At 43.2% G+C, this 223,361-nt stretch overlaps 7 protein-coding genes across 24 annotated transcripts in view; 2 read left to right on the top strand and 5 right to left on the bottom strand.

Moving 5' to 3' along the window:
• The window catches only part of RPS6KB1 (ribosomal protein S6 kinase B1), an 18,197-nt gene extending 18,031 nt beyond the window's left edge, over positions 1-166 (bottom strand). Inside the window, exon 1 of the mRNA XM_026071413.1 lies at positions 1-166. This exon is cut by the window's left edge and continues 1 nt beyond it. Coding sequence (XP_025927198.1) covers positions 1-69 — 69 coding nt within the window. The 5' untranslated portion in view covers positions 70-166.
• A 112-nt stretch (positions 167-278) lies between these two features.
• Positions 279-8,162, top strand: TUBD1 (tubulin delta 1). 6 transcript variants are annotated; one of them, XM_026071414.1, is made up of 10 exons: positions 279-593; positions 884-1,103; positions 1,759-1,953; positions 2,553-2,700; positions 3,153-3,369; positions 4,030-4,261; positions 5,044-5,208; positions 5,933-6,073; positions 6,642-6,825; positions 7,822-8,162. In XM_026071414.1, exons 3-10 carry the CDS (start codon positions 1,782-1,784, stop codon positions 7,922-7,924), a joined length of 1,362 nt encoding a protein of 453 aa, XP_025927199.1. In that variant the 5' UTR covers positions 279-593; positions 884-1,103; positions 1,759-1,781; the 3' UTR covers positions 7,925-8,162. The 6 variants fall into 6 exon arrangements, with proteins under 6 accessions (XP_025927199.1, XP_025927200.1, XP_025927201.1 ...); XM_026071415.1 differs by lacking the exon at positions 6,642-6,825; XM_026071416.1 differs by lacking the exon at positions 7,822-8,162 and having other exon boundaries at positions 6,620-6,785.
• A 12,851-nt stretch (positions 8,163-21,013) lies between these two features.
• Positions 21,014-90,599, bottom strand: VMP1 (vacuole membrane protein 1). 10 transcript variants are annotated; one of them, XM_026071397.1, is made up of 15 exons: positions 90,520-90,597; positions 85,992-86,123; positions 85,428-85,540; positions 83,184-83,248; positions 81,510-81,611; positions 79,054-79,189; positions 76,475-76,565; positions 74,973-75,083; positions 60,363-60,530; positions 55,521-55,652; positions 40,886-40,966; positions 37,078-37,194; positions 34,568-34,629; positions 23,134-23,236; positions 21,014-21,836 (listed from the first exon to the last, which is right to left on the bottom strand). In XM_026071397.1, exons 5-15 carry the CDS (start codon positions 81,583-81,585, stop codon positions 21,693-21,695), a joined length of 1,221 nt encoding a protein of 406 aa, XP_025927182.1. In that variant the 5' UTR covers positions 81,586-81,611; positions 83,184-83,248; positions 85,428-85,540; positions 85,992-86,123; positions 90,520-90,597; the 3' UTR covers positions 21,014-21,692. The 10 variants fall into 10 exon arrangements, with proteins under 10 accessions (XP_025927182.1, XP_025927186.1, XP_025927185.1 ...); XM_026071401.1 differs by lacking the exon at positions 85,428-85,540 and having other exon boundaries at positions 85,992-86,117; positions 90,520-90,599; XM_026071400.1 differs by lacking the exon at positions 83,184-83,248.
• An 82-nt stretch (positions 90,600-90,681) lies between these two features.
• Positions 90,682-92,206, top strand: PTRH2 (peptidyl-tRNA hydrolase 2). The gene is made up of 2 exons (XM_026071406.1): positions 90,682-90,792; positions 91,548-92,206. Exon 2 carries the CDS (start codon positions 91,566-91,568, stop codon positions 92,082-92,084), a length of 519 nt encoding a protein of 172 aa, XP_025927191.1. The 5' UTR covers positions 90,682-90,792; positions 91,548-91,565; the 3' UTR covers positions 92,085-92,206.
• Positions 92,207-94,427: 2,221 nt separating this feature from the next.
• On the bottom strand, positions 94,428-132,351 carry CLTC (clathrin heavy chain). 2 transcript variants are annotated; one of them, XM_026071447.1, is made up of 32 exons: positions 128,927-129,304; positions 119,872-120,079; positions 117,467-117,735; positions 116,978-117,139; positions 116,107-116,220; positions 115,508-115,681; positions 114,315-114,512; positions 113,434-113,634; positions 112,711-112,863; positions 112,280-112,402; positions 111,821-111,958; positions 111,279-111,443; positions 110,979-111,159; positions 109,702-109,865; positions 107,877-108,002; positions 107,140-107,282; positions 106,418-106,652; positions 105,959-106,081; positions 105,717-105,862; positions 105,368-105,551; positions 104,786-104,978; positions 104,175-104,332; positions 103,800-103,964; positions 103,599-103,706; positions 103,299-103,466; positions 102,973-103,122; positions 102,569-102,700; positions 102,291-102,401; positions 101,400-101,570; positions 100,871-101,092; positions 96,695-96,770; positions 94,428-95,442 (listed from the first exon to the last, which is right to left on the bottom strand). In XM_026071447.1, the coding sequence occupies exons 1-32, from the start codon at positions 128,966-128,968 to the stop codon at positions 95,318-95,320; spliced, it is 5,028 nt and encodes a 1,675-aa protein (XP_025927232.1). In that variant the 5' UTR covers positions 128,969-129,304; the 3' UTR covers positions 94,428-95,317. The 2 variants fall into 2 exon arrangements, with proteins under 2 accessions (XP_025927232.1, XP_025927233.1); XM_026071448.1 differs by lacking the exon at positions 128,927-129,304 and adding an exon at positions 132,272-132,351 and having other exon boundaries at positions 94,430-95,442.
• On the bottom strand, positions 130,906-147,890 carry DHX40 (DEAH-box helicase 40). 2 transcript variants are annotated; one of them, XR_003254451.1, is made up of 18 exons: positions 147,694-147,890; positions 147,264-147,409; positions 146,429-146,548; positions 144,608-144,838; positions 144,332-144,398; positions 143,591-143,722; positions 141,445-141,544; positions 140,912-140,998; positions 140,232-140,414; positions 139,559-139,639; positions 138,707-138,864; positions 136,422-136,536; positions 136,026-136,134; positions 135,609-135,703; positions 134,973-135,042; positions 134,330-134,558; positions 132,272-132,526; positions 130,906-131,346 (listed from the first exon to the last, which is right to left on the bottom strand). XR_003254451.1 is itself a non-coding variant. In XM_026071449.1 (17 exons), the coding sequence occupies exons 1-17, from the start codon at positions 147,845-147,847 to the stop codon at positions 132,387-132,389; spliced, it is 2,217 nt and encodes a 738-aa protein (XP_025927234.1). In that variant the 5' UTR covers positions 147,848-147,890; the 3' UTR covers positions 132,041-132,386. The 2 variants fall into 2 exon arrangements, 1 of the variants encoding a protein (XP_025927234.1); XM_026071449.1 differs by lacking the exon at positions 130,906-131,346 and having other exon boundaries at positions 132,041-132,526.
• Positions 147,891-163,055: 15,165 nt separating this feature from the next.
• Positions 163,056-210,789, bottom strand: YPEL2 (yippee like 2). 2 transcript variants are annotated; one of them, XR_003254440.1, is made up of 5 exons: positions 210,484-210,698; positions 190,866-190,909; positions 189,961-190,069; positions 187,581-187,821; positions 163,056-163,630 (listed from the first exon to the last, which is right to left on the bottom strand). XR_003254440.1 is itself a non-coding variant. In XM_026071394.1 (4 exons), exons 1-4 carry the CDS (start codon positions 210,598-210,600, stop codon positions 187,732-187,734), a joined length of 360 nt encoding a protein of 119 aa, XP_025927179.1. In that variant the 5' UTR covers positions 210,601-210,789; the 3' UTR covers positions 182,462-187,731. The 2 variants fall into 2 exon arrangements, 1 of the variants encoding a protein (XP_025927179.1); XM_026071394.1 differs by lacking the exon at positions 163,056-163,630 and having other exon boundaries at positions 182,462-187,821; positions 210,484-210,789.
• Positions 210,790-223,361: the final 12,572 nt, after the last annotated feature.

The following is a 223,361-nucleotide window of genomic DNA, read 5'->3' as shown; positions in this document are numbered from 1 at the left end:
CTCCTCCAGCTCCTCGTCCGAAGCCGCGTCCTCGGGCTGGTCCAGGTCGATGTCGAAGACGCCCGCCATGGCGCGGGTGTGAGCAGCGGCGCCGCCGTCCCTTCCTCGCTGTGCTGAGTCCGCGGGGCCTGGGCCGCCTCATGGGCCCGCACCCCCCAACTCCGCCACGGCCGCCATCACCGGCTGCCAGGCCTCAGCGCGCCTGCGCCCCCGCCCCGGCTCCGGGCGCCGCGCAGGCGCGCGGCCTCACCCGGCATTGGTGGGGGGCCGCACTGAGCATGCGCAGCGGGCGCCCCGCCGGGCGGCAGGGCTCGGGGCCGCAGCGGAGCATGCGCAATGCGCACCCCTTCGCCCATGCTCCTGGCACGGAGCGTGCGCAGGGGGCACAGTGAAGCCTCTCGCTGCGAGCATGCGTACTACGCTCCCTGAAGCCCGCGAGTCTGACCCTTGCCCCGATCTGCCCGAAGTTGACTCCGAGCATGCGCGAAGCGGGTTGTTTGAAGGCGCGTCTCGAGCCGGAGCGGAGGGCTCGCAGAGGAAGGGGCTTGCGCATGCGCCGCTGCGGCCCGAGCGCCTCAGAGCGGGGCGTCGAGGTCAGCGCTGAGGGGGGGCCGCGGTCGGGGTCGGGGCTGAGCGCGGCCGAGCGCAGCCGGTGCTGCCCGGGCGGGGAGCAGCGCCCCGGGGAGGGCAGCTGTGCCGGCGGGCGGGCGGGGGCCGTCGAGGGTGAAGCGTCTTTGGAAGGGGAGAGGTGGCCGAGCGAGGTGGGCGGCTGCGGCAACATGGCGGGCGGGGCCCGCGGCGTGAGGCAAGGGGCGGCCGGGGCGCGGAGGGGGCGGCGTGGCCGACCGGGCCGTTTCCTGAAGATCGCGTTCGTTCCCTGCAGCGAGGAGCGACCCTGGCACGCGGCCTGGCCTGAGGCGCTGAGGTGCGGACGAGCAGAAACGCTGAAATCCAGCACGGGAAGGAGAAAACCAGCACGTACCTGCCTGCAAAGTGCAGCAGGAGCAAATTACAGGCGCTGGCGGTTTTCCCAAGAACGCCGTTACAGACGTGCTGTGGCGCAGCTGGGAGGATGATGAAAAATAGCAGCCCAGAATAATGAAGTGAGTTCAAATATTGACCTTGTCTTTGTAGGGGGAAAAAAAAAGAATAGAAGAGTGAGAAACCAGAGTTACTGCAAAAACTGAGTGGGAAAATGGTCAAGCATACCAGTATCATATCAGAAAATTGTCTCTCTATGGTTGGAGGAAGGAGAATGCTCTAGAGGATTCTTTTGTCACTTCAGCTGATTTTGGCGTCTGGCCCATAGCAGTATGCCACTGGAAATCAGCTGGCTTTGCCAACAGGCTGCACGTTTCTAAAGGCGTCCAGTACTTTCTTAGTATGTTTATTATGTTCTTGTAGCCTCATCTGAGGGTTTGGCTGGATTTCTGGTTAGTCTTTTTTACTCTGCTTTACTAAGCGAAAGTGAGAAAAGAGAGACTTGACTTTGCCTGCCGTGTGGTTGATTTCAGTTCTGTTAAGACATATAGCAACAGTAAACAGACTGGCTTCCTTTAAACGGTCACCAGCATTCTTCTGACACGCAGGATAAAGTGCTGACAGACAGCATTTCCCCAGGAATAGCCAGTTGTTGTAGCATAGCCTTTTCCTCCTCACTAGAGTTGGCAAAAGTTACAAAACTGATCAGGAATCTATCTGACAAAACTTAAATTTTTTTTTTCCCCAGTAACTAAAAGGTGTACTTTTCCTTTTTAGGGTTAAATACAAAGTAAATAAGAATGTCAATAGTCACAGTCCAGCTTGGTCAGTGCGGTAATCAAATTGGGCATGAAGTGTTTAATGCTATCTGCAGTGACGTCCATGGCACGCATGGATTGTGCTCCAAGAAGGAGAATGAATCCTACCATGACGCTTGCAAAGAACGCTTTTTCAGTGAGGAGAAATCTGGAGGTACAGCATTTAAGGACTTTTGTTTCCCACAGAGGGTCTTGTTTCCAGGCTAGTGTAGATAAGTGTACAGAAATAACACACACTTTTACTTAAGTTGAAGAATGAGTTTTACCTTCGTTCTTAAAGAATTGTCACAACCGTCTGTCCTCATGAGGTTGCTTCCAAAGGCAAAACCACAGTGCAGTAAAGCACCTGAGGCCACAGAGCAAGGACGCCAATAACAGAGCTGGAAACTGAGCTATGTATACATAAATAATCTTTCCTTCCAACATCTCTGTTTTCCTTTTTATATAGATCAGAACATGTAGTATGGCCATACCAAATCCCAGTTCAGTGTCAGGAAATGAATGGCTTCTTTCATGAAAGGTCTCTAGAGCTCAGATCTCTCTTCTTTGGAACAACAGGTGGTTTTCCAGAAACTTAGAACGTTGCCAGGTTCTGCTTTCTGCACCTTCCTGTACTGTCCCATTGAAGTTAAGAGTTCAGTTTATATGGGTGGGAGGAATACAGTTTGGGCCCTGGTACAAGTCTGTCTGTCTTATGTAAACAAATTCTATGATTGGCAAATTATTCTTAGTTTTATTTTTCTCCCTCTCCAGTACCTGTTGCCCGGGCTGTGCTTGTTGACATGGAACCCAAAGTAATCAGCCAAGCCTTATCAATAGCTGCCCGGTCTGGCTACTGGAAGTATGATGATCGGTCGCACTTCTGTCAGAAACAAGGGTCTGGGAACAACTGGGCAAATGGGTATGAACAGTCATTTCAGGCTTTGCTAACCTAACTGTGGAGGCTGATGAGCAGACTAGACTCTGGAGGAATGGTATTATTGCAGCTGTGCGAGTACAGAGTGTGTAACATTAACTTGTTTTATTTTTACGATAGAGTAGCAGTATGTATAGTAGCAAAATTTTTAACCGGCTGCTTTTTGCAATGTGAAATTGGCATTTACAGTGAAGACTATTTTAGAACAGAGTGATGAATATATTTAAAAACACCAAACAACCGCACATTTTATAAAGAGCTGTTTTTTTACTACATAAGTGTCACAGCTGAGGATTGTTTCCAACGGGTAGAACTGGTGACACAATAGTAGGTTATATAACTAAAAAAGTAAAGTGTGCTTTATGAATAGGTTGATGTTATTGCTTTTATTTTACTGTAATCTGCCATGTCTTGCTGCCTTTTCTCTTATTTGACAGTTACTCTGTTCACGGGCCTAAACACAAAGACATAATCATGAATCTGGTACAAAAAGAAGCAGAGAAATGTGACCGACTCAGTGGATTTTTCACAATAATGAGCATGGCTGGTGGTACAGGATCCGGCCTGGGAGCATTTGTGACCCAATGTTTAAAGGATGCTTTTCCAGCCTCATTTATACTAAACCACGTTATCTGGCCATATGGAACTGGTGAGGTGAATGTCGTATGTCCCTGAGATATTCTGCAAAACTTTAATCACGATTACAAAAGAACAGCAATGTAAATAAACAGACTGCTTACCAGAAGTAAAACATAAAATGTCAACAACTGAAAGAGACTAGAAAAGAGAAAAATTTTACTTCTTGTAAGTTCAATGTGACAGAAGGCAATACAGCTAATGAATTGTTAGCCTAATAGTTGATATAGGTGGTTTCACACAAGAAAAAAATATTTCAAAATTATTGTCAGGTCACTAAAGGTCACTAAAATCTCAAGCTAATAGCAATAAAAAAGTTTATACCTTAGCTCTTATATTACCAAGTCTTAATGGAGTATCTTCAGAAGCTCTACTAGCTAATTAAAATGTTACATTGTATGAAATGTTATGTAGTTTTGATAGTATCTGAGTACTGTAATCAGTTCTGACAGAGACTTTCTTCTAGCATGTTTGGATGAACGGAGACAGATTGCATGATTTTCACAAGTCTTGCTCTCTGTCCGTGAGAAAGCTATGCTAGCTCCTAACCTAACTTTGGCAAAGAAAATGAATCACTTCCTAAATCATAACTGTGGGAATGATAGTAGCCAGAGGAGTATAAATTAGAACACGATGAAGTTTTGACTCTCATTTGTGTGTATGGTTTTCTGCTTCCAGGTCATTGTTCAAAACTACAACTCCGTTCTGACTCTGTCACATCTGTACCACTCGTCAGATGCCCTTCTTGTTCATGAAAATGATGTCATTCACAAGATTTGTGCTCAGCTCATGAATATTAAACAGATCTCCTTCAGGGATGTAAATCAAGTCATTGCACATCAGCTGGGAAGTGTTTTCCAGCCCATTTACACAGCAGAAGGTGCCTTGCACTATAGCAGAAGCCCATTAGGTATTTAACTATAATAACTCCTAAAGCATTCTCGCACAGCTCTATAACAACGTCATTTTGTGAATTTAAGTTCTCTAGTCTCCTTAGCAAAGTGGTTTAGATACAACCCAATCTTTAAGATAGGATAATAGAAGCAAAAGACTAAAGGACTTAGAAGTTCAGCCCCAATTTTATAGCAGAGTCAAGAGTATAAACCCATACTTCCAGTTTCATTCATTACCAAAAAAGACACTGTTTCCCCTTTTTCGAGTCACTACTCTCACTCTTGTACTGATTTATATTTCAGAGGAAGCTTGTGCAGGGCAGTCATTTTTGCAGTGAGTTTTGCATTAGGTTGGAAGTTTATACTAACTTAAACCAAATGAAAGGTTTGTATTTAGCTTAGAAGATAGGGTAGCATACAACTTGGTGGCAACAAGCCTAGATTTGTATCTTTAAGGAAAAGTTACCCATATTACCAAGAGATGTTCTTATAAAAAACCCCTTTGATTTATGCCTCTCAATCTTTAGCAGTGCATAAGGCCTTCAGATTTTTGAGCAAGACAAGCCTAAATTGTAAAATAAAAGCTATTAACATGCTTGTGTAAAACTCAGTAGCATGTAGGATGTTTGCATTATTTTGTCTGACGCATGTGTCCATATCTGTCAAAGTTTATGTATCCTGCATTGCTTCTTACCTTAAATTACTAGAGCTATGTAAAATTCCTTATTCTCTTCTCCCATATTAACTAACCTATGCAGTATTTTTGACAAACTTGAGCAGTTGTTACTTCTTTTTGCAGGAGACTTAATGGAGACCTTAGTTCCACATCCTGAATTCAAGATGTTGGGTCTTCGTAACATACCTCAGATGCCTGAAAGCTCTCTAGCATACAGCTCATTCAGTTGGCCTGGGCTCATCAAACACTTAAGACAGATGCTCATTGCTAATGCTACAATGGAGGAAGGTAAAAAGTATTCACTCATCTTCAATATCCATCGCTATTTAAGTTCAAATTTTTACAGCTGAAATAAAGCTTATTGTTTTGTGGCACTCGATGACTAGCTTTAGTCAGTTCAGAAAGGAGCTGCTGCCCTCAGACAGCAGGAATTTGTCTCTACATAGCCAGCTGCTCCTTTAGCTATTCACACAGCTGCCGCAGCAGCTCCCAGCCTGCTCCTGCTTTTGCTCCCAGACATCTCAGTTAATTATAACTATTGAAAATATGCAAAACAAACCAACAGTTTTTGACTGTGCACTTAATTTACATGATTCATTTGGAACATTCTTTGGATTGCTAGTTCTGCTATGCTTATTTTTGTTACACCTTCTACTAATAGAAGTCATATGCTTAGCTTTCCTATATCATTCACACAGAGAATTCAGTATAGTTTCCAGTTATGCAAAGAATGGGATGGCAAATTGCTAACTATAGAAACAATACACATTTTCTCTGCTAAGACTAGTGACTACCATGCAAGACTTCATAAACGCTGCTGGATTAGCTCTGTTTCTCACCCAGAATTGTGTAATTGCTGCTTAATTAACATGCAGAAACTACAAACCCTAGTGTGATCTTAGCTTGGGGCACAGTATTAGTTAACATCTGACTCTTCAGCTAGTCTGAATCCATATTTCATGAAATACTAATTTCCTGTTATCTCTTCTTCGTCGCCAAAACCTCTTCTTAGGTATTGATTGGCAAGTAAGACCACCACGTCCAGGCTCCTCCATTCCCTCCAAACATTCCACAAGCAAGCTGCTGCATTTCAATACTTCCATTGCCAACCTGGTTATCCTGCGAGGAAAAGATATGCACAGTGCAGACTTAGGTGAGAAGGAAAAACACAACACCTCAATAATTCCTGTTTCACATCCCACTGTTTTCTTTGCAACAATTTCTGATGAAAGTGGAAAAAAAACCCAAGGCCACATATTTAACTAGTAAGGTTGATGTTTCCTCTACAAACACATTGTAATGTCCAAGGCCATCTTATGTAATCACTCAGGGCTGCTGTACTTAAAACTAAGATTTCTGTGTTTCCTGAAGCACTTCAGGGAAGGAGGAAGAGACTGAAGTCTGTATATGTGACAGGATTCTTGTCTATATTGTCTGAAAATATATTTAGTTGCTTCTGGAGTGACAAACATAGCTTGCATATGAAGTACCAATACAAGAGCACTCTGCTAGATAATCTAATGAATTTGTTTAAAACAGTTATCATCTTTTAAACAGGCTCACCAGTTTTCAGCGTTTTTTTTTTTAGGGCCTGAACTGATCTGCCAAACCCAGTAGTCAGGTACCAGCACTGATTAAGCCACACAGGACTACTGAGTTCAAGACGCAGTGGTTTTTGTAACTTTACTCTTGTCAAAAGGGCTGTTCTGTTTCTGCTGCAGGAAGTTTCCAAGATCCAGCACTATATACATCATGGCTAACCCCCCAGGATGCTTTTAACCTGTGGAAGACACCACGAGCATTTAACAAATATGAGAAGTCCGCTGCTTTGGTCAGCAATAGCCAGTTCCTGCTGAAACCTCTTGACAACCTTGTAGGAAAAGCTTGGAATATGTTTGCTTCCAAGTAAGCCAAAAAAACAAAACAAAACAAAACTGATATTTCATTTGTAGCTGCCATTGTCTTCACTGGGAGTAAAATCATTGTGAAAATTGCTTTTTCTTTCAGCAAAGTAATGGTGAATAAGCATGAAGACTTTTCCCACACTTTAGAGGAAATGTCTTTATGCTTGAACTACAGTGGCAGGGTGAGGAACAGAACAGCACTCATGTTCCGTGGATAAGTAAGGCTACATATTCTAGTGCTGTCAATTTGACAGTTTCCTCGGTACTAAAACTCCTAAAAGTTAAATTTTTGCATTCCAGAATGACCATTCCAAAAATATCAATAGAAGAGTTTCAATATGTTCATACAGTTTCTAAATTGTATACAGACATGCTGCACATTTCAGGAAACAAATTCCTGGGTCAGTTCAAAAACATTTAGAGGTTTCTGTGTTTTATAAGGCTCGTTTCATTAGTTTCATTTTTCATTAGAACCAAGAAACCTGGAAAATAATTGCCTCTCTACTTCAATCATCATGAAGCCAAGGTAACTGGGTGTCACAGCAGAATTTTGTGGTGAAAAGACAAAGGAGGAAAACAGCTTCCGCTAGCTGTGTTCCTAGTTTTACCGCTTGTTACAAAAAACACCACTGATAAGAAGCAAGCTATCTTGCCCACACAGAGTTAGACTTTACATCTCAAATCCATAAATTACCTTTCTCATTTAATAATCACAGCTTCTCCCATTGCCCAGTTAGCCCAAATTTGTTAGCTGCAATTTCGTCTCTTTAAGCAATGCACACAAAGTTATAAACACTATTTGAAATAAGTCATGATATATCAATCACTATGAATTACAAAATAAGTTCAAGATAGAACAGTAGAAACTAACCAGTGTGGTTATGGAGAGGAAACCTGTCTTTACATGATGTTGTTACACTAACCATGCAATCTGATTTCATGTGCTGGATTCTTCATTTCTAATGTTCTTCATGTCTAATGTGACTTCAACACACAGAGCCTATATTCACCAGTACACTAAATTTGGGATTGAAGAGGAGGACTTCCTGGACAGCTTCACAACTCTGGAACAAGTTATCTCCAGTTACACCACCCTGTGATTTTTAAAAATGTTCTCAACTAGAGCTTTACTGCAAGAACACCACACTGGAAGACCTTCTTGCATCAACCTCCCAAAATATATAAGGCTGTAACTATTTTTCACTTTTCTGAGTAGTGTGTGTGTGTGTGTGTGTGTGTGTGTGTTAGAACAGTAAGAACTGAATCAGAACTGAATATATTCATGTGGGCAGGTAATACTTCTGTTTAATATATCTAATAAATAGCTATATTTTTCAATACATTTGCTAAAGATTTTCTATAGTACAAGGATTTTTCTCCAGGCTAAACTCTCAGCATCTAAGCTAGCATCAACTAATGTATGATAAAAGTTAAATGTGCACTTGATTACAGTAGTGAGGTATTCCTGATCTTCACATTCCAACTTTTCATATTAACACTTTGCCCTAGAATACCTTGATATTGATAAAAATACATAGCATCAGAGTATTAATCCAGAGTCCATTTGGATATCATTCAAGGGAGGATACTCTGCCATCTGTTCCTGTAGAGCAAAGTGGGCCTAAATTCTATTTTAAGGTCTTTAACCTTGACAAAACATTGGAAATTCTGAACTTAAAAAAAAAAAATCTGAATCTTAAAATACAACAACAAAATGGGTTCTTCATTTTCCAGTCTTCCTTAAGTTATATTAGAGATTATAATGAATTGTATGTTTTTTCCAGCATTTCATTCTGCCATGTTTCTGTTACTGTGTTACTGCTCTTTTTTTTTTAAATTGAACCTGTGTAGCAGATCAGATGCATGGGCTATTTGTTAGAGGCTAACCATAGGTTTAAGAGGCAAAACTGCAACTCTTGCTCTTCTTTTTCCTCCTACAAATTAAGAGCAGGAGGTTTATTTATTTATTATTTAAACAGATTTGGGAATAGAACTGCTGGTACTTTTCAGATGCAAGGTCCTGGAATATAATAAATATACTAGATTATAGAATTTTAAAAATTCTGTTTAAGAAAAGGGCTCTTTGAACAAATTTTACCATAGCCACAAGGTGGTGCCACTGTAAAGCTGCAGACTGCAAATAATCAGAGATGCACTGAACTAGTTACAGAAAAAAAGGATTGCAATAGCATGTGGGTGTACAGACTGAACACATACATGCTCCAAACAGAACAGATTTATGACTCTTCTGCTCTTATAAAGATTAGCATGAGAGTTCTTATACAATAAAATAATACAATAGAATTGGGAAAAATAAAAGCTTCTAAAACCCAGCATTCTTCTGCCTCTTTTAGCTTTTTCACTTCATGTTAGAGCTTTTGGAATTCCTTCCCCCTCACCATGCAAGTGTTCTTCCATAGAAAAAAATCACACTCAGTATTAAACAGGTATGCACAAAGAAAAAACACACACACACACACACACACACAAAATCCCACAGTCTCAAGGACTTTTCCCTTGAGAGGTGGTCAGATATCATCATTTATTGCCTAGTGCTTTTCTGTGCCAGGCCTTTGAGCTTTTAACTAAAAGGTGAGCAAGCAAATAGAACGATTGTAAATGCGTTAAAGGCATTTGCAGTGTGGCTAATAAGATGACCATGTAGAATTCTTGCCCTATTAGAGTCTAATTTAGATTTTAAATCTTTAATTAACACAGATGTAGATGCAGAAGTAATTCTGCTAGGCTCCAGTTAGAGGCCAGCAGACACTGGGTGTCACTCTTACTGTAATTTCCTTCCTGGTTTAATTCACCTCTTCACTTTAGTTCAGGCCAGGAACAGAAGCACTAAGATCCCCCTGGAGCAGCTGTTCGCAAAGTAGTTCTGCCATGTGAGAACTGAAATGGCAAACAGTCGTCTTGACAAGATTCAAGTAATTTTATAACTGAATCTGAAGAAAATAAGTAAGTACTGGAGCTAAGTTCACAACTGCTTGAGTATAGCTATAGTAATAGCTGATCAATGGCATGGTTGTAGTTTTAGTGCAAGCCACAACGGATTCTGACAAATTTCATGGCAGCTTATAAATAAGCAAGGTTAATTTCTCATATGCCTTCCAAAAAACAAAAACACCAACCAAACAAAAAAACCCCAACAACGACAGTTTGCCTGCTTGTTAGCAGTAGGATAACTATTTGCACACAGCATAAGACTTGAATCTAGCATATTTCATGCAGAAATATTACCTGTGTAAATTAGGAGCTATACTGATGGTTCAGTATTATAGCTAAATCCTTAAATACACAGAGGAATAAGAATCGAGGCAGCAGGGGGACCATGCAGGAGGGAAGGGTAGGCGGAGAAGGCAGATATGGTAAATATCCCCAATAAATTTTTGTATTAAAAATATGCTTGGCATTTATGACAAAACATTTTAACAATATTCTTCTTGCAGAGCACAGTACACAATCCAATGACTCAGTCTGTTTTTTCTGATCGGTTTTCACTCAGCTACTCTCATTCCTGTTTTAGGAATTCCCCCTCAAAAGGGGAAGATGGAATAATCATGGCTCAGCCATCCAGCCATACTTCAAGCCCTACTCTGCTCAGTAATTCTGCAGTGAAATTTGAGTTGTTTAGAAGTTCAAAACTATAACTTTTGTTACAGACTTTATTTGTGATAATTTAATATTTTTTTCACTCAATCACTTCCTAGCAGCTCAGAGCTAGGAGACTGTTATGACTGAAAGGGTTTTTCTGATGTTGTGTTTTGATCAGTTTAAACCATTGTCTCAAACTAGGGTATTTTGACACAAGAGGCTTGAGGAAAGATTGCACAAGAAGTTAAGATAAACAGCACAAGCAATTCAAGTTTGCAAGGAACAAAGGGTCAGGAAGGGAGACAGTATGGTGAGTTTCTTCCTCCTCCCTCCTTCAAAAGGCACAGGATGTTTAGCAACATAGAAATTATTTTCCCTGGTATTTTTAAGAGATATTTCATCTGTTATCAGTCTAAAATTTAGTTCCAGTATCAGAAATGAGAATAGGTAGCTCCATGTCTGAAAAATGACCAGGAACACATAATCTTCCTCATTGTTCTACAGGCCAAGTAAAGATATTTAAAAAGACTATGACAGATAAGCCTCCTTAGAATCAAAGAAGAGAGCAATGGGTTATGTTACTGTTACCTCAGCAAATAACTTTATTGCAGCAATAACCTTATGTTATCTCTATACATTCATAATTCTGAGCATGAAGCAAGCACTACAGGTGCTTATTGCAACTATGGATGAAATGGACCTGATTATCCATTCTTTATAGGTACATTTATTATTTATGGGTTATGTCACTTTTACTTAATGGAGCAAAATATTTGATTTTTAGTTATTTATTTAAGTTTGATTGCAGAATTTGAGCCACATCAGGAAACACAACACACATCCAAGATGCATGTCCTAGAAGGAAAAATAGAAGTTTCCTTATTTAAGCTCTAATTATATGAAAAACAAAGAGGAAAGATTCTGTAGCTCAAAGGCAGAGCTGGGCCTACAAATTAATTACTGCTTAACGAAGATACCTCTGCAAGAAGTTGCTCACAATTAGGAATCAGGGAAAATACTCCTAATTCCATTGGAAAACACAGTTCTTTGAGTCAAGCATGAGGGGATCACACCCATCAGCCAAAATTGTGAATTTCTACAACACAGGTTCCTCAAAACTAGAGTAAAAAAATGGAGGTGAAAACAAAGTGCAGCTGTTGTGTCAGCTATTATAACACTTTTCATTGCTCTAAAGAAGAGATTGACAGGAATTGTTTTATGCATCTCTAGGCTTCTTCCTGTTAGTGTTTTTCACTGCTGACCTCAATTTTGAAATTCTCACACCCTTTTCCAGACTAAGCCTTCATTTTTTGATCTATTGCTGGATTCCTCTATTTTTTCCCCAGGATGTGGAGAGGAGGAGAGGGTCAGAGTGGCAGGAAGTAAATAACTGTTATCAAACTTATCATCTACATTTAGAAGGTGGAGTAGTCCTTTTCTATTTTACTGAGAAATTTATTATATAAAAGACAGTCTGAACCTGGCAGAGGGCCTTTATTTCATTAGAAATTAAAGTCACTGAGTTAGATCAAAGGTCAGCACAAGCCAGTGGCTTACTGAGGCAGGGACAACAGAAGCAATGGCCTTGACCTTGATAGTTTTAGACAAACTTAGGCATGTTTAGGAATGACACAGGATGTCCATGAGCCAAGGAACAATGTGTCAAATCTCACTATTGTTTTTCATAATGGACAGGTGCAGCTTACTTGGAAGTTGATTCAAGGAGTCTAACTGCAGCAGACATATTTAATGAATAGGGTAACTTTTACTTGGTCACAATAACCAGGGCCAAAAAATTAACAATTTACAAGTACATTAAAGATAATCAACTGTTTGGCAAGTGGCAGAACACTGAGGTAGTGATAAATACAATTTATTTGAACTTAAGTACATATTGGTGCTTATATGGTTAGACTGACTGCCAGTCCAGAAAGGACAGAGCCTCAGTGCAAACAGGTGAGGGGCTCTCAAGAGGATTACCTGCAGAGGCTTACCAAACAGAGACAGCTCAAGATTACTGGGAACAATTTGTAATTTTCACAAAGACCAGAATTTTATCAATAGTAAGAAAGTTATGCACTAATTACCAACTGATACACAACTGGAAAACATTAAAGTTCATAAGGATATTGAATAATTCATTTCCTTCTGCATTTAATACATTCACTATAGATAAATATTAGGAAATGAAGGACCAAGCACACAAAAGGAAGCATTCTCAGATGTCAAAGTGTACTTTAAAGAAGCCTGAGTTTTGTGGGACACCACTTTAAAAACTGTGTAAGAGTCTTCAGGAATGTGATTCATGGATCTGGTATGTTATAAAAAGCTGCAAAAGGAACTGAGCCGTGCCTTTCCTCAACTGCTTTCAAGGACAGCCCAGACATGGCTTTACCAATGCAGCAAATTCCAGCACAGGCTTCCTCCTCAAGCCTCCTGCCTCTGGGCTTCCTACCCCACCTTTTCTCTGCCAGTGCTCCAGAAGCATGGCCTGGTCCCTCCGACAGCCTTTAACCCGCCTGCCTGTAGAGCTGATAATCCTGAGTTTTAACTATAGAGCCTTTCCGGCTCTTTCAGTCAAACTCAATGTTCACAATGGTCTCCTCTGATTTCATATTGTATGAATCCTCTCCCTCTAGACAGCCGCTTCCCCTCTATCCGGGTGGGGTAATGAGTCACCTACCTCGGTGAATCAGCAGAACCTGCTTAACCCTTTCCCAGAAGTGTGGACAGCTGCAAATGGGGCAGTTTCAAGCGAATGTTGTTGCCAGCCATAGGGAGCAAACTGTAAAAAGCTGAAGACAGTCTGAAATAGAGATTAGAGAGGCTGCTTCTGCTCATTAGGAAATAAGCAATTTAAAGAGCTGTAAATATGTTCCGCAATAAAGAGCATGGATGCACCACAGTGAATAAATGGAAGAAGTCTGAACCTTAATCCCACTGTTCATACAAGCCTGAGAGATTCTAGACTGATTTCTGAGAGAGAGAGTTTAGTGGTATAAAATAAAGTCACAGGCCTCTGTACTTACCCTTGTGAATAAGGATTGCAGGAACAAGTTTGTCTTAAAAGCAGATTTTTTTAAAGATGGAATATTATACCAAAAGAAAGAAAAGCAAGATGAGGACTTCCTCTAGACCAAGATTCCTATTTTTAAAGTGAGAACAATAAGTGCAGAAACCAACTAGAATAAGCCACTAGTCAATACAAAAAAGAAGAAATATTTCTCAACATTTCTTGTCTGAGCTTCAGTTAGCTGTCAGCTTTTGTTTCACTAGTTATATATGATGAGAAATTGATACCATTTAAATGATATACGTGCATTTAAATGGGCGCGTTCTGTGACAATGATTATGGTACATATTTGGTTACATGTACAATGTTTATATAAAGTCTCGCAAAAATACACTTCAGTTGCCTGAGAATGGTGTAATTGTGGTCAGATGGCATGATTTAATTTGAACTTTTGCCCAGCAGGCTTTAATATGTAATAGTTCATTTACTGGTGCATGTAAGCAGAACACCACCAAAGGAGCCAAATGGAAAGCAGCCTTATCCCACACACTGAAGGTGTAATAAAATACTGACTCTGTACTTTTTGGTTGGCAAGGGCAGCTGTAGGTTCATTATAATATCCTCAATAAGTATGGCGAGAGCTGGGCAACAGTTCAGAGCTACTGCTCTCCAGATGGCTCAGAACAATACTGAGTTCAAGAATACGTATTTTCATGTAAGACTGCTTACTGCTGGATGTCATGCATTTCTGCTGCTTGCAGAGAAAACACTGGGAAATTTCCTCCTCACCCCATTTCAGACAATTTGAACCTGTATTACTGCCTGATTCTTTGTCATCTAGTCAGCAATTGTATTTATGCAATTATTTGACATAGTAAATTAGTAATTTCTCCTTTCTAGGCTGAATTTTGGTGAAGAAAAAGAATGCTAGGATTGGCAATTGATGAACATAAATCCAGTTAAATACCCTTCTCCCAAGAAGAAAGGTTCAGTTCTCTCCCTGCGAGGCATTAACTCATGTTTTTACATTATTTTCCTCTATAAAGATTTAGACAGGCTTCTTCACAAACCCAGTATTTTCACAGTGAAGTGCAATTTAAAAAAAAAAATCCAAGCCTAATGTGTGCTATGAAAGAGTTGCTTATTCATCAGTGACTTTATAAATGAAACCTGAACTTGCTTTAGTACATGTGGGGTCCTGGCCAAGCCGAACAAAACTCCAGTTAACAGGCCTGCACTTGTCAAAAAAAAAAAATCACTAAGCACCACCAAGGACAGTCAGGACTAGAAGGAGGACTGAGCAGGACAGACATCAGTGAAGGTTTTAAGTTAGGACTCTCAGAATCAGATCTGCCAAACAACACTTAAGCACTTTCATTATTCATGTAATCAAAATAATCCTCTCAGTCACCGCTGAAATCTACTGCCAGAGTACAGCACGGGCGATTTCCACACTTCACCCATTCGAAAACACTGGCCTTCCCGTGAGCAGCCATCGCGTTTTGCAGCGAGTGCTGCATGCAGTTTGCCCTGTGGTGGTTGTGCGCAGGCAGAAATGTTCCAAACGGGTTTATATAACACGGTTAAGGGAGGCAGCAGAATCAAAATCACCAAATGCGTCAGCACAAATCTAGAAGAAATGCTTAGCATTCCTTTTGGCATCCACTACTTCGGGCTTAGCTAAATACTGGTTTTGGGCACCTTAAAGTTTTCTCTTCCACCTACTTCCCACCTTGAGTCTCCTAATGCAACATAGATGGCAACTGTATGTCACAAGAGATCAGCGGGACTGAAGTGAGACATAAATATCAAGAAATTAGAGAAATGAAATCTACTTTTATGAAAATAATATTACAGCTCTCAAGCAAACAGCTGCAGCAAATGAGAGGCACTGAAGGAAGCATGGTTTCTAATCTAGCCAGAGACATTTTGTGAAAGTGACTGGATCCGTAGGTGTTTGTAAAGCTAACAGTCTATTTTCCCTTTATGCAAATCCAGTTTCTTTCAGAGACAGAACAGAAACACTGAGCGCTGCAAACACCCTAACAAGCCTTTTCAGCATGTTGAAAGAGCCTGTGAAACATGCAGTCTCATGAAAGATAACAGTCCTTTATAACTCATTGGTTTCTGCAGGTAAGTATGACCCTTGGATGAGGTGTTTATGTGGTTTCGTTAGCAGCAGCTTCTGTAAGAGAATTGCCTGTTTTCTTCCTGAGAACATGTGAAGGAAAATGAAGGTACCACAGAGTCATTGCATGAAGATAGAACAAGTTTTGAGAGATGCATCTAATCTGTCAAAGAATTTCTCATATGAAGTACACCTAATTGAATGGTTCGAGGCAGATTTTAACTTCCCCAGACAAGCAGGCCATTGGTGCCCAAGTAGCTTAGAGCTCTGGCTGACATCTGCCACCAGATCAGTGCCACCTTCCAATGCAAAGGCTTTAGACTTTAGAAATTTCACGCAGATCAGCTGGTATCCGAGTAAATTAACAGGTGACTACCTACAGACTGGTGTCAGCGATCATAATTACGGTCATAATCATGTGCAAAATCAAGCCAATGAACACTCCAGCAATACTCATTCTGACAACTGCTGGTTCACAGAATCTGCCTAGATGTGAGGTATCTTTGAGATAGCTGGTTTTTGCTGCATGGAGTATCCCACCTGAGTGGCACACTATAGCAAGGCCAAAAGGAAAAAAAGAAACGCAAACTCTTTCTTGTGGGAAGGCAGAATCAGACCTGTGCAGCCTTCTCTGTCACATCAATATAAAATAAACCGTGAATTACACCTTAAATCAGCTACGCTAAACACAGCCCTTCCCTACAGGACTTCTCACGAAGGAATAGCGCAGCATTCAACAGGGAAAAGACACCAACTTGCACATTTCACACGGACAGAAAAACAGTTTCTGAGGCCATCAGAAGGGTGCGGTTCGTAGGGCAGTTATCAGAGCAGGGAACAAATCCTATCTCTCACCTTTCATCAGGAAATAGCAGCTAGTTTCCTTATTACCAACTGCCTGGGCAACTCATTTATACTTCTTGGGAAACCAGAAGAACAATTAACCTGTGGAGAAACTCCCTTGAAACACGGAAGATGCAGCATGTTAAGCTACCCGTATCTGAACAGCTTGCCAAATGAGGTTTAAAGAAAGATGACCTTTGATTTAAAGCTCTTGTAGTCATTCCATAAATGAATAATAATAATAATAAACCTCCAACAGAATAAAGGGGAAATGTTGAAGGCAAACTAAAACAAAGCTTGGCCCGCTTAACAGCTTCACATTTGCACATTTAAGTTCAGTTAACATCACTAGCAGCAAATAAACTGAATAACTTCACAGCTCAACAGCCTCTTCAGTTTGAATTCAATGCAGAGCAACACTCAACCTTTTTGACCGATGTAGCATTTTGCTGAATTCTTGGCACACGCCAAGAAGCCTGTTGCAGACTGCTGGGCTCCTCCTGTCTGCTTTTACCTGATGGGCAATGCAGCCAGATGTCGTTTGGACATTTGGTGACAGCGTTTCTGGATTTGGGCTCCTGTCACTCTTTTGACAACTGACGCAGGTTGTTGCAGTCTCTTCCATTCATGCCACCAATAAAATAGTTTTGCTGCCTTTTATGAAGGCTAAGTGGATGCATCGATAAGCAAGTGAAATGGATAAAAGAAATGCTAGGCTGCTAGCATTTCATGCCCTCAGTTAGATACTTAAATTAAGGAAGTCACAGCAGGCTCGAAGAGTTTTTCTGCATAATCTCTTTAAAAATGAGTTTGCAAGAGCATATGCAAATATTTACCCTCAATCTGGCTCTAAATGCATTAGCAGGGTGTTTCACAAGGGAAGTGATTGCTGCACTAACTGTTTCCTGAAGAGGTTACAGCAATCCAGCAATTAAACCCTCACCTGGACTAGGCTGTTCTCAGCCAGGGGTCAGAGCGAGCCCAGCAGGAAACCCTGGCTCTTGCTCTCCTACTCTCACACTCCACTTACTACTGCATTCCTGAGAAGGCTAGGCAAAGTACTTACAGTTTAGGGTGCCCCTCGACCCAATTTACGGAAAAACAGATTTTAAATCCCAGAAGAGCTATTTCAGTTATCTTATATATGATTACATTCAACCTTTAGTTGCTGATTACAAAGTATTTTTTAACCATGTGCTTCAAAGAAAACTGCAATTAGTTTTACTCGTGCCTCCAGGAAATACACCCAGTCACCACTTATTATTACACCTGCAATCAATTTTGAGCACTAATATTTATATTTGTGCTTGATAATCAGGGAAATAGCCACAGTATTTATGGTTGCAATTAGCGCTGCCTGCAGAGAGATGGAGGCTGACTTTACCAAATAAATAATGAAACCCAAAAGCACAGCAGGGAAGGACATTCTGGAACAGCACTAAGCCATCTTCAAGTATTAGTGACAAGTATCTGTTAGCATGAACAGGCAGCTGCCTAATTTCAGAGGGAGCTGCTTTAACAACAGCGTGACATTGGGACTGCAGGTAAGAAACTACAACCAGAGATGGGGAGCAGGAGGGCTCCTGCCAGTTTTGATGCATTTCAGGGAAGCGTGGAACTGGAAAATTTAATCTGACATTGCCTGTGTCTGCCTAGTGGTCTGGCCTAGCACAAACAAACCCAACCTTTCTAGCTTTGCTTAAATCAATAGAATTCTCCTCGCCCTGATCATGGAGACCATGGCTGTCAGGGAGAGGGGCGCACCAGCCTGCTTCCATCTCACCCGGCCTTCCAAGTACCTTGCTGATAAGGCACAGTTCACAGGTCAAGCAGTAAGCAAGCGGAGAATGAAAGAATCAGCTACAATCCCATCTGACCTCAGTTCTGATGTACTTGTTTAAATTCTTAAGTTGACAATATGGCCAACTTTCTGCTTTATTTCCTATTTATGGTGCATATACGAAAGCAGCGATTTAGCCATGTTCCACAAATGATTAGGAGACTAATAATTCTATAGGACCTCAAAGTCATCTTTGATTATCTGTTTAACTAAAGATTAGTTGTTTTTACGAGGGTTGCTATTTACTTCCACATGATTTTCAGAAATTCCAAGAAAAAAAAAAAGCAAGCTACTTTATTCTGTGTCTAAACTGCAAGAAAAATCAGCTAAGATATTGTGATACATGCTAAGATTGTTGCTCTTGTAACAGAGTTCATTTTGGAGTTTTCACTAACCCAGTTTCAACTAGATGATTGACTGCTTCCAATGTGTAACTTGAAATATATACAAAGAAAAGGAAACTTCAGATTTTAAGGCAACACAACACAGGTTTTCAGATGAAATGCTAAAGGCTTTGGATCTTCCTTTGGAGCTACAAAATGCAATTGCAGATGTATCCTCTAGGTTCACACTCATTGTAGAGTGTTTGGGACAACAGATTTCACCATTTAACAAGCTCAATATACAGAAATGGAAATAATCCAGCTGAAATAAACACCGGGAAACAGTTGTTTGTTGGTTTATTTAAGCAAACATAAAACTATCCATTTGCAAATCTCATTAGGTTTGCAGAACCTTCATTTCTATTTATTATTACCTTTTACCAGTGGCTGTTCAGGTAGAAGCAAGTAGAATGACCAGTCCCTTCTTTAAATAATTTTAGAAAGCTTCAAAATAACAGCATAGCTTATCAGAATGGACACATACAACTTGCAGTATAATCAACATATATATTTCTTGCTATGTGCGTGTAAACATATATTTAAATACAAGTCAGGGAAAGCTTTCAATTTACCTAGCAGTTCTTCAGTAGGCAAGGAGACAATTGTAAGGATAACACTAAAGCATTTAGAAAGTTGTATTTTATTGGAACAAGCTCTAGCAAGAGGGTTTATTATTATTTTTACACAGTCCCCTCATTTCACTCTGACAGCATACAGAGACCTCAATGTGGCACAAGTTTCATCTATTGTCAGGAAAGGCCTTAAGACACTACCAGAGTTGGGTAAAGTAAATACCAGGGTCCCTAAGATGAATGGCAGATTTGAGGGGGGGAAAAAAACTGCCATTAAAAATGGGGAAGTAGCAAACAGCTGTTTCACTAATCCAAAGTATCCTGAAGAAAAACAAGCAGGTACAAACTGCTGATATGTGATTTATCAGAAAGTGCAAAATTCAAGTTTTAGTAGACTAAAAAAGTGAAGTACCAGAAACAGCCAGGATTTTTTGAATGTGCATCTCAGAATGACTTCCTTGCTACATTATTTTAAAAGACCATGCTTAGGCCAAAAGGAGAAAAAGCTACTAGGACCAAGAATTAAGAAATACTGTGCATCTTTTTAAAATACGCATGGCAAATAAATGGCCTTTGTGCTTTTAAGTATCTTGTACTACCTCTCAGCACTCAAGAGTTTTAGATATTTAATCTAATCACTAGCAGCTCCATTGAGAGAAGTCCGCATGAAAACTCTCCCCATTCATTCCGTAACATTGTCAGTTTAAAGTTGTATATGAAGCATACAAAATAAACATTACAAACCTCACACACGCCTGGGATGAAATTTTAAAAGATGCAGGCTGCTGCACTGTGTGACTTCTGAACTCATTTCCATCTAAACTCAAACACATTTATATGCTGTTGATGTTCAATGAAAACAGTTGGAGATGGATGAGCAAACGGTCAGATGAAAGATACCAAAATGTCAGACAGCCTACCGACTGTTGTTGCCATGAGATCCAACAGTCAACATCAGTCTGATAAGCTATCCGACAGGATGGTACAGCCATGAAGATGTCACGACGGTTGGCAACACAAGAGGACATTCAGGCGGGATTGAACACAGTACATATTCTCACACCTTGCTTGAGATCTGCCCTAACCTAATGCAGGGATAAATCTAATCTAAGCAAGAGCAAGATCTAGCCTACTTTGTGCTCATATGCCACCTTTTGATAACACTAATCAAAAATCAAATTAATTCTTGTTACTTCCCCGTAGGATAAAAATCAAAAGCACTAGTTCAAAAATTATTAGAGAATTGTTACATACACAGTAGCAGTGGAATGGTTATTTACTTACTAAAGAGGGAAGAAGCTTCTTTTTAATATTTGTTATGTTCGTGTACATTAAAACTAGAACATGTATTGATTCATAACAATGTTTTAAAAATACTTGAATTTTAAAGCATAAGTTTAAGGCTCTCTAAAGCCGTTCTTAAATATTGTTGGGTTTTACATCAAATCTGTTTTCAGTTAAAAACTTTACTCTCCTTCCCCCCTTTCTTTTCCTGCATCACTCATGGTGCTGTGATCAGTGACAAACATCTAAGAATTTATGTTAACAAATATAGCTTGCTATTTAACTTGCTTTTTTTAACCACTGAGCCGTACTGCAAGGGGCCAAGTTACATGCTTTCTACTTCCTTCTGCTAAGCAAGAAGTTCTTAAGAAGGAAAGGGGGGGGGGGAGGAACAAAGGGCTTCAGCACCATTTGTGCAGGAAGGATGAGTAAAGCATGCAATTCATAGGATTAAGGCTTAATAAAGAAACTGAGTATACAAAGGTGGAGAGGAGAAGAAACAGCTTAAAAAGACTGACACGAGAAATTCTGGAATGATCAAAGATGACTTTATAAAGTTTTATCTTGACTTCATTCTAAATATACAGAATAAAAAATGTCAGCTTCAGCATTTTGACATCAATAATCTCCGCTAACATCATTACGAAGTTTAAGAGGGTGGCTTTTCCAACTGAGAGCACGTGCAATGCAATGGCACATTGGAGAGTTCAGATGGAATAGCGTTACCATGACGGACATGCAAGAGGTTCTATCCAATCTGTATTCATTTGTATACATTTTGATGGTCTTGAAAGTTATGGAAAAAGCAAAACAGCCACCCTTCAAAAAATAAAAAGTTACCCTTAGGCCAGTCTGAAAGTTAAATCAGGAATTGGAATACAGCTAAGTATTAAATCATCAGTTTTAGAAGTAATTTGGATGGACAACAGCTGTGTTAAACACCAGTTTAACATCACACTGCCCATCCCATATAATACAACTCAGACAAGTAAAGCATTTATACCTTACCTTAACATTTATAAGTTTGTCAATGAAACGTCTGCTCTAACAGCCAAATTACTTTCAAAAGAAAATCAAAATGTTATAGTTGAAAACTGATGTTAAAAAGTTTTCCCCAGTTTGGAATAATGCTGATTTTTAAACATATGGAAAGACATGTCATTTTTCATGTCTGCTAAAGCCCATTCCGAGGTTTTTTTCCAAGCTCATTTGGTTTTTTCTTCAGAGTACATCTTCTGTTGCAGTCGTTTGGCATAGCTTTGGGCCATGGAGTTGATTATAGATAAGATAAAATAACAAACCATGACAATCACCAATTTTTCAAACATCCACGATAGCCAGTTTTCCCCCTGAAGAAACAAAGACAAAACAAAACAAGGAGGAAAATGAAGATTAGTGGACAGTGCATAGGAGAATTCTCCGTTTTATAGGTGAAGGGAAAGAGCCTAACCATTTTGGATTATCTAATTTATCAAATTAAAAACAGGAACCAAGTGCAGGCTGACGGGATTCCTGCAGGTCTCTTTGTAAAGCTGACTTTAGTCCCTTGAGAGACGATACAGGAGGGATTGCCAAATACACTACAGGGCAGAGGATGACTCCTTGATCGTTACTGTGTGCTAGGAAGTGATTTATTATTCCCAGTATTGTTTCATCGTTGCTCACAATTCATAGAGTTCAGAGTTAGCAACCCCTTACTGTCATTCCCCGTCACCATCAGTGCAAAGAAAACAATAAGGTCATTGGTTAACAATGTTTTTTTCTCTGAAACTGCGTATACTGTGTTATCTTCCAATTAGTATCCGATTCTTCTTCTGTCACTAGAAGTTAATGTGATGACCTCGGCAGCCCCAATTTGAGTATTTTCTAAGGCTACATTTAACTGTTGGTTTTTGTCAAAGGAGGGCAGCAATGCACTGCACAAAAATTACTTCAATGTGCTTAAAATGCATCTGCCTATTTAGTTATTCCAGCCTGATCCTCCTTAATTTAGTTTCTTTTCTGGTAAGATATGAGCAAAGAAACATTTCTAATACTACAAGTAATAAATGAAAAGTGTGAGTTACATTAATAGATTTTATAAAAAAAAAGCCTTAGCATCCTAAGAAATCTCATGTTGAAATTACAAAAGTGCTCTCTCCCCACTGAAAAGTCTTCTTTTTTTAATACTTTGCATGAAAGGATACCTCTGCTCCTTTGTAGCTTCTCCAAACACTGCATTTTGCTTTTCCTTTTGAACATTACAGGCTTGTGATTTTGTTTCTCTTATTGGCCACTCAGCTCCATGTCCTACTGCCTTCTGAAGTACTGAGGCTGCAAGCGGTTCTTTATCGTCTCACATGTTAACGCAGCCTTTACTGCTCAAATTTCTTTTTCAGAACAGGCATGCTAATACAGATCCAAGACCAGACACTGGTCTTGGTTTATTGTTTCCTTCGCTCTCCAAGAGGTCTCAGTCCAGTTGCACACAATTACAGTATCATTTTTAATTCCCAGCTGCTTTAAAATGAGATTTTTAACTCTTCCCTGGGCCACTACAAATCTTTGAAAACCGGGATCCAGAGTGAAATCGGTAAAACTGACAAGTCAAAGGAGAGCAAGAAGAGGGAGGAGGTAACTGGGGAAGGAGGCAGGAAAGCGTCTTACCTGGGGCACGCCGCTGTCGGCTTTGTGGTGAAGTTTTATCCTCTGAGCTTCCAAGTATTCTTGAAATGGCTTCTGAAGAGAAGGACCTATACTTGGAATAGCACTGATGCAAAGTTCATCCCAGAGAACAAGACAAAATAGGGGAAGAAAACAAAAAACAAAAAAACAAAAAAAAATTTTTTTTTTTAAACTTACCACTTTGACCCAAACAGAACAAAGTTCAGATTGAGCTAGAGCTCAGAAGGGCATTGCTATTTGGGAAAACAGATAACCATGTAATAAAGCATATTTTAACTTTTCATCTGATACTTCTGAAACGGACATATATTTCCCCAGATCCTCAAAAAAAAAAAAATCTGTTTAAAAGCAAAAAACATTTCAGAGCAGATCAGTGATGATAAACTGGGGGTAACACAGAGAGACGCTGTGAGCTACAGCATTTCCTTAAAGCCAGAGAGAAGCCAGCTGAGGCTGTGCACTGATGCAGTGCTGAGAATAAAATGAATGACTTCTGAGAAGCCCCACATTTATCACCAGCAGTTCCTGTAAGAACTGGTTTGAACCGATTAATAAGGAAATGACTTGTGCTTGTGTCATCCCCGAGTTAAAAAAGAAACTGCTCGCCCTATGACTTGCCCCTATCTTCTCAAAGAAGACGGCCCCTTTCTCCAACTAAGTCCTTATTAGGACAATCTGTGCGTCATCCTTACCCCAAAAGAATGCATTAGCGAATTCTGCAGCACCTCCCACCAGTCAGTGATTAACAAAGGAACAAAGAAGGAACTATGAACCCTGCTCTGAATCACTCCACGCTTTATGGCAGATGACTTGCACAAAAGCTACAACGCATTACCGAACACCTTGTTCTTACAGTAACGTTATAAAGATCACCGATAGCTTTCTGGAGCTAAGAATCCTCTCCCAGCTCCGACGCGTAGAGGGGTTAACGCTGGACGGATTCAGAGTAGCCACCAACTTCCACCCTGCACTTATTACAGCCTCGCCAGGCTTTAATCACAGACAACAGAAAATCCTTCTCTAAATCTATAGACCGTACTGTTTAGCAGGAGGTCCCAGGAGACTTAGAAATCCTCACGGCACTTTAAAAAAAAGCTTTACTACTAGACAGAAGAAATCACCGCTAGCAATAGCTCTGGTGAGAACGCAAGCACAGTCCAAAGCTCCCAAGCTTCGATCCATGCGTTACCAAAGGCGATTTTGGTGACACATGCATACGGCACACGAGCCACGGGAAAGCTGCCATCACTGACAAATCCCATTCTGTTTTCAAAGAAAACTGAGATGCTGGGGGGTGTTTTGTTTTGTTGAGAAATTAGTACGGTCTTCAACATTAAAAAAAAGTCATCTAAATTTGAACAAATACTACAAAAAAACACTACAATTTTGATTCCTTACACTATTGCTTTAGGGAGGATCATCTCCTTTTCAAATGACTGGCAACCCTATGGGAGAACTAGATCTCTAACATTATTTTCCTCAATTTCCTTTTTTGACATGACATTCCCTCTTCCTGGTTAAAGCTGAGTTCAAAAATAATAGCTAATATTTAAAGTTTATGAAAATGCATAGACTGAAGAAAAAGTAGCTCACTATTAAATCTATTTTGTTCACTAGCCAGGGGCAAATAATTTTTTCTGAACATGTTTACAAGCAAAAAAAAAATTGCCTCCCTCATGATTCACCATCACAATGATACAAATAGATGAGTAAATTTTGTGCCCGGACTGGTAAAATTTTGCTAAAATAAGCATCAAGACTCAAGCACGTTAATTACATATTTTACAAATGAGCAGGTCAACTTCTACGAGTGATTTCCAGCTTTTCACAACTCTCCCGTAAGAATCTGACTCTGCTTGTGGTAAAAAAACCTCCTAATGACTCGCCGATCAGTACGAGTCACGGTTTTTAAAAAAATTACATTTTGGGGCATCTTTTCTTTTTCAAATGACAACTGGAAGCCTGAGAAAGCCACTGAGAGGTAATACTTTACTTTTAAACCTTTGCATGAATATGAAATTAGGAATATTTAAATGATGACAGATGAATCACTAACAGAACGGTTATTCAAATTCCTCCATGTTTTTCCCTGAAAACTGAACTAAGTCAGTGCCCAAGTAACATGAAGCAGCAGAACAAAGACATGAAAACCAAGGTCAGATGGCTTGAAGAGATCCTAGTGCATCAACACTGTATTTCAAAATTTTCTCACTGGAAGTATTTGGCATTTTTTTCTTTTGCAAGCATGACTAAGAATTTCAGTGCACGGCATTCATTTTATTAAAGCTGGTTTTGAAGACCTGTAAGATCCCGAATGCAAGGACCTTGGTCTCTAAAAGCCTGCAATACTCTGCCCATTAGTGAAGACTTTAATACTAAAAAAGCATATACATTTAAGTGCATTAGGAGTAAAATGTAGCTCAGTAACACCTAGAATATAAACTTCTACATGCATCCGCAGTACTAGAAATAAAATTCCTTTAACTCATCTTAGTGCGTTAGTCTTGTAGTCTTTCAACAAAGTTCAGTCATTTAATCAGCCAGCTAATATTTTTGTCACCTAAGAGCCAAAGGGGAAAATCACCTTATTGTATACTCCAGATCTAAAAGTCTTTAATTTTTTTTTCCATTTTATTTCATTACAAACAAGGTGTATCCCCCATATAGGTATAGGGAAATTCACCTCACTAACCCTGTTGTTATCAAAGGGGGAGAGGGGGAGACCTGAGGACAAAATTCCAGGGGTCACAGTCGTCATGAGCCGGAGGCAGGTGCCAACGCAGAAGGAGCAGATTTGCATCATAACTCTGCGCCGCTTCGCAGTGACTTTAAGACGCGTCTTCAAAAGCCTAGTGCAGTTTCAGGAGGCGAGATGCAAACCGCAGGCACAGTTGCACATCCGACTAAACAAAGGAAGATGCTGGAAGATAACCTTATTTGTAGAATAATCTCAAACTAATTCCTGGCATTTTCAATTGAGAATAAAGCCTCTTGTCTTGCAAATAAAGACTAGGAGAGAATAAGAAAATAAAAGGACCTCGATCTTAGCTCACCCACACTTTGCAGTCCCTGTCAAACCAAACCAAACCCAACCCTGCAGCCACGCTAACCCCCGAACCTTCGTCTTAAAGGCTTAAAATGCCAGTCTTAGAGAGCCGGTGGAGAACTGCAATTAAAAGGAAAACAAAACAAAACCAAAATGGTAAAGTCAGTCGCTATGAGTCGTCTGTCAAAATAAGCAATGAAATATATTTCCGCAGTTGCTATCCCTTGTTCTTCATGGATTTTGCAGTTAATCAGTGACAGGGATGCACTGCCAGGACGCGAGGTACTGCTCTCGCCTAGTCACCCCTTCCAGCACGTTTGATTTGAAAGAACAAAGAGACTAGCCACAGTTTTGCAATAACCTTTAGAAAAAAATGGTTTGGATTTTTTCCGTAAAAAAATAAATACACTTCTGAAGAAATTCTTATTCATAAGAGATTTCAGAACCAGTTAACATTCTTAAGCCCAAACTTTTAGTTTTTAATTTATTCTGATCCTCTGCTGAAGTTGAATGTTTCATGAGCGTTAGAGACTCAATACAGACTTTGAAAAAAATTGCACCACCTTTGTCGCAGCTTGAATATATCAAAATCATATTTTAGTTTTAAAAAGTTCTTTACATTCTAATACTACCACAAACACCCATTATGAATTTTGCTTTCACTGAAAAAGTACTGTTGAAGTCTGTTTTCAGAAGTATTGCATAGTATCTGTAATTAAATAGATGTATCTTAGATTTTTTTAAATTGTTTTAAGAGACATGATTTCTATCCAAATGAAAAAAAAAATGTAGCATTTTGCACAAATAGGACAAAACTTTACATCTATGCGCAGGATGGCACTACACAGGAGGAATAATCATATGTGAAGTAGTTCTGGGTTTAGCTTAAGAATTACATCAGCGATGTACAGATTCTGACAGTATCAGCTGTAAAAATTCTATTCCAAAATAGAAAATAAAATAAAATAGTATGTGTACACTACACAATTTATTAATTTGCCTTTAAAATAATGACTGTCAATATTTGAACCTTAAATGCACATCACTAGTAATGAAATTGTATGAGAGGATCTTGGAAAATTCATCTTTTTAGCAGAATCTTTTAGACTACATTTAGGAGTTTTCTCAAATACCAGTGGAAGAAGTACCAAACCATGGCGGGGGGGAAGCAGTATTTTCCCTATGCCAGCTTAACCAAAAGTAAAATTCTACAGTACTTCAGGCAATCACATTTTTACTAATACTAAAACCACTTCTTTTAAACCATTTAATCATAACATTTTCACTTTTGAAAGGCATACTTTTCATTTTGAGATCTGTAAGAGTGCAAGTTACTCTGATTTATTGAAAATCCATAACCTATGCTTTTAGAATTTATGAACATTCAAATAATCACAAACTGTGCTAAGTGCTGAAGTACAGTTCTGTATCAAATGCTGCATTTCTGTATCTCTGTGCTAGCATTTCACAGAGGAGTCATCAGACCCACAATTTAGAATATAAAGTTCCCATCTTATAAACACCTCTAAACATGTGCGTTTCTGCCTACTTTTCCAGAAGGGAAGTGTTAGAATTAGGAAGTATTTTAAGAAACACTGAAGTTGCCATCATAGACCCCCATTTTGGGAACATTAATATGGTGTTAATTAAAGTTTCTCATTTGTAACAGATGTCAAAGAGCAAGTGATCAAGCAGCTGATCAACTTTAAGCTGTTCTGAAGCTCCATTTATTGTGATGGAAGTTAAAAAATGTAGGTAAGGACTTCAGTAGCACTCAGCTGAGCATTTTATCCTCTACTCAGCAGCTCATACGCACAGCTGGAACCAGGCCCTCAGTGGCGATGAGCAAGAATCATTAAGCACTAAAGGTCTGAAAACATGGAAGTCTGTTTTATCATGAAAAAAATCCGAAGGGAAACGAGAAGCCTAATAACGAATACGGGGCGCAAGCAGCCCGGCTCCCAGGCTGCGGCAGCCCGCAGCCCTCGTCGGAAAGGTGATGCAATATTGAGTCAGAATCCCATTTTATGGATGATCTCTCTAATATCCACAGCTGTTAATTTAGAAAGACTGTTTAACTATTAACCAAGGGGTCGATTTTGTCAAACCCTTTAGCTACGAAGCGCACGCACTCTGTCCTCGTTCAGTAACGCTGTCTTGCAGGGCTTGGGGACCAGCAGTGTTGCATACGGTTTGCCACGGTTCAGCTATTTGGGCTAGTACAGCTATGGAAAAGCATCCTTTTAGGAAATGCTAGGACTACAACTCAAAATGAGGGCAATAGGGATAGAATTTTTTAAATAACAGAAAACCAAAAAAAGACTAAAAGGAAAAATTCATCGTGCACTTTGTGAGCACACACCACGCACACATTCAGGATCTCGCCCTGCTGTCCTGCAGCAAGCATGGCCTAAGGCCAGAGATTATCTCTTTCTACAAAAAAGGCAGTTAAGTGGCACTGAAGAATGCGATGTACTGAAGGAGGGAGTGTGCTGGTATGGGCTCTTCTCTTCCAGTACCTCCCCTTTTTTTATTATTTTTCTTTAAATCAGGCTAGCTATTGACAGCTAGGCCAGAGGGCCAAAGCAAAGGCTTTCACCTTCCAAATAAGCATGCAAAAAACCCCCCATTAAATCACACCCAACACCCATCCCTCCCACACTTGAGTTTCTCTGCGTTGGATTCACATTTTTTTTCTGACATTCCCCTGCAAGAACACAAAAAAAATCCACCTGGCAGCTCAAAAGCAATAAGGCACTTAGTAAAAGTCACCATATTTGGTTATCTTAGCTGTCCCTCCCTCAAAAGGAGCAGCAACTTTGCTCCTACGTGGTATCAATCTCTTTAAAAAGTTAGAGGTGTTATAAACTCTCAAAAAACTGATGCCAATATTTTCATGCCACTGGCCAATTCGCAAAGCTGATTAATTTGCACGGCGGGTTCACTGCCTGAACAGAGCACCTTTCCTCCTGCAAGTTATCTGAACCTGCAATGGTTAATTTTTTTCCAGACAGTGATCTAAACAGGCTTAACGGTTAGTATTTTAATGAGCTGTCATTTCCTGTGCTGATAAAGATTCTCACAGTATTTAAACCATCCATTTCCCCGAGGCTCGACCAATGCCCGGCCCCTGCGCGCAGTGAGTCAGATCGGACCTCAGCCTCCGGCCTGACTCAGCCGGGTCGCATCGCGCCGCGGCCCCGCTGCCGAGGCGCCCGGCTCGGGGACCGGGCCCCGAAGCGGAGCGGCAGCCGCTCACCCCCGGCTGCCACTGCTCCCGCTGCCCCGGGGGCTTCCGAGCACCTGGGGAAACGCGGATGTTACCCACGTGCAGCCTGCTAAAATCGCGGCAAATAAATCTGATTTATGGCCAGGATCAACAGCAACATCTTGGGGGTTGAAAGGCTGCTTTAGCAGATGCACTTTGGTTTTACAAGATCAAAAAATAATAAAACTTATTTGAAGATTACTAAGGTAAAATTGTTGCACGTTTGAGGACATTTATACCTGCAGCCATGCTCTAACACCCGTGTTAGCCAAGCTGCCACCAAGGCGTTTTTCCTTGGGACATTTTGTGATGCTAAAATCAATGCTTTCAAAAATAGGAATTGCAACATATCTGTGAACTGCTCGTTCTTAACGCTGCTCAATTTTTTGCTCTTTGTAAGGAAACCTGTCTCCTGCTTGCAGTTTAAAGATACGGCACAATTTCTGTACACAACTTGCAAAACAAACCACCCGTGCTTGCCCAGAGGCTAAATCCTACCAGCCTTTTGCAAATAAACATCTAGAACTCTGTTGTGATCCGCTGGAAGCTCTTTAACACCAAAGCTGCTCCGATTTCACTCGCAGCCGTGTCCCGGTCAGGATGCTAAAGCCCTTTCCTGCACGGAGCCGATGCGGCAGGATACGGGCGCAGGAGAAGGCCTTCCTGCAGCTACACCAGCGCCGAGGCACCCACGCAAAACGGAGGTGCCCCCGGACGGAGCGCGCGGTCGGCAGGCCGGCCCGGGCCCCCGCGACAGGGGTCTGCCGAAAGCAGGGTGCGACGAAGCGGCGGCGGCCGCCTGGCCCAGGCCCCGCGGCACGGCGTCAATCACAGCCGGGGACTCGCTTCATGCCGGGACAGCTGACAGTGCTGCAGCCCTTTCTATCGCTGTGCTCTCCTGACTTATCTATATTCTAAAGAAATAACCTAAATCTATATTGCAAACTACTTTGGGGAAGGAAAAAAAAAAAAAAAAGCGCAATCTTTAAGCCACAAAGTTTCTAGCTGTACCAGTCGCCATAGCTCATTTGTATTTTTTCCCCCATGAAAGGCACATCATGCTCCTTACAAGAATCAGCTGAGATTAAGTTGTGAAGCAAAGAATCACGGCATAATAAACTGCAGCAAACCTGGTTTGTAAAGGCAACAGCTCAAGTATGTACTACCAGAAACCTGGTTTTCCTTTCAGACATGTAATCATTCAGACCAGCCTGCATAACTGGTAAGCACGAAAATTTGGTCCACGGAAAACACCAGATGAAGAAACTGCTCACAAGCATGGATATTTTGGGGTAGATGTTCAGATCTGAGTTAGACTTCGCAGTGCTAACAGGGCTCACGTGTCTCGCCGGCATAACACAGCACTGACAACTTTTAAAATCTGTGGAAGTATGCAAATCACTGACTTATATTTAAACTTCAAATTAGTTTGATGACTCAGTTCATTAATGCATTGACTAAATTAGTTTCTACTTCTCCTACAATTAGCAAAGCCTCACTTGCTATAGGCAGTCGTTCACTCATTTTGCTAAAGCCATGGCATACCTGAGAGATCCTGCAAAAACAACATGCCTTCCCTCCGAGCAGCTATTACAGGGGCTCTTAAGCCATTCCGCAGCCTCTGCGAGTTTATCATAACATAGCAATAGTCTAGGGGACTGGATTGTCCCAAAGGGACGCCGCCGTCCCTCTGGAACTACTTCACTTGCTGCCTCTGAGACGAAGGCCAGGAGCTGTCTAACGCTATATAAGACACGCTCGTGAATGATTCAGATTTCCATTGGAAGTTCTAGAGTTCTTATTAGCTCATTAGCACAAAAATTGGACAAAGCATGCTAAATTAAAAAAAAAAAATTAGAATTTTCCTTCTGAACATTTACCCAGGAATGACGCATCTAGACACGTCTGTGGATGGTGTATGCTTTGAGCACCATCTCTTTAGCAGTTTTGGGGGAATTCTTAATCCACATTTGAAACTGCCACTTCAAAGAAAACACGATCGTGCTTAAAAGCAATATGCTTAGGGTGACTCTATAAACAATCCTGCAGCTGTAGGTTAAAAAAAATAAAATAAATGGAAAGATTTGAAAGCCAAAAGAAAACCCACAACACACACGATGATTAAACATTTTAAATGGGCTAATTTTGGCCTAAACCCAGCACTTAAGTATTTTGCATGGATGATTAGTAAGTTAAACTCATCTGTAAGTCACGGAAAACAAGACAAAAATCTTATACCCCCTCTTTCCCCACGTAGAGCTTATGAAAGTAATACAACCTGAGAGAAAACATTATCCTCTTTTAGCATTTTCGACAACAATAATGCAATTTCCAAGGCATTAACTGGCAGAACAGGTTGGTAATTGTGGGCCTCGTGAGCCACCAGCACCTCGCTCACCCTCCTCAGCTTTGGTTTCAAGCCTCCCGCTGGCTTCAGTTTCTTAAACCCTTCCGTGTCCCTGCTCCTCGCGGCCCCGACCGCGCTCCTGCCCAGGCGGCTGCCGGGGGCTTCGCCACGGCCACCACCCACCCTTCCGAGCAGCTTTTACACTGCACACTGCCAATATCTAATTTTTTTTTTTTGGAAAACACTAGCCCTCTCAATTTCCTGTCACATCGATTTTTCTTTTCCTCCCCCTATATTTAATTAACATAAGGAGGAATTTAGGATCCCTTTGTAATGGAGACCTAGGTAATGAAAGTGTAAAATCAGAGTACCCTAAACTATAATAAAGAACCCGGTTATGGCGGGTTTAGCATGCAGTGCAAGCAGCATCTAGAAGCAGAAGTAAACAACTACTGAGCTCTGGAAAAGATCTACTGGTGACTCAGTTTTACTATTACTTTTTTGAGACTCAGGTAGTTACCAAAAAAATCTAATTGGCTAGTAAATCAAATATTCTGAGACCTTAATTCTCTGATGTCTCGGCTTAATCTTCTGTCTAGATTTCAATTATCCTCTATATTAATATATTCATTATGTTAAAGTATTGTGCTTAGATATTTGCTAATGTGCAAAAGCAATATCCCAGACAAAGAAGTTGCAAGTCAATTTGATGGACAGAATTTGATTAAATTAAAGTTACACGCCATTAAATAGATCTATATTTTAATTTAATAATAACGGTTTTAAGGCAAGCTATTGTTTAACATGTTTTATATTCCACTCTAAAAAGCAATTGATGAGGTAATGCTAGCAGACAGTTTGAGAAAAGTCAACGCTACCGGGACATTCCAAAAATCCTTCTGTCTCCCGAGAACATTTTTTAACTCTGACATCAACCATCTAATAAAATCTGAATCCAGCAGAGGTCTTGTGAATGCATTCTAAGTAATTTGATGCAAAATTATCTCCAAGACAGATGAAGTAGGAAAAAACTACTAGTTTTGGCTCAAAGACTGCAGGAGAGCAAAGCTTTAGAAATACACCTAGCTTAGTAGTAGCACTGATCAAAAATAAAGAAGTAAATTGTCTGAAATGGTTATTCGTATGAAAAGCTAACTAACGATTGTTAAGAGTAGCCACATTTCTTCTGTTTTTTTTAAAAAAAATGTTCAAAGCAACAAATTCATTTTGAAGTTTGTTACAAACCAGACTCCCAATCAGAAGATCAGGAAGTAATAAAGTCAGGATCTGTTTCATTAGTGAAATGCCCTAGAATGTCTTTTCCAACACTCCTTTCCCTTTGTAAAGCATTGCTACTTCAAGTTTACATATTTTGAAAGCAGTTATTTCCAGACGTTCCTCTCCTGAAACTCTTCTTGGGGTGTGTTTTTTTGGTGTTAATGTGAACATAGTTATTTCAGTTTGGGTAGCAAAGTATCAATTAATACGCCCCCTACGACAAGCGGAAGGCCTTGGAAAAGTAAAAGACCTTAGAATTTATTTTATGCTTGGGATATCTATATTAGGTATCTAGTAAAAAAACCAAAAACAAACAAACAAACAAAAAACCCAAAAACACACACACAAAAAAGCCCCTTTTCTGTTCAAATGTTACAGAATCGTATTTAAAACTTTAAACCTGCATTCCTGACAGTATAGGAATCTAATCAGCAAAAAGGCAGTGGCTTTTCCTCCCAAGTACACAACTGTTCCTTGAACAATTAAGTACAATGTTGTGATGAAATACTGAATGACTCTATCCAGTTGCATATATTTAAGATTAGTTGTACATTTTGTTTGTCTTTAAACAGTTTCATGAACTGCTTCACGGTTAAAGAGGCACCGTTGAGATCATATTTGTTGGATTACCAGGCAGGAAGTGTTAACATCAGCAATGGAATTTAAAATTACACATATTTAATGACTGAACAGGTAGATATGAGGCAAAAATCTAGCACTTGATCATCAGTTTCCAAGCTTCATTCAAACCCACTGGGGCAACATAGAAATACGTAGATTTAAATCATCTTTTTTGTTTGTTTGTTTAACTGTTGTTATCTGGGTTTTGCTCTACTTTCTTATTTGAAACTAAGATTTTTACTATTAAAAAAAAGATCTGTTGCTAAAGAACTCAGTCCAGAAAAAAGACAAGCTTTCTCAAAATAGGAATAGTTTAGCCATGAAAACTGTGATTGCGCCTATTAAAAAAAACAAGTTTAATAGAATGGAGATACCATTCTACACACTGAGCTTTTAATTCTGATACTTTATAAGACATTTAATATTTTAAATGTATGAGGTCAAGTGTATGAGGTCAAATTATGGAAAACATTTATCAGCTACTTTGGACATGGCATAAATCACAACAGTTCTCATTTTTTCGTCATGGGATCACAATGCAGCATTGAAGAAAGTGAATAAAAAACATAATCTATTTGCAGCTAAAAATGTTGCAATCTATAATTGGAATAGTTGTATCATATTTCTGCGTGGAAGCTCAGCGTAGGTATTATATACTCAGGCCATCTGACTTTCAGTGCTATTATGTTTCTTGAAATACTTGAAGCTTTTGAGGTGAGGAATGAAGTCGCAAATTAGCTGTTGGCCAAAGCCTGCACTTAAAAGTAAATCACAATTTTCAGGCCATCTGATTTGACTCCTCCAGTATTTTTCCACTTAATGGGTGAAGGTATTACTGTGTTAAAGAGTTACTCACCCGATTAGGGACACCATCTGCTCCACTATGTGTTTGCTGAATGTTATAATAACGAAAAGTTTCTGTCGGAAGGAAAACATCAGTTAGAGAAATGTTTGATCAAAAGGGAAGCAAAGACAATGGAGCACAACAACTTATGTTCCCTTCCAGTTAGGCAGATCTCCTGCACTTACAGATAGCTTTCCCTTCGCTTTTCTTTCAAGGTCCTCGTTTTTTCAATACTATTTTCAAGAGGAGGCAGAGCAGAGGAAAGCTATTTACTCCATTATTTTATTTCCTCATAGATTTCATTTCTTGCAATGTTTTTGTAGCTTGTATTACTAACCATTTGCATCCTCCCCAAACTTAAATTCCCAGAAGCTCAAGGTCACTTTACTCTGTCAACAATGTTTTAATGGAAAAACAGTCATCACTGTGCAGAAAAATTCACATCCCCTTACACATAAGCACATGCACTTAAAGATCACAAAAGTGAAAATAATGAATCTTTTAGCCCCTATTTTATGTGCTTCAGAGAGAAGCATAGCAAAGAAATACTTTGTGAAGAAGAAAATAAGAGCTTTCGGGTATCTATCTGTTCAAAAAATTTATCACAATTATTATCACTTATTATTATTGCTCTAATGCAATAGATTACTTGAAACAGAGTAATTTTAATGTAAGACAATTCTAACATGAGTGATTTTGCATAAAATCCAAACGCCTGTAATTTTACCATTCACTTCACTTATAAAAGCGGTGTTAAAATTTTATTAAAATAGCTTTTGCTAGTTCTTTTGTCACATTTGATAGCTTGCTCATTCGCAAAGAGCAAGCAAGACCGTGTGTAGATGTGCGTATACACACACACACAGTTCCCATAGTCTCCTTAAATCAATTTAAACATGACCTAATGAGAAGAGCATTCACTAGTCTGGGAATAAGGGATGTGACTAGAACTACACAAAATGATTCTGTGGTCCAGAGGAAGAGGCCAGTTAAAAGCAGCTCCAGGATGGCCACTACACCAGTCACTCGCTTCCTGTCTAGAGAAAGATTTCATTAAAAGCCTTTTCCACGACTGTTACGTTTCCTAAATTCCAAATTACAGCAAGATCACTACAAAAATCAAGGTTATTGCACAACTGTATGCTTGAAGCAAAACATCACAGAAAACAAAATTCTCATAGCTAAACATATTACAAAATGAAACGCTGTACAAGACACTGGGAAATATTTGTTGCTTACATTACATCCGAGCGTAGAGCACTATAAATTACATAGCAAACATTCTCCTAGCTAAACAAGGCAAAATAAAGGGAATATTACACAAGTACAGTTTCACTTGAGTCTTTTCTGCATTGCCAGAACAAATTCTAACTTTATACATACTTAAAAGCAGAAGCATTCAAGTAATACAAAACTAAGCGTGAAGGCAAAGTAATCCTATCAAAATACATGAAACAATTTTCAGAGCCATTTATCCTTCCATTTCAACACCATGCAAAGTAAAATAACTATTTACAAAAAGATGGGCAAAAAAAAGGGTTGAAGATTGAAGTTTTCTATTCAGGGCAGAAGGAAGAGATTTTTAAGCAGCTTGAGGAGGGTACTAGAAGAGCAATCTTATACTTCTGCTAGCTTCTGCTATTTTAATGTAGTGACAGCAAACATTTCCAAGCAGCGCAGCTACAGGCACTGCATCAGCACTATGGAGACGCTTAAAAAAAAAAAGCCCCAGCTGAGAACACTGGTTCTAATTATTACAAATCAAGTGATGTAGTTCATGATATAGCACTCTAACCACTCCGCCACCAGTAAACAATCTCCAGGGAATCAGTCCTTCATCCTGCATTGGACAAAATGGTGATGCATTTTAAAAGCGAGACTCAACATTTTTGAAAGCAACCTGAAATTCTGATTGTCAAATTCAGAACATCCTGAAGGCTTTAAGTTAGCTACAAAAACTGAATGGACCCTCTCTGAAATCAGGCCCTTTTAAAATATCCAAATCAACTGCCCCCAAAATTACTAACCATGCTCAAAAATTATGGTCAATGTGCCCACAGACATACCCTCAGACTGCTTTCTGCAAAGACCAGGACCTGAAAGGACTGGGATTTTCTTTACACATTAAACCGAGATAAAAGAGAACATTTAAAAGTACTGCTTAGCTGGTAAAGGCTAGCTGCCGTGCTCTTTGAAATGAGTATTTGTTACCAAAAAGGCAAGTTCATTATTAGTACGAGGTCCTTTCAGTCTGGTAAAAACCGTAGGTAAATAACTTGGCTAACCACCAATTTCCTGAGTGGTGTAGGCAGCAAGCTCATTAGCTCGTTGCCATAAATTATTCAGTTGCCTAAGTTTTGAGCATAAGAAGCCTAGCAGATCCCTTCTTGTAAATCCTTTGCACCAAATTCATTTCCATTACTGCAGGCCAGGAAGGGAGACTCCAGAACTCAGTGTGCAGTACCACCGTGCAAGAGGAAAGTCCTCACCCCGGCGCCCGCAGGGAGGGGGCATCTACTTGCCTGGATGTGCATTTTAATTACTGCCTTCCCAATCAGGGTCGCACCAAAGAAGGTCCAGAAGGGAACCAGAAAGTGTCCGCATGTTATGCCGGCCAGGTCAAACAGCGGGTTTGGAATCTGGGAAGTGCAAGAGAAAGAAGTTCACGAATTGGAGCATTTAACCCAGACGAACAGGAACATCGCAGACTTTGAAAAATGAACATTTTGCCCTTATTCAACTCGATCCAAAACTCTTGTGTCTCAGTACTTACAAAAATGTTAGTGTTACACCACATAACTTAGATCTCAGGGATTCAGCCAGACAGTGTCCCAGACAATTCCATTCTGATGGTCCCTCCTTACCCCGGGTTATAAAAAAGCTGACAAAAAAAAGTTTTCCATGTGAAATGCACAGAAACCACAGTAAAGCCATTTTGAGTGATTTATCAAATTTTCTCACTGACAAGCACATTGCTCCTGGAAGCCAGTGTTCAAAATGATCCCCAATGATTTCCATCTGAAAAAGTGCATTAAAAACTGGCATTTATAGTCATATGTATCCAGTTTAAAAGCACTGATTAGATTTTATTAAGCATATGCATTTAATTTAAAATTAAAAGTTTTTTTTTTTATTATTGTTAAACCCTTGGCTTGACATTTGGTATTGTGATACTATCTGTAAAATATTTTTGAAATTAAACCAAGAAAGTATCGAAATTCCAACCTTTCACACTTTGCATGCAGCACAGGGCAGACTGTCTGCGTAAACACATGGGGTATATTTAATTTAGAGTGGCAGTATGCTACCCTGCTAATATCCTGAGTTATTTGTGTTTTGTTACCCAAACAAATAAACAGTGTAGATATTTAAAGAGCACTAAAAAAACTCCCCAAAACCAAAAAAACCTTTGCAACTGAATGGAAATCTGAAATCTGTGAGAAAGCTTATGAGGGTTACGCTCGACTGTTATAGACAAGCAACTCAAATTTATGAGCACCCACACCACCACCTGCATAGGAAGAAATCTGAAACGGTCTCTAATCAGGCCCTGAAACGGTCTCTAAACATGCCCCGCTGCAGCTAAAATGACTCTTTACCTCTGGCAGCTGTCTTGGGCGTAGAAGGTGAGTCAATGATTTACTTACGCCACAGCCAGATAACTGGGCTCTTCTGAGCCAAGTCTGCTCTAGGTATTAAGCATGTCCTTTGTTTTTTATTTTTTTTGGTAAGGTGACAGTATATTTTAATTGCTGTATTAATATCACTGTAGAGGGGGCAATATGCTTTAGCTAGGGGGAACTGTAGGTATCACAAACACATTAAACATAGCACAGTAAAAAATAATTACTTAACATGTCCACGTTAGGGTGTAAACACACATCAGCAGGTAAATGAGGGTTAAAACAAATTAAAAAATAATAACAACAATCACACACACTGCTGAGAAGTGCCAAAGATGCCCACAAAGACAGAAGGGCAAATTGTCGCCCGTCACCGCCAGGTTCTCGTGCAGAGCTAATTCTGGCTCTCCTCTTCCCTCCCCAGAGCCACCTTTACGCAGGGGTTAGACTCAGGAAAAGCCTGGCTTTCCTTTCGCCTTTAAACAACACTACACCCAGTTAATTTCATTGGATAAATCTGCAAAGGCTTAAATTCAATTGGATTGTGGTTCTCTGCCCATCAAGCAATGGCTTCGAAATGCTACGGCCACCTGTAGCTAGGACGTTTATTAGCATTTCACAGTCTAGTTCTCCTTCCCTCCCTGCCTGGAAATACTTCCAGACAAAATACAGTTTAAAATCCCAAACTAAAATGGCAATTATGGGGGGGGGGGGGATAGTTTCGAATCCCTATACTGGTTCATTGCCTCTCCCACGCTTCACCTCACCCTTTGCTGCTGCTTTGTGATCACTCTGCAAACACAGGACGTGTACAAATCCTCAGGTGTACCTGGTGGCTTCGTGGTCTCCCGTCCCTGCCCAGCCCGGGGCAGCCTACAAAAACGGAGGAAGCTGCCCAGACCACAGTTAAGACCAGCGCAGCAAGTAAGTAAGAAGTTGAGCAAACAGTTAAGTATTACTAAGCAGGAACTACGAGGAGCGCACACATCACCCCTCATGTTTACCAACTCCTTCCTCATGTTCTCCATCTACTCCCCGCGGCCAGCTGCTCCAGCAGCTCATCCCTGCCGCTGTTCTCATGAAACCAGACAGACAAGCTAGCCCAGGAGGTGATGCCTCACAAGGTGGTGACTACAGAAAAATGAGTCAGAGCCAGGGCCGAAGCAGGCTGGGAGCTTACTGGGTGGGAAGACTTAAAGAGCTCAGGAAGCTACGGCTCCACTCCAAGCATGAAGACAGTTCAAAAGATTAGTAAACAGAAGTTGTATGGCAGCGACCGTAGTCAGATTAATCTTTCCAGCTCATACAGGTCACTTACATTTGAGAAACAGATAACCTCGTCCTGCCTACAGTGTAGGAAACGGAGAGATGCTGGGCGAAGGGTGGAATCAATACCTCATCAGCTGAGCAGCTGGCTAACGGCTGTGGTTAGTCCAGAAGAACGGGATCATTGGGGACCTACAACTCCCCCCTCCGCTGTAGTTGGATTTCTGTGCATTTGTGTGTGGGGGAGAGAAGAATAAGCCACATCATTCCTACCACTTTTCATTAACCTTCCAGAGAAAGATTTAAACCTCAAATGGCTCGGTACTTTTTGGCTCCAAAAGAGCGTTTGGCCTACTTAAAACACTAAAATAGCATCAGTGGAGGTGCTTGGATCAGCTCTTGCTTAGGGAGAGAAAGCTACAAATAGTTTGTATCCCTTTCAGCTTTAACTTTGAAACCGGTTTCCATCCTTTGGGCTCCCTCTGGCTCCTAGTGACACAGTGACCCAAAGATATCCCCCGGGTCAGAAGCATTTCTGTGGATGGAAATCCTAATCGGGATTTGTACAGGTAGTTTCCCACTCCTCAATCTGTGCATTTTAGGATCTAAAAATGTCGAGAACCATAAGCCACACTACACGGACATCTGCAGAAACAATACTAGGATCCCAGCAAACTCTACAGTGACAACACAGCTCTGCTGTATCTTGCCAGCTAATAATCTGGGCCAGAAAATCACAACAGGATCACTGTCGGCAGAGCGAGCGGCACAATCTGGGCTGCCAACTACCCCTAACACAGGGCAGCGAGCAGCAGAGTGCCAGTGCCCCTGTCAGGGAGGACGAGGCCTCAAACAGCTAATGCAGGGAGCATCCCTGGTCTGAAACAGAAGCGCAGAAACTTAATCAGTTTTAAGAATGTCTTAGTTCAGTCTCTTGCAAGTCTTGTTGAAGGTGACGAGCCTTTTGTGCCTCACAGTGAACCATCCTGTCTTTTATCAGGTTTTACCATGCCAAGCTGAATTAATCACCTTATCTTTTGGAAAAAGCCACCCCAGGAACTCAAGGGATTGCTTGCTGAATAGTTCTTTCCTGATAACTTAAAAAGGAAACAGTACTATTTCAAACTCATTATTTTTCAAAGAGAACTAGCGTCTAGAACTACAATAGTACAGTTTAAGGAGTGGATAATAATTTTTCACTCTGCTTTTATGCAGAAGCGTGTTGGGAACTAATCTAGGGCTGGAGTTTCTCCATGCCATTGCACTTGCAAGTTCCCCCCACTCCCCCGAGCGCCCCGGAGAACACAGAAGCGGCAGACAAGGCACGCAGATCCACACGAGCGCAAACAAGACCAAGCCACGGTTCAGAGTACTGATTTCACCGCAATACGTTCAGCCTGCAACGTGCGATTAGACCCCTCTGCTATAGAAATGAACTTACTGAAGCACAGGCCAAAATGCCGAAGAACCCAACTTTCTGCACCAGGTTCTGGACAGCCAGTTTAGCCCGGGAAGCAAAATCCTGCAACAAGAAAACAAAGTCATTAACAAGGCAAAACCAAAACGGACAGACTTTAAAGCTTGTATGATTTCAATATCTCAGCTTTCTCCCCATGCTTCGGGATTTCCTAACCAGCAGTTGGGAGAATTTTTGAAACAAAAAGGCAAACTTGAAACTCTAGGGCTTGAGGGAGGAGGGAGAAATTCAAAATGCTCAATGCGAGAATTTGACCGCTCACATGTATTGAGTCTATTTTTCCCTCACAGACTTGGTTCTTCAAAACTCTGCAAGTGGCACTAAGTTCACTCTACTCTGGAAAAGTTTTTGCTAGTACTTTTCTCCCCACACCTTTGAATTGCCGATGCTGCTACTACCTTATTCCTCAAGCAAGGGGAATTAATTCTTTCAGACTTCATACAACAACAAAAAGGTACTTTCCAAAAAGGCAAAGCCAGAATATAATAGTACTCTGGGATTTTTGCTCTCAAACCCAGAATCTTCAAAATAGGCTAAATCTAGGTTTTCTTTACAACAGATTTCACAAGGAAATACCTTTATCAATAATTAATGAAATTCTAAATTCCACACTACAAGATAACTTCAAGATGATCCAACATAATTTAATTTATGCAATCTTTGTTACAATTCTGTACCATACTATATAACCATAACCAAACCTTCCATACTATATAACAATGCAAGTAAATTCCAATTACTTGACAAAATTCCTGTATATTGTTTAAATTCTAAACTACAGAACTGACATAACTTTTTATGCCAGATAAAAAATTTGTGATAAGGCCATTTATTATGTTTTTACACTCCTTTTCCAAGTAGTAACTTTTCTCCATTACAATGCTTTAAAAATAAAAGTGTAACAAATTCACAAAGAAAAAATATCAATTCTTACAGAAATCAGAAAAATTCTATTTATTATACATCATATTAAAAAAAACAAATACAACAACTTAAAGAAAAAGGCCAAATCAGTGAGATTTCCTACATCTTAAAATGGGATTTTTTAAAAACAGGAACATATACAACTTTTAGAATATCAAAAAAGGACTAATTTGCTAACTTTATATAGCAGTGACATCTCAGGATTTCACGATCCAACTCCTGCACGTCTCATTGCAAAACAGAATAGGTGAAATATTCATTCTGTGTTGAAAACTTGTTCCTGATATTTTTCTGTATATCTTCTAGGATGCGTACAGCATGCATGAGTGACTAATTCTTATTCCCAGCAAGGATGAAACCAAGCATTGAACTTATTTTAGTAGGAACAGGTCTAGAACATACCTGTATGATAGGTGAAGTATGATTTTTCATGCTTTTGAATCACAAGAGCACGTTTTGACACAAATTGTTATTTATAACAAAACATGACAATTTACCAGTGAACTGTGTCCAAAAATCTTGCACAATCAAGGGCAGTTCTTTCTCAAACTGAAATTCCCTCAAACACTATTTCCAAGTAACTAAACAAATATGAAACAAGTTAATATATGAGCACTAATATGGGTCTCCTTTACCCCCAGAAAGCCCACATGTTCAGTCCCACTGAGGATTTAGGACATGAACTGTACGGAAGCAAGTTTCTTTAAACAGTGTGATCCCACAGCTATCCATAAAGTAAATAAAAGGTAGCACACTAAGGAAATAAGAGGCATTCTTGTTCCTTAACCAAATAGAAAAGTAGAAATACATTTTTAAGAGTTTCTCTATTTAATTTAAAAGCAAAAAATTTACTGAAGTGTAACAGTAAAATTGCCCTTTTAGCATCAGAGTTTTTCCTTTGAAAAGGTGAACTGAAAAAGTAGTGCCTTCTCTACAGGAATTTCATAAGATGCCTCCCCCTGTACTCTGCAGCAGGGCTGAACATGACCCCGATACTTTCAGTTCCTATTTTGCTCACCATTTCACAATGCTCCTGGGCTTAGAACAATATTTGCACTTTTATAAGCCAATCAAGAATTTTACACAGCTCCATAAATCTCATTTTAAAATATCTTAAAAATAAAAGACTATAATCCAATTATTGAGATAGGTCCATGAAGTGGACCTTTCAATGGAAGCAGCTTCTATTGAAATTTTAACATATTTTTACATTATCTTAAAGACTGCATTGCTAATATTCTGTTGCTTAATGTTCACAAGCTGGAATTGGAAACAAACTCTCTAGCAAACTATCTATAAAATAGCATTTGAAGCAAAACTAGTTTAAAAATAGATACCATTATAATTATATACAGATTAAGACTGTGTTAGCCTACTTTAAGTACAGGGTATCATTTTTTCTCAAATTCTTGAAAACAAACAGTTTCCCTCACCCAAATTTCTAGATTGCTACAAAACTCAGGGCTGCCTTAGAACTAATTTTTTTTTTCCTCCAGCTAAAAGCATATATTTTTTATTTAAAAAACAATAATGACAATGCTGAAAAACAACAAAAATCTAAAAAAAGTCTCTAAGAAATGTTGTGGCCATTTTTCTTACCTTGTTACTTCAGAACTTTTCATTTAATTTTTTTTTATTATTATTATTTTTTTACATTCACTATCCATTACAAAGCATTCCATGGAAAATACAGCTATAGTTCTTAAAGTTTCGGTCAAGAACTTCTAAACTGTCTTCCTTTTTTAAACTTTCTAAATAAACTAAAAGAGATAAATTTAGCATTTTTCCCCCCCCTGTTTTCTGTGACCTAATATAATCACAGCTAGAAATAATTTGCATAGCAGTATATAGATCAGGGTTGCAATAAAGCTATGTATTTGCAGCCTTCACATTTACTCTAATGAAACCAAGCTCAGAAATGCTGGTACTGGTTGCTTCCTTAAATTTCGTTCGCCAAATCTTTGAGACATCTGCAATAATAAAAAAACCCTTAAGTTTCATTTCTCAGAGAATACAATCAGTTTCACAACTTTTACCTATTTCACAATGCAATCTCTCCATTATAAAGCCTGCAGAGGGAACAATCTTTTCTCTCTCCCTCTCTCTCTCTTTTTTTTTTTTTAAGTGTTTGAATTAAAACAACTTTCACAACTTATAGCTAAAAAAAAAAAAAAAGACATAAAAGTTCAACTACTTACAGGCAAAACATATTTCCCCAAAATTAAAGTATTTAGACTGGACTCGACTCTCGGCTAATGTGATTCACTCTCTACGACACTTCAGGATACTTTTGCTCACTATGTCCCTATCAAAGATGATTTTTTTTTTTTTGGTTTGGAAATACATTTCCTGTGACTGCTGCAATACAGGCAAAGGAGGTTAAATGATTAAACATTACTTCATTGGGTTAATCATCACATCTCAAGAATTGGAATGGAAATAAGAGGCATAAAAAGGTCAGTGGTGAAATACTGATTCACAAGTCTCAGCTGGCGGCTTGAGGAGCTTTGCTTCATATCTGCCTTTAGTAAAATGGCACATTTTATTGATACCAGCATTTCATTACTACATGCTACAAAAGCAAAAAACTCTACCAAATCACCAGACCTAAAGGGACAGTAAAAAGAAATTAAACATTTTGCTGCTAAGCGAAATTTATGACAAAGCTCCTCTTCTGGAAAAGCGTTACGGTACAGCTTGGTTTACAGCTTCACATGTACATTCACCCCTACGAAAGCATCCCGCTTCTCAAAAGCCTGAACGGACGATCTCACCTCCCCTACAAGGCCTCATCCCGTTCCTTTTCTATCTTGTCTGCATTTGTAATTTACATCTGTATTTCTTCTTCATTTTAAAAATCAGTTGCACAAGCTTTGCTGTATTTTAGTGAATTACATTCCGGTGGATTTAGTTAACATGTTCAAGCAACAAAACTCTATTTTGACTCTTTTCACCTCTGTAACACTGACTTAGCATCAGAACACAGAACGGTCTCCATTTATCGGTCACAACGAAGTATGAAGACTTTTTTATTTTCTTAATCTCTGAAAACAGAGTGTTGAGGGATCCACAGCAAACAACTAGTCGAAGGTTACCAAGGAGAGCTGAACAGTCAGCGTTGGACCGAATCCTGTAGTCCTCAAAGAAACAATCCCTGAGGCTTCAGCAGAAGCTATTTTCTTTAAAGACTGCACAGATGGGCCTATAAGGATTATGTAATATCACAGCTTATTTTCTAACATGAAGTCGCAACCATTTATTAGGAGCATCAAGCAAGCTCCGAGTGCCGATCACACACCAATTCCTCCGTGCACGCAGCAGTGCTGAGCGCTGTCAGCCCCTGGCAGATACGACCCACAGCTAGATTGATGTGAGGCCCACAAAAACCTTTTCTTGCAGCTACCAGATTTTATTTCTGGTGCAAATATTTCGAGTGCTTTACGAATGTACTGCAGCCTCCCCGGTAATTACTGGATATAGTGCCAAGAGGAAGGGCAGCAACGACGGGGAGAGAACAGATAAGAACGAGACTAAATTCAGCCCGGAGTTCATAGCACATGTGCGCTCTACTAGCGAGAACAGACAGGGCCGGAGCGCAGGGTCAGGAGGAAGTCAGTGATGCAAGTACTGAGGCAAATGCTCAGGCAGGACATTAATTACCTAGCAGACGTCAGCCTTCAGAGCTTCAAAAGAGGTTTTTGGAAACGGATTGAGAGGGATTATGCAGAATTTGTTACTCTAACAAAAAAACAGAATCGTGAATGAACATTAAAAAAAAAAGGAGGAAAAGAGAAACTGAGATCTGAAGTGAATGTGTTGCACCTTGACGGAACCGGTACTCTACAAAAAATGAGAATACCAAAGCTGCTGTAGAGATAGGTAGGATTCATCCTAGTGTCAGACACCCCGATGCGAGTGTGTAACTTGTATGGAAACAGAAGTGGACAAACCTTCAAGATTTGAGCACAGTTCATATTATATTATAATATTAATTTCTTACCAGAAACAACATTAAATTATCTGAATAATAATCTGAGCAGGAGAACGTTTTTTCCCCAAAGCCTGAAGACAACATATTAAACTACTGTCTATTAAAATTATAAATTCCTTAACATTTAAAAAGCTGCCTACAAAGACAGTGCCCCTTTTTATGTAAAAATCTGAGTTATGTTAAAAATGAGCTGCACAATATTTTGCTTCTTCTGGCTTTCTATTACAACACAATGGAATCAAACACAGCTTATGGGAGAATGACCATTTGTGGTCAGGCAATGAATTCTAGAATTTCAGAGGACTGGGAAGAATTATTAACTCATTGAAATAACATATTAACTGCAGAAGAGCAGTTTTAAAGAAGTCAGATAGCTACCTATAGGCTGATAGGCTACAACATACATGCTAAGAAAGCAGCAGGGCAGCAGCAATGTTTAATGGTCAACACAGCAACCTATAGTTAAGATGAGAAGAACTGAGATGAAGACACAGTTGATAGTCATTGCCTATCACTGCAAACAGTTCATTACTCAGTGACCAAATAAACCATTTCAAACCTCTCCTGCATGACATAAAGGTGACAGATCTCACGAGTCAGGTAAGGGTCGAGTAAGTGGCGAACAGAAAGAGTCCGATAGTGGTGCACAGTGGTACCCACCTCCCACGCCTTCAGCAGCAACGACTCTCAACATCTAAGTGTGTATGGAAAGGGCTGTGGCCCTGGATCGCTGTTCTGACTTTCTAAAGAAAACCCTTCCAGTTTAATGCAAAAAAAGGGCAAACTAAAAGGGGGAATTTCCATCTTGATGCCGGGAGAGAGGAGGGGTTGAGAGAGAAGGTTTAAACTTATTTATCACTAGAAAGTCTGGGAAAGAAAGGCCCTACGCTTGGGGAAACCAGGCTGTTAAAACACACAGTGAAAAATGGTTTTCAAGCATTTTTCAAAGCAGCTAAGGAAGTGGCAGATCCAAGCAAGCAACAAAGCTGGATAAAAGAAAGGCATTTATATATGAAGGACACAGGACAGATATTCCAGATTAAGAGGGATGGCTCAAATTCTAAGTTTGGGAAGGAAATAAATTTCACTTCACAAGAAACCTGGGTTTTCTGAGACATTAAATTCTGGAAAAGAAATAAGGTAATCATACAGGAAAGCTGAGTGAAATGTATGTCCACTGTTGAAAAGGAAAATCCAGTTTTAGAAAGTACAACATGAACTAGAATGAACAGCAATGAAAGGGGACCTTGACTTCTCCAGCCTTACTGAAGCATAGTGGAATGACAAAAGAGAGCAGCTCCTACAAAACCTTATGACACAGGTTATGTCAAAGACTTGAGGACTTAAAGCTAACAAGATTTCAAAGCATTATTCAGAATATTTGTAGCAAAGGATGACCATACAGTAGGTACTACATACAAATCCCAAGTCCATCAGATATTCAATATACAGGTGAATTCTTCTGCTAGCCTTGTGTAGGACAAGGATACTGAATACAGGTTGTTGAAGGAAATGCAGATTTACTTCCACATCTGTTCATGTTCAAAATCTTGAGGCTGCCGGCATGTCAGGGGGTGGGTGATGCTGCCATCCACAGAGATAATGGAAAAGATGCTTAACTTGGGGACTTTGTAAACTCAGACGTATGAGTAACTAAACTTAGCTCTTCTGTTAGAAAAAAGGAAGTTCTTCCACGGAAAGCGCAGTTAAACCTATTGTCCTCATAATCAAATTTTAAAACTGCTCTTAGAAAAGAAAGACTTGAGAAGCCATAGCTAGAGCAGAGTGCAGTTTAGTCCATTACAATTTGCAGTGAAGCAGAGCTTAACAGAGTGAAGTCTTCCTTCCAATAGCAAGCTTTTCTTTCCCTGACCACCATGTCATTTTAACCTGTCTGAGGATGCAAGTTGATCAGCTCTTGATTAAGTAGAATTTTAGCAGTAGGAACTTTCAGGTATTTTCCTCATTTCATCATCCAATTGCACCAATGTAAGAACATCTTATTTCCCTCACTCCGCTCTCTCTCCAGGACCTTAGGGGAAGAACCATTAAATAAATTTTCAGAATAAACTCCATCTCAAGAACTTTACTTCCAAGCTTTTAGATAGTTACAATTCAACACCCTGTCTGGATCTGGAAGTGACATATCAAACTGAACACATGCTATAGAGCTCAAAGAGTTAGTAGGGACTCTCAAACTTAATGCTGGCATTTTCCCCAGCTAGAACTGAAGCTCTCACACTTATAAATTAAAAAAAAAAAAAAAGTCCTTTTGCTTCTCACTTTAAGCATAAAGAAATTTTGCAAAGAATAAGACACAATTAAAGGAAACAGTTTGAAGGAAGAGGAAGGAACATGTCATTTCAGAGTCTTATCAGATCTGTCCTATAGAGCAGTAGCCCTTTTACCACATCCCCTGCCACCTCTAGGCTCTACTGTGATACTCCTCATCTCAGATCTGTACAGTAGCATGAAGCAACGTGTCCCCTTTGACACTTTACAAATTTATATCGCTGTATGAAAGCAGGAAATAAAACTTATTTTTCCTCTCTTTGCTAAAGAACTACTGTCTAGTCACATCTTGCAGGAGATCTGGCAGTGAGTAGATCCTGCAGTCTGCTTCATGGAGACTGTTGCGAGTTTGGCACATCAAGGAAGACCACAAGGCCACTCAGGTTGCCCAGAGAGGTTGTGCAGCCTCCATCCTTGGAGGTTTTCAAGACCAGACTGGATAAAGCCCTGAGCAACCTGACCGGATCTCATAGCTGAGCCCATGCTGAGCAAAAAGCGGGGCTAAAGGATGCCTGAGGTCCCTTTTAACCTGAATTATTCTGTGATTCCACAGCTCCACACAAGATAGTAGCAGCCACCTATAGAGAGAAGAATGAAGTAGAACCACCACCTATATCACCCTGGTTCCCACACATCAGAAGCTGACCTCTGCAGCCTTTGCTTCTGAAGCTGACAACGTATGCTGGCATTTCATCCAACAATGTGCCGGCTGCCTAAAATACCATTGCAACTGCACAGCGAGTGCTCATTTATCTCAAAGCTACAGCAGCAATTAGTTACCGTGGTCACAGGTCTGCTGATCTAGTTACAGTGGCTCGACTTGCAACTCCAGGATGTCGTCAGTTTTTTATCCATTTCAAATAATGAACTTTGCTGGGGTTTAAGATCCAGATATTGCAAGGGAGGGTCATGGTGGCTGGAATGAAGCAAGTTATTACTTTGCTTTAGCCACCGGCATCAAGAAAGGCAGCAATTTTCAATAACCAGACAAATATAATGACCACGTGAATCCCTGACAAAGCGGAGCCAAACTCACCAGCACTGAACAGAATATACTGCTGCTCTGCAAGGAACTCAGAAACAAGGTGAGGAAGAAAACTCACACACAAGAAAAACACTTGCATAAAATAAAAGTGAGCGATTTCTTACACAGCTGACAAATCTTTTTACACACACACGCCTTCCAACTCAGCCTAGCCAGCAGAAGATGTGCAAAGCTAAGCATACCTCTTGCTTCTTCTCCCTGGGAAGTAGCAGAGGTTCCCAGACAACTTAGAGAAGTGGTCTGCATACCAGACTCTTGTACAACCAAGAGGTATTTAAACAGTGTCTGGAGCAAGAAAAAAAAAAAAAGTCATTTTCTTGATTATGATACCAGAATTAAATTTCTATCAGTTATTAAGGCTTCACCTGAAAAAATATTCCTGAAACAGCTTATCTGACCTAGGCTCTGGGTAATTTGTCTTTCTCAGAACACTGGGGAGTTCTTAATTTTACAGTTTTTCGATCTTTAATTTATCCTTTATCTTCCTGAAACATTCTAAGCCAAACGTCTTTTAGAAGCTACTTTTCCTGAAGTACAGTACAATCGTCTGGCAACTTATCCTTCCATATACATAAAGACAAAAAAAATCTTGTATATACCCACCCATGCAATGATAGCTAAATTGTGAGATTAATCCGAATATTTCGGAATGGCCCTATGTAGAGACATGGGAGAAACAACACAGATTTATTCCTAAGCAAACATGAAACAGGCCATTCTTAACTTTTTTCAGATACAAACTTCCCGGAAAACTTCACTTAAGATATAGAGGTTTATGGAGTAGCTACTGATTTTTTTCCGTAGGGATCACAATCAGGAAAAACCTCCCATCTAACATTGTAACAATGAAATACCAAGTAGGCAGAATTCAACCGACTGCTCCTCCACAACTGCAACGCAAAAGCAGCTTGCAAGGTCTCCAATTAGCTTGGTGGGATTCCTTCTAAAAAGGATTATATTTGTTTCAAAGTGAGAGCTGTGTTACTGAACAAATTCCTCTGAGCTAATATCCCGATGCTAAGCAAGAATATTACAAAATAATGCAGATTTCTTTGGTGTCTCTCATAGTAGTAAGTTATGTGCTTCCACAGTGCAGATTAAAAAACGCACAGGTCCTTGAAAAGGAGTTTTAGCGAACAGATGCATCACAAAGAACATTTCAAAGGAGAATGTGAAAAAGTCATCTCCAGATTACCATTAGCAAACGTAACGTAACGCTCGTTGCTGTTTTCTTCCTTATCTGCACGCAGGTGTGCAAATGAATAGAACAATGCAGGCACAGGGCTGCCCCAGCCTGGTGCCGGTGTCCAAAGAAATCCAGCACGGAGGCGGCTTGCACAGTTGTTACTCATAGCTCCTATTGTCAACCTGCCGGCTACGTTAACTCTTTGCTACCCCTCTTCCCGGAAAGTCCTCTCTAATAACAGTTCCCGTATTTGAAGCACTCATCGACCCATTCCAAAGCTTAGGAGAACGATTTCAATTCACAAATTTCAGTGAACTATTTAAAACGAAGCTCACGTTCAGTATACTCACTGCTTATTACGCAGGCTGTCAAAAAAACCACATTTTACTATTAGTTCGCTACCCATTTGCTATTTCACTCTCAAGCTACATAATTCACAGAAACGTTGTGAAGTGAAGCTTGGGGACTTGATTAGTTTTGAATTTACATTTAATCATGGGCCGCGATATAAAGGCAAGAAGCCTCCCCGACACATATGAACGAACCCACGCCTCAAACCGCAGGGAGGCAGAGCGTGCAGACAAGCCTCCTGGTGGCCGCCCGTCGGGCAGCCTAGCCCCAGCACCAGCCACCTCCGCCTCGCGCAGCACAATTAATAAAGAGAGGAAGCTGATGAGGAAGGGGGGTGACTGGAAGACTGAGCAAGAAAAGTTACAAACAGAATTTGATGCTGAGTTTCAACAAGTTATTTCTGGGAAAGGAGGAAAAAGAAAAAAAAAAAAGAAGTCAAGGTTTTCCATTTATTGTATGTGCCACTTTGCCACTTCCATTTTTGTAACTGCTTCGTGAAAACCTGGCTTGTGGTCTACTTTAACTTCTTTTTTTCTTCTGAAGAATACTCTTAAAACCTTTTGATCTGACAAGGCAGCAGCCAGGGAAGCCTCTCCAAGCAGGAACTTATCAGATATTAATTATTAGTTTAGTTATGGGAGAGATCCACTTTGGCCACCGTATTTTACCCTGCTAATTAAGTAACATTTCACTGATTAGTCGAGGCTCATCATTCCACTCGGATGAGGTCAGGGCGTCGTGTCAGAACAGCGCCGGGTCTCAGAGGAGCCGTGCCTGGGTGTGGTGGCATACTTTGCTCCGCTTCGGCAAGGAAAAGCCCCACGTCGAGACGTGGGAAAGCGATCCCGCTCGAGGCGCAAGACCGTTCAGCACGGCTAGAAAGATGGGTTTAGCCTGCGCCCAGCTCTCGCTATCGCCAGGTTCATCAGTTTAACCCCTTGCTGGCAGGGAGCTGGCCCTCGGAGCAGGAAGTCGCTCGGTGGAAGTCCTGACGCAATGCAAACCGACGCAGTTGCAGCTTAGCTTAATGCAAACCCTCTTGAGTCCACGTTGACAAATTCTTTAACAAGCCCTGTGGTTACAGGGAAGCTGGTTTCAGTCTGAGTCACTCCTGTTCAAACAGTTTACTGGAAATGGAGGGGAGGGGGAATTTTCAGAGAAGTCATGTGATGGCCAGACAAACCACAACCAGTAAAGGTTCAGTGGAGTCAAAAACAGGTCCCAGCAACAACTGACATTCAGTGTGCAGATGGCACTCAATCATCTACAAACGGGTCCGGCTGCATCGCGGCTTTGCATGGATTTAACCCTTTTCCCAGTGTGTATTCTTTCAAAGGAAAGCTAGGACACAACTTGGAAAGTAAACAAACAGCAGTAAACTGATAGTAACACAGGCAACTAGAAAATATTTTCGCAGGGAAATCTGGCTGCAACAACCCTGCACAGAAGCAGAGCCCGATGTGTAAATCATTAGTTCTTAAATATATGCCACTAAACGAATCCAAACACTTACAGTCATTAAGGATTAGATATACAGCAAAGACACTGCTTACTTCCTCCTCTTAGTAAAGAGCACCACGATACAGCCCGGGCCCACGCATTGCACATTATCACCAAGTACCATGAGGAAAGCTGGCAGCAAGCTGCATTTTCACCAGAAACCTCTGTCAGCTTTAAGAGTTTCAGCATGACAGAAAAAAAGACACGGAGATGAGAAAATACTTAACAATCAGCAACTATTAAACTGGCAAAAAGCAGAGTCCCTGCACATGCGCGTGTGCAGGCATGGAACGGCACAGAACTATGCTCGCACTGTGTTATTACCAAAGTGCTGCTCTAGCACTAAGTAGTAGATTCACTTCCCCTAATTGCGAGGTTGGTTTGAACAGTTGCACTAGAGATACTGCCCGTCACTGAGAAAGGGGAGCTCCGAGAAAAAATGCCAGCGCTCTGCAATTGGACTAGCGGAGAAGCAACAGCGACGGAGATACCATTTAAAGCATCCATCGTTTTTAAGCACTGGGCTAAGCAGTAACAGATCAGCCCGAGCTGCTGGGCTCCTACAGCATTGCCGGGCTCTGCGTTGTGCGGAGCTCGGGGGAGCAAAGCGCCCGGAGTGCAGCCCACGCTGCTTCTCCGGGGCAAAGCCGCTCGCTCTAACGAGACGAGCCGGGAGGCCAGAGCCGCTCGGAAGCTCCCTTCCCGCAGCGGAGCCCAGCTCGCGGCACACACGCACGCTCCCAGGAGCGGCGAGGGCTCCTCTAAGATGAGGGGCTTTCTCCAAAGGATGCTGATGGCAAACGCGACAGGCTGGGCCCGTCATCTGCAGGCTGATGGGTTTTCGCCAAATCTAACTCAAGGGGACAGGTCACTTAGACTTGCAATTTATGACAGAATAACCCTCGACAGACTCTTCAAAGTAAATAATATTTTACTTAGTGCAATTTTGAATGGGACACTAATCCTTTAAGCTGTTTAGTCCTTCTAATTCCATCCCCCCCTTCTTTTTTTAAATTGCCGAACTAGCAAGCACATTCCCCCTCGCAGATCATTTGGGCTAGATGTTACATTCAGAGTCTATTCTCACCATACAAGATCCTCATCTGTTTCTCAAAATTACCATTGTTTTTGAGAAACAGCAGCAACAAGCTTTCTAAACAAAACACACACAGCAACGTCAAGCCATTCGGCTTTGCCTTGTAGGCATAGAGCAGCTCAGGCGAAGTAGAGAGGGAAGCTATTCTTCAAAATCTAACACACCCAAACTCAGGCTTTTCAAAAGCACAGGATGAAGCGAGACCTTTATACTGAAAGAAGGCCTTCTATTATTTGACGTCAAACGCTTGTAGTAGTCTCCGTGGCATAAGACGCTTGACACGTCCCCCATTTTCTTAAGCAGAACACTTGCATTTCTGGAGAGTGGGAGATGCTGATGTAGGTAATGAAAATCGTTATTAAGCAATTTAAAAATAGACTTTATAACTCGTCATGAAGTAGCAATTACAGAACAAATAGTGATAAGCTATGCTTCTGATGCTGGGATTTACTCAAGGTCATAGGAAAAGGCAAGCCTGTCTCCCACAGATATCTAGCAAAAACATGATAGAAGCCAAAAGCAAGAAGGAAGTCATATTCACAAGTGGAAAAAACTGAACTGTCAGTTTTATGAGTGCAATACAATTTAATCAGATTGTCAAAGCCTCATGTTAAGAGGGTTTTATAGAAACCAAACCACAAGTGTAGTTTAAAGGGATTTTTTCTGGCCATCCATCCACAAAACAACATGTTTCAAATCCAAATTCAGTTGCCAAGAGAATAAAATCAAAAGTACTGGTAAATAACATCGTTGTGTTTCTTAATTAATTACACAACAGCATTTGTTTACTAAGGACAATCAATACAGTTAGCTATATAGTTTTGGCCTGTCCTGACAGATGCTCTCTAGCAAAAACTTTCTGCTCAAGAATCTTTTGTGCATTACAGAAACCACCTCTGGCTGCTCCCAGCGCTTTACATGCAGATAATTTGCTGGGAGAGTTTCAGTGAACAGAGCTAGCATTTCAGCTCTCAAGCCAGGTATTTGATTGGTTTTGTGTACTTTTTATTGGGACTTTATTTTTATACAGTTAGGGATTATTTTGCAAAACAAATATTGGCAATAGGGCAAAGATCAAAGCTTTTTTTTTTTTTTTGCCACTGCATCTTTAAAGATTTAGAGGATAATTTACTATTTACCATAGCAAAAAACCCCTAGGGACTATCTGGTAGGTTCTCATGAAACACAGGGTTTAGTATTAGTATTACTATAGTATTAGTATTGCTGTATTACCAGATTGCACCAAATATTTCCAAACAAACTGCTTTCTTTCCTGGAGAAGCTTCATCTATTTTTTTGAGACAGTGCCAAAAAAAATAGAAATATTTATTTGTATCAAGAAAACACCCTGGCAGGAGTTAGGTATGTTAAAAGATAGCTTTGCTGGTAAATAGCATCTGCTGTTTTTTTCATAGCAGTCTCATGACCCACTTTGGTTTTGGTAGACAAAACAGGAGTTAAGAAAGAAAAATATAGAAGAGAAATTCAGTGGCAAAAAGCTTGAGGAAAAAATGTTTAACTTCTTTTAAGACACTGTCAATAGCTTCTGAAGATGCAAACTCCTGACCTGAATGAAAATTATCAACAATAATATCTAACTGAAATACAGCATTGGTTGCAAAATACATTGTAATGCAAGCAGCATTTAATCCATCAAGAAAACAAGTGACAAGAACAACAAAAGGGATTCAGAGCAGTTTGGCTGCATTTTCACATCAGGAAAAATATGTTTCCTCAGGCTGATGAATGGGTTGTGCTCTGGTCCTAGAGGCTGCTAGTGGCAAGGCAGGTAAATGTCATCTCAAGGGGATGAGTTGGCTGACAGTCGTCTCCTGGCTGAGGGAGGTTTTAAATTCAGCTATTTTATAATCATGTTTGTTATAGCACCTCCTTGATCACCGATTTGTTGGCCCACTTTGTCCCTACCTTTGTTGTTCTGTTCTTGGAACTTTAAAACAAAACAAAACAACAAAACAGTATTTGTAGCAAATACTTTGGCTGCACTGTTGTACGTCCCTCAGGAAGCTACCTCGTTGTCCCAGTGCAATGAGAGGTATCTCTACCCAGCAGAGGATCTCTTCCCACCCCTGGGAAGTCCCCTCTGAAGGCACACCAACTGATTTCTGGCCCATGCCCCATTTCATTGGAACAGTTATTTATTCCCTCTGGTTTGCTCTGTGCTTTATGAACGCTGCTGTTTTGCACTGTTCTTACTTGTGCAGTCTCTGCATGTTCCAGCATCTCCTCAAATTCCTGGTACTCTTCATCATCAGGTTCAGCACCAGAGAGTCGGGCCGCCCTCGCCATAAAGTATGGAGGCAGTTCTCCAATGGCTGTGCCAGCGCCCTGGGAAAAGAGTAATTCTGATTTAGTCTTGTGTATATGCTAAAATAAGAAACACGATATGCACAGTCCCTTACACACTTCAATTGATTAGAAGCCATGAATATGTATCATGTTATTCCTGAAGAACTACAGAGACCAGCTGCTTCCAAACGTTTACTTTTACCTATCAGGACCAATTTCTCCTGCTTTCAAACATGATGCAGTTGCTTTGAAACTTCACTTCTCCCCTTTCCTACTTTTGCTAAATTTAGCTTTTCTCAACCCGGACTGCAATGCTGCAAGTCGTGCCGCCCTGCCCCGTGTCCCGGAGAGGCTGCAGCTCGTCCCCGCAGCAGCCCAGAGCGCTGGCCCCACGCGCCGACGCGCTCCCTGACTCAGCACAGGCTGCCCTCTCTCCCCCACGACGTGACCCCGTGTGCCGGACACATTTGCCGGCATGTGACGGGCCTCGCTCCTGCGCAGCCCTCAAAATAGCCTGGGAACCCCTCCCCTGGGCTGTCACGTCGCTTGCCTGTGCAGTCACAAGACTTGGTGCAACTGTTTATTAGAAAACAGGCTCCAGTTTTACTACAGCTGCGAGCAAGGGATATAAGGTTAAGCAAAGCTTCATCTAGAGCTCTATCTCTCTCTAAAATGGAAAAAAGAAAGCCAAGAGAACCAGAGATGAAAGCATGGCTCCTTTTTCACCACAGGAAAATTATATTTGTTTTCTCAGGGCATCAAATGACTCATTTCAGTCTTGTGGGTAAATGCAACTTTAACTTAACCAAAAAAAAAAAAAAAAGAAAAAGAGTTAAGATTGAACATATGGATAAACAGAGGCTAATGAAACAGGAACTTGGAGTAAACTCAAAATGGTTTAAATATAGGACAGGTAATAGCACAATAGTTGGGTGCCACGCTGGAAAAGTGCTAAAACTTAGCTACATGCAGATGGCTTTTCTTTCCCGGGGTCAGGAGCGAGTAACAAAAGCTTTTCTATTCCTTTGAAGCGATGTAAAAGCTTTTCAGTTTCCTTTGTTCCCGTTCAATACGCAGCTGCATGCAAGGGAGAATTCCAGCTGCTGCGTTTACTCCAAATCAACAGGTTGGTTTTAAATACCACTGCTCTCTGCCCTTACCCAAACTCTTAAATTCCCAGCATATAAAATACACAGCTTCACATGTTTGTTCCCTTGTTTTCCACAGAAGAAACAAATTTAAACAAATGCAACAGGCTGAACATCATTCATCTGCCTATTTCTGGCACAAGGAATGATAAGCCTGAGAACAGTAGCAACGTTTCAGAAAAATTAACTTGAGGTTATGTTCTTAGGGTGATGCAAGAACAAAAAGTCACATTGCTTCTCAAGGCCCTGCCAATTTGCTTTGGCTTCATTTTATTAACTGAGGAAGAGGTCTGCATGTGTGTACAGCACATGAACTTTCTTTAAATTGGATAAGTCACATGCTCATTATTACAAAACATTTCAGAAGCGCAGCAAAATCATATGATTTCATGTCTGCTGGAGATAGGTTCCTTAAGTGCAGAAAAAAAGAAGCAATTAAGGGCAACTTAAGCAATTAAGTTACTGCCCAGTAACTATTTAACTGCTTTTTGTAACATTAGCTGTCAGTTTTCACCACTTAACTTTGAGCGTGGGGTTTACTTAGAGATTCCTTGGACTAACAATGAATTGGAAAAGCAAGTGCTAATCAAAATTCTTTTACACAAATACATTCAGAAAAGGAAACTGGGAAATTACTCCACTAGAAAGAGTCTTTTAAACAGATTTTATCCTGGTCAGGACACAGGCTGCCTGTTCTGCTAATCCTGTGCAATTAAACATTTTTATTCTTTCCCCCTATTTCTTGTAAAAAACATTAAAAAAGCTGCAACGCATTAAAAATGTAGGGCACTATTGAATTCCTCGTCCCCGTGGGATGGAAGGCTGTGAAAACTGGCATACACCTAACTGATTGTTTCTGAGAGTCCTTCTGCAGGCCAGGACTGGCGGAGCCAATTTTTATAGTGATTTAAAAAGCATCATTTTTGTTTCACCTAATAATTCCTTAGATACAGGGATATTTAATCCTAGTAACACTCATTATCAACAAAAATGGCTATCACTGACATGCAGGGGACTAGTAATGACTTTAATCTCTGGAAAAAAACTGTACCTGGTTTAAGTTGCCTGAAACAGCCACTAATGTTTTTGCAATCTGAATCAAACCCCTTGTGCAGATAAATCCCTGCATTCAGACCTTGTAGGATACTTAGCCTGGGCAGCTTTACAGCCAGAGATCTGCAAGTCCCTGCTGGGACTGTTCTGCTTTCAACCTTGCACATGAAAACTTACATTACTACCACCCTCCTGTCTCCTTTCAAACAATCGAGGAGATTGGCCAGATTTCACTCTGGAGCCTCTCACCATAATTTCACTTCACAAATCTAGAAGAAACAGGACATCAGTGCTATTGCAGCAGCTCCCCACAGGGCTCCATGTGCTGCATCAGGAGCACTTCTATATATACCTAATAATTCTTTTTCTTTTGCAGTCTATCCAGTGATTATCATGATAAATTCAGATTTTAGATCCAATTAGAAGTTGCTGGTTACATTAAAAAAAGCTTTTGTGAGTTGATTTAACCATACATAGACTAGGAATTAACTTATGCCTGATTTCAATTTGAAAGGTGAAAATTAATTCAAATCAAAATCTTTTAGTAACATATTGAGTTGCAAAAATCAGTTATCATTTGCTTTGCTTTCTGGAAGTCACTGCTGCTTTTCAATAAGTGGACATTTGCTTTAGGAGTGAGAGAAGCAAGGGGAAGTTTCTTCAACAGCTTCCATAAATATGAACTGGAATTAGGACAAAAGAAACATACTGGAAGAAGCAGCAGCAGTTGCCAACTTGATTTGGCTTACAGGAAATTAGCCAGCAATGTTTATGTACTCATGAAACATTCCAAGAAAGCATAACATTACACTAGACACCACTGGTAGACAGAGGATGCTCCCAAGGGAAACGCCGGTGGAGACAGAGTTCGGTGAAAAGGTAGCTGACAGTGAATTCGAAGGCGAGAGGAAAGAATGGGGGCAAGAATACAAAACAGTCTGGCTTGGTCATATTCCCCTCTCTTTTCCCCAGCCTGAACCAACAAATGCAGCTCAAATGCAAGAGGGAAGGTACAGTTTGTTCTCCCGCGAGGCTCATTACTGCTTAGAAAGATACAGGCTTGCAACGCTTGCAATTGTATTAATTCATTCCTAAACTACTTAATTCTCAGAGTTCAGTTATTTTAGATGCCAAAGATTAAGCAATGGATGTTTACCATAAGTTACATTTTTATTTTGCAACTCCAGAAATCTAAATGTAAATGCCATTTTTATTACTCCAGTCTTCATTAAACAAACTTAAGCAGAGGGATAACAGGAGGGAAATAAAAAAAGGAGTTTGCATTTATGGTCTTATAAATACTTGTACCCAACAAAGTCAGTTATCTCTATCTACTTACCAAGCATTCAGGCAACTCTGTCCTCTAATTAGAAAAAGTGAATTAAGAAAAAAAAAGAAAAAAGTATTTTGCTTCTGGAGATGGCTGTAAGTCTGCTTTCTCTGTTAATACTTTGGCTTTGGTACTGGCATATGTTACTCAAGTCTGTAATGTGTATAACAAACATAATTTTTGTAGGAGATAGAGCTGCCGAGAGTTTTAGAAGTTGCAATGACCAAAGTTGTCTTCATTTATCTTTTCATAATATTAGAAGGTACCCAGAAGTAAAGCAGCAGACATCAGATACCATGTACTTTCAGAATTTCCTCCCTGCACATTTGAATTGGACAACCAAGAATTTAACAATTAAATCATCAGTCAGAACAGGAAGTCAGTAGTAAAATCACACCAATTTGGCATACAGTTCTTAGCAGATGCATCTGTGTAAACTGCAATCCAAAATCTATACAATATGAAAAAAAAAAAATTAGCTGACTGAAATCCTCCAAAAAAATGAAACTTCTATAAAAAGCTCCACAAAGAAAGTAAAATAGAAAGAAAGTTCTAATGACAATCTGTCCTAATCTGTCCTAATTCACTTCTTTAAAGTTAACCTGCTTTCCCTGTTTTAAGTGAAAAATTTTCCATCATGGAAACAGGCAGAGAAATAGAAGTAAGCTATATTAAAAAAAAGGTGAAAGTGTGCAATGTACACTGTATTTAATCCAATCTATTGATGCAACCCAGACAAATGTCGCAGTTGTGATATTAGGTTCTGAATCCTTCATACGAGTAACAGCAACTTCACATGAGTAACAGCAAACTTCGAAGTTTTTGAAATTATTTACTACTCAACTGCATGCAGCATAAGACCTGAGAGTTGCAACATCACTCGGGATGCAGACACCCTTTCTGGAAGTTACCTTTTGTGTTAAGAACCTCGAAGCACATGAGTGTTTCCTACTACCCTCTAGAAAAACAGTGTCTCTGCAGCTGATAAAAGATGGCCTACTAATATTTATTACTTCCTTTTAAAGGATATTAAAAGTATATAGGATGAGTATAGACAAGGTTGATCAGGAAACTACCTTCATATTGCAAATATACGTATTATTGTTAGCAGTGTAGACCGTCATTATTTTACTAATTTCAGCAATTTTTGTGTATTGCTGAACACAGAAATGAAATGCATAAATTAAGATTGTGTAAGTTTTATAAACCAAACCTTACCCACATGCAGGCCTCCAGCCTGACTTTTGAGATGATAGCCCATAAAGAGATGGATCCTTCAATCTCCTCCTCATCAGGGCAGATAATTTGATCCGGGTAAGGTGGCTCAGGAAAATTAACTGAATTACATTCATATGCAGCAAGAGTAACTGATGCAATGTGTGGACCCTGAAAAAACACAAGTAATTTCATATACATTTAATGTTAGTTTAAACAAGAATTAAAAGCACCTTTGTCTCTGATGCAAGGAACCTAGGTTAAAATTTAGTGTTTCTTACTTCAGCCATTACTGATGTTATTATACATGTAAAATTGACTTTTTTTGGATCCTTGGAAGCACAATTTTAACTATTCATGCTCTTAGAAAACAAAACAAAAAAACCCCTCCTTGTGATCAATTAAAAATGGAGTCTTTCAGCTTTTCCTCTGCCGTTGTCACAGTAACATGAGGTTGTCAAGGAAAAATAAGAATCCTTACTTCCTAACAAAAAAGAGGATGTTTAAAACTTTAAGATATTCTCCTCAAGATATTTATGACCTTCAGTTTTATTAGAGCAGGTGTTTTCCCTGCTGTTGTTTTTAGAGGATGGAGATGTTTAAGCTCTATGTTAAAAGAAGTTTTGAATGGCTGAGACCTCACAACATCTTACAATGGTCCTTCATAACTTTTGGCTCTTTCTCCCACAATCAGAGAAACAGTAATCCCTCAGAATGTTGCTTAATCCATGTCAGTTGTTCCACATATATAAGAAAGGGACCTTTCTGCTGTTTGCTAAAGGTTGTTTGAAATGTAAATCAAAACTTAAGCGTTGTTTAAATGCCATGTAAGTGAATTATGTATATGCTCCATTTTGCATTAAAAGATTTTTGGGACAGACCTCAAAAAAAAAAACAGAACAACAAACACACCATCAAAAAGTCTGTACAAGAACTGAAGTGCTACACACTTAAAAAGCCTGGAAGAATTGCCATTATTTTAATACAAAAAAAGTCAAACAATTCAAATAGTCTCTAGCTTGAGGACTAGATGTTGTAGCTAAAAAAGAAATCACATAACAAAAGGTTAAGCAACATTGATGGGGTGGAAAAAGTACTGAGTTGAACTAAGCTATTTTCATAAAGTTGCAGATTTAAATAAATTATAAAATTTTCTTTACGTGCAGGGCAAAAATTGCTCAGACTTTAACTTCTGCTATTAATTATTTGGTGCATTTTGTTGTCATCTTGGGAAACACACTGTCAACAATTTTCTTTTATGTTTTTTCCCTTCAAATGAGTCACAGTTTATTAGACCAGTAAGGCAGCCTGACACCCTCCCCTCCACCCCCAAATCAAAGCTAAGTTTATTGCACAGAATAATGAAGGAAAGAGAAAGTATGAGAGACCTCAACACTGCCATTCCCCTGCACGAGACGGCCAGAGCTTCCTTGGACTCGCAGGAGCTCGAGATGCTTTGAGAAGCGCCTGCAGGCTTCGTTCGCCAGTTAACGGGGGAAACGCTATGGCACATCTCACACAAAAGGTGCAGCTTCGTTGCCTTTTCTAGGCTTACCAGGAAGAGGCTTTTTAGTCGGGTTCACTCTTGTCAACGTTCCCGGTCTCTCTGAAGAGACCAGAGCACTGGATTTACCTAATGACATTGATACCGCAATTTATTTAATGGCGGTGAAATTAGAGTGTTGAAAAAAGTTATATTTTTCTGTATGACAGCTGTGACTACTGTTGTCATATGTAAACAATTCAAAATAAAGCTATTAATCTGTCACGCACAATTGGTAACAGACAAGCTGCTCTGATACCAAGCAAACTCTTATTTATTCTGTGTTACTTTATAGGATCTTAATTCAAAGTGCATTGAGAAATATTTTGGATTTATATGAAGATATATGATGCAGCACATTGACATGATAAATTAGGCACAACCTCTCTAAAAAAAAAATCAAAGGTTCATTAAAGTAAAACTAAAAAAAGGGAGATCCAGAAGTTGATACACAAAGAGTGAATTTCACATGGAAGGGAAAACAAAGAACAGATGAATGAAAAAATGACTAATAACTTATACTATAGACCCTTCCATAGGTCCCAATGGCAATGGACTCCTTTTTAGTACTTATGGTAAGTACTTAAGACTGTGCCTGCCCCAAACAGCTTCATCTCTAAATAATGTATTCCCACTTCAGTCATAGGGGGCAGAGGCAAAGAGAGACTTTCCTGAAATTGCAGAGTACATTTATGGCAAACCTGGGAACCTCTTTCTCCACCACAGTCTAAAGCTTCAAGGGGATTTAATTCTCTCCCCCGCTCCTTCCCCCTGTCTCCTGATCCAATAGCTAACGTGGGATAAAAACACATCTCTCAAGCCATCTTCCTCAAGCTACAGTTTCCAGCTGCAGAAATACCGGCAACAAAATTCTCTCGAACGAGAGATTTGCATGGAGGAAATCCCCACGTACGCGAGCTGTAAACGACCATTTCCTATGGTCCCGGGAGGGCGAGGGCGAGATTGTCGCCATGGGAGCGAGAGATACGGCGCGCGAATCAAGAAGTACGACGTTTCAGTTCCACAAAATTTGGAAGACCTACCACGCTACAGCACAACTACAGCCAGCTGTGACGGGAGACTGTTAGTTTCAGTTTTATAATAGTAGGAGAGGCGCAGAATTGCTGCCGTAGCAAGGCCCCCACGCCCTTGCACGGTTTCACTGATAGTGCTACCAGCATTTCTTTTCGAACCGCACGCGGGCCGCGTAAGGAGGACTGTGCGCTCCCAGGAGAGGAGGACCTCATTTTTAGCCCAGCAAGCAATTGCAAAACGCCTATCGGCCACCGCTGCCGAACAGCGATCCCCTCCTGCTTTGCAGGAGCCGCCGGCCACAAACAGTTTCTCTCGCTGTTGGCATCCTCGAAATGGCTTAATGGTCTCAAAACAGGCCCTTCTATTCAAAGGGCTCTCCCCCAGGCCCGACAAATGTCTGCAAAAGGAAAAATTTTTACAGCAAGTAGCAGCCAATGGAAAAAAAGGCATTTTGCAAAGCAGCTGTAAACGGCCAACAAGCCACCTGAAGATTAAGCCAATTGAACATAATTCTTCCACTGCAATGTAAACAATTCTAGAACGGAAAAAAAGTTGGAGTTATGGAACCCACAGAAGCCACATTTTAACTGGAATAAGAAATAAAACATAAACGGTTCGTTTAGAGTGATGAAGTGTGGAGTGGGAGAACTCGGAGCCAGCCAGAAGAGAGCGGAGTCATCGCGTGTCCTCGCGCAGTGGAGCCCAGCTGTCCCGCGCGTCGGCCGGACACCATCTCGCAACTTGGCAGCCCGCGCAGTACGTTCCTGACATCTGCTTTTGTTCTAGTTCGGCCCCAAAAGCTTGCGCAGAACATTATACTTTCACAAAGCAGTGGTTACCAAGCACCTCACAAAACAATAGTTGGCTAAATAGGACCATGGTTGCAACGGGGGGGGGGGGAGGGAAAAAAAAAGGAGTGGGAGGGTCTCTGGGTGTTTCATAAGAGAAGTGCCATTTTGCTTTATATTTAGCAATAAAGATGGTTTAACTGGGAGGGGAACAGGGAAGGAACTTCAGACGGGAGCTCGGTGACACCTCCGGAAAATCCCAGCCGATATACACTCAGGTGGTTTCCTCACGCTCCTCCCGAGTCAGAAGGCCCAAGTCGCAGATAACTCTTCAATCCTCTTTGCAAACAACACCTCCCCCCACCTCACTCTCCTGCTCTGCTTGGAGCCACTGTAAATACTCACCGTTGGAGTGTCTCCCCTCTTTGCTCAGTTTATTTCAACCACTCGAGGAAAACGCTAAGGCATCCCCACCTCGAGCCTTGCTGCAGCTCTACCTTTAAAAAGGGCATTGGCAGAACCGCTTCAAACCCCGTCATGCCAGACAACAAACACTAAAACCAGCCAGTTTAGTAGGCACTCTGCTCGCCAAACCAGGAAGAGCTGTTGAAATTCAAGGCGTGTAAGATCCTGAACACCAACTGTCTTTCCCTCACCCTCCTGTGATGACTTTTTTTTTCCCGTTTAATCGCAGGAGGCACTAACAAGGGCGAGCACAGAAGAAATTGAGAAATGTTCTGCTGACTCGGGCGAGGAACATTTGCTTGCCACGACTGACGACCAGCAGGAGCCTGTGGTTAGGCTGGAATGCGATTTGTTAGAAATATCTGTACAATTTACAAATCAAACGAGACAAGAGCTGGTCATCAAGAACAACTCAACGTAAATCTGCTTTTTGGCAACAGTAATTTAGGGGGGTTTGGAAATCCCTATCTACACAACCCTAATATCTTATAGAAGGCATCCTTGAACTCTTGAACTCAGAGGCCGTCAGTGAATTTTTAGTTCAGAGACTCAAAGCCATCCACCTCAGAATCCACACACAGTTAATCCTTAGAAGCGAGCTGCTTTAAGTGCTGTACTCTGAAATTTCTAGAAAGCATAATTTTTTATTTATAGATTATGCTTGGAATTTTATAAATCATGCTTTGAAAATCATTAGTGAAAGTAGAAAAAGAATCAGCAGGCACATGTAAAAATAAAGTTAAGCAAAATCCTTAAGAACTGTCAGTATGTATAATAATTGTAACACAAAAAAGGAAAAGTGATTGAATATCTATTTAAAAACAAATGATATTTTCACATTATTAATCATTTTGTGCATCTAGACTGAAAAAAATTATAGCTGTAAACAAACTCTATATCAAATGTTGTTTCTTCACATACCCCTTCACATAACATTCATCCCACTGAAGTGATACTAGCACTAGAACAACTACATCTAATTTTAACATCTTATATTTGGGAAAGATATAATTTTAGACTGGCTCTAATTTAGAAGTATTTCACAAAGAAAAGTGATACGTCTGCCAGCACTGAACTCACCGCTGAGCTTAATGCACTAAAAAACTCTTTTCCTCCATGGACAGAACTTTTTACACCGGGTTCAAGACTCAGCCCTTCCACAGGGGGGAAAACAAGTCATTCTATATTTGATTAAGATAAATCAGAAAACCAAACGCTTGCTTCTCATGGGAAACATCCTGCAAGTGTTCCTCCAGGCTGCGACTCATCTCATACTTATCTATGAAGTCATTACACCTCTCAAGAAAGAAACACCAACTTACAGTACCTCTTTATCTTCAGGAGCAGTGGACAACTACCCAGAGAAAACTGCTCCGTGATTAAAAGGAAAAAGCTGGATCTGGAGGTGGCTGGTAAATACGACAATCTAGTCCGTCTGTGTTATGAGAGATTAAAGTGTCTCGTGATTTTATATAGTGTCTGGTATGCAGTACAGGTTGCAAAATGGTGGCTCCAAATGAAGACGGAGCCTGTACCTAGAGCATCCTCAAGTGACACAAACATGCATCAAATGGCTGGGGCTAGTTTTAGCACACCACCGTGGCATTTCAAACTAGGTATTAATTTTACAATCATGTGTCTGCTAGCAAGCATCTATTCCCACTTCAGTCAAGTCTTCCCCCACCATGCAAAGCTGGTGGAAATTCCAAGCGATGAGCAACAAGCTCTGAATATGACTGAACCAGAGTCACCAGGGGAGCTGGCACGTGGTGTCACCAAATGCTCAACAGGCCCACGTTGCTACTTTGAGGAGCAACGTGCAAAGCAGACGTTTTATAAGGCTATGCCCAGGCTATTTTCTATAGGAGCAGTCAAACAGACTCAGGTCAGGAAAAGACACAACTGGAAGAATCTAATTTTGTACTCTGGGGCTGGCAGAGGACAAAAATAATCTGTCAGCATCCTCTCCTGGCCCTTACCCTGGCCACCAGCTTATTATTACTGAGAAATAAATCACAGCATCTATTCAAATGGACACTAGTAGCGATGACTGGCTTTAATGCCTCTAATTAAGAGTTCGTCTTGCCCTGTTATCATTACTTCCAGCCTGTTCATGAAAGCAGTGATGTGAATGTTCAGGCTGCACTTGAAAACAGAGCAGAGACTCCACGGCAGCAAGTGGGGAGAGAATATAACGTGGCCTCCCAGTAGAGTTATGCGACAGAATCAGTGATGAGGATACCAAGAGCAGATTATGAAAACAAGGTGTCGACATCTGAAAGATAAAGGCCATCAGACTTTAAAAGGAAGACGACAGTGTACTAAACATCTTACCAACTTCTCAGTTTGGTTCAAGTTCCGATCACTACTGCTGGCCAAGATGCTCAATACAGCTTAAATATGAATACATCTTTTTTTTTCAGACTTTTCGAAAGTCAAACTAAGGTGGCTAACCCTGCACAGATGTAGGTGCTTCTCATTAGCTGTTTATTACCACAGCTCCAGCTTTAGATAAACCGTCCAAGCCTCTGACGTACACACTTTCTGCAGCATCGAGGGCCATATATGGAGCTCGCAGTCACACCGTGCAGGGCTCTGACTCATGAGGTCCAGCAATTCATGGTGGGGCAATACAGGAGGTTATTGCTTCCAGCTGTCCCACCGGCCCCTCTGCCAGCGATTACCACCCTCGTAGCAGGACAGCCGCACTGGTGGCGTCTGCTTTGCACTTCCCAGGCTCGCACCCAGCAGAGCTTAGACCACCATCGGTTTTGATTCATGTAACCCACCAGACTGAATGGGGCCTTGGAGCTCAGCTCACACTCGCTCACAGGCTCGGCTGCAGCAGTCGAAGAGATTATTGCCTCCAGTTTAATCCAACAGGATGTAAACCAGAGGCACTGGTTTCATTCTCTGTATATACCTACTGGTATTTGACACATAAAACAACAATGAATGCACTTAAAGGGACTTAGACTCTAAATGAACTTTTTTTCCTTGAAAATATCATTTTTAGTCTCATGTTTTTTAAATACAAAGAAGCCACCAGAAGATTTAAGAAACACCCAGGTTACATACTTAATCTGGCAGCCCTGCATGGTTAACCCATGGGACCCTTCCAGCTCGTCAGGGCATTATCAATAAAGAGCAGAGCAGAACCATGTGAATGCTAGGCAGGAGCTCCCATCAAGGCAAGCAAAAGTGATTTCTTTAAGTTATATGTTGATTCAAGTATTCCAGGATGTTTCAGCTCATTGTAAAAACCTTAGGAGACAGAGGAAGTAGGTTTAAAGGCATGAAGCAAACAAATGAAAGAGTAAGAGCCACAAACAGTCCTCATACAGACAGGCTCCATTTCAACTCATTTTAGAACAAATTTCTGTCTTCTGCACCCACCATGTGTTTTTCTTTCAACTATCTTAGCAACTCAATAGCAGTAAGCTGATCATAGATATTAGTCCCAACTGTTCTTTATTTGATTTGTTTTAGGCTTGTGAGTTGACACGTGAAGGAGGATACGGACTGGCAACGAACACCTCCCTTCGCAGAGAGATCCCAAGCCGGGAAGGGGCAGGGAGGGTGCAGCGCTCCCACCTGCCTGAGGGCAGCTCCGCTTTTGTTTCCCACATTTTCCTTTGCTCAAGGAACCTGTCATTTTCTGGATTATTCATATTCACTTTGAATGATCCACGTGAAAAGGGCAAAACTCCTGAAGCTGATAATCACTGAGGAAAATACTCCTGGATTAAAGTCACAAATAAATGGAAAAAAAAAAAAAAAGAGAACAAGTTCTGTGGATTTCCAAATTATTATGCATAGTTCAGAAAACTGGAGTGAGCCTTATGACTTTTTTTTTTTAAACCACTTGAGTAATTTTATCACGAGTCTCCTTACAAGCTCAGCACCTGGAACTAGATAATTACAAAGGAATCACATTTGCTTTAAAAAAAGTTTTCACTAGTCCTGGCTGGAAAAGGGGGGGGGGGGTTGTTTTTTTTTCAATGATTTACATTGACAACATTTTTTGGAGAAGTTAACGGGCTCATTATTGCACAAGGTGTCTGGATTTTAAACCGGCAGCTCCTAACCTAAACTCAGTTCACATGGGGCCAAAACGCGACTCATTTCAGCCGCTAGCTAGCACGCTTTGGGGAGGCCAGCGTGACCTCTCACCAAAGCCAAACCCTGCAACCAATTCAGAACAAAAGCGAGACGTCGAACCCTCAAGCCCAGCTGAACCCAAAATGCCTTTCTAAACCCAGAGCTGTCAAAAGTGACACTGACTTTTCTATTCACTTCTCTTTAAAGGCAGTTTTCTGTTCTTTTTCAGCGCCTGAGTTTATTGCCCTGCTCTCTCTCCCTCCGCTCTAGAGCGCTCCAGGAAGGATTCAGTGACAAACCCCACGCGTTACACTGCTGAAAAAATTCAAACTTTTTTGACCTCCGCACACAAGCCGTTCCTGTTGTACCGCATGTTTCCTGCTCGGGCTCTTCCCTAATCAGGCTCCCAGCGGAGACCTCTTCAGCAGTTGCTCCACTTGGCTCTGGGAGCAAGCGGAGATTCATATTTAAAAAACAAAAACACAAGCAAACGCAAACAGCCAAGGCTAGCTCTGCACTTTTGACCGGCAAGGAATTTGCTTCCATTCATCCCCTAACATCAGGGATTACAAAACAGATCATAAGCAGAAGGGGTATTTATTACCCGTTTCTCGCACAAGACTTTGACAGGCATTAGCGGGTTCTGTTCGCCTCGCTCGCAGCTTTTGCCATCCATTTGCCAGAGCTGAACTGAAACCAAATCACGAGGCAGCGTGTAGCGCGCGACACGGCGGTGGCAACGGCAGCGCGCCCCGAGCGAGCGCTCCACCTAGCGTCCCCCGCGCCGCCGGAGCTCGCTGCCACCGCTCGCTCGCTCATCCCCTGCCGCCGCTCGCTCATCCCCTGCCGCCGCTCGCTCATCCCCTGCCGCTTCGCACCAGCGGCCAGGGCTCTCCGCGAGGGACCAACGCAACGAATTCGCGACAAGTTATCCTCAGTTATTTTCTGCCAGTTAGGTGATTCATGCCATTTGTATTTTAATATGCCACCAATCTAAGAGGAAACATCTCAGGACTAGGAAAAAAAACAAAAAAAAAGCTGCATGCGGCTAAAGCCAGTATTTAGAGTTGTTAATCATAATACTTTTATTTCCTGCAGAACCACATCGTGATTACTATTTTTATAGTGCTGTTTTTGAAGAATTCTGGAAAACCTTTAACGGACTTTGGGAAAATAAGCCAGCAGACTTGTTTTGAAAGGTGTCTGAATAAAAAGGGTTCTTGGAAGAGCGGCCTGCTTCCATATTTCTGCGTTGAAGACCTACTCTGTGCCAACTCTTAAGCTCGGTGCCACTTTGGGGCAAGTGAGAGAATCGTTTCCCAAAAAGCCATGTCAAATTTTACATTTACTGATGGCTAAAACTAAGGAAGTAGCATTAAATTAGGAACCAGCGCAGCAGACAGTGTTCAGACCCTTTCTAACATATAGGAAGTTTTTGAGTTGCAGAAATAGTAATAAAAAGCCTGTGATCGAACTGACAAAGTTAACTTCTGCCTCCTACTCCGAGATGTATCCAGCATCCAGATGCATCCAGTGACCAACAAAATCCAAATCAGACACACTATCAACCAGGGGCGGTACCATTCCCCCAAATTGAGGTTGGTTTAGATTGCAAAACCTACTTCAAGCAAAACTGCCACTTCCAAATGTTCTCCACTCAGCTAAGCCCAGGATCTCTCTTGGAAGTTGAGTTCATGCCACTCCAAAAAGCAACAGGCATGAGAGGCTCTGAAGGATTCAGACGAATAACTGTGTTCAACACTGGAAAAACAGCTAACCAGCCAGGGAAAGAAAACATCCAGAGTCATTCTTATACTGGATCTATTGCATAACTATTCCTAGTGCTGATTTGCCCAGCTAATGGGCTGTACTTACAAATAGGCTGATATGAATACATTTGTAGGCACTACATCGAGGGCTCCATCGAAAAAAGATGCACCTGTATCAGAGCCGAAGCAGCCCAGGCGCACTGTATGAGCAGGTGCCTGCACGCTCGCCATTCCCACCCGTGGTCCTGCACTCGGAGACGCTACCGCAAGCATCAACAGGACGGGCGGCGCACACGGGTGGGCTGAGAGCTTGTTCTCCACGCAGGTAATCGCATCCCAATCATCGCACTGGGCATACAGGTTCAGAATGAGCAAATAATTATGAGCAATTTTAAAGCACTTACTGAAACTCTATTCTTTAGTGCCTATAAATCCAGACCCTAAGGCAGAAGAGGATTTTTTAGCTTTCAATTTCTTTGAGTCAATAGAAGAATAAGTTTTATCATAATGAGGACATGTAATTAAGGTATATGGAGCATGCAAAGTAGATATACATTCATGTAAGAGTTACTATAGTGAGATGCCCACTTATTCTGTGGCATTTCTACTTTCAGAGGCAGCTATTGCACAATTAACAAATAAAATTAATTTTAAAATCCTCTTTTTGCAAGCTGGAGAGCTCCTAATTGCATTGCTACCAGATGGGCTAAACCTAGAATACTATTCTGAAATAATTTACTCTTAAAAATTGCTCTTAACTACTCTTAAAAACTGTCTGAAGTTATGCTCCCTTCCACACATCATTCTTAAACTGAGGAGATATTAAAGACTTAATTGATAATATACTGCATATGATAATACGCTATATATACTGTAGTATATTGATACTACATCGATAGCATATTACATATACATACTGCTGCTATAGCTGTATTGGCGAGAATATTAACAGCTCTGGTACTTAAAATGGCAACGCTCTGTTAGGGGAATAAACTTGCGTTTTTACACTCCCAGTGCCATCTAGTGGCTACAGAGCCACATGTATTCTGCCAAGTTACGAACCATTCAGCGTTCGGAAACGCATTCAGTGCCCAGAAAGCGTAATCGCTCGGAATATACAGTTCATGCTAATCACTAAAACTTGCATAGAAGAAAAAAGAAAAAAGCATCCTTGCTTCTCTTTCTTACCACTCTCACCGCCTTATGGAATTCCCTCAGTGTAGCAGAAGCATTCTTATCTGTGTTATATATTAAAGCTATATATTTCTCCTGTATTGACACACAGTAGATGTTGATGGTAATGTTTTATTACATTTTATCCCATAACACCTTCTAATTATTCAATATAGTCTATCTTTTCTGTTCCTCCCCCCCAACACCATAACAAAGTTGTATGAAACCTTGCTTCTTAACTTCCAAATACATAACTGTCCAGAAGACGACTTATTTAAATCATTGATGGAACTGGGTTATTCTCTGTCTCTCTATACCAGCACTCCTGACAAAATACAAGTAACCAAAAAATTGTCATTATGGAGAGAACCACCATTTTAAATTGTAAAGGCAAGACTGGCTGAGCAGTCTGAAACTCAAGACAGCCTTAACAATTTAGGTAGGTTCTCAGACACACAGAACCGAAACAGGTCACTGCACTTAAGGGCTGAGGGGAAAGGAAAAAAACCAAACCAAACCCAACCCAACCCAACACCCCATCGCTGTTGCAATGAATTCTGCAGACACTACTGTCTTCTGTGACAGGTATTGAATTCATACCAATGACAGCTGCCTAGACGTTCACACAGGTTTCTCTGCCTACATGGGTTAAAGTTTGATACAGATACCTCCAGTCCTCTGAAACATCCAAATAGAATCACGCTGTGGAAATAAAACTGCAAAGAGAACCAAGCCTCCAGCTGTGAAGTTAGCTACCTTAATCAAACCTTCCTTCCAAAAGTATGTGAGCACTGTTGCTGCATCTAACACAAATTTTTAACAAGTCTAATTGCTCACGTAACAAAGGAATAAGCCAAGAGCAGCCATCAACTTAGCAAGTTTAACTACCTTCAGAGCATAAATGACAAGTCTAGCACAGAAAATGAACACTACCCTGGGAGCCTTAAAGACTTAAATGCTGAAAGAGCAGCATTCAAGACACAACATATACTTTTGGTAAGTCTCATTAGATTTTGTCTTTTTCGTAAGACAAAGTGTTCCAGATTCGTTTTTATCTGCTCAAGAAAACTCCAGGACGCAGGTCAGAACTGAGACAGGGGATGCTATCTGCCTCTCAACTGACAGTGTCGTTCACCACATGCTTGCAACCATTAAATTTTCTCCAGTCTTAGAACAAAAGATTACAGTATATAACCTCTTCTCCACTGTAAAGTGGGGCTAAGGGTTTGAATGAACCAAAAATAGAGGCTCACTAATATAAACTTCAGTTTGGTCTAGAAGACGATGGGCTCTTTGAGAAAGCCTTTTTGTTAGAAAGGGTGCAGAGGCCACAACACCTTCACCAACACTATTAAACTAAGTTTCTTCTCTTAGGTGATGCTCCTTCATGTAATGTTTTGAAGACTGTACACTTATTGCTTCTCCTGTGCATCCACTGAAAATTATATTAAATGTTAGGTAATGGCCTAAATATATCCACTAGATTCACATACTCCACAGGAAAAACTTAAGTGAAATGTTATGAAATTTTGTTTTCTATTAAAATAATTTGGAACTATTTAAACATCTGAATTTTTAAATCCAGAGTAAAGGAAAGGTCCGTTCATTCTACCTCCCCCCCCCCCAAAAAAAAAAAAGTTGCGTGTCTTCTAAAGCCTTCTTTATGTGACAAAATCATCTTCAGTAGGCTACGGTACAAAATGACAACACTTGCTAATCTGCATCAAATCAATGTACAACAAAGCAGCATAACTCACTTTCAAATGCAGTTTAGAAATGGTGAACAACATTTCTTATTTACTAGATTTCTGACACAACATGTGCAAAAATTAAGAACTGTAGGATGAACTCTCTAAACTGCTTTGAAGAGGATGCCTAGATACATGGTTTCTTTAATTAGAGGAAGACTTAAGTTGGCTCTCACTGGTTGATAGTCTAAGAAAATTTCAAAAAAGCAGAACAAGATGAAAATCTGTTATTTAAACGGTTTCCTGCTTGCTGATTTAAACCATGATCAACTGATTTCTGCAGAACCTGATTGCAGTTGCTGTGCTTTCTCTTCCTGTCCCTGTGCCCCTGCCTAGCCCGTGATACCATCCTGCCCAATTCCCACTCCCACCCTGGGCTGGCAGAGTGCCCAAAACGAGGTTCTGAGCTTGACTCCACCTCAGGCATCCATTCACGCTGGCTTGCCTCTCCCGCGAGGTGGGGCTCCTCAGCTCACGACAGATCATTTTGATTGATTTGCCCTACCGCCCAGCCCAGGTCTCTTGCTGTCCCTCAGCTTCTAACAATGTAGTCTCTGCAAGCCAGAAAGATCTGCAGACTGCCAGTCCACCACTGCCTATGCACCATGCAGTGTTACTTGCAAAACGTTTAAACACTGTGGACATTAACTCTGCTGAATTTCCATTTTTAATCTCTTAGATTGACAGCACTATTTTGGTCTAAAAGAGTATGTATGCATAAATTTAACATGTTTCTGCTTGGCAATATTTAAGACTTTTCCTCCACTGTATCTAATTTAACACTTGTATGGCAAGCATGCAGAATTAAAAAATACTGAATCATGGTGATGTACAATGGTCATCAGAAAAGGGCAAGCAAGAGTTTGTGTGTGCAGTTACACACTTTAACCTTTCCCCCTGAAAACCCCAGAAATGCACTGTTTGGTTTATAATCCTAAGATTTGCTAACAAATATCTAACCCTTTTCCTTTGAAAGGAATCTCATCCTTCCATTTTATACTGTGGGAGAAAATTTGTGTTTTTATAATAAGCATTTATAAAATTCTTACAGCTAAAGTTTAGAGCCAATTTTTTCTTAATACAGAATGAAGTTGAGTTTTCTTTCTCCTGTACTTTCTGCCTCCAAAGACTTCAGGAAAGAAGCTACACTAGAGACGTAAGTCCAATGCTACTGTGAATGCAATCTATAAAGATGTCATTAGATCTAATAGACATTGCTCTACTGCATGGAAAAACACGAGCTTCTTGTTTCCTTGTAGTGCTTTCTGTGGTGTTGTTAATGATTAAAGCAGTCCTGGAAGTAAACATCTGTAATTGTCCCAAATACAAGATGACATTTGTTGCATAAACTGGTTTTAATTATTTTTGTGGCCATAAAGCCTTTTCTTAAATCCAGGACAGTGGTTTCATAAACAAGGAACTAATCCAATGGCCAAAAGCAAAACACACCCAAACATTTCCCTGACTTTCCTAGCTAACAAAGTTGAAATAAACAACATAATACAAATTCAGAGCAACACAGAAATTATTTTATCTTTGTAGCCAAACATTTTTCCTTGTTATTATTTTTAAAGCAAAATGAATGCAGACTGAACTTTAAAATAGCAGCTTATTTAGAGGTTTCGGCTAGAAAAATGATCATTTTAGGCTACCAAAAGAAAGAATATGCTGAAAATTTTTGAATGGAAACATTTGAGCTGCACACATTAGAAAACGTTTTATTTAAAATAAACGCAGATTTTGACTCACTGTTTCAAAGTGAGGATTAACAGTAGGCTGCTATTCACTGCTCAACATAAACATAGGATACAAACTACAAAACAAGGTTACACAGTGTAGAAGAAAAACAGCATTCAGTAGAGCACAGATGCATTACGCTAAGTATTTTTTTCTTAATTCAGAAGTACTTAATATTTAGGTCTTATGGAAAACTAAATGCAAGAATTATAATATTCAGTTCAGAAAGAACGGGGGGGTGAAAGTTTCCTTACCAAATAGAGCAGAAAGGTGTGAAGACCTGTTCCGAGTCCGACAGAGGACAGAATGCCCAGTCCTACCCAGTAGGCACACCAGAAGAACTTTTTCTCCATATATCGCACATACTGAAAAAGAAGGCCACAAAAGAGAAAAATCAAGAATGATTAAAGCTACAAACTAATCCAGAGAGTTGCCTGGTTACAATAACCGAAACAGAATCCTAGATCCTATTTACGATTTATTGCAATTACAGCACAGACACATACAGAAAAAAGTGAGCGCGCTTTCAAAACAAAAGCCCACAAGCCTTAGAATCAGCAAGTTTTCCAAGGAGATAGAGCAAATATCCAGGATCAATACTGGGGGGTTTGTTCCCAGGAGGCTCAAGGGAAACCTTTTCAGAAGCGCTGCTCTGCCAAGCCTGGGCACAGGGCAGCCGAAGCCCAGGGCGCTCAGGGGCCGGGTGCCTCAACACCAGCTTGTAAGAGCCATCTAGTGGCAAATCAAGCTCTGGCCTTTATCCTTGACAAACCAACAACCCATACCAACACAAGAGCAGTCTTTAGGAAGCAGGTTATTTGTCCACCAGGAACTACTTAGGTCTCAAGCAGATAACAGAGCGAGCAAGGATCTGATGAGCTGAAGCAACTCATTCTGCTGCGTTTCAAGACCTGTCCTGGGAAGCCAGGACCCTCGTTTGAGAAGCTGCGTGATCCTCAGGCAGCCAGTGACATACCATAACAGAAGGGATCTCTGAAACTGGGAACCTGCTGATTATGGATTCAGAACGGTAAGACGATGCAGTTGCACAGAGGCGCTCTGCCGGGTTAACATGGGTAACCTGCCTCAGGGAAAATTTGAAACTCAAGGAGAAATGGGGAGGGGAAAGGGAAGCGTAGACAATACCATCACCTTGTGTTCTGGCAAGGGCCTACACTTCTCAAGTGACGCAAAAGCATCAGTCTTTACATAATTCAAAACACAAATAAGCTTTTAAAGCAACCATTGAAGACAATGGGGGGAAGACAGCCATGCCAGAACCAGGATTTGAACCTGAGTAAATATTTTATGTCTAAATAGATGCCCGTGCCAGATGGTCAGGAGAGCCTTCCATAGTAGAAGAAACATTTCTTGGGAACCACGAAGTTCTCTCATGACCCAGTTTAACCTTATTTTACCTGAAGAGCTTGCATTACTATTAAAGCTTGTTAACAATAGATGTGGAGATCTGCAACATTGGAGACGTACTTCTTCAGGAAAGGATATGAAGTGGAATACATACAGATGCAACAGAACAGGTCAAACCATACACCCAGCTTCACCCATCTCCAAAATGCAACTCATCCACATGCAAGAGAGGGGAGTCATAACATGAAAAACAAATATCCATAGCTAGCAGGAGCTCAAAGACACATTACAATTTCAGTAGGATCCCATTCAATGCCCAGTACATCTACTTTAACAGAGGGACAAGAAGTATCAGTCACTAAGGAAAGTAACTTGAAAAACCTCATACCTGTTGATGTGTTCCTTCAACATAATACGTAGCTGTAAGTACTGCAAGCATCAGTAAAAAAGACACCAAGATACTTCGCCGATGCCACAATCTTAAAAAACAAATGGCAGTTAGGGTTTTTCATATTTTAGCATGCATTTCAAAGCCACTTAGTTATCCCCATAGACTAGGTCTGGGTGGATATACTCAGTGGTGACAAGGGTAGCTGTGAAGTTTGCTATTGTAAAAGCATAAACCTCCCCCTCGCAAAAAAAAAAAAAAAAAAAAAGACCTAGGGAGCCTTTCTTCTTTATGGAAAAATCTATACTTCACTCAGGTGAAATCAAGGTTCAGCCACCCAATCCCCCTCCCCCCTTTTTTAAAAACAAACAAACAAACAACTCTGTTGGAAAACAAATACAATCTAAAAGCAAACATTCAGCATCCGCAGCCAAGACAGTTTCAAATACAGAGCCCTCAATGACGTTCATGGTTAATGCAAAGTGCAAAGCAGTCACTGGGCAAAGGATGAGCTGTGCGCAGAATGCAGAAGTGCTGATTTCGAACCATGCGCTCCTGGGTAGGGCCTCCGTGACAGTAAGAGGAACAAATCTTGACACTATTTTGGCTCTCTTGATCTGCTGAAATTAGCATTTCTTTTAGCAGCTCAAATGTATTGACAAATTGATAAATACATTTTAGCTAATTATGAAGCGTTCAGAAACTACTACAGTAAGGGGAGGAAAGTTTTCCTGTGTAATTTGAGATCCAATTACTTTTGCACCTGTCTAGTTTTACAAGGTTGCAACAATACTGCATAATGTGTATGTAGCTGTACACAGCTGATGAGAAAATACATTTATTTTATTATTTTCTGGAAAATGCTATTATACTGTCACCTAATGCTATTAAAAGTTAGCATCATTTTAAAAAGCCAGACATGAAATAACAAACTATAAACTTCACTTTAATCTATTTAAAAAAAAATGAAAATAAATAGAAAAAGATAGAAATACGCGAAATATAACACACAGGAAAACATTCACAAATTCATCAATTAAGCAAGCTGAAAAGAAAATCACTCTAACCTTCCTTTAAGTATAAAAACATCTGTGCTGCTTATACCAGTATGATAAGAATTGGATTTTCAAGTGATTATCACCATTTAAAGCACAATGTAATGAAGTGGAACACAGGAGATCATTATGAGTCAATTTGAGGTCTCATCTTAATAGCTGTTAATATATGGTCAGTATTATTTTCTGTAAATACATTGTCATGCTAGTGCTGCGCAACACAGATGTGCTGCACAACACAGATAGCACTTGCATCCTGTAGCAGAAACTAAGGTCTAGGAAGCCAGGCAACAGTCAGCTTAAAATAACACCTCAAATGTTATTGCTACCGTATATTTCAGTAAATGCTTGGAGGCTTTCAGAAAACTAATAATCAGATATGGCTAACATAAAAACTAAGAAAGCAGTTCTATAAGAAACAATGAAAGAACGTAGGTAGTAAAATTATGAGATTTAGGGTTTAGGGTCTTTTGGGGAGGGGAATTAGTGGGGGTAGAGGGCAGGGTATTAAGACTACACTACATAAGCCTGGTACTTCTCATACAGATCATTTCAAAAAAAATCAAAACTGAAAAACAGATACTTTTCTCAATGGATCTTACATGTCAGCACCTCAAATCTAGCCCAGAGGGGTCAAGGAACATAGTCCCATTATCACCAAACTCAGCTCTCTTTGCAAGGGAGCAGTCCAACTGCTGGAATCACCCATGATGATATTAGATCCTACCTCCTGACCGTGAAAATGATTGTAAGCTCATTCCCAATTGTGAAAGTTTCCTGTTACTGACACAAGCACTAGGATGATTGCTACTCTTGGCTTTTTCACTTGTCGATTTGATTTTACTTATGTTTGTCTTTTGGCACTCCAAACCCTCCCAAGCCTAGTGCATTAAGAAATAGCTCTGCATTTCAGCATTAGTAGGGGATGTTAGGAAATTTGTAAGTTCTAGCTGGAATAAAAGCCAATTTTATTTAGTTTGTAAATAATGCTTAGGGAAAGTGTTTTAATAAATCATTTCCCACTGTGAAATGGACCACGTAGCTTAGAAGCAAAGTCCTCTCTGCAGTTTCATAAACATGACTGCAAGTTCCACGTAAACCTGAACTCTGCCCTAGCTGAGTTATTTGAAAAAATCATTAAGTGACACTAATGCATACATTAAAAGATCAGTACTTAACACTGAATTAATAAGAACAGTAACTCTTGCCTTCAGGATCCCTAAACACTGTCCCATTCTTTCAAATTGGAATACTCAACTCTTCGGAAAGGAAGTTTGCAATTCTTTTCCATCAAGACCATTCTGTATTTAATACTTATGTAATTTAGGCAGAAGGTCTGGGTACACAGCTGGAAGTGTGGTATGTTCCAGTAGCCACCTTTAAGGTACAAAAAGAATATGTTTTCTGGCAGAAGAATTTTAAAGTTGTGAATCATCAGGGAAAGTGAGATGTCAGAATGATCTACTGAATCAGAGTATGGGTTTCCCCAGAATGCTTAGAAGTAGTTAAAGAAATTATCTTTACTTTATGGTCCATTCCTTCAAGTTTATTAGAGTTTCCAGGAAAAAATACTGCAAGGTAACAAGCGGTTGTCTCCAGAGGACAATATTCAACCTCTCTTCTCGGTCCCTTCGTTTCCGTTCACTCAACAAAGAAGAATCTGCAAATGAAAAGCAATAGAAATGTAAAAGCACAGGCTGACAGCTCAGATTCCAACCTACCCCCAAAATACAGCAATATTTGTTTGCTTTGCTAGAAAATTTATGAGCTCTCAGTTATCTTTTCTACCCCTAAGAAAGCATTTCCTCCAAGAGCATCAGAAATCAGAGGTGACCCCCAACAAAGGCGGTACGGTGTCTTTTTCTCTTCCATGTAGCTTACAACCATTCAGGAATCTAATTGGCCCAAGGTGCAAGTAGTCTAGCGATGTATTAGTCTTTATCAATGTACTGCACTATTAGTTATATATCAGCTAATATACTAGGTCAAACATCTCCATTACCCACTGCAGAGACCACGTTTATTTTGAACTTCTGAATTTGGTCCTCTTCCAAAACTATTCTTAGACTTCTCCAATCGAACTAGATTGAATTACATGTGCTCTTTATACACTTCAGTCACCGTGTAACTGGATAATAGTATCTATCCTCCTGGTCGGGATCCTCAGGCTATGTTAAGCCTTGGCACTCTGTTCAGTTTCTCCAAAATGAGCCCACCAGACAGGAAGTGCTCCCATGAGAGGGGCCTTTGCTGGACTGACACTATACATTTGGTTACTTTAACTGCAATAATGTGGTTATATGAGTAAAATTTCCATGTCCAATATGACTGTAACAGCAATAATTGTACCCTACGAGTCCAGAAGAAAGGTTTTTCTAATAAACATTTCTTATTTTGCGTTCACAATGTAGTCAAGATTAATAAAAATCCCTAGGCATTTTTGGATCAGAAAGGCTTGTTCAAAGGTCATCAGGCTAATGAATGGTAGTAAATTTATACTTTTAAGAAAACAAATTCTGAAATAAGAGAAAATGATCTTGAAACAGTTTTTATATATATATATATATATATATATATGAATGAAACTAATGCTTGTATTCAAACACATCAAACCTGTTTATTATTTTCTACATGTAAAGTCAAAATGTATGTATTCTGTTTTGTATACATTTAAAGCATTGTATTAATATTCATAAATCTTAAATTCATATGAAGCTGTTGCCTTTAAAATATGAATCTAATCCAAACCCCTATAGTATTGTAACCCAAGCAGTATTACTCCAGTCTTTTATTCCAGTAACTGAAACATGCTGCCTTATCAGATACTAATATTTACATAGAAATTGCATACCTCATTAGTCATGTGGCCCATTGGATTTCATATTCTTTAGCTGCAAGCATCAGTTACTTTAGATGAACTCACAAAAATCCTACAGTGGCAAGTACTGGATAATATCCACATTCCCTCAGAGCTACAAACTGATTTAAGACTAAGTAGAAGGCTTTGATTTGTTCCAAAAATACACATATCCAGTACCTCTTAGATTCTTGTCACACTCTTGGCTTTAAAAATTCCTATTTTCTACCTTTTCTCTTAATATGCCTAATAAGAATGCTTCAACATTATTAAAAATGTACAAAGTCATAAACCCCAAAGATCATAAAAGACAATGGTGGAAGACAGCAAACATCTTGAGAGAACATTTGGTTACAAAACTTAATTAAATATGGAACTGACACACTCAGAGCTGACAGGAAACAAAGATGATCATCATTTTTACACCATACCAAACAATACAGATATTCAGTAACACAAGGCTCTTAATAAAATGTTCTCAGGTTATTTTTCATGAACCTTAAACATTAATCTTGGCCTACTTCAGACATACCAGTAAGAAAAGCAGATGTGAGGCAGAAGATGAAGTAATTAATTGTTCAGTTAGTAATTTATCCTTGAAAACGATAAATTATAGTGAAGCTAAATGTCAACATAAAAGCTAGAAATTGGGAAACTAAAACTGGATTTCTCCCAGAGTAAATTTATTACCAAGTACTTTTATTACCAAGCACTAGCTCTTCAGTGCCAAAGGGTGGGGCTGTATAGCCTGACTTCTAAAGCCACATATTTGCCAACCGAGCTTAGCTTTTTAGCTCACAGTCCTGTTGCAGCCCCTGGTGGTACCCCCAGTCAGCTTTATAGGGTTCACGTGCATAAGAACTGCAGAATAAGAACTCGGAAGGGAGAAGAGAGTATGAGAGAGAAGCTAAATGGAAATACGCATCTTAAAACTATTCTACAAAACATAAACCCCCTAGACTTCAGATTTATAGATGATTAAAGTTTACAAGATTGATACAGTTTCTCCCTTCGCATTATTCAGGTATAAGCTGTACCAAGAGAAAATCCTTTCTGAGTATTGTGCTGGCTGCTGTACACACCAAGCTGACTAGCTGAGAACATTATGTGATTTTCCGCCTACCTGTGAAGTTTCCATTGTGCTGTTCTTTGATCATTCCTATGCGTCTCTGGTCACAGTCTGTTCCATTTTCTGCCATTTCATAGATCAATCACGTAAAAGAATCTAACAGGAGGATGAAAACAAAAAGCATAATGTCTCCATTTCTGGTTATCAAGACTCCATTTACTCCATACTCCAAGGATACAGGCAAACATCCAACAGCTCTCCAAATCCAAATCACAGTTATCCTGCGTTACAGCATTAAAAAGGAGAAAGTGATTTAATTCCCATAATGACAGAGTTTAAAACATTTCCACCTACAAAAATCTGTTTTTTTCACTTAAATGAAAAGAATCCCTCACTTTTAACAACAGAACAAAAGCTTGTTAAACAATCCTTCCCATTTCAGCCCACTGTTTGGGCTCCAGAAGCAGTAGAGCTTCATACAGGCTTCAGTTCAATCCTGAATGAGAATCTTAAGACTTGCTTCTTCTGCTAGAATTTTTATAGCAGTCAAAAATTGTCCAAAACTGAAGTGTAGCAAAGGCAGCAACTACAGATCCCCTTGCAGCTACCTGTTGTTGTATGTTCTCAACTGGCTCTGCAGAGAAAGATGCAAAACCAAGTATGAAGAAATACAAAAGATCTACACTAATCCTAAAATTCTAACTGAAGCTATTCTCTTACTAAAAAGCATCTGTTCTGGCACCTAACCTCCAGATAGTCAGTATGCAAGACATTAAAAATCTCACAACTTAAAAAAAACCCTCAGTATAGTAACTAAGATAGAATGGCATCTCATTTTCTTCAGTCTAACATCTCTAAACCAGAAAAGGAAAACTCTTCAATTGTCTGAAGGAAAGCTATTTGAAAAGTGTACATTCTTTCTGCTAGCCTCTCTTTATTGACATCTTTTCTGCCTTAAAAAGCCCCAAAGAACAACTGTAGTTCTTTTTCAGGAGAGTAAAGACAAGTGGGAGGGCAGCTTAAAACAGAATGTTGCAAGAGCTTTTTTTCCCCCCTCTTTTAAAAAAACCCTGAACAGCTGACAATTCTTATGCAATCAAACACACAGAAAGTAGCCAGTCAGACTCCTTGCTTTAAAAATCATCTCTTGAATCAAAATAGGTTCTGACATTTTATTTTGGAAGAAGAATCCCAAAAAACTAAAACATCTTATCTGCCTTACATTTCTCCCTGCAAGCAAACTGTGATTTACAGTTTTTGTTAGACTTCTTACGTTGGAAAGGAAAGTAGTGCAATATTAAAATGATAGGTTTATATAACCTATCCCATTCAATGGAGGAAATTAAAGTTTTAAGGCAAAAATACTTCCCCTTTGCTTTAGGTTATAAATATGGCTTAAGAGCCAAGTAGTAACTCAGGTTTGGTAAACAGGAGCAAAATCTTCCCATTGACTCAGGTGACAATCATTTTGTCATTTTTTTTTAAATGTTAAAAGATTTTGGATATTATATTTGTTTCATATTTCCTGTGTTTCACGAATCAGTTTTAGACAGATGTTCTTCTAAACATAAAAAAATTGTATGCAGAGAGAAGAGATGAACTCTAAGCAAAGGAAGTGAGAGACAAAAAATGCTGCAAGAAGCAACACTGCAGTGTAGGCACAATCCTTGCGTATTACTTGCAATACAGATAAAATTGCTAGCTAGAATGTGATTAAAAGGGTTTTACCTAAAACCCAATAGTCAAAAGGCATCAAGGTCTCAGGAAGGAGTCCCTCCTCCAACAACTTTTTCCTGAAATTAAATGAACACAAATATAACTATAGCTAGTTAAACAAACTAACAGAAACTAATCACTTGTGTGTTACAGTTTTTGCTCAGTGAAATTGAACTTGTGGCCCCAGAAGACCTACACCGAGGGGAAACAGTAAAACAGCCTTGCAGAAGTTTTTATTCTGAAAAATGCTGAAAGGCTGCACAATCAAAGGGTAACAGAGGACTGGCCTGCTGCAGAAGCAGCTCTGCAGCATCATTCTGCTGCCACTCGCTCTCGAGGGTTTGATCCAAACTGCTAGCCACACAGCAGCGGAGCTGTGAACCCCCTTCTCTCCCAGATCAGTTTTATATCAGCTTGCCACCCCAGAAGTCAGCGGAGTTACACTAGTACTTACTTGAGGATAACAGGCCAGTTGCTACAGTGATAACAAGGATCAGATGTTTGGCCATCTCTTAATTTCATCTGGGCAGTATGTCACTGAAAATGGTGGAGTATTTTGTTTCTAGTGACTGCACTTAGTGGTTATATATATGTGTGTGTATACATACATGTATATATGTGTGTGTGTGTGTATACACACATATAATGCATATAAACATATAAAATTACACATACATTTACACATGCAAAGCTCAAGTTGCAAAGGGTAATATTTAAATTGGATATCCACAGTGAGAAAGCCTGATGCTTACAGAAAGATTCCCTTTTCTTATGAAGCAAAAGCCATCAGAGCTGTTCTGCACACAGCCACACTAAAAAAGTCCTAAGGAACTTCAATCACATTTTATAGCCTTAACTATAACAAACATCCACTTAAAAAACCTTAGGTGGAAGCTGCATGTCCTGCATTTTTAAATTCATCCTTTTTCCTTGCGCAAATTTAGCCCTCAAAAGAGAAGTGTCAATTGGTTTGGTCTTTGCATTTAGCTTAACTACGTTTCAAGAAAGTTAGTGTACTGCAATACAAACTGCTCTCCAGGTCTGATGCTAAAATCCAAGCTGTGAGCAGCACTCCCTTCTCCATGAACCGAATTCTACTTCAATCCATTAAATATCTTACTGGCACATAAAAAATCTTCAATCTCCAAGGATCCCAGGTGCATTGTTAAATACATATTACAGCTTTTGCAAGCTCCGCTAGCACAGCCAGTTTTACCCTGCCTGCTTGGAAAGGCACTAATCTGGGATTAGCTTTGCATAGCGCTACCTCAAGTACACAAGCCAATGTTTACAGCACATCAGATAAATAATCTCCTTGCACACTAGTGTAGGGTGAATACTTTTTAAGAAGGTCCCAAAGTTCATCCACTCTGCAGAAAAGCTCTACAAACTCATATTTAAGAACATGGTTGACAAGGAGATTCAGTGCTTATCACAGGGCGAGTCTGAAAGGGCTGCAATTCAGACATTGACTCCTTACTTGTTTCAGAAAGAACTTCTTGGTTTACCAAAGTCTGACTAGACTTTAAACATCTTAGTATAAGAAGTGGGAGGATATGCATCCAACAAGCCGAGCTTTCTGCCCTGTTTGAAGCCTATCAGAATCACCAGTCTTGTACCGATGATTCCACATAGAGATTAATACATTACTGGAGCAGGAGACTGACCCAAAATGGACAGCTCTCCTTGGTTAGCTGAGTCCACATCCTCAACTCTACTCCAGGTCTGAGAGGGGTCACCAGAGGAAACTGAATTCCAGTGGCCAAACAGACCCACACTTCTTAGAACATGGAAAAAGACATGCAGTCCATACCTAAAATGAGATTTGCCTAACACACTGTGTACCAGCAAACATAAACTATTTACAACAAAAGAACGAGGAAAACAACTTTGTTATTTTTCATATCAGAGTCGCTTAGATCACTTGTTAGAGCTGTGCTCACACAAGAGCTTCTTTGTAAGGCTGAACAAATAGCCCACAAAACACTATTCAGATTAGCGCAATCCATAACATTAAGCATAAAGAGACAATTATTGCTAGTCAAAATGTAAACTGGCCAACAAAAAGGCCTATCATAACTGTGGCTGGCACTTCACAGCGTAAGCGAAATAAACTATAACAAGCTATTAGAGCATCAGAACATAACAAAATTCAGCACTGCAATTTCTGTAGTCTGTAATCAGAGAAGAGGATAAAAAGTCTTTCCTTTCTGCGGTTCTGGGGGGGCTGCTGAAGCACCTTGTGTTGGCACTTACCTAAAACGAACCAGCTTTAAGACACTGCAGTTGGGTGCTTGCACTCTTACCAAGGGAGCAGACTGGGCGCATGTTCTGCACTAAGGATTTTTTGAGGAGTCTTCTCCATTGTGCTGGAATGCCAAGGAAGCTGTTAAACTACTTTAAGGATCTCACTGCTTTCCCAGACATTGTTAGAATCGCTAATTCTCATCACTGCTTACCCCAACCCTGTCCAGATCCTGCTACTTCCTTCTCCTCAACTTTTCTGATAGCGCCATTCCTTCCTTTCCCTGCACATCACTGTTCTTCATTTACAATAAAGACAGCAAAAGAATAAAAGCCAGGCTTTCACAGGTGTATAAGTGATGGCACTATACCAGAGAGCTTTACACATCTGTGATACAGTTTTGTTATGGATATCAAATACCCTACAGAGGCAACAATTTACACAGGGAATGAATTAACAGTTTCTTGGCAAAGTAAGAGTTTTGAGAGCACTTTCCTTCAAAAGCCAAAGATCTTCTGTATATGAACATGTTTAGGTAAAGGAGGAGATCAGTCTTGAAGTGAAACATTACATACCCTTTCGGCTCCGTACTGCTATTTCACTCTTCGCTACTTCTTCCGTATTTGACACCAATGGAACAGACAACTATATCCTCAGCTCTGTAGACATTCAAGACCAAAGTGACTGCTCTTCCAAACCTCCTGTCCCTATGGAGTAAGATAATACCGTTCATCACATGACACAAAACTGACACAGACCCTAACTTGAAGGTTAATAACTTTCCTAAAAGCCACAGAAAATATAAAAAGTAACTGCTTGATTTTTTCCAGTTCTTTAACACTCATGGGAGGCATGCAATTAAAATAAATTAGGACACATCTGAAAGACGTTCAAAATCTCCATAGATATATCTATAATGGGTAACTTTGACATGAGCACACTTATCCTCATACTAAAAATGTTTTTCTAACTAAAATAGTTTAATCCCTCAAAGGAAAGGGCAAGTAATTTAGTTAAAGACCACAGGCTTCCATTTTGTGGGTTATGCCTCAGTACACCAGACCTATTTTCCAATTCTTAGATACAGTTTCAAAACAGTCATCCTACAATTTAGAGTTAAAATTTGTTTTCCAAAAAGACTTTGGGACGCCCTTTAGGAAAGAATGATTTAATGTTGTTGTCACATTAGCTTCAGGGAAGCTGTGCATTTTTCTTTTGAGGTTACTAAAAGTTCTGATCCTGCCATTAAAGCCATATATATATCAAACTGTTCTCTCTAGTGCATTCTCTCAGGTGACACACGAATTTGTCTAAAATCAGGTGCTATGATAGCACAGCAGAGTCGGTACACAATGTATGGATGAAAACGTACAGAAGACGACAGGGAAGACAAAATTCAGGGTGTGCAGGCCTTTGTGGTGATCTCTTGCTGAAACTTCCAAAAGAAAAAGGTTTAAATAGAAGACAGGAAATTAAAATAGCTGGGACTATGAATACTGTGGCATATCGTGCCTCAGAGCAGGTCACAGATCAATTTTGCAACCACCCTGGGATGCAGATCACAGAATGAGACGGCTCCTCTGTTGACTGTGACAACACTCAGCAGGCTGCTGAGAAAACCACTTCTAGATTATCACAGAGGGTGACACACGCTTCTGAGAGGGTGACCTGAGGAGACGTCCTCAGTGTTCCTTCTGTGCTGCTGCACTAACTTCAACACAACTATATCCAGACAGATTTTAAATTAGACAGAATTACAAAGAGCTCCTTCTGTACTTCATGTCCTCTCTCAAACGGGGATTTAGTGACAAGTACTTATGCACAGCACTGATGGCTGCCACAGTAAGGTACCTCTTGGTGAGGGCAGGTTGAGTATGTCCAAGAAGCCCTCTCCTCAAGACTGGTGACTCGGAAAGACTGATATGAGCAGAGAGAAGGGCTTTGGAGAGAGGTGCAACGCAACGTAGGAAGAAGAACATAACTTAATATTCAGGTGACTGAACAGACATGGTATCTTTCACATCCCAGTTTCAGAGGGTTATACTGCAATTCATGCACATACGACCTGCCAAGATTAGTGTTTGTCCTACAGCTGACTGCATTAGGCGTTCAGAAGGTGGCAGTCAAACTCACCACCGTCAGCTTCCCTGCACTTCCAAAAGACACAGAGGAAAGAAACATCACAGGAATTGTTGCAGGATGACAACACATACTGCCCAGAAAAAGCCAGGTAAAATGTAACCAGAAATGAGCCCAGAGTTAGCAAAAGCAAGAGTATAATCACAGCCTTAAGGACCACCACCTCTGACTCCTCCAGCGGTTGGCAAAGAGGGCAGATTTGGTAAGAACTTTGGCTCTACCCTATCTTTCTCAGTGGTGGAGACAGTTTCCCCTGCAAGAAGATGCTTGAGCCTGCCCAGCCGTTAAAGCCAGAGTGCTACTTCCATAAGAGGAGCTACTTCTGAGGTATGGTGTAAATAAAAGGGAAGGAACAGAAGTGCCTAACAGACCCCTCAGAAAACAGGAGCCAAAACATTCTCCTGCTGCCACTTGAGACTTTTTCTCTCCTCTTCAGAGATGTTACCAGTCTCTAAGTTCAACCAATGCAGGTTATGCTATGACAGCCTGGAGCCACCTTAGCCATTCAATGAGAATACCCTGTCCCTACAAGGTGAATCACAGAGGCAAAGCTAGCGTCTTGTAGAAGAGAAGAATATTCTTTCAACAAGCTTGAAATATGCTGAACAATTGCCTGCCTCACAAACAACATCTTAGCGTCTCCTGGGTCCGTCTGGAAAGTGCAACACCAAACCAGCAAGGTGCTGCCCCATGACTGTGGTTCCAACCTGCTACAGCAATACAAAAAGCTAAGTGTTGCAAGAACTTCGAGGCTGTGCCCTTCGTTCTTGCAGAATGGCAAAGTCCAGCCAGCTAACACTTCTCCACAGGTACCAGAAGCTAAAGTTCTAACTTCCAGATAATAATTTGTTTCTTGTCATAATCATACCAGAAAAAGACTGGCCTAGTCCTACTACACACCAGAAGTCTGTCCAGATGAGAACAAGAGGCCAATTCAAAATCCTTGACTCCCAAATGAGAAGAAAAAGTGCGCTTACATTCCTGGTGGCTAAAGAAGAAACCTATGAACCATTAGTGATAGACTAGAATAGCCAAGCTATCGAGGGTTTAAACAAAATCAAATGGCAGTGCTCCCCACTAATGCTGTCTATTCTGAAGTTGAAAACAACCCAAAACACATCCGTTGATTAGGAACAGGACACTAAGGTTCCACCACACACCAATATATTTGTTAAAAAAAGCAGCTGACACAACACATTTTTCCCCCGATACTCATTAAGAAATGAGAGCAGATCTCTAAATATGCATTAATTACACAGAACATTCTAGCGAGAGGCATTCACAAGATGCAATTAGAAATAGTTATGACAGATTCAAAAGATACATCCCACAACCACAAGAAATAGAAAAGCTTTAAAGTGGAAATAGTGCAGTCATTTCAACTTAGAAGCCAATGCTTGCTTCAGTATACTCACCTTTCTCATTGCTGCCTCACACTTAAAAGCTAGAAAGTCCCTCCTATCCTTTCCCACAAAAATTACAAGTACTATTGACTTCAGCTGCTAACTAGGACAAGAAGCTTAGCTCAGATTAGTAAGTGGTGCTCATCTCCCATTGCACAACTAGAAACATGTTTTTTCAAGCTCATCTAAAAACATGAGATGAAACAATCCTTGCAACTGTCACTTATGACTAGTAAGGAGCAGAAGAGTCCATCTCATGCTGCAGAAACAATGCATTGAAAGAAAGAGGAGTGACGTTATGTAGCCCTTTTAAAAGGGTAAATTAAAAAGATCTTATATTTCCTATGCTATCAGAAAATAAGATGGCACATAGTGGGAGAACCCCAGTAGGTCTATTTGGCAAGAAGTGGAGTTAAACAGCCTCAGGTGAGCAGAAGTCCTAACAGTAAAACAGGGCCAAAAGCCACAGCTCAAACAAAATTACTATGCTTCAAGGTATAAAAGAGTAATATCACACCCCCCTCCACCTCAAAGTGCGCAACCCATATTATTAATGATAACTAAACCAGGATACCCGCTTGTTGGTAAGCATCGTCGCATATAGGAGAGAAAACAAGGACAGGAGAGAACCCCGAAGTTTTACTTGCGCACTTCGAAACAGATAACCTGCATTCACAGTACTTTATAGGTAAACTGCCACTGTCAAACAATTTCTTATCCCTTCCCTCAACCGACCTAAATGACTTATCAAATATCCAAGCAGCAAAACTGGAACAAGACAGGAGTCTTATTGCTTTATTACCTTCTGTAATCACTAAATGACACTGCCGAGAAAATTAAGATCAAGATACATAAACGAACTGAGACGTTTAACTTCAATCGACAGAAACAAGACACTTAGCATCTTCACGGATTTGGGCCTAACCACCCAAGCCCGCAGGACGAGCCACAGGCAGCTGGTCATTAGGACAGCAGGCGCGATGCAGAGGATGCAGTCAGCAGCCCAGCGCAGAGAGCAGGACACGTTTCTAGCGGAGAAGCAGGCGGCGGCCGCAGGCGCCTGACCCGTGGCTGCTAGGAGGATTAATTTCTCACTGTGTCATCAGTCACGGTCTCTCGGGCCGGAACAGGGCAATTCCCTCCCTCGCACGCGGTTTCCAGGGTTTTGCCCAATCTGACTCGCAGCGCCCCGAGGAAACCGAGGCTCCGGTGGTGGTGGTGGTGGGGAGATGAACCGGGAGCAAGGCAGCGACGGCCCCGCCGAGCCCCCCGCGCCCGCCTGCACCTCGCCAGCGCCGCCACCGCCGCCGCCCGGGAACCCTCCACACGCAGCCCCGGCCCGGCCCGGCCCGGCCCATCGCCATGGAGACGGGGAGGGGGGGGCGCTACGTGACCCCCGGCTCGGGCGGCCCTGAGGGGCTTTGGGGATCGGGGATGCGGGGAGCCGGTGCGAGGCCCGCTAAGGGGGCGGCGGGCGCGGCACCCCCTCACCGCCCGCCCGGGAAGCCCCCGCGTCGCCCGGCGCGGCACGGCACGGCCCGACCCGCGGCGCTGCACTCACCGCGCTCCGCTCCGGCTGCTCCCGCTGGGCCCGGGCCAACCCGGAAGTGGGGGCGGGGCGAGCCCGCCTGCCGGCGTGCGTCACTTCCCGCGCGCCTGCCCCGCCCGCCGCGGCCGCGCCTGACTGAAGCCGTTTCCCACCCCTCCCCCTCCCGCTTTCCCGCTCCTCGTGCACACGTGACTGCGTGATGTCATCGCCGGGCGACGGATGCCGGGCAGGGCGGGCGGTGCCGGCGTTCGCGGGGCAGCAGCGGCCTGAGGGGCGCGAGCCCAGGTGGGGGGAGTCAGGGGCTCCCCGGGGCCCGGGAGGGATCGGGGGGGCTCGGCGGCGTCCCGGGGCCCCGGTGGGGGTGTCAGGGGCTCTCCGGGGCTTCGGGGGGGGAGGTCGGGGGGCCTCGGCGGCTCCCCAAGGCCCCGGGGGGACTTAGCGGCTCCCCGGGGGGGTCGGGGGGCATCGGCGGCTCCCCAGGGCCTGGGGGGGGGGGGCGTCGGGGGGGCATCGGCTCTTCCCCAGGGCTCCCGGGGGTGTCGGAGGCTCCCCAGGGCCTGGGGGGGGGGCGGCCCCCCCACCGCCGCTCCCCCGCGCTGGTCCGGGCCCGGGGGGGGGGGGGGGGGGGTTGCGTCACTGGCACGAACGCTGATTTGGGGCATTGACTTTAAAAATCTGTTTTACTGCTTCTCTCGCTAGTCTGGGTGTCGCTTTCATGTAAAACGTGGGTTTTTTTTTTCTTAGTTCTACTTGAAATTGCTAAGTAGGAGCATTGCTGGTAGGATGACGCATCACCGCCAGCGGCATTTTTGTGGGTAGAAATTAAATCTGTCAGTGTGAAAGCTGGAAAAGGCCTCATGCACCAAAGCTGTGTCTGAGCATCCTTTCTCAATGCATGAATTTGGAATAGTTCTTTTTTAACAATTTTTGCCTGTTTATAAATAACCAGGTACTCTCAGAACTTCAGACCTCAGAATCTCACTTTCAGAAGTTGAAAAACTCTAGAGAGTATAAACTTTGTCTTTTTTTCCCCCTTTCAGTCTCCAAAATCCATCACTATGGATTATCTCTCCAAGCCCGATCTCCTCAGTATCATTGCTGGAGTTGCATGTGGAGTGTGCCTGGGATGGGGCATTCGCGGTAGACTCCTAAAACAGCCCAAAACCAGAATGACTGCGGCCCCAAATGAGCTGGGGAGCAAAGCTAACATCATGGGAGAGTCTGGGGAGTTCAAGATGGTGCTGATCGTCCGTAACGATCTGAAGATGGGAAAGGGTAAAGTAGCCGCACAGTGTTCCCATGCTGCTGTTTCTGCCTACAAGCAAGTTCAAAGAAGAAATCCTGAACTCCTTAAGCAGTGGGAGTACTGCGGACAACCTAAGGTGGTGCTCAAGGCTCCTGATGAAGAGACTCTCATCCAGCTCCTTGCTGACGCTAAACAGCTAGGACTGACTGTGAGTTTAATACAAGATGCAGGTCGTACTCAAATAGCGCCAGGCTCCCAGACAGTCCTTGGGATTGGACCAGGACCAGCTGATATAATAGATAAAGTTTCTGGTCATCTAAAACTCTTCTAAACTAGGGACCAAAGAAATGTGAATGTAACAGTATACATGAGTACCAAAAGAATAAAATCCAAGTTTGCATTTTTTTTCCAGATGCTCTCTCAGTATAAATAAAGTATGCCTTTTGAGTAAAACCACTTGTTGTAAAATATGAGTTTGCAAAGTTTAATATTAATGTCATTCATAGGTTTCTCTAGCTTCTATATTGCTCTCTGAAGTGGGAAAGAAAATGCTAGGCCTGAGGTTGAGAAAAGTAGAACTTGCAGGATGTTACTACCTGTACGAAGAAGGAACCTGATTTTTTTGTATTGTGTAATTGATTAGGGATCTTACACTGTCTGGTTTACTGGCTGAATAGAAATATTAGGGGAGTGTAAGTGACTTTCTCCCTAATGAGCTAATAATGAGAGGCTCTCCCTCTGCCTTGCATGAGGATTTTTTTGAAGAGATGCATTCTTTAACCCAAAAAAGGTTAGCTGCTAAAGCAGTTAAGAATTGTGCTGTACAAATGGGGATAGATGGAGCTAACTTACTACCTACACAAACAGTTGCTAATATGGTAACTGATGCAATAGCATGTAACCAGCATGAGACTGAACAAGTTTAACTAGAGTTATAGCCTGTGGTTAAGAACCAGTAAATAATTCTTGAGGGAAGGAGTAAGCCATGCCCCCTTCTGGATGTGCTCATGTAGCTACTGTATTTGCAGAAGTTTGCAAGCAGGTCCATATTACCATTTAGATAATGGTATAGGGAGTTACCCATACATATGAACAGCTTGTCATGTAGGAACCAACCTGCATCCTGTTCTACTTTGGTCCTTTGGGGTTCAAAGAAACACTCAAACATAGAAGTTACTGGACAGAGTTCAGCTCACCCTGATGTACACCGTCAGGGCTGTTTACGGGCTTATTTTCTGATGGGTAGATGCTACTCTTGCAGCTCCATTTTAGCTCTGCTACTGTAAGAGGCAAGTTGCACCTGTGTTCCTATTGCTAATATAGTTTTGTAACAACAACAAAAAAAATTTTTAAAGAAATTTAAAAGAATTCTGCTATTGTAGTCACTTGTTTTACAGCCTCTCAGCCAAGTCTTCCTTTTGTCCTCTCTTACAACACAGTTCATGGGAACACAACTGTGTACTAAGAATTGCCTTAAAGCTTTGTCAGCCAAATGTACGGACCCAGACTGAATACTGGAGGTAGGGGGTGTGTGTTGAAATGCAACTGTTCTACACACAAAGAGTAGAGAGGGAATTTTTACATTGCACCTTTTATTCAGACTCAAGATCTTATGAAGACTGACACTACTCCCTGCAGGCTCTTGCTCTAGCTCACTCCTGCAAAAAATGAGATTGCAAGTTAAACGTTTGATCAGTGTAATTGAATTAGTGACCAGAGTCTCCATGGAGATTAAGGGAGGGGGGAGTAGCATTAGTATCCTGCAGTCAGCTTAGCCCAGGTAGAAGGGCATGGTGGTTTGGCCTCTGTTTAGAGTGGAAAGAAAAATAGCTCTTGACACGCCTGCCACAGGTCAGCAGCCATCTGCCTTCCTCAAGGAGGGCCACCATCTGCAAAGATCTTGATCAGTTAAGATCACACCTAGCCCTCTTCCCTGTCAGCTATAGGAAGGTCTGAGTCCACAGCCTCAGAGAACATTTGGTGCTTCCTACTCCAGTTCTAGGTACTACAGCTCATTTCGGAAAAGCAACCTTAGATAGACCTGTGGCAGGTTAGGCCCCAGCTAGATGCCTACAGCCACCATTACACATTGAACTGCTGCAGTGCTCCACTGCCAGGATCACATAATACAAGTGTGGAGCCCCCGTGAGCAAGCAGAAAGGGGATTCGGCTGCAAAGCTGGAACCTGTCATTGAAGATGGCTCCTGGTTAAGAAAGCCTCTGTAACCATTATGGACAGTCCTGTAATATTTGTTACACTCAAATATGACAGTATTCATAGACAAACATTTAAGTCATTTTTATTTGAAGCTAAATATATTTAAGGCAACTTACACACCTAGAACATGATCTCAATTTAACTGACACACCCTACTACAATCCTAATTTATCATCTGGTCATAGATGCTGTAGTTGACCACAAGGCAGCCAACTATTGAAAAGTGCTATTTTTTTTTCTGTCTGGCATAATCTTTCTATAGAAAAAGCATCACATATTTTCCTTGAATTGTCCCCTCAGTGCAAGACACCTCTCCTGGTTTCTCCATTTCTGCTGTTCTAATGGCCCCTCATCCCCTTGAATATATGTACTTGGATGCCTCATACTACCAGCACTGTAATACTTGGTTTGAGTTGGAAGGTCCTTTTTGAAGACAGTAAAGTGAAGCTACCACTATGCAGCATGTCCACAGTCCAGTAATTTATTTTTAAATTGCGTAATTTCAAATTGCACAAACAAAACTGAACAGCAATATGCTTGAATTCTCTCTTCTGTACACTCAAAACAGTGATCTAAAACACCACAATATCCAACATACACAAACCTCAGGGCAGGGTTAGTAAATACACAGATTGGAATCATGGTGCTCTGTTCCTGAATGGAATGTCCCACAAAAGCACAGGATACAGCACAACATAAGGTCATCTGTTACATATGGAGTGAGCAAAAAGACACTAGCATTTTCTATATGCATAACTGGAGAAACCTGCATAGGTTAAGGAAAAAACTTTACTCATTTGAAGTCAGGCAAGGTTGTCTGTACGCATTTTTAATTTTTAGAGCTATGCAATCCAACCAGGGAAGGATATGCTGATTAGTGTTGTCTCTTGTCAGCGGTCTTGCGAGGTCAAATACAAGTATCTTCGCTTTAGCTTTCTCCGAATATACAGTGAGACTTAAATGCATTTAGAATAGACAGTACATACTGTAAGCTGCTCACATACAATGAACTTAAGATTCAATATTAGAGTTTAACACTATAGAGTGCAAATCAGAATCTTCACAATAGACTTAATGGTAATAAGCAGTCCTGCAAAAGCCCACTTGAACAAAGTTGTTTAAACTATTCCCCTTTTAACGTAAAGTCTAAATGACATGGAATGTGAAAAAGATTTAACATAAGTGATTCAAATAGTTTGCGCTAGAAAAAACAGTCCTTCATGAAATAAAGGTTACAAGAACACGAGGCAGAACTCTTGCTTTTCCCTGTTATGAGTTAAAGCGGGGAGGGACGGTGGAGTTTCAGTAAGAAAATATGCTAGCTCCAGACTGACTTGCACTGCACCTTACATGCTGTACCCAAAGCCAGGCTGAGGTTGCCCATAGGGAGGTGCAGTGTAGCCATAGCCAAAAGGTGCTTGTGGAGGAACTGCAACACTGGGTCCTGCTGTCAACATTAGTTGTGGCTGACCTGGAAGACACAACAGTTCCATCTTTATTCTTAGGTACCAAGAATTCAGTCAGCAGAATTCTTACAGCTTCTCTATAGGCAGTTGTACATTCAACAGTTACTCCCTTCTGACCTGGCTTAGGGTCCTCAGCAGCCAGAATGAGCATTTCCCAGAAGGTAAGACCTCAAAAGCAGAATGTATGGCTTCAGATAGTATGCTATGAAGTATACGGACACCGACAGATTCTTGAAACTATGGGCAAGTAGTTTAGTTTCTTAGAATATTGGGGAGGAGAAAGAAGGGAAAAGCTTCCTTTTCCTCAGGCATTGGGCTTGCTCGGTCCCAGAATCGGTTTGTTTTTTGATTAGCATTTCCTATTCCAATTAGGTTAGTGACTCAGCATGGTTTAAGGCTGGAGTCCTGTGTTACAGTGTGCCTTATGCAGCCCTAAAGCACAGAAACGCATTCTAAAGCATTCTCATAAGCCACATTTGCTACAATGGAATAGTTCATTCTGGAAAATTAAGTCCTTGGCAAATACCCAATTTTCAGCTATTCAAGACACCTCAATAAAACAGTCCAAATAGTCTGCATAGCACATTAAGTCAAGACATGGTATCCAGACTAGATTTTTCAGCCTTATAATTGCAATTCAAGCATATTAACTATATTAAGTCCACATAAAGACAGCTGTCAGCTATGAGACTTCTGCTTTGGAGACAGTGTAGATGTGATTACTTATCAGAATATTCAGAGACAAACCTCAAAATCATCACACCCAACAGCTTTATGGACGAATTCCACAATTATTGCACTGTTTTTGGGGTGTGTTGACTAAAGAGATGCCACCTGTACACTGTAGACTTCTTTACCACTGGACGCAAGTCATATTTGTAATTCTTACTAGAATTAAGAGAAAAATAAGCTGAATATGAAGGAAACACCCAGGATGGAAATAATGTATATGGAACAAGATCCAAATATACACTTCTAGTAAGACTGAAATGGTACAGCTACTGTATCTCCTTTCCTTTAGAAGGGTTTTCCTTAGTGTGCTAGGGCAGTCTTAAAGCCTGTAGTCCCTATCCAACCTTAGCAGAAGGATCAGAGCTGCGCTTTACTTAGTATTTTACAATACGTTCCCTTAAGACTTGATTTCATAAGAAGGATAGCTACCATTCCCAGGGGACTTTCTTGGGCAAAAACATGTAAACCAACACTTCTCCATACAAGCTAAATGTGTTTCTGACAACACGTGAACTAAGATATTACCATAAACAATAGGTTGTGTTTCTGTAGCTTGCTCCTCTTCCTTTCTCAAAGACTCTGATGCATCCAGTTTATCCACCTGGAAGCAAGATCAACAGTTAAGACAACTCTTCTAAAAAAAGATACTTATTCATGGCAGAGAAGTGGAAAAGCCTTAGTGGTATGTTAACACCCATAAAGAAAAAGGAGACCATTTACAAGTTAAGATCAATTCAAGTAGCAATGTTGATACTGGTGCAGTCAAGACTGTCCATTTCCTGAGAAGAAATCCCTAACTGAGGGATTTGTGGAACATCTTTGAAAGCTCACTCCAGGCTGAAGTTTTTTGAAGATCCCATACTGGACTAGAGCTACTTTGACACCAGTAAGCTCATCAGTTCAACAGAATCACTGGTGCTCCAACTGCTTCAAACCAACAGTTTTAAGACATGAACTCAAATTTCAACCCAATGTCAGTTGGAGGCCTTTGGTTTTGGAGCAATTCCCAAGATAATGTCCAGACCTGGAGAAGTTTCCTTGAATAGAATACTGAGGCAGAGTAATCTGAAGTTGGTATTTGTACACAGCAGACTGCAATAGCATCCGACATGTCACTTGAGCCTCAAGATTTCACTTTCCAAACCCATTCACTCATGCAATTTAAGTTCAAATGCAGAGAATGCATGTGTATAAGACTTGCTTTTTTCTCTCCCCCCACTCTAGAACTGTGTGGCAGTCAGCCTAAACCCACAAAAACTCAGCTTAAGTCTAATACACAGTAACAGGACAAGACTAACCATCTTCACTCTGCTGCACAGCAAATGCAATTTTACTTGTTAGCCCACCCCTACAGAAAGGCAAGAGAAGAAACTTGTTCTGTAGTGTAGCATCGCCACTAAAACAGATCCATGGAAACTCAGCATTTTTACAGTCTGAGACCAGCCCTGAAACTAAATCACAAAAATTAGGTATTGATATTTTACCTGGGAGATAAGATTTAATATAAAGTCAGAGACAATCATGCCAATTACTTTGTAAGACAGAAAAACAACTCACAAACCAGATTAGTCTTTGATGTCGTTTGTGCCCTTTATAAAGTAAGTTTGAAGACAGATTTCCTGTACTTACACAGGGTCAGCATTACTTATTCATCTATACCAAGCTCCATGAGTTGAACAGTTTTCAGCCTAACTATGCTATATTAGCACTGCCTGCAGATATTTGCTAACAGCTTTCCTTCATTTAGTTGCAAGTTAAATGATTGTGTTCCATACACCTGTTAATTTGTAACCTCAAATAGAGGCATAAATCCAGGAAGTGGCACAAGTCCTGAGCTTTAGGAGTCCGTTCATTCTCTGGGCTTCCAGGGTGAGCCCTTGGGCTGCCTCATACCAGTATCTGGCTTGCTGCTGTCAAAATCCACAGGACTGTATGCCAGTGCTTTAAAGACTCATTTCTGGACGCTGTGCTGAGAACTGCGCTTTAGCTCAAACAACAACACACTGAACACTGAAGCACAAGTTTAGAGATGCAGATCCAAGGAGAATGTGCAGAGTTTGCTACTAAGCAAAGGCATTTGGTTTACACACACCTAGAAAGCCTCCAGCCCAGGACACTTGAGGCATTTCTGACCCAGTTTTGATGCCTCCCCTCAGAGCTACATGAATATTTACAAACTTGAGCTTGTTACTGTAACCAGTCTGCAGGATGGTTCTTACACCAGGTTCAGCACCCTACACACTTGTAGCAAGATTTTTTTAAAGGCTTTTCCACAGGGACTGCAATAAGCTGCAGAGGAAAAAGTAACATGCATTCAATGTTATTGTGTTATGTGTGCATGAAAAAGAGGCAAAAGTACTGAAGCAAGAGTGAGGTCTGAAGATGACTGCCATACAGGCTCCCCCCAAAAAACCACACGCAGCCCACAGCAATGCCTCATAGCTTAAGGAATAGTGGGATGTAATTGCAATGACTGCTACACATGCGTAGTTTATGCAAACACTGCAGTTCAATTACCTTTTTTCACACACACGCTTTCTTACTGCCTCACTTACTAGCTGCTGAAGGACCTTACACTATGCATTTTAATCAGGTTAGCCTTGAGTTCCAGTGGTGTATTTACAGACATCTTGTCACCAAGAGGCAGTTTGCATTTAGTCCATCTTGAAGCCCTGTGTCAGTTTGTTTGCCCTTTGCTCAACCACATTAATGGAAAACTTACACTAGGGCTGATCTCTGTTCTAACAAGAATTGGGATGGTATTTATACAGAAGCAGATGGACAGAAGCCTTAGAGATTGCCCTTAGGAAGGTCAAAATTGCATAGCAAAAGGCAAGTATCAGAGTAGCCTCAGAAAAGCAATAAGCATTACCACTTTATTTTTTAAAGAAGTAGCAAGAGAAGTTTAATGAAGCTGAAGAGCTTGGAAGGCAGTCTTTTTTTGCACAACTACAAGAAATTTGCTACAGGGAAGAGTACCACAGACTTGGTCTAATAGCTGAAGTTTTAAGTTACTATGTGAACTAGAGCACCATGTGGATTAGACTAGCACCATAAGAACTGGACACCTGAATGAGGAAGAGTCTCTTCTGAAGCAGCTAGTAGCTATACTGCCTACAGTCAGCACACATTAGTAACAGTCAAGGGATCAGAAACTGGATCACAGTCCTTCTACCAGCAAACGCCATATTGATTTATGGTTCAGAAAGTGGTCTAAGACTTAGTTATTCCTTATTACAGGAGATTCTTCCAGTCAGATTGGCTGTCAAATAGTAGCGCTTGTGTATCCTTTCAACACTACGTTGACTGTGATCCAACTGATCACCTGTATACCCTTCCTGAAGGATCTATTAGCTTATTAGTAGCAAATGAATCTACTTTTGTCCTACAGCTCTAGCTACTTGTAGAGTTAAACAATTTGCATATGCTTTAGTGGTATTTTCTTTGGGGGAAAAGCAGTAGCAGCAGTGTAGTAAACATAGGAAGGAAAAAACTCATGCAGAATCCTTAGACTTAGTCCTCCAGACTTAAAGATGGAAAACAAGAATCAACTTTCACCTTTTCCTTTATTGCATCAACCTGCAAAGGAATTCAGAAGGTGCAGCTTAGAAAAATCAAATTCCATATTTAGCATATAAAAGGTAGAAACAAAAGCGTCAGGGAAGAAATAATTAAGGTACAGGAGAGTAAAAACAAAGATACACCAGAAGTATCTGCTTTAGAAAGGCAGCTCTGCTTGTTATTACACTATGTCTTACTGCATTGATTTCATTAACTAAGCTAAAGTTACATGCTAGTCTTTTGGTAGATCTTGAAGTTTTAATCTTTCAGAATCCTACTCCAGGACTACTAGTTCCAAGAGAGGCCTAGCATTAGCTTGATACATCAGGCATACCTGACAAGCAATGCCATTGCTTAGACAGTTCCCAACCTCCCCCAAAATACAGTATTTAAGGATAGCAGATCGCTGTAGGACTACAGAGTAGTCCTATCTTTAGGAGTCACGACCAAGCAAGTCTCCTAGAAAACAAGCACTATAGCCTTCATCGACTCAGGCATCAAGTTTAACTTTTAATTTATCATGGAAAGAGTGTTGATCATTAAGGAATTTACACTATTTCATTGGAAGATATGCTAAAAGCTTCAGCTGGGCAAATCTTGAGAATGACAGTTGAAATTCAACTTCTACAAATTCAGTTCAGGTCTGTCAGAGTTACCAAGTACTTTCCCATCCTGAAAAGACTTGAAATGAAAACCAAGTCAGAGATACTTAATGGCACTAATTATCAGGGCCACATTTTAGAGTTAAGTGCACAGCAGACCAAGTTAACTCAAGATCTAGCTATAAAGCTATTTAGTATACAATCTGGAATTTAGTTAGAGCTTGTTGCCATTTGGGATTCCTGACTGACATGGCATATGATGAACAGCCTGAATCCTAAAACTACTTTAAGACACTGCCCATGGTCAGGCAAATACTACTGATGCAGATTCTGCAACTGGTAGATAGGGTGGAGTCTGCAAATGTTTCAGTCTCTTAGAGGGCGAAGTCTCTCCCCAGATGGACTGAAAGTAAGTGTGGACATGGACAGACAGACATTTGACAAAGCCCATATCAATGTTAGTAGCAAGCAGACAGTCTCAAGGCATACACCACAGTGACTTATGAGCTTTCAGTGTTGGAGAAGCCCCTGCTCTTACCTTGGTCAGGTATTCCTTCATGACCTGAATAAAGTAGGGCATGGCAAAGTCCATGATGTTGTGCCTCCATGCCGTTTCCAGAACAACATCTGGCCTTAGGAGGTCATAGCAGGTGAAGAGACAAGCACCAAAACATTCTTTCTTGTTCTCCTGCAAGAACCACTGCAGCAATTCTTCTGCCAACTCTGTATCTTTGGATTCTGAAGCGTACTGCATTGCATCCTACAACAGAACAGTCTGTTTAGCCTCAGGTGCCACAAGTACATTCACTGACATGGACCAGGTAAGCTGCAATCAATTACTGACATAGTAGAGTGGAGACATTCCATAACTTGTTTCCAAGAAATCTTTCCATCTACCACCACTCCACAGCTAGTTTTCTGGATTAGCAACAGGCACCACCTAGCAGTATCCAAAGAGATGCAGCTTGACTAGCAAGCCAAGGAATTCCACATTTGAGCGTCTGTAGTCAGTTGAAAGGCTCCAAACAGGCTAACTATGCTAAACCAGGCCTGTGTAGTGGTCTTACCTTATACAATCTGTCTTTCTTGCAGAGTTCTACACTCTGTTTCCAGCGGTTGTTTCCTTTGAAGAGATATGCAGCAATTCTTCGGAATTCTATCAGTTCATGCTTCTCCAAACGTTGAGCAAGGGAAATGTTGTCGAAGTTGTCATAAGCATCTATAGAAGTCCTAAGAGCCTGAGTTAAGTAGAACAAAGTCATTCACACCTCACACACAAAATTGTGCTCTCAGGGATATCAACATTTTAGCGTTTTAGTTCTGTGTTCCTACTCCTCGCAGGATAAAGTATTCTAGCAGCCCTGCAGAGAGATCTAGCTCTTTGGAGAAGGTAGTGTTTGACACACACATGGAGTTTAGTGCATTCCAGTCAGTACTTTTCAATAGTGATTGCAGAGGATCAGAGACTGAATCCCTGTTATGCTAGCTATGCAAATACTAGAATAGCTAGACATCATAACTGTTCAGCCTATTAAGTTCTTTCCTTAGTACCCACTGTTTGTTTTCAACAAGAGTTGGATTTTGCACTCATAACAAAAGTAGCCAGTCTGTCCCCAGTAGGAATGGCCCAAAAAGCTCCTAGAAAGCCACTGACAGTTCTCCCCTTAATCACTTGCTAGTTGCTCCTAGTTCAGATTGAAGCAGCAAAGAACAAATACTTAGGGAACGTAAGTTAACAACAAGCAGGTAGAATCTACTGGAAACTAAACAGAAACTTATGTTTCTAGATCTGAAAGGTAGACCTGGAATATTAGGTTAATACTGACTCAGAAGCAAGCCTCAGTAAACTGTCTGAAGCTCAGGAACAGCTGCTATTATTATGAAGCATGTAATAAGCATAATACAACATGCTAGTTGATAGCCATTAGAGTATTTTACTGTTTCAAGACAAGACATACCTGGTAGTCTTCTTCAATAATGAAGAGGTTGTTCAGGGACTCATTCACTGATTTGTTGTTGTGATTCTGAACTGAGCGCAAGTAAGGCTTAACCAGTGGTAGCTGTTTAACCTTCAAGAAAACAGGTTGACAGATTAAGTCAAGATAACTTGTTACAGAGGTCTTGTAGCTATTTAGCTGCCCCACTGGGAGGATGCTGAGCGTTTTAAAGCACTACTACAGCTCAGTGCTTTTCCAATTGCAACCCTTTCCTTTAATCTGGATATTGGAACAGTTACCTTTGTGAAGAAGGTGACAGCACGAGTGTGGTCAAGCCGAGGGGACAATACCATCAGCAGATCATTGAGCAACAGAGGTTTAAATTCCAAATAGAATTGAACTGCCTTGTAATACAGCTCCACATTGGCCACCTAGAGGAAAAGTAAGGATGTACATTTAGAGCAGGAGCTCGATTGTAGAGGAATAGTGATGAAACATGGACCTAACCTTAGATATTCCTGGCACTACTGAGCCACACACCTGAGACTCATAGTTGTCTTTAGAAGTTACTGTAGTTGACTTGTTTGGGAATTATGTGGCACTATAAAGAACTTGGAAGAATTCTAAACTGGCTACTAGTGAAGGTGAAAAGCTGAAGTGCACATATCAAGAAATTTACCTCCTTTCATCCCAAAAGTAATACCTTAGTGATGATATCTTTGAACTGTCCTTCTTTCCAGGCATCTGTTGGGTGATTCATCATTGTGATTATAGCATTATCATATTCTTCATACTTATCATACAAGAACACCAGTTCAGCCCAGAGATGTGCTTGTTCTGCAGCTCTCAGAACCTAAGCAAAAGGCATATTAGAAACTCCAGTTAATATACATGGCTATCAGTGTCCATCGTTGCTCAACCTTTAGTACTACTACTAACTTCAGGAGCTGCTATTGCAAAAGCTAGCGTGCACACAATCCAGACAGATGCATTTTAAGTTTCAAGTTTAACAGGTCTGAGGTCTTTCACCTTTGGTATGTTGACTCTGGACCAGAACAGTTCCAAGTGTTCCCTCATCTTCTGTGGCTTGAATTTGGAGTAGAGAATTGCTAGTTCTGTAAACATTCCCATATGTGCTCGCTCAAGTCCAAGTGCTGCTTCCAACATAGTTATGAGCTCCTCAAAGTAGCCACGATCCTAAGAGATACATACAGTTAGAGAAGTTTCACGTTAGGAAACAACCTGGCCCCCAAGCAGATTTCCAGTTTTGGGCAGAGTTGCCACTAGAAAATCTAGCTTTAACTGTGCAATAGGAGTCAGCTTAATTACCTGGTAGTAGTTGATTAACTCTTCCAATTCATCTGCGTGCACTACAATATGAAGTCCGCACATCTGGGCCAGGCGGAACTCTTTTCCATCAACACAAGCAAAGCAGACCTAAAATTTGACAATTGCATTACAGCTTATAAAACAGTTTCTGAGAAGGTTAGCACTTTGAAGTATCTTAACCTATTCAAGCAGTAAATTTACCTCTTTCCACGTGCGAGTACTGTTTGCTTTCCGAGCACCATCCACAGCTGCCTGGTATTCACCTAGGTGAACTAAAGTTGAGGCTAAACGGCCAAAGTTGGACACATTGTTGTACAAGAGCTTAGCTGCTTCATACATCTTTTCATCATAACAGCGATCACCAACCTACAGGAGAGCATAACCAAGTTATTGCTGCAGCTTTTCAGTCAGACTTACCTAAAATGTGTACAGTTCAAGCCATTTTCATTTTGATAATGTCTTTAAGGCCCAAGATATGCATATTCAAAGACATGGAGGTCCCAACATCCCTTGATTGGCAAAGCCTAAGGATTCTGCTGTAGTGATTCAGGAAAACAGAGAATCAGTCTCACTCACTTGTTGGATATGTGCATTGTTGGGTCCATTGATAAACTCCTCTAGCTCTGCTAGACGGTTTGTTTTAGCAAGAGCAAAGATCAATTCTGTTTCCACGTATGACTCCCGGGCCTTCTTGCGTGCCATCTGGAGATATTTCACCAGTTCTTCCCAGTTTCCTATGGAACGAAGTTTGGAATGCTTACTTTCCACAACGGAGCTCGCTTATGCTTAAGCTATACTACCAACTCAGCCTGGTTTTACTTAATATTTCTGCAGACATTCCCCAACAATTAAGGCTAGCCTTCATATTATGTGTGCTGCATTAGATGAACAAGGCCCCTTATGATGGGCCTAATGAAGTCAGTGATGGTATTTAACTTCATGCAAAGACCTCCTGAGCAGCAACTGCTCTGGCAGAAGTCTCCAGCCAGTTAAAGAAGTTAGTCATAAGACCACTGATTATCTGCAAACAGAATGAGGTACTTCCTTCTTGTTTATGGCAGTTTTTGAAGGACTAGTTTACTGCTGCTTGCATCGTATTTGGCAGAACTGTAATCTGAACAGCAGACCATGCAAGAGAGCTGAGCATCAAAAGCAAAGATTCAGATAAAACTTCAGATAAGTCATACCACTGGCATTGGCAGCTTGAACAACTTCCATGTATGAGGAAGGATCATCTGCTTTAATATAGGAGTCAATTGCTTCCTTTACCATCCCTTTCTGAAGCTGTGCTTTAGCAAGCTGACTCCACACAGCAGGCTCATTGCAGCGTTCAGCAAATTCATATGCACGATCCAGGTTTCCGATGTGCTCTATTAATACCTAAGAAAAGGTTTACCACGATCAGTCACTACCAGTAAAGGTCAGTTTTACATGAGATTGAGATGCGTTTCACGTTAGTTCTCCCTCTTTAGTGGATCCACAGTTGCCTCTAAAGCAGAGGCTATCCTATACAACTCATGCAGTACTAGTGATTTTACGCTTATGAAGGCTCACATACTAGAGGGTTCAACACACAAGTAACATTGATCTGCTTTACAGGACAAGACATTGAGCAGCTTTATTACTAAGCTACAAGTCTAGAAAATGCTTGGTTGCCTTGCTAATTAGTTTCAAGTCAGAAAGTCACAAGTCAAGAGCAAAGTCCACACATGCCTCTGTGAGGACACACACATCAGAAGGAGTTATTACAGACTGGGGTTTTAAGATACCTGTACAGCTGATGTGTTGACATCAAACTTCCTGAAGATAGCAAATGCCTCCTCAAAGAGCTCATTACTGATAGCTATATTTGCTATGTCTGGAGCATCGTAATTATCCAGGCGATTGATATACTCCATGACACGGGTACGATCAGCCTTAATAGCTGTAAGAATGAGGAGGTTCTGCAGATTTCTAAACAGACAAAAACATGAGTATGCATCAAGTAATGGCCTCAAGAGATTCGCCCTCTCCTCTGGAGAGGGTGCTAGTTTGATTGCTATTCCATGTTACAGCAATTTAACACCTATACCATGTATAAATTCAAGCTTCCTATGACTTAGTTTTGACATTACACACCTGTGTTCACTGAACACAGAGTTGTCAAGAACAATTTTCTCCAGCAACTCAATGAGCTCATTGGGAAGATCGGCAGTCATGAAAGCCTTCACAGTAACAGAGACTTCCTCAGGGTCCTGCGTCTCTGACAGCGCAGTCTGTACAACCTGTAGGCAGAGACAAGCCATTGAGAAGTCAGGTAAGTTAGCTGCAAGCAAGTCAAGTTAGGACAGCACAAGCTTTTATTGTTTTCTCAATTATACCTGGTCAATTAGTGGTCTTCTGTAAGGGTTACTTTCCAGTAGTACACTTGCCCACAGTTCAGGGTCTTTACGGCGAACTAAGTAGCGGGAAAGGCTTTTGAAGAGAGAGTTCTCATTGCATACCTAGCGAAAGGCAAAGTTTATTCAGAGTGAAGTCACAGCCACCTGAGCCTACAAGCAGATGAGCTAACTGTACTGCAACATCAAATAAGCCTGCTTGAGATGCATGCTAGAAATCTCAGGCTTCCATTAGTCTCCCATTCTAGGATGTCCAGGGAAATTACCATTTCTCATTAAGTTGCAGAGGAAGATTCAAAGAGCTACATATTCTACTGTAAGTGAGCTCATTTATGATTTAAAACAGCATTTAATTCCTAATAAACACTAAGTCTGAAGTACCTATCCCATGATACCCTGGTTAAGATTTAACTTGAGAGTCAGCTGCCATGGCATACATACATTAATAAGTTCCAAGTCACACTGTCCACGCTCATAAGCCACACAGGCTAGGTGAGGGTCTCTCTTCTCACAGTACTTGCCAACAACACGACTATCATAATAAGGATTCTCACGCAGAAATCTTTCTGGGTTGTTGTTGCTATCAATGTATATTTTGGCCAGTGCATTGTGAGTTGCAGGCTCCTCACAACCCTCATGAATTCTTGCCTCCAGCCAGGGCAGTAGTAGTTTCAGCCTAGAAGGAAAGGGTTTTTGCATTAGAGATGTTGCGTGAATACGTAACTATCCACTGCACAGTTCCTTCACTAAGGAAGTCAGCTTTAGTATAGGAAGGAGTCAGAGGGGGAAAAAAAAAAAAAAAAGAGAAAAAAAGAAAAACACAAAACCAAAGAGTTATAGTGAACCAGAATGCAGGTCAAAATGGAGTAAGAATATAATGGTATAACTTCCTGACAGTATTCCACAAAGAACATCACGTGCCATTGTCTAAAAATGCCATTATCTGCAGGCTGCTCAGTGGAGGTCCCACATCAGCCAAGAATTAAAGTAGACTTTTGCTGTTCACTCACCCAAAGGTAGCTTCTGGTATTTGTCAGTACAAGGTTTAGCTACATAATGAGGACATGCACCAAAATGGGTGAGCAGTGCAAGACTAAGAAAACCATTCAAAAACTAACAGTCACCAATCTGGTAGTGTTAACAGACTTGTAGAAGTTTAATACCTGTTTCTTTTCTCCACCTCTGCAACAAGTTCATCGGTCGAAAACTGACCTCTCACTACAAGGATAAGATTCTTTATCACATCTTCAGAGCAATCCACATCAAGCAATCCACCAATAACAACAGGCAGACGGCTTGGATTCACCTAAAGAGAATTCATTTAAAGAAGTCAGTCTGTTGTCATGCAACATAGGCAGTCAATGCTTACTTCTTGAAGTTCACATGAAGGCTGACTTTTCAGATCAAAGTAACCTTGTTTTCCTACTCTCACTCCCAGACTGCCGAGGTCTGGACAAGCTTGAAAGTCAATTCTCCAGTCAGCAGGGGTTCATGACTCAGTTTCAGCGGCTCACTAATGCTTAGTCCCCAAGGAAGACCTCCTGAACAAATTAGTTTGTGTTATGCCCTTAAGGGAACGACAAAGGAAAAAAGTCCTTTCTAAAATGCTGGGAGCTAAAATTACCTTAAGAACCCCACAGTTATTAGACCAAATATTCCTCCTTTAAGACATGAACATTAGCGGGCTACTGCTCCAATTTGACTAAAGAATAAATAAGATTCAACTATTGGGTAAGGGCTAATTTACCTAAGGCCACTGAATAGATACTTAGATGTCTGGCTCAGGTACAAGGCTATTCACAGAATACTTGTTCACAAACATTATGGCTGTAATTACATACAATACAAAAAAGGTTGATTGGTTTGACTCATTAAAGCCAAAGGACCAATTGCAACTTACCTTCTGTACATAAATCTCAATGTATTTTTGGAGATTATTTCTGTACAAGTACAGCACCAAGTCATGGACAAAGTCAAAGCGATCACACACAATGATGAGCGGTAACTGGTCAGTCAGTTTTGCTTCCTATAAAGGGAAAAGCTTCAGTAATTGGGTTTTGTTCTTATGCTTAAGCAAAGACAATCACCTACAGTAGCTGAACTTGGAGAGCCAAGATTAGAACCTCCAAAATATTGACAATTTATGGTTCAACTTATTTTTTGCAATATGCAGCAACTAGGAGAATTTGCACCTACTTCAGTGCCTACAGAAGAAGCTTTCTGAAGTTTAACCCTGGTCATTTTCATGACAGGGTCTACAGAACGTTACAACACAGTACAACTATTAAAAGTCTAAGCTATAGGCAGCATTTTTAGTTGCCACTGGTGTTTGATGTGCAGGATTAACACTCTGGGATTTCAAAAGGAATTCAGCCAAGACTAGATTAAGTTGTGAATCATAATGGAAAGCTTATACACAAAGTTGACTTCAAGTGTTATGTGTCTCGGGGCAATACCTTCCAGCTACAGATTTACAGAACAGTGCAAAAATCAAGCTAGTAGTAGTACTTAAATTGCTAATCAGATTAGCTATCTAAAACTGTTCCAACTTGGAGCACAAGATTACACTAGTTACAGAACAGAAGCTTGACTGAGGTGGACAGTATTCTAGATGTGTATTTCAGATCAGTTATTTGAGTGTGCACATCCCAGAATATAATCCTACATATATAAATTACACGTAAGGGGTTTACACAGGGAGGCCTATACTGGGAGATTTACCTGGTACATGTCCTGCACATTCCAGACAAGGAACAGCACAAAAACCAATAGTTTTCATCAGGAATTTGACAGCTGGATAACTTATCTTAGGTGGCTTGATCATTTTACATAACCTGGTGTCACTGAGGTGTAAGGTATTTTCTAGCGTTTTCTTATTTGAAAAGTTTTGCTATCTTCAGATATGATCAGCAAAATCTAAGACTATGCTATGCAACTGACAGACGTGAAGGCAGGAAATGTTCCCAGATAAAGTTTCCCCCACCCACACTGTTTCTAAGATATTTCTAGAAATACTAGCAATGTTACATTTATCCAGTAATCTCAGCATTAACAATAGACTACAGAACCTGAACTTGATTGCGATATCTTTTTCCATTCTTCGGAACCAAGTTTCAGAGATGCTCCGAGTCCCAGCAATTTAGATTGGCTGGCATCCTAACAGAGCTAAACTTCAGTTCACTTGGCTGAAGTTTCAGGAAGCATATGTGATTTAAATGAATGAGGAATGTCAGCCCCGAATTCAGAAAGGATTCATGGAATTGTTGCAATTCACATACAGCTTCTGTAGTTGCTCAGCTGAGGCTGATTATAGTGTAAGTAGGTTTATTTAAGCTATGAACTCATTTGGCATCATGGTTATTTCTCAACCATGAAGTTACTTTGTTTCCTGCTTTTTTAGTAGACAACTGTAACAGAAGTTTTAGGGAGGTTGGTGTTACTTCAGTTTCAGAGTTCAAGCCAGGTTAACCTTATTAAGAGCAGCAAGGAATTTTTCGGTCAAATTCTCAATTTTCCATTTTTAGATATTGTTCCAGACTCTGACCCTACTGGAAGGTACTGCCAACATGCTAGATGCCTCTGTTTTAAGAATACAGATGGATCCTTAAGTTAGGCAGGTTAAGGCTCATCTGTACCTCCACAGAGCTGTCTCATTTCACTGGTGACAGATCCCATTTACCAGAACCCCAATGGGCCAAGACAATCCACTGCTACCCAACCATTACCTTGAGGAAGTTCTTAACACGTTCTGGATCATAGCAGTTACTTTCCCTGCAGATTCTTTCTACTTCTTTGATTTGTCCAGTCTTGCATGCAGCTTGAATATATTTGAAGTGTACATCTGGATCCTGGCTGAAGTTTACAATAGAGCCCAGGAAATAAAACAAACCTTGAGGGAAACAGTCAATATGTTACTTTGCTAGTCCTTGATATGAATCAACATATTAGTTTCTGAGAAAGCCTGCCCAGTTATGGATTACCTGAAAATTTGAGATTGGACTATTGCAGAAACTTGCATCTATTTCTTTCAATTCTCTGCAAGTATTGCAATTTGTTGCACAAAGGCCAGATTGTAACACTGCGAACAACGGCAGGCTCAATTCAGCTAGGGTACAGAGTAGTATGTTTTATCAGACTTTGATAAAGCCTGATGCATCATCAGTTGCCACAGATCAGCTTTGTTAAACATCCAGCATGTGCCTTCCATATGCCCCTAGACAGGAGCAAGGAAGAGTTTAGAACACCAAAAGTAGTTGCACCAAAAAAGCTACTTTTACACAGCATGCTTGTTCCTGTGAAAGGTGCAATGGCTGCTTGACACAAGCCACAAAGCTTGCTTCAAGTACTCCTACTGCTTCACCTTTATTACTTTAGGCACATGACTAAGTCACTTAATCAAGAAAGATTAGTGTGTTCTTTGAAAAAACATACAGACAAAAAAACAACCCGCACACCCCACAGGTTGCTGGGACAGCATCTTATTCCACTAACCATTCTCCACACTCCAAAAGTTCACGATTATGTTGTGTTCTTACTCTTTAAGGTTTTCTTGAATGCTCAGCGAGACAGTGTTCAGCCACACCTCTGCAGAGATGCGAGCACTGAAATACCAATATTCACTACGCTATATCTTGCTGTTCTTAGAGAGAGATGCAGAAAATCCTAGACCCAAAGGCTACACAATTTCAGGTGATCGTTTTGAACAAAGAAAAGGCCAGCAGCTTCTTCAGTCAAAGTACCAATTTTTTAAGTTGTCTACAGCTCGGGAAGTTCTTTGCTAGTGTTTCAGAAGCCTGAAACATGCAGTACTGAACCCTGACACCCAACTTAAATAGGAGTTAAGATTTAGGTCAGGTTTTGAGACAGCTTTGAGACCTAGGCAGTTAAGCTCAATATGGTTTTCTAGGTTCAGCAAATAGACAAGCCTTCATACATACATGAACAAGCATTCCAATGAGGTGAGCGCTAACTCAGTTTGCTAGAGACAAGAACATGACCTTACCTTCAAAGCTCTTGAAAGACTCAAACAGTTCTATAAGCGACTGTGTTGATAGTTGTTCATGGTATTTTGAAGCTACCTGGACACAAATCTGCAGGTTCTGACGAATGTTAGCAGATAACATAGCACGCAGACACTCCAGAGAGTCTTCTACTGATAAGGAGCCAAAATAATTCACCAACCACTGCAGAGACACATAAGTCATTTTAGACCCAACTAAAACACCTATACTCTGAAATCAATGTTGAAAACAGAATCAAATCACTTGGATTTTGCTACACTCAAGATACATTAATTTTATACCTCAGGATTGAGAAGATGAGTGTGAACTACCGCACGTTTAATGTCATACAAGTCTGTGAAGTGTTCTAGCGCTCTCTGCAGCAAACCAGCTTTCTCACACAGCTGAGCTATGTGAGCCCGGTCATAATGAGTAAACATTTGGTTTCCCAAGATAGCATCTGCAACCTAGAAGGAATAATTGAAAAAGTTTCATTTAGTTCCTAAAGACTAAATCAGTTTCTACAGCATTATCAAAGCTCAATGCTTAGCTCCCCCTAAACAGGGCTCTCTAGCTTGAAATAAACTATTTCAATCATAGCAGAGAGGCCAAAAATTAACAGTAACTTCCATACCCCTTCCAGGAAGAAGTCTGCAGAAATGAACAGACACTTCTTTAAATACTTTCAAGTGAAGCATTTAAAAATATCAGTTTCACAGTCGAAGCAGAAACGCTTTAGGGATTTAACCATTTACCACTGCCATCTGATGTGGACCAGAATCTAGTTTTGTGGCCAGTCTAGAGACAAGCCTGACCCCATATCAGTTTAATATTGAAAGCATACCTGAGGTGCATGCATGAGGTTCATCTCAAGTAAACGTGTCTGCAGGGGACCTTCTGAGGGACGATTATTCTTCAGTGCATCCAGCAAGAAGGCTGTACATTGCTGAATTAGATTATATTCCATAAAGACATCCACAATCTGCAGGAAGATTGTTTTTTAAATTGGTAGGTAAACAGTGTCTTAATGCAATGCTTATCACGTGGGAAGCTTTTGATCAGGAACTGGAAGCATACGTAAACAAAGCAACACAAAGCGCAACTTCCAGTAAAGCTAAACCCAGTTTACGCTGACATCACACTAAGGTGCCATTTAGTGTTCTTAAAACTAGGCAGAAAACAACATTGTCTCAGTGAAGTAAATCCAAACACTAGTTTGAAATCGTTCGCTATGTTAGAGTATGGCTCCTCTTACTAGTTTATGGCCTTGAAGCTAACATTTCATAGCAATAACATTATTTACTTGTGTTATGTCTGCAAGAGGCTCTTCATCCTGAACAAGCATTTGTGCAAACTGCTGTCCTTGATCAGGGCTGATTCTCATCACATTCCTCAGCAAGAAAATCCAGTCTGGAGTATATCCAACCTGCAGAGATAGTGAAAAGCAGTTACTCAGCAAGAGTGCAAGCATTGTTCAAATACAGAACTTGGTAAAAACTACTGTCAGTAGCTTACACAAGCCAGTTGGAATTTCTTCATTTGGAAGAGGCTACCTAGGAAAGTGTGAAAGGATACACGTACCAAGTCTGGCAGGGATCATTAATAACAACCTTAGACCAAACTATGTGCTATACAGACTCTCAAATGCCCAAACAATTACTTCTAGGAGACTTTGGAACACAGACTAGTTATTCTTGAATACAGGACAGGAATAGCAACTTAATTTCCTCTCACCTTCTTAGCATACAAAACAATCTTCTGGACTTGTCCTGTTTCAGCAAAACACTGGATGACTTTGTTCGGAACGTTGGCTCTTAGATAGACACTAAGCGCTAATGTAGGGTCTACAGACTTCACAAGGTCTCCCAGCTCTTCTGAGCACTCCAACTGTTTAGAGATACAAATACAGTCAGTCCACACTGACAGTGAAATGCATTATTACTCTCTCGCCTGTTTGTCTTCCTTTTGGACTTCCCTCGAGAAGCCCAAGGCCCAGCTTGATAGCATTATCGGACCCTTTCGGCAGTGATCTAGTGGACTCCTCTCTTTATGTTGCTCTGCAAGTCACAAGTGCATCTGTAGGGCTAACAAGAACTAGGTGATCCAACATATCAGCACACTTCTTCAGCTAATTACAGAAGTTTAGCCACAGCTCAAAATATATGGAAGTCAGTATCCCAAAAAAGCCTGAAGTGGTTTGGGAAGGAGCAACAGCCTCCCAGAAGCCTTCCATGCAAAGTTCACCCTGCTGTAACCTTGAACAGCTTTACTAAATCTATTTAAGTGTCTGGTCAATTCTCTTAGGCTAACATGAGTCAATTACAGGTGGATGAACACAATCATTTGTTAGATCAGACTAGTTCATTGAAGAGTAGCCCAAGTGAGTTTCCCCTTAAAAAAGGGTTGTCTGGCAGTTATGTCCCTCCAGGATCTTAAAGGTAACTATCCCAAGTTTACCTTATCTTCTTTTAACCATTTTTCCAAGAGCTGTTTGCGTCCCTGCTGAAGCACTGGTCTGCAGAGTTCCAGGGACTCATACTTATTCAGCTGCCCTTGATCAAGCAGAATGCCAAAATACTGCAGTAAAGGGGAAGTCTGTCCTGGCTGAGCTGGAACACTCTGGAACCGGCGTATGGTGTCTGGAGTACGCAGGATTCCCTGCCAGAAAGAAATGCACTTTAGCGTTCTGTTCCACTACTGTGACTTGCCAAAAGTTTATCCAGAAAGCTGAAGCTAGAAATGCTTTCTGCAGCAACGTTATGCTTTGCCAAGCCAGAATAACAGCCAGAAACAGTATGATTGAGCATCAGCTCAGACACTGCTCTCGAGATTTGCAACAGCAGCCTATTAAACTAGTTCCAATAGGCAATACAAATTTCAGTTCAGAAAACTGCCCTACAGAATTAAGATGCCCCCCCCCCCGCAAGCAAGTTCTTTTCATCTGAATTTAGTATGTTCTTCACTCTTAGTGTCTCCTTTTTATTCTGTTTCCAGCTGTAGCCTCAGCTGGAGGCTGTCCTTTCACAGCAACTTTGCTTATCATTGCAGGGATTAAGATGAATACTAAAAACATTAAATCACGCAGTCATCATTTCATCATTTATTCCTTTCTCCCCTTTGTGGACTTCATACAAGCTTTAGGACCTTTCAGCATGCAATGAGTAGTCTCAGCATACAGTGTACAGGTTCTCCACAGGTATGTTAACAAGTACTATACCAGTGCAACAGGAGTGGTTCTGAGACTCTGGACTCGCTACTCATGAAATTCAGTGAGCTCTTCTGAAGCATAAAGCTTAAGCTGCTGGAGTTCAACACTATTTGCAATGTTAGTCCATTACCTTTGGGGCATTAGCTGCCACTTTTGCCGCCTCTGAGTAGTTCCCTTGCGCAAACAGTGCATTGAATTTCCTGGCAAAGAGTTCCTCAGCTCCTGCCAGGTTGTTGCGGACAGCCATTCGCAAAGCTAGGTCAGGATTCTGCAGCACATTTGTGATATAGGGAATAATATTCTCTTCTTCCACACACACTGATAGCACCTGAATAAATTAACAAGGAGAACTTCTAGTTAATCCAAATATAAGAAGTGAGCCAAATGCCAAGCTGATCTCTAAAAGGGAAACTACGGCATGCGCAGAAAGCTTTTCCATCCCTTGATAACTGTAGGGTCTTGCCTTTTTATCTAGAAACAGATTTCTGGCTGAAAAGAATCTCTACCATCCAATTACTGCACCAAAACAGATGAGCCACTGTCACAATTTGACATTAAGTATTTACAGATGCCAGAAATACAGGGATAAGTACTGCATCTCTGTAACCTGTACTCGGCATCCTAAATAACTGATTCTAGAGGACGAACTGGGGACAGGGCTTCTGATCAGTATTACTTAAGTTCAACAAGCAACAACATTTGAAATCAGTTCAGTCCAGAAGCACAGTAGCATAATGTTTCTAGACTGAGACACAGCTAATTTAGATGAATATGGAGATACAGTAACAAATTCTTTGGGGTTCAGAAAGTTAGGAGGTATCACTAACACCTACTTTTAGAGAAGACAAGAGTTCCACGTGACAGTACATAGTTATGCTTTACTTAAGCAAGGTATTCCCGATTTGAAGAGGGCTTGTCTATTTAACTGTCAGCCTTCAAATATTCAGTCAGACATGAGATGTTCCAAACAGGAAGTTCATGTATCTAAGACTCCAGTTAGTGTGCTCTGTAAGAGGGTATCATGTGCCTAGAAAAAGAGGTATATTCTAGTTCTGTCCTCAACAGCAGAGAGGTGTTCAGACCTCATGACCACCATTATGTGAAAGCCAAATTCTCCAACTCAGGTTCTGGCTGTGGAAGAAACTAGAAGTCAGACAAGCTGCACTCCTATTTCAGGTATCAGATACCACATATTCCTCATTCTGTTATTCTGTCTCATGCATCTCTAGAGGGTTTTAGACGCTGACAAGAATACCGTAGTGTATCAGTAAGGGCCAGTGGGACTGGCTAAGCAAGGGGGGGTTCCAGTCCAAGCTTCCTTACTTGTCCCTTTCTGTTGACTCCTATAATCCCAGCTGTTGCTTCATGCTGTGCAGTAACAAATATGGTCTCTCCACTGATTCTGTTCATGTAGATACAGGTGCCAGTTTCAAGGTCATACAAGTGGATATAGCCATATTTTGTTATCAAAAACACCACATCATGCTTGTCGCTGATCTGCAAGACAAGAAGAGATTAATCAGATTTGGTATTGGATAAAACAAGTGCGTGCTTTTGAGAATCAGCAGATAATTGTGCCATTTCAGGAGTACTAGAATACTGTTACATTTTTTGAATATTTGAACAGAGTACCATCACAGTAGAATCATATTTAAAGAGCTTAGAAAATAATTAAAGATACATGGATATTTGTTCCATGAATAAGTATAAGCTCTCTCTAAATGCTACTTAGGCCCACAACTTGACTTAACACTACTAAAGCAGGAGCAAATGCCCTCCTACTAATAACTAAGTTAAACCACTTAGGTTAGTGCCAAGTCTCAGTTTTATACTGACCACCTGGCGTCCAGCACCCTGCTACAGTCATACCCTCCAAGAGAAGCTACAGACTTGTTCTTATGCTCATTTTGCAGATATCATACCTGCATTGCAACAGGAAAGTCATTCTGTGCTTCAGGAGGAAAGAAGACATCCACCGCTTTCTTTGGAAATGGCTGATTCCCTGTTGGTGGTGTGCCAACTTCAATGATATGCAACTGTGCAACAGATAAGATTATTAGTTCTTGTATACAATCTATGTAACAATAGATCCAACACAAAGAAGCTATGGCAATTTGTTTACTGTTAGGACTCAATCCCAAGTTTATGCAAGCAAGATATGCTTAACAACCAGTCTTCCTGAACATTTTCACAGGCTAAAGGTATGGCATACAGTATTCTGTTCCATAGGGATGGGGGGGAGGAGGGGAAGCCTGATCTTTAGTTATCTCTAGCTGCTTAAAAGTTTAAGACTTCAGTTAGGTCACTTTTACATAGTTCAGCAGGGTAACATTCTTCAGAAACAGTTCAGAAGATGTTTCACTGAATCTAGTTAAGTAGTGAAACAAAGTAGAACTAAAAAGTGGTCTATAGAATTCTGGTGTTGGTATTAGGTTCCTAGTTAGCCTTGCAGCCTTAGTGTTTAAATTCTTTCATCCAATAATTTGAACATAACTTAAACCTTTAATCAGCATCAAAGAAAAATTACAACAGCTTCTTCAAGCTCAGCTTGTGAAGCTTAAAGTCATATCCCTCAACTAGCTAATTTGCTGGTCATGACATGCTACCTCACTTCATAGCTTGAAACAGACTCCAACAAATCAGGTAGTCCCTGCTGTGAAACTGTATGTGCCCTGACAGACACATACATTATGGGTGTAGCATCTAGCGTGCACTAAGACAACTGGTTTTCCTGGAAGCAGGTAACCAAAACAAGTCATTAAAGTTTACAGAAAGTTTAGAACCAAGTCTTACCTTACCCCCAGCTTGCCCTCTTACTGCAAAACAGAAGAGTGTGGATTCTTCAGCATTTCCTTCCATCTTGAACTGCGCAAAGCTGGCTGCATGCCCTTCAATTGGTTGCGACACTTTTCTATCTACAGAATAGAGCTGCATTGCTCCCACAACACGATTTTGCTAGATAAGACAGAAAAAGAGTCAGGAATACAAGGCACTTGGCCAGTAGTTTCATGCAGGTTAGCTTTGGTAAATACATTGTCATATCATGCTGAAGTACCATGACTTCTGTGATAGAAGGGCCACTTTAGACTCTTGACACTGCACTAGTGTTTATACCACTACTGTAAGGTCTCCAGTTACACTAACTTCAGTATTTAAAGATTTACAAGCATTTACATTCCTAACACGTGTTTTAGGAAGACCACTTCAGTCTTGCTACTAAAGGAGGAGGGGATGAGCCAAGCTCTGGGCCTTCTACCCTGGGTCTCATTAGCGGTAAAGTACCTGGGCAGATATGCCAGTTAGCAGTAGCCATTTCTGCTTAGCATCAGTACGGTAGTTGATGATCTGGCAACCAGCAAGACTAGAATGACGATCAAACATTTTCACAGGCTGGGACTCCCCCTCCATGCTCCAATGGTAGACTGCATTATCCGTTACAAGAGCAACAGTATTCAGAGAAATCCACTTCCAGAAGGTGACGTCATCTGTCATTGTATGAGCCTTCATTTTGCTCTTCATTTCAATGTTAAATATTTGAAGTGTTTTCCCAGCTAGAAGACACAACATTGTTAGTCAGGTTGCAGTTTCCACCTGTCGTTTCAAGCACTGGTTAAAAGCAGAGGAGCTGCACTTAACATTCAACTCATCACTTCCTTCTAGAGAATGCCACTGTTTGTATCATTCGGTGATCAGCTATTACTTTTAACCAGACCACATTCCTGGAGCTAGTTTGACTATCACACCACAATCACATAAATTTTGGGTTGAATTGGTCATTACTTAGCCACTTTAAACAGATGTGGAAAACAGCTTTTCACAAAATAAGAGCTTCAGCTTCATGAACAAGTTTTATTCTACTTCATGCACATCAGATCTAGGTTACAACACTGCTGAGTCTCTTGGAAGTGATAAAGAGAGCTATGCCAGGGTCACTAAAAACTACGTCCACATCCGTTTTAAGCATAACAAAAAACTCCCCACAAAACGGAAAGGTCAAGTTGACAGAGGGCTTTTGTAATCCAGACTCATTAACTCGAACCCTTAAGTTACACTAACGGGTTACACAGAACTACTGGCTGCAAATTGGAGACTAACACAAACTGTGCAAGGAATCAAGTGACCAACACAAGCTCTAGAAGGTAAAAGTGCTTTGAATTACACAGAATGGTGAATATATGCATCCTGAACAGCCACCTTTAGTCATTTCTACCAGAAAGATTTTACAATGCAGTGGCATGTTAGAAAATATTCCTTCCTGTTGAATGGGTAAGGAGAGCTCTGACCAACTCCTGCTAGTTTTAGAAGATAACTATTTAAGCACATGATAGTATAGCCCAAGAGGAATATTAAAGATTAGGTGAAACTAGGTGCAGGTCAGAACATCTGTTACAGTTATTAATTGTATCTCAACTTGATAAAGTCACAATACCATTTGTGCAAGTGTCTTCACTCACTAAGGATTAGCTTAGTTAGAAGTCACCATTAGTTCAACCATCGAAATAATAATAAGAGTCAGGAGTTTCTCCAGGTTGGAGAAGCATGTCTAATACAGTGCTACTCAGGCTATAGGCTAGCAGTTTATTTCCATGTCTAGTGCAGCTGGAGCATTACAGTCAGGGGAGAAGAGACTCAGGTAGCATCTATCCTACACACTATGCAAGGCATATTAAGAGGCAAGAACTAGACTTAAGTTGAAAGGGTCAGTCCTGTTTATAAAAAGCTTAGTATCGAGATTATTGTGCTAAGTTAATTCACTCAAGAGCTCAGAGTGCACTTAAGTTTCTGAATCTTAAAGGATTCCCTTTTTTGGAAGGGCACCAAAAAACCCTCTGGATTTAAGGCTTTTGGCTGTTTCTAACTTCATAGTTCAGTATGCACTTTAAGTCTGAGCCATTTGATTCTCCTTTCTCTTTTCATAAGACAGGACAAGAACTAGTACAATCAATTGAGATAACTCACCATCTGCACACACAAGAAAGCATTAAAGTTGTGACAAAACAGTAGCACAGTATTAAAGTCAAACTTCAACAACATTAGAATATATTTAGATCTTTATATTGGCAATATATCAGTTTCTAGAGTTACAGAGTATTTGAGGCTTCTTCTCAGAAGAGACTGAGGGCCGCTGGAGGCCCTGGAAGAATGCTTGTTATCCATATTGCCAGAGATACAGCGTTAGCTGACCTTGTGCTCTATTAACTACACGAGTCTTCCACAAGTAGTTTTACTTTTCTTATCGCCGACTGATATTATGAATATGCAAACATTGGTGCACCAGCCTTCTTCCAGGGTGGTCAAACTTTAAGGCCTTCAGGAACATTTCCTCCCTCTCCACAACCTTAATATTCTTCTGTGCTTAAGAGATCAGGTCTCACTTGCCCCTAAAAAGATTCCAGAATAGAGACTCCAGAAGTGCCTGAACTCTTCTTCCTGCTCTCCCTGCTCAGAAGCCATAAGCATTTTGATTGTGAAGCAAAAACTCACCCTAACGATCAGAGAACTAGTAGCAAGCCTTATTAGAAACTTACTGCCCAGCTACCTTCAGAACCAGATTTAAGCTCCCAATAAGCTGTGGGAAATTGGGATCACCCCACATGAATAGCCCAAGAGACTTAAATCATTCATAAACTAGTCTTACAGAAAGCTCTTCAGCAACTTCAAACAACTCTTTATCGAGACTTCCATACCTTTTAATGCAATGACTTTACTGGCAGGGTTCATGATAGCACTGTCAGCTGAAATTGGTCTTCGAATAGGGTTGCTGGGGTCATTCATGTCAATGATCACCACTTGAGCCTGTTCTCCCACTTTCTCTCTTATGCAGATGAATTTGTCAGATTCCATTGTCAGAGTGCTGAAGCCAATGTTTGCTGGGTTGATGCCCAGATTTTGGAGCTGAAAGACAAAAAGGTTTAGCCATAAGTTACTACTACAGTATAGCTACCAACAGGTCTTATGAAAGTTGCAAGAGATACTAGGCCTCATGTGTCTTTATATGACAAGACAGCTAGAAGCATGCTACCCATAAATGGTGTGACACACAAGTTCTTGCCCATCTCCAATTAAGCCCAGAGGGCTTCCTGAAGAAGCCCTGCAGAGTTCAAGTACCTTCAAGTACCTTCCTTGTCTTCAGGGTCTATCCACAACTTACTGCTTTAAGAACTCAAACTTTGAACCCCTCAAATCGCTTAAGGTACCCCGAACTTGCATGCTCCTGGTAGCATTGCCAAAGTTACAGTTTCAATACTTACTCTCACCAGCTTTGCCTCCAGAGCCCTAACTTATTCCATTTGAGCTTGGCAGCTATCACTGTTTCAAGCTTAATGCCACATGTGAGGCATCTGAGCTTTATCTTTATCCCTGTAGAGTTAAAAAAAAAAGGGCTACCTGTCTAGCAATTAGCATAGCCCTGTCCAGCAGCAAGGCTGTATACCACCCAGAAGGCAGAGCTAACACATAAGATGTTATATACTGAGGTCAGAAATGGCACATCTGCAGCCATACTTCCTACAGAAGATAGCAGCAAATGATCTCATTTCCTGCTGAGCTGCAGTCTGCTTCTATAGACCTTTAAATGCTTACCTTTAAATTATAATTCTAGCATAACTTGCAACAAGAAGTTTAGCCAAAGCCACTTAATTGCACTTGCAACAAATTAATGCATTAGAACATCAGTACTGAAGTTTATTCCCTTTTTAACAGTAGAAATGGAAAAAAGAGTTACTTCATGCTACATACAGACATCCAGCTTGTGGGTGGACAGGACATGCCATAGGAACACAAGATCAGTTTTCCCACTGTTAGAGGAATTGCCACTTTTTTCTAACACTTCTTTTTTTTTTCCTAGGAGACTGTTTGTACTGCAAGCTCTTTCAAGTCTTCTAAAAGGGCTAGATCTTCAAAGCCATTTTAAATTTACAGTACCAGTTTGAAGCAAAATGCTAAGCTCTTATCAGCTGTGCTCTGTATGGGCTTTGAGATGACCACGCCTTAGCCATTCTGTTGCAGCTTCTGATAAACAGGGTGTTTTACTACACTTCCCCTTTGTTCTGACTTTCAGACAGCACATGCAAGGAAGAAGTAACATCTCCGTTATGGCACACCATGTATTTTAATAAAAAAGGCTTCATAAAAGGCACTTCAGTTGCTGACCTGCATGATCCAGAGACTCGAGATAGTCAGATCTTAGTCCAACTTAAGGTACAGGCCCAAAAGCAAGTCAGTTTTAGTTTCTTGGGTCTGCTGAAGGAGAGGAATTCTAAAAGTAGAAGATTCAACCAGCCCGTAAGTTTCTAAAGTCATTCAGCATTTTGAAATCCTTTGTCCTAAAGGACACTACTTCATTAATAAAGTTATTTTGCTCTTTCAGAGAGGACTTTACCCTTTGAAGCTCTCCAGTGGGGTTCAAGCACGTCAAGTTTTCAATCCTATACCAAAAAGATTTGTTCAGGCTCTCTAATGCCTAGGGGCTCTTTTCATGACTACTTTACACAATGAATTAATAATGATCTTTTAACAACACTGAGGTCCATCTAGCTTTTCTACTTCTGAAGAGTTTAGAGAGACAGCAGGGCTAGAAACAGAACAGATTTAAATGTAGTTCTTGGAGGTAGGCATCAAGCTGGTTATGATTTTGACCAGCTAAAGCCATTCTTTCAAGGCAGAACACCTACATTTCCTGCAGCTTAACACGATGAACAGTTTCATTCAAACGCAGCTCCCCTACAGACCATCCATCTGATGCTAAAGCTAGGAAACTCCTTCAAGTAAAGAGCAATTTTTTTCATCCAGGTGTTTTAGCTGACTCTCGCAAGAGACAGACGTCTTAAATGCTACAGCTATAGCCATCACGCCCTACTTCACGTATTCCCTTTGAGAGGGCAGAACTTCGTTACTTAGATTTAAGCAAGCGTTCGAGTGCCAGTGTCATAGAACGTGACCACAGGTATCTGCGTAGCAGTAACAACACACCATGCTTCATTGCAGGTAGGGAATCAAAGTTTGTAGCTCATCTTCAGCTACAGAAATCTGAAGTCTTCCAGATGAATCTAAGTTCAGATCACCATTTCACACCTTTGTTCAGGCAGGGGTCTCCAGGCCAGAGATTCTGCTATTTGTACACCTGCTAAGCAGGGCTGTAAACAACCCAGTCACACCCCTGCAGGCAGAGAAGGTTTGAAGATAGTAATAGTTTCATCTGGTAGAGTTGGACAGATTTAGTAGGATGAGGTGTTTCCTTTTACTAGAGCAACAGGCTTAACCAGTGCAATGTCATTTATCAAATGTTCAATTTCCTTGTTAATTGGGTAGAGGAGCGTAGTTTCAGAGTGCCAGGTACTCAGCCTGGTAGTAAGCTCACAGCACTATACTCAAACTGACACCGCTAAATAAAAAATAAAAAAATTCAAGAAACAAGTCCTAGCAGATGGCAGACCTCTTAGGGAGGTCTAGACTTAGCCACTGAATCAAAGTTGCTTAGACATCGCAAGACAGATTTATCTTAATCATGACCAATCTCTGCCATCTGCCAGGAGTCACATCTGAGGTATTCATCCCTAGTTAGGAGTGGAAGACGTGGTCCTTTTTAAACTTAAGACCATTTTCAATGGCTAGATCTTTTTTTGAAAAGATTTAGTCAGTTGGCACTGGAGTTCTAAGGAAAGCCTGGAGAAGCTTTCAGACAGAGGCATGACCATTAGCGAGGTCTTTAAGTACACAAGTATTTTCTGCTAACAATGCATCGCAATCTCAACAGATCCAAGCCTACGAACTAACTCTGCCTTAAGTACTGAGACAGGAAGTTGACATTAATCATGACAATCTCTGCATTCAACTTCACAAAAGCTTGACCAGCCAAGAGAATGTCATGTTTCACTTGATTAGTGAAACTAATAGCAACTATTCTTGGCACTCAGATTTGATGCACAGAACTCTTAAAAGTATAGATTAATGCCTGGAGTACAGATAATTCCCTTCCCCAAACAGGCTAAAGTTCACATGAGTGAGGCGGGAGTGCTTAGAAAACTAAGCAAAGCAAACAGATACACTAAGATTACTATTACACAACATGACAAGAGGTATTTCTTTGGATGTAGTATTGAAGTACTACAAAGAATAGTACTGAAATTTTCAAACTCTTGAGTTTACACCACAAATAAGAGTGCAGGGCTCCACAGCAGATTTTATACTCCTCCTCTTACCAGCAAGAGGTAAAACCCCCCAAACATTTAATACTGCACTCATTTAGGTCCACTAGCTTTCACCAATTCAAAAACAAGGTTAAAAAAGAAAATGGGAGAAAGAAGGAATCTTTAGATACTCTTGCATTATGCTATGAAAAACACTTCCCGAGCATTTAAGTAGATATGAAAGCTGAACTTGTTAGCGTTGCTTGAGCAAGCAATTTATAGTCCAAGTTATTTTACACCAACATTTCTTGGAAAGTTTAGTTACAACAGTCTCCTGAAAACATGTTAAGAAGAAAGTGTTCTGTGAAGTTAGTGGTGGATGGAAGCAGAACTAGGAAATAGGTTGCTAGAGAGAGCAGCAACTGTTCTACTCAGAGACGTAGTCTTGAAGGAGTTTAACTAGAAGTTGGGTAGTTCAGTCAATTGCACACTGTGCTGAGCCATCAAGTTCTATGGTAACATTTATCTGGATAGTGTTAGAGAGGCAAATCTTTAATACAGTAAATGAAAGTCTGATCAGCCAGATCATGTTTTCACTGGAAGATGATCCAAGTACGTTTTTGGTAATTTACCCAGAGAAGTTGCCATTCAGCTTGATGTCAAACACGCATGTAAAACTGCTGACAAGAAGAGCTTTGTTGACCTCTTCCTGGAACATTTGCTTTCTTGTGACAGTTTGCTTAGCTGTCAGATAATTTCTCCTTGCCTACAAGGAAGGGCACAGAACTGCTGAGCATGCGTTTCACCTCAACTCTGACACTCAACAGGATATAACCACTGCTCTTGTGGCCACAAGCAGCTGCTTAGCCTCTGCCCAGAGACGCCTTATCTACATGCAGCTAGAAGTCACACAATTGTGAAATGCCTTGTTAACAGAAATACTACTAGTCTTTCAGGAAGCACAGAACAGCTACCTTGACGTGCAGCAAGTCACGTTAGTTCTATCACAACATCAAGGTTTTACTTGACTTTGGTTGAACAAAACAGGCACCAGGCTACATTTAAGCCACTCATTTGTTCCTTACGTGATACTTATGCAAAGCAAATTTAAATTCTGCAAAAGATATAGATCCATGCCGATCTCTTAGAGTGACCGACTACAGTTCTGTAACGCAGGAGTCCCACAGGCTGTTAGCCACACTGAGGTACTCCATATTTACTAATGCAAGGTAAGCGCTACAGTCTAACATGTTAGGAAGTTATGTTTTCAACAGATAAGAGACCTCTGTAATGTTCAAGAATTCTTCTACTTCCATCCATATCCTTCTTATGCTCTGCCTCAGCCTCAATAGGCTGAGGTTATTATCTGGTCAGCAGCTGCTGATGTGCTGTGCGACTACTACAGCTTCGAGTTACAGCCTGAGATTGTACCTGTTGAAACTTAAACACAGAACCGCTGGCCACAATTATTTATCTCCGGTTAAGTCACCACATAGTCCCAGCATGAAGTGGCAATGAGCGCTGCCACCAAGACAAGCAGGCCTGTTGACTTCAGTATCTGCTAGGGACATGCTGAGAGGACTAGCCAACGCACTACTTAAGTGAATGTGCCTACCCAATTAGCTGACACACTCCTCAGGGAGCCTAGATCCTTCACAGCCTTCTTTGTTGCACATTGTCCCCTATACACTCTAAGAATACTCCAAACTCACTGGTTTTAAGAATTCGGGCCCACTGAGAAGGAAGAACTGGGGAGGGTGGAAAGTCTTAGGCACAGCAGTTTTGCCTTTAAGCCCTGACCTCTTAAAATACCAATAAAGACTTCAATGCTTCAAACTAATGCTGCAATAGAAGATATTTAGTGTTTTAGGACATATTAAACTTTCTTGCTGCCAGCACAATACATGGAAGACTTTGTTGTTCAGTATTGTCATTGTTATAGTGAAGTTGTACATTTGTAAGATTTATCATGACACCTCAGCTGTCCAGTTTTATTCAGTTAGCTCTCTGGTATAGCTAGGCACGATTCTGAGAGCAAGTCCAAGCACCACCACACTAGAACAGCATGGCAGTCACTTGGGTTTGCTTTATTAATGACCACTAGATACAGGAACATTTTTCCTAGTTAAAAGGGTAGTTCTGTCTCAGTGTCAAATGCTATGACTCTGCTTGCTGCAGAAGTGGCTGTTTTCTGTACTGTCTAGACTAGTCTACACAATAGATTTTTGATATATTTGAAGCTCATAAAAGTATTTGTTAATGCTTTAAGTCACACCAGTGGAGCAGTATGCCTAGACCAAAGTCAGTTTTATGTATTTCAGGACAGTATGGCTAAATTAAATGGCAGTCAGTTCATCTCCTACTAACTTGTCTTGTTCCTTCTCATTCATCAGGAGCTTGTAGTGTTATAAAAGCTCCATGCACCCATCACAGTTAGCTGTTGAATTTTACTTTCACCCCTCAAACACACAGAGATGTTCAAGTTCTACTGATTCCATGAGTTGTTACTAGCAGCCAGACTTGGAGTCATTCAACATACTGAACTCTGATCTCATACTGTAGGCCCACTGGATTGTTTCCTCATAGCTACTTCAAATAAGAAATTTCACTATAAAGTTTTATGACAAGAGCCTGGCAGTTTTGATAGCAGAGGAATCAAAGTTTTTGCTTGGAAAGTTCCAAGGAAACAGTTCCTCCGCAGCATGATGTTGATGTTTTGCGGCAAGGCAGACTTCCACAATAGACAATACACAGATAACAACCTGCATACTTGAAGCTACTCAGATTTTGGAGCTATGTAATAGTACTCATGCCTGACGAATATAAAATCTGCAACCCGACAACACACTTTTATTTTACACTTCATGTAATTAATAACTATAAAGCTTACTTTAGATCCAGTAAGCTAATTACTTGCCACATCTTACTTGCCCAGTCTTAGGAGGAGATCTTCAGTTCAAATTATGGGTACAAAACATGCTGTACTGTGTACCCAAGGACATTCAGAAGCACCACAGTGCAGGGCTTCTGGACCCTGCAACTATTCACTCCCACCCGTATCAGCTAGCTAAGATGCTAACTGCAACAGCTAATGCCAGCATGCCTTGAAGCAGCGTGATATGGACCGCAGCCGAGTTGAAACTAAAGATCAGGACAAGCTTTGCACAGTTACTTGACCATTTTCTGACTTGCAGCAGTGAATCCACAGAAGCCTGGCATCACACTACATGAAGATTTGATCATCGGTTTTCTAGATTAGTTAAAAGCAACTTTCAATAGTAGGCTCCCAGGAACTCTTTCCCATTCATGTCCATCACTAGAACCTTCATGATAAAGGCTCCAGCTGGGTACCCTGTTGTTCAGTTAAACATTAGCTCTACACTTGCATGTGTTGCTTAACACCTGCATAACAAGTTTCCTAGATGATGTAGGTCAGAAACGGTTCAGGAAGTTGTGTTATTTGAACAGCCTGAAACAGTTCTGGACTGCAATAATGTAGCAATATCACTGTTTCTGCTCTTAAAGTTTACTTCAACAGCAAATTGGAAGACTCAGCATGAAAACGGTACCTCCCAAAATTCAAGTTCCTCTAACTTTTTTCAATGAAATGAAATGAGGAAGTTCAGTAATTACAAGCAAACTTAAGTGTTGTGGGCAAGAGGCATGCATGTGCAGGCTCAGAAGGCTGGACACCAAGTCTTAAGAAAGACCAGCTTGTGTATGCAGTTGTGAAGGACACATTAAGTCACCTCCTCTACCTTAAATGGGAACTGAAAAGTCCATCTCATCTGAATAGTCAAGTTCCACAATAGTATTGGCATGAAACTTATCTGGAGTGAAGCAGATGAATTTCATTATGTAATAGTACTCATGTCATCAGAGACTTGGTAGTGGGTCACATGCATGGTTTGTATCTTAAATAATGCATCATAGACATGTTTCCACAATACTTTATTAAGAGCCGGTCTACCCAGTACAGAAATGAGAGATTCAACCTTCTTAATACCAGGTTCTAGGTAATACCACTACTCAAATGAGAATACTTATTCAGAACTGAAGCTTTGTTCAACTGATGACATTTTCCTCTCACTGCTAAACAGGCATCTGTGGCTACACTAGAACCATGAATTCTGGTCTGGCTTTAAATTGATATCTAGGTAAAACTGTCCAATGTTTAACAGTTTCAGTGTAACTAGCCAGATAAATGGGAAAAAACAATTTTGGCAGCACTGTCGTTATCTAACAATGACACTATGGACAGTGGCAATTTATACAGTAAAATAAGCTTCTTACAATGGTTCCTTTGACAAGTGGACTAGAAATTAAGTTCTTTCCAGTTGGGATAGAGAAAAGTGGTAACTTTGACAAATCAAGCAGATCTGTCACTATGTTGGTTCCTGCCAGTTAGCCAAAAACAAGCCACCTGAATAAGCTGACATCATGGGGAAACGGGACTATAGATGGGTTGTGAGAAGCCATCAGAAAGTCCTGCACAGTTGCCTAAATATTATGCAGATTTTACTATGCAAGTTCTCCTCAAAGAGGTATTCCTTAGCAGCAAAGACAAGTTAATATTACCACAGTACAACAACTCAGGATGAGAATTGTGGTTTGTAAGCTAAAGGCTCTCTAGATTTGAAGTACACATCGCACAACTGGATTACCACTTCCAGCCCCCTCCTTACACTCCAGCTTCACCAAGAAGCATTAAAGATGCATGCTTATTTAAGAAGGTAAGCTTGCACTTCAACAGCGGAGCAGTTTCAGAATTTGTTACTAATATATATATATATATTTTTTTAAGAAGGCCAACTTTGGAAAAAAAATAAATAAAAAACTAAAAGCCATTACTTAGAAACAATCTATTAGCACCTCATTATGGTTTCACAACACCCTCCAAATCTAGGATTTGTCAGAAGCTAGTAGCCACTAGACAGGAAGCGTAGAGGGGCCATTGCTGTGCCTGCGCTGCCACAGCTGTACTGCAGGGAAGCCTGCAGTGGCTTTCACGTTTTGCTGCGATATATGTTCTTCTTCACAGAAGACTACGTTAGGAGTCAAAACTACAATAAGACACTTTAATAGGGTCTTATTATTGCAGGAAGTCTTAACCTCACAAAAAAAAGAATTTTTTAGTTAATGCACAGAGACAACTTTACCAGCTCACTGATTTACCCCTCATCCCCTCCTTTGCAGGCCTCATTCTGAAGTGAGATTTCCCCCCCCCCCGCTCCCAGTGGCCCGGAGGAGCCCGACTCCCCGCTCGCAGCGCAGAGGAACCACCCGCACTCTCCCCTCCCACCACCACCGCACCGCCCAGCAGGTGCTGGCGTGGGCACGGCGCCAGCCTCGCCTACACCGGCGGGGGAAGCGCGCTCGGCCACCCCGCGCGGGGAAGGCGAGGCGCGGAGGCGCCGGCCGGAGGCCCAGCCCGGCCCGGCCCGGGCGCCGCACGCACAGCGCGGGGCGCGGCCCTGGCGGAAGGTGCCCTTCGGGGCGACGGGCGATCCCTGAGGGCGGCGCGGCTCCGCTCCGCTCCCCTCCCCTCCCCCCGCCGCCGCCGCCTGAGGCGCCCGCTGCCCCCGCGCGCAGCCCGGCCTCCGCCGGCGCCTACCTGGAGATGCTCCTGGAAGCGGATGGGCAGGATCTGGGCCATGGCGGCGGCGGCGGCGGCGGGCTGGGGCTCCAGTCCGAAGCCGGCCCGGAGTCGCACCTCGGCGGGGTCCGGGGAGAACGGGCGGCGGGACCGCAATGGCGGAGCGGGCCAGCGAGCGGGGAGAGCCGCGGCGATCCGGAAGCTGCCCCCGCCGGCGGAAGGATACCGCCGAGGAAGGAAGGGGCCTGCCCTCACCTGCCGGGACCCGGCCTTAACTGCGCCGGCCAGGCGGAAGGATCCCGGCGGGCGGCGTGAGTCACCCGCGGAGGATCCAATGAGAGCGGCGGAGGGATCCGCCACCGGAAGGGACTATTTCGGGACTCATCACTCCTCCCTCCCCGGTCTTTTTTTTTGCCACATCATGCGACCGAGGTGCGGCGGCGTCACTTCCGTTCCGCGCTCGTCGCCCCGGCGGGTCACGTGAAGGGGGAGCGCGGCGGGGCAAGGTGACTCGTCCCGCGGCCGGGGGGGGGGGCCCGGCCCGGCCCGGCCCGGCCCGGCCCCTCCCGGCGGTGACCTTGGCCCGCGTCTCCCTCCGCGGGTCGGGGGCGCGGTTGCCATGGCGACGGGGGAACCTGGTCTGAGCCCCCCCCCCCCCCCCCCCCCCCCGCCGCCGGGCAGCGGCAGCCGCCGAAACACCCTCGTTTTCTCGCCCCTTCTCTTTTTTTGCCCCGTTTCTGCTCGTCAGCACGAAGCCGCAACTGAAGACATAATTCTCTGTAATTTAGTCACCACATCGTACTCCGGAGCAATGGAGCTGGTTTTCCCTTCTGTGCACCCCTAGGTGCTCACTAAGAAAATCCGCTCTCCGTCCTGCACAGAAATCCAGCCGGAGAATGGCCGTACTGGGGAGGGCTGTCTTAAACACACGCCGCCTGCCGCTTCAGCCGCCCCCCCAGCTCTAAGGATTCTCCAAAGGCCTCTGTGCGCCTAACATTGTTAATAAGTATAGTAACATAATGAAACTTCACCTTTCCTCCTCTATTTATTAACTTGCATTGCCACTGGAGCCCACAGAAACAAATAAAACTTACTCTTTTTACTTGATTACTGCAGCACAGAGGGTATTCAAAATCCCTCAGCACTGCTGCAGGGCCTAACTGCTGTTTTTCTGGTATCTTTCCTTATTTTGCAATCTCATGGTTATTTCCTCAAACCGTTTTCGCCTTGCCCAAAATTAACAACTTCGAGCCCTCTTACCAGCACTGGAACACACGGGGGAAAAACAACAAATAAAAACTCCCTTGCCAAAACTCCCTTGCTAAGAAACTCAAAAGAATTATTAGCGTTACGATCTGCCAAGAGATGTATGGCCCCAGGCAGGAGTGGGCGTTCCAGCTACTGATCTCAGATCCAGTGCATCTGTCTTACAGGTGGCTATGACACTGCAAATGTATTAAGAAAAAAAAGTCAAAGTAAATGGCGATAATTTGTAGGCCTTTGCAGAACTCAGACTACAGGTTTAGTGAAGAAAAAGTGCTGGCTTCTCAAAAGCAGAGTTTGAGCAATAGCATGAAAGAATAAAACCCTTTTCCATCCGGCCACACGATAAAGGGCTCAACACGAGAAGACTCATAGGCATGCCACTTCCTACAAAGATTGATCACGACCAGTAATTGTTGGATTCACCCATTCCCTTAGGAAAGAGAAAGGCATTAATCTCGCTGCCCTTTCCAAGTTCCGTGTGCACAGAAAAGAGGGAAGCAGCAGTAACTGCAGTCAGGAACTGTGTGACTGAAACCTGCACAGCACCTGCAGGCATCACTGCTTGCTCCTGCTATTGCTGTTGACACCTACAGCGTCACCTGCGCTAAGCCTCTTACAGTCGCACAGGTAGCGCTCAGCCTGAAGCCTCTTCAGATGACGGCTCTTGGACACTCGAATCATGCCTCCTTCAGAAGGCTTGGCAAGGACACAGAACACACTCACCTCTTACATTTTAATAGGTACAATCCAGAAAGAGGGCCATAATATTCACAGCATAACCTGGAAGAGAATCCGAGCCTTGGGAGCTTATGGTCAGGCCTACAGCCTGCGCAGCACAGAGGTGGAATTCTTAACATTTTACACCGAGCGCTAAGGCTTACTTACAACGCTGCTTTAACAGAGTCAGCGATAGTACCGCACCGATTTTAAACCGAAGCGAACACCTACAGGAGAGGGCAGCTACTGAAGGCAGCAGGATATTTCCGCCTATTCTTTCTATGCAAGGCCAAGAGGGCTGGTGGTTGTAGCAGGACCACAGTGGAGATCATGTGGAAAAAAGTTCCAAGACACTTCAGCTGGATAAGTGAAAAGCATGTGAAGGAGATACACTGCTGCACACAGCTCAGGCATGAAAAATGGTACCAGGTTCTTCTAGTATTTCAGAAATTGTCCTGTACAAAATGTAAAAATGAACCAGAGCAAGAAAGACAAGCTCCATGCTGAAGCATTTAGGTTATTAAGGTGACAGTAGGAGATTACCTCTGTTGAGAAGGAAACAAACTGCAAGAAGATAAAGAGTCACAGCTCTTTGCTTTGCTATACCTGAGTAAGGATAAAGCTAGTATTTCTTTATACCTTTATGCATTCTTTATACAAATTAGGAATAGTCATTCTTCAGACCAAAATCCATATATTTTAAAAATATCAGACACTAAGCTCAGAAAAAAACAGCCCAGTAGGCAGCAGCCTTCTGATGGACTGCAGGATGTAACCTGGCTAAGAACTGGATTGACAGCTGTTTTTTTGCCAAGCGGAAAACAACACGCAGTGCTAAGTCATTCCTGACAAAAACTGTGTATTGTTGGCAGGAATGTGAAGATACGTCTACAAAATACTTTGCATACAAAGACAGCTTCACCCAGAACCATCACTGTACATGGTACAGCACAATACACAGTAGGAATAATACTGTCTGCCACAGAAAATGCATGTGGCAAATGTCTTTTTGATTTTAGGTCCTGACGGTTCCATCATTAAAAGAGGACTTCCTACATATTTTCCTGAGTAAGCATACAAATATTGTATAACCACAACCATACATAGTAAAATGAATGAAAAAGTGACAGTTCCACTCCCTTAAAAAAATTCTTTTTTTAAAGAAAATTTTATTAATAATGGCACCCAGACCACTGAGACCTTTCTAAGTCAACAAAGTGCCACAGAATTGGCACCACTGCAAGTGTCATGTCTTCACCCACATTCGAGGTCAATAAATTGTTGCCTGTGACACGTGGCAACAAAATTCAGCTTGGTAACTTTTCCTTGCCGAATCCAGGAAGGAAGATCATGTTTGCATGCACAGGCAATCAAACTTACCACAGACCAGAAGTCTTCCTTCATTCCTGTAAGTCATTTTGCATTATGCAAACATATCCAGAACAACAGCACCAAATGACCTTTCCTCATTTTGAGAGTAGAGCAGCCATCAGTATTAACCCATTTCTTTCAGTGGGCCACTTAAACCCTGTGCTCTTTGCTGCTTTCTCTCAAGGTAGCGAGCTCGGGCATTCAGTATTGATTTATCATCATTCCTTCTCTCCATCTTCTTCGCAGAGTTGTCTGTGACTCTTTCTGGGGGGTAGGAGTGGGAGAGAGAGAAATATACTTTTCTGTGTTCAAATCCCCTCAAAAAAACAGCATTACAATTCCCCCTATTTGTTAAATGTCCAAAAAACCCCAACAGAATCTCAAGCGTTTTTCAAGCGCCAGTCAGCCATTTTAATGACTTTCAGAGAAGATGAACTGTACCAGCGGGGAGGAAAATATAATCATGCCTTAACTCCCATGTCAATATTTGCAGTTGGGGTCATCCCGCCCCTAAATGTGTATCTCACTATGTTTGCTTTACAACAGAGACCCTGCATCTTGTGTTCTATGTACCAGTTTCTTCTCTAAATCACACATCGCAAACTCCGGTTTAGGCAGGAGAGGAAGAGCACTGGGAACTGAAAGAAAGCTTAGAATAAACAAGGAGGAGGAAGGATAACACACAGATAAAGGAATCTGAAAAGTCAATACTCCAGATCAGATACCATTAGAAATACACATTCTTTCTTGCCCCCAACTGAGCTGAGACCTTGGGAGTGCTTCTCCCAGAAGGAAAGAAAAGCAGGAGATACTTTTGGTTTTATGAAAAATCATTCAAAGACTATGAAAAAATAAAGTATTGTGTAAATGATGCAGCTACTGCAGCCTGTTCCTAGGGCTCTGGTGCTGGATTCTTTGATATGAGGAAGGAAGCTTTAATCAGCACTTACATTTGGAGGATTTGTAAGTATTCTCTCCTGGAGTCAAGTAAGAGTTCAACTCATGCTGCAGCCTTTCCTTCCACTGGACAATAATTAAGTCTTTGTCAGCTATTCAGCCACCTATTTTTTACGAAGCTCACAAACACATAACGTTTGTAAGGTCACTATTAGTCTCAAATTCATTTACAATTGCTTGGTGGACTCAAAAAAAAAAAAAAAAGGGGGGGGGTGAAGAGAACAAGCCTCAGCTCCTTGGATTTTAAATAAATAGATGAAGCTCCCCTACTTTATCCAATAACAGAAATATCTTTTCCAGCAAATTTATAATCAAATCCAAATAATATTTTTACCATTTCAAATGGTTGTTCTATACAATAATGCAGACGAGAGAAATGCTGGTCTGAGCATAAGATTCTACAGTTTATGCAGTGGCAGAGAAATTGAAGAGAATCTGCACTGCCACTGCTTGCAGTGTCTATTAAATTAATGTTTTGGAAGGGTCAGCTCAAGAGTAAAGAGGCCCTTTGAATACTTGGCTGCTTTCCTAAACCTGCTGACAGAAGAATTCAAAGAATGTCAAGGGGCTAGATCAGTTAGCATGCACCATTTTTTTTTTTGATTAAAACAGACAATTTAAGTATACGGTAAACTCATTGTCAGAAAAAGACATCCATTAAAATATGTGATACTTCTCCTTTGCTTTTTTTATAGCCCTTAGCACTTCTCTCTCTTTCTCAGGATGGTATTATCTTAGCAGCTCATAATTTCTATAGCTAGAGGAGAAACACCCTTCCCAAACCTAAATAATGATTAGACTCAAAATGCTTGTCTTCAGTGCTGATTTAAGTTCTGCTCCTGTCAGCTAGAGTAAACCTGGAGGAGGGAGCATGACAAGAACTAGTATGCAACCACCACTACATACAGCGCCAAGGCAGGATAAGAGAGGTTGCAGAGCTGTAGTGAGACATGAAAACAACTAGCGCTACACACAGCACAAGGCAAGCACACCCAGACTAACACCTCCTACTACAAAATCGTGCCATTCAGTGGCACAATATACACACGCATTGCCACAGCCACCAATAGGACTACTAATCCCTGCCTATGGGATGAGTAATGTACCTACCACACTGCCTTTTAAGGTCCTCTTTGTATTTCCACTTGGTTATTTCCTCTTCAGTTACTTCTTCCCGTGCCACACTGCTCAGTTCATATGCATCGATTTGATGCAATTTGGGCAACAAGTCTTTGACCCATTCATAGCGAATTGGACACACTGTCCGGACGTAGATTTTGGATGTCACTGTGACATCATGGAAGATGATCCACTCAAGATGAGTCTCCTGGTTGTATAACTAAAAAATAAAAAGTATTTCAGAACCGATCAAAAATAATTTCCATTTCTAGAGCACCATCCACTGAGTATCCCAATGCTTCAGATGTACTGACATTACCCTAAATTTTCAGACATGGAAAATGAGGCATAATGACTTGCTTAAAATTGCACAGGAAATCAAAAGAGAGCCAAAGAGAGAGCTCAATCTATGTTGTGCCTCTTTTATAAGCCAAACACCAAATGTGAAGAGGTAAACTCTTCCCTGGCTCTTCCCCATCCTCAAAGGATACTGTACTCTAGTGACACTGCACCAGTGTTTCTCCTGGCCATAAGTTAACACAAATCAAACAGAAGATGAAGAGCTGACAGTGAACTGCCTCTTATTCCTTTTGCAAATCCTTTGCCACTTTATTAAAAGAACTCAGTAACTTACTGTAGATGAAGGATGGATATAGACCATGCTGCCATGTCCGTCCATTGTGCAGAATGTCCTGCCTGCAGATCTAAAAAATTTGTGAAAGTTTTTTATATACACTGAAACATACTTTGCTGTGATTAGATAGCAATACAAACTAAGCAAATCATCATCAGCACAGTAGACAACGCTCAAACGTATAAGCAGGGTAAGATCCTTCCAGAAATAAATGTAAAAAGCAGATGAGGAATAAAATATATCCTTCTAATTTACCACAGTAACCCTGTAGGTCTAATTATGCAATGATAAACAGGGTTTGGGATTTCAGTCTTTTTGGTACCCATGATCACTTGACACCTTCAATGCACTTTAGTTTGATATCTGCAACTGCTTATTACCTTGCAAGTTCATTTCACAGATAGAAAAATTAAGATACCAAGGATGTAAGCAACTTGCCCAAGAACATAGTGAGAGTCAAAGGCAGAGCACCCACCGGGCTTCCAACCCTGTGCACAACCACCACCTTTAGCTGCAATTGCTACTTGTAACAATAGTGCAGTCTAGCTATTCTGTTTCAATATGCAGCTACAACCTTTAAAAAAAAAAAAAAAAGTTCTATCTTTTCTATTCTGTTCTGCAAACTCCATTACTTACCTCCTAGCTACATTGATAAAGTACCCTGCGCACAGACATCTTCTTAGTATTTCAGTTCTGGAGCCTTCAAATTTTTCTTTAGGGAAGTCTGGCAGCTTTGTAAAGAAAAAAAAAAAAATCAACATGAATTAGGATCTTTGTTAAAGAAACACTCCCTCCACCCCAGGGATTTTAAGCTTTCTGTTTCACACCTCACAGAAACCATAAGAAAAGGAAGAAAACCCTTCCTTCTGCTTGTTACCACCACCATACCTCTGTTAGTTACACAAGCTACAGCAAGGATGCTGTAATAAAAATCTAAGTGGATTAGTTCCTATTAGAGAAAGGCAACAGCTATCTGGAAAAGGCTCAGTATTCCAGCACGTCTTACATACGAGCTTATATAACTCAATCACATTTTAAAAACATATTTTTCACCTGTTTCAGTTTACTGATTATTTCCCGAAGTTGTGTTTCCACACTAAAAGCAGATTTTAAAGCTCTCCAATGGATCCAGTGTTTCTGGCACCAAACTGAAGGAGACTTGCTGAGAACAGAAATACTGGTATTATAAAGAAGCTCTTTGTAAGCTGAAGGCAGAAAGTTGCCTCTATTATTTGTTATGGTCGTACAAAGAAGGCAACCTACACAGCCAAACACTTTGTTAGTTTACATAATAGGTGCCTTGATAGAAATTCTATATCAAACTAAGGAAGATATCTGCAGCTAGGTATGAGTACATACACATGTGTATATGGAACATAGTTAAAAAACACCAGCAGCTGCAAGTCATGAGCAATGCAAAACCACTTACTTTAGGGAATCATTTTATACCTTGATTTGCACTGTTCAAAAATATTTAGGAGGGTTGCAAAGTCATTGCATCCTCCCACTTGTGAGGAAAGTTCCTGGTGTCGAAGTTCTGCCTCCTTCTGTTTCTGAGGCTCACCTGAGGAAATAAGTTATAGTTCGCTTTAACAAAGTCCTTTTTATTTATCACTCCCACTTCATTTTCTATTAGCATGTCTCCATAGCATGTTTGACAGTCTTGGCTCTTTATTCATGTTATTTTTAGACTCATTTCTCCTCCACAGCTGCATTTACGTTTTTCTCTCCCCTTCTGTTGCTGCCAGACAAGAATATGTAGATGCTATTAAATCTGTGATTAATCTCATCAGTCAGCACTAGAGATGGAGCCACTACTTCTAGTCTTTTAGAAAGGTTACTACGAATTGCTCTCTCACAATCAATTCAGAGTAGCCATAAAATAACAACATGAAAAAGATAAAGGAACAGCACATTTAAACAAACAGTTCTCAGGGATCAAGTGAAAGTTTTACCCCAAGAGAAAAAATAGGACTGTTGAAATTATCCCATCATAGCACCATTTAATCTGTTGAACTCAGTCTTTGTCCTACCACTCAAGTGCCACAGTAATGGAGGTCTTAAATAAAAAAAAAAGTCTAGAAAAAACATGTGATCTGTGAGTTTAGTGGGAATTCCCCTTCACTAACTACTAGGCATGTACTACACAAAAGCAACATTTCCAGTGTGTTATTTCAAGTTCTGAATACCCAAAGAATTTCTTCCCCAGAACAACTTATTCCACTTAGTAGAAGGGATGTGGCTGCAAAGGCCAATGTATTGCATTGCTGCACTGCAGATGAAGTCAGAAGTTTGCAGGTATTACTAATAACACCACTGAAGTAAGGAGGTATGTTCATACACATATTGCACACAAGCAAGTGTCTTCAGGATGGGAGTCTCTGCGTTTGTATCCTAATATATGGGATTGTCCTAATATACGTGGTGTTGCTGGAGAGTAACGTGCCTGGGTGCATTAGCTAGCTGAAGAGAGTGTGGGCATATTGCCAGACAGAGGATGGGAAAGCAAAAGCATGTTTGTGGGAACGAGAAAGACCCCAGAGCAGAATCCAGGCTCTCAGTACTGACTATCAGCAGTGTCTTTAGCTGTTGCACTAACAGATAGAGTTAATAGACTACAGAGTTAACTGGACAAGAGCCAATGAGTGACTGGAAAGGACAAAGTTCTCCCACATGATTTTGCTGCATACAGTCTTTTCTCAGTTGAGGGGGAGGCTGAAGAGGAAAGAAGATGGGAAGGAGGACACGGGAGACTGAGCTTCCCCCTAGTGAAAGGTGCTGGCTTGAAACTACAGCAGAATTACATTTTCCATTCAGTCAGAAAAACACTGCAAACAGAGGCAGTGGCAGGCTGAGCTTCTCACAGTAACTAAACAGCTTTGCTTATTTAGTTAAACAGAGTCACTGAACATAGAAACCATTCCAGATGCAACCACATTCCTTAAAATCAAATCTAATCAGTCCCTGTTATCTGTACTTGGACCAAAAGCAAATGCCAACAGCAAGACATCTGCTGTGGTGTGTTCTGGGTTTCGTATTTCCCCCCCCCACAACAGCTTTTCCCCTTATGACCTTGCAGCAATCCATTAGTCCACCCATATGCGGCTTCACAGCTCACAGCCTTGGGCCAAATACAACCCAGTTCAGTACCATTTTGACGTCTTTGGAATAGCTGCTGTCCAATTGCTAGCGTCCAATGTGTCCCTGACTTCAAGACCACAGAAAGCTGTAAGAGTGCATGGGCAAAGTGACGCTGTACATTTGTCCTAACCTATGTTCCTCCCTGCACATCCACTATGAGGTACTCTGGGAGACAAGGCACTGTGCTTGAGGAACCTTCCTCGTGCTGCAATATATTGCACAAGGCATTAATTTAAGGCAAACACTCAGGTCTCCCACCAGCACTGGGCCCAAAGGTGGACACCAGCGTGCTCTCCAAGGGGGGTTATTTTTCCTCTCAAGTAAAGGCTTGTAATACTGCTGTTCAAAATACAGGATCAGTTACCACTTTATAACCTTGAGATACATTGAAAAGACACTATGACCTCACCAAGCATTAGCATAGAAAACTTTTGAGAAATCACTGAGGGGAAAAAAAAAAATCCACACATGGAAGATGCAGGAAGGGTCCCCAGGTGAAGCAGTGTGTGCTGCCTAACCATTGCCTGGGATGTCCCAATCCAAGAAGAATTCCCCACCTACCCAAGACTGCTTTGAGGTAAGGGACTTCCTACCTGGACGAATGAAGACATTTTCCACAGATAACATGGCTGCTATGGGAAGCAGCAGATCTTCACAGTCAAGAGAAGCAGCTTTTATGACGGCACAGGTCAGGTTGGGAGGGAGAGGAAATTGCACCAGGAATTCACCCAGTCTTGTCACGTGGCCTCTCCTTACCCCAGGAAAAAGATCCAAATATGATTCACAAAACTGTATTTAAATATAAATCATAACTTGCACACACCAAGTCAGCCACCGTATATGGATAAAGAGAAGGAAAGAAGCAATCCCCTCTGCGCTGTGCCAACACGTAGTTTGCATGCGTACCCAGAAAGGCACCTGAGACATGAAGCAAGTATCACTAGCAAAAGAGCCCTTCCTCCAATTTGCTTATGCCGGCTTCACAGCAATGCAAGGCAGTGTTTTTAAGCACATCAGATGCTTAAGATTAAGAGGTTTTTTTTGGCAAGAAGAATTCCTGGAAGTTTAGGATAAGATCTCTCTTCCTGTCTTGAGTTCTTGGATGGGCCTCACAGCCAGCGTCTAAGCATCTTTGTAACAATGGCCCTAGGATCTGCTATTGGGAACTACAGCATGGAGAATTGAGGTAATTTGTCCAAGGTCACTCAGGAACACGAGGGCAATGTGGAGAAATTAATCTGTATCTGTCAAGTCCTAAGCCATGCTCTAACCCTAATTTTACTCAGAGTATATTTAAAAGCCAGTAGTTAACTTCCTGGTCACATTAAGAAACACATTTTACTGCTGGGGAAGTCCTTTAGTCCACACGAACAACTCATTAACACCAGTTCACTCAAACCATTAGATTTAAATTCCTGTAGTGACTACACCCATTTATTTTTTACCTGTCAATAGCATCACACTGGTAAAGTTGCTTGAGAGCTTCTAAAATAAGCCTCTCTTCAGGGCAGTCCAAATAGGGAAATCTATTGGGGGGGGAAAAATAATAATAATAATAATTTAAAAAAAAAAGTAAAATCTCACTGTTCAGATTCAGTTAGGTTTGTTAGTTTCCCTATTTATTAAAATATTCTCGTAACCTTTCAGAAGCGGTTACAGACCAAGAGGAGTATATGCATCTTGAGTATATGGGTGTATTACTACATACACAGCCTTATGGTAAAGAATTATAATGACACATCCCAGCACGGCACACGCAAAGGTGAACTGCATTTTCTGTCCTTATATGATCCAAACATTAAACATCACACAGAAGAAGCATTTGGGATACAAACATCAATATTTCAAAGGAACATTATTAATGAAGATCATGGTTGTTTAATTTTGAAGATAAGGAGTTAGTTTTGGTGGAACTTCAAAATGAACTTGAGCTCAAGATCCAACCTGGCATTAGAGACTTCGAAGAGAACAGCAGAAAAGCTGACAAGCTGATTGTACGGAACTGTCGCAGTTGGCTGGGGATCTAATCCTGCCTCCTGCCAGTAGGCTGTTGTGCCTGTGCTGCCTCGCTGCTGAGGCTCAGGAGGGAAATGATGATCCCCCCTCCACAGAGGTTACCTGACGACATCATGCACAGCAAGGCACTTCAAGGTCAGGATCACAGACGTCAGACTGGTTCTCTTGATCTCTGGGACCGTGTGGTCAGGCATACATTGCTCCCAGAATTCTCTGCTGTACAGCCGATAGCTTTTTCCAGATGATGTCCTGCCAGCTCTGCCAGCTCGTTGCATTGCTTCACTCCTACCAAAAGGAAAACAGAAGAAAAAAAACACAAACTCCTTGATCCATTATGTTATCCAAACAAGCACACTGCAATTATGATAAATAACAGCAATTTTTGTGCTTGTGGATGAAAGATTTAACATATCATGTAGCAGCTAAAAAGTCCAGCTATACAAGAATTAACAGAATGAAGGAGTATTTTTGCGCAAGGGAAGGTTTTTTAAAACTTCTCTGAATCAGGCTGTTTTATTCAGCAAATAGAGGATGACACGTGAGACACTGCTCAGACTACAGATAATACATTTTTAATTCCCTCTTAACGCTCATAACTTGTAAAAAATTATATGTCCCCAAATAATTTCTATGCAGCAGAAAACAAAATGGCTTTAAATTACAGAGCCTCAAAGGCCCATTCTCTCCCCAACCCCGTTTTTTTCTTTTAAAGGGCAACTGATACACAGTCTTGTCAGATCAACTCCCAGAAACAACAAGCAAAAGACCTTTTTCAAACTTACTTTGAAATGGGAACCACTTCCAGTAAGTCCAAGCCAACTCGGGGGTTATGATTCAACTGCTTCACAAATCCACTATCTACCACGTATCTGAAAAAGATGCAAACTCTGTCAGAGAGGAAAAGGAGAGAGGCCTGAATAGGCAGAGGGGCAACTGCCACATGCATATGATCAGAGCAAGGAGAACATAGTTCCCCTAGAATCACTGCAAGCAGGCAGCTGTACTTTGCTGGCCAGCTGCAGCCTTGCAACAGCTCAGTCTACAGGATGTTGCGGATAACAGCCCCCACACCCAAAGAAATTACAGTGATTTAATTGAGCTGGAATACAGGGCTTTAATTAAACTCCATCAATATTAGTCATCTGTAAGACTATATAACAGTATCTAGGTTTTTATCACCTACGCATATAAAAAGAAGGCAGCAGATAGTTTATTGGGCAGGTATATTAGCAGTCAGATGAGTTTTTCCAAATCTAATAGAATTTTCTGAATTATTCTCTCTGTTACAATTTTTATGAAGGATAGAAAATGATACCTGACTCCTTCAATTGTCAGAGATGTTGCAGCAATGTTTGTCGATACCACACACTTTCTAATGCCTGTAGGAGCTGGCAGAAATATTCTTTTCTGTTGATCTAAAATGACAGACAGGCTGTCCATCAATAATCCGTTATGTTACAATGCTCTGATATCAAACCACATCTATAACACTGGGCAAGCTTACTTAAACACATAGGGAAATTAGTTTGAAGGAAATTAGAAAATGAATCACAAAACATTTCAAAATAGAGGTTAGCTATTCAACATATGTCAGGAATCACAGAATGTCCTCTTTATTGTTCCCCCTTTCAAGGAAGATCTGAGATCAAGAAAGGCCAGTCCTCCTGGATGTTTCCTAAATACAGAGCTAGGAAAACAAACAAGATGCCTGGTCTTAACAGAACCTTCACGAAGGATTCAAAGGGTTTTAACAATCAAAGCAAGTGAAAGTGAACATGGAAAGATTCAAACAAAAGCTCCATATTTCCAGAAAATCTTGTTTTAACCTGTAGCAAAGCAACATATGCAATTTCCATTAATTCATTTGACTTTCCAAGAAACGAACATGGGAGGTGGACATTCGACTATCCTCTGAAATTTTCTCCCTTATAAAAATATCAAAAGCTCTATAAGGAAAATTCTCTTGTGTATATAAAAAGAGCCAAATCAAACAGCTTCTGAGAAATTACCAAAAAAGAAAAAAAATTCCTTAGTCAGCAGTCTTAACATCAACAGTGTTAAGAAAGAAGCTATACCTTTCTTTTATGCAACTTTTCATTTCACTCTTTTGAGAAGGTAAAAGGTTTGCACCCTCTCTGCAGATCACTACCAATCTCCCCTCTCAGAGGGGCTTCCAGACTGAAATTGCTGCCCTGCTCTTACAAACACTTCTTCAGCCTCTTGGCATTTTATGTACTGCACCCATGCATTTAAACACCACATTCAAGATCATCTGAAAATACAGTGTCTGTGATCAGTAAAGGTCACAGAGTCTTTGTTTTTCACTCTTCAAAACTAACTGTGGTATTGCTGCCAAATAGAAGAGTGACTCATTCTGATAATCTACACTTTCTATGTTGGGCAACACTGTATTCTTTCTATCTTCTCTTATAGGTCTATTTTCATCACTGAAAACCTACCAGCAGTATCTTATTTTTTAATAAAAAAATAGCAACACATACAAATAATCAAAATAAATTAGGTCAAGTCCCTTTTGAAAACAGCTACAAAATAATTTATTTGAAAACAGGCAGTCACTACTGTAGCTCACCATCCCATAACAAGACACAGCCAGAAAAAGATATGATGCTTTCAGGATGACACTTTAAAATATGAAAATCAAAAAAAAAAAAAAAAAAAGAAAAAAAAGCCTTTATGCCACTTAACCATACATCCCATTAACCATAGGGAGCTGAGTTAACAGGCTCTGACAGAAGATTTACCCAGTCTTCAGTTAGAAGGATAATGGCTCTAACAAGAGACCTCAGGGCAAGTAAGGGGAGTTGGTTACAGCTAGAAACTCCCTAGCACAGTAAAAGAATTTCCCTGATGGGACCTGTGGAATGTGTCAGTTTTGCAAGATAGCTGCCAATGCAAAATTCCTCTAAGAGTCAAAGCCCATTAATACCTTATGTTTTTGTTGGCACGTCGCTTCTCCAAAACTGAAAATACTAGTACACATACAATGCCTGTGTTAGAATGAAGAATCCCTTTTTCTTTTAAGTGTGCAGCAAAATTTATCCAGGCCTTCCGGCCAAATGACTACACGCATTCCCCATGAAATATGATTGGCCATGAGTGATTTGAACTCTGGCTTTATGCATAAATAAAAAGACTGAACTTTCAGTGACCCAATATCACCTTCCTAAATTGGAGGCCTTCATTCTATACTGTGAAGCAATCTCTGCATTTCCAGTAGGATGTGGATTTTAACATGAGGTTTCTGGGCAAAAGAAGTGTGAAGTTTGATCAGTTTAAGAACAACACAAACAAAAAAACAGAACAGTGCTAGAGTATTGTAACAAACAGGTTGGGGAATACCTTTTTTCCAAACACATGGAAGATATTTGAGCAGGATGGTGTTTATAACAATTCCTATAGGTAATATTTACGTGAATTAAGTTCCATTACATGCATCTTACCTGTTGACATCGACCCATACAACGGCAAGATAAGCAGGCCTTCAACAGAACAATCTTGTACTTCATACCGGTAATCTATAGATTCTGCTTTCTGGAAAAGTAAGTCACAAGTTCTCTCTATCTCAGCTTGACCTAAAAAAACATACAAGCGCATTTAAGTGACCTATTTAGCTATAACTCTGCCTTCCTAGTTTGCAACATCTCTAAATAAGATTGCTTTGCCAATATTACCAAGCCATCAGTACCAGTGCAAGAATAAAATGGTATTTATGAGAGTTAGCTTAGGTGCTGACATTTCGTTTTTCCTAAGTGCCTCTCACTGAGGTTTCTCGGTAAACAATGATTGCACGGAAATATCATGCATCACTTTGGGTGCCTGACCCATGCACTGATGTAGTTTTTGCAGTTAGAGAAATTCTGCCTTCCTGAATAAATAAAACAAAACAAATCACGTAGACAAGGCAAACATAGATGAAATTTGGCATAAGAGGAAAAGAACATACACACACAAACTTTTAAGTTAATATTTTTCACTTCTGATCTCATAGGCACTGATGTTCTTAACCATGCTCTGAAAGATACCAGTTCACAGGGTTGTGTCTGTCTGTCTGTCTCCAACTTCCCCTTCTCTGTTTATTGGTGTTGGACAAATCAGGCAGCCATTGGAAAGACACTGTTTTGCTGGCAGTGCCATCCTTCGCCTGGAATAATCATCAGTTGTTGAACAAAAGAAATTCTCACCTGTCAGAAAAACCAAGATGTCCCCTCTTGGTTCATTTAAGTGGATATCCAATGTCACTTTTATAGCCTGAAACAAGCAACAAACAAGAGAGTAACACCTGGAGTTGGAAACTCAATTCCTCTTCCTAAAACACGTAATACTAATTCTTCACCATATCTTGCAGATATGCTAAGAACACAGCAGTACAGCAGCTGGATCTCGTGCTCTTTCACAGATGATAATCATGCCACAAACAGAGAGAACACAACACAGAAACAAAGGAAAACAAGGCCTACCTCTGTAACATATGCAGAGCTTCCTGTATCCTTTGGGCCAAGCAGGTTGCAGAATATCTCCTTGACTGGATAATTTCTTCCTGGAATATGCAGCACTGAACAGTGTCCAAAGAACTCTGAGAGCTTGTCTACCTCCAGGGTAGCTGACATCACCACCAGTTTCATGGCCCGCTTCCTGCCCTGTGGTTTCTTCTCTAGAAATAGTTTCTTCAGCAAACCAAATAAAATATCCTAACAGAAAAACAGAAGCAACTTACATAGGTATCTCAGTTCTCCTAGAAGTGCCTGTTGATGTACGGGACTGATTTTATCCCATGGACTTAGCAATGGCAGAAAATTACAACTTCAGGGCCTAAGCACTCAGACAGACATGCACACTTTATCCTGGTCTTCTAATAAACATGTTAACTGGTCTCTAGAATGTTTTATCAGCTCTTCTTGCAGCCTATAAACTGAATCTGCATAACTTAAAATTCTTTACTTTTCATTCTTATATTCTCATGGTCAAGTCAATTGCAAGCAGTTACCTTAGAGCTTTAAAAAAAAGTCACCACCTTTGTCCAGTGTACAGTACCTGACTGACTGTCCGTACTCCTTTGTTGTACTGTTTATTGTTATGACTTGAGCAAATTTATTTTATACTGCTTTGCAGTGGAGTAAATATCTGCTCCATTTTTAGGTAGTCACAGAAAATGTAAATTGCATCACTTCCATCACTCTAGCTCAATTACTTACAACCCCCTCAGATGTTCAAGGACAGAACTGGGATTCAGGAAGAACTCCTCTTTTACTGGCCAGCCTGACTGATAGAGGTTGTTTGCTCTCTTTGGTAGCACAGCTCACTAGTTAGGACTGTCTGAACATAGATTCCCTGCTACTGACAGGCTCTTGGTTTCACAGTGTTCAGTCTCTCCCACCCAATGTCTGTGACACAGAACACAGTCTCTTGAGGACTGAGACACTTGAGTCTCACTCTGATGGCTATAGAGGGGTCAGAGTGACATTTGATAGCTTTTGACACATAGTAGGTCAGTCTAGATACTTCCACGACCCCAAAGGGCATAATCTGTCTGCACAGGGTATACACACCCTATGAGACGTTGAACCTCACAGTGAGATAGATGTTCTGAAAAAAAGTATTACAAAAAGTTTGTGTTCACTGTGATGGCTTCAAACTTCTGGAAATTTTGGAAAAGCATCCAATGCCAAGTTTTAACTGTTTTGAAAAACAACAGTAGCTACAACAGTTCCAACAGTATTATAGGCAACGTCTTATTTTCAGACTATGCAGTATGTCATAAACTAAGCAGCAATTATATGGTCTCAGGACAGCATAAGGATGAAGCACATCTATGAAAAAATCAGCCAAAATCTTTGGGAATTGTGCAGAAGTGAAAGAAAGGTATAAACAGACCTCAATAAAAGAGAAACAGTGACCCAAAATAACAGCCATGTAGGAATATTATGAACAGACATAAATTGCAAACTCCATGATACCCAAGAAGGCCTCAGTGATGTCTGAATATCCTTTCAAGCAATGAGAGACACAAGAAGCCAGGACTCCCAAGTGCTAGTCTTTCACAGTGAGTCAGTTCCTAGAGTAAGATTTTAAGTAGTCACGTAGTCTGTTCTCTGCTCAGTTAAACCTTTTCTATCACTAACTACGGATGTGATTTTTAGTATGTAAACCTATTAAAGAACTTTAAATGGAAAGTAGACTAGAAGGGACAAGTACTGCATCTTTATTATTTTTACCAATGAGTTACAATTTCTCCTTTAGCAATACCAAACAAGACTTGCATTCAAGAACACAACACTCACTGTGCTGAGGCTCCGCTCGTGGGCTTCATCCAAAATGATGATACTGTACTTGCTGAGGAGAGGGTCTGCCAGTATTTGTCTCAGCAAGCAGCCATCAGTCATATACCTGATTGCAGTATCCTGAAAGGTTTAATCAGATATTCAGCTGTTGTCCTGGATATTTAATTCAAAGTAAAGTAAACACTTCTACATAGATCAGATATTATTCCAGTGCATGCATTTAGATTACATCACAGTAATTTATAGGCGCTTGGCAATGTTTCTGTTATAACGTGTTCAAAAAAAAAAAAAAAGCAATCAAGGGAATTACTTGATACACATAGCTACAGCTTCACCCCAGCTGTTCACAGCAATGAACACAACAAATGAGCTAAAACCAAAAATACAAAAAACACTTTACAAAAACCCCTACGCCTCTTAGCACAGAGCAAAATTAGAATTTAATTAAGCTCCCACGTAGATTAGGGGATATTCCAAAACAGCCCGGGGATATTCCAAACTTTGAAACACCCCTTTATATAGCAAGCAATGTGCCCAATGTTCAACGTCTGGGAAAGACCAAAATTTTAACGCATGGAAGCTTTTAAGAGCAGGATGAAAGCTCTCAGGTTGCATATATTTCACCCTCTCAGTAGGAGGATGGCTGGGACAGACGGCTTCTCAAGGCTCTGCCCATCTTCTGTTCTGACACATGCTGAGTCCCAGGAAAGGCAGCGGGGCAGCATCACTACAAGGCCCACAAATGAGATCGCTTTAAAACTTGAACTGCGGCCCGCTGACACCACCGCACGCCGCCAAAACCGCCCCTGGGGGAACACGGCCCTCGGAGCCCTACCTCGGAGGTGCAGTCGTCGAAGCGGACCTGGTAGCCAACGACGCTCCCCACCGAACAGCCCATCTCCTCGGCCACTCGCCGCGCCACCGAGAGGGTGGCCACGCGCCGCGGCTGGGTCACGCCAATGGCCCCGTGCTTGGCGAGGCCTACGGGAGAGATGGAGAGAACGGGGGCGCTGTATATATAAATGCGTATATATAAACACACATTTTTTTGAGTTTAAAAGGTTTAATCAACCCATCTTTGTCTACCGCTCACACAGCGGCACGGTTGCACGCTACAGCCTTAAGCTGAGCCCTCCCTGAAGGGAGGGGAGCATTTATTTGCATTTATTTGTGATTTTCTGCCACACTTCGGGGCCGAGGCCCTGCAGCGGAGGGGGCTTTCGGGGGGTGGGGGTGGGGGTCCTGCCCCCGCCCCTGGCCGTTACCTGCCTCGAAGAGGTACTTGGGGAGCTGCGTGCTTTTGCCGCTGCCCGTCTCGCCAGTGACGATGAGGAAGGGCCGGTCCTTCACAGCCTGCACCAGCGCCCGCCGGTACCGGGCGATGGGCAGGGCAGCGCCCCCCGCGGCGGCGCCCTCCATGATGGCGGCGGCCGCCCCCGGGGCAACCCCTCAGCGCCCAACGGCCGCCGCCCCGCCAGCTAACCGCCCGCCCCCTCCCCGCGCGCCCCACGTGACCCCACGCGCAAGCGGCGCCGGCGCGCGCGCGCCGATGACATCCGCCGCCTGCGCAGACATAATGACAGAAGGCGGGGCCTTATACCACGCCCCCCTCCGGGAAAAAGCCACGCCCCACCCCGAAAAGCCGCGCCCCCTCGGACTAGGCCCCGCCCCTCCCGGCCAGGCCCCGCCCCCCGGCCGAGGCGTTGCGGCCTCCCCTTTCGGCGCTTAGCCAAAATGACTGTTTTATGTTGTTTCCCCAAATCTTGTTCTTCCCCGAGGCCCGTGGCCAGGGGCGCTGGGGCAAAGGAGGGAGCGGAAGTGCCCAGCTCCTTCGGGGACGCTTCCCGCTCTAACCCCACCACACGGCTAGTGCGCCGTGCCCAGCGGTTACCTTTTTTGGGGGGAAAATACTCCCTTAACGATCAATGCCGGGCAGGAGGGAGACGCTGTGGAGGGAAACAGCTCAATAAAATCGCGTCTCTTCTGGTTTACCACACAGACAACGTTCACCCAGGGAGATTTCAGCTCTCTGGCGATACCGTGCGAATCCGCCCAGGGCCTGAAGGTGGCAAGCTGGGCATACGGAAAAACCAAACCCGGCTGCCACCAAATCCCCAATTTCGGGGCCAGGCTGCTGCCAAGGCGCCTCGCTGGCCACGGCGGAGGCACTTTTGCCTCTCCTCGGTTCCCGGCCGCGAGGTCCGCTTCCCTTTCGACGCCGGCGGATGCCGACGCCGACGTTTCACCCCATTGAATCGCACGGACGCCGGTGGCTGGTGGCAGTGCCATAACTCCAAGGATACCTGATATTATACCAGCTGGTTTATTGCTATAAAACGTTTGCAAGAATCTCACAAAAAAAAATGACGGAAAGAGGCAGGCCTTCCCCAAAGCTGCACAAACCGCCCGGCAGCTCCTGACGAACCATTTGCCTGCTGCTCTTCTTCGCAACTTGCATCTTCCCACCTTGGGGGACATTAGACGATTTAGACACTCGGCAGCGTAAATCCTCCATCTCTGTTTGAGACCCTCCTGTAGCAATTACCTAAGATAACTTAAAAGCTCTTCTATGAGCATAAGAAACACCTCCAGTCTAGCAGCCAGACTACTGCAACCAATATATAGCCCTGTTTGCTAGGTACGTAATGGCCTGTGCCGAAACACTGCATGTTGGTGCATCCCTTTCTGGAAGTGTATCGTATTTATTACCTCCCAATGTCCTAATGCTATGTTATCATTAGTAACTCACTCAGTTAATGGTGATCATATAAACTGCCTTATTTCCTACTGGAAACTTCCAACACACTATCATTACATTTTTTTGGTATACATTCACTGATAGTTCTTTACTGGTTTTCATATATGCATATGTATGCATGAATGCATGAGCACGTGCACGTTCTGCTTGCTTTTGGCACACACAGGGTAGATGAGGTTTTTCAATTTCTTTGTTTTCCTCCTAGCCAGGGTAGAGCAGATTTGGTTTTAATCAAACTATTTGCAGCCTTGAACTTTGTCCCCCTGGAAAATAGTGCCATTCATTTAAGGATTTCCCTCTGTCTAATAAAGAGCAATGAATCACACCCTGCAATTCCCTTGTGATGTTATCTCAGTTTCACAGATGGGAAAAACAAATTAAGGGGGCTGCACACATGGCAAATCAGAGGCAGAGCCAGGAGAAGACCCCAAGTAATCCTTGTACAATTCCCTGCTCTAATAACTCCGAAATGTTGCGTCCCAACCCGCACAGCTGCTCTGTCCGTGAGTGTGTTACCGAGGGTAGCAGAGCTCTCAGGCCAGCTCAGAAAACCATAATCTGCTCTTTTCCTAAGGTTTAGCTTTACACATAATTGCAAATTCTGTGCGGTGGCAGAGGCTGCAGCTCTGCCAGCTTCCTGCGCTGAATTATTCCTGAGGATATCTATTTCTTTCTGTGTAAGCAGAGGATACCTTTTCCCTCCTGATGAGTACAGAAATAGCGGGACATGGGGAATATTCCAGTCCCTAGTCATACACCACAGTTTTATTAGCCTTCCCAAAGGAGAAGGATGAATTCCCAAGGGAATCTCTTGTCCTTGCTCTGGCCAAAATGGTCCGTTCCATGATGAACGCAGCATCCCCCGATGGCTGTGAAGAAAACCACATCTATTAATTACACTGAACGAGTGGGGACAGATAAGTGCTTTGTGCCTGGACTCTCTAAGTACGGCTGCTTGCTAGAAGAAAGATCCCCAAGCTTTAATTTCACTACCGACAAAGAGCATAAACCAATGCTCCCTGTCAGACAACCGGCAGTTTTTCTGTCAGCCAGTGTTTTTGTGGCACTGGCTGTGAGTCATTAGTGCAAGTGTGTTATTCTTAAAGCAGAGAATAAATGCTGCAGAAAGGTGTTATGTGCAGCAACAACCCAAACCCCTTTTACACCTCCTTCCGCTACCTCACAGTATCTTGACACAAAACATTACAAACTGACAAGTTTCATTTCAGTTTTTCCTCCGATTATTAAACACTGCTTCTTTTTGAACACAGAATCTTGGTTTTCTGCATGTTGAATCAGTTTTCTTTGCGTTTAGTGCTATGGAAAACAGCAGTCTCCAGTGCAGCCCCTGCCAGCATAGCCAGGTTACTCGTAACAGCAGTCACAGGTTGCTGCTAAAAAAGACTGCAGAAAACACGGTCCCAGCAGCAAACCTGCACTTCTGCTGGTCTAGCTTGTTTTGTTCAGCAGGTAGTGAGGGCCAGTGTATGGCTGAATCCAAGCTAGGAATTGCTCTGCCAGAATAAAATACCCGTATTGCTGCACTGGGAAAGTATTTACAGCATCAGTCTAGCCTAAAAGCACGTCTCAGCTGCAGTGCTGTGTGTGCCTACAGCTGCGGCAAAGTCCCTCAGCTAGATCTTGCTTAGCTGGGGCAGGTACAAACGCCGAGGTGATGGTTGCAGCAGTTGCTCGTCCACTTGGACCTGGACCGTGCAGCTTGCACTGAGGCCTGAGCCCTCAGCAGCTCCTGGGCCAGCCAGCCTGGAGGTGCCTTCGGTAGCTCTGCCCATGGCCGCGGTCACGCACCTGACCTGCGGCAAATCGCAGCTGCGCCATCAGGTCTCTGCGCCCCGCTTCTGCAAACATTTCTGCACAAACCTTATTGTGCTCGGCAGAGGAGACCTCGCTGCAAGCCTGAACTGTTGCTGTTGAAAGCCCATTTTCTTTTGTCTTTAAAGTTGGTCTATGCCAGGCCAGCAATTAATGTTTTTTAATATACCACCCTCACACGTCTGCCTGCATCACCCTTTTTAAATTTAACCATGCTGTCAGCGCTGCAGCTGTTTCCGAGGCCACATGCACCAGCGCTCGCAGCTCCTGCCAGGTGCACACATGAATAAAAAGGTCGTGGGTTTGGGCAAGGATTAGGCTTTGACTCAGCTGTTTGCCTGCTCGCACATACGCACGCTCCGTCCGTCAGTCAGTCTGCACGCACGAGCTAGAGGAGCTGAATGCTGGAAACAGCTCAGGGACGCTCTCACAAAGCCACCACCAAAGATGTGCAGTCTCTGTGGTCTAGAAAAAGCATTTACAACAAGCCTCCAAGCAGTCACAGAATCACAGAATCACTGAGGTTGGAAGGGACCTCTGGAGATCATCTAGTCCAACCCCCCTGCTCAAGCAGGGTCACCTAGAGCACATTGCACAGGATTGCATCCAGGCGCGTTTTGAATATCTCCAGAGAAGGAGACTCCACCACCTCTCTGGGCAACCTGTTCCAGTGCTCTGTCACCCTCACAGTGAAAAAGTTTTTCCTCATGTTCAGATGGAACTGCCTGTGTTTCAGTTTGTGCCCATTGCCTCGCGTCCTGTCGCTCGGCACCACTGAAAAGAGTCTGGCCCCATCCTCTCGACACCCTCCCTTCAGATACTTGTACACAGTCCTTGCATCAGTAAAATTATTTGTACGGATATATATCAAGGCAGAACTGCTCAGGAGCAGTCCCCCGGGAGACTGGCCCCGCTCGCTGGAGCTCCACCTTGAGCATCTCACTAATTCAGGGCCTTTTGTACCTGCCGTGATGAAAGCTGATGGCTATTTTAAGAGCTTCTCAAGCTTGCACTTCTGTTATAACCCATGAGAGGCTTCTATATCTGTATATTAGACATCATTCCTCTTCTGGCTTCCTTATCAAATGTGCAAAATAATTAATAATTTACTTAGGTTCTACCTTGCCATTAGAATGCACCAGGGCTACGATTTAAATATATCTCCATTAGCGTAAAATAAGCAGATATCCTGAACTATCATGGAACTGTCCGCTTGTGTATGTGGCAGCACCTCTTCCTACCCAAAGTAGTTTTGTTTCCCCGACTATTAAATCTAGGACAAAACACTGCACTTTTATTCTATAATGAGAATATAGCAAAGAGCAGCTGACTGGTTTCACAGCCTCTGTTCTCACGGCCCAGGACGTGGTGTGAAGAAGCAACCCCCGACGTGAGCCCTTCCCATGGTAGCAGTCATTAAGAAAAGCCAGATCTCTTCCAGGCTCTCATTTTAGAGCCTCCAAATGGGATCTTGATGAAGGGGAAACGCCGCGTGCCCTCATCCCCGTCCCACAGCCCTCACCATACGCTGTAGCGCCCCTGATTATGGGTTCTTCTTCCACTGCCTTCATAGCCTTGGCTCGAGGGATCTGCGAGGTGTGGGTTGATTAATTGGAAAAGAGTTAGTTACTGTGAAATCTTCCTAGCTAATACAGGAATTTGCCCGGCCCTCATCGTTCCTAATGCTAAAAACCACACAAAAAGCAACAGCTTTGTCTGTGAATTTCCAGACTAGAGGTTGCGTTTTCCAATTTCCTGCTGTCCCTCTGTTTAACCCCTCAGTGGCATCGACTCTGCGTATCAGCAGCATCCAGCAACCCAGGCAGAGCGCGTGGCAGCCGCACTATCCTGCTAATGACTTCATTTCTTCCACTAGCACTGGAAAAACAAAAACAACCCCAAATCCCTGGCCCTGCATAATTGTGGCCCTGTCATTCACGTTTCTTAAATTGTTCTCCTTCATGAATTTTAATGTGCAGTCCATTTTCTTTCCACTAATCCTACATTAGGCTGGAAGCCTTTATAGGCTGAACGTTTGTCCTCTTTCGCTCTTTATTCCCTGCAGCATCTTAGCTGCCGTGCGCCAGGCTCCCGCGTCCCTAGACATTGCCTTCATCTCAGCCAGGCTCAGGCAGTACCAAAGTGCTTTCTCGTTAGATCCTCGCGTTTTGTGCATCCGTGACAAAAGCAGCGGGCCCGTTGAATAGACACCCTCTAAACAGCAGCTCATTCGCTTTGTCTGCGATTCGCTGATCCGTTGGCCTGGGTATTAGCTGCACAGCACTTGGGGTGACACCTGTCTCTGGATCTCTGCCCCAGCGCTTTTGCAAATCTCTTCTTCCTTCCAAAACGCTCTCTGCAAGGGCTCGATCGTGTCAGGAGCAGGTGGAAGCCCTCCAGGAAATTCCCCTTCCCAAGGAATGGCAGAATTCCCATTTTGCTTTTGTCACTTAGCACCGAGGGACACACGGGGCACAACACTGTCGTTGGTACAGCGCCGTAGAGCCGGGGACACTTAACAACCTCTGTGCCAATGGCGTTTCCATCCGAGAGCCAGGCAGAACCATTGGAAACTCCAATCCGACTTTCTGCAAAACACGGTTTCAGCCTGTTATCACTGCCAAGTTCAGTAATTTGGGTTCAGCTGAAGTAATTCTTCCAAGCAGACACCTAGACTTGATTTGAGAAGATGAAGAATCCATGCCTGCCTTGGAGAGTTGTCCCAGTAAAACGAGTCTGCCAGTTCCGTCTCAAGGAGTGAGAGTCTGCATCAGATTGAAGCAAGATGCATTTGGAGAGCTCTTTTTGCATAAATTGCCAAGAATATATTGAGTCCTGCCCCTCCATGTGTCTCACAGAACCCTTACTAGATGAAAAAGGAATATTGTACAGTTTTCAGCTATAGGGTTCTAAAAATATGGGAACCTTGATGTATCAAATGCAGGGTAAGGACCTTTCTGGTCCTGTCTACAAGTGTTCCCAATTGCCGCTAACTTCACATTGCTTGCAGAACCAGCAGTAATATTTCTTTCCCTTTATATACAAAATATGCGTAGTTTTTTCGGATGCTTCGGTCTGGTGTGCTGCACTAGCACGACAGGCAGGCACAGGCAGAAACGAATCTGACTTAAAATCTGAACAACACTGACCTTATGAGAAGTGTGGAGTCCCAGCCAGGCCTGCAAATCCCATCTGTTTCTTATTGCTATAATGGGCAAGCTGAAACCCTAAATCCAAACAGCTCCGAGCTCTGAATCCAAATAGCTCTGAGCTCTGAATCCAAATTTTGCAGCTTGAGTCCATTACTAGCAGTGACGACTGCTAGCCCAGCACGGACTCGCTTCTTAAACTGAGCACTGGGATTTATAGTACAACACTAAATGAAGGAGACACATACTGCTAGTTGACCAACAGCTAGAGTACAAATCTGGGAATATATTTGGAGAGAGATATTCGTGGGATGCTGAATAAGTTGACCCACCTCTTTGCTCCCCATGAAATTGTTGTCACAAGACTCTTATACTTTAGTGGTGTTTCGAGGGTTAACTGATGTTTGAGAACCACTCAAATACTCCTCCAGTATGAGGAGCTAATAAAAACCTGGACTATCTTTGCATGTTAAGTTTTATATTAAGTTGCAGCTTCTGCTGTTTTTTAATCTCTCCCCCTGCAGAAGAAATGGAATTTGTCATCAAAAAGATCTAATCTGTAAAGCAAGCAGCTTTTTGGGCTTCTATGAAAAATAAAAGTGAGTGTAATCAGAAAAAGCCTTGTCTCTGTCCTTCATTTGGAAAGAACTTAAAAGTGGTGAAGGCAATAGATTATTATCTCGGAGTGGAATTTGGCAGCACCATTCCCATTAGGATGGAATAAACCCTTTAAATATATAATGGTTTGAGTACAATGTAGATTTGAAAATTAAGTGTGGAGCTGTACAGGTCCTATTTTTTTTTCACCTACATTTACATTAAGCACAAGGTTTAGAGGCTTCCCCAGACTCTGGGTAAATTATTGAATTTTTAAATGATGCTCTGTTTATAGAATCGCAATTACTCAGTATTCTGCCTTTGTTTGGAGAAGTCCCTTCCATTCTCACTAATGGCTTGTTTTGATCTCATCCGACGTGGAGAATTTCCTGAGCATATTAAAAACATTATTCACTCTGCCTTTTTAGCTTCGCCAAAGATTTAATGACTTCAGCGTAAGAGCTGTACGTTGTGCTGTATTTGAACTGGATTTACGCACTGACGCCTGATCCTGTGCACTCGACTTCCGACATAAACACGTAGCAGCTAAGGCAGTTCTTGAATAATATTCCACGATCAGGTGAAGCCATGAAAAGCCAAGGAGATATTCCGGCCTGCTGCTCATCTGTAGTTGCATTTGAAAAGCACAGAAATATTATTTCCTACACCCTGGAGCAGAACGTCATGACCTTGAAAATGCAGCCTGCATCTGGGCTCCCATCGGGGAATCGGATCTTTTTGCAACGTGCGGGTCCAAGTTTAGCTTCTCCCCAGTATTGCAGTGCGGCATCCTGCTCCTCTGGCACCGCTGGGACCACCCGGCCCCTGGCGTCTTTCCAGCTTATTTGCCACCTGAATCTGTCACTCACTCAAGGATTTAAAACTTCTCCATCATGGAGCAAACCCTGGGTAAATTGCTTTGCTGACGATAATTTGAAATCTTTTTTCTTTTCCCTTCCCTTGCGCTTTCGGATGTTTATTGAGATGCAGCAGTGGATACACTCCAGTAAGTTGGTTCATAATGTCTTAAAAATGGAATTATTGATTGTTGGTTCCACTCCTCTCAGCATGGTACTTTCCATCGGCGCGGCTCGCCGCGTGCCGTGTATTTTAAATCACTGGTGAGCGCAGGGGGGAATGCAGTCCGATTCCGTTTTATCGTCTGTTCAAAAGCATGACAAAAAAATTATTGTCATATTTCCCCCCCCTTTCTTCAGTGGCCACCCACATGCATATGATTCAAGGGATTTTTCACCAGGCTTTTTACAGCAGAGCCTTTCTTTGATCACTTCGCACGCTGATTACTGTCATTTGTTTCCAGGCCTCTCCTGCCAGCATATACTTTAGCTGCGATACAAGGTCAAAAGGCAGCTTCTTCTGTCCTGCGTTTGATCAGCAAAGTGGTTCCGTGATTGCTTTCCATTTCTACCCCAATTTCTTACTGAAAGAGCAAATATAAAACACAAGCCGTATGTAGGGATATTCGAAGTTTTCGGAAGAGCAAGAGCACGGACAACAGCAGGCTCAGCCCGGCCTGGGCTGCGGCCGAGGGGCCTCAACTCTGCTTCAGTGTCTGTAAGAGAGGGGTCCTGGGGGGTCTCCTGCTTTTGGGGTATAAATAATGTCCATGAGAAACTGGGGAGCAATCCCAGGCTGGGGAACTTCCTATCTGATCGCTCACGGCTCCTCCAGGCAGAGGCTTCCTTCCTCGTTGCACGGGGAAGGTATGGTGTACACCCAACAGGCACGACTCTTACTGCAATAAAACAGAGCAATTAGCAGCCCTTCGAGCCATCTGTCTTCATCACCCTACAAACAGTATTCCTGTATCCTGAAGAACGTGCTCGGGTTACTAGGTCCATACTCATCCTAGCTGATTTTATCCGTTTCTTGCAGTGCTCTTCAGTCCATTACTCGGAGATCTTTTCCCATCTAAGAGAGGTCCATCCACCGCGGCTGGCAGCGCGGGAATCACCAAGTGATAACATGAGTGCATTAACTGGACTTCGGACCTCCGGGTTTTGGTCTGCTGCAGTGCGACAGGCACATAACAGGAACACAGGCCTCAAGGGGACCTCCCAGAGCCACGTGGTCTCATGGCTTTTCTTCTGAAATAACTCAATTTCTGCACCAGGTGGTCCTGCTGACCGTCTGAAATGTGCTCACTGGGTAGCGGTTTGCAAGGGGGGGCTGGATGGCTGAAAGGGTCATCAGCAATAGCACATCAGATCCCCCAAACTGTAATCCCCGGAGCAGACTGACACGTGGGATACTGGTGACGGACCTGTGGGGGAACTGGTGCATTCAAGCCTGTAACACCTGAAAATCTCTGGTCTGTCACACAATCACTACACGCCACGGCCAAGAAGGTCCCCAAGCCCCATCTGGCTGCAACAAGCGTATTTTAACACCGAACGATCCAGCACAAAGACAGCTAACACAGCATCGAATGGGTCTGGAGAAGCTGATAGACCCATGGCCTGACTTAGGCACGTATCGGGGTCTGTCTGCCACCACTCATCGTTGCTGCAAACAGCCGTCAGTCCCAGTCCCCCAAGGACTTTGGTCGTGCCGCACGAAGCCGTGACACCCGCTGCTCTTCCAGACCAACAGCGAGCACCGGGTGAGGGCGCTTCCTACGTGCAACCTTCCCCGTTGGTGTGCTGCTGGGCGGCAGCGCGTGAGACAAGCCTTTGCTGCCTTCCCCTTCTGTAAATGTCACGGAGACCCGCCGCTGAGGACCGGGTACCTGGGGACACCTGGGTTGCCACCATCAATCCGCAAAGTTAGCTCTCCGTTACGGTGAAAAACTGCTCCACTAGGATGGGTTAAGTTACCGCTAAGAATTACGATTTCAGGCTACCCGTAGAGTCAATATGATTGCAGTTTCCTACCACATTCAGGAGGTTTTCTCCATGCCAGTTAGGGCTATAATTTCATTTTAAATTCACACTTACATTTTGCCTTCTCTCCTGAGGCTGCCAGGAAAGCAGCGATACACCATCACTACCCTGGAGAAATACAATCTCTGCTTAAAAACAGGTCAAAAATGTTTTTTCCACACACAAAAATGTATTTACAGTCTGAGATGGCTCATTTCACTTAAAGAAACAGCCACTACCAAAATTAAGTATCCGCAGGAGAACATTGTTTGGCAGCGTGCGCGTCTCCTGTGTAATACATTCCTGCGACTCCAGGAACAACGTACCAAAGGAACAAAGTGATTCATCTTTTATAAATCCTTGCGGCGTTTCAAACCACAGCGGCTCGGCTCCTCTGCGCGCTCGGCTCCCGCGACCGCTGCAGCCGCGTTGCCCCGGCCCCGCTCTCGCCCCTCTCCGACGGCGAGCTGCCTTTGAGTCGTACTAATGAGTTCCAGCAACACTAATTTTCAAGGGGATTGGCCCAGATCACCTGCGGGGCTTTCGCAGTCCCATCGTGGATGTGCGCAGACGAGAGCTGCTCTGCAGGGAGTGAGGATCCACGAGGAGTGAGGTCCACACGAGGAGAAGACAACTCATTCTTGGCAGCTTCTCCTGTCTCAGAGCTACTTGGGAGAGGTCAAAAATGAGCACATATCACAACAGCTCCAGAGAATAATATGAAACAAGTTCCTTTGACCAAGTCTCACTATAGTAGCCCCATGGTAACCCTGTCTCGCTAGAGTATCCCCCGTTGATCAGCCACAGCGAGCCCACAGAGCCGTCCTCCTGGCTAGTCCCTTCCCTGGCAGATGCGTTCAGACGTGGGTCCTACCCACAGAGTTACATCCCCAGGCTTATCTCCAAACATATGTTTGCTGTGAAACGTGCAGGTTTTTCTCCATATATGTTCGTCCTTGGTCTCTCAAAGCATTGCACCACACTGCCCTGCTTCCGTGACGTTTGCAAACAGAGACGTTGCATAACCTTGAAATACGAGTTAGACTTTATTCTTACCATTTTGAGGTCTAAGGAGGGTCTTTTCCCCTTCTTTTCAAATACGTGGATATTTTACAAGCTCTCCACCACGCTCCTCCCCACCACACTCCACTGGAAGAACGAGCCCCCCCCCAGCAACACAACCCCGCGCATCCGCTGCAATAATTTTTAATGTCAGATAACAAGACTGCATGCCCGGGGCAGGCAGGCTGCCGGGCAGAGACTCAGGCAGGGCTTTGCCTACCTTCGGGCTGGTTTGCGAAACAGACGTTTCTTTCGGCACATTCCTCGCTAAGCTGTAAAACGCAAGGCTCTTGGGGGTACGCGTTCAAAAGCGACACGTGGTTGCTGCCCAAAGAGCGAGCGCGTGAGCAGAGGCTGGGACCTGTGCCTGCGCCTCCCCAGCTCCACGCAGAGCCCGCGGCCCGCCCGAGCTCTTAAAAAACTCCGTCCGTTGCTAAATCTCCTGCCCTTATTCACAGCCATTCCCATCTCCTGGCCCAGAGTGTGCTCAGACGTGTAAACAGGAGCAGCCGTGATGGTTAACCAAGAGGCTCCTCTTACAGCGGGCACGCGGACGCAGTCCCCACCTACCTCCCGCTAGCTAAACTCCCGCGACGGGCTGCGTCACCAGCCCTGCACAGGGCACGAGTAAGTTCTCGCACATCACGGTCACTACTGCCTAGGTGACGGGCGATTTGGAGATTTCAGCCCAATTTTGCGACGCTCACCTTAGTCGTGTCCACCCCAAGGGAGCAGCGCTCCAGCGGCTCCTCCAGAGCAGGGCAATTGCGTCTGCGCGCAGTGGCTTGGCACAACGCGCGACCGCTGCGGCCAGCTGACGTTTACAACAAAATAAAGTGTAAATCAATTCTAGCACGCGCTCGAAGCGGCTTAACCAACAGCGTCAAGGCTGCGCTGTCCTTTGGACGGTACAAAACTACGGATGTAATTGCAGTTAATGTTTGTTAGAGAGCAACGCATTTTCACGGTAGATTTAATTTTACTCTCTAGCACTCAATTTTTTTTTCTTCCCCTTAGCTTATACAGCCAAACAACCCTGCAGCACGCAAGTACCGGAGGGCTGGGAAGGCAGGTCACCTCGCTCCCTCCCCTCTCAGACACGAAGGGAAACCCTTGCAGAAGGTCCCCAGGACAGCTTTCATCTCAGCTTCGCCCACCCTGAGGCCCACCTGGACCGCAGGAACTGGGCACCGAGATGTTAACGGATGTCACCTGGAGTCCGTCTCCTGCTTCGCAGATGTTTTGCGATGAGATAAATCCCGTTCAGGAATTCAAACTAGACCCAGGACAAACTTGCAGGCAAATCCACAAAATATTTGGGTTCTGTTGGAAAGAACCTTCCAGAAATGCTCACAAGTTACCCACACCTTCAACAGCGATTCGGTGGAAGGTGGAGCTGGAATTGGAAGCTCAGAGTTGTTGCTTTGAGTTTTTAGTAAGAAAATCTTGCCCCAGACTCTCCTCCCCTGAAACAAACCTCACCGGCTATGGTGGGCACATTCACTTTGATCCAAAAAAGCCTCAGGAACTGAAAATCACCCTCATAATTTTTGAGCAGCTAGAATGAGCAGTCCAGGACACAATCCGTCCTTCAGAGAACTGCAGTACTGTCACTAATGAGCTGTAAAATAACTCTTTTTTCCCCCCCAATCACTACTCAAACGCTGGGCCTAGACTCAACTAAATCTAAATGTTAAGGGCAACTAAACTCTTTAACAATAACGCACTAAAGCATCTATGCAACAAAAATTTCATCCATCTGTAACGCCTTTCACCCGAAGAGCTCATCAAACCCAGCTGGTACGCGTGTCAAGAGCTTGCACTAGTGCGTGCTGATGGATTGACCTACTGATTTTCCCTAATTAACTTTTTCTCCTGCAAAATATGGTTTCCTCTATCTACTGTGAGTGGATCTTTTCAGCCAATCTATTTGACAGATCTACAATTTACTGTTCAATTAACATTTCATGAATAAAAACAGTTTGTGGTACAGACACTAATTCCTCAAGTGAACTTTAGATTTCCACATTCGTTCTGACATCTCTTTACAAAACAAAAAGAAGATCCTCAAAGCAGCCTGGCATCTTTTAATGTCACAGGCAACAAAACAAATGCAAAAAATGGAGCAATTATCAAGGAAAAGAAACAACCGGAGATTGGCTGACCATAGGTAAAATTTTACCTGTCTTAATTTAAAAGTGAAAATCTGCATAGCTTGGAGATGCCCACGGGATGATGCCAATAAGTGGAAATTCATATAGAAGCAAAGCACAAAAAGAGACAAGAGCGCACGTAAGGTTGTAATTCAAAATGATCTTGACAAGTAGAAAAAAATCATGACTTGGATCGCAGGCAGCAAGTACCTAAACGTTTGAAGTACCCCACTTCGGTCGGCAGAGCCAGACCCACGGCCGCGGCCGGCAGGACGTAGGAGCTGGGCAGCAGGACCCGAGGGCCGCGCCAGCGCACGTGGTGCCTGCGAGGCGGCAAATAGCGGCGGGTTCCCCCAAATGCCGCCGTTCTCCTGGAATTTGCAGACAGGAGTGCCGCCCGGCAGAGAGGGGACGTAACCGTTCCCCGCGAGTCGGTCCCCATGAGGGCCCGGCTGGATTTGCCCGGGCGGCTTTGGGCACCACGTCTCGGGTTGGAAATGGTCCAGGGAAGAGCAGCGGGAGCCATCAGAAGTCTGGCAACCGCGACCCCTGCAAAGATTGAAAGAACGGCACTTGCTCAGTCTGGAGAAGGAAGGATGGGGAAGGGAAACGGCCCTCAAATGCGCAATGAAGTTGCTGCAAAGGAAGAGGGAGCAAACGGCTCTCCACGGCTCCTCGGACAGGACGAGAAGCAATGGGCTTAATGCACCATGCTTTTCAGGTCACGCAGTAAGAAAACGGACCTTTTTAAGGGGTTTTAAGACTTGGTGAGACAGGTACGTCTGGGGAACGGTGCATCAGGAATGGGGATCCCACAGGAGCTGGGTGGATGATGTCTCCAGTCCTCTTTTCCCAGGAATGGAGATCCTCGCCGGGAGCTGCTGTGCATCCCCGGGCCGGTGCGTGGGCATCGGGCTCTCGCTCCGGGGCTGCACAGCTGCCGCACACACCTCCCTCTGCCGGAGACTGCTCCCAGCCCCATCCCAATTAACCGCCTCCTAATGACTTCCTGAACTCGGCAGGATTTCCTTAATTACAGCACGCGGCAGATGTTAATCAAGGAAGCAATCCTCCGCGCTGCGCAGAGCCCGAGGGTGCGGCGACGGAGCCTGACGGAGCCCGGGGAAGCGCTGGGTCGTGGCCCAGCTCCGCTCCGGCCATGCCACCTCGGCTCCGGTGCCGCAGCATTCACAGGAATGGCAAAGTGGCTTCGGTAGCCATCAGAAAGCTTTAAACACCCCCCTACACCCACAAAATTAAAAAGGTACGGATTTCACCGTAGGCGCAGTGCTTTTACCTTTGGGCTGTAAGCCCCCAGTCGGCGCTGAGGGCTGGCGCTGTGCCGTCGGCGCACGGCTGCGAGAGCGTGCATGTGAATCCCGCGAAGCGCGGATGACTTGCATGCGCAAGCGCACGTGCTTGCAAGCGTCCCGGCGCGCGTCAGTGAAGGCAGCACGCTCCTTTCCAGCGGAGAGGTTTCCTCCCCTCTGCAGCCGCCTTTGCAGAGCCGTTGCTCTCCCTGAACCAGGGCAGGAGGAGAGAGACCTCCGGAAAAGGACAACAGAAAATGGGAAGAAAAGGACCAAACCAAGAAAACTACCCAATTGCTCACCCCTCCTGCACCGTACACCTCGTCCCAGCACTCTGACTCTGCTCTCGGCAAGGGCGACGAAGGCGGCCTCGCACCGTGCGCACGTGCAAAACCCGTCCCTCACTGGCCTTGCTGATTCGGATGCAGTGAGGGAGCGCTGCACAAAATACAACCATGCGGGTGATGCTTTGGTTAAGAAATTTTGCTTAATTATGGGTTTTGCATGTGTTCTTAGGATTGGGGCCTCGCCGCCCCCTGCCCCACAGCAGGATGTGGCCCTGAGCGCCGCGATGGCGCAGCATCGAACCCAGCAGGACTGAGAAAATCCACCAAGTACACAAAGAAGCCAGGGACGGGAGGAACAACTCCAGTGAGCTCCATTCGGTATCGCATAGAGACCTGGGGCCACAGACAGATCTTTGTGCAAATGCTCCTGCTGTGCCGCAGCCGGGGATGTTGTGTCTGTGTAAAACCAGGCCGCGTTTCTCAGCCGTGGCTTTCTGTTCCTATCAGGCTGCTGCGACGTGTTATTTCAGCACACAGCAGATTCAGCTGCCAGTCAAACTAAACACGATAAGATTTTGCCAGATACATGAACTGAGACAGGAACGAACGGATGTTTTATTCAGCACCCGGCATTTGCTTCACATACTGGGGAAAAAAAAAAAAAAGGAACAGTCAGTTCCCTACTGTTGATTTAAAATAGATACCGATCCGGGATGTAAATATGCTCCTGCTTCGTTTAGGAGCGTTTTATAAAGCACCTCGCGTGGGATGCCGGCGGGCGCCTGCGTCGGGAGTGGATCCGGCTCCCGCTGATGCTGCCGAGGGCCGAGCTGTTCATTTCTTTGAAAGGAATCGGCAGTGAGCGGGAAAGGGGATTTGGGAGCCACGAATGCTGATGCAGGGCTCGTTGCCGAACGGAGCTGTGAGCGGTTTAATTAAGCTCCCCGCACGATCCTGTGCTCATGCCCCTCGTCAGCCGGGGGTTTACCTCTTCGTGGCTTTTTCTCCCCGTCCGACGTCAGATGCCGGGAACAGGCCGGCCTCGCGTGCCGGCTGAGCTCCTCTGCGTGCAACGCTGCGCCGCGGGGAAAGCGTCCGCATTTTCAGGCTGGCCGCCGCGAAGCCAGGAGCAGCCCGGGGTACGCCTCCCGCCTCCGCAAACCTGCAGGTCCTGCATGAAAATAAATGCCGATAAACCACTGGATTCCCGCAATCTGCTCCAAGAACAAGCACCACGCAAGGCTCCTGGCAGCCGGAGGGAGGAGAGGGCTGGGAGTAGTATGTCCAATTAAATATTGACCTTGTGTTTTTGTCCTGGTTTTTGGGGTGCTGCAAGGCCGATTGCAGCGAAGGAGAGGATGGAAAGAGGCGAGCGTCAGTGCGGCCGCCGAGGCCCGCAGCCGAGCCAAGGCGCTGCGAGAGGCCTGCAAAGAGCCCGGCGCGGCGGGCGGCAGCACAAGCCCCTGGCGTGAAATCTGCACCCGTTTTGCAGATGGGGATCGCCACAGAAAAATTCAGCTTGGCGGCAAATCCGCAGCTGGAAAACAGGGCTGTTGCCACCACGGCCACCTTGGGGGGACGCTGGGCCGAAGCCGCAGCGCTGCCAGCCCGAGCCAGAGCCGCAAACCCCTCCCGGGCTCCCGCAGCAGGGAGAGCGGCCGAGAGCATCCAGCGCGGAGCTGCCGCGCCGGCAGCAGGGCTGCAATTTTAATGAGGCCGCCAAGGGCGCCGCAGCCTCCCCCGCGCCGCCGGGCTCGGGCTGTGTTGAGGAAGGAGCCCCGGCTCCCTTGATCTCAAGCGATTTCCCCCCTCTGCTTTTCCCACTCCTCATTTGCAAACGGAGCACGGGACTGCCGGGGGGCAGGACCTGCTCCGGCTGCCGTCCGGAGCAAATGCCTCACGCCGGGGGGGGGTTTATCCCAGTTAATGCTGGCGGAGCAGCGAGATTCTCCTCTGAAACCTGAGCAGCACAACGAGCTTCAACTAGAACATCCCTTAACCTCCATGCTCCCAGCGTGCAGCCAGCCCCATGCCAGCAGCCAAGCCTGTTTCCCCAGATACTGATAAGACATGAGCAGCTCCAAAGGCCATGGCAACTTAAAAAAAAAATATAAGTTAGGGTGCTTTTCACCTCCAGATGTGCTTGGCAAGGATGGCAACGGTGCTTTCGGGCCTCACTTGCCTTGTGTCCCTGCGTAACTCACTGATTTCAGTAAAGCCACAGCGGCGATGGGAAAGGAGAAGTAGGTCCTTTCTGTTTAGAGGAAGGTTTTTTTCCTCTCTAATGAAATGCAAATACTGAAAGCGAAGATGTGATACAGCAAAATGATGCAAGAAAAAAGTACTATGTTAATGAATGCAAACAGCAGAAGGAAGGAAGATGAGGCTGATCTCTGATCTTGCCTGTGCCAGTGTGAATGCAAAACAGCTCTGCTGAAACCAGGCGGACTATTTCAGTTTTAACCTGAGATAACAACAAAACCCCGAATGATTTGGGTGCCTGTACTTGCTCTGCAGGGACTCGCCGTGGGACGGGGGCTCAGGGCGCCGCAGCGCGCCGGGGCTTGGCCCCTTCCCTGCTGCTGGCCTCCCGTCGGCCCCGGAGCCTGCCGTTCCCTGCCTTCCCCCGTAATCCCTACGTACACATGCCTTCTCCTATCCTTTGCCTATCCAGGCGACGAGGACTTTGGGACAGAGGCTGCCTTTCCTCTGCAGCTTCCCGAGGCACAGCATCGTCCCCATCTCTGTCCGTCTGCCCGCTGCTCCGGGGGCAGGAAGAGCCCTGGGGCACCAACGCTGGCCAGGGCAGAGCCAGGCCATGCCACTGCTCCCCACGGTCCAGCACGTTCTCCCTCTACCAGAAGCTAAAAATAGAAATGCTAAAAATAAAGAATGATCAGAAAATGCTAAACCCCAGAGATCTCCCTGAACTCCGAGGATTAATTTTAATTTCTCCTTAATCCAGCCCAGAACAGCTGCGGCACTGCTGAAGGCAGGGCTCGGCTGCGGGGTCGGGAGGCCCTGCAGCACCGGCGACGGGCCCAGGCTACGCAGGGCTCGGCCAGCCCCAGTCGCCTGTGGCACCGGCTTCGTTCCCGCGCCGAGACGGAGCACCCGGGTAGGGATGCGCGAACTGCAGGGCAACACGGGCTAGGAGCCTGCGGCGCGACGCTGTGAAGCCGCTGGTGCAAGAGGCGTTCCCAGCCCCAGGTCACCCGCTCCCGGGGCTGGCGTCCCCGCGCGTGGCTCCCGTTTCGCCTCCCAGGGCACCGGCTGCGCTGAAACAGCCCGTGTCTGGGCGAGGAGATCGGCAAACACCACCCCGTCTGCTAAACTCAGAGCTCGCCCCCGGCCGGGGCGAAGAAACCCTTCTCAGGGCCCCGCTGACTCCTGGAAACGGCCAGGTGCTTATTCAAGACTAATTCTTTCATTTAATGCAAAGGGAGAGTCCAGGATGGGCTTTTACTGGAGCTGCTCACTAGAGCCGAGCCTTTCTGCCCCCTCCGTGGCAATGGCAGCCGGCGCCAGCGGAGCCGCGTTTGCGCTAGGCGGTTGCCCAAACGCCGCACGGGAAGCTGCGGGTCGGCCCTTTCGCCTCCGAGCGGAGGGAGGAAGCTCGGATCTGCTGCTCGGCGTAAATAACCGAGCGCTGCGGCGACGGGAAATTGCAACCTGCCGAGCCGCTGCAGCCGCGCGCAGGAAAACGAGCGGGAATCTCTTGCTGCTCTCCATACAGATGGGCACCGGAGATGGTTAAGCATCATTAACTAGAGGCACCGCTCCCAGCTTTACCTGCTGCAATCAGATATATGCAAGCATATGCGTGGGACGATTTGCATGCAGAGCTAGCCAGGGACTTTGCTTCGGCGCAGGGAGGAGATCGCCCTTAATCCCCAGGACAAGCTCCCCGGCGCAGTGCCCCCAAGCAGCAGCAGCATCCACAGCAGCCAAGTTGGCGGCGGATGGGATTTGGGGAGAGACAAGGTTTCCATGGGCAGCAGATGGGTGGGCTCCAGCAGCAGGAATGAGGCCAGGCAGCGCAGCCAGCTCTCCGAAATATTTCCAGTCCTGAGCTCCTGTGAACAAAGACTCATAGTCTGAGGTGCGACTTATATGCAACAGCCCATAAACACCTGAAAAATGTCTTTAGAAATGCCTCAGACCTCACCACAATGCTGCTACTGTGGAGCTGTAGGAGCTCTTCGCGTGTCCGGCACGCACCCCCAGCTGAATTCCGCCTGGGAAAAAATACCAGGTCTAAGCAATTTCGCACAGGCCTGCTATAAACGTGCTCTCAATTCAGGAGTGACCAGAGAGGTAAGCAAATATTTTTCTGGCAAGGAAATTACATTGTGTTTACACCTAACACTGCTTGCTGAAGAGCTGCCTGGACTCACGCTCCACCCTGCTCAATATTTACCCAGCTGGAGAAGAAGCTCAGCAGTGTTGGGCTGTGCCGGGCACGACACCGCTCAAGAGCTGAGCGTTTACACAGATAGGAAGCCCCGCGGTTGGTGAACTGAGCACGGGCCTGTGATGCAGAAGACCTGGCTCCTGTTGGCTGTATCTTGTTTTGGGGGGAAGCTGCGATGCGTCAGATAAGGGGCTGCTGTGTTGGCGCGCTCGCACAGCGCCCAGCACGGCGCTCTCGCCGTGTCCAAAGGCAGGGGGGGTAAAAAGCAGAGATTCACATCAGGAATGCCCAAATTACAGGCCACCCTACGGACACAGAAACTGCGCATCCCCAATCGAAATAAATAAATATGTTTTAAAACCAAACACGTGCGTGCGTGTATTTTAAATTAATTTTGAATTATTACCAGTACTTTGGTCCTAAATACATCTTGATCCAAATCTCACATGAAAATGTGACACATGCAACAAATAAAAAAATGCATCAATTCCCGACATAAAAAAGGCTTAGTGATCAGAAACAAAATAAATCTGTATCAAACTTAGTGAGAAACAGAGCTTGTAGGGAAAATAACGTTTCAGAACAAAAGTAAAACAGAACTGAAACTAGAGTTTCCCTGATGTTACGGACCCTCGGCATACCCTGCCGCCAGCTCGTGCAATGCCGCCCCGGTCTCCCAGCATGCCACCTGGATTTAAATCACTGGATTTAAATCACTTTGCAGCCCATTTACCTTCTAATTCATCTTCAGTGGATCATAGTCAACGATGTGCTACCATACATTTTAGTTTTAAGCTAACCTAGGCGGTGGAAAGCTTTCCTTCCTTCCTTCCCTCCCTCCCTCGCAGCAGCCTCACTGCCGGTCGGCTGGGGCCAGGCGCCCGGCGCTGCTGGGGCTCAGGGGGGACGCGGGTGGCGCAACTTGCTTCAGACGCTTTCTTCCTTCTTGGCCTAGTTCAGCGATTTTTAATCACATTTACTGACATCTAAAATTTTAGCAGGGAGCCACAGTCCTGTATTTAATTTAAGCCAACTCACAACAGGCTTTTGTGGATCCTCTCTGACGTCTCGCAGCTCTTGGGGACCGCGTATTGCAAATAACCGCCCCAGCCGAAATACCAACTGAAACACGAATAACTAATCTACATAAAAACGTCGTTGCATTTTTCCTGTATGGTTTTAGTCCCATTGAAAGCGGGCAGCGGCCGCGCAGAGGTCCCGGTGCTGCGTCACTGCCGAGCGCGAGCTGCAGTCTGTTGTTTGCCAGCCCCAAGCAAAACGCGCAGTCGCCTCAGAATGGGCCTAACTGGTAAAAAAAATTGAACCCAGCCCCTCTGCGAAGGGGGCGCATTTAACACTCGGTGCGTGGCACCCGTCTCCTCGCCCAGAGCCACCCGAACCGATCCTGCGCGGACTGAACCCGTCCTTCGTGCAACACCGCTTGCTCCCGCGTCCCGCCTGCGCGTCACGGCCCTCAGCTTCGCCCCGGGATGCTCGTAGCGCGGATAAACCGGGGGACTGAATGCAGGAGCCCCAGGGAAAAAATATTACAAGCCAGCAGAACATATACAGTTGTGAATTTTATAAAGCTGTAAAACATCTCAGGGCGTTGTGCAAGCAAGGAAGCACGCCCGGCTGCTACCGGTGCCAGCTCCCGGTGTGGGCAGCTATCCCCATCCAGCCCCGAAAGCACCAGCTTTCCCTAAGACCCGCTGCTGCAAACGTTCGAAGGCTAGTGACCCCCAGAGCTCCTTGCTGCTCCCTTGGAGACCTTCCGCTTTGCACCAGGCGGTGCTAATCCCGGCTTGCCGCATGTGCCACACGTCACGTCCCCTCGACTGCCTGCCAAGGAGCGAGCGGCCCCAGCTGCAGCCTGCCCATGGCCACTGCCACCCCTCCTGCAAAACAGGGGGACGCCTGCAAGAACGAGCTGGCGGGTGCTTTCCCAGGGGACGCAGCGTGGGTTTAAACTAAGTTTTACAGCTAGTGGAACAGACCTTCAAGGTTGCATTTAAAACCTATCCTATTTGGTCCCTAGATTGCTTCCTGTTCTCCAGCCAAGAAGGATGCAGAGGCAAATGCCCATAAAAGCGGAGCGAGCTCTGGTGAGTTGTCAGCCCCAGCATGGCCAGCGGTGCACCGGGACAGAAATGCTGCCCCAGAAAGGTCGCTGCCTGCCCAGGGGATTTCCATCCCAAAGCAGAAGTAGCTCAGATCATGGCTTACTTCTCCAGCAGACACAAATCTGCAGCACCCTGAAAGCAGTTGCCTGTTGTCTAAATATTTTCCTCGGACTGTTGATACAGACAGGTCAAACGGGCTCACGGCCGCGCAGCGGCTTCAGGTAGCCTGTGCTCCAAGTGCTTGTGAAGTTGCCTCTAATTCCTGTGCTCATCAGTCTGGAAACAAGCACAAAGTTTCCGCGGGCTGACAGCTGCCAAAGTTCACTTTTCAGTTCCACCAATTTCGGTGAGAGCTCATGCAACGAAACCTCCTGCAAAATCTCTGCAAACGTAGAGCTGAGCTTTGCCTCCTATTAATCAGCAAACCGTGCAGCGTGATGGTTTTGCCAGGCTTGGATGCATTTTAACTGCAACCCCGAGCACATCTCAAAGGGAAAAAGATACTGGTGCATCAACTTACTTCTCTCTGCAATCAGTCCAAGACTCATGAACTGCAAACTCCTGAATTTAGATTTCCATGCCTTTCTTGAGCAACACACACCTGCTTTTTACTGCCCTAGCCACTTATAAAGCTACCACCCCGAATGCTCTTCTCGCCCCTGACATAAATTGTGTCCTTAAATTATTTAAAATGGGTTTCTCCTCTCCGACCCTCTTCTCCCCTTCCCACCCTGTACCAGCTAAATCCAAGCCCTAAAGCAGATGTCAGAATAGCAACGCAACCCAAGCGTGCAGCAGCTCCAAGCCTCCCAGCAGCAGGGATTGTGTTGCGGGGAGGGCGCAAACGTGGCAGCGGTTTCACAGTCACGTTTGTGCACAGCAGGACATCGCAAGCATGGCCCTGCCTGCCCAGAGCGCTGCTGCAGTACCAGCCTGCTCCGCGCGGGAGCCCGCAGCACGCCCACGCTGATTCGGAGCGCTTCCCTGCTCAGGCATCGGAAGCGGTATCACAAAACCCCAGAGGTAAAGGGCACATGGCCTCCGCGGGGGGACGCTTCCCTCGGCGGCTGCACCACACCGGCGGGGCGAGCGGCGAGGCCCCGCGGGCAGCCAGGAGCGAGAGGTTATCCGACCCCAGTGCGGCCGTTCCTCCACGCTCACGCCGTGGCCATGCAGGTGCTGCAGCGCCCGCTGGGCACCAACCGCTCCCTCCAACTCTGTAACTCAAGCACCGCATTCACGGCACTCTTAATGTGTGCACAGATCACATTAGCTCTCTTTATTCTTTCCTAGCTTCAGTGTGTGAGAGAATTAGCCCTCACAAGCCGCGTTTAGTTTAAAAGGGTTTAGTGCATCGGTTTCCCCTGCGACAGGCAGCTGCTGCTGCCTGCAGCCCCGGCTCCCGCTGGCCCGGGTGATGCCAGGCCCTCAGGTGCACATGTGCATGCGCAGCCCCCTGGTCAAAACCCGTTGGAAATAACCAGCTTCCAAATACTTTCCCAGCCACGTTTCCTTCCCGGACACCGTTCGCAGTAGGAACGCCACAAAACCAGCAGGGCTCTGCAAGTCAAGAGCAGGCGGCTCGCTGGGGACTCCACGGTGCCTCGTCCCGGGCCGCCTGAGCGCCCGCTCTGATCTCGGCTCTCGTTTTACCCTCGTTTCTAGCCGACTGCACTTTCAGGCTCCCTTCACGCAGGGGCCAGGGCTGTGCCGCAGACCTCTCGGGAGGGCGTTTGTTTCTAAAGGCCTCAGCTCAGATTTTCCCTTTTGGAAAAGCTTTTGCAGCCAAGTCGCCCGGTGCCGGGGCTGCTCGCCGATTGGAGGCTCCTGGCTGTGGCTCCCCTTCCAGCCGCCCAGCAGCGCCCCGGTAAGACCATCAGGTGCCTGACGGGAGTCAGGGGGCTAAGTGCTAGTGCAGAAGCAAAAGGAAAATTATTTCCTCTTCAAACGAGTTCGAACTTCTCTAATCCACAGGACAGCAGCGGACACAGGAGGAAGCAAGTGCGCAGGGCAGCGGTTAGTTCCCCATGTGCAGATCCGAAACGGAGCAAGCTCGCGCTGCACCAGGCGCCCGGGGAGGAACGCGGGGGCCACTGCCAGGGATGGCACCAGTGGGGCCCCTCCTGGCATCTACGTGCTCCTCGCCCGCGGCTCTGGTCAGGAGAGGTTGCCTGTGTCCGGGGCCATTTCCTGGCCCCGTGGGAGCAGGCAGGAGGGAGGAACCCCTCCGGAGCGGCCAGACCCCAGGCGCCACCAGGACATGGTCCAGTTCTCCCTTGCAAAGCCCTTAATCAGATTTCACCTGTGATTAGCTCAAATACATTTTCAGCCTCTGGTTCAAAATAGCTTTTCCTGCTAGCAGGCAAGTAATCTAACACATGAATGCTTTCATTCTGCCCCAGCCCCTGTCTCCTAGCAAGTGCTTTTTTTCCACCCTAAGACTTTAACCTTGTCTAGTTTCCAGACTTTCTTAATTTGAGAAACCGGGATACAGAATACCCAGGGCAGGTGTTCAGAGCCGGTAACGGAGGTTGCTGCAGGGATGGGGACTGAGGCTGTGACCCCCATACACTGGACCAAACCGAAGCCCGGCCAGGCGCAGTTCGGATACAGAGAGCACAGCTAATCCAATTAAATCTGAGTTTCTGAGCAGTCTGCAGTTGGGGGGAAGTTCACGTTCTGCAAAAGCAATTTAACTCAGGAATTTATACAGTCAGAGGCGAGCACCGTGCAGCTGCCGCAGAAACACGGACCGGGGCGCTGCCGTGGATAGAGCCCTGCCTCGCACCGGGCTCCCTCTTCTCCTCCTAACAAGAAATAGAGCGGAAGAGATTCAGCAGTTTGGGGGATCATATCCCAAAGGCAGCATTTAAATAAATACCTAGGGGCCTTAGGCTACTCATTTTAAAACAGGACTCATGCATCCCGGGAAAGACTTTTTTAAATTATTTTTTTTAAAGGAGTCTAATTGATGGTAGCTTGGATGCTAGCAGCAGAATAACAGCCTGCAAAATTATCTGTATCAGTAAGAGAGCTGCTTGACAACCCACTGCAGCATATGAGCTGGGATTAGGGCACAACCCATCGGGCCGAGCTATCGCCAAGGAAGTCGAGGTGACAATTTGGGAGCATGACCAAAGATGATGGCTAAGTTGGGCCAAGCACAGACACCATGGACAGCTGTTCACCAAGCTGAAGAGTTTGCTCTACAAACACCACTTCCTACAGAAGGAAATCAGACCAGCAGAAAAGTGTTATTACAGGGAGCACAGGTGGGATGCCGAATAGTCCTCCTCACACCATGCAGGCTCTCAGTCATAAGTGTTTAAAAGGTTAAATACATCATCATAAGCCTGCAAGCAGGAGCCACATTAGCGGATGCTACTCATCACAGCAACTGCATGGCTTTCTCATTAAAAAAAAAAAAAGTCTTTGCTTCTTGCAAAAAGCAAGACAAATTACCACCAGGAAAGCAAGAACATTCTCACTGCCTTGAGTATGTAATTTAATAATCCCATCAAAATAGAGTTATTCTAATGCTACTGCGAAAGGTACAGACTGTCCAGTGCTGTGGTACATAACAGCCAATAATAGCCACTTCTAGAACTGCAACTACACTTTGGTCTCCTGTGTGACAGTTTTAAACACAGCTTTAGGCTAATCAGGAGATTTCTGTCCTATTAATTAATTTTTAGAGGTGAATGCCCAGATATACTCATATAGTAGAACTCAGATTTGTCTGCTAAGTTCAAAATTGGCCGTCATCGTAATGGGAGTCTGTCAAAGACAACTATATCAAGATGCTCAAGCTGAGAAGCTTTTGCGAGTGCTCCGCAAGTTCGGTCACAGCACAGGGCTCAAGCAAACATGGGGCTCTAATGAGTCAGACATCCCTTGGGACACAGGCTGTTTGGCACATTCCTGCAACGTACGGGGAATGGTCTTTGACGCAGAAGGTAGAGAAAGCAACTGGAAGAGCCACGGCTTTAGATTTCAGAACATGAAGAGGAACACAACTCAAGTGACATTAACTGCACAGCCCTAGAGATCGTAATTCCCAGGAAAGGAAGGAAAATGGCAAAACACCATGAGACCAGGGAGAACCAGAACTGGAAGAGCGGGTTTTGCTTTCCATCTCTCTTGTGTTTAACTGGACAATACGAGTGAAATGGGAGTGGTGGCCCCATACACAGAGGTCCAGTTAGTTCACATTATGCCTTCCAGACTCACTGGAAAAAAAAAAAAAAAAAACTCAAAATCCCACAAAGCCATGGCCAAACCCTAGTAAGCAAGCAAACCCAGAGATCTGTGTTTGGAGGATGCTCTCCACTAGATGAATCTTGTACAGGAGCTGCAATTACTGACCTAAGTACTTATCATTTCTACCATTTCAGATTAAAACAGAAAGATACTTCATTCATGGATATACTGTAGGTCACCAGCAAGACAAATAAATATTAAAAAAAGGTCATCTGTGCTGTTTTTTTAAATGGATTGCTGGAGTTGAACCAGAACAGAGCTAGCCCATCATTTAAAATGATAGAAGTTCATTTCTGCAAGTCTTAATAGCAGATTCTTTCCTTAATAGTCCCATTTATATGATATTATCTACATTCCCAATGTGTTAGAATCATTTTAAGTAATGCAATATTAAAGCCATTTGTAGCAGAGGAACAGTCATGGATACAAGCTAAAATTAATTGGTCATGCAGGCCGGGAATCTCGGAGCCACAGCTTTTCACCAACTGCAGCCATGCAAATAGAGGCAAAATCTCTCTTTACTGCGAATATTTGTTCTTCCACCTGTCCTACACTAAAGCTTTGCCACCCCCCTTTGCTCCAAAAAAGGACAGCCCCAGCTCCACAGTATTTTGTCCAGCAGTCTGAATACCCCCTCAGCTCCAGTTCCCGAGGAGTAACACACACAATCTGCAAACCAGGGCACTTGGATTAAGAGGAAGATGCTCTTGCGTTACTCATCTCTACAGCAAGAGCGTCATTTCCTAGTGTATGCTACAGGTTAGCTTGAAAAACCTAACCAACAGGACTTAAAAATGCACAACTTTACATTCATAAAATGTGCAAGAAAACTGGCTGCTAGGCCAGATCAATTTGTTCACGCTTGCATAAATGCACACAAAAGGTACATGCAGAGGAAGTTAGAGCCCAGAGCACAGCTCCGACACCCAGGGTTTCCTTGTTGAATCAATGAGTCCCCAAAGCATAAAGATCATGGAGCCAGTTTTTGCCAAGAAGCACATAATCGGGAGCAAGATACACAAAGATTCACATTGATAAGCTGGAGTCCTGAATATCAGATCACAGAATTGCAGCCAGCAACCTTGCACACAGCTCAGTAAACAGTGGGAGAGCTAGATTACATTTAGCAAGAAATCCACGCTCAAATTAAAGACACCAAGCAATGGAGACGCACACCCTGTGATATTTTCAAATGGCAAATTTCCTCCCTTGTGAAGATCTGCACCCTCGCAGCTCCCCACCTCTCACCGGGCACCTGGGCACCGCAGCCAAGCTGCGCAAGGGCACCGTCACAGGGGATGGCTCTCAAGAGCTTTGCTTGGCAAGTGAAGCATGGCCGGTATTTAAGCAGCACCATCATTCAGGAAGAAGTTCCTTCCCGAATATACCATGGGAGCATCTCTGGAGACCAGCAAAGCCTGGGGATACGTGGACAGCACCCACCCTGGGACAAGCTGCACCCTTTTGATGAACAGGGTGGGTATTTTATCAGGAAGGTGGTGGCTTCTAGGGCTGCCAGATGCCCTGGTAGCTGCTTATGTAGTATGACGGCTTTCTCATCGGTGGCAATGACTGCATATTAAGGAGCTGAAATGTAATAGATGAAGGCTCCTTAGCCAGCAGTTAAAATTTGTATTTACTTAATGAAGCATTCATTATCTTGCCCTCCAGGCATGAATGTTAATTACATGAACGTTTTACATCATGAACGAGACACCTTTGGTTAGGTGGCGGCACCAGTCCTTCGGGTTAACGATTTCCTGCCCAAGCATTAGATGGCCGCAGCTGGCGGCTGGCCTCGCACCACAGGCAGGCGCCTCGCAGCTTCCCGGGAAGATCACCAACGTCCCTTAGGCTCAAGGGATGAAGCTTCGAAAAAGCACTTTTAGGTAAGCATGGACCCCGCATCCCTGTTTCAACAGAGAAAGGCAACAACTAAGGAAGCAATGTGGCAAAGTTTGGCAATCTGTGCCAGAGGATAAGCCAGAACTTCAGCTCTTCCGACAGCCGGCACATTGTAGAGGCTCCCGATTTCTATCCTAAAAACTGCACAAAAATAGCACAATTATGGGAAAATCCTTTTCAAAGTGGAAAAGAAAACAACAGTCTGAGTTTAACAAGGAAACGGAGCTATCTGAACATGCACTCCTAGAGTCTGGTGTTATTTCTGTAAAGCGTCCAAGAGTTCTCACAGAAATCCTTCACAACACGCATTTCCACCGGGGGAGGCTAGGCCGCTAGCTAAGTATTTTATTTTCCCCCCAAGCATTTTATTTAACATAATCAGAAGTTTCCATACATGGAGAACAAAATGTCTGTTAAAAAAAAAGTATTGGCTCTGCAACAGGCAGCTACGATCAGAAGCGACTGGTTTATTCCTGAGGACATGAGTCATAAATAATATGGCAGAATGGAAAAACCTCCTCTCAGGTTTTTCCACAGAAGATAACGGGGCTTTCAACCAAATACAAAAATTTCAGAGAAAGCAAAGCATTGCCTGTGAGGGAGAAAGAAGGAAAATGTCAGGCTTTAGCAATTTTTCCCCTCAGTGTTTCATTTTTGACATCTTTCCCCTTTTCAACAACAACAACGCCAGCATTTTACAAGCAGCAAAACTCACAGCCCCCCTGCCCAGCTCACATCAGCTCCGGACACACGCCGCTCCCCGGCAGAGGATCGGCATCACCTCTTAAAATCATCTTCTTGACCCACATTTATAGGCAGGGAAGCTGAGGGCGGGAAAGATGAAGTAACTCATCGAGGCCACCGAGGAGGGGAATTGAGCAGCGAGCCCCAAAACCTCCTGCCTCCTCTGTAAGTGCTCAGCAGCTAATTAACACACCTCCCACAGCCGCCTCATCCTGGCAGCGCCGCGGCTCGGCACGACGCTGTGCTGGGACGCGTTCAGCACGTGGATAGAGCAGCTCCCGCGGCAGGACGCAGTCAGGGTCTGCGTGTTACCAAGCAAACGCCTCCCTGAGGCCTGGAAACCACCTCAGCCAGCCATCACCTGCACCCAAAGGGCCTCTGCTCCTTCCCTCACCCAGCTTTGCCTGCCCAGATCACCCACCTCTCGTTATATGTGCGTGCGACACCCACTAACGGGGCCCAGCTGGGGCCTCCAGCTGAAGCCCCAATGCCATCACTAACCACCGCCATTTTCTGCCCTTTGCCGCCCTCCTGCCGCCATTTTATGTGCCTTGCAGCCCTTCCGCCGCCATTTCCTGCCCTTTGTGGCCCTTCTGCCGCCATTTTCTGTCCTTTGACGCCTTCTCGCCGCCATTTTCTGTCCTTTGCCCCCCTCCCGCCGCCATTTTCTGTCCTTTGACGCCTTCTCGCCGCCATTTTCTGTCCTTTGCTGCGCTCCCACCGCCATTTCCTGCCCTTGGCCACCCACCCGCCGCCATTTCCTGCCCTCCAGAAAACCTGTGTAGCCTTCCCACCGCTGGGGCTGCAGCGCAACTTGAGCACGCGTCCCCTGGAGCTCTTATTAAAAGCCCCCGCTGCGCCCGGTCCCTTTGCCGTGTTCGAGGAGGCTGCGCTGCGAGGCCGCCGCGGAGGCTTGCCGGCGGCCGCGGGAGCCGCTGACAGTCGAGCCACCTCCAAGTGACATTTCCCTGGCGCACGGGCCGCTTTCGGCGGGACGTGTGTCTCGCTCTGCCAGTCAGCTACGGGAGAGCAGCCTCGCCTGCTATTTATACCCCCAGCCAAAAGGCGGGTAAAAATAGCCCTGGTGTGTTTGTCGGTCTTAAAAAACTCTGCTGTAAAACCTTTCTTTCGGGGAGAAAAATCTCCCATCCCCGCCTGGATCGATCGTCCCTGTGGGGGGAAGGATGAATGCTCTAAAGTGCCAGATTTAGATCCTTAAAGGTTATAAAGTGCTTCGGTATCGAGAGAGTGAGAGGAGGATGAAGGATTCAACTGATAACTGAGAAGCAGCTTGAAGCGTCCTTCTCCAGCCCCCTCGGCTCAAAAAAAAAAGGCGGAAGACCAAAAAGCCGGTCACAAATGTCACCCATCTCCCAGGAGAGTCTCATCGCGATGGGGCTCGGCAGCCTGAGTCCATCTCTGTTTTAAACCACCGTGTCAGTGCAATAGGAGACACCCCAGGACGGGAGTCATCCTCCCCGGTGGCCTGTGAGGTGTCGAATTGCTCTTGAACCGGGATTAAAGGCCACTAGTCCTGCTGTATTTATAGCCGTATGATTGTCTTTTGAAAAAATCGTTGTGACCGGTCGGATCTGGAGGGAGCTCTGAGAGCCGCGCGCGGCGTTTCTCCTTACAGCCGGGTCTTCAAAAGGTCACCCCGGCCCCCGGGCTGAAGAAGGCAGCTCCTGTGGGCATCGTTAGTCCCATCCTGGTTTTACCGCCTGGCATCACCAAAGCAACATGATGAAAGGAAGGAGATTTACTGCACAAGCTCCTCTTCCTCTCAGCCTCGCCACGGCCATGCCGGCAGCCTCCTGCTCTGGAGCGGAGGGCCAAGGTTGCTGCCGCCGCTCTCCAAAGCCTACGTGTGTCACTGTCTGAGTCAGCTTCTCTGCACTTTGCTATTAATAGACCGCTTTGGCTTGCTGCACTCTAATTGCAGTTTAATAATACATCTAATGCAAGAAAGTGAGAGAGCGGCCCTGTATTGCAAATATAGCCCGCTCGTGCTTGCAGCACGCGGGCCGTCTCTCTCCTTCCTCGCCCACGCTGGCAGCCGGCACCGGCAGCAGGAACGAGAGCGATTCGGCTTCCCGAGGAGCCCTCGACCGACAGCCTCAGCCCTGCTGAGCTGCAGCCGCCGACACAAAAGCCTCCCGACCAGAAGGGCTCGCTCTGCACGTACGGTGTCATCGCGCCTCAAGGCCACGTTGAGGGTCTGGCACTTCTCCGCTTTCCTCCTAAGCAGGATCAAAGGGCTGACACGGGAGGGCAGGTGCTTCCCAGGGACCACTGGTGGGATGTACCCTGGAGACTTTCCTTCTGCTCTTACTCACAGGGCTGCCAGGCCAAGATGCCAGAGTGTCTTTTTCACTGTCCGCGATGGGAAATATTGAGCACAATGTTTTTCCCATAGGGAACTTCCCTATAGGACTTAGGTCCAAGCTTTCTTAGCCACGAGCTGTGCCGGCAACTTGCCATGAGCAATGCACAGAATTCAGTTTGTGAATAACGAGCGAATCTCTCTCCTACGGGGGAGCAGTTGTGCACTGTCAGCTCCCAGCGATCTCCAGAGCCACACGCAACGCTCTGCTCTAATCAAACCAGGTTTTTTCCTACCAGCCATACTCGAGATGATCACGTCCATGACCTCTTGCCAAACTATGCTGTGTCTCCCCATGCCTGGACATGGGGCTGTTTTAGACGGAGAAGGGAAGGCCCCGTTCAGCACTGCTGGCGAGCCCTCAGCCTTGCGGAGCAGTCAAGCGGGTGCAGCGCAGCCCGGGGCGATGCCGGCAGGTCAGCAGGGCCCTCTGCTCCGGCATCGCGCAGCCCCCTCGGCTATCGGCGCTTTCATGCCATCGGTGGAAAGCGTCACGGTGTGATCTGCAGTCGTAAGCAGACTCAGCCTCATGGCCTCAGCAAAAGCAGCAAGGTTTTCAGGAAAGGGTGTGTGTGTGTGGGGGGGAAATGGAGCAGAGAGAACTTGACTTTCCTCCTACAGTCACATATAAAATTAGAGTCAAAACAGGGACAAAGGCCAAGTCCCTTCATGCCTGGTTCTGCTCTAGGCTCTTTCTTTTCCAGGATAAAACGCTACAGCAGCAGTGGGCTTGTGTGACCTGGGGCAAGAAGGCTGTGCTGTGCATTAACTACACTGTTCTAGTGGTGCTTTTAGGCCACCGGACGCAGCTTTGCCCCGCTGGCGAACAACCTTTCTCTGCTCACGTCCTGCTATTAAGCTCTGACGTAAGGCAGCCAGTTGGGCTACCCCAGGGATCCGTTCTGGACGGCATTCAGTGAGTTAAGGCTCTCCAAAGCCATTTTAAGATGCCTATATTGAGATGCTTTAAGCTGATTTGCAGAAGGTACTTAGCCGTGCCTGTTTCTTTAGCAGCGTGTCGCAGTAGGCAGAGATGCACAAACTGCTCTTTGCTGAGCACACACCGATCTCGCAATCTCCTTCTACACGTTCAGTCACCCAGGGGAGCATGACTCAGAGCTGCTTGCGAGGTGCTGGGATCACGCCACCGGCGCGTGAAGCGACAAGAAGGATTCGTACGGTCTGTCACAAAATGCAGCCCCCTGCGCCGACTGAGCCAGCGCACCTGGGAGCAAGGACGGGGCCACGCAGGGACGCACGCGCAGGCCCTGCGACGGCAGCCGGCTCCGTCACCGCAGGCACGGCAGAGGCGCCTCGCTGCGCTCCCCGGGCACGGCGGCAGGGCAGCACGAGGGCAAGCTGGACCGGTCCTTGCCCCACACCTCTCCGCAGTCACAGAGACCGGGGGTCACACGCTGGGAACGTGCACTTTTGCACCCCCCCCATCCCTCTGCTGAATTTCAGTTGGTAAAGCAGCTCCCCTGCAAGCCAGCACAGCTCCTCCAGGCCCGCTGCCTGCGGGGCCCTGCCGGCGGAGGCAAAGTGACTTTCCCAGGGCCACGCAGCCGCTCAGAGGCAGACCTTGGTTAACGGGCCTTGCCGACACTGCAGGGCTGCAGGCCTTTTATTCTCCTCTCACTTTGCGAGGACCTAGAGAGGGGTAGGATGTAGCAGCCTTTCATTTGTTCGCTGGAATTTATGGCCTTGTAACCTAAACCAAGGGGGAACAGCTGACTACAGTGGAAACCAAATCCCTCTTCTTGTGCACACATGCATGTCCATGGGACACAGGTACTTGTTTAGCTGCCCTTTCAATGCAGTAATTGCTTGTCTTGACAACAGAAGATGGAAACAGAGTTAAAGCAAACAAGAGCTTTTTGGCTTTTTGAATAACTCAGCAGCAGCAGCTGTTCGCACGTATCAGCTTCAGGGGTTTGTAGTAACAAGTCTAATTACAGAACAGAGGCCAGGAGCAATCCCGCACAAGACCAGTGTTCATCCCCAGGCTACCGCTACACACCCAAAGGACTGGCCTCACATTTTTTGGAGGTATCATCATATTCAAGGCCTTCCTGCTGTGGTCGACGCTGGGCAGAGGCAGAGAACATCTAATGCTTCTTTTATTTCTTATGGATTCAAACAGCAGAGTTTAGGTCACACACTGAATATATCACACATAGCTTGTGCTCCTGCGATGACAAATTAACATTTTGCCAAAGCCAAGAACTCAAATTACATTGAGCTTGTTGGGCGAGCAACAAATTGTCTTGACTTTCCCATTAGCTGAACCTGTTTGCCCACGCTGAAGGGCGCGAACGGGTTGTCTGCTTGCAACTGCTTCTTCCTTGGCCCTAGTCCTGGCCTAGATTACCATCTCCTTAACGCAGCCTGCTCTTCCTCCCACCTAGTCACCGATTCCTCCTCGGCTGCTTGTGTCTGACCTTTCAGGTGCAGCTTGTCTTGTTATGGCCTGAACTACATTTTGAGTTCAGGGCATTTAGCACCTGGAGTGATTAGGTCCTTTCCAAAGAGGGCCAAGTTGCTATTTCTGACACTTTGGGAATTAAAGGCACGCAGAGAGGGCGCCCAGTTAAGAGCGGCAGCGCTGCATACTGCAGGCTACTGGCGCAGGGCAAAGGGACAGTCCCCAGTCGTCTTCAGCAGCGGGGTGAGGAGGGATGGCATCAGCTCCCTCAGAACAACCTCAAAGAAAGCACTGCTTTGAATCCAATCAGAGTTTCAAATGGATTTTAGAACTGAAGCCACCAAGAATCAAAGCATTTTATACCACTCGTCTGGATTCACAGAAGCAATTCTGGCATTTAAGTTAACGCCACTATGTCAGTTCGGAGTGTTGGCAGGTTGCAGTTGCATCTAGCAAGAAAGATGATTCATAAAAATGCAACAGCATGTGTCTGAAATGGGCACGCTCTCTTTACTATTCAAAGGAATTGCTCTACATTTTAATATTTAACACCCTCGCTCTGTGTTATCTTTCCCTTCTGAGGCACAAGCTCCGTTTCCCAAGCATAGGTTTTCTTTGCTTCTGGACTATTGTGAATCAAGCCAGGAAAATCTCATTTGCTACATGCCCAAAATGGGCATTTGACTCTCAGATATCCAAATATGCCAGACAGCTTTACCAATGGTTTCTTTGGTTTAACCGGTAATTTAGCGTTACAAGTAACAGATGTCCCCTACAGTCACTGCGACATGACTATACAACAAGACACAGAGCTATAAACTAAATTCTACCAGCAGGCAAAATTTGCATTAATGCCACTTGATTTTTTTGCTCAGATAGGAGAAGCTTCACGCGGATGCACATAACTATTATTTGGCTCTGGCTGTATTAAACTGCACAGGCTTCCAAACTGGCTGCATTTTTCACAGGGACTTGCTGCTCGTCATTTTGTTCTGGAAACAGCAATGCACCGAGACGGAAAACACGCAGCTCCCAGGGACAGACTGAGCACCTGAAACTCTCTTACAGATCTGTTCCCAAACTCCCCATGCTCCGCGCAGTCAGTGTAAAGCTTTGGGAGGTTATCTGGCAACCGGAAATTTCTTGACTCATTTTACAGTCGTGTGTACTGCTGGATAACTGTGCTAACAAAATCCTAACAAAACACTACATCCATAGGAAATTATTTAACAGACCCAAGCTAGAATGATGGCATTTGATTTCATGGGCTTGATGTTACTACTGCTTTTTGGAAAAAGTATCTTAAAATAGCGTAATTCCCCAGAAAACACAAAATGTGGTTCCCTCCCTCCCTAGTTTAAGGAAAGGTAATGCCTTCACGTGCAGTAACACGGTATCAGGCTGGCAAGTGCTGTATTCCTGTTTCCTTACACCTCCTCGTGTCTCTGTATCCATCTGTGGTTTCATCTTCTACTAAAGGTAAAGGTCGGGGCCAAGGATCATCTTTTCATTCTGTCTGCACGCTTTGGGCCACGTCTGCCTCGTCCGTGACTACAGCCGCCAAGTCCTAAACTGATGCAAGGGCACAACAGGACACCACTCTGCACCGGCAGCTATTAGAAAAGAGCATAATTTGACTGTTTTCAAGCTAACTGTTAGCATCTACTGAACAACCAAATTTTGTTGCCTGTGGCCATTTTAAAATTTACACAGAGTCTGGAAATTAAAATACAAAGGTGGACTCACAGTTTTAGTACTTGAAAATTTTATTTTCTCAAATGAGCACCAACACATATTGTAAATATGACAAACAATACGCCTCCCTCTAATACTGAAGAACTATATACAATGTACAAATAACATGAAAAGGTGAAAACCAATTATCTGAAAACAAACAATTGCATTTATTACTGAAGCAAATGACCTGAAAGAATATGCCAAAAAATAAAATTAAAATAAGATCAAAGAAATAAAAGTATACACAATTTGTAAACACAAGAGCATCAATAGACAGGCTGGTATTGGAAATATTGTCCTTTAGTTTTGTCAGTGGGAAAAGCATTCCCATATCCTTACGAAAAACAAAACAAAGGATACATACAGTTCATAACTATGAGAATAGCTTATTTGTGATTGTACCTTACACAATGCCATTCTGCTTGCATTTAAATACGCTGATTGTTTTAATTCAATGTGATTTTGTTTCCCCTCTTCTGTTTATTCTTTTTAAACAGGATTCTTCAAAACCTATGTCTAACATTATTGTTTCTGAACATTGAATTTCAGAGTCCTCTCACCTGGTGAGAAGAGCTCTTTCCCACTGAGTCGAGCTCTGGTTCTTGCAAATCTGTTTACCCAACCGGGTGTTTGTGTCTCATCTATTCATCCAAGAACTGGTTCACACTGAAACATGATGCTCCTTCCAAAAGGAGGAAGTGCAGTGAAATGCATGATTAATACACTCGCACATACCAGTTAAAAAATGCATACAGAGAAAATTCATATTTGATTATCACAAGAACAACAAATTTCATCTGTAGGGTGTTTTTTTTATATTTTTAAATTGTGTGCACCAGAACAGAAAATTAAAGAGCGTGCAACAGTTATTCAGCACTGAAAACAGCTCCTTGCTCAGCAAAACAGTCCAATGGTTTGTGCTGTTGGTCCACTTTGGGACAAACAAGAGACCCAATGAATTAAAAACGAAGAGTGGGAAGAAGGGGGGAGGTTAAAGACAGAAAGGAAAACAAAAAATTAACTTTACTGCCAGAGAGGTAAACTTTTACTCTAATTCGAGCAGCCTGGTTTCAAAACAAAACAAAATAAAAAGAAAACCAGGACCCATGTCCAAAGACTTCTTTTAGGTTAAAAACAACGACTAGTTAGAAATCTCCATTCTCCATCCCTGCTGCCCCCAAGCAACTGGAAATAGAGATTCAGAGGTTGCAAGCTTATATTCGCTTCCGTATTCTAAGTCTTGAGATCTACTTCACTCCAGCCAATACTGGTGCAAGAGAAAATTTCAGGCCCGGATCCTGCAAACCAGATCTCCTCAGGAAAGCCGTGCCCAGGCGGAGCCCCCCGGGCTCTGCGGGGCTCCCCGTGGGGACGAGAGCTCTCGCGCAGGGATCAGGCTGCCGGACCGCGACCTCAGGCACTGACCGAAGAAGCTATTTCGGCACGGGTGTAACTCCAGACAGCCGAGCGCTCCCCGAGCGCCCGGAGCTACGCCTCCGTCCCACCCGCACATGCCAATACCTTCCCGGACCGCCGGCCGCTGTCTGGGACCTGGCCGTGGCCTGTGCAGGAGCCGAATTCTGCCGGGTGGAAGCAGGAGCGACTCCCATCTCCCGCCACGTCCAGAGGAAAAACGGACCGACTTCAGAGGACGACATATATTATGATTTTTGTTTCCCTTTAAACATATTTTCCAACAAATACAGAAGGAAACAGTATCACTTATAAACAACAGAAAGTGCTCTCAGGGAGGGGCTCTGAGAAAACAGCACCAAATATATTATTTTTTAAAAAAATTAAATATTATTTACAAAAGTATATTTCACAAGATAATGCTTTTTTCTGCTTTGTATATATTATCATCTCAATATTTATTACAGGGATCAGGACTTCACATCAGATAATCCACCAGAGCAAAAAATTTAAAACCTACCGAAGTCTGAGCTTTGGGGCAGAGCGGGGTGAGGTAAGCTCAAGGCTGTGGGTACGCTTTGCCTCCCCCAGCAGCCACGGCGGCAGCTTGCCAAAGACCAGGCCCCCACATTTAAAAAAAAAAAAAAAAAAAAAGAGCAAAACTGGCTGCTGCTCTTGCTGTCTCTGACGCTATCGCCCCCGGGAAGCAGCAGCCCCGGCACTCGATGCCCCCCGCCCCGGCACGGCCCGCTGCAGGGGGCAGTTTCCGTCAAGGCCCCCCCTTGCTCGCCCCGCAAGGGAACCGCCTGGCTGCCGCTAGCTGGCACGGCCGGAGGGATGCAGAGAGTGCTGTTCTTTGGTTATGCTCTGAACAGATTATTTTACAAGCCATCAATTTAGACTGCCCGGACTGCGATACCCACCAGCACACAGATCTAATCATCCTGTCTGTCACCAGCTCCCAATACCGTCATGTGTCTTAATACAGCAAGTCACAGGTGAGTTAGCAGTGGACTAAGACGTACTTTTAAGTTTAATGGACACACAGCAGAGAACAAACGTCAAATGAGCCGCACAGGCCAGTTTTTTCTCATCTCCCTGTACAGCGTATTAAAGTCTGTCTATAGATAACTCTCTGCGTGCGTGGACGTTCACAGGCACACACTTTTTTTATATCAGGACTTGAGGACAGATTCTCAGCAAGTGTAAATCTGTAGACGTTGATGGGACAGAGCCAATTAATACCAGATTAAAATGCTGCCATATTCAAACTTGCACTAGTTGCCATTAAAAATGTCACCCCTGTGAACAGTTAAAAAACAGCCCAATCTGATGGATCATCATCATTTCAGGTCCCAAAGATAAAAACATCTGTATGTAACAGCGCTCTGTGGTGACTTTTCTTATTCTTAGAGCAGTCCTCTAGGCAGGCCTGCTCTTTATAGGCGATCAGGGCCAAAATAACATTACCAACATAAAATCATGAGCCCAGGTGTGCTCTGCTTGTCAACCTCATATTAATGATTTTGGGTTATCCCTTCATTCTCCCAGGTCCTATCAGATGCCTTTAAAGGCTACGTGTCTGGGGAAACTGAAGAGCTCTTCAAAGAACGCAAGTGACTTCCCACTAGCCACAACGCAATAAATTGTCATGGCTCAAGGGCCAAGGGCCAGGAAAACAGGGTCAGGCCAGGGCCAAAGTCAACAAGCTAACGGGTACTGCAGCGTTTTTGATTTTTACCAGGTTTTTTTTTATCAGAGAAGGGAATGTGGTCGATGGAAAAAGGGACTGTGGACAATCGGAAATGAAAGCTGAAGCGATTCTGTCACGCAGCCACAACGGAAAGGGTAAAGGCAGAAGCTACCTCCTAACAGGCTTGCTGCAAAACCAAGTTAATCCCACCCATTACAGAAGCCACAGCCAGCCTCCAGGTCACTTCCCTCTCCAAGGCCGTAACAACATGCTGTCACAAGAACGGAGATTCAAGGGAAAAACCAGCCACTGCTCAGAGAGACAGGCCATCGGGTTTGGGTTTCAGCACAAGGCCCCAACATGGAAAGTTGGCCCCAATCTGTAAGTAGCCGCTCTGCTCACACCCCTTCCATACAACAGTGAAATATTTTGTCACTCTCTCCCCACCCCAATCTCCGTAGCTAACTCCGAACATCCTGGATGTGGGGGCCAGCGACAATAGTTACAACTCCAAAGCTTCGGTTTCATAAGGAGTTACAAACCCCTGCACAATGCTCTTTCCTTCTGGATTAAGCAAGATTTCCCCCAGTGGATTAACCTACTTGAAAGAATTCCACAAACAAAAAGAAAATTCACTCAGAGAGATAAAACTAATTCAGTTAAATAGTCTTGAGTTATGCACCAGATACTGGCTGGACTGTTGCAGAGCAAACTTCACATTGTCATTTACGTCTAACGCAGCTCCCCTCTCGCACACAACGTCCCTTCCCCACAAACCGCCTTGGCAAGATCCACACTAATTAATATGAAAAACTTAAAATGGGAAGGACTTGTCCCTTACAGTTACAACACCCAAACCTGCCCCTCCCCTTTAACTCCACGGCATAAACAATTTCAGGGGTATGAGGAAGATGTTTAATTTTGTTTCCCATCCCCCTGACATCTGCAACAGGCTTCTAGGAGTGGGAAAAGGGGGGGAGGGTTTTCTTTTTTTTTTTTTTGGGGGGGGGATACCTCATGGCTTGAAATATCCACCTACACAATACTGCTACAACTGTCAGGGTCCTCTGCTTCCTCCTCTCCCCACTGTCACATCATTTCTTTGACAGGCTCCAAGAGCAGAGCTGATGGCTGGGGCCTGAGATTTAACAAAAAGATGCTGTAACAGCATTTACCTACTCGCACTTGCAAAGGATTGGTAAAAGCCTCCAAGGATGCTCAGTAAAGGCTGGGAGATCAAGGGGTATCTTATGCCACTAAGTTTGTCTCCAACCTCCCCTAAATGATTTCCCCTTTCTTGCCTAGCACATGACTTTTTTTTTCTGTAGTATCTTCTAAGTTGCAGTTCCAGCCCCCTTCTGCCTTAAGTGTTTTTCTCCTCCTCTCTCAAGGGCTCAAGAGTCAGGATTTGGTTTCTCCAGCTGTGGATGCTCCCACAGCTGTGCTCTGTTGGGGGGTCTGGCCAGCCTACTCCGAAACAGAGAGAAAAACGTGAGGCAGGGAATCGCTCCAGCCATCAGATCTCCCCTTCCTCCCCCAAACAAGAAGTTCATAAATGGCAAACAAAACACAGATTTACAGTTAGCTAGCAGGGGGGCACTGGTTAGGACTTGTGCTCAGCCGGCTTAGCTGAAGCCCCACTTTTGGAGCCGCGGTTTTAAGATTCAGAGAGAACGCAGCCGTGAGGTATATTTCTGTCCGTTTAGACAAGCAGATAGTTTCAAGCCTTGATTAACCAGGACTTAAAGGAGAAGTACGGCTTCCCTTTTGGCCCACTCCCCACCCCCTTTCACCTTCTCCTGCCCAAAACTCAGGTCTTCCTCCCGCACCGAGACCTTCTGATAAAATGCCACCACAGAACCAACTTCGGTTTGTACTTAAACATTCGTCAACATGGAATGGCTGTCGGGCATTCGGTGCATTCTCTTAGCCAATGCCAGAACAGAGAGAGAAGCAGCCAGGGTCAACTCACAAACAGATACAAAGCAAAGAGACAGAGAGACAGAAATTTAGAGGCCAGTCACCAATAAAGATGGAGAAGGGTGTGAAGATGCTCCCAAACTGCAGAGCCTCTAAATGCATGGAACCAAGCGTTCAGTCACTCTCTCACTCTTGGATATAATGTTCGGTTGGATGGCATTCTCTTACACGCTGGAAGGGCTGGGCTCTTCCCATTCAATCCCAGCCATTATCCTTGATCATGTGAGCTAGTTCAATGATGTATTTGCCTTCTTTATACTTCTGGCTGCTTTCAAAAGCATGTTCCTAAAAAAGAGAGACAATGAGATCAGAATGAGATCTGAAGGTTTACATAATGTAAAGTCACAGTTGCAAATCAGATCCAGGAATTCTGGGTACAAGGCTTAGCTTGGGTGGGAGATTTGTCTATGAAGTAAAAGCACAGTCAAACAGCAGTAATTACTGCTAGCTTTCGGGAAAATTATGTTTGGAAGAATCTTAAACCCCAGTTCCAGTTGAACTCCCAGCACACTCCAAGTACAAGAGTTTGGACTCTTTCATGCTGCAGCCACTTTCTGCCTAATACTCAGTCTGTAGTGATTTTTCATACAAATGACTCTGTGGACATTAGTCCTCCTGGAACAGTCAAACCAGTTGTTCATGTTGAAAATTAACATTTAGGAAGCATAATTTATCTGAAGGTATCCTTACAGGCTGAAAATAAGGAATAATCAGCACCATGCAAACATGCAGCTTTCTGTAGGCCTACAGCAATTGCTCCTTGAACTATGCTTTAGGAATCACCGATGATAAAACCTGCCCCTGTGTAGGGTGGTCTGAGAATTTATTAATGTTTGTTAAGAATACAGAGGTCCTCTGATGAAACGGGGGGTAAGTACCACCATTGGGAGTGAGCTCAATTATGGTAAACTTCATGCAGAAATGGAGCATGTAGGCACCAAGTGATGAGAAGTACCCATTCCATACATATGGATGCTTACAGCTACAGGGACACAATGCTTCGACAGTGCAGAACACCAGAAATAAGGAAGTCTATGGGATCTCTAACTGAGAGAGACTGCAGTTACGTATTTTGGCTGCACCCTCAAAAGTGATTACCAGAACTCAGCTCTACTGAGGTGTGCTGTCTGCATGCACGTAATGCACCTAAAAGAATGTAATCCTATTGCTGGAGAGACTTGGGCTCACTGCTGTGTTTATGAAAATTTGTACTTTTGTTTTATAATAAACTCAATTTTATGTATTTAGCGTCCTTCTCCCTTTGTTAGATGCATGCTGTGTTTCTGCAGGGATTCCTACTGCATCAGTTTTTTAGTCCTTTATTTTTCTATTCTTTATAATAAAGTAGTTGAAAGGTCACTGATACAGTAAATGTTTTGTTTAAACACTAGTCAAAATGTTTTGAACAAACAAGTATGCTGCATGTCTCCTGAAGCAGAAATTAGAATGTAGCATAAGCCTTTATTTGAAGGTAATTGAATTTATGAAGAGCAAGAGACAGCAAACAGATAAACCCATGTTAAATAGCATTTCCAGTGGGAAGGATACAGGATTAACAATATATGGATCATTCTATTATTCTGAGATGGTCTGGAAAAAAAGACAGTATGAACCACAAGACTGACTGACTGAAGTTATCCTTATTTCTGGGCTCCCCAGTACAAGAGGGATGTGGCACTACTGGAGCAAGTCCAGCGAAGGGCTACTAAAATGATTAGGGGACTGGAGCATCTCTCTTATGAGGAAAGGCTGAGAGAGCTCGGCCTGTTTAGCCTGGAGAAGAGAAGGCTGAGAGGAGATCTTATCAACGTGTACAAGCATCTTAAGGGAGGGTGTCAAGAGGATGGGACCAGACTCTTTTCAGTGGTGCCCAGTGACAGGACACAAGGCAACGGGCACAAACTGAAACACAGGCAGTTCCATCTGAACATGAGGAAATACTTTTTCACTGTGAGGGTGACAGAGCACTGGAACAGGTTGCCCAGAGAGGTGGTGGAGTCTCCTTCCCTGGAGATATTCAAAACCCACCTGGATGCAATCCTGTGCAATGTGCTCTAGGTGACCCTGCTTGAGCAGGGGGGTTGGACTAGATGATCTCCAGAGGTCCCTTCCAACCTCAGCGATTCTGTGATTCTGTGATTTGTATTTAAGTATCATTAAGGGATACCCATCAAAACCAGGCCCACTGTACATACTCTTAATAAGAGAAGATGTTTGCCACAAAGAGCTCTTGCTCTGACTGCACACAACAAAATGCAGGAGGGAAAATGGAAATGCAGAAAGGAAAAGAGATGTAGCTACAGACCCGAATCCACATTTCTGGTTCCCAAGCCAATGCTCTTTCCACGAGACCATTTCACCACACATACACCTTCAGAAAGAGCTGCAGCAAAGATGTCCACAGGAAAAACAAATGATACTCACATATTTCCAACCCAGTGTGGTTTTGCAGTTTTCACAGTAAATGTCTGCAACCGCATGTAATCCTGTTAATAACACCCGCTCTTCTGCAGGGCCACAACCCACATTAACTCTGGGGAAAAAGGAGAGAAACATCTCATTAAGGTGTGTTTCCACAGCAAGACACTGCTTAGAAACTGACGGCAATTTTGTCGCAGTATTTGAAAACATAAGCAGGAAATTCAAAATAAAAACAGCTGTTCTAGAAACAAAATCTCTTGCAGTCCCAGAACAGAATGAAAAGGTAAAATAAAAATTTTATTCAATTAATGATTCTCAAAAGTTTTGAAGAGAAGATTTATAATATTTTAGTAAAATGCATTAATTTTGTATTTGAGAAAGATTTTCACTTTCAATTTGATAAAATGGCATTTTTGTTTTTATTCTCCCAAATAGAAATGTGAAAAACGTAACTGAAGTCAATAGTTCTTCTGATAGATATCCTGGCAGAAAATGCGATCTCACCAGAACTATCTTCCAAAGGGAAAATAATGCTTTATTTTTATGCTAACTCTGAAAAGTAAGTTTGTATTTAGGTATTATGTATTCTTCATGTTCACAAAACTTTGATTCTTTGGTCCAACTATATTCCCTCAGAAGAGAATGACTCATCTATTAGCTCTTATTTCTCTATCTGATGACAAAAGAACCATCTTTCCTAGCCTCTTATCTGAAACCTGAACATAAAATCAAATACGAATCAGCGCTGTTCCCTGCCTCCTCCTTTAACCAGTTTTAGCAAGCTCCCAAGACTTAGGCAGAGCTTTGCTACAATAAAGGAAGACAAACCTTGTGTTTACTTATTTACAACGGTTTTCTTAAATCTATCCTAAAAGACGCAGAGGTGACACACAAGAAGCTATACTCACACTGAATTGAAGAGGTATGCTCGTCCTTGGCTTCCTTGAAAGGACTGAAAGGCAAGAAAACAGAATTCAGTTGGTTGCTAGAAACGAGCCTAAACCAGGAACTGTCCTCAACAACTGCGTTAATGACCTCAAACGGTAGTTATAGCAACTGCTAGCCGAGTCTGAGAAATGCACATCGTTACAGTCTTCAAGATGAAAACAGCAGAAAGTGAAATGTCAGGAGAAGACGAGAGCTGATTAATAGAGGTCTTGTCCCGCAGACGGAAAGGGAACAGCTGCCTCAGGTTCTGATGCGTGCACATTTTCCAAGGCATCCTGGCAGCCTACTGGGAACTTCGCTTACTTCTATCACCCAGTATTACCAGCATTTACACATCGGTACAAGTCCAGCGTACATCTCAACAGTTAAGCTCTGTTTTTTTCTCTTATATTCCGGTGATGCTCATTTTCACCCTTTTGGTTCTACTTATGAATTTCACCTCCCTAAATCTCACATGCTGCTGCTGCAGCCTAACCTAACTCAGCCTAGCTGCCAAATACTGTTTTAAATCTCTTTTCTAAAAAAAACAAAGCTTAAATATGCTCACATACACTTCCATTTCACCGCTACGCTTTCAAAACACTGCCATGGTACTTAAGTGGAATTCACATGCCATTATAAAGATTGCAGAGATGCACGCAGAAACACTCGGAGCTCAGGACTTAACTGGGCGAGGTGCTGGGCACGCAAGTGCAATCTCTACTCAAGTTACTTTACAAAAGACCTTAATCTTGCAGAGATCTCTGCAGGCCTTTATATTCTCACTGATGCCAGGGAAATTATTTACTAAGCATAAAGTGCCTATGTAAAATACTTCAGGATTGGACCTAAACCTAGGATGAGATACAGCTGGCTAGGGATAAGCATGGAGGAGAGAGGACCAGGCAGCAGCAGCAGCAGAGCATGTGCTAGATAATCCTCAGTCATGGCACAGCCCTTCTGCCCCCCGTTTCCCCAGAAGACGGCAGAAAGACGGCACTTTGAATCAAACCCAGCAGGACACTCCAAATATTAGGGATGCTTCCAAGAGCCAGCAGGCTCCGCGCGTGTCAAGTCTGTAACACTACCCGGTGACACCGCCTTGCTTACAAGAGCTGGCTCACACACAGCAAATGCTACCTGCATTTTTAATGTACTTTGACAAGCATACACTGAATTAAACATTTGGTGCTTATGAGTAAGAGCACAGTTGCTCGCTGCGCACGAGTTACCTTACGAGATACCTCAGGGTACGCATGCTACCACAGACAGGAATCTCTGGGAAGTCTCTACCCTTCCCAGCACAGGGTTGTCCCTGCCTGCAAATCGAGCTCTAGGAATACAGTTGGCCAGAGGCGCTACGGCATATGGTAAGTACTCAAGTATCCACCGCCTCACAGAGAAGCTAAGTCGCATCTGACAACCAGCAAGTCCGTGGACGGATTTGCACTGCTTCTTACCTTCATATATAGTCAGTGTTAATGAACTGCTTCCTGCCCTCCTCCAGCGAGCCGCATCAACACACCGGCGAGGCTGCTGCACGCCTCCGAGCTGACGGTCCCAGCTCCCGGAGCTGGGCCACTAACTCCTCGGGCTTCCAGATCTAAGGTGCCAAATTCAGTCCCTACGGCAGGCCATTCCAAGGGGAAAAAAAATCACTACATTCAGTCATGGCGAGTGTCCACCCTCCCCCAGCCGATGCAGGATTGCTGTACTGTTATCAAGTGCAAGATAAGTGGGGTGTGTAAGAGCAGAAATCAATGAGCTCCAAGGAGTATTTCTTGCATGTTGACTGGGCTAATGGTGAGCAGTTCTTTAACAGCCTGTAAGACATTCTCGCCGTCACGAGTCCTGCTCATTTGAAAGGCAGAGAGGGGAAATTCACTGACCAGCGGGAGAGAATAAAATTCATTAAAGGCTTGATTTAAAAATCACTCTGACAAAAGAACAAGTACAGTCTGTCACGGTGTTTAGCCTGGTGCACTTCGTGGTGCCAAAGCACTTCTAAACAGTGGCCAAGGCCCAGTGCAAGAACATACGCAAAAGGCTCCTCACCATTGACTAGAGGCACCTCTGGGGGCAAAACCAATGCCATGGGGCACACAGGCAGAGCGCCATATCCAGGAATGAAAGCTGCCTGTGAGGTTCGGATGGCAGCAATGGCTCTTCCAGCTATAAAGTCACTGCCGGGCAAGATAATTTACACAGTCCTGGAGGAATAACTGTTCTTCGGATGAGTCTGGAGTCCAGTATTACTTGCCACCCAGGGCACAGAAGAGCCACTGTGAATTCAGAGAACATGCCTGAGGCACTGGGATATCTCTTTCACTCAGACAAAAGCAGTACCCGGAGGAATGCCTCTTTTCCTGGGAAAGAATTAAATAGGACACATGGCTCAAGCGTGTTTGTGTACTCACATTTATTAGAGAAGCTTCTTTTAATCTTTCTGCAGCACTCAAGTTCTTTATTATTGTTACTGTCAGCTGGCTGATACCACACATACCAACTAGGTCTAGCCTGAGTGCTACAAAACACACAGCCTTGTCTTGGCGTTCTGGGCGGTAAATTAAGAATTGACACAAAACTGACCCCCCTCCCCAGCCCAGAAGGAAGAGTCCGGGCCAGTCCCATGCAATGCTCTACCCCCGTTATGGCAAACGGCGCTGGCTCTCCGAGCTGTAGAGGAGTGATACGAGCCTGGAAGGATGGACTGTGGATGGGGTGCACGGCTGAAACAGAAGGTCCCACAGAAACATATGTGCCATCAAAGCAAACTGAAAGCAGATGAAACTTGCTAACCATCCAGTCCTTCCCAGTAAATACTTTTCCATAAACACCAAAGTGACTAAGTTTGCCAATAACAACAACCATGGGAGCAAAGTTTTTATTGGTACAGAAATAGGATTTTCCGTTACTGCTGTACAAAAGCCTGTCTTTAATAAACAACAAAACCAAACCCATCAGCTTTGTGTTTGGGACTCCCTGGACACTGCTCCAGCCCACTCCCAGAGGACAGTAGCATCCTCTCAGAGATGCCCTTCCTTCCAGCTCAAGCCAGAGCTTTAGGGCATCTAAGGGCAGTCACTGCAAAAAATCACTTCTGTCCAAGCAGGAGTTTTCAACATATCACTGCTCAGCTTTCAGTGCAGCTGCCTGTCTTGATATCCACCCTCCATCTTTTTATATTTGCCAAATCCTTAAGTAGAAGTCAGGGAGGGCTGGCAACCACCTCAAGAAGTCCACTAATGCATGTGCTTTCCACAAGGCAAAGCTGATTCTACCTTTAAAAACATGACACAGGTAGGTTTTATCTGGCTGTTGTAACCTCAACCCTTTCTGGAGATGTTACTTCTCTTCTGGAACTCCATTGCCATTACAACATCTACCAATTCTTCTGAAGCCAGGAGAGACAGATCTGTTTATACACAAACAGCCATTTTCTTGTTTGTTTTTTAAGAAACATCCAAAGAGACTTCCACAACACACCTGGTTTTCACTGAACAGCGACAGTCAGCAATAAAACCTACTTTCTGTGCTCTGCATTTTCTTGATACACATTCAAACGTGCATCTCACACACACGCATATAAATCCAGACTTCTTGTTCTCTAAAACAACAGCTCCTGGCATCAATTTCCAGCTCTAAGAAATGGAAAGGATTTTTTTTGTTGTTGTTTCCCGCTGAAAGCCCAAGCACACATTTTTCTCCTCACTGCTAACATCAAGCGTCTGGCTGGAAACACATCTGTATATGCCAGCAACAGAACCCTCCCTCCTCGTCCTGCCTGAGCCCTCTAAAAACCAGCGCAGGCTTCTGAGATGTGCAATACACAACAGTGTAGTCCTCTCTACCCCTAATGCTAAAAACCTTTTTTGAGCCTGGGAGCTCCACTCAGCATGGAGGCACCTAAAAACTGCAGTGCCCTAAGGAGAGCTGATTTGAGTACCCAGGTAGGAAACCACAAGCTTTGAGTCAGCTCCTTGGCTGCAGATCCTCCCGCCCGCCAAGCTGTCTCTCATTCTGGCAGAAGCTCCATGTTAAGATTCCTCTGGCAGCTGCTCTGGTTTAAGAGGTTCCTATCACCCAATTTACAGACACTCATTATTGCCCCCTCAGCTGTGTTGATTCCAAATCAGATCTGTGAAATCAGTATTTTTAAAAAACAAACACTTTTTTTTATGGGGGTGAGTGGGGGAAGTAGCCTTTCCTTATTGTATCATATCGTGTATCCAGTTTAAAGCACAATCACACAAACTATTTAATAATCACAGTATGGGGGCAGATACAAGTAGTTCAGAGCAGGAAGTTCTTAAACTAAATTTGCTGGCAAAGGACTATCTATGATGCAGAATGACAGTTCTAGTGAGAGACAGACTGCAGAACAGGGAGCTTGGGGTTCACAGGTGCTCTTAACCCAGATCTGCTGCAGAAGGAAGCGTGACATGGAGCCAGCATCTAGGAAGTGCTAGCTCCCTTGTGGCAGACACGTTCTGCTCACTAGAGATGGACTCGCCCTGGGAGATTCAGATCTGAACCCCTATATATTCAACGCCCTTGACCTCGGGAGCTGTCACTTTGGTTTAGTCCATGTGTTATATTCTGACCCCAATCTGAAGCGCTCAATCTACCATTCTGTTTGCTCTGTGTTTTCTGAGCAATACGCATGACTTCCAGAGCCTTCTTCAGCACAGCCACAGCACATGGACAACTACAGACAGACACAGGGACACATCACCCTCGAGCCACCTTGTCTCATGTTCCACCTGCCTTCCCACTGGCATCAGACCTTTGCGCTTACACATTCCTTTGCTATTGGTGACTGCTGGAGACGTGAAAGGAAGTTTTCACGTGCAGTCAGTACAGCCAAAAGTATGAATTCTGAATGCACCCCAAACACGCCTACACACCAAACCCCTTTCCCTAGTCCCTACAGCTTCCCATTCACTCCATAGCCCACTCAGCAGTTCCACACACTGAACAGACGACAGGATTAACATCCCAAAGTCTTTGTGATGGCATTTGACAATAGGCTAAACACAAAAAGAGCTGGCTGGAATCATCTGGAAAACCAGCAAGCAGTTGCCAGGATTAAACAGTTACATACTGATGCTTGCTCTCTGCAGACTGCAGCAGAGAAAACCCCCACTTACCTGTATGCAGCTGGCAGCCTTTACACAAACCAATAAAACAAAAATGGAAAGGCAACTGGTCCCAAAGAGGTCCAAGGGGAAAAAGGAAGAGTGTACCTCTCCAAGCTGCAAATAATTCTCATCGCAAGAATGCAAACAGGAATAGAGGGACCAAAGCCTCTGCTGGAGATCAATGGGAGTCTGCATGTCCTAGGCAATGGGAAACGGCAGCATCTGGAGAAGCCAACTGATCACAGCCATCTGGACTTTTCAAAAGAAGACATGTTTTTTGTGTTTGTGATATCTCCATTGGGACAGAGAAATTCAGTGAATAAGACAAAGAATATTAGGAGCTACCGTCTTTAAAAGTCACTGAAGTCTGTGGGTGAAAAACTCATCCGATGATCTATTCAGAGATAGCTCTGTTATCTCTCACTTCCCACCTACATGTACACCTTTTATTTTTAAATTACTAGAGTCATTTGCAGAAGACTGCCTGCAGGATTTATCTATTCCTGCTGCTGATTCAGCCCTTAAACTTCCAAGGATAAGATTTCTGTTCTAATACAAATTCACTTGGGGGGGGGGGGGGAAGATGTTTAAGTGTGACCAAAGCAAAGCTTAAATCACATCTGCTGCCAAAGGAGCAGAAGACTTGCATTACCACTAGTGACACACAAAATGACCCCAAGTATGAGTTCTAGTAGAAACTGATTTCCAGCGCTTTCCGCATAACCTTGTTAATGCTGGCAGTGATGGGTGCAGTTGGCTCAAGTCTTGGGTTCGTGCTGCAGAGAAGTCCATTACCATAGAAACATGCGGCAGATTTCAGATGGGAAAGGTCAACACGGAGTGAGACTCTGGTCTCATCAAATCAGACAGGATGATTCAAATCTATTTGCAATCAGCTCCCCAACTCCGATTCCCAACAGGCCTTCAGAAACCGCTTATTTCAAGGCAGCCAATTACAGAGGGTTTTTTTCCAATGCATTTTTTAATTCTGTTTCAGTTTGACTTGACTTCCTTAGACTCACCGGAGTCAATGCAAACACAGGTGAGGTGAAATTTCACTGGCAACCCACGAGATGCCAGACACTATCAATCTAAGTCATGTTTGGCCCGAAGGTGGGCTTTTCCTACGCCTTCAAATACATCAAAATTCTTACTCAATTCCTTGATTCGAGCAGATGGGATTTCAAGAACCACCAAATACTGTGAGACTCACAGTAAAACTACAAAAATTGAGAACGCTCTTACAGTGATACATACTAGCCCAGATTTAGATTAACCCCTGCTGCAGTGTTTATACCAAAATGAAGAAAATGTCATAATATACTTAGTTTACAAGTGGTTCTCAGCAGAAATGCACACTGTCCAAAGGCCCGAACCTTTCAAATTCAATGGGAGTTTTTCTAAGGAATACAAGGCTTAATACAGTGGACTTGACTGCTGTGAAAGAGAAAATATGGTCAGATAAAGACCAAACCAGAGCTCCTGTCTCCTATTTCACAGCCCTCATGACAAATTCCCCAGAGATTTTCTAGCAATATAAACCTAAGACCATAAAAGGCTTCTCCCAGTCACAACTATAGTTTCATAACAACCTTGGCCAAGCCAACGCTGCAAACAAGAATCTGCAGCATTATCCTGGTCAAGTAGGTATTGGACGCAAGGAAGTTTCAATCTCAAAACAAGGCAATTCCTGTTCGCATTGTCTGCAGGATTTAAAAAAATCTCTGGCCATCCTGTCTTCACTAAAAAGCCACCACCACTCATTCCTAGTTTTGGATCAAGTTTGGCAACAGAGTGGACAAAAGGGAAAAAGTAAAATCCTCACCTGGGTCAAACCCGTGGCCAGGCCTAGCTCCTGGCTCCATTGCAGCGTGACAGTCCGCAGTCCGGCTCAGGCCAGGTAGATTTGCCGCACCCACACTTGTGCACGTAAACACATCAATACAGCAGCTCCTTGTCCCTTCTGAATACTGATATTTTTACCTCTGGTTTCCTCCCTAAAATAGGCGGACTAAGCCATTTTAAGATACAGTTGTGCCTCTTCCACATTCTAGAGCCACAGAAACACGCACACAGCCGAGGAGCTGGCCACCGGCAGCTGCAGCTCTCGGATGCTCTGTCCTATTCATCAAAAAGATTATCTCTGCATTCCTCACTCTCCTCCCACTCTCTCCAGCCCTTAATCCCAGTTCCTATCAGCTGCTGTCCCATCTAACAATTGACATCGCACAGAAAGCTCTGCCTTAATGGCATCTTTCAAGCCCCATTAATTAAGGCAAAAACGATCTGATTAAAAAAAGTAAGCCTTGCAATATGTTTATAGCAGCCAGTATAACAGCACCAGGTATATGATGACTCTAAGAGGAGATTACTGGTGAGTCACTACTCAGGCTCTCCCAGCAGAAAGAAAAACAGGAAAATTTAACTATGAAAATATCCGCTGCAGATTATGGGGGGCTGCACCAGACAGCACAAGCCATTTCAACCGTCTGCTTGCATCATGCCCAAGTACTTGCCAAGGGAGTACAAGTTCAATTAGCAGGTCCCTGTATCCACACAGACTACAGAGCCCTCCTCGGGGTTCATTAATTCCACCTTGTTCTTCCTCGCAGAAGGGACAGTGAATGATCAGATTAAACTGAGATTCAATTTTGCTCTGATTATGCTAGATAGAAACCCATATCAAGGGAACTGGTTACATTATTCCACCTTGTGCACAGATGTGACCTTACCCTGTTCTAACTGCGTTCCTGAGTTTTAATTGAGTTTTAACACGGGTCCTTAACGCTATTTAAAGACCAAAGTCGATACAGAATTAGTGGACCAAACTCATCTCTGAAGTAATTCAATTATTCCAGCATGACATTATTCCCTAGCAGTCTAAGTTGCTGTGCAATAGCACAGTGAATAACTAGGAGTCTGCTATGTTTTATCCTAGAAACAGCTACACCCTACAAAAAAGGAGCAGTTTTACACAGTGCTTGTATCCCCGGTTAGTAGCGGTCTGTGTGATGGAAGGTGCTGCACAGACCGGAAAAATGGCAGACATCCCTATGATTTTTTTTATTCGGCCTCCTGGCAGCAGCAAGTACCCATTCCTGTCCCCTCCACACCCAAAGCGAGTGGTGGTGGGTTTTCCTGGCAGCGCAGCAGGGGCGAGCTGTGCTCCCGGCAGGAGCCTTTTGTCCTAACAGGAACCAGCTCAGCACTTTCCCCGCACAGGATAGGTGGGGGGAGACTGCAGCCGGACAGTGCAAAAGGTCTGAACGCACACCCTCAAAACCACCCGCAGGCCATCCTGGTGGCACTGCCTCCACCGCCTGCAAAACACATTCGCCGCTGCCAAGAACGGGCCATACGATGACACTGTCAGGGAAAAAGTCAATTTGAGTAAGCAGAAATATTTAAATTAGTTTCTCAGAGTTGAACTATAGCTTAGTCAATGAGCAAATCAGCAGTGACTGAAGAACCTTATGCTTCTCTTGCAACCCACTTTTGTGGGGAAAGCATCAATTCCTGGCCTCGCGCGTGGAAGGAGACTCTCCGCCCATCGGCGGTACAGGAACCGCTGCACGTTCCTAAGCAGATCACATCCAGTGCAACAAGATCAACGCGCACGCGCTACCCGCTTCTTCCATCAGTGCTTACGGGGGGAGAAATAGCATTGCATGGGCTGCATCTGAGTTCTCTGTGCCACAAATAAAAGAAGAAGGGACTTAAAGGCAGCCTTTCCGAAGTGGCTGAAGGAAGCTGTCCAGCTGCCAGTCAGCCAACGCCCTGCTCAGGCCTCCAAAACCCCAAAGAGCCCTTTCGCACTCAGGCAGCTTTTCCTTCGCAGATTCTGTGCTCTGTTCTGAAATCCACGTGTTCCAGTGTCACATACCAGCCTCCCCCTCCTTATCCTTCAAATAATTAGGCTGGCTTTAAAATTATGCAAATTTAAGTAGTAATTAAATCATTTTTTAAAATAAGGACTTAATTTAAATAATAAAAAAGTGAGATTCTCTCATCTTTTCATGCTTACAGGAGCTGAAAGTAAGAAAAAGCAGCATCGTTCACAAGACTCCCCTTGGCAATATAAGCCACATCCAAAAGCGCAAAGGGAAAAAGTGGCATAAACTGCAAGAGACCATTCTGAGCACGCTCTGCAGGGTTATCTCTATAACATCAGTGCTGCTCAGGAAGATGGAAAACAAACGGGACCACGCAGATGCCCGATACCATCAGAAGCGAGCCACGAAATGCTGTTCTGTCCTGTTTATTGGAACGGTTCTTGAACACACGCCAGCACAACATGAAGGTGACACCAAAGCTCCAATGGGGCTGTATTGCTTCCAGGCAGACAGGCTGCACAAACTGAGTTAAATGGGTCAGGATTCAGGAGCAAATTCCCAGTTATTAACTCGTGTGTCAGTATGACTGCCCATTAGCATCAGAGGGGAGAGGAAGAGATTTCTTTCAAAGGCAAATTTTATATTGCAGTCGCAGAGGAAAGGAGAGATCTCTTCAGAGGCTTTGCAATTAATGAAAAGCAGTAATTAGGGAAATACAAATTGCTAGATTTTTGTTTTTCCTCAGGTGCACAGATTTCTAATACCTATTTAAGCCAGCACTCTGCTAAGCTAAAGCTGAGCAAAGCTCTATATAGTATGTCAAAACTCAGTTGCAAACCACTCTGTCCCCTTCTCCTTCCAACATGCCTGGTGGGCTCCCTCCAGGCTTTCACTCAGTTTAAATGCGACATTGTTAGGTCTCATCATGTTATCGTGAGTTTTGTGCTATTCAGACTGCTCATTAAAGCCCTGGGCTCCTGGACTCTGCTTTTATTTATTTATAAATGTGTTTCTACCCCACAGACTTCAAAGTAGAGTTTCAAAATGTGAATGCTAAAGGCAAAAAACTGAAAGCAAATAAAAACTATACCAGATTTATTACTTCTGTAAAACTCTGCAACCTTTCGCAGCTTCTTTTGTGATTTTTGATGGCCTCTGGTGCCGCTGTCATGCTTCAGAACTTGACTTTAAGATGAAAAAGGATGGAAATACTACAGAAAATGAAGCAAATGCACTATTTACTTTTAAAAATGCTGAACAAGTAGAAGAACACTCACAACAGAAGACCGACATTTATCCAACATTAAAAAAGGGAAAACTATTGAGATAGGCCTGCTGGTACAAGCTATATTCATTCATATAAAGTATATGGCGCTCCTCACATTAGCACTACTACTAACTGAATGATCTAGATGATACAGGATGGGAGAAGGAAATAGAAAGAGGAACCAGTTCCACTCTGACATGAAGATGCACATCTAGGTTTTCATGCTGGGCCTTAGGCCATTCTGTTGGTTAACCCTGATCCCTCCACCTTCACACCCTCACTCCCAAGAGACACCAGCATTCCCAGATCCGCAGGAAGTTCAAGGGAGCTAAGACGGGCTTGGCATCTCTGACACTTAAGTTATCGGTGACATCGCTCGAATGCAACCCTTTGTGCTTTAGGACATAAGGACAGCGTGAACAGATGCACAACAGAAAGCCCAGCTGTTTCCTTCTGGGCACAGAGAGATGAAAAACACATTTTACTCTGGTGTTTCTGCAAGCTATGAGGCTTTTTTCCCCCCCCAAAATTTTTGGGTGCTCCTGTTTTCCTGTAGGTCAATGACCTGTTGGTTGATTGACCAACAATCAAGCCATTTAAAAAAGGAGTGGCAAGGCAGGAGGGAGAGAGGGCAGTGCCCTTTCTTTCCACATTAATTATTGCTGCTGTATGGATTTTAGAGATAAACACAAGACAGAACGTGGAAGGAAGATGGAAACTGCTAATGCAACAGTTATTGAATTAGCAGCATAATAGCGGCTGTCCATGTAATAGTGGAACACTGTATTCCATTAACGCAGCCTGTAAGCTCACAATAGCGCTAATGTTGACAATGAGAGGAAACTTGCTTTTCAGCAAATGCAGAGCTGTCCATGGGAGAATGTGCAGAGCTCTTCTCTGTCCCCTCAGTAAGATCAAGCCACCTTACTGCTGAGGAGAAGGCTAAAAGTTCCCTTTTCTTTGTTCAATCTTCCTTTTATATTCTGAATATTCATCTCCACTACAAAACAAGCTTTATGGTACTGCACCTCATTTTACTACTGTGGGTGTGCCCTCTGTGGAAATCAAATGAAAACGTGTACACCAGAGGACAGCTCCCCAGACACCGAGGTTTCTCAGCCCTGGTAGTCACACCACACGCCAGAATGCAGGACAGGCCTGACCTGGAGTTTTAGAGCAGAACATGTGTGTACACACTCCTGTATTTCTCCTCATCCTCTCCTCTCAGAGCTGGACTGGAATTGAGGTATTTGTACTTGAGATACTCTGTAAGCAGCTAAACTTAATCTGATTTTAACTCATTCCTTCCATAACAATCACTGCTAAAAAAAAAGAGAAATCACTGGAAATCTAATTCCAGGTTTGGGGTAACGGTAGCCTCAGTTTGTACCTTCTTTGTAGCTGCTTATTCTAATCTGATGGTTGTGATTTAGATGAAAACACAGTGTATTTTAAGAGAGGGGACTCCGGGTGGAGTTTCCTTGTGTGTTTGTACTTTAGTCCTTGCCTATCTGTGTTCTGCTGGCTGAGAAAAACTGTCAGGTCAACCACCACCACCAGACAGATGCTGCCCCCCGCTCCCTCCCCAGGAGAGGCCAGGATCCTAGAGAAATTTGCTTATTGCTGGCAGACATAAGGGCTCCCCTAGAACAGGTGTAAAGCCCTCTAACAGCATTTCCCGCTACTGCAAAGTGAGAATGCAACAGAAAACAGCATCACAAGAAACTCCTCCTGAGAAGCCAGGGTACTTCTCCCCAAGAGGCAGCAGCTGAAAAAGCCCTTTATTTTTCCTATCTTACGAGAACCCCACCAGCGTTTGAGACACCAGTCAGCCCCTCTGGACGCAGGCCTACAACAGATAATGTTCCCAGGGTTACAGTTTGCCCACACATATGTGCAGCTGTCAGTAGATCACAGACTGGACCCACCAGCCATTTCCAGCACTTGGAGGTTCCAGAGTTACGACACTCGCACCCACACCTCTGTGTTTTCCTGGGCCCAATCTTACAATTATAAACCATATAAAAAGTACACACCTGCGCAGGAAGGTCATAGGGCAGTTCACCCGATCAGCAAGCCATTGAGCCTGCTTGCATTTCCTCCTCTTCCAGCTGTAAGGGCCAACAACAAACACCCAACGAACCCAGGAAGGCTCAGACCTGAGCAACTCCATGCTCCAGTTGTTCAGGATTTGCAGCAGATGCAAAAACCCTGATGATTCACTGTCCTTCGTCCCTGGCAGTTCCCTGGATAATAAATGGGAACAATATTTTATTTATGCCCAGGTCATCAATTCTAAGGCAGAGGAAGCAGATGAAAGGAGAGTTATTTCCATAAAGAAAGTGATGGGTTAGAAGATCCATTTTTACTCTGTCTGTTCCTCCTCCCTGACAGGGAATTCAAAACCATTTTGAATTATTACTCTCTTCTTTCTTTTTTGGAACAGCATGAAATATTTTAAACTCACATAGCAATTAATTGCAATATAAACACAATTATACAAGGAGGTACAAATTACCTTGGGCTCTTTCCATTAAACAACCACAGCCTGACTAAATAAGAGGCCTGTCCCTGACTACCTTCAGATCCCATTAAGGACACTAGGAACCGAGGGAGCACTCTGTAACTTGCAGGATGAGCCCCAGAGGAAGCAATTACACAGGACAGAAAGATCCAATTTAGGTAGCTGTGCTATGGAATAGGTACTACCAATACTCATTACACGGCTCAGATTTCAAGATTTCATATTGTGACTTTTTCCAGCAAGGGGCATTTCTGTTTGTTTATCCTCTCTCTCAAATAAAGGCTTCTCAGAGCTGATGAGAGGTTCTCAAACGACATCCACTCCATTTCTCCCTACTGTAATGCAGGCCAGCAAGGACAGTAAACACTAATCTGTCTATAAAGGTATCTTGGGGATGAATTTGAGTACAGGTGTTCATCTCTGCCCAATCAATGCTCAATCTCTTGGTTAAGACACTGAAGAAGAAACTCCTGTTTAACAACAACTTTGATGACACATTGTTTACTGAGAATTGAAGTTCCCTCAGCTCATGTCTAATTTTAAACTTTATGGAAGTCAAGACTATTGGGTACGTATATACAAGTTTGTAGCAATGAAAAGGGAAGCTAAGAACCTAATGACTTCTTAGAGAACTGCTTTGCTGTTCATCACTTACAGCTTGAACTCTAGTAATACATGCAATTAAAAACAAAGCTCTGGATAATATTTAAAAGTGACAATTCCTTAGGGAACAAGAGTGAAAATGACAATGCAAAAGCTACTGTACAGCTGCTGGAAATGTGCATAACATTGATAAACCTGGTACATAAAGAGCTAACAGTGGACAAATAAACAAACAGAAACTTACTGTGCAGTGCCGAGCCAGTAAGACTAATGCAATTCTTAAATGCGTAGACAGTAAAGATGCTTCTGCTGTATACTGCTGAGACTGAGGCTGGAACAATGAGACCAGCCCTGTTTTCATTCTTAAAAAGATGTTGAAATGCTACAGATGTAGAAAAGAACCACAAAAATGATTTAGAACTGGAAAAAATAACATTTCGCCATGACGTACAAAGTTGGAATTGTTTAGCCTATCAAAAAGTGATCAAGAATGGCCTTAATTACAGTATACTAATACCTTTTATAGGGAAAAATACTAGGTACTATAGATCTATTTCATTAACAAAAAGGGAAAATAATAGCCAATGACTGGAACACAAGCCAGAAATTTAAATTCAAAGTCTCCAATTTTTAACAGTAAGGATGATTAACCACTGGAAAAAATGACCATGCGAAGCAATGAATTTTCCCTTCTGAAGACTTCAAATCAAGACTAAATGCTTTTTCTGGAAGACATGTCGCAACCACAATGAAATCCACTGGCCCATGCACTACAGGAGGTTATGCTTCATGATCTGATAGCTCCTCTTGGCCTTAAAAGTTCATTAGTGTGAAGCTGGGAACTTAAATCTATATTCAGGAAGAAACAAGAACTACTTTTAAGGAAAGAAGAAACCTAACATAAAGCAAAATGGTGATTTCACCCTTAAAAAGAGAATACTCACCTCAACACACACAGTTTTTTCCCATGATGAAAATGTAAGAGTTTCACTTCACTGATCTTGGACACTTACTAAATACCTTTTTCTCTTTCCATTAAAATTTTGAAACAGCTATATCACAATTTTAGGGTTAGTTTTCAGCTTGTTTCCATGTATGCATGTCCCCCCTGGGCAAATAACTTCATGTCTTCCAGGCAAACCGACATGCTGACTTGGCAGCACTGCTGGTCCATGAGAAGTGAGGAACTAAGAACATTACATACTGTCTTCCCCAGATACTCGGAGGGGAAAAAAAAACCCAACCCAACAACTGCCGCTTATCTCAGTGCCTGTCATGTACACCGCCTATGTGCATGAAATGCTTTGAAGTAGCTGAATTCATCCACTACTTATCTAAAAGCTGGCACCAAAGTTTCAAATCCTTTAAGATCCATGTGTAACAAGGAGCAAAGTTTGATGCTTCCAGCAGGCCATCAGGATCACCAAAAGGTATCTATAACACCACCTCAGGCTCCAGCAGCCTGGCTCCCAGGGAAGCAGCTAGGCCACAATGATTGTGAGTGACATTTGCTTAGAAACCTTGCATCTCCTTCCTGTCCTAAAAGATACATATAGAGCTTCTACGCATTCCCTAGCTAACAGTCCAATCCCAAATGTGAAAGGCAGACACACACACATTTGCTATTTTCCCTAAATTCTCTGCGCTGGCAGAGCTGCAGCCTTTTGTGTTGAAAGGTTTCGCATTCATGTTCAGAAAGGGTCCTGTGCAGACATCAAAGAAAAACATTACACTTCCCAGGCAAGCCTTGGGCTAACTTCAGAGAATACATCACTGCATAACATTTAGCACTTGGATCACAGTAATTCATGAAAAAAAACCTGCAGGACGCCCACAAGACATTCCCTACATACTTCCATAATCAGGGACATTTCTGCTGAATTACTGTTCACATAGCAAGAAAAGTCAGCAACCGAGACTCTAACGTGGCTGTGTTTGGTTTGTATCCTTCTGCTCTTGTTCCCATCCTATTCCACTGGACACCAGGTACATATGAATTCAAACAGAAAAGGCTGTCAAAGAATTCCTACAGCACAGAGTACGCAGAAACCAGCATCACAACTGTCATTTTGAGAAAAAGAAGAGATGCTGTTTACACTGCTGAATGCTCATTGCATTAGTTGCACCCCAAGCCCCACTGGAAAACAATGAAGCAGCCACACTCCTCAGAAACAGCCCATCCGTCTCCCACTTCAGGAGAGATTTTGCCACCATTGGTTATGGAATATGTATTTTTCTTAAATATATCTGAAAACCATAGGATTTTCTGCTTGGAAAGGAGAAATGTAACAAAAAATGTCTTTCATTTGTTTTTTGGCAATAGGAAGATATTGAACTATGCTTTTTAAACTATAGTTGCCTGGCATGATATTTTTTATTTTTACAGTAAAGCCAAAAAGGATTAGGATACACTGTACTAATTCACGCTAGCAGTCAGTACCTGTTCCAAAGCTTTATTTTCTAAGCAGACTGGACAAAACAGCAGCATTTCATTGTACAGTGGGGAAAGGAGAAATAAAGACATTAAGTGACTTACTCAAGGTCATAGAGGAATCTGTTGCAGAGCTAGGTTGAGTTCTCAGAGTCTCAGTCCACTTAGGCATTGGAAAAAGCAATGAAACAAGAGTATGTACTAAATTTGGCATACATTTTTAAATGATGCACTGCTACAAGGAAAGAAGAACCTTTACTCATGCTAACCCAGACACCAAAGGAATATATGTATATAAAGGAAAACTAGTTACTCCACCCAATCTATCTGATCACCTTCTATTTCCTAAGTCAATAAGACCTTTCTTGGCCAGACGATCCAACCCACAACTGAGATCTTATTACAAATCAGACATACTAAACCACTTTCTCCCTCCGGCTGCAGAAGATAAAAGGCCAAGTAAGCAGGCAACATTTTGGTAACTGGCTTCATGTAACAGCTTTGGAGTTTCTTAAAAGCCTATGCATCGATTATTTTCTTTAAATAGCAATGGCTTATTGAGGAACCTTCTACCCACCTTAAATGTACAAGGTTTCCTTTAAGAAGAAAAAAAAAAAGCAAAACCAGTCCTGCTGAGGCATGTTTGTCAAAGAGTTTGTGATACCAAGTCTTGGCAAAATACTGCGAAGCCAGATTAAGTTAACGCTGGTGCTGAAGGGCTAAGAGAGGAAACTCAGAGATGAAGAGAAAATAAACTATGAATTTACACAGAACAAAATTGGGATTCAGCTCCAGCTAGTGCTTCAGCCAACCGCATGAGCCAATGCTGCAATTTGTATGTATTCAAAGGAGTTAAAAGCTCATGGCATGCAAAGCAGCACAGCTCTCATGTGGTCTCTGCACAACTTGGGGCAAGAGGAATAGAGGAATTAATTTCATCAAGCCAAAACACCAACACCCTGCTGTTATATAAAAGCCTGTTTTCTGGGGAAAGTTTCCAAAGATGGTGTCATTTGGGCTGTTGTGATTAAAGTGACATAGTCAGGTTCAGGATGGGATACACTGCAGACTGAGAAACACTCCAGTTTGAAATAATATCTCACTCCCTTTTCAAACCTCATGGTGCTTGTTTCTTTCTTCGGTTTCCTAGATTTTCACATGGAAAACAAGTAAGGCAATTGCACTGCCTGGTTCTCAGATGCTAATACAAGGCTGTGATGAAAGAACTGCAGAAGGCCTCAGGGAGATGTTTAAATCCAAACTCAAACAGATAAAAAGATGACTATTTAAGTTTGCCTGGGAAAGTTTCTACACATATTGGAAACCCCCTGAGGCAGGGACTGCCCTTCTGTTCTCAGTTTAATAGCTGGTTGTACAAATTATGATTGCACAATTATTTTTATAAGGTTTACAATTATACAAAGATTGTATTTTAATAAGATTTCTAACTCTGAGAAATAAAACCTAAAACCTCAAACCCTTTTGGGCTCAAGTTGCATGACCCGCTAATGCTCCACCAGCCATTGCAGCCCCAGCTCCATTATGAATTTACACCACAGTCCACAATGGGCTTTTCGAAAGAGCAGGTATGAGCACCCCAACACATTGCAATCAATATTTCCACAATCCAATACAAATGGCCTTATTTCGTGCTTTCATATCTTCCCTCTTATGTTGCATATTTTAGCAGTCAGCATTCCTGGGCAGTTACTGTATGCCTTGCTGGCTGGACGCTCAAATTCCAAGCAGTCTGCAGCACTGGCATTGCTCTGCTGGAAGCTACTTGCCTGCAAAACTGGCTGCATTGCACAGTGGACCAGGAGGAGCATGGACAAGAAGGAGAAGGAAGTGTCAAAGGTGAAACTACTGGTTGTTTATAACCTTGTACTTTCCCTGGATGGGGACCAGCTATGTCAGAAAAAAAGCACCACGCAAACCCTGATCCACAAAAAAAACAGTAAGTAAAACAAGTCTCCCTCTTTATCCAGTAAAGCATCTTCTGCATCTCAACACAAAATCCAGCTTGTGACAACTCTCCCAATACCCTGGACAGGCAGGGGAGTGACAGATACCAAAACTGGTATTTTACAGATACCAAAACTGAGCACATGAACAAGGTCCTGAAGTCACACAGCTGGCCTGAGAAGTTGAAAGTGTTTCATATCCAGACCTGGGCACAAACTGTTAGACTGTGCTGTTGACATTTACATTTCAAAACCTCTTTCTGTTGAGGAAATGTATAACCTCTGGCTCTTTAGAAGCTCACAGCGTTATGACCCTTAAGGACAGCACTGCCAAGAAAGGCTGCCATTGTACCAGAAGAGGAACTCCCATGGGGCCCAGAACGACTAAGAAATTATATCCTAATAGGAAGCTTCTCTATATGGGAGCTGTGAAAAATAAAATTGTTGCAGTCTGTAGTCAGCGTTATTCATTATCAGAATACTTAAAATTCAATTGTTTGGCATGGAGATAACATCACAGAGGTGCCGATCAACCTAGTCCATACAACATCAAAGAGGAAAAAGGAAGGGAACAGTCTCCGATGGAAGAAGACAGGTCCTGAAACCCCAGAAGGAAGAATTCAAGAGAACCTCCACAGCTGCTAAGATTTCAACCTAGTGAGGACCAATGCCCTTGATGCAAGGTGACACTTTCTAATCTTTTCTGTGCAAGCAGGAAGGAGGGAAGCACTACACACTTTCTAACAGGCAGAGCACCTCTGTCCCTTGCGATCCTGGCCTTTCTCTAAACACTGCTCCAAGAAGCCAAACTGGTTTAAGTTGCACCCTTCCCCCACCACCGGTCACAGCTCATAGTACAATTTCCTCTCGTCTCAGCTAATAAATCTTGTGGTGTGTCTGCTTTTTCTGAACACAAATTTTATGAGCTGAATAAACTTTATGGAACGGTTGATTGCCAAAGCAGCCAAGACCTGGAAACTTGATGCCTGACCATAGCCAGGCACAGCAGGCTCAAATAGCTGCTCTGAGAAAGTATAGCAGCAGTTTTTGAACTTCAGAAAAAGATCTTCTTACTGGCCTACTCCCTCCACCTCAAAGACTCCCGATTTGCTGGTCCTGAAAGCTTCTCATTCAGCTTATCCTCAAGACCCTTTCCCTTGTGATCAACAGTTCAGAACACAGGACAGAATCCTTCCACCCTCATCAGCTCAGAGCACAACCCACCATCCCTTGCTTCTTCTCCACAAAGTTTCTTGTTAGGAGACTGGCAAAACGACAAAGGTTTGAGCAACAATTCAATAATTTTTGGAAAGCTGTCTTACATTTCAGTAGCAGTTCAGAGAAACTTCCCTTAAGTAGGGGCTCTAGGGTAGTTGCTTGGCATAGTTCACAGTTGAACAGAGAAACATCTCCACACACTTCTCCAATTCATGATCATGCAACAACCCTTTGGCTACACTGACAAGCATGTACATGAACAAAAAGTACTGGGAAGGTAATTCATGTGGTCTTAGCCACCAGGTACTGCAGTTCTGCAGCTGGAAGTGAGAGGGAGGAGTGAGTATTGAGATGAGACTGACCACCAGTAAGAGCACTCCAAAAGTCAGAATTTGGAAACCTCTCCCCCACAGCTAGTTTCAAGGTCACTTAAAACAAAAAAAAAAGAAGCTCACAGGTAGATCCACTAGGCTAACAGCCCATCTTCCAGGCAAAAACTGCAGTGCCAACTACGCCAGGCATTTCCACAGCAACTGACCTGCAGCGTGAGCGTGCCATTCCGCTCCCCAGGGAGGAGACGTCTACCCGAACACCTGCAGGGTGAGGTCATGCACGTACCTTGGAAATGAGTTCATCGTGGTTGGCAAGGTGAGCCCTGCAGTGAATGCAGCTGTAGGTCCTGTGGCATGAAGGCAGATATGCCTGGAAAGTCTTGGACCTTGTCATCTTCACCATTGGAGCCACTGAGCGCTGCGTGAACTCCGGGGTGGCCCAGGAGGCACTCCCACAGGATGGGTCGCACGGGAAACACCGGAAGACACAGGTAAAGGCCGTGGTTTGGCAGGTGATGGGTGTGGGGCAGGCTCCACACGCTGGTGACAGCTTCAGAGGAAGAGATTCTGATGGAGGGGACGGAGGCTTCACTCAAATCTAAGTTCAGAAAAGGAACAGACAGCAGCAGAGTCACACCAGGCAAATGCACTCAACACACACCAGACAAAAATGCAACCTACCACGGTCTCCTAGCCAACAGAATGATCTAGCATTTGATCAAGAAAGCAGGGAAGAGTCAGAGTAGCTAGGAGACCAGAGTACTGTCTGCTGACTAAATCAAGGAGGATTCAGTCTTCCAACAGTTAATGTATTTGGAAAGGATTATAGAGGTACAAAGATGTTAAGAAAATGATTTTAATCAAACCTAGTCTCCCAAATGCCCCTGGGGGACAGCACATGTTAAGGTCCAGCTCTGTACCACCCCTTGGAGAAACCCTGCTCTATTAGCTGGAGAGAAAGTAGGGATGCAGAGTCGGCATTGCTGGCTGCTGTCCTAGGCGACTCACTAACCCGACACAGCGGAAGTCTGTGGGAAAGCTGGGAACTGAACTTGGGTTTCCTCAGCCACTAGGAAAGTGCACTAGTCACCAAACCAGTTCTCCTCTTCATTCTGCCCTAGTTTCCACATGGGAAATGAGTATTACTTCATCATGTTCTCCTTCATAACTTGCTGAAAGTTCTGACAGTAGAAGCTACCCTATAAACTGCATTCTAGTATTTTTTACTCAGAACATCTGACAACAGCCAAAGGTAGAAGCAGCCTCCAAAGGCTACTCTTGATAGTAGCAGACTGGTTAAAAATCCTATTCAGTATTGAAACACCTTTTACCTAACACATTTGATAGAACTTGCTACGTAGCTCATGCCTGGGTCTTTTTTGGTAGAAATCAGTTTTTCAGATATCCACATCTATAAGCCTTACAAGACACAAATTTTCTTCTGAGGATTGAAGAAACATACAGGATAAATGAAGTAGCTCCCCTCCCTTCCTCTGCTACATGGCATGCATGCATGCTCTAGAAATTAATCATGGACTCTGGCTGCCCCTCCCAAGAGGATTTTCCTTTCCATAAAACATGTGATTCTGTTCAGTTCCCAAGTCTGCACTTTGTATATCAAGCATTGCAATTGCCTTAACCCTCCCTCCCCCCAAATCCAACATGACCTGAAATGTAAATTTCTGAAGTGGACAAAGCACAAAAGCTTAAGAGCTGGTCTGTAAGCTGCCAGGAGTAACTCACCTGAAGTGTATCTGATTATCTTCCAGGTCAGAATAAAGCCAGCCCAGGTCTCTGTGCTGCTATACTATTCAAATAGCTCAGAGTTTGCATGCTAAGCTGGTTCTGCTACTGCTCAGCAGGATGAGCCTTCCCAAAGGGCCAGCGATACGCAGAGCTCAAGGTGTGCTACAGAGAAATGCTGGAATTAGACTATTCTAAGCAAATACATCTTTCTTGCTTGCAAACAGGGAAACTGTCCAAAAAAGCAGGCTGGAAATCAGAAGATGATTCAGGGAACTTAAGGCAGGACCCAAGAAAACTCTTGTAGGAGACAGTCCTGCAGAACTTATGCACACATCCCATTTCGATGGCCTCTTCTGCCTAATGTTAGCATTGGACAGAAGCATCTCACCACAACAGAACAGTTCAAGTCATACGGAAAAAATGACAATAAAAATCAGACACCATCGCTGCTGTCTGTCAAAAAGCCTAATGTGTGATCACTGTCAGACAGTGGGATCTGCAAAAAACCTAGTCACTTAGGTACCAAAATGCCATTTACGGAAACCTGTTTTTAACACCTCTGCTCCTAAGTCTTTTTTAATTGTTGAAAAAGAGCATTCAAGGCATCCAAGTTACTTTATCACTTCTGAAAGCATTGCACCTACTGCCAACCGGACAATCCCCGAGAGCCGGGCACGCTATCTGCAAGCTTTTCAGGAAAGTTGCTACAAGCATTATACTGGAGAGTTTTTATAAGCTCACAAGGGCATCATTTAGTATTGTCAAAGGTTCGTTATATTATGCCCACGGAGAGTGCTCAACAGGAGGCAGACACCAACAAGAAAACAGGACATCTCTGGTTTAGGTTTGGGGGTTTTCTGTTTTTTTTTTCTGAAATATTTTTCTTCTGCCCTCCAGGAGGCAGCTCTCTTACAGTCAAAGGGAGAAAGATTCTTACTCACCCTGCAAACTGCTGATAAAGCATATCTATCACCATCACCACAGTCAGCACTTACATAGCACTTTTCATCCTTAAAGCTCTTTGCACATACTAACTGATCAGATTAATCTTTTCCAATTAAAGTTACAGCGAGAACTTTGGAAGACCCGGCCTGACACAGAAGGGCTCACTTTCCAGCTTGTTAGAAACTAAACCTGCTCCTATTCTAGTCAAAACAGGTCTTTCCTTTGGCCTTGCTGGGAATTCATCTGGCCAACTTGTAGCTAAGCAGCCTGTCTGTGCACTATTTGGTGCATAGCTACAGCTCTGGATTTCAGCAAGTTCTGGCTTTTGACACTAATCAGCGAAGTAAGAGAAATCAAACACTCCTCACCCTTATCCTGCCTCAGTTCTTCAAGCACACCAGAAGATTGTCAACAGTGAGTTAATTTTGCATTACACAGCATTGTTTTCCCCTCTGGGGTGAGAAACACTTAGGGGATTGAAACCTCAGGCTAAAACAGAATTGGAAAAAGACACAAAAATAAGGAGACCCCTTCCTTATTTTCTGCTGATTTAACTAAAAGCAACATATCCCGGTTTTCCTGGACTAACCAAGTGCCAGCCTTTATAGTCACAGGACAACAGAACCATCCCCAAATTCCAACCCCCTGATTCAGCAGCTGATACACTATATCCTATCTGTAACGGATCTCAGAGGCTGGAATTTGTGAGCCTTGCCATCCAAGTGCAAGGAAGCAGGAGACTAAATGTGCTCTTACTTGGGCCAAATGCAATTGGATTCCAAGGCAAATCACCAAGCCCTGTCAGTAAGAAACAGATTACAGAGGACAGACCAGCTGGAGAAAAGAGCAAGAAAGGATTGGCAATCACTTCACCTGATTTCTATACGAGAAAACAGCCTGTGTCTGAACCTTAGATTTCATTTAACTGTAACGAAACGGTGCAATCCTCTCCCCCCCTTTTTCTGCAGCACAGGTAGGTAAATACACCAACAGACAGTTTTACTACTTCCCTCCCATACTGTCATGCCAACAGACTTCTTTTCCAATCAGCTGCCTAACACAGCAACAACAGTCTAGCACTGCAGCACCACAGTTGGAGAGAAAGCAGTCCATAGGCACCATCTCAGCCAAACGGAGACAGAAATTACGCCCAACCAGAATAAACATTAGGGCAAGGCTGTATGTGTTCTTTGCTGTCCTCTCTGCCCAGGCTTCCTAAACATCAATATTCTAGAACAGCAATGAGTAAAAGAGGAAATACTACCACTGAATTTACCTAACAGAGAAATGAATTTAAAAATTATCTGCTATATAAAGCTTTCTAAAAAAGCACTTCAGGAGTATTCATTTATTTGACCTCACAACACACCTGAGGTTGGCAAATCCATTTGCCCTTTGAGAAGTGGACAAAAAATGCAAGTGAGATGATACCTGAGCACAGATTAAGATAAACTGTAGCTCCTGCTCTCAGTCCTGTTCTGAAAAGGCCAAAATTGATCTCTTTACTTAGGGCAGGGGAGAGAATAAAGATCTGTGAGCTACGATCTTGGTGTGAAACCTAGTGAAGATGCTAGGTGGGAAACACCTTTAAAAGACTTCAGACAAGCTCAAGTACGGTAGTAATACTTTATAAAGGCACCATGTACGCACAGCGTTCAACCCCATCGTCTGACTGATGCACCTTAACCGCCAAGAGCTCTATTCTCATCATAGTGCAGAAGAGGAGGGAAAAACAATAGGAAATGCATTCTTGCAGCCTATGAGCACAGCCACTAAGTTGTAAGGACCCGCTTCCCTCTTGAATATCATCTCAAAACATACAAAATAGGAGCCATTGTTCTCAGCAACACAAAAAACAACCTCCTGTATTTTTCTTCTGTCCTAGGGACAAACACAACTGAATTATAATACATTTAATGGTTAATGCTGCATTCATTCTACTATAGAACATAGGCACAGGGATGATCTCAGGCTGGGCCTTTGGCTTTTCAGGATCACATGAGTTAATAACTGTCAATCTCACTGATGGTGGGCATTTGCGAAGTCATTCTATTACTAATCTATTAATGATTAATCATGGCACCCAATATGGTTAAAGATATTGCATTTCTGCCATCAGCAACACAGTCCAGTATTTTTTTTTATAATTCAAGACAACTTCATCTCTGGGACAGACCCACTCAAGTCAATGGAATAGAAATTTGCGTATATTAAGCAATTTGCAAGAAGTCAGAAAACTGATTTAGGGCAAAAGAAGGAAAGAATTCTAAGGAAAAAGCTTAGAGACACCATTTTCTGTGGCTATCAGCGAGAGAATTAGCTGAATGTACTGCTTGCACACACTGTGCATGTGTACCTTAGGGATGCCTTGCCTAATCCTGCTAAGTCATAAGCAGATGCTACCTCTCCACAAAGGATAAAACATGATACATATTTTCCTGTCCAGGCGACAACTTTTTGGTTCAGCAGTCACCTTCTACCTGTCCAACGGCCACTTTTTATGTGAGACTGTTTAGAAATTCAGGAACACAGAAAAGGAGAAATACTTAGTCTGTGCCAAACACTTGCTAGACGAGGCTACTGTTTGTACAAGTCCATATGCCAAATGGCTGAGAACATAAAAGCTACCAAACAGAAGTCCAGTTTTGCATAAAACCGGTGTGCAAAGCAGCTCAGAGGCCAATCTCTTCATTCTGAAAAGGCAGACAGCAGGTCTGTTGGGTTTGGGGTTTCATCGCGCAGATTATTTGCTTTTTAAGATGAGAAACTTTAGTCAGTTAAATACTTATTAGAACACAACAAATGCTCTGTAAAGCTGCCTATAAAAGTTTTGAAAAAGTCTGTCTGTGTTGAAAGCCAACCTTCCTTCTTTGGTGCCTCTTCTCATTAATATACAAAGAACTAGAGATGTGCTTATGCTGACTGTAATTCAAGCACAGGAAGAATCAGCTTTGAGAGCCTTTTTCTCCACAAGGTCACAAATTTTAGCATCCAGAGTTACTCTGGGTTGTTAGTGTGGTTTTAACAAAGCGCTTGAGGTAAGCACACTTACTTGTGAGGGTTGTTTTTTTTTTTTTGAAAGGGAAACTAACTGCCTTCACATTTTTTTAAGGCATTGCAGGTTAAAAGAGAAAGGATAGTCTCTGGATGAGACGCTGAAATGGGAGTCTGGGTTGAATGGGGTTCTGCAGTTTTCCCTATGGAATAACAGTGTTCGAATGTCAGAGTGCTGAATCGTCAGAGGCACCAGAGACACTGGGCAACAGCTAAGGAGCTTTCGTACTCTGATGATGTTGTACTGCAATAAAAGATCGTGGGCTTGAGGCAGTTTTGGAGATCTCACTACCACACAGAACTACAACAGCTTCGGAAAGATAAAGCCACGTCACCTGAAGGGATGAGGGTAAGATGTACGTACTGAAAAGGCCTGAAAGAAAAGATGATTATTTTGAATTTAAGCACAGAAAACAAGGGAAAGACAAAAAAGAGGTTTAAATAGTATCCAGATGTAGACAATGTACCTTTACTCCTTCAGTATCAAGTTTCTGAAACACACCTAATTTAAACACGATAATAAGACACTCCATGCAGCTCAGCAGTACTACCTCGATCAGCAGCGGTTAGTACTGATAAATGAGGCACAAGTGTCCCTCCCTAAGGCCTGTGTTTCCCCAGCTCATTCTCCAAGACCTTGTAAGCCCATGGAGACAGGAAAATATCAACAAGAGAAATCATGGGAGACTGCCAGCAGGAACTCACTGCATTTACTTTGACTCTTAGCAGATGCATGGATATAACTGCAACAGAAATAAATTAGTATAGAGTAGGTGCTCACTTGGACCACCTTCAAATATAAATGTACTTAAGCCCTTTATTCCTCTGCATATATCTGAGCAAGCCACTTCATTTCTGTGAGCCTCAGTTCACCTCTGGGAAGCATTTTAAGATTCTGGGAAAAAAGGATCTGTACAGATGGATGTAAAAAGGTTGTACTGACGCCAAAAAATACTGCAGACAATATTTGCAACCCTGCAACCACTAGAGGGCATCAAAAAGGGATTCAAAAAGTAGCAATTAAGGACTATTGGGCCATAGTGATTAAGGGATGGGCACAACTCCAACCCTGCTGCACCTGCCATGCTCCACATACCATAGCCAGCCTGTCAGGAAAAACATCAGTTATTATTCTGCTGAGTAGCTATCAATACTAAAACTGTCACTGCAATTATATTAATCATGTTTTAAAGGGTTTTTTTTTTTTCAGGCAATATGTCAGTCTATGGTGTATCATAAATCTTCCCATCAAAATATACTCAGCACCCCTACAACAACATTTCTGGTTTGTGATGGAGAGGCTTTCTATGAAGATGACATGGAAAGTGCGTGAAAATAGCTGGTAATTTAAAAGGAATAAAAACACTGAGATGGATTTTTTTTTAATGTCTGCCTAGTTTGTCAGTGTGTCCACTATTAAATCCATTAAAACCAAAATAATTTACGAAAATCTTATTTATTTTGTAACTGTTATTTACATAGCTGACTTACCTTCTGTCAATTTGGAGAATAAATCTAATTAAGCAGTTTCACTTTTTTTTAAATAGGCAGCTTCCACACCAGTGGATTTTCATGTTCTCAAGCACAACTGAGTCATTACAAGCAAGTCCAGAGGACGCCTGCATTTGAAGCAAAAGCTTTTTTTTTTTTTTGGTATTGAAATAAGGCTCACAATAGATTAGAAAGATGATGAACAGGTCAAAGTAATTCAGTGAAGGCCCTGCACAGATACTTCTTTCTTCTTGCTTGGCTGCAGACTGCAGAGACCAGGTGATCATGAGAACTTCCTGAACTTAGTTTACATATCTAAGGCTAAATTCAGACCATCAAATGTCAGAATCTAACTTGTCACTTCCTTGCATTTCAGAACAAGGCATACTGTTTAAAAAAATCCAATTTGATAAGCTACAGACACCATACCGGGAAGCAAGAGAGGGAAATCAGCCTGGAAGTTTTTCGTCAAATTCTCCTCTTTACAATTTGACTTCAAAACAAAGATCCAGGGCAGCTAGAACAGACATCATCTTACAGGGTTGGCTTTGAAACTTGTTACCTTTTTTGGACCTGAAACCACATGAACACAGACCGCAAGATTCAGCCTCTACCTAAAGAATGACTGACACCTCTGACTGAATTCTCTTCCCACTCTCCAAGGAGTTGCCTGGCAGCAATATTTTTGCAACGCAGACGAGCCTGTGCTGCTGATAACAAGTGGCATTGCAAGCATTATAGCTGCAAGCTGCTCACCTTGGCTTTGCAGGTACGTTCCACCACAGTGGAATTTAATGACCAGTTATGATAGATGCCAGTGTGAGCTGCCAAACTGCAGGAAGAAACAAACGTGCAGAAAAGCAGCATGGTTGGCCAGGAGAACAAATCTGAAACAAACCAGCACTTACTTTTTGCTCCTACCCAAAAAATCCCACTTGTGCTGCAAATAAATAAAAACTGCCAAGCTGAACTAATCTAAAACACAAATGGCTCCATTTTCTTCCTTTACATTTCAAGAAAGCTCCTACCAACATCCTGCATAACAGGATAACAGTCCTTAATCTGAATTGGGTAAGTACATACAATGCGCTAGAGATGATAGCGATGGCTCAAACATACAGTAAGATGTAGTTCTTCAACTGATAGACATCTTTCTGTTAAAAGAAGCTACATGTTCAGCCTGGTAGCAATTGGAGCCACAGTTCAAGGGCATTATTCTCTGCCGAAGTTATGCATTAAATTGGTACGGTGCACCGTAGCGCCTATACAGCATTCCACAAAATGAAAAGGCCCTGGCCCTGCCCTATTCTAGTACCAACCTGAACTAAAGACATCAAGAAAAAGCTCTTCCCATCCAACCGACCAATTACTGCCAAAACAGAAACATTCTATCTTCCCCAACCCTCCTCATTTGTTTTAACTGTAGAACAGTCTAGCTAACCAAATCATCTATTGCATTTGTGTTCCTTCCTCTATTATCTTCCTTTTTGGCAAATGAAGGTATGACTAGGATTCAATTAATTTGGGCTGCTGGATGGCTCATCTGTTCCCCTGATAAGGCTGCGTACTGACAAGGAACATGGTGAGAGCATTTATCCGTCGTAAGCATCCTTCCAGCATCATCAAAGTCGTTTACAGCAAAGACAAGGATCTGCCATAGCTGCCTGTCATGACTTACTATTTACAAGTTCCCTTTATTAAATCCTGTAAGTTTTCATCTGCTAACAAAACCATTTGTTCAGAGGGTTCTTCCTGGGAGTATCTTTTCCCTAACCCTGCATTGCCCAGAAGCATATCTGTCATGGGAGACACAATGGCTTTATTTTCTACCCTGATATTTCCATCTCTTTCTGAATAACGCTGGGGATAAGATGTTGAATTCTGATCGATCTTTGTCAGAAACATTTATGTAACAGTTACCATATTAATGAGATATTTACTTTCCATGGCAATTCAGTCATCCCTCTAGCTTTCACTTCCATTAAAGGAATAGGAACCTGTATGTCAAAGGGGTAAAGTCAGGTGAAGATTTATAGTTTGAGTTCTCACATGATAGATCTTCTATAACTGAACCTAGTTTAAGATGGTGAAGTCAGCTGTTACCTTGCCAGTTTCTGTCATTAGTTCCTCCTAGATATCCCACTGGCCTACAGTTACTGCCAAGGTATGTGAGCTGACTCACCTCTCGTAGCTCCGTGCCTACTGACGCATGCTAGAGCTGGGAGTTCCTGGGATTCTCGTTAGGTTTTTTTCATAGTTAATTATTAACTCCATCTTTTTTGTGATGCTGGACAATCTGTTTTTAATAACATATTGCTTGAGCCATCGTTTAGCAATATTTCATCAGTGAAATTTAAATCTTCCAAAGTTCTGTGGCTGAACTATGCATTGCCTAGGTCACACCAGACTACATTTTTCTCCTCATAATGAAGTCATTGCCAATGTGAAACTGGAGAAGTGAGAGTGCAACTTTGTCACCACTCTGCATTCCCTCTCAGAGGATCAAAAAGTTCTCTGAAGGGCAAATTCAAAGTATCTTTGGCTTTTGTAACTTCTAATAGCCTTTGCTTAACCTGGAGAGTTTAATTCTGTGCAAATCACAACTGCAGTAAAAAGACCCCAAAAGCTACATACTTTTTTTGAGTCAGCAAAACATCTCACACGTACACCTCTTCAAGAGCTGTTATAGCATGTTTAAAAAAAAAAAGAAGATCTCTAGGTGGACATGTAAGCTTGTGTGAAGAGGAGACCGGAAGCCAGCTCTTATGGATTGCATTCCCATAACTTCCAGTGACTCACATTGCCTGGCACTATCATTTGTTAAAGCAAGAGTGAAGTGGGGATAATAGCTATTTACTAAAAACAGGAGCGTGATTAGCTTTAATTAGCATTGTCAAATGACTTGAGATTGTCAGGTGCAAGACGTGGGAGAACTGAGTCTTATTAATTATGTTATTTCCTGCAGCTTTAAGTGGCTTGGCCAGTCCAGCGACACTTCTGGACATGAAGCTGCTCCAAACTACTGATATGTCCTGCATTAGCAAATGAAAAAACTCTCAGAGAAGTCAGGCAGATATGGGCATTGAATAGAGGGTCGCAAAACCAGAACGCAGTAACTATCAGCTCATATATTGTTAGGACAAGTATCTTGAGCCATGCCCTGACAAATGAGGAAGAAAAAGGCAAAAAAGACACTGCGGAAAGCCCAGCACCCCTAAGTAGCAGTCCACCAGGAAAACTGTATTTTCTGCCCCACCAAATAAGTCAAGCTACAAAACATCTTTAATTGGCATCGCACCACCAGCAAAGGTGCTTATTTTACCAGCTAAAGACATGTTCTAAAGAGCTGAGAAAGCCTTAGGAGTCAGAGTAGTCCATCTCTTCAGTGGAATTGTCTTGGCTACTGGAAGGAAAAGGAAACCTATCCTTAGTCTTTAAGTTACTGCGATTAGATCTAAAAGACAAGACCTCAGAATTAACAAGAACAAAGAAGAGGGAACATCCTGAAGAACCAACCTGCAGGGCTTTGTCAAGGGGGCAAAAAAGGAAGCTGTATTTTTTGATACGGTTTTAAAGTGATAAATACACTCTGCTAGCAGATTCTACCTTGAACCTCACTGGTTAGCTTCAAAGCACCTAAGAGAACTGAACTCCTAACCTCTCCATTCAGGACTCCACTTTGTGATCCTCCTTGAACCCCACTGCTCTAGTACTTCATAGTTGACATCTAATGAAGACCTTGCTTAAGCTCAAGCAAACATGGGCTTGCTACCTAATGATTGAGGCACAATAAACACCTAGCTTTATTGGCATTTCTTGAAGAAGCTTCCTCACAGATGACTGAAGACAAGGCCATGATTTAATAACAAGAAATAAATGGGTTTTACTCATCTGCAATCCTTGCAATGCTTGTGGAGTACCACAATAGATCAAGGAGCTCCCACTTTCTAAACTGCTAGGCCAGGATCTACACCAGAGTGACCAGTTCCTTAATTAAATTCTCTCTCAGCAACAGGTAGTCTGACACCCATGAGTCAAGAAGCCTTTGAGGGAATGTGGATTTACAGGTAGTGATGCTGTCTTCCTCAATACAACCCTGACACAACTTCCCACACCAAACAACAAAGAAAGGAAATCACTGATCCAAAAACTGTGGATCCAGAGGACACAAGGGAGCTCAATGACCAATAAAGTTTTGCCAATACTACTCAGATCTTGGCACCATGAAAGAGACACCTGCAAGAAAAGTTAAATATATATATATATTTATATTCATATATTTATATTAAATAGAAGCACTTGACATCTTCATCAAAAGAAAGAAATGTCTCTACCTTCCCTGGAGCATTGCCAACTTCAGCCTCAATGTATGAGGACTCAATTTTAAATGGTGTTTCAGCAGGAGACCAGAATGCTTTAGGGATCCAGTGAGAAAGTAAAAAGTGTTAATTCTCCATTAAAGTATTACCACTGCATAGCAAACATTGTTTAAAAGAAACCAGAGGCATGGATGCCAACATGATGAGGTCTTAAACCAAATAAATGGAGTGTTCTGCAAGAGTGAAGAGACAAGAGATGCATGTCCTCTCCAGGCGGAATCCTCTTGTGGATTACAAGCACAGCTCTCAGTATCTGCTTGTTTACAAGCGCCTAATTTAGTGAAGGCCTCTCTGCGGTACCCAGTATCAGCTTTAAGTGACAGTAAATGCATTAGCGGAAAATCCTTATCTGGAGCAGGTAGTAGGAGTTTGAAGAAGGCAATGTCAGGAAGGCAGGAATACTGTCCCACCCCCTTGTTTAACTGCTATCTGCAAGTTAAGAACACCAGCCTAGTGGACCTTCCTCTTTCTGTATTTTGGGATAGAGGCCAGAAGAAAGTCAGGACAGACTCACTCCTGTAAATTTGAGTGAGGGGCAGGAGATTCAACCTTTTTTAATTCATCATGAGTATCACATTTTAAACTAGAACATTTTAAATCCTTTTGACTCCAAAAATTAGCATTAAAATTCTAAGCTATAGACCCATAACTTGCTCCACAGCTACTTCTGTCATCTCAAACTCCTCTGGCTTTTCTGGATCAAAATCAAAAACTTCTGTGGAAGAGCCCAAGATGAAGAAGACTCAGCATTTCACAGTCTGACCCCGGATCCCATCACAGCTCTCTAGAGAAGAGGAAGCTGCCACACACCTAAGGAGGGGTAACAGCAATAACACAGACCAGCCGAGTTATCCCTGTTCCCTGCAGTGGACTGTTTTCAATACACCATGTGCAGTAACTGCCTGCCTTTAACACCAAACATCATGCAGAGATGAGGATCCCCTCTTCACAGACTGTTTCGAGTGCCCTGCAATTTGTCTTTTGCCCCACTGGGCAGTGATGTCACTTCTAAAGCGCAGAGCCACCGCCGGGAAAGGCCTGGTCTCCAGGGACTGGAAGCCGCCGTGTTAGTAAATAGACCAGTCGCATGGCACCTCGTCCTGGTTAGCAGCCAGGCTCCCGGCTCGGGCTGGCAACAGTTCAAGGGGTCCCGGCAGACCCCAGCGCCTGGGGCAGCGGCGCCGTGCGCGTCCCTGGAGTCCCACGCCTAAACCTCGCGCGCATCTCTGTCTCGGGCAGGGGTCTCATCTGCGATTTCGGATGTGCGAGAGGTCTGTTTGCGTTTAACTGCTGGAGCAGAACGGTTAGTTAAGACGGACCGTCCCTCTTCCTCCTCCTCCTCCTCCTCCCCCCCTCGCGCTACCTGGTGCAGCATCCGAGGCGCTCGCCCTCCCCATCCCCCACCGAGCCGCGCACAAAGAGCCCCGCTCCGCGCCCGCCCGGTCTCCTGTTGATTTGCTCCCTCGCCAGAGGCGGCCGGGGAGAGGCGAAGCCTCCTCGGCTCCCCACGCCGCTCGCTGTCCGCCTCCCCCCCCCCCACCGGGCGCCG

Source organism: Apteryx rowi, unplaced genomic scaffold (genome assembly GCF_003343035.1).
Source record: "Apteryx rowi isolate R43461 unplaced genomic scaffold, aptRow1 scaffold_325, whole genome shotgun sequence".
NCBI classification, from domain to species: domain Eukaryota; kingdom Metazoa; phylum Chordata; class Aves; order Apterygiformes; family Apterygidae; genus Apteryx; species Apteryx rowi.
The sequence above is the reverse complement of the archived record's forward strand: the minus strand, read 5'-3'. Positions and strand labels throughout refer to the sequence as shown.

Coding starts and splice junctions, on each gene's coding strand:
- PTRH2 (XM_026071406.1), top strand. CDS start 91,566: ATGGATTATCTCTCCAAGCCCGATCTCCTCAGTATCATTGCTGGAGTT.
- VMP1 (XM_026071401.1), bottom strand. CDS start 81,585: ATGGCAGAAAATGGAACAGACTGTGACCAGAGACGCATAGGAATGATC. Junction 79,190..81,509: donor GCACAATGGAAACTTCACAG/GTAGGCGGAAAA, acceptor TTTCATTTGCAG/ATTCTTCTTTGTTGAGTGAA. Junction 37,195..40,885: donor GCATTTTGGCCTGTGCTTCA/GTAAGTTCATTT, acceptor TGCACTTCCCAG/ATTCCAAACCCGCTGTTTGA.
- CLTC (XM_026071447.1), bottom strand. CDS start 128,968: ATGGCCCAGATCCTGCCCATCCGCTTCCAGGAGCATCTCCAG. Junction 111,444..111,820: donor ACCTCATGCATGCACCTCAG/GTATGCTTTCAA, acceptor TATTCCTTCTAG/GTTGCAGATGCTATCTTGGG. Junction 103,123..103,298: donor CCAGAGTCAACATACCAAAG/GTGAAAGACCTC, acceptor CCTTTTGCTTAG/GTTCTGAGAGCTGCAGAACA.
- DHX40 (XM_026071449.1), bottom strand. CDS start 147,847: ATGGAGGGCGCCGCCGCGGGGGGCGCTGCCCTGCCCATCGCCCGGTAC. Junction 147,410..147,693: donor CAAGTACCTCTTCGAGGCAG/GTAACGGCCAGG, acceptor TCTCTCCCGTAG/GCCTCGCCAAGCACGGGGCC. Junction 138,865..139,558: donor CAGTGTGATGCTATTGACAG/GTAAAAAATAAA, acceptor TCCTGGGGTAAG/GAGAGGCCACGTGACAAGAC.
- YPEL2 (XM_026071394.1), bottom strand. CDS start 210,600: ATGGTGAAGATGACAAGGTCCAAGACTTTCCAGGCATATCTGCCTTCA. Junction 190,070..190,865: donor GCATACCTCTTCAATTCAGT/GTGAGTATAGCT, acceptor CTTTTTCCCCAG/AGTTAATGTGGGTTGTGGCC. Junction 187,822..189,960: donor CCACACTGGGTTGGAAATAT/GTGAGTATCATT, acceptor TCTCTTTTTTAG/GAACATGCTTTTGAAAGCAG.
- TUBD1 (XM_026071414.1), top strand. CDS start 1,782: ATGTCAATAGTCACAGTCCAGCTTGGTCAGTGCGGTAATCAAATTGGG. Junction 2,701..3,152: donor GGGAACAACTGGGCAAATGG/GTATGAACAGTC, acceptor CTTATTTGACAG/TTACTCTGTTCACGGGCCTA. Junction 4,262..5,043: donor CTATAGCAGAAGCCCATTAG/GTATTTAACTAT, acceptor TTCTTTTTGCAG/GAGACTTAATGGAGACCTTA.